Here is a 288,358-nt window from a genome sequence, read left to right on the forward strand (position 1 = left end):
CCTCATTAAGGGGGAGTGGGAACCTCAATCCGATTGCGGGGGGTCTCTCTTTGACATCTTCACTCTGCTCAGATGGCCTGGGCCCTGGGTGGAGCAGGTGGGATGTGAAGGACCCTCCCTCTAAGGGGCAGCTGGGGGGAGGGCGGGCGGGGGCAGCCCTCCCCTGCTTCCGGCCTGTTCCATTGACCTCTTTAGCTCTGCTCTGCTCTGCTCCTTGGGGCGAACTCAGCCTGGAGGCCTCTCTGTCCCCCAGCTCTAACACCTGCCTGCTCCCTTGGTCCCCCCCGGCTGGCTCTGCTCCCCTCCCCCTGCTCCCCCAGGCCCTGGCTCTGGCCTGCAAGAGGGCCAGTGCCCTGTGCCCACCAGACCAAGGCCACTGAGTACCCTGCTCCCACCACGCTCCCCACACAATGGCAAGAGCAGAAGATTTCCGTCCACAAGCCCTGTGGCTCCAGTGACCATATTTTCTAAAACCGAACTTAGGTATTTGGAATCGGGGCTGTGCTGGAACTGCTCTCGGGGCAGCCCCAGCGGCAGCGTCTACCCACGGCCGGCAGGGCCTCGCTCGGGGCCACAGGGTGGGTGGGTTTGCCTCCTCGCAGCTGTCTCTGCAGCCAGCCTCTTTCTGCCCCGTCCCAGCCCGTCTGATTGACACACCGTGGGCCTCCGCGGCAAGACGCCGCCTTTCACCTTGATTTCCCCAGGGTTCTAGTCGGCAGCGCCAGTAACCCGCTTCGCCCACCAGCTGGTCCCCACCCCCACCCAGGCTACAGGAGCTGCTGCTCACTGAGTCTTGACACCTTTCTCGGTTTCTCTGCACCTTGGGGGGCTCCCATGGCAGGAGAGGGTCCCCAGGGGAGCCCTGCAAAGCGAGGACTCCTTGTTTGGGGCCGAGCAGGGGAACTCACCTCTGTCTGGCGTGTCACCTCCTGAGCGTTCAGGAACGCTGTCCTCAAGGAGACGGCAGAGCTGGGCTGGGAAGGAACAGTAGGTGCTAGCAAGGAAAATAAGGAGGGAAAGCTATTACACTCGGGGGAGGAAACACACACTCAGTCCAGCAAAGAAAAATAGTAAACACAGGAGATTCTAAGCAAAAAACTTTTTAAAAATGTTTCAAAGGATATTCTCAGTGCTGCACTGGGCTAGAAACTGGGGATAAAACAGGAACGGCAGGGTCTTTGCTGCTGGGGAGGAAAAGACAGATCCCAGTGAGGAAAAGCTCAGGCCATGGCGGAGAGCAGCAGGGAGGGGGCGGGAGGCTTCTCCGAGACTTGAAAGGCGTGAAGGCCGGAAGTGGGGTAGGGGCTGCGGTGGGAGAGGACACCAGGCAGGGGTGGGGGGACCACAGCCCTGAGGGCTGCCACATGCAGCATTCTTGGGGCCGCACAGGGGTGGCCGCCTTTGGCCAGGCTCTTCCCCTGCAGGCTTGGCGTTGGGTAGGTGTTGGGGAACCCAGGTGTGGCCCATCCTCTGGGCGTGGGGGTGGCAGAGTGGGCTCCAGGGGACCCCCACAGCCTTGACCCTAGAAGAAAGAACGAGGAGGGCTCAGACGGAGCCCTCAGATCCTGGCTCTGGGTAGGGGCATCAAGTCCAGCCTGGAAGAGAGTGGACTCTGGCACCCGACATCTGGGCTGGAGTCCAGCTCCCAGCACCTACTAGCTGTGTGACTGTGGGCAAGTTAATTTACCTCCTGAAGTCCCCTTGTCCTTGTGTGTCAGCGGAGATAAGCTACCCACCTCACCAGATTGTTGGACCATGCTGGGCAAACAGTAAGTGCTTAATAACAGTAGCCCACCGTTCATTTCAGTCTCCTGTCCTAACACACACAAACTCAAGGGGCCCCATTGTGCTTGGGGGGATGCCACTTACACAGAATATTCTGGGGAGGGGGTCCCTGGAGTCGTGCCTCCAGGTGGCAATCCCTGAGCCACCCAGCAGGTGCCGCTGTCCAGAGTTTCCCTGAGGTGTTGCATGGAAAAACGCCTCCCCTCCCCAGTCTGCCGCAGTGGTGATGCCTTCATGAGATGGGGCTCCTAAAAAGCCGCTGAAGTTGTTTCTATCTCAGAAATGTTTATACTATTGCAGAATTAATATTTACCGTTTACTGAAGAAACTGAGGCTCAAAGAGATCAGGAAATATGCTGTTGGCTGGGTGCTGTGGCTCACGCCCGTAATCCTAGCACTCTGGGAGGCCCAGGTGGGGGGATTGCTTGAGTTCAGGAGTTCGAGACCAGCCTGAGCAAGAGCAAGACAAAAAATAGAAAAATAAAAATTAGCCGGGCATGGTAGGGGCTTGCACCTGTAAACCCAGCTACTTGGGAGGCTGAGGCAGGAGGATTGCTGGAGCCCAGGAGTTTGAGGTTGCAGTGAGCTAGGGTGATGCCACTGCACTCTAGCCAGGGCTACAGAGCAAGACCCTATCTCAAACAACAAAAAACCCCAAAAAACCAAAAATGAAATATCCTGTCCCCTCTTCCCCCACCAAAGTAAATTCATTTGCCTTAGTTCTCACACGTGGTAAGAGATCCAGGACTTGGCCCCAGATCCCACTGCCCTCCACCCTGGACCGCAATGCCTGCACCTTCTTACACACATCATTGCATTTCACGTTCGAGACTTTGTTCTGGGACCATGTGGCGGTGCTCGGACTACACGTGGGTCCAGCGCTTCTTCCCTCGAACAGCGGTATTAGCTACCCTTCTGGTTTCCCAAACTGTAAGTCTGCTGATGGCTGCCATGTCTAGGAGACCATCTGGGACCATTTCTGGGGCGTGTCTGTTGTACACTGGTGGCAGGGAGTGGGGCCACCCTCGAGGAACCCGCCTTTTCTAGAGCTCTCGCCCTGTTCCCTGCGTGGAGGCAGAAGTGCCGGGTGTCGGGTCTCGTTTGAGGCCTGGAGTGGAAGGAGGGGAGGCTTCCTTCATCATTCTGCTGGCTCTGCCACTGACCTCGGCTGTGACCTCGGGTGAACCATTCGCTTCCCGGGCCTCAGCCTGTCAAACGAGGGCACGGACCTAGCGCGCAGGTCCTCCCTAAGGTTCCTTTGGCTCCTACTGTGATTCCCGTCGATTCCGCTCATCGGGGAGCAGAGGAGAGGGGTTGTCCCTGCAGGGGACCTTCCAGAGAAAGGACTCCTGGCTGGAGGAAATCACAGATGACACGGTTGTGTCCTGACCAATGCCTGGCAGCCTGGGGCAGCGCGCCCACAGGCCTCGGCCCCGACAGCGCCTCTCTCCCCCCCAGGTTCCAGGGAAGCTCCAGGGAGAGCCCAAGCAACCTTCCCTAGCGCCCCTCCTCTGCTCCAACCCCCACCTCACTGCCAACCTCCCCCGGGGGGAAAAGCAGCTGCCCGGCAGGTTGAGAGGACTCCCACCCCCAGCTCTGGGAATGAAACCAAACTCCAAGAACAGCAATGTCATTTTGACTCCTGACCCCTTGGGCCTGACTTGCCTCCTCTTCATGCCTGCTCTCATGCCCCCTGGCTTCTCCCAGGTGTCCGGCCTGGCCTCCCCTGTCCCTGGCACTTGCTTCCCCGGCAGTTCTCTGCTACCCCGCGGGGTCACTCACACTCCAGAGGGAAACCAACTGCCCTTCTCATCCTCCCTTCCTGCCCAGGGCCTCAGCTGTGCTGACTGGCCCCAGCAGTGTGGTCTCCTCAGTAGAGACAGCCCCAAGCCCTTGGGGTCCCAGTCCCTGGGGCCTTGGTGACACTGTTCACTGCAGAGGAAGAGGCCCCCTCTCAAGGCTTTGGCCTCTGCTCTGGAGGAAAGGCCCCCAAGGAGAGGGGCCGTGAGGAGGGCATGGGGAGTACACGGCTGCTGGCCAGTCGCTCTGGTCGCCCTCACTGGCCCCTTCCCTCCAGGGTTCACTGCTGCCGGGGGGTGCGTGCCAGGCCCGGGGCATGGCAGAAGATAGTCTGGAAGTCACAAGGCAAAGGTGGGGGACCTTTGCTGACATGAGGGGACGAAGCTAATGGGGCAGTCTGTGGGGCACTGACCTCAGGGGAGTTGAGGAAGACTCGGGGAACATCTCTCTAGATTCTAGGGTGAAATCTACCTGATGGGGCTGGTGAGTTCCAGCTGCTTCTTTGGCAAGACTTGCTCATCCCTATACTGAGAGAGCAAAAGGCCTTTCCCTGGGGCTGCTGTGTCCTTCCAGAGGAAAGGAGCCTCAGGTGCTGCCCGGTAAACCTCCGTCCTCCACCACTGTGACAGCGTGACTTACCTCTGGTCGGCGTCCGCCTGGAAGCCTCTGCCCGCCACAGAGGAGCAGCTCATATTTGGAAGGGACTAAAAATCTCATCTGGCTTGAATCTGCTCTGTACTGTCTCCATCAAGTTCTTGACTGTCTTCCCACGGTCAGAGTTCTGCCTTGAGGAGGGAGGAGCTGCTTAGCAAATGATGTTGAGAATATTGATTATTTGGGGGAAAATTTAGCTAAGATCGCACCTTCACACCATCTACCAAAATACATCTCATGAGGTTAACAAACCAACATAAAACTGTAAGACAGAAGAAAATATAGCTGAATACTTCACTGTTTTTGACAAAAGCATGAAAACAATGGAAAATGTAACTAATGTGAGAGTTCAATCTACTTGACATTACTTTTTAAAAATAAATTAAAAGGCCGGATGTGGTGGCCCATGCCTGTCATCCTAGCACTTTGGGAGGCCAAAGTGGGAGGACCATTTAAGGCCAGGAATCCAAGACCAGCCTAGGAAACATATTGACAGCCCCATCTCTACAAAAAAAAAAAAGTAAAAAATTAGTGGGGTGCGGTGGCGCACACCTGTAGTCCCAGCTACTCAGGAGGCTGAGGCAGGAGGATCACTGGAGCCCAGGAGTTTGAGGCTGCAGTGAGCTGTGAAAGCACCCGTGAACAGTCACTATACTCCAGCCTGGGAGACAGCGTGAAATCCTATCTCTGAAAAACATATACATAATAGGTAGGTAGATAGATAGATTGAAAGAAAAAAGGACAAAGAAAATAAATAGGATTAAAGGATCTTAAAGATGGTTAAATAAAATTTGTAGGAGGCTACTGATTTGGACTGGGCTCCAGTGCTGGATCCAACAGATCAAACCAATATGGAGTCATTCATGCTAAATGAAACTGGTGAACTTAAGAGTATTATGCATATAACAAACAACTGTATTTCAATGAGTTACAACAGCTGAGTTTTAGTCAATTGTAGGCAGCCAACTGATTCAAAAAGGCAAACCAATTGCACTCTATACCTCGCTTCTGTTTTCCATCCATAAATACTGTCTGACCATGTTGCATCCCCAAAATGACCTTGTTCTTGTTCTGAGGGCTGCCTACTTGTTCTTGTTCTGAGGGCTGCCTGATTCTAGAATCATGAATGAAAGCCAGTGAAAATCTTTACACTAAATTTGTTATAATCTTGTCTTTTGACAAGTTCTATTTCAAATAAGAAAAATACTAAAGCCCTATTGAAAATAATGGGCCAAAGTGTTCAGATCAAACGAGAGATGCCACTTTTTGCCTATCCTACTGGCAAAGATACAGTAGTAATAATACCTGGTGTTGCCCCAGTGAGGGGCAATGAGATGTATTAGCCATCTATTGCTGTGAAGCAGCCACTCCCAAACCTAGCGGTGTGAAGCAGCAGTCGCTCATTTTGCTCCTGAATCTGCAACGTGGCACAGCTCAGCAGGGAGCAGCTCCTTGCCACTCCATGCAGGGTACCTGGGTGTGGTTCGTCTGGCAAGTTGGTGCTGGTAGGAAGCTCAGCTGGGGCTGGCGACAGCTTGCCCACGAAGCACATAGGCCCAGTCAGGTTAAGGGGAGGAGTCCTGCCGGGGCGCCCCCTCGTGACAAGGCTGTGACAAAGTTCTGGAAAGCTATGTGAGATGGGGGATATTGTTGAGGCCATTTTAAGAAAATATAATCTGTCCCAGAATCCTCTCATATACTGCTGGTATCAACTGATACTACCTTTGGGAAATATGTAATTTGTGATGTAATGTAACTCGTAATGTATTTTAAAAGCCTTAAGGAAATATCTAACCTTTGATCCAACAATCCTATTTCTGGAATTTATCCTAAGGAAATCATTGAGGCTATTTACTAAGCCTTTGATGAATATTTATACATCAAAATAAGATTAACATAAATTCCAAAATGGGGGGTTGATTAAATTGTGGTACATCATTATAATGGAACAAAATGTAAACACTAAAAATAACTTAAATGTATACTTTTTTAGCCTGAAATTATTTTCACACCACATCATTAAGTGAAAATATCAAGTTACAAAAACAGTTCAATATAGCATGATCTTATTTTTGAAAAAGAAAATATATACATACTTGTGGATATTGCAAGCATATATATCCCAGGGTGATTAACATTAAAATGTTAACAGTGGTTAATGGTCAGTGGTTCGATTATGGGTGTTTTCCTTTTTACTTATCTGTATTTCCTTTTTATTACATAAATATTTATTACTGTACAATTAAACACTTTTAATGGGCCAAGAATATGAACTGTCAATTTGTAAAAGAAGAAATGCAAAGATCAATAAATAAAGAAATCATATTCTACTTCAATAATCAAGGCTGTGAAAGATTAACGCCACATTATTTTTTATACATCATGTAACAACACAATTTGGTGCTGGAAGAGTGATAATGTAAGTGGTACTGTATCGTATTTCCTTAAAATAATATAGCCATATGTGTTAACCTTTGAAATGCTTATTGCCTTTGGTTCAGTAATTTTACTGCTCAAAATCTATCGTAAGGAAATAATTAGAGAAATTGACTAAAATCTGGAAAAACCTATAAGCCCCCCAATGAGAAGACCTGTCCACAGGGACCCGGTTTGCACCTGGCAGCAGTCAACAGGGCTCTCTTCCTTGCCAGAGCCACCAGCCTCACCTTTTCCCAGTAGGGAAGCCACAGCGCAGTCACCATTTACAATCATGTTTGCACTGTTGGTTTGGAAGAGGGAAATATTACCCTGCACTCATGTCTCTAACTGCATGGGTCATGTAGCAAGGAACGAGGAAGAGAGGGTTATCTGTGTGGAAGTAAAGCATATTCCTATGAATTTGCTATTCAGGCAGAGCACATCTACGTCTGAGAATGGACCTCACCTACGTCACTCGTTTACCTCAGGGGCCTGCCCCATAGACATTTGAGTTGTGACCCTATTTTAGATTCAGCTGAGACATCACTCCCTCTGGCCAGCCTGAGCCGATAGCCCTCCCTCAGCTCCCAGAGCACCCTCCGCCTCTTCCGTTGGTGTACTTACAACACTATGGGGTGGCTACCTGGCTGTGTCCCCTCCACCCACTCCACTAGCTCTAGGAGGATGGGACAGTCTTCTCGCTCACTGTAACCTCTGGGTTTCACACGGGCCTTGGCGCATAACAGTGTTCAGTAAAGATCTCTCGAATGAACATTCTAGGATCTGCATCTCCCAAAGCCTGTCATTCATTTTTATACCCTTTCAGTGCTGTGAACATCAAAGGTGCTTAACAAAGGTTAAATAAGTAAATAAATTATTAGGAAGTAGCTAGTACTGTGGGAACAGGGTGGTTTCAGGTCAACTCCTGATGCTGCCACTTGCTAGCCACGTAAGCCTGGGCAGCTGCTTCTCTGAGCCTGGGTTTCCACATTTGTAAAGAACATAATAGAGGTAAAGGCATGGCCAACAGGGCCCAGCCCATAGAAGGAGTTTCATCCACGCTCTCATCATTAATGTCATCAGCCTTCTTACTAATCACAGTGGGCCAGGAATGGGATGCGTGTAAGGCTGGTGGCAGGCACCCCTCCCCTCCCTAATGAAAAAAGAAGCCCATGAGACCTGCCGAGAACAATGCCTGCAAGGCCCAGCTAAGCTAAAGAATAGCCACACCTGCATGGTTACCCTGACAAGGGTCTTGGTTGCTGGAGTCACACAGACCACCAGCCCCTCCTATTTCTTAATACCTGCACTAAAACTGCAAGGGAAAATTCCTTGCTCTCCCCACCACAAAACTTCCTGCCAAAGAAACCCCTACCCCCATCCCTAAAAGCATATATAAGCCCACTCAGACTTCTGTGCAGAGTGACTTCTCTGGTTCTACTCTTGGGACCTGTGAAGTTCACCTGGGTCCCTCTCTTGGGACTCATTACCCTCACCCGGGAGCGCTCCAATAAAGCCTCTTTACTTATCCCTTTCAACTCTGCTCGTCTTTCTTTCTCTGGCGCCGGCCAATCCAAAAAACCCTTACATTTGGTGCCAAGACCCGGGAGGGGCGTTTGGCTGCGCCGGCCCATTCTGGGGCCTTGGCTGCACCACCCCCTTCCGAGAACTCTCACATTCAGGACCCGGACCTCCGCTGACTGCCTTCGAGTCCCTGATTGACTACCTCGTCACTCCATGTTGTCCCAGCTCGGATCCCCCAGGAGCCTTCGTTCCCTCTGGGAAACTGTTCCTGTCTGAAAACCATGGACCTACGTAAGAGGCTCCCCCGTTCCAGGGGCTGAGGCTATTCGAGGACACCTGAATTCCTCTCACCCCTTTCCGTATTGGCACACTAGTCTCAGGCAGAGACGTCCCCCCAGACTTTTGCTGCCTCCAAAGCCAGGAAACTGTTCCTGGCTGTTTCCCCAACCAGGTCGAGGCAACATGGGTAGCCAATCATCTAAAATTCTCCGCGAGACACCCCTGGGGTGTGTGCTGGCCAATCTGAAGGCCCTGGATTTAGACATCCAGCCTAAGTGCCTCATTCTTTACTGCAATACTGCCTGGCCAACGTATAAATTGGACAATGGCTCCCAGTGGTCTGAGAATGGGACTTTCGATTTCAATATTCTACAAGACCTTGATAATTTTTGTCACAGGAATGGCAAATGGTCAGAGGTCTCACATGTCCAAGCCTTTTTTCTGTTTGTGCGAATGATAAGGAAAAGCCCCATCTATAACTTAGCACAGCAGCCACCTGAGACCCCCACCCCTCACGGAAGACCCACATTAGCATATTACTAACCTAACACCTGGCACATCAGCATAACACTAAACCTATTACCTGGTGCAGAAACTAACCTAATCTATTACCTGGCGGGCATTAGTCACCTGAGACCCCAACCCCTTGGATCACCCCAACTTAATAAAAGTGGGAAAAATTGGGTAGACGGGGCTCAGAATTTGGTGGTGAGACCCCCTCTGAGCCCGCTGGCGAATAAACCTTGATTCTCCGACTCTCCGTGTACCACTAGGTGTTTCCTCAGGAGCACTCACTGTAACACTTGCTGTAGTAACATTTTGGTTCTCTGGGAAAATCGACCGCACTGGCCCCTTGAAGCCACCAGTTCGGGGATGGGTGCAGCGACCGGCGGGACCTCAGCAACAGAAGCGAACCGGCATCAACCGCCTTTTTGCAGAATATCTTCGTTCCTTGGGAGCTCCCTCCGGCCACGGGGTCCCGAACTCGCCCAGACACACTGGAGAGAAGGACAAGTCAAATCAGGTCTGGAGCCATCGGACCAGCTAAGGTCCCGGGACCCATCCGAGTCAGGCCTGTCAGACAGCGGAAGAGGAGCTTGATCACCTCCTGAGTGCAGGGAATTCCCAGAGTGGGAATGTGTGACCTCTGCCTGTCTGAGTGAGTGAGTGAAGAGTGACTGTTTGTGGTTCCACGGCTACAGCTATGGCTACAGAATCTGAGTAGGTCCTCACCTGCGGTTCTGTGACAGCATCGTATGGCATAACGGTGACTCACTCCCCTAAATGGAGCAACCAGGCCCGGGGTTTATATGGGCACACCTTAGCCAAGATGCGCCTAAGTTCCCAAGAGGGATGCAGCCAGGCGGACACCTAAGAGAACCCCCCGCTTTGTCTGTTAAGCTGTGACACCATTCAAGGGTCTAGGATGGGTAGAGTAGAATCTAAGCCTACAGTCCTTAAATGCATATTAAAGAACTTTAAGAAGGGTTTCACAGGAGAATACGGCATCACATTGAGTCCCAGCAGACTTAGGGCCCTCTGTGAACACGCATGGCCAGCATTTGGGGTTGACTGGCCCGCAACAGGGACCCTAGACCTCCCCACCTTGCAAGCAGTTTGGAAAGTTGTGACCGGGACTCCCGGCCACCCCGACCAATTCCCTTACACAGATTCATGGCTAGAGATTGTTCAGACCCTGCCCCCTTGAGTCTGGTTCTGTGCTAATAAGGGACAGAGCAGGATTTTTGTGGCCCAAAGGACCAGGGACTCCAAACTTTACAAACTCATCCATCAGGAAGCTCCTGAAGAGGAGCCACCATGACCGCCCTATAACCCTACTGTGACACCTCCTGAAGTACCCCCGAATCCACCAGACACCCCGCTACTGTCAGTCTCCCCACCGCCAGTTCCGGACCAACCATGTGCTGACACTCCCATCATCCGCCAACTACAGTCAGCTCAGGCCCCAACTTCAGCCCTCCAGATGCCCCTGCATAAGGTGCGAGGTCCGATGCAGGTTACAGATGATGGGTCCATTCAGCCAGGGCAGCCATTCCTGTACTACCAGCCCTTCTCCACCACTGACCTTCTTAACTGGAAGGACCACACCCCGCCTTACTCTGAAAAACCTCAGGCCCTCATTGACCTCCTGGAATCCATTTTTCAGACCCACCGTCCCACTTGGGAAGACTGCTGCCAGCTCTTTCTGACTCTTTTTAACATGGAAGAATGATGCTGGATTGTAGCTGGGACCCGGAAGTGGCTCCAGGACCAGGCTCTAGCAGGGACCTTGGACGTGGAGCAGTGGGCACAGAGAGCAGCACCCGAGACCAACCCGGATTGGGATTTCAACTCCCCAAGTGGACAAGAGGCACGCAGAAGGTATCAGGAAGCTCTCCTCCATGGGGTCCAGGAGGGAGCCAGAAAACCAACCAATACGAACAAAGTTGCTCTGATCACCCAGAAGCCAGAGGAATCACTGAACGGATTCTATGAGCGCCTTTGTGAGTCCTACCGAGTCTATACACCCTTCCACCCAGAGGCGGCCAAAAATCAGTGGATGGTGAATGCTGCATTTGTTGGGCAGTCCTACTCTGACATCCGATGGAAACTCCAGAAACTTGGTGGGTTTGGAGGAATGAACATCACGCAGCTGATGGAAGTGGCCCAGAAGGTCTACATTAATCGAGACTGGACCACCCAGAGGGGGAAGGACCAGAAAATGAAAGAGAAAGCTGCTCTCCTGGCCGCTGCCCTCAGAAGACCTGACCCAGCCAAGAAACCTGGCCCACCATGGGAAGGAGGACCCAGGAGATGAGGGACCCTGAAGCCTGACCAGTGTGCCTATTGTAAGGAGTTTGGTCACTGGAAGCATGAATGTCCCAACAAAAGAAACCACCCACTGCCAAACAGGAACCTGCCCAGGGGCTTCCAGCAGGAGCCGGAGACCCAGGACCTCATCCATCTCACTGGGGTTGACTCAGAATAGGACCGATTGGGTTCCCTGACTCTTGGGCCCGGGGAATCTACAGTCATAATGGAAGTGGGGGGCCAACCAATAACGTTCACGGTGGACACTGGGGCAGAACATTTGGTGGTAACAACCCCCATGGCTCCACTTACAAAGCGGGAAACCACCATTGTGGGAGCCACTGGAACTCGAGTAGCTCGACCCTTCTGCCAATCCCAAATATGCCAGATGGGGAGCCACCAGATAAGACATGAATTCCTATACATACCAGACTGCCCCATGCCCCTCCTAGGTCAAGATCTCCTGAGCAAACTGGAAGCCCAAATCACCTTCCACCCAGAAGGGACCACAAGCCTCACTCTCGGTGCTCCAGAGACTCTCATAATGGTGGTCACCCTACCTTGGGAATCAGAGTAGAAGCTATATGATGAGGCTAAAGAGGAACAGAACCTGCCTGACTTCTGGCAGGACTTTCCGTTGGTATGGGCGGAGGACAACCCTCCCGGTCTTGCACACCAACATGCACCCCTGGTGATCAAGATGAAACCAGGGCGCCCAATCAACCAGGAAACAACAGTACCCCATCCCCAAGGAGGCTCGAGAGGGAATTCAGGAACACATCGATAGGCTGAAGCGGGAGGGGATTTTGGTGGAGTGCCAGTCCCCATGGAACACTCCCCTCCTGCCAGTCAAAAAGCCCAATGGAGGTGGATACCTGCCTGTCCAAGACCTGCGACTGATTAATGAGGCCACAGTGAATCTCCACCCAGTGGTACCGAACCCATATATCCTCCTAGGCCTCATTCCTCCTGATGCTGCCTGGTTCTCCTGCCTGGACTTAAAGGATGCTTTCTTCTGCATGCGGCTTGCTCCAAAGAGTCAGCCCCTGTTTGCCTTTGAGTGGGAGGATCCTCAGACTGGAAGGAAAACCCAGCTCACCGGGATGCGACTACCACAGGGATTTAAAAATTTATCAACTCTGTTTGGGGAGGCTCTAGCCACTGACCTCATCTCCTTTCCGCGAGAAGAAACCCGCTGCACACTTCCACAGTACGCCGATGACCTCCTTCTAGCGAGCCCAACCAGGGAAGACTGTTGATGGGGAACCCGGTGCCTGCTCCAACTGCTCACTGACAAAGGATACAAAGTCTCCTGGAAAAAGGCACAGATCTGCAGGCAACAGGTGAAGTACCTCGGTCTCCACATCACTCAGGGGCGCCGGACACTGGGACATGAGCGTAAGCACACCATCTGTACAATTCCCAGGCCGACCAGATGGAGACAGCTCAGGGAATTCCTCAGCACGGCCAGATTCTGCCGCATCTGGATCCTAGGTTTCTCCCTAAAGGCCAAGCCTCTGTACGAGGCCCTATGTGGGCCTGAAAACAGAGAATTGGAAGGGGCCAAGAGTCAGGAAAGGGCTTTCCAGGAAATAAAAGACTTGCTAAAAAGAGCCCCTGCACTAGGGCTACCAGACCTCACCAAAGACTTTAACCTGTTTGTACACGAGAAGAAACAAGTGGCTCTGGAGGTTTTGACTCAAACTGTGGGTCCCTGGCAGAGACCAGTGGCTTACCTGTCAAAACAACTGGATCCGGTAGTGGCAGGACAGCCACCTTGCCTCTGTGCACTAGCGGCCACTGTCCTGCTAGTCAAGGAAGCAGACAAACTCACACTGGGACAGAACCTCCTTGTGCGAGTCGCTTATACAGTGATATCTCTAATGAACACTTCAGGGCACTGGTGGCTCTCAAGCAACCGGTTAGCGCAGTATCAAGGACTGCTATGTGAAAATCCGCGGGTCACCCTGGAGACTGTGCGGACTCTGAATCCCGCCACCCTCCTACCCAGTGAGCCAGGGCCCCCAGACCATGACTGCACTGAGGCGGTAGAGGAGGTCTATGCCAGCTGGCCAGATCTGAAATATAGTCCTCTACTGGCAGCAGACTTAGAACTCTACACGGATGGCAGTAGTTTTATCCAGAATGGGAAATGACTGGTGGGCTTCACAGTCACCACAGTGGATGAGGTCATCATGTCAGCTCCTTTGCCCCAAGGGTGGTCAGCACAAAGGACGGAGCTATGGGCCCTCATCCAAGCCCTCAGGCATGCCCGGGAAAAGAAGGCAAACATATACACAGACTGTAAGTATGCCTTTGCCACAATACATATCCACGGGGCAATATACAGGGAGAAAGGACTGCTGACTGCAGATGGAAAGGAGATCAAAAATAGGGATGAAATTCTCAAACTGCTGGAGGCAGTTTGGGAGCCAAAAGAAATTGCAGTCATCCACTGTTGAGGGCACCAAAAGGGCACAGATCCAATTGCCACCGGCAATCGCCTGGTAGACCGAGCAGCCAAAAATGCAGCCACCCGAGAACGTTCAGAGGACAACTCTACAACCCAATGCCAAATCTTGTTGGCACCTGAGTGGTCTGAAAAACCAAAATATACTCCAGAAGAGAACCAGTGGGCAGAGCAGGAGCAGGCCAAGAAGGACACAGACGGGTGGTGGCACCTATGAAACCATAACATCTTTATCCCCAGTAAATCAGCATATTCTATTGTGTCCTGATATCACAACCTGACTCACTTGGGGAAAACAGCCCTCACGCAGCTACTCGTCTGGTACTACTACATCGCCAAACTTCTATCCATCCCGGCAGCAGTCAGCACCTGCTGCCAGACCTGCACTAAAAATAATGCAGTGGTCAGGCTGAGACCCGCCCCAGGAATTCAGTACACCGGAAGCTCTCCGTTCGAGGATGTGGAAGTTGATTTCACAGAAGTAAAACCATGTCGGGGCTATAAATACCTGCTGGTAGTGATATGCACCTTCTCAGGCTGGGTCGAGGCAGTCCCTATCTGGACCAAAAAGGCTAGGGAAGTGGCAAAGTTTCTGTTGAGAGAAATCATCCCCCGGTATGGTCTACCACTCTCATTTGACACTGACAACGGACCAAGCTTCACTGCGGAGGTCATGCAAACCCTCACCAAGGCACTAGGAATCCAATGGAAACTACATACAGCCTACAGGCCACAGAGCTCAGGGAAAGTAGAGCGCATGAACCAGACCCTCAAGACCACTCTAGCAAAGCTATGTCAGGAAACACAATTACCCTGGGTAGACATGCTAAGCCTAGCCCTGTTCAGAGTCAGGTGCACACTGGGGCCCACAGGATATTCACCCTTTGAAATCCTGTTCGGTAGACCTTCCCCACTCATCAAGCAATTAAGGGGAGACATCAGACAACTAGGGAAATTAACTATAAACACACACCTCCAAGCCTTAGCCAAAACTATGTGCCATATCCACCACACCGTCCTAGAAAAAAACCCTATCACCCTGGGTCTCCCTGTCCACCCCTACCAACATGGGGATCTAGTCTGGGTAAAGGACTGGAAAAAAATACCCCTAGAGCCCACCTGGAAGGGTCCCCATACTGTGATACTAGTCACTCCCACTGCTATTAAAGTTGCAGGTATCACTCTGTGGATCCACCACTCCCGGGTGAAAAAGGCCGAACCAGACAATGAAACTGATCTCTGGACTGCACATCAGGACCAGCGGAACCCACTGAAGATCCAGTTAACCATCTGCCAAAGAAGACAGCCACACCCAGGACTGAACAGGAGTAAATGGGACCACTGGCCCTGGCCGTTATTGGGGTTGTAGTGACTTTACTGGTGATTGGACTCTTCTCGGTAGCTCCAAAAGATTGGACTGTACTGCAGAGGGCATCTCTAGCTGTGATATTTTGACTCATTGTAGGATGTCTGCTCCTGCTTCAGTCCCTATCCTCCTCCTGGTTGGGGCACTCACCCTAACAACTATGGCAGAAAAACCTTGCCCTGAGACTTGTTATGCTAGGACTTAGATTCCCTCCACTAATGGGATTACTCGAGGCTTCTGGACTGTGGGAGGTTTCACAGTCAGCACCTACATGTCAAAGACATGTTATATTGAGGCTCAGATGTGCCACAGTGGAGGAAAGAAATATTGGACTGGCACCATTACAGGTGATACTCGAACCTGTATAGCCCCAAGAGGCAAACCAGCTTGTTAGACTTACTACACCCACCGGGGAATGTCTGATGGGGGAGAAGTCCAAGAGCAGGCTAAAATTCAACAGGTCAAGGACACAAGGGCTCAGCTAATTAAGATAACCTCAGTTACAGAGTCAACTTATAAGAGGCCAGATCTTACAGGCATATGAAAGATCACTGAACCCCTGGAAGCCTCTCCCATAATAACTCGGTTCCTCAATGTGACCCTCCAGGCCCTACCCAACCATATTTCATGTTGGGTCCGTTTACCCCTTCAGAAATGAGTCCATATTTGGGTCCCTGTGCCTCCAGGCTGGAACTCCAGTATCTTAAACCCAGGCCCAAACAAAACATCCCTGGTGGGCCCAGTAGCATACAATGTCCGTTTGGCCATAACTTCCCACATGCATATCACTTGCATTACTAACACAGGAGAAGATGAAATATTGGGATTCATACTGGGTGAACTCTGCACAAATAACCAAACCTTACCCAGTAACGCCACCACCACCTGCTCCCGGGATGGCATATTCTTTCTTTGTGGAGACATTGCCTGCCTCTGCCTCCCAGGAAACTGGACGGGGACCTGCACCCAGGTTTTCCTCACCCCAGATGTTTCTATCTTTGAAACCCAGCAACTGGAAGCTCTACTAAGCCCCCACCCAAACACCCGGAAAAGGCAGGCCTCACTAGCATCAGTCCTCATAGCGGGAGGAATTGCTGCTGGGATAGAAGCAGAAGTAGGAGGCAGAGGAACATCCCTGAACATCTACCACAAGTTATCTCAAGAACTAAATGAAGACATGGAACAAGTAGCAGATTCCCTACTGTCCCTCCAGAGTCAACTGAATTCACTAGAGGCAGTGACCTAACAGAACAGATGGGCCTTAGACCTACTCACTGCTGAAAAGGGGGGGACCTGTATATTCCTAGGGGAAGAGGGTTGCTACTATATAAACCAGACAGAAGTAGTAACCACAAAAGTCAGGGAGCTAAGAGAAAGAATCCAGAAAAGAAACAAGGAATTAGAACAAACCTGGGGGTTCGACTTGGGACAATGGACTTCACGTCTACCACCTCTGGCTGGGCCGCTAATAACTATTCTTCTCCTTGTCACTGTAGGCCCCTGCATACTCAGCATGGTTATAAAATTTGTAGAAACAACTGTAACCCAGAGAGCAACAGCTCACATAATGGCCTTACGAGACTATCACCCACTGGGAAATGATGCCCTATAATAGACATGTAAGGGCATCAAAGAGGGGAATGATAACGGAAACCCCCATCTATTACTTAGCACAGCAGCCACCTGAGACCCCCATCCCTCATGGAAGACCCACATTAGCATATTACTAACCTAACACCTGGCACATTAGCATAACACTAAACCTATTACCTGGTGCAGAAACTAACCTAACCTATTACCTGGTGCAGAAACTAACCTAACCTATTACCTGGCGGGCATTAGTCACCTGAGCCCCACCCCTTGGATCACCCCAACTTAATAAAAATGGGAAAAATTGGGTAGATGGGGCTCAGAAGTTGGTAGCAAGATCCCCTCTGAGCCCACCAGTGAATAAACCTTGATTCTCTGACTCTCCGTGTGCCGCCCAGTTTGTCCTCGGGACCACTCGCTGTAACACTTGCTGTAACACTCCCGTCCTTCTCTCTGTCTGACCTGTCACCCCACACAGGTCCTCCTTGCACGGGGTCCCCCACCACCCTCCGCCTCTTCTCCCTCTAACTCTCCACCGGGCGTCTCCTCAGATGCCCCTTCTGCTTGCTCCGATCCACCTGACTCTCAGCTCTCCCCCAACTCGACCTCCACCATACCCAGATACACCCCTCACCCTTCCGCACCACCCAGCCACTCGCTGCCGATGTCTCCCCTCAGCCATCACACTCCCTCCCACGCAAATCCCTCAGACCAGTCCCTCCTCTGTCCATTACGGGAGGTGGCGGACGCCAAAGGGGTCCTATGGGTACATGTTCCCTCCTCCCTTTCTGACCTCCTCCAGATTGAAAAGCACCTAGGTTCATTTTCTAATGACCCTGTAGCCTACACCAAAGAGTTCCACTACTTGACACAGGCATATGACCTTCCCTGGCATGATATTTGTGTTATACTGTCCTCTGCCCTTGCTACTGATGAAAGGGAGCGCGTCTGGGCAGCGGCTCAGGGACATGCAGACCAAGTCCATCCTACGGACTGCTCTGTGCCAGCGGGGGCCGAGGCTGCCCCTCACAAAGAGCCAGAGTAAAAATACCAATTCGACACCCTGGCTGGCCAGGACGGCAGGAAACGGCGGGACCGCGTGTTGCAGTGTGTCCTTGCCGGCCTCCAGGCTGTGGCACATCACACTGTAAATTATGATAAACTCAGGGAAATCACTCAAAGGGCAGACGAAAACCCCGCGGCCTTCCTCAGCCGCCTTACAGATGCCCTTATCCAATATACCCACCTATCCTACCTCCCCCGCGGGGACTACTGTCCTTACAACCCACTTTATTACTCAGTCCTCCCCTGACATCAGAAAGAAACTCAAAAAGGCAGAGGAGGGCCCTCAGACCCCTATCCGAGACCTGGTGAACATGGCATTTAAAATCTTTAATTCAGGAGATAAACAGGCAGAGGCCCCAAAGGAGGCCTGTGTCCGCCAAAAGGCACCTGCAGGCCCAAGCTTTGCTTGCAGCCCTGAGGCCGGCGGGACCCGCGAAACCATTGACCAGCTGCACTCCACCAGGCACCTGCTTCAAGTGCGGTAAGGAAGGGCCAAGCGGTGCCTGCAGCCATGTCCACCCACCACACCTTGCCTGGCATGTGGTCAAGAGGGACACTGGAAAAGTGACTGCCCCTCGGAACACAAGTCCAGAGAGTCAGTCCTTCCATCCCTAGACCTGCCGATGGCAGTTTTGGGTCTGGCTGCTGAAGACTGAAGAGACCCCGACTCAGCGACCCCAATCACCCTTGCTGAGCCCAGGGTAACAATCAAGGTAGCGGGTAAGGCAGTGTCCTTTCTGGTTGACACAGGGCCTGCCTACTCCGTCCTGCCTTCCTTTTCAGGCCCTACTTATCCTTCCCAGGTGTCGATCATGGGTATTGATGACAATCCCTCTCAACCCCCCACCACGGGTCCCTTAACCTAATAGATGAACGTCCCATCACCCATTCCTTCCTTATCATGCCCTCCTGTCCTGCTCCTCTATTGGGAAAGGACCTATTAACCAACCTGGACACCACCCTCCACTTTTCCTCCGGGGCCTCCGCCCTTCTTCCTTTATCTCTCTCTCTCTCCAGATTCCTCAGCTCCGCCCACAGCCTCTCCTGCCTTACCAACCCCTACATACCCTCTCCCGTCTGAACTGGTAGACCCCCAAATTTACGTTAAAAAATTATGTGTGTAATTTTATCTGATTCAGAGGTTGTTTAGAAGTTGATTCAAAGCCTGGATTTGGAGGGAAAAATAAAACCAAGATAGAAGGTCACTAGTAAGGTGGAGAAAAAGATGTAGAAAGGCCATGAACACAGAAATGTATTTTTGTTAAGAAAGATCAGCGAGAGAATGATTTGGGTGGAGAAGGATCTTGTGTAGTGATTCTTTGTCCTAGAACAGAATGGTTAGTTATTTGGGAAAGAGGAAATTTAGGACAAAAAGAAAGCCCAAGCATGCCATAGATGGTCTGTGTAGGCTGTGACGGAGTTCGTGGAAGGAATTTATGAAAGAATGTTGTGAATGGTTGAGTCGGCTATAATTAAAGGAGAAAAGGTTTGGTTAAAATCACAAGGTATTCTTGAAATCCTGGTTTGCTCTTAATGAAACCGCAAAAGTGTTTTAATTCTAGATCTATTGACAGCCGAAAAAAGAGGGACCTACATCTTCCTTCAGGAGGAATGCTACTACTATGTCAATGAAAGGTCCCCTCCAAAGTTCAACTGTCTAAGCCTACTGTCACATACCTTGGACTTAGTCTCACCCCTACTTCCTGTCATCTCACTGTTAATCGCCAGCAGGCCGTTTGCGACCTCCAGCCTCCCACCACTGCAAAACAAATTCTATCCTTCCTCAGGTTCATTGGTTTCTTCCAGCACTGGATCCCCAACTTTTCTCTCCTTGCCAAACCCCTCTATGAGGCAACGCATGATGCCTCCACTGGCCCTCTGTTAAACCCTCAGGCTGTCTGCCATGCGTTCCTAAAACTTCATGACATCTCTTACAAGCACCCCCTCTAAGACTCCCTCATCCTGAAAAACCTTTTATCTCTACACGGATGAGCACCAGGGCCTGGCCCTCGGCATCCTCACCCAACCTCTGGGACCTACTCCCATTTCCACCCCAGTGGCCTACTTATCCAAACAGCTGGACACCACGGTTCGTGGCTGGCCACCCTGTCTCCGTGCCTTAGCTGCAGCCACTACTCTCACCAGGGAGGCCCTGAAACTCTCCCTGGGACAGGACTTCTGTGTCTTCTCCACCCACCATTTACAGGACCTTCTAACTCACCGCTCTTTAGCCCTCCTCACTCCGTCTAGACTATAGGAATTCCATCTCTTGTTTATAGAGAATCCCACCATTACTTTATCTCAATCCCCAACTCTAAACCCTGCCACTCTGCTCCCCATTCCCTGTCCTCACACTCCTGCTTGGAAATAGTTGAAGCCTGTTACCCCTAGACCCGATCTGTCGGACAAGCCACTTCCTACAGCAGATGGCAGCTCGGTCACAGGTAGGGGCGGTAAATGATGGGCAGCCTATGCCATTGTCTCAGTCTCTCAGGTCATAGAGACATCCCTCCTCCCCGATGATACCACCTCCCAAAAGGCAGAACTCATTACTCTCACCTGAGCCTTACACCTAGCCAAAGCCAGGATTATAAATATTTACAATGGACTCCAAGTATGTGTTTATAATAACTCACTGCCATGCTGCCATATGGAAAAAATGGGGCTTTCTCTCCACCAAGGGCTCCTCTGTTATTAACGCCACCCTTATCTCCTGTCTCCTCAAGGCCCTTCAGTTACCCACCCAATTGGCTATCATACACTGCAAGGGACACCAGGTGGACCAGTCCCCTGTCACTAAGGGAAACAGCTATACTGATACTATTGCCCGCAATCTAACATCCCCAAAACACCCTAGTCTGGCTCCTCTTCTTTTCCTTTCCATCCTTCCTTCCAACCTTGCTACACTCCAGAGGAGCACGACAGCCTTCTGGCCCAAGGGGGAATCAACCACCACCAAAGGGTGAGTCCTTCTTAAGGATGGCAAGCTGGCTCTCCCTAAGGCACAGGCCCTAGAACTCGTTGGCCAGGTCCACTCCTCACTTCATGTTGACACTAAGGGCCTCTCCCACTTCTTACAGCCTCTATTTTCACACCCTTCTCTATAGTCCCCCATCAAAACTGTCTGCTCAGCCTGTGACATTTGTGCTTCTGTTAATCCTCAAGGGGGCCTCAAACCCCCTGTATCCACCTATCCGATATGTGGTCACCTCCCTGGACAAGACTGGCAGGTCAATTTCACTCATATGGCACCTTACAGACATTTTGAACTTGCATGCGACCTTTTCTCATTGACCATCATCTTCCAGCCCAGCCTCCACCTTTGGCCTCCTATTTCCCATATCTTTCTCTCCTCAGGCAACTTCTGTGCCCATATCTGCCTCAGCTGCCAGAAACTGACTCTGATATCTCTAACACTGGTATACAGCACGACCACTCAGAGAAATGCTGTTACTATATCAACAAATCTGGCCTGTTTCTCCAACGCCACCTACAGAAATTATCCAGAGTGACAGTAAAACAGATACTTCACCCCTACTCTCCCCTTCCAGTCACCCCTCCACCAGCCGACTCTGGCCCATAGCCCTCACTACGCCCCTCAAAAGCAGGAAGTAGCCAGAAAGACCATGGTGCCCTATTATCACTAAAAGGCCAGAACGTCCACAAGACCTGCCAAGAACAGTGCCTGCAAGGCCCAGCTAAGCTAAAGAATAGCCACACCTGCATGGTTACCCTGATAAGGGTCTCGGTGGCTGGAGTCACACAGACCACCAGCCCCTCCTATTTCTCAATACCTGCACTAAAACTGAAATGGAAAATTCCTTGCTCTCCCCACCACAAATCTTCCTGCCAAAGAACCCCTACCCCCATCCCTAAAAACATATATAAGCCCACTCAGACTTCTGGGCAGGGTGACTTCTCTGGTTCTACTCTTGGGACCTGTGAAGTTCACCTGGGTCCCTCTCTTGGGACTCGTTACCCTCACCCGGGAACGCTCCAATAAAGCCTCTTTACTTATCCGTTTCAACTCTGCTCGTCTTTCTTTCTCTGGCACTGGCCAATCCAAAAACCCTTACAATGCCGGCGTGGACTTTACAGACCCAAGTAACAGAGGACAACCAGGCACCCAGCACTGGCAGTGGGGTGAGCTGCCTGCAGGGGTGCTGGGCACTGGGCATCAGAAGTGACGTGGTGTCCTGGCCACTCGGTTTTGGCCAAGGAGCAACCTTGCTCCTGGGGAATTTTTTTCTTTTTTTTTTGAGACAGAGTTTCACTCTGTTGCCCAGGCTACAGTGCCATGGTGTCAGCCTAGCTCACAGCAACCTCAAACTCCTGGGCTCAAGCAATCCTCCTGCCTCAGTAGCTGCCCGAATAGCTGGGACTACAGGCATGTGCCACCATGCCCAGATAATTTTTCCTGTATATATTTTTAGTTGTCCATATAATTTCTTTCTATTTTTAGTAGAGACGGGGTCTCACTCTTTCTCAGGTTGGTTTCAAACTCCTGAGCTCAAACGATCCACCGGCCTCGGCCTTCCAGAGTGCTAGGATCACAGGCACGAGCCACGGCGCCCAGCCTGCTCCTGGGGAATTTCATAGAGGGCTTTTCCCTGGAGGCTAAGTACCAGTTCTCAAAGGCAAAAACACTTTGTTTTCAAAGTGCTTTATGTAATACATCCCAAAGTCCTTTCTCATGCTTTGTTCTTTTTTAACAAATTAATTTCATTAACTATTTTGAATAGGTAATACATGCTTAAGCATTCAAAAACTTCAAAAGGACACAGAGTGAAACATCTCCCTCCCTTTCTATATCCCAGCCACTCAGGTCCCCTCCCTGAAGCATTTGGCAATTGGGTTTTTGTTTGTTTGTTTCGTTTCAGTTTTGTTTTGTTTTTGAGACAGAGTCTTGCTCTGTCGCTGTGGTATCATCATAGCTCACTGCAACCTCAAACTCCTGGGCTCAAGCAACTGATCCTCCTGCCTCAGCCTCCCGAGTAGCTGGGACTACAGGCGCGCACCACTGCACCTGGCTAATTTTTCTATTTTTTAGTAGAGACAAGTTCTCCCTCTTGCTCAGGTTGTACTTGAACTCCTGAACTCAAGTGATCCTCACACCTCAGCCTTCCAGAGTGCTAGGAGTATAGGCATGAGCCACCTCGCCCAGCCCGGTTGGGATTTTTTTTTTTTTTCTTAACTTAATACTGTATCTTGAAGACCCTTCCACATCAGCATAGACAGCACTGCGGCACTGCCAACACATGGGGAGGCGTGCTGTCTCCCTGTCTCTCTCAAATCTTCATGGGAAGCCTCGGCTTCCTCTCAAAGCTTGTTCCCTCTCTGGACGCCTGGCAGTTTCTCTTCCCTCTCCCCAGGACTAGAAAGCTCCTCTTTCCCATCTTCTTGATGAGCTCTGTTTTCACTGGTGACTCTTCTGCTTCTCTTCCTCTTTTGCTGCAGTCTCCACCCTGGCTCCTGGACTCTACCCTCTCGTGCCTCAGCCCCACTGCCTGTCAGAGCCCCCAGATCTCCTCTTTCCTGCCATCTGGTCCCTCTCCCTTTTACCTAGGGGGTAAAGGCCAAATCTCCTTTTTTTCTTTTCTTTTTTGTGACAGAGTCTTTTGCTGTCGCCCCAGGTAGAGTGCAGTGTCATCATCACAGCTCGCTGAAACCTCAAACTCCTGGGCTCAAGCGATCTTCCTGCCTCAGCCTCCCGAGTAGCTGGGACTAAAAGTGTGTGCTACCACGCCTGGCTAATTTTTCTATTTTCAGTAGAGACTGAGGTCTTGCTCTGGCTCAGGCTGGTCTGGAACTCCTGAGCTCAAGCAATCCTCCCACCTCAGGCTCTCAGAGTGCATGAGCCATTGTGCCCTGGCCCCAAATCTCTTAGTGTAGCCCCATACCTGCCACTGGCTAAGGACAAAACAATCTTCCTACCTGCTCTTCCATCACAAACCATGGCCCTGAGGCTAACTACCTCTGCAAGCCTGGGAAGTTCAACCTTTCTGAACCTCAGTTTTTTCATCAGCAAAGTAGGGTAACATCTAGGCACTGGAGGCTTTGGGGTGAGTAAAAGAGAGGTCTCTGATTACACTTGTGTAGCAAGATGATAGGAAGAGACAGACTGGAATGAGGTAAAGAAATGAATGAACAAGGACCTCACATAGTGGTAAATACTATGGAGAAAACAAAACAGAGGCATTTTTATAAAAGGCATAAAGATCTCACTAAACAGGAAGATTCTACAGTTATGGATGGAAAGCTTAAAATTGTGAAGATAAAAGTTTTCAAATTAATCTAAAATCCAATGTAACACCAAGCAAAAGTCCACATGGATTTTTTTTCTTTTTCTTTTTTTGTAGAACTCAACAACCTTATTCTGAAATTTTTATGGGTGATTAAAAGTCCACGGGTTGCTGAATCAGTTTTTGGGAAAAAAAGAGCAAAGTGGGAGGACTAGCCCTATGAAAAATTAAAATATACTACAATACAGTCATAGTTAATAACTTCAAAAGTGTGATTTTACCACAGGAACAAATAAATGGACCAATGAATTGTAATAAAAGGTTCACAGGAAGACCCATGAGTATATGAAAACATGATATTGGATAAAGGTAGCATCTTAAATCGATGGGTCAGTCAAAGGCAACAGGAAAACTGGCTCAGTATGTGGAGAAAAAGAAAACCGGGCCTCTGCTTGCACCAAAGATGGACTCTAGGTGGATTAGGAACCTGAACATCAACAATAAAAATTACAAAGCTAATAAAAGAAAATATGGAGGCCGGGCTCAGTGGCTCAAGCCTGTAATCCTAGCACTCTGGGAGGCTGAGGCAGGAGGATCGCTCAAGCTCTGGAGTCAAGACCAGCCTGAGCAAGAGCAAGACCTCAGTCTCTACTAAAAATAGAAAAATTAGCCAGGCATGGTGGCATATGCCTGTAGTCCCAGCTACTTGGGAGGCTGAGGCAGGAGGATCACTTGAGCCCTGGAGTTTGAGGTTGCATTGAGCTATGATGATGCCACTACACTCTACCCAGGGTGACAGAGAGAGACTGTCTCCAAAAAAAAAAAAAGAAAGAAAGAAAGAAAAAGAATATGGGAGAACACCATTGCAACATAAAGGTGGGAAAGCACTTCTTAAACAGGACCCCAAAAGCACAAACAACAAGGTGAAGTGTCTGTGGCCTTGTTATATCATAATGAAGAATTTCTGTCCATAGGCAAGTGCACAGAGAGATTACAGAGTGAGAGAAGATATCTGCAATGTCCAAAACTGCTGCCACCATCATCCCTGCAAACCCAAGGACGAGGCTTTCCAATAGGCCCGGCAGGAGATTCTCCCCACTCCTGATGAGGGAGGGTCAGAAAGCTAAGATGAATAATTCAGATGACACAGAGGTGCATGACACACCAGGGCCAGCGGCCAGGTTTGCAGGTCAGCTGTCCGAGCCCCCTCCTGACCGAGGGTAAAGAGCTTTAGCACTCGGGCCAGGCGCGGTGGCTCACACCTGTAATCCTAGCACTCCGGGAGGCCGAGGCGGGTGGATCATTTGAGCTCAGGAGTTCGAGACCAGCCTGAGCAAAAGCGAGACCCTGTCTCTACTAAAAATAGAAAGAAATCATATGGACAGCTAAAAATATATATAGAAAAAATTTTCCGGGCATGGTGGCACATGCCTGTAGTCCCAGCTACTCGGGAGGCTGACGCAGGAGGATCGCTTGAGCCCAGGAGTTTGAGGTTGCTGTGAGCTAGGCTGACACCACAGCACTCTAGCCCGGGCAACAGAGTGAGACTCTGTCTCAAAAAAAAAAAAAAGAAAAGAAAAGAAAAGAAAAGAGCTTTAGCACTGGACTTCTCCGAGACCAGTTTCAATCACAGCCGCCACAGCTCCGCCCTGAGCACCAGCCCTGCAAGTGTGTGGCAAAATGGACAAATTACCCTGACGAGTTCCAATTTTCGCCCTGCAGGAGCGATTCCCCGCGGGCCTATTCCGAGCGCTGTGAAATGCCGCCTTCATGGTGGATTACCAGCCTAAAGGCAGCTGTCACCTCCCGGGCCTGAGGGAGAGACTGGGGCTAATTGTGTTTCTCTCTGGAAGAATTCCTCTCTGTGTCCAGCCTGTGGCTCGAGCAACACGTCCTGCCACCATCACACCGTGTCTGTGACTGAAAAGACCGGCTGGATGTCGTGCGTGTGTGTCGGGGCCGGGAGAATGTGGAGGTGTGTTTCTAAAACTCGCTACAGGTGGCCTCAGTCCCAGACGCTTCAGACACGGGATAGTCTCTCCTGAAACTTTGTCCCCTTCCGGAGGAAAGGTTTGAGTGGGCTTCTCCCGAGGGAGAAGAAAGGGTGGGGGGCCATAATGTTCCCAGCAAATATTTGTGACTCCCGGCCCTCAAGGGAGTCCCGGGGCTGTTACCTGACAGAGGAATGGAGAGTAGGCAGGACGAGGCACTAGGGAGCCTTGAGTTGTCCCTTCCTCCTGGGTCCGGATGCGGTGACAATGCAGGGAGAGCCCGGGGTCCCCGGGAGTGGCCTGAGTGGCGAGGGTGGGGGAAAGTCGGGGAGGCACCAGGAGTCGTGGGACGTGGGCTGAGGAACAGCCTCCGACTGCCACCTCCCACCGCTCAGTAAAATACTTCCCGACTTTGATGTGACTCAGCTGCTCCCCGCTCCGGGCTGACTAAGCTTCCCCCACCTGGTTTCATTCAACCTCCTGGAAAGAGGAGAGAGACCAAAAAGGTTTTTTTTTTTTAGAAAATCTTTAGGTTTTCAGAAGCAGCATAAGCTCTGTACTGTGCTACACCCTTTTTTTGGAGAGCTTTTTTGGCAGTATCTATCAAAATGGCAAACGTACCTGCTTTTTTACCCAGGAAATCCAGTTCCAGGAATTAACCTTTCGGAATATTTGCATATGTATGGGAAGGTCCATGTACAAGAATGTTCATGGCAACACCTGTAGTAGCAAAAAATAACCTAAATATCCATCGATGGGGACCAAATTATCATATAGGAACACAGGCAGTTCCCGGGCTATGGGCGGCCGGACTCACCCTGACGTAGGTGTTCAGCACTTACAAACAGGCTCCCAAGGCTCCCCGTAAGGAGAACTGATAATTAAATAATTAAATTAATAATTCGGGAACTGGTTTCTTCTGTGCACACAAACTGTGTGGGGCGAGAATCTCGTTGGTGCAGTATCTTCACGCCGGAGGCCGGTCTCATAGAGAAGCAGCTGACAAAAACACTAGAATACAAACAATCAGAAGATCCAGAGCCGAGAAAGCTTATGACACAACTGCAAAGAATTAGCTGAAGACTTTTGCCTCACTGAAGCAGGATTTGTAAAGCTTGAGGAGCGTGATCCTAACATTGAGCGATTTACAAAGGTTTACCGTGAGGTTAGTGAGAAATCAGCTGCTACAGGGCCATTTATGATGAAAAAAAGAAAAAGTCTGTGCAAACAACCCTAGATACCTTTTTCAACAAACTGACTTCAGCTCTCCTCCTCCAGCAACAGAATCAAATCCTGATTCTCCAGCGCCCGCTCCGTCGTCTCTAGCACCGTCTCCATTGTCATCTTCCGATGAATGTCAGCTACCTTCTTGCCTCAAAAATTCCCCTCCCAGTAAGCAAGACATTGATGCAACATTAGGTGAATGTTGCCTTTTGATATTCTTTTTTCAAATTTCTCCTATCTCCTATGTAAACTTTTTGTATGAGTTTGTTTTTATGTTCTGTTTGTTTTAATTAAAAGAATGAGCACAAGAGTTTCTGTAACTTATTATTACAGTGCAGGTGTATATTATTACAGTATTATACTGTATTATTATTACCACATGTGGGCCATTATAGTATTGTTACCAGTAGTAGTATTATTACCCTGTCTGCACTGTTCATCAGGGGTCCGAGTTACACACAAATCCGACCTAGCTCATCTGTAACCTGGGGACTGCCTGTCTTAGAAAACATTCTACAACCATCCGAATAAACCTATATACATGCACATAATGCAACATCCATAATAACTTATTAAATAATAAAAGTAAACTGAAGAACAGTCTGTATAGAATAAATTTGTTTGAATAAAAAAGACGTATGTTTGTGTGTGTTGATGTCTGTTAGGAACTTAGGAAAAAAGTCTGAAACAATATTCATCAAATTCCTACCTGTGGTTACCTCTGCAGAGTAGAATTTTAAGGTAGGTATGGGGAGGAATATTCATTTGCTACTATGGGTATTTCTGTGTTTGAATTATTTGCAAAGCATGTGTATTACTTCTGCGATAAAAATAAAATGGGGGAAATTTCTGCTTCAGCAAAACTACTAGCTACTATTTATCAAAGCACTTCCAAGTCACTCACGCATTTGAAAATTTGAATGTTAAGTCCAGGAACACTGCTCGCCAGGCAGTCTAGTCAGGGCCACGTGACTAGTTCTAGCCAATGAGATGTGAAGGGAAATGATGTCTCATTGAGCACCTAGGTGTACACGTATGTCACTTGTACAAGGATGTCATTTGTACACCTAGGTGCTCAACTCTCCAGTTTTCCTTCCTCTGTCTTGGCTACCAAGGAGCCCACACGTTCTGGATGGTATTGCTATAAAATGTTAGCACTTCCTGCCAACTACTGTTGTTTTGTTATGTCACTGGGCTTTTGAGGTTACTCTGATACTGCATTGTATTCTGGTCTGTTTCAGTTCTCTATTGCTGTCTGACAAACCACCCCAGAATATCTTAACTTGAAACAACACTCATTTTCTTTATTCATAACTCTGCAATCTGGGCTAGTTTCAGCTGGACAGCTCCTTCGTGGGTCTTGCCAGGGTCATTAACGTGGCTGCAGTCAGCTGGCGGGCAGGCTGGGGACGGGGCTTTGCCGAAACCACGGGACAGCTTGCACTCTCTCTCTCTCCCCCTCCATATAGTCCCTCCGCAAGGCACAAGTTCTCTCCAGCAGAGTAGTTGGACTTCTTGCATGGAATTGGCCTCAAAACTCCCTGAAGAGCCAAGCCCCCTTAAAGCTTAGTCCTAGAGGGGGCACAGGGTCACATCTGCTGCATTCTATTGGTTTAAGCAAGTCACAGGCCCAGCCCAGACTTAAGAGGAGGGGATTCCACAGGGCATGAATACAGAGACATGGTTCATTGGGGCCACCTGTGTAACACAATGCCCCATGGCCTCTTCCGACTAGTATAAACGCCAAGGGCCTACTCCATGTGGGAGAATGTATTGTGTTGTGTTGCACACATAATGTTGTGTAACCTTTAAGGGTATAATCATGCAAATGCCAACCAAATGTTTTAGAGCAATTCATTTTGTCTTTTAAGAAAATAGTTAAAAATTTAAATTTTAGTTAAAAATCAGTTGCCCACTTTGCAAAAAGGAAGATCTAATCTTGAATTTTAAAGATCACCTCTTACTCTTATTATTGTAGGCTAAAGAAATATTAGAGAAAAGCAAGTAATCCCAGATACCAAAGTCATTTTGAAAGTGTTTACAACAATTTAAGCACTAACTATAAAGCATATGTAACACACACACACACACACACACACACACACACACAACCTGGGAAAATCAAACTTTCAATGGAATTTATTCAAAAGCAAAACTTTCTGGGAAGTAGCAGTCCTGTTGTAGAACTGCCTAGAAACGGTCCTGGCTGCCTCTGAAAACAGAGAGCCACCGAAACTTACTGTGTTCATACTGAGGCCCGAGGACCGTCATGCAGGGACTGCAGGGTGTGGGCGGCCAGGCTAGAAGACCCCTAAGGTACCTTCCAATCTGAGGCTACAGTCCTGTGATGCTAACAGGTCCGTGACACTCGATTCCTGAGCTTGCTGGAGGAATGGCCAGGAGTGGAAATGTGGCAGGAGAGGGACACGCACCCCAGGCCTGGGGAAGCACACTCAGGGCTCGTAGGCAGGAACTCCAGCCTGATTCCAGCCACCAGTGGCTGAAGCCAAAGGCTGGTGCCTCGGTTTCCAGATCATTTTCCCTGGCCTTTCCTTTCTGCTTTAGCTCTCATCACGGGAGACCGTGTGGCGAATGTAATAGAGTCCACAGAGTGCAGCGGGAGAGCAGGAAGCTCATAACAAGCCAGGAGCCATTAGGGATGGGAGGTAAGTGGGGCCCTGACAGCAGCACGACTGTGAGTGTCCAGCCAGCTGACCACACCAATAACACGTCCAGTCACGTAACCAGGACTGACAGAGCCACCACCGGCTGCTCAGCGGCTCCTGGGAGCAGATGCCACTCCCCCAGCCTCGCTGATCCAGGGAGGATGTGCTTGGAGCGCTCCCACTCTTGGGCTGTAGCGCTGGATTATCTATAAACACATTCACTCACCCCATTGTGTAACAAATATTTACTAAGAAATTGTAATATGCTGGGCCCTGTTCTTGGAGCTGGAAATAGAATGGTGAACAAGACCATTTCTTTGCTGTCAGGAGAGAGGTACAAAGAAAGGGGCCTGAGGATTTCCTACCGACATCGCCACACAGTGATGTCCCGTTTGCTCCCGAGAGCAGGGATGCCAGTCTCTGTGTCCTACGGGGAAGCCGTCCGTGTGGCTAAGGAACTTGCTCAAGGTCTCCCCGCCAGTCGGTGGAGTCTGCCCAGCAGTCCTTGGAGAGTGAAGCTGATGAGAATTGTCCGTCCTCAAATCCTTCTCAGAGTCGCCCCAGAAGGTCCTCAGGAGCGGGTGGCTGGGACGGGGTGGGGGTGCCCAAATCCCATCAAGGGCAGGAGTGTGTCCTTGTCCTGAAGACGCCTGGAACCCCAAGGAGGCAACGGACCCCTGTGCTCTTGGGGTTGCCGGGGCAGAGTGTTCTCAGGGAGCAAGGGCCTTGTCGATGCTGTCTGGCGTGTCTGAGGCCAGAAAGCCCGGGCCCTGGGAAACTCGAGTAGCCTCTGCCGGGAGGGTGCCAGGCCATCCGCCATACCGGCTCACCAGTTACCTTCAGATGCTAAACCCACACCTTGAAAATTGGGCAAGGGTCAGGGGTTGGGTAGGGGCTCATTGGAACCCATCTCTGGGCAGGAGCAGCCCCAGTGAGACAGGCCCTGGGCTGGGGGCATGGGCAGAACAGGCCTGGGCTTCTCTCTCCAGCCACAGCATGGCTCACCCGCAGCCTGGGGAGCGTCCCAGCCGGGCATGCCACTTGCTTTCCCTCCCCTGGGGTCTTCCCTTTCTGAACACCCCCTCCCGCCTCCTCCCCACAGAACACAAATGCCTTGCACGTTGGGTGAGGGCCGTCACCCCAGCAATGTAAACAGGTTGGTTAAAAGCTTAAGTTCACTTGGAGCTGAAATGGTGTCCCCCGGGCGCACAGGTGGGCCTTGGGACAGCTTGTGAGACGAGGGTCACAGAAGCTAGAATACTTCATGCCACTGCTCAGAGACGGTGCTGTATACACCATCACGTGTTCTCAGAACTCATTGTAAATTGCATGTGCTTAAGTTTCTCCTTGTTCTAGAAACTGAGCCCTGGCTCTCCTCAGAACACATGGCAGGTGCATAATAAAGTTCTGTTAAGCAAACGAAATAACTTCATAGCCAGAAACTGAGGGACGTCAAGCACAGTCTTTCATTTGTCACTATGAAGGAGAGGAGGGACCATCTCTTCCTGGGACAGATGGCCAGCAGGGTCCAGAGTAGGGCCCAGTGGGGGTGATTGGCCTATAACTTGGGGACCTGAGGTGCGCCTGGTGCTAGGAAATGGGGGGTTGGCAAGTCGGCCTCAAAGTGCCTGAGGTGCAGACCCTTCTGCCAAAGCGTGGACACAGTGTGAAGCACCAGAACGTACGATCCGCTGCCAATCACGTCCCCCAGCATTTGTTGAGCTGTTGAGCACGTGCATTAAAGCAGCACAACAGCCGCATAAGGTACATGTTGCCATTATTACACCCATTTTACAGATGAATTTATTTCACCATTTACCATCGTGTTCCATCAGTTTGCCACGACATTTGACATCCTCCAAGTGCCACCACTGTATTTCTCTATGTCTACTTCTTGGCTCCCAATCCTGCTGTTCGGACCCTGTCTCTTGTCCCTCTCCTTTCATTCCTGATCTTTTGCCCCAGGTGGCCTTCTCCACCAATCCAGACCCTTCCTGTCTCCCAGCCCCCTCAAGTCCAGCCCTCCTGACTGCCCCACTGCCCAGGGGTCTCTCCCTCACCTGCCCTCTGACCTCCCATGTCCCTGCTCCAGCCTTAACCAGGGTAAATCCATCTCTGTCCCTCTGGCGTCGCCCGTCCTTTTCCCATGTGTGTTCACGACACCCCCACCCCCACAGCGTTCTGGAGAACCTCAGGGTGCTGCTTCCCTCCTGGCCACATTCGAAGAGCTTGGGGGCTGTGAGTGGCGAGAGCAGGGTCCCCCGGGGGCAGGCTGGAGGGATGAGAGGGAAGCAGGGGCAGCTGGGCCGTCAGAGGCCACTGGCCCGGGTCCCCCAGCTGAGGGACAGGGCTCGCCAGGCTCTGGGTGGAGGTGCTGGGCCGAGCTAATCGCCTAAATGGACACAGGCTGTTGAGAGACAGGCTCTATTCCCTAATAGAATTTGCCCTCAAGTGCAATTTAATTTTCTCTGAGGCGGTCTCCAGCCCCTGTGCTACCCTCCCCCTAGACAGACCCTCAGTTCCCCAGCTTCCAAGGGGGAGCAGAGCACCTTCTCTTAGAGAAAAGAGGAGAGGGGCATCCTCGTGGCTCTGTCCGCTCGTCCCGTCTGGCCTCCTCCTTTGGAACGCCCCCCACCCCACCCACTTCGCCCCTTCTCCAGGGCCTGCCTAGATGGGGGTGCCACTGCCCTCCCAGAGACCCTCCGACTCTCTCTAGAGCTGCCTGGGCCCAGTGAGAGCGGCCGCTCCAGGCTGTTGCTCCCCCAGAGCCTCACCATGAAGGCAGATCCCTCCCCTGACCTCTGGTAAGTTGCAGTTCTCTTTGTCCTGCTTGGTGTCAGGCTTGCTGGGGGGGGGCGCGAGGGGGAGGCGGTGGGAGGGTGGCCCCACGTGTACACACAGGCAGGGGGCCTCGGTGGAGGGGTGGACATCAGCTCAGAGCCCTGTGGTTTGTTTGGGGCACAGCCCAGCTCCTGACCGTCCCCCCCTCCCTGGGGACCCTTGGGGCTCAGCAGAGCTTCTCCTAGGGCTGGTTTTCCCTCCAGATGACGCCCACCCCAGATCGCCGGGAGTGTTGGAAGATGTGGGAATCCGGGTTCTGAGTTGTGCTTTCTTCCTCCCCGCTGGTGTCAGGGTGGAATGCGGGCGCCTTCAGAAGCTGCTTTCCACTTCTCTCTGTGAGACCCTCTTGGCTGCCTGCGGCCCCTTCTCCTGGCTGACGGGGGCTCGGGGAGGTCTGTGCAGTTCACGCATGGGCCAGGCGGTCACAGGCTTCCCCCGGGCAGGGATGGCCGAGGACCACAAAGAGAAGCTAAGGAGGTGATGTGAGCTCTGGGGGAGGAGAGCAGGGGAGAGGGTGGGGTGGGCTTTCAGGGCTGGCAGGAAGTCTGTGGGATGCAGAGTGTCCCCTGGACTCCAGGCAATCCCCTGACCCATCCCTCTCCAGCCCTGTCCTCTGATCTGAAGAGCCCTGGGGAGGCAGCTCTGGAATTCCTTTCTCTTTGCAGTCAAAGCCTTGAAAACAGCAGAGGGTGGGGCGGAGGATGACAGAGAATGGATGGGTGGCAGGCCAGGGTCAACTGCAGGGGGGGACGGTCATCCTTCAGGCGCTGCCGCCAGCCCAGCTCCTGCCGGCTGCCTCGTCGTGCAGCTGAGGTCTCTGCCTCAGTGTGGGGGGCCCACTGCTCTGTGGGCCCCCTCCTGGTCCACTCACCCAGCAAATGTTCATCAGTCCCCTGCTGGGTGCCAGAAACCGTGCACGGGGCGAAGAGGAAAGGGGACTGGCGGCTCCGTTCCCGTGTGTTTGGGTGTGTGAACGGTACCAGACACATCAGAACGCCCTAGAACAGCGCTGCCCAGTAGAAACATAATGCCAGCCACTTAAGCAATGTTAAATTTTCTAGTAGCCATGCTAAAAGAAGCAAGGGAAATTAATGTTAATAATAGATTTTATTTAACCCAATATGTTCAAAATATTATCACTTCAACATATAGTAAAATTTTGCAAAATCTGAATGAGATAGTTCACATTTTTTTTCCTCTGTACTAAGTCTTTGAAATCCAATACACAATTTACAATGGCAGCCCGTCTCAGTTCTGGCCAGCCACATTTCAGTGTGAGGTAGCCACACGTGGCTAGCGGCTGCTGCACTGGGCAGGGGAGTTCTAGCATGTTCCCACACACAGTGTGGTCCACGGGCCAGCAGCATTGGCATCTCCCGGGCAACTCGTCAGAAATGCAGGATCTTAGGCTCCAGACCGACTGAGTCAGAATCTGCACCTGAACAGAAGGCCCAGGTGATTCTCTGCATAGCAAAGTCTGAGAGCTCCATGAAAGGCCATGTGGAGCAGAAGGAACATTTCCAGAGCATTTGCCTTAGGAGCTTTGCATGCTGGATCTCCTGATCCCCCAACAACCCCTTCTCAGGAGAATTATCTGAGCGCTGTCATCCCCATGTAAATACAGGAAAACCTGCTTAGAGAGTTTAACTTCCCATAGCCAGAAAACTCAGGTGTAGATTAGAGCCAAGGTTTGTGTCGTCTGCAGAAAGCTTCCTCAGGTGAGTCTTGGGGAAATCCTGTGCCACCCAAGGCTCTCAATATTTCCCCTTGACTACCCAAAGTGGCCACAGTCCCAGTGACCTGGTCCCTTTTCTGCAGGTCAATGTTTTCAAGCAGAAAATTTTGGTGCCCAAGGGCACGCTCTTCGTAGTGAGCGAGGGCTGTGAGGAGAGAAGGCCAAGCAGCCAGACCTAAAAGGGGCTGGGTCCCCTGTCCTTGTACACCAACGAGAGTGCACAGCCGTGTGCCGGGCCCTGTGCCAGCAGCTTCGCCCCTCCTTTGCCAGAGGCGTCAGGTAGGAACTGTCACTATCCCATCATACAAATAAGGAAATGGAGGCTCGGAGTGGGTCCCACGGGTGGGCAGCAGAGCTGGCATGGACACTGAAGCCCGTCTGGTTCCAGAGTCAGGAGTCCAGCCCCTGCCTCACCGCTTCTCCTCGCACTTCCCAGCCTTTCTCCTGGCCCCTCTGCCCACATCTGACACAGCTACATTTTTTTGGTTGTAAGTCAGTTCCTGAGGGGAAACTGCTGAGTTAAGCTCCTCCAGTAAAAATCTTTCACCCAGATGATGACGGGTTGTTTTATAGAGGAGCTTTGACACCTGCAGCTATTTCAGATGCAGCCGGGCTGGACTTTCCACCCCTCCTCCTCCCCCGAGTTCATGCCGTCCTCTTCAGGAGCTGAGCAACCCAGCGTGTGGCCAGGAGCTCTGGGAGGAGCCCCCCCCCCGGGCAGGGCAGTGAGACGGCGCGGCCTCTCTGGGCATCAGTGCCTCGTCAGCCAGTGGCCGGCGTAGGACGTGCCCCGCCACCTTGCCAGGCCTAGGTAAGAAGGGGTATGTGCCAGTGCTTCAACCTACAAAGATTGGCAGCTCCTGAGATCATCCTCAGATTCGGCAAACCTCTGAGTCCTGGAGGTGGAAGAGGGAAAATGGGTAAGGGAGGAAGGCGTCCGGAGTCCAAGCCCTTTCTTTACACAAACTTGGAGATTAAGTCAAATCAGCAAACAGACAAAACAAAGAGAGCACAGTTGCCAGGGGGTGTGGGCAGGACAGCTTTTGAAGAGAAGGTACAGAATCGGCCCAGCTGTACCTTCCTGTCCCCTTTGCTTGTCCCAAGCAAAGGAAAAGGTGTCTGTTTCCATGATGCTGTGGAGCTTTTCACAAGCTAAAATTTCACCCAAGGAACACTTTTGGTACATTGACCTCAGCCTGTGACCAAATTGAAAGAGTAGGTCTCATCCATCTCTAAAGGCGGGAAAATGGAGAACGGCCCTCGACAGTGAGTCTCTCTCTGTCACTGCATTCTTTGGAGAGAAGAGCTCCCCGCTTCTAGTCTTCACTTAAAACATCCAAGAGTTTCGTGTCCCCTGATTTCTCCTATAAGTGTAACAAGCTAAAGAAAAAAAGGCAAAATACTGCCGAAGTACAATCACAATGCTAGCTAACATTGCTAGGGAAAGAGCTTCCTGGGTGCTGTAGCTAACAAGCCATGAGGAGTGTGCCATTGTTATCCTCACTCAGCAAGGGAGAAAGTGGAAGAGGAAGGAACTTGCCAAAAGTTACGTCAATCAGGATGCATCCAAGTTCGGAGTTGAATGCAGGTAATCTGCACCCAGAACCCAGACATTTGCTAACCCAGTTCTCTGACCCTCTCCCAACATAAGGAAGGCAGATGCACCTGGAGAACTTTGCCGATGTGCTTTCAAAGGAATGCTGCCAGTGGTGGGACAGAGAAAGCTGTGGACTGTCTGCACTTGGCATTCAGGCCATGGCCTTCCAGGGCCGATCCTGGAGCTGGCATATAGGTGCTTAATGCATGCACAAATTAAGGAATGAATGATGCAGGTACTCTAGATTTTTGATGAGAGATAGGGAGAATTGACTCTGAAATTAGAACAAAATGAAATTCCCTGATTCATTCCCCAGCTCCCCCATGTACACAGGCCACGGGGCGTGATGTTTGCACGGATGAGTCTCAGGGGACTCGGACCCATCACCTGGCTATACATAGGGACCTCTAAGAATTATTTGATGATGCTGGTGGTGCTGGCAGGGATAGAGCCAGACTACCTGTGACCATATCCTGGGTCCACTGCTTGCCACATGTGCAACCTTGGGCACATTAGTTGACCTCTCTGTGCCCCATTACCTCATCTGTAAAATGGGAATAATAATAGTACCTGGCTGGAAGGATTTGTGAGGATTAAATAAGTAATACATCCGGAGCATCAGGATGGTGCTGGCAATATAAGTGTTAGCTGTTATTACTTTCCTTCTTCCTCTAAAGATCCCTGTGCCCCTTTTCTTGTCCTGTTTTCCAGCCACTTAGAGTCAAAATCTTGAGAGCTAGATGCCTAAGTACAGGACCATCTCTTCTCCATGTCCCTTAAATTCCTGTGTCAAGGACACGGGGCAGGTTTCAGATGAGCAGCGACCTCCTTCTGATCAGCATCCTGGTGGGGAGAGATCCCTGCAAGGTTCTGGGAAGAGAAGGAGACAAATGACTAAGTGGTGGGCCCATGAAAGGGGCCTGTGACAAATGACTGGAAGGACTGGGTGGACAGATGGAGGAGAGCAAAGGCCCCTGTCCTTTTATTGGAGAACTCCTTGTGGCTCCCTGAACAAGACAGTGGCTCCCCAGGGGCTGGGCTGAGGGTTGGTCTCCCTGGTTCTCTCTGCTGGGATGAGTAATATGGACTGGGGCAGAGGGTCTATATCAATCTAGCCCAGCAGAAAAATGAATGAAAATTGAATTCCCCAAGGAGAATCGGGGAGCTGTTATCCAGACAGAGATAAATCAAAGGATGCCACAGAGCCAGGGGAGAGCAGGTTTGCAACAGCAGGAGAATAATTAAGGAAACAGTTTCAAAATGTAAATGATGAAAGGGGGTTTGAAAGGGATGAGGACAAGGAGGAGATGATTGGAGATGGGGTTACGGGGAGCAGGGGCAGTGAGATTTGTTCCTCAGTGGAGAAAGAGGCTGGGGTTTAGGATTCCTAGCATCTGAGAGTGCACTTGCCTACCCTGCGGAGCTCTTAAAACTCAAGGGTTAGAAGACACACAAGTCTGCTATGCAGAGTGGAAAGAGCACTGGATTGGGAGTCAAAAGGCTGGATTTAATTTACAGTTGGCTCTGCAACTTATTAGCTGTGTGACCTTAGGCAAACCACTTAAACTCTCTGTTTCCTGATAATCATACTCAAGCCCAGGCATAATTATGAAGATCAAATGAGATAAAATATGTGGAGGAACTCTGTAAAATGTAAAGTGCTAGACAAATGTAAGCTATAATCATCTTCCTAAATTGAGTTTCTTCCCTCAGAATTGGATCCACTGACATGTTGGGTTCGGTTCCCAGAAATGTAATGTATAAATGTCTAGAAAGTACTAGATACTTTATGCTGGCTATTGACCAACTTCCCTGCAGAACTTAAACCTGAGGAAAGCCACAACACCACTGGCCCATCCTCTGGTGCCCACCCTCCAGCCAGGTCCTAGCCCAAAGGCACAGGTCTGAGGTTTGCTGCCTCAGAAGACCATTGTTCCTGGCAGGTCACCTGCCAGCCCTGGGAGGACTTCAGGGGGAAAAGCCCTGCAGAGTTAGCTCACAGATTTAAATCCAAACTGAGTCCCATCCCAAGGGTCTTTCTGGGCCATTCCACAGTAGAGATTATCTGACCTCTGTGGGATGCAGCCATTCTCCCAATCTTGGGGGGGAGGGTAGAGACTAACTTAGCCTCTGTTGGCCTCAGTTTTTTCATCCACCAAGTAGGTATAATAACACCACATATTGGGTCATTGTGAGGAACAGATGGAATTATGCAGGTAGAGAAGCACCTACCTTGGTGCCTGGTACAGTTGTAAACTTTCAATAAATATTGGTTGTTATTACTACCACCACATGCTATTATGTTATTTATCATTACTACTGCCAACATCAGAATGCACTAGAAAAATCTATTTAAGGAAAGCTTTTTGCTGGTTTCCTCATTTGCAGATGGGAAAGCTGAGGCCCTAGGAAGGAAATGAAATGCCTTGGCAGATGTAGAGGTCATCAGAAGACCTTGGGAATGGGACTCAGCTCATACCACAGGCAAATGCTTTTAGAATTTGGAATGGGGCATTCATTGGCTGAGCTGCATTGCGTGTACTCCTGGGGGTCAAGGGGTGTTGGGGAGCTGCTAACCACAGGTTCAACAACTGAGAGCCAGGCAGACTCTCCAGGGCTCTTCTGCCTAGGGACAGAGGAGAAAGTGGCATTCCCTGAATCAGCCCCAAGGACACAGTAATGCTGTTCCTCACCCAGTGATAGGCTAGCAACATGCAACCGGAAGAGGGCAGGACCCCAGCAAGTTCATACCAGGGGAGCAGGAGCTGCAAAGAGCATTTTAAAAATATAATTTTAAATTATAGAAGTAATTACCACATATGCTCTACATTTCACTGCATATAGATATAACTTTTACTAATATTGCTTTTTAAATAAACACTGCAGAAAATCTGGAAACGAGAAAAAAGAACAAAATGGTGCATAGCACATCTTCCTAATACATTTTTCCTAATATACTTTTGAATAGTATTTTATTATATTTCCTTCCCTTTTTCTTAATGTTTTGAAAAACATTTTATTAGTTTTTTTCTGCTTCATAAAATAATGTGCTCATTGAGAAAACTGGAAAAAGCAAAAAGAATAAAATAAAAATATCCATTGTGCAGATAACCACTTTTATATTTTAGCGTATTTTTTTCTACTGATGCTTTTTAAAAAAAGATCCTGAAATTCATAATGCTCATATTCTTTTTCACATTTCATACATTATTAAATATTATTCTGTTGTATTATTTCTGCCTTCATTCCACTTACCTAATTTAATTAATAATTTACTGTAATTTATTTAATAATCCCCTATTGGATATTTAGGTTCTCTTTTGAAAACATAATAAACATCCTTGATTATTTTCTTTGGATACATTTCTATTTGTATTGGGTCAAATCCATCACACTTTCAGCCAAAATGCTCTCAAAAGACATTTCCCCTCTTTGCATCCCCACCAGGAAATTGTTTGCTAATTTCCCCACACCCTGACAAAAAATGAGTATTGTCACTGCTTTTATATTTGATGAACGTTTTTTATGTACTAACCATACAGTATTGCATTCTGCTTTTTTAAAAAAAAATTAGTATTTCACAAGCATTCCCATGTTGCTAGACTTCATAATTAGTTTCAATAATTGTATAACATATTACCAAACAAATTTAATATACTTCACTAAACGATTCTTCTTTTGTTTAATATTTAGGTTATTTTTCTCTAAAACACAATGCTATAATAAACATCTTCATACATGAAACATTTTTTAAAATTCTAGATTATTTTCGTTCCGTGGAATAGACATTCAAAAGTGGAATTACATGAGCTAAGGGATATGAAAAATTTATGGGTTTGATACATATTGCCAAATTGCTTTCCAAACATATATTGAGTTTATAAGCACACCGGCAGTACCTGTGAGCATATCAGTTTCCAAGCACCTTCGCCTGCACTGAACTCTACAGCCCCCACCCCCACCCTGACCCGCACCCTGTCCCCCACCCTGACCCCCACCCCGTCCCCCACCCCGTTGCTCATTTAACAAGCAAAAAGAGGGATGTACTATGTTGTTTTGTTTTTCGCGTCTTTGGTTGCTAATGAGGCTGGCATTTTCCTGTGTTTGCTTACTAGTTTTATTTCTGTAGAAAACACTTCGGTAAACACTGAAAATGCCACCAGGTTCTTTGCTTTTTTTCTTGCTCATATTCTTCATCTCGCTCACTGGGGTAACAGGAGGAGATGATGCCAACCCAGTGCCAGGACATATAGAAGTCATCGTGACCTCATGGGGACATGGGGACAAACTCTAAGCAGCGCAGACCGCCACGCCATTCTCCTCCGTCCCCAGGCTCCTCCCTCACCAACCCTGAAAGGTGGGCAGGTGTCCCCTGTTTGAGGACAACGCCAAGGGAAAGAGCAGGGAATGTTCTGGAAGGCTGGGGAGGGCACATAGTCCCCCTTCCCGCCCAGGCTGGACCCCAGTAGGCTGGGAGGACACGTGTGTCTTCCTCTCTGGAACGAAATTCCGGACGGGGGTGCCGCGGGGGCTGGGACCCCGAGAGCGGCTGGGTCCCGGGTCTGGCGGGGCGGGCTTCCCGCGCCTGCAGTCCGGAGGCGTCGAGTATCTGACGAGGCGTCAGAAGAAGTCTGCGTAGACTCGTCCCAGCGTTGGGCCTTCTGGTTTATTTCCGCCAGAAACTCGCATTAAGGAGAATTTGTTTTAAACGTTTACATATATACATCTTCTAAATACAGTAAACAACACAGACCCCTTCGCCTGGTTAGCTCTGGGTGTCCGTGTGCGTGCGGCAGCCCTGCACACGCGAGGTCGGGGACTGTTCAAAGCTCCCGCGGCAAGGCAACGCGATCTCCGGGGACCGAGAACGGGACCGCTCGGCGGACGCCGGCAGGGCAGCCAGGGAGGCCCAGCCGCCTGGAGCCCTGGGGCCCCTACCCGTCCGAAGGGGAGCGAAGTGCGGTCTCCGGGCTGCAGGCCGCGGCGTGCGGGGGTGTGCACCGGAGGCCTGCGCCCCGCCACCTCCGCGCACTCCCCTGGCCGCCTGCCCCGGCCCGGCCGGCCGCCGCCCGCTGCGTGACTCGCGCGTTCCGGGCGGGGTACCCGCTGTCCCTGGCCCAGCCTCAGCCAGACGCGGGGGAGAGAGAGCAGGGGCTGGAAAGTGCCGGCGGGAAAGGAATTGGCCAGAGGAGAAGAGTAGGAGGAGGATGGATGGAATCATCCGGCTGCGGAGCGCGCTCAGTCCGGCGGAGAGGGCCGGGGACCGAGAGCGCGCAAGGAAACGACAGGCCCACGCGGCCCTGGTCTCCGGACGGTCTGCCCCGCCATGCCCCTCGGTGCGATCGGAGGGATGGAGAGGACACGAGCCGCCGGCCCGGAACCCCCGGAAGACCCGCGGAAACTCGCCAGCCCTGAGAGCCACGGTCCCGTGCCACCTGCTGCCGCGGCGCAGCCAGCCGCAGTATTTATACCCGGGGCGCGAGCCCGCACGGCGGGGCGGGGGTGGGGGTGCCGGCCTGCGAGGCCCCGCCCCGCTCCGTGCAGCCCCGCCCTCCTGCACCGCCGGCCGCTCTTGGGGCGCCGGGACCCCCACTGTGGCCAGGGTCGGCGGCCGGTTGCCGGCCCGGGGGGGTGGGGGTTGCCGAAGGGCGGGCCTCCCTGCGGAAAGCGACGTCACGGCCGCCCCTGCAGTGTGAATGAATCAAAATGCCTGGGTGACCGCGGCCTCTCGGGCGGCCGGCACGCGAAGGGTGGAGGGGGAGGGGGAGGAGAGCGGGAGGGGGGAGGAGGAGGGGAAAAAAGCCAGAGCTGCAGCAACAGCGTCTCCTCAACCTGGGATGTGCACCAACCCCGGAGAGCGAGATCAAAGGGATTTGGAACAGGCTGAGGAGTGGCGGGGGAGGGGGCCGGCCGGCCTGTGGAGTCCTCCGGGAGAGACCGAGAGCCGGGCTTCCACTGTGACTTCAGCGGCCTGGTTGGGCTTTTTTTATTATTATTTTCAATTTTCTGAATCGAGCTAGAGCGAGAGAGTGAGAGATCTCCATAGACTGCGACTCCCTGTCGCTCGCTCCGAGATGATGCAGAGCGCGACTGTCCCCGCGGAGGGGGCTGTCAAGGGGCTCCCGGAGATGCTCGGTGTGCCGATGCAACGTAAGACACCCCCCTTTCTCGCTGATTTAATTTGATGACAAGACAGCTTGCAGCCTCCGCCGCTGCGGGGCGAGCCGGACGCTGTTCGTGGCCCTGACCGGGAGGGGCCGGCGGCCGGGGCGCAGAGGCGGTCATAGGGCAGAGGCACTGGCCAGAGTGCGTTTGCGGGGCCTGGCTTGTGGCTGTGCGGGGCGGAACGCGAAAGCCTCCCGGATCTTGCGTGAGGCAAGCCGAGAGTACAGAACCCCGCATCTCCAACGCAGGGCTTTTCTGGGAACGCCGGGGAGAGTGCTGTTTGGGAACACCTGGGTTGCGGGCTGCAGGCCAGGCCTGAGGGCGGGTGGCTCCCCCAAATAATCTCCTCGCGGGGCGACGGTCAAAGCTAGCAGGACCGTTAGAGCAACTTCATCCCAGGTGGCGGGAAGTTGGAAAGCGCGTCTCCCGCCCCCGGGGTTGGCGGCGGGGAAGCCGGGGCCACACTCTTCGTCCCCGCTGCCTGTGCGCCCGGCGTGCGCGCCCAGTGCGTCCCCAGCCGCTACTGCCCGCTGCACTCGCCACGTTTGTCGCGGGAGACTGGCTGCTCCTGTGAGGGAATCTGCTCGCCACAGTCCAACTAGTCAAGGAATGCAGGGGAGGGAGAAGCGCCGGGACGAAGTTGTAAACTGGCGGTTCAGCTCTTGCGCTCGCGAGGGCAGGCGCTCAGGGTGGTTTGGATTTGCAGGGGGAAAGACGGGGGTGTGGGGGAAAGACGGGGGTGTGCGGACGCTTTGCTAACCCGCCTGTTTTCTTCCCGCGTCCGAAATTAGCCGGGCGGCGTGAGCTCGGGGCGTGTTTATCCCCAGCTCTCAGTGTGTGTGTTAAGGGTGCGCCCGCGCAGATTTTCCCGGAGGGAATCTGTCTCTGTCCCTCACTCCGAATAGAGAGTCCGCGAGAGAGGATCTGTGCGGAGGCCAGAACAGGTGCCCGAGCGTCGCGCGCGCGCGCGTCCGCCGTGAGCGTCGTAAGTGTCCTGCCCCGCCGGCTCGCGCGCTCAGCAAGGTGGCCCTGGGCAAGGTGGAGAAACCAAAGCTTCCCTCAGTCCGCTTGTGCCAAGGGACTGTACTTCCGTCTGCGACTTATTAGCTACATCCTCGGGGTTTCTTTCAAGTAAAGGACGGCTCACCCAAGGATGGTGACTGCCTACGAACGAGGGCGCACGAGCGCGCCCTCCAGTGCCTGGTCTCTCCGCGGCTCTAGTTCTGTCCTGGCGACACCTCAAAGGGCAGGCTGGCGAGTGCGTGCCCCGGGCTTCCCTGGGAAGTTTTTGAGAAGGGACTAGAATAGGATAGTTTCATCCAAGCCTGTTTACATTGTTTCTTGACTATATCCTACAGATTCTTTGTGTCTTTATGTCAACTGTAGGCAAACAGTCCCACACCTGTGCTGTGCTTTGGGGAAATTTACTGCTAAGATGTTTCCGTGGAAGGCATTGGAGGTTCACTGTCCCCCCGGCAGGGACAGAGTGGGTGTTAGCCCCTGTACAAACAGAAACACACACCCTGGCAAAGATGCTGCAAGTCCTTAAGCTGCTTGTAGCTCTGCGCGACTGAAAGGAGTGCGAGAGTGGGGGCAGGGTGTATGTGTGTGACTCCTGTCCTTGGTACCCAATATGTCTGTGCTTTAATGGCTGTGGCCCGCAGGTGACCTGTGTGTTGGGACCACAATGAAGGACGCTGGGCTCTGCTCTCACAGCCTTTCTTGTGATGCTCCACTCTGAGATTGTCTCACTTTTTGCTTTTCTTGCTCAGAGGCAACTTTGATGTTCTACCTCAGAAACTCGCTTTCCTAAAATACCCAGAACTTGCCTTCAGAGCTACAGTTCGCCAGGGCCCTGAGTCTGGGTTCAAAGTGTGGAAAACTTAAGGAGGTATAGAAAAGAACTCTCACCCCAGCAAGACAATGCCAAACCAAGAGAGGATGGTCAGTCCTCTCTTTTGTCTTGCCTGGGTCCTGTGGCCTCGGTTGGAGAAGGCACCGGCCAAAATTGAGGGACTCAATCCCTGAAGACTTCAGGATCCAACTTTTTTTTCTTTTGTAACTGTGGGATTGTATCCTGCCTTGCAGCAGATCTGGCCACTGGCTATTAAGCTCTCGGTGCTGCAACCAGGGGGTAGGCGGGGCGTGGTTCCCTCACCCACATATGCACATTCTTTTTCCTGAAACACGGGGCTTAGTGGCTTAAGAACTAGAGGGGGGTGGGGGGAGCCTCTGGGAGGAAGGAGGGTAATCCCAGGGCCCTAGCCTTTTAAATCTTGGGGAGGAGAGAGGAGAGAAAGGCTGGCTTTCTCTCAGAGGTCCCTCCGATCTGCCAACTGGAAAATTCGGTTTGCCCCCCACTCCCAAGGCAGACATGTTCTTGCCTCTTCATCACCCGGAGCCTCCACAAATGGAGCACTGGGGGCAGCAGGTCCAGGGATCCCCCCCAATCTCGTGGTGCCTCTGGTACCCTCAGCTCTAGGGGCATTTTATAAAGAGTTTAAATCCAGTTTGTTTTGGCAGCCGTCAGATTATTCTTTTGCGTATTTGGGGATGTGTGAGGTGCATTCCCGTCAGGAAAACGTTACCAAGTAATGTAATAAATTCTCTATCTTCGCGGTCTCTGCTCACAACTCTGGGTCTCCCTCTCCGCTCTACCCACTGCCTCCCGCCACTGCAGACTCCAGGGCGGACTGGTAGTTAGCGCTGTCACCCTCCCCGTTTTTCACCTCGCGCGGCCCCAGCGCGGGCCTTGTCGCACCCACAGCCCGCGGGAGGCTGCAATCGGACTTCTCCGGACAAGCTCCTCGTGGCCATCGGCTCAAGGGTCGTCGGCCTGAAGCGAGGCGGTCGGAAGGAATCGGCGGAGGAGGCTGGTAGCGATCCCAAGAGCCATCTGCAGTAGGGAAGTAGAGTCCCCTTCCTTCGGCAGGTGCAGCCCCGCTCTCGCCTCGGGTCAATGGCTACTTGCTGTGGGTGGCAGGAGTCTGTGTCGGCAGGAGGCAGCACCCGCGGGTGGTCACTTACAGCGCGGGCCGAGGGCGCTTTGGAAAGGGCTCGGTCTATTTGGGGGACGGGATAAAGGGTTCGGAAAGGGACCCCATCCTGAGCTGGTGGGTCCCGGGCTATTGGCCCACCGCGATTTGGGGTTTCGGGTCTCTCTCCCTCTCTCTCTCCCTCTCTCTCCGTCTCTCCTCCCTCTCTCCCCCACGCCCCCAGCCAGATTCTGTCAGGGTCGCCCCCGCCGCCTCATTTTGGGCTGTGGGGAGGCCAAGGTCCAAGTCCCTCCAGCGCCGGCCCCGGGGCGGTGTTGGGTGCGGTGAGCGTTTCCGGAGCCGCGTCCGAAGCTCTTCTTGCAGGACCTCAGCGGGTTCTCTCCTCGCGTCTGGATCCTGCTGGCCCATCTCGCCGGCTAAGGCGCCTCGGAAAAGGGCAGGAATATAGGAAGGTGGGACATTTTATCCGCCCTTTGCCCTCGGTTTTGAGCCATCTCCCACGTAGTCTTTCCAGACACCAAAGGAAAGGACAGCCGACGCCCGTGGCCCCGGGATTTCTGGCGGGGAGGCGGGCAACCCCCTGGGAAGGAAGAAGAGACCTGCCTGTTCGGGCTCGCGAGTGGTAAATGGAAAGCAGGTCGGGCCGCTCCGGCCCCCTTCCTTGTCTCCTAAAATTGCGTCTGCAACCTATGCAAACCGCGAAGTTGTGGGCAAAGGATATTTTATTTTGTATTCTGTAGGGTCTGAGTGAAGGACTTCTTTCGGACACCCCACTACCACTTTCTTCCCCTCCTGGGGCGCCTCTGGGGTGCATGGGTAAATCTTCCTGCGCGGGTCGCGACGTGCATCCTAGCCCCTGACGTTATCTCCTAGCGGGCCATTTCCGAAGGAGGTGAAATGGACTCGCTTCCCAAGGCAGGAGTCCTCTCCAACTCTGGAGCTGTTCGCTCTTCTTTCCATTCCTGCCTTGTCTCCATGCACGAGGGAAAAAAACCATCTCTCTGTCTCTCTCTCTCTCTATTTATATATATATGAGACTATCAGATTCCGGTACAGATATTAAGACAACAGACAGCCCTGGGCACCATAGACCTCCCTCCCTGTGTCACAAAATATTATCAAGTGCGAGACAATTTTTAAAGGTCAGCCCGTCTATCCCCGCCAGCCGATTCCGGCCTGGTAGGTTGAGGGTTCGGATTCCCTAACCGCTAGGATCCCACCCCAGCTTCCAGCCAGGGCTCCACACCACCCAGAAGGGTGTTTGGAGAAACTGGGGTGACTACGCAGCACCTCGCTTGGGACAGCAGGTGGTCAAGGACGCCCGAGGGGCGAGAGGGCTCCGGTCTTTTCCTTTCCATAGCCGGGATCACAGAGGGCGGAGGGAAGCTTGGCAAGCCGCGGTCCTACTGCACTCAGCGTGCAGAATTAACGACTAAACCGGGTCACCGAGCAAGCAAGTGGCGTGGGTGAGGGGCAAAGGTCTGCACGGAGCGGTCCCCAGTGTCCCGGGAAGTCGAGAAGTAGGGACTGAGAAGCAGAAGAACAACCCAACTCGAGTTGTTTTCCCCGCTTGGCTGAGGTCCTGGCTTGCGGAAAACCTCACCTAGGCGGGACTGTGCAGGGCTGGGCGGGAGTGGCGTCCTGGGGTCTGGGAGCGCGACCTGAATGACCTCGTTGCGACCGGAGCAGGGTTCCTCCGCCCCGCGGGCAGGCGCCGGCCTGGGTGGCCCGAGGAACAGACGACGAATTCCTTCGAAGAGCGTTTGCTGCGCACCTGCGGGCGGTGCACGACCCTGGGCACTGGCCCCGGGATCCTGGACGTGCCTCGAGTTTTCGGGTGCCCGCGGGTGGAGGCAGATGCCGCCTTTCGGGGACAGCCGGCTTTGCGCTCACCGCATCCCACAGCCGCGGGTAGAGGTCGCGGCGGGGAAGGGGGCAAGGGAGGGACAGCAGCTGTGTCCACCGCGCGCTGCATTCGGCTGCGCCTCGGCCCGTTGCCTCCATCCACCCAGCGGTTTGCTCCCATTCCATTTCGAAGCTTACTCTCCCGTGCAGCCCTGAAGGCCGACTGAGCTGGGACTGGCCAAGCCTGGGACGCGTTTCCTGCCCTTTAGAGCAGGGCAGAGACTTTCCCCGCAAGGGCAGGCGCAGCAGGCGCGCCCAGTAAAAGTGGTTTGCGCTGAAACCTCTCTCCCGCCCCATGCCCATTTAGCGCCAAGCATTTGGAAAGACAGAATTAACCCCCAATGCCGGCGGCTCGAGCCTTCCGTGACTTTTTAACCCTTAGAAAGTAACGCTCCTATTTTGGGACCGGGGAGGCAGCCGGGCTCTGCGTGGCCCGCGCATTCTGCCCGCGTTCGAGCCTCCGCTCCCCTCTGCCCTTGGCTTAGGGACCTTGACGAGCGCTGCGAACCTGGCAGGCTCAAGAGAGACCAGGGCTCTACCTGGGCAGCCGACGACGTAAATTAAATTCGGCCAGAGGGGAGTGGGGAGGTGGGGACACTGTGCGCCACCCGGGAAGGCGAGACGGCGCGGGCCGGGGGTTGCACACGCCGCACCGGAGGCCGCAACTGGCCCGGGACCGAGTGCGGGCTTCACCCCGCCTCTCTCGGGAGGTTGACTTTGTCCAACATGGGACCTTTTAAATTTTTTAATTTTTTACAAGGCGGGGCGAATGTGTCTTTTTTAAGGGATCTGAAGGGTGAAACTAGTGAAGAGGGAAAGGAATGACTAGAAAAGCCGTGGCAGGCTAAAGCCGGGAGCGGCAGGAAGTTCAAGGAGGGACGACCAAGCGAGGGGTACCTGCACCTGCCTCCCCACACACCAGAAACAAAGAGGGGCTCAGGCAAGAATGTAGATGAATGCTGCGGGGATTAGGGCAACGCGAGCCCTCGGAACGCCTGCGAGACCGCCTACATGACTGCAAATACCAAGGTCGATTTTAAAAACTCGAGTCCTCCCAGAGGGTAGGCGGAGGTGGGGGAGGCGGGAAGCCGGCAAAGCAATTTCTTTCCATCGAATAGACAAAAACACGGGCCACGGGACCATGCTGTATTTTGAACGGTGACCTGATGACCCCGCTGGCCAGGTGTAGACAGCCTCAAGTCCTAAATATTTGCATTGTCCTAATTTCCCATTTGCCTCGGATGTTAGTGCCCTTTCACTCTGTGTTAGTTAGCGAGTACTTAGCACCCACATTAGCAGACAGACCCAGAGAGACCCCAGGGCTGGGAGGAGACAGACCAGTCAGGGGAATAGGATAGCGCTTGCAGTCGCAGGGACAGAAAATTAGTTAAACAGGGATTAACTGTTCTTTCTATTACTGTGTTAAGAGATCTCCTTTGAGCCTCTTGTTTTGGGCACGAATGGTGGATCTTTGGTGGATTTCTCTGGCCGGGCAACTTGTGTTCTTCTCCAGTTGAAGAGATGTGCGTGGGGGAGGGTCAGTGGAGTTGGATGAAGGGACCTTGTGCCATTTCTTTCAATTAGGGAAATTTATCAGGAATAGAGCTGCGAAGCTTTGGAACACATAGACACTTGGAACCAGTTTAGCTGATGAGAGGACAAAAGGAGTAATAATACCCACTTTGGGAAACTCAAGGTTGGAGACAGACTGAAGCAGCAGTTTGCTGTGGCACCACCAGATACATTACCGTATAGACTGCTGGATTTGGTCATGTTGGGGAGTGGGGGGGCATTTACTTTTACAACGATTTTCTGACTTTTCTCCCTTGCAGGAACGAGTGTTAACAATGCCTATAGCACAGATGTGAGCAAATAGGGTCTAGTGCTTTTAGTAAAATTCCATTGTGGTTTAGTGGCTTGAATGTCTTCTCTCTTTTTCTCCCTCCCTCCTTCTTCCACCCCCCCCCCCCTTCTTCTGTCTTTTCCTTCCTTCCTTTGTGAAATCTTTGCAGGGAGGAACATGGGTTTGTGCAGGAATTCACAGCACTGGGGTTTTACTGGGGGCTGGGTGTCCAGCAGGCTGCAGCCTGGTGAGACACATCTCTTTCTCAGGGACCTGGGAGGGAAGAACAGGTGCTGGGTTTAGGACAGAAGTCACCCTGGAGCTGGACTGTTATTGTTGTTTGTGATAGGAGGAAGTCAAAAATAGATGCCGCTGTGAGGTTTTGCCTTTTTTAGTCCTCAATTTTTATAGCAGCCCAGATCAAAATGGAGCACAAATCAACCATTTTGAAGCACTGCTGTTGGGGGTAGGTGGACAGGTTGGGTTTAATTGGTGAAATTGAAATTGATCCTCCCTTGGAAAATGTACTTTGGGTTAACCGTATTAGTGGCTGACTGGAAAATCATCATCTTGGGAGGTGAGTCCTAACTGCTGCTGTGATTATATTTTGGTGGATTTCCTTTCTCAGCTCTCCCTGCCCCCTTCCCTCTGTCAGTCTGGGTCTAGCCACAGATGTTTTACTGCGGTACCTCACCCCCAGATGCCTTTAAAGTATAATTTGCTTTAATTATAATGTTAAGGGGTTAAGGGATTGGTTCTGGGAATAGCTTCATAGAGACAAAACTTGCAGCCAAATTAATTGAAAGTTTCTTCTTATGAGGGAGAGGCTGCCAAACATATGGAATACTGTTATAGAATGAGACATCAGAAAAATACGTTGTAGAGATTTAGCAATGATTAAATGTGAAAATGGAGTGGAAATGAAGACATGTCTACAACATTTCCATACACTGTCATGGATATGTTTAATGTAATTTTCTGTTTTATTTGCAATTACCGAGAATATTTGATATTCTACTGAAGACTACTAATTATGTGATAGTATATCATCTGGAAGATAATCCTGTCCCTGCAAATAGGTACTTACATTGTATATTTCATTTGCTACTGGACTCCTTCTGTTAAAATATTATCCAAATTACAGCCTTAAAATGATAACATTGAAATTATCTCCAGAATACTTTTGAATTTGCTCTTTTATTGAAGAGGTTACTATTTTTGAGCTGTCTAAGTAGAAAAAGAACAAAGATTTACAAAGGGACCCCAAATCACCAGATGAAACAAACAGTACTTGTTGTAGGAAGGAATCCGGAAAGGAAGTGGAGAGAAAGGATAATTTTAGGTGTGATCTTTTCTGATATGAGAAGACTGTTCTGACTTTTTTCTAGTTGCTAGTCATTTGTCAAGAAAAGCTAGAAAAAAAAACTAGAAATTAGATAACAAGACATGCGTACACTGATGTATTTTTAAAGCACGCAACTGGCTATGATGATAGAGGATATGATTTACCTTAATGTGAAGCCAATTTTCAAATTAGAATTTTTCAAGTATTTTTGTGGCTGGCCTTGCTCTCTATGTTTAATGCTGCTGTCATCATCACGAAACACCATGATGTTCAATGTGCCTTTTCTCATTAAGTTTTAAAGAATTAATATGGGAATGTTGTGCTTCAGCTGTGTTGTTATGAGATTATTATTACTAGGTTATGAAAATACCTTAAAAGGAATTTTATAAAATATTTTGGAAAATTATGTTATGGTCTCTTCAAGGTACCCTGGTTTAGAATAAGCGAAAATATAAAAAAGGAAACTATAAAATGTTCAATAAAAATGAACTGTCTTTAATGACAAATAACGAATGGGGGGAGAGAGGGACACCAGACACATCTAGCCATGATTTGTCATGCAAAACTGAATCCTGGGTCTCAGGCTTTCCCTATGTGTGGACTACGTAGATGAATCAGTCCTCCGTTCCTTTGGTCACAATTATCAGGAGATTTAAAAAGGGAATTGTCACCAGAAAAGAGGATTTTATTGTCAGCGGCAATAGTGGCAACTTTGAATTGGAAAGTTTGATTTTTGAAATACCCAGTAATGGAAGTTTTAATTAATGTAATCTTAATTTAACTATACCTCTGTTACCACTCTTAGACTTGGATATTTCAGAGCCAGGTATGAGTTTAGGCAGGAGTGCCATAACTTGGTATGTCCTGTGGTTTTGCCTGGTTGATGCACTTGAGAATTAGTCATTCCCAGACTAAATCAATGCACCCCCCTCGGAGAATATTTCCCAAGCCTGCCTTTGCAAAGCCATCTTCTTTCTTGCTCAGGAAACCTGAGGCAATGCCTGCCATTTGACTGTTGTTTTCTCCTCCTTTTATGTGAGAAAGGAATGGAAAATTCCAAGAAAAACATTTGCATAACCTTTCAGTTGTGTATGTGTTTCCTTAAAGCCCTATTGTCTTCTCCGATCAGCTAGTAGTAGTCAGTAAAGAAACTTAACAAACAAATAAAATGAGATGTTTTTGGAAACATACATCAGCCAAATTGTTATTTGAGACAGCCCAGAAAATGACTTACTCCTGGAGCGAAGTCACCAACAAAAGGATTTGGGGCGAAAGTCTCAGACAGAGGTGGCTCTGGTGAGCATTGGTGGAAGCCATGGTCTTTGGTCAGCCCCAGAGGAGGAGAGGGCTCTAGCTCCAATTTGGCCCCCAACTGTGTACCCTTAGGGAAGCCCCTTATTGTCTCATAACCTTTGAAATGTAGACAACGTGCACTTCACAGGGCGTCTGGAAGAGTAAATGGGCGTGCAGATTTGAATGTACTTTACAAAGTTCAGAGAGCTGTGGATCCTCAAGTGCTCAGGTGGAGCTGCCCTAAGTGGGCTGGAGTGCTGCTGGCTGTCCCAAGAGGATGGCCACGCCCGGCAGGGGTCTTGGGGGGTCTGTGAACGGGCAGTTCTGGAAGCGACTCCCACGGACCCCAGCTCCTTTTCTTTAGGAGTGAGGAAAACCTTGTCCTGAGCATTAGGCTGTCAAGTCAAATTATACAGCAAAAGGGACTCTGTTCGTCCAAAAGGAAGTTAAAAAACAATGCCCCACGGGTCTCCAAGGTGGCGCATCAGAGTTCAAATTTCACTAAATATTAATCTGATCTCAGAGCTTAGTAAAATGAACATTATTCCTGTCAGTACAAAGTAACTTAGTTTTTAAAATATTGAAGTAATGCACCAGCATTATGATTCCAATGGAAATACCTGAAATTCTGATGCATTTCCCCAGAAAGGTGCATTTTCTTAAAGACATTTAAGAAGCCCTTGCCAGGTGTGTTGGTTCTAGTTTTAGTCTCTTTAGTGGGATTTGTTTTTTTCTTCACCCTGTTGATCTTCTGTGACCGAAGAGATAGAAAACACCATTTTTCAAAGAATTAAAATCGATCAAACAAACACGAACCTTCTGTGAAAGGTTTCACGGTAGCCCCTAGTTCCTTGAGAGCAGTTTCTTGGAAATGAAGAAACGTGAGTGGGGAATAAAAATGCACAGGACTTATTATCTATCACCGGAGAGGTGTGGGCAATTTGGTCGGCCACAGACCACCTCAGACCTTTTGATCTCTTCCACCTCCCAGCTTTCTGAAACTTCACTAATGAAGGAATTTGGGGATTTAAAAATGGAATCCATTTTCTGATGGGCTACTCTGAAAAGTAAGCCCAAGGTGCCCCTTCCACAGTACTCCAGGGGCTCTGAGGGCTGGCCATCATGTCGTGGGTCTTATAAGCCTCGTTGATGGAGAAGTAGATTATGGCTACTGGTGAAGGGTTTGTAACCATTTCTTATCAAATAAGAAATAGTCACTTTTCCTTTGGGCATTTAGATATCTAAGAAAAATGCTAGAAGCCTCACATGTTCATTTGAACCCGATCTACTCTTACCTGGCTACATGATAGCAACAGTGGGGTGAGGTTAGGCAATTGGTGGCCTCAGCCTCCTTGTTTTCACCATTCACATGTGGGGAGGGAACCAAGTCTTGGCAAATCAGCCCCTCATTCTGCAGAGAAAAGAATCTGTCAGATTTCTTTATTCCAAAAAGACTGAAGCCTTGGACTATTGCATTATCTGCTGTTCATACTCTGAGAGTGTGGTGATCAGGAAGAGTGTACATCTTCTGGATGCTTTAGAATTAAGGAGGTGGAAGAGAGTTTGGAGTGGTTTTTGAGAGGGTGAAGGAGGGAAAAAGGTCTATGGGAAAATAATGAAGCATGGGATAATTTTGATATGCCTTAAATATATAAATCCATCTTGTTGGTGACTGGTCGTGAGCCAGTGGAGAAGGGAGCTGACCACTGGGCTTGGACAATGGTGTTACGGAGCCAGATGGTGTGATCACAGCACAGCAACGCTGAGAGACTGGTGTTATCATCCCCATTTAATAGATGAGAAAATCAAGGCTCAAAGATGTTAAGTAATTTGCCCAAGATCACTTACAGGGTAAAATTAGGAAATGAACCCAGGTCTGACTCTGCTCTGAGATTTATTGTAGACAATTTTGCAGACCTAAAGATTTGAAGGTCTAAATTCTAACCAGAACTGAAAACTTGCAAATTTCCCCAATATTTTTGAACATTCCAAAAAGTATTTCAAAAAATGTTTCTGCTTCCCCCTGCCTTTGTATTTCTCTCACTCCCCACTCTCCCGCCTCCAGGGTAGACAGCTCCCTGGTTCTGTGATGGCTTCCTTGCCACAGACAGAGCTTGACTTTGGAAGAACTGGCCTTTTCCCAGAATGGCAATGCCTCAGCCTATGTGTGAGGCTGTGTGTGAGTGTTTGTGTATGTGTGTGTGTGTGTAAGCATCTGTGGTGTAAGTGTGTCTTTCTGTACATGTGAGTATGTGTATGTCTGTGCTATGTGCATGTGTCTTTGAGTATATGTGAATATGTACGTATGTGTGTGTGCCTTCGTGTGTGTGTTGCAGGGTGTATCTTTGTTTATTTGTGACTGTATGTGTTTCTCTGTGTACATGCATGTGTCTGTGTTATGTGTGCATCTGTGTGTGAATGTGTGTGTATATGTGTGTGTATAGTGAGTGTGTATGCCTGTGTGAGTGAGGGTGTCTGCGTGGATAGTGAGGATGTCTGAACATGTACCTGCAGATGCTCTCCCTGTGGGCTTGGGTCTTTGCCTTGAGCCACATCACTCTGTCACTCTGCAGGGCACGGGAGGCTCTGGGGGACAGGCCCTGCTCATGGGGCGCATATTGCACCATGCGATCTGGCATGTCATTCCTTGGCTGTTCCAGGGGATGTTGCTGTCTTTTCATGCCTGGTTTTACCCTCCACAGGGCCCCAGCAGAGAGGGTCACCACAGAACATTTATACGATAAAAACTTTCATTTTCAAAGAAATGATTCCTCTTATTGGGAACTGAATTTATAGATCAAATTCTTTTTGTTGTTGTTGTTGTTTTGTTTTGTTTTGTTTCTTTGAGACAGAGTCTCACTCTCTTGCCTGGGCTAGAGTGCCATGGTGTCAGCCTAGCTCACAGCAACCTCAAACTCCTGGGCTCAAGCAATCCTCCTGCCTCAGCCTCCCAGGTATCTGGGACTACAGGCATGCGCCACCATGCCCAGCTAATTTTTTCTATTTTTAGTTGTTTGGCTTATTTATTTCTATTTTTAATAGAGACGGGGGTCTCACTCTTGCTCAGGCTGGTCTCGAACTCCTGAGCTCGAGCAATCCTCCCGCCTTGGCCTCCCAGAGTGCTAGGATTACAGCCATGAGCCACCGCGCCCAGCCTATAGATCAAATTCTGTCTTCAGTGACTTTAAGAGTCTGCTTAAATTCCAGTTTTAAAGTGGAATTTTGAGATACGAGATACTGTGTGAGGTAAATTGAACTTACTAGGGGTTTGGAAACCCTCTTGCTCCTGGAAATTTTGGTTACAACTTTATTTGTGGCAGGAAACCTATATAACCTCTGTCCTGTTCAGGCTTTCCAAATTGTAAAAAAGGATAATAATAGTTTATTGTAGATTTTAAAAAAAGGCTTATGTTGTCACTGTTTGAACAATTTCTAGATAGTTTACATGTCTTACTAATCTAACTAGTTACGTGGGAGCCGTGTAGCCTGGGGTGTGGGGTCTGAGTTCACAGGTCTCCGTCCCCTCCCAGGTAGGGATGGGTCTGAACTTGACAGATGCGGTCTACAAGGTGGCACCTTGCAGCTAGTTGAGGGGACCCAGGGAGCCTTCCTGCTTCCAGCCCTCCCCTGGGCATTCGGTGTCTGTCTCCTAAGACACATGCATACCCTGCCCAGAGGATCTAAATTTGTGCCTCAGACATTTCCATTTGCTCAGTTGTTGGGGAGCTCAAGGGGCCAGTAGTCATCTGCTCTCTTGTCACTGTGTGCAGAGCAGCTGGGAGACTTTCTCTCCATTTCCCCTCTGTAAAATGACAGAGTCAAGCCATGGTAAGGAAAGCAGCAGCACAGGCTGTTGGTTTAAATCCTGGTCCCCGCCCCGACCCACCATGGGACCTTGGGCACATTGCTGGACCTCTCCAAGGCTGTTTCCTCATCTGTAAAGTGGGGCTGACAATACCTTCCTCCTTGAGTGTGGACTATTGGGGTGTGATACACATGCAAGCCCTGACATAGTCCAAAGCAGGCGCGTGATGCCTAGTTTCACTGTTATTGTTGGCATATTGTGGCTCTTTGAAGCCATTTCAATTGTCTTTGTTTAAAGCTGCCCCACACCTCCAAATCTACAGTGGAATGCAGTAGAAAAGCCTTTTAACTTTTAACTTAAAAGATACCCGTAGCATATCCCTTACATTTTTGCCAAACCCGGGGACCCCAGTTTGGTGCTCAGGTCTCCCTGTGAGGACCCCTAGTTTGGGCAGCCCAGATGGACCCAGTGGGAAGCATCCCCCCCAAGCCAGCAGCTGAAATGGCTTGTCTGTCTGCTTTTTGTGTTGTTCCTTAACATGATGTTGTCTCTTCTTACGAGCCTCTGAAACTCCCCTGCCCGCCGTTGCCTGCATACATTAGCCCTAATGTATTCTCTCTTGAATACTCATCGTATTAAGGCTGCTGGTAGATACCTTGCTCGAAATAAATTTTATGGGCATACATCCTCGCCCTCATCCCGTGCATTTGTGGCTGGGAGGAGAAATAGAGCTGCATCTTTCCTCCGAGGGCAGGCCAGACAACGATTAGGTGGGAATCGATGCCCTTGGTGCCCAGGAGCCCAAGGAGGTGCCGGGGAGTGGGATAGCCCGGGCCAGCAGTGACCTTCTCCATCCAGGTTCCCAAAGGGTTAATTGGCCTCCCCTGTGGCCGAGGTCTGGCTCTTGGAAATCCAGCCCTTTACTCCCACAAAGAAGCCCCTGCCTGGATGCTGGAGCTGCAGCTGTCACCTGGAACCAAGTCCTGAATGGCTGTGCCCCACAGAAGCCAGCGGTGGCCGTGCCCAGCAGCCATTGGGGCTCAGTGGCCACCCTGCGCCGCACACAAGGGACACATTCATATGTTCCTACCGGCTCTGCACCCTCTTTGCCCTTAAACCACCTTCCTGAGCTGGGAGGCCTTCCTGGTCAGGTCCCCTGCAAGATGGTGCCGGAGCAATCTTCCTCGATGCCTCCTTTCTGCTGCCCAGCGGCCTACAGTGGCTCTAAATGCAGCGTGTGCAGAGAGACCTGCACCCCCTCGTCCTTTATGACCCTCTTGACCTGAGTTGTCCCCCATTCTCCTCTCTCTGAGGCTGGGGCACGTCACCACAGGAGCTCCTGGCTGTCTACCCCTCATAGACTGGCCAGCTCACACGTCACCTCTCCACCAAAACCTTCTCCAGGGATGCCAGCCAGTCCCTGAGGGCCCCTGGACGGAGGCCGGGGTGGCTGAATGTGCACCTGCATGAGGTGGGCAGTCCCTGAGCCTCCGCTGGAGAGCCAGGCCATCTCTGCAGGGACTCCTGGGAGAGTTCAGTTAGATAAAGACCATGAACATGGCGCCTAACTTTACTTTCCATGGTTACTACAGTTATCTTATCTCCTAATGACAGTGAGTCCTTACTGATTACCTACTGCCTACCGGGCCTTGTTCTCAGAATTTTACATGTACTGATTCATTTGCTCTTCACAATAATCCTGCCAGGCACTACTGTCATCATCACCCCGCTTTTACAGGTGAGGAAACTGAGGCAGAGAGCAGCTAAGTAACTGTGTGAAAAGCAGAGCCAGGACAGACTCATGCAGTCTGGCCCCAGAATCCACACTCTCTCCCTGTGTCTCACCTAACCCCGCCATGAGTTGGCAATTCCTGTAGCTGCCATGTGCTGAGTGCTTTGCTGGCATATCGGAAGTCCTGGGTAAGTACTTAGTGGCTGAACAATTTATTTCTCAAGGAGGAAAACTTTTGAGGTAGAAAAAAAGAATCACATATCTACTGGGACAATTAGCAAGTGTCTGGGCCTCTGTGTGTCTAGCTCAGTGTGATCCTGGTCGTTTTCGTTGTGTATTTTGGTCTAGAAAGGGGTCAAAAGCCCGGGCATCCAACAGGTCCGACTGTGCTGCAGATGCTGGCGCTGGAGCCATGAAGGGAACAGGCTGGGGCTGGGATTGGCACATACGTGTACAGGGCTAGTGATGGCATTTCACGAATGTCCCAGTAGCCTATCTGTGAGGTTTTTTTTTTTTTTTTTTTTTTTTTGAGACAGAGTCTCACTCTCTTGCCTGGGCTAGAGTGCCGTGGTGTCAGCCTAGCTCACAGCAACCTCAATCTCCTGGGCTTAAGCAATCCTCCTGCCTCAGCCTCCCGAGTAGCTGGGACTACAGGCATGTGCCACTATGCCTGGCTACATTTTTCTATATATATTTTTAGCTGTCCACATAATTTCTTTCTATTTTTTAGTAGAGACGGCGTCTTGCTCTTGCTCAGGCTGGTCTTGAACTCCTGAGCTCAAACAATCCGCCCGCCTCAGCCTCCCAGAGTGCTAGGATTACAGGCGTGAGCCACCATGCCCAGCCCGCACTCTATAAGTTTTAAGCGCAAATGTCTTAATACTTGAGGGATCTTTCTCTCAAGTATTTACAAGTTTTTAGAGCTTTAGATGTGTTTAAACTTTTTCTTAGTGCTTTGAGGCTAATTCCCTTAACGCTTTTTTTTTAAGAGATGGGGTCTCACTCTGTCACCCAGGCTGGAGTGCAGGGGGCACAATCATAGCTCACTGCAGCCTTGAAGGCCAGAGCTCAGGCAATCCTTCTCCAGCTAATTAAAAAAAAAAAAATTTTTGTAGGAATGGGACCTCACTTTGTTGTCCAGGCTGGTGTCAATCTCCTGGCCTCAAACAATCCTCCTGCCTCAGCCTCCCCAAGTGCTAAGATTAAAGGTATGAGCCACTGCGCCTAGCCGATTTGATCAATCATTATTCAGTGGTAAACATCTGTGCTGTTACCCTTGTGTGCCAGGCATCGTGCCAGGCAGTGAGCGTGCAAAGCCAAGAAAGAAACACTGTTCCTGCCTCTTGAGGATCCTGCCTTCTGGTGGGAAAGACGATGTGTAGACAAAGAAGTAGCAAAAGTGCTATTCATAGTAGAGGTGAGAAACCCTAGAGTTGCCAGCCTCATGCATGCTACACCGGGAGGATATGATAAGAGGCCAAATGCTTGCACCTGTATACTTTTGTTCTTAATATTTGTTAATTTGTTACCTTCCTTTATTTTTATTTTATTTTAGTTTAGTTTTTGGAAACGTACAGGGGAAAACGGCTAGAGATGCTAGCACTATTTGTTCATCAGACCATGGAAGTCTGATCATCTTATTTTGTAGATTTTGAAACATTCAGTGACTCAAAATACTATCAAATGGCCCAAGCAATCCTCCAGTAAAGATGAGATGGCAGCGAGACAGACCTTGGATAGGAAATCACTCAGGACAGGGACAGGATGGGGCAGTGGTTAGTGTTCAGTTGCAGACAACAAAATCCACTTTCACTACTTAAGTGAAAAGTGATTAATCGCCAGGTATTAACTGGCTTTCAGCTCAGCTGGGTGGAGCTTCCAGAAATAACTCTCAGCCCCCAGAATTTCATTGCCTCTGCTGTGATTGATCGGGACATTATAAGCACAGCACCCCTCATAGCCCCCCACCATGATCCGCCTCAGCACAGTGGGAGCCTGCCCCTCGGCTGTCCCTACATTGAACTCAGTTCTGAATTCAGGTCTCTCCTAAGCACATCTGAGTGACAGACTCTAAATCATAATTGGAGCCTGAGCTGCAGGGAGTCCGAAAAGCAGTTTCTAGCTTTCCTGTCTGCAGTACGGGAAGGCACATCAGAACTGGGTATTGATCAAATCAATCCATGGTATCTATTGCAGTTCATTAAAATATTGAGATTTTTCTCTCCAAGAGCACCCTCAGGCCTGGACCTCCGTCACTGCCCACCCCTCTTGCATGTCATTTGCTTTTCAGCCAGATGACTAGGCAGGGCTCACTTTGGAGGCTGCTGCTTTTAGTACAGCTTCCAATCACTAGTGAACGTGCCATGGAAACAGAGGTGAACGTTGTTGGGCCTTCCTGGCTTCTTGGCTGTGGAATTGTAGTTGACATAAATGGGGTTAGCTGATGCTAAAAGCGTGTGGTGCTCTTAGTAACAGGTGACCCCTCTGGGCCAAAGTCACCTCAAGCCAGAACACACAGCCTGGCCGTCGGGGCAAGAGTTGACTTGGGTGGGATCAGCGGCCAGTCCCTAGCTGCCCCCTTGACCACGCATGTTTGTGCAGTGTACAACTGCACAACTGTATGTGGCAGCGCTGGGGGTTTGGGTCATGTCTGTTCCCACCGCGGCAGAATGGGAAGGCATCCACGTAGGGCCTGCCTGGTTCGGCGCCGGGCTGCAAGGAAGGCTCACGAACTGGCTCTCTCTCCTCTCCCTGCAGAGATCCCCCAGTGCGCTGGCTGCAATCAGCATATCCTGGACAAGTTCATCCTGAAGGTCCTGGACAGACACTGGCACAGCTCCTGCCTCAAGTGTGCAGACTGCCAGATGCAGCTGGCCGACAGGTGCTTCTCCAGGGCCGGGAGCGTGTACTGCAAGGAGGACTTCTTCAAGTAAGTCAGAGCCAGGGCCGCAGCTCCCCTGTCCTTCCCTGGCCCGTCCCTGCCTCTCCCCATGCAGTGAGGCGGGGTGGGGAGGCTGGAGGGTCCACCCTGGGTGGAGCAGGTGGATCCTGGTGATGAGAGGATGCCCCTCATTGAGGTCCCCTTCTGGTCGCTGGGCCCATCACTGCCTGAGGCCCAGTGTCTCGGCCTCACTTGAGCTCGGCAAGGGGGCAAGGGTGAGGAGCGGTGGAGGGCTTGGGCCAGATTTCTCCAGGGTGGCTGACAAAGGATCTCTGCAGGTCCTAAAAGGAGTTGCTCTTTCTGTCTTGATGCATTGGTGCCGCAGAGCACTTGGTTGTAGCGTCCCCACGTCTGTCAGAGCAGGTTCATGCCCCGCATCTGAGTCTTTGTGGCTATGTTTCCCCAACCTGCTTCAATGGCCTCAGAGGCTTGGAAGAGTTGCCCTGGTTGGAGTCAAGCCAGGCTTGGTCAGTGTCGTTACTCTAACTGGAAACATGACGAAAAGGCAGTTTCTTGTGAGGCTTAAGAGTCCAGACCCACCCATTGGCTGTTTGCTCTTGGGCAAGTTACTTAACATCTCTGCGCCTCAGTTTATCTGTAAAATGGGCTGATAATGATAATCCCTACCTCGAGGGATTATTGTCAGCTTCAAACAAGTCAATCTGCGTAAAATTCCTAGGACAGCGCCTGACGCCTGGGTGTTAGCTCTGAGACTGTCCTGGATTGTTCATTCTGGGGTTGGAGCCATCAGAAAAATCCTGCTGGAGCTTTGGGTCAGGGTGAGGGAACCTCCTAGACTTTCTTTTCTGTGGCATTTAGTCTGGGACTTCTCTCCCAGAATCTGTTAGCCGAGGCCCTTGGGCTGGTGTCTCAGCTGACATGGACCAGCCGGCAGCCAGCAGAGCCCAGAACAGGAGGTGGGATCAGCGGCCAGTGACAGTGAGCCGGTGCTCAGCCACGCCAGCCTGGGTGGCGGGGTGCTGGGAGGCGGCCGGGGCCTGCAGACATTCCGCGGGAACAACCCGGCCCTGCGGAGAACGTGCACAGCCTCCTGCAGGTGCTCATTCCGGAGACCAAAGAAGCGGGGACCGTGCGTCCTGGACATAGAACACTACTTCTCCCAAGCCCTCCCGCAGGTTCAGCTGTGGGGAATAAGTGACAGGAGGTTCAGAGGACTCTCAAATTGCTTTAGCGCAATATGAGTCGAAGAGCACATTAAAGAAGATCTTGGTAACTACTGGGGCCGCCTCCCGGCTGTGTTCAGAGGCTGCACCTCGTCACCATCACAGTTTGGTCAAGTATGAGCCGCTCCCTACTGTGCGTGCGTGGTGCGTGCGTGAGCGTGAGCACGTCTGCGTGTGCTGCGGGAGGGCGGGGGCCGCAGCCGGCACAGGCACGGCCAGCAAGTTCAAACACAAGGACAGGCCTTTGGTTCTCGCTCTAAGCGCCGTGTGCTGCTCCCTTTTCCTCCAGTCTTCTTTGTGCTTTCCCCACCTCGGACCCTCATCTAGTTTCCTCTCTCCTGGCACGTGCGCGGTCCCGGTTCCTCCACCACATCCTTTCTCAGTGGGCAACGAGAGTCGCCGCCACCTTCCTCCCTCAGTGATGCCCTGGCCAGGCACCACGGCGGCTCCCAAGGGCCCCTGGATGGGGTGAACTGCGCTGTTTGCGTGTGCACACACATGTATGCACTGTGCACCGTGCACGTGTGAACACAGACGTGTGTAAGGAGGTCAGGAGGAAGTGGGTGGGGGGGCCTGGCCCCGGTGGCTGGGTGAGCCGCCCTGCTTCTGTGATCAGGGCACCATCCTCCAGTTTGTCCCTGCACCTCTGCAAAGCCACAGTGAGCTCCAGAGACGAGGGGAGTGGCCATGCTACCTGCTTGCCCATCTAGGGACAGAGTAAGTGCTGAGATGTCCCTGGGTCAGACCTCAGGGCCCACAGGGTTCCTGGCTGGCCCAGGGCGGCAGCGTGGGAGGGCCACAGACCTGGGGCTTTGTTGCCTGAGAGCCCCCGACACCCCAGCATCACCTCAGGGCCCTGTCTGATTTGTGGACCCCGACTGGCTGGCTCTGGGTTTGGAGAGGGAGGAGTGGAGAGGGAGGTGGCAGCAGTGCAGGTGCAGGGGTGACTTCGGGAGAAGCAATGATAAGGAAAGGGCGTCTTCCTGGACCCAGGAGGGGCCCAGAGCACAGGCTGAGTGGGGATCAGCACAGGCCCAGGAGCCGTAAGCCCAAGACCAGAAATAACAGTAACAGCTGCTCACCCGGGCTCGGGCCCCTGAGCCCTGCCTCGTGGCCTCCCCACACGACCCTCCCCACGTCGTGGCCCTTGTTTGGATCCTTTCAAGGCCTTGCTCTACAGAAACCTGTCTGGTTCCCCACTGGTTCCTGTCTCCCGCACGCCTTCCTGCCAACGAGCCAGCCTGCCCACAGGCCTGGCACTGCCCACCCCGGCTCCTCCAGCAGGGCCCCCTCCACCCAGAGAACATGCTGGATGCATCGGCACCATCCAAGCCTCCTACCTGTGCTTCCTCCTGACGCCCACCAAAGAGGGCGCGCTTTCCCGGACCTGCCTTGCATCTTCCCGCCTCCGCGCCCTGGCCCTGCCACTCCATCCTGCAGGAGGATGCCACCCTGCCAAGGCCACCCGTCCTCCATGGCCGCTCAGAGTCCTGCGTCTCACGGGTGGGGGCCGCCGCCGAGGCATCGCCGCCTCTGCCTTCTCTCCCGGTGACTCCGCACGAGCTGCTGTCCTGCTCATTCCTCGTGCACCTGTTTCATCTTCCTTACGGGCCTGAGGAAAGGGCCTGTGTAGGTTATTCCCTTTCCTGTCCCCCGGGGGAGCACCTGGCTCTGAGCCTTGCCCATTGGTTTGTCCTAGGTTGGATACAACGAATAATTACACAATGAATTTACAAGAGCTTTGGTGACAGTTTCTCCCGTACCTTGCATGGCGTCTTGCAAGTCGGGGAGGCCAGGCTGCCTCGGAAACGCACAGCTCATTGTTTAGCCCCAGTTGTCCCCCTCGCTCCTCGCCGCTGCTCTGCTTCCTAACACGACCACGCTGGTTCGGGTCCCTCTGTGCAGCAGGGAGCTGGCCACAGAGCCAGTGATGGGACACTGCGTGGAGAGGAGTTTAAAGCTGGGGTGATTCTGCGCCCACAGATGGAGGCCCAATCACAGATGAAGACAGGGCGGGTCTGAAGTCCCCAGCGAGGACACTTGGACGCACAGGCCCCAGCCAGCTCTTCGGGACTGTGGCTGTTTGGTGGAGGAAGGCACAGCCGCCCGCTGTCCTAGACCAGGACAGGAAGGGAGGGAGTTGTTCAGGTTCAGGGTCACCTCCCATTGCCAGGGGTCTTAGTCCCACTTGGGGCTCAGGGGCGGCCTGCTCCTCCTCATTACAGCTCATTCAATGTCATCGGGCACCTGCTTTCAGCGGGCACTGCTGAAGGAGTGGGGTGCACAGGCAGTGGGTGCAAGCAGAAGGAACATGAGGAGGACAGGAGGGGCGAGCTAGCCCTGCGACCCCAGTCCCTCTGTGGTCTCCCACGTGCTGCAGAGATCACATCTGTGCAACCTTGTGAGGGGGACGGCAGGCGCCATATACTTGAATCCACCTGTCAGACTCCCAGGGCTCTAGCTGTGGGGTGTGGGAGATGCCTGCTCAGAGTCAGGCAGAGTCCCCTCTCCACACTCCTTGAAGAAAAAGAAAAAAGAAGCACCATCCTTCTGTGGTCCCCGCCCCTAGCCCTGTTCAGCGGCAGAGGGCAGGACTCACTGGCTTCCCTGATCAGCACTGGGGTGCTAAGTTCCCGGAGCAATATTTTAACCGCTTTGCGCATAACAAGGGGCAGGGTCAATGCTTTGCGCAACTCCAGGGGGCGTCCTCCAAGTTGTGTTCTACGTGAGGTTTGCAAATCAAGATGGTGACGTGGACAGTGCCCCCTGGAGGTGGCGGGCGGCCGGCCTGGGAGAGCCGGAGGTCTGGACCTTCCCCAGGGGTCCCCCAGCCTTTAGCCGGGGACGCGGTGGTGCTGGTGACGGGCAGCAGAGGGCGATGTTGGTGTGTATACGGAAGAAGAAAGAAGTATTTGGGGGAGGTTGTACTCTGTGGTTGTTGTGTTTTCCCTTTGGGGCTGTTGAACTCTGTCTTGCTTAGTGACATGGACTGATTTTTGCTTTTGTTTATTTTTGCTTCTTGGGTCCTGGACTCTCCTTTCTCCAAAGGAAATAAAATCCAGGGGCCCAAGAGGGGAGGCACTGTGTTGACTGATGCTGCGCAGTGGGGCTGTCATTTGTTCTGGGTCCAGTGGGGGCATCAGGAGAGCCCACCCGTCCTGCAGAGGATGTCCCAAGGCCTATTATGATCTGAATTGCATGCCAAGGGGCCAACAACTCCTTGTGTCACATTTACTAAGCAGGTCCTTTAAAGACAATGTGTCCAGCATGTCACGGGTCCCACATCTCCTGAGAAAAGGGACCAGGACCTGGGGGGAGTAGGGCTCTGGGAGCAGGGATCTGGGTCCCCTTGTCGTCACCAACTGGGTCCTGGGAGGAGCCGGGCAGCTCCCTTCTTCTGAAGCACAGTGCAGACAGGGCAGGTTCTCTGCCCTTGGGGCTGGGTGCAAGTGCTGGCTCTGTCTGCAGCCAGCTGGTTGTCCTTGGGCAGGTTCCTTAACATCTCTGAGCTTCATTGTCCTCGTCAGGAAGAATGGGAATTCTAATAGTGCCTGCCTAAGAGACCTGGCACAGAGGAGCACTTTTCGAAAGGGGGTTATTTTGTGAGTGGAGTGCTTTGGTGCACCCAGCAGGGGCTCAGGTGAATTCCTAGCCTCTTTATTAGCTGTTTGTCTGCAAACAAGCAATTAGGTCTTTTTGAACCTCATCCCTTGCCTGTTACGAGGAGCTCGTGCTCGCCCACGGAGCCGGGAGGAAGACGGTGTGTAGACCGTGGCCAGCCTAGTGCTAAGTGCTTTATTAATAGCTCTGAGCTTCTGGCCCTGATGCGTGGCCACTTGTCCGGACGCCCTGGAGGGCCAGGCTGTCCGAGTTCCCCCTCCGGGTTGCGACTGAGCTGGCCTCCTCCTGGTGTCCCCGGGACCAGCTTTGGGAGCTTCCCAGGTAGATGACTTTTAACTGCCTGGAGCTCCACAGACAGAGGCGGAGGCGGCCGCTGGAGTGGGGAGGGCACCCAGCAGTGCGCCAGGGGACACACCGCAGTTCAGACGTGTCATGTCGATTTACACGAAGCTTTGGGAAACAGACCATTGTGACGTGAAGACAAACATCGCTGTGGAGTTGAAGAGAGGCTAACATACAGGTTTCTAAGCTAAAGGGGCAAGACCTCAAGGACATTCCAGGCTTGGGGGGGCCTCCAGCTGCACCTCCGGCCACCAGGAGCCTGTACTCGTGTCGGCCTGTTGGAGCGGGGGATGGGGGAAGAGTCTCAGGTGTTCTGAGGGTGCTGCCACCCCAGGAGGTTCCCAGGGGGTGTCCCCCTGCCCCTGAGGCCTCACTGGGTGGGGTCCCCGGCGGGGTGGAGGGAGCTGTGCCCACTGTGGGGCCAGGCAGGACTTGCCCCCCTCTCTCCCTCCGCTCCCCTGCAGCCGGTCAATCGCAGGTGGGCTGTCGGCCAAGGGCAGGTAGGCGGCGTCCTTGGGAGCCCAGAGCGGCTCTGATTTATCCCCGCGTCCAGAACAGTGTGTTTCAGCGCCGGCCGCGCTGCGTTTGGCCCAGCTGGCCGAGGACAGGTCCCAGCCCCTCCGGTGACCAGGGCCCCCGTGCGGCATCTGGGCGGCGAGCAGATGCCCCCAGGTCGTCTGTCTGCTCACGTGTGGAAAGGCAGGCGTCACCTCTCTGGGGCGTTGGCTTCCAGTCCAGGCTCGGTGTGAACCAGGGCGTCAGACCTCACCCAGCCTCGCTTTCCCGTCGCGAAAATGGGAGTAAAACTACCCGCTTTTCTGAGTGACTGTGAGGACGGGGTAAGATGAGGAGGTGCTTAGCCGCGATCGTTGTGAGCAGCTGTTCTCATTGAGGCCGGGCTGGTGTGGCCGGTAGGGGGACACGAGAGAGGAGGGAGGCCTGGAGTCGGTGGCTGGGCGCGAAGTGGCTGCAAAAGGCCCCGGGGCCAGACCTGGTACGGCCGTGTGCGGTGGCAGTGGCAGGTCAGGTGGTTAGAACGAAGGTCCAGGCTTTAGTGCGAGGGTGGCGTGGGGAGCTGTCACGCGTTTTCCTCACGGGAGGTGTCTGTCCGTGTGGTCCAGAGCTGGGGGGCAGTAGCCACAGCCCCGGGTCCTCACTTCGCAGAGCGGGGCCCCAGCGCTGGCCGGAGGGGCGGCCTGTTCCGCAGGAGGGGGCTGCTTCCCTCCCGGGCTTGGCCGTGGGTCTGACCTGGAGCCAGACTCCTGCCGAGCTGCACACCCGCCGGGCCACACACAGGCACACGACGCTCCGGCCAAATGTGCCCGAGGAACCCGAGGGGGAAGTCCCTGACGTGTGACTTTCCATAATTTCTGAGTAGTTTATAGTCTAATTCCCTCACTAAGCAAATTAAACCTTTTAAGGTAACGATCCGATGGTCCAGATAGTGGCTGTGCTTGTGGACGTCTGTAAGATGCACACACACTGGTGGGACCAGGCCCACAGTCGTCTGTGACGGCCTGTAATCAAGGCAGAAGCAATTACTTAGCCCGGCCGCTCCCCCCGGGGACCGAGGCCGTATATCAGGAGGTGATGAGTCCTCGGATGATCTGTCTGCCCGCCCCGCGCTCTCCGGTTCAGCTGCGCCCGCCCTGGCCGCCCTCCCAGAGTCGGGCCTGGGGCGAGGCCTCCTGGCATCCGCGGAAACGGCATCTCGGGGACTTTTATAGCTTGGGGGAATCCGTTTGGAACCAAATAGCTGCAAATCAGTCCGGGAATCAGATGGCATCTGTGCTGTGGAAACAGGGTCCCCAAGCAAAGTGGGATGTGGGTGACACGGGGGTGGGAGGTGTGGGGCCCCAGCACCCAGAGCAGCGAGCCACAGCCCCCCCCCCACCGCTGTGGCCGCTGAGGCTCAGCCTCCGCTCTCCTCGCCCCCAGATGCCAGTGGTGGGGATCCCACCTCCAAAGGCTCTCTCTGCCATCCCTGCCACCTCTGTCCCATCAGGCCTGTGTCTTTGTGCCTCGGCCCCGCTGCCAGCTTTTCTCGTTGCTGTCCCTCCCCTTCCCCCATCCCCAGCCGGTGAATCCCTTCCCGCCAGGCCGCCTCTGCCCCGGTGCTCCCACTGCCTCCAGAAACGTCAAGGGCCTCACTTCCTCCTGACTCTCTGGCCAAGGTCACACCAGGGGCCCGCCAGAGCCAGTGTCTAGTTTGTCACTCTGGTCCCCAGGGATCTTTGTCCCTAGATCTGGGGACGGCCACAGACCAGGGTCCAGCTCTATGGCTGGCGTAGGAGTGAGCACTGCAGGTTGGCCTGGGGGTTGGGTGGGACCTCTGCCCCCAAATGTCCCTTCCACTGTCTACCTCGCCCCTTTTGGAGAATGAGGCCCTAGATCTCGAGGGACTCTGGGACTCTGGCCGTCAATAAGCAACCTGCAGATGCCCCAGGGCTGCTAAGGGCATAAGTCACATGGTATTTCGCAGAGAGGTCCATGACACAGCTGCACTGGGGTCACCCCTGGGGACTTGTTAATAACGAGTGTGGGTTCAGGGCCCAGAAGCAGGAGTCAGGGTGGCTTTCTGCTTTGGAGCGAGCACCCCCGGTGAGTCTCCTGCACAGGGGGGTGGTGACCGCGGAGCTGACACCTGGGCAGAGGCTGATTAAGCTGCAGCGAGGAGGGCAGATTAGGTGCTGGGGAAGTGCATGGGGCGGGGGCACAGTGACCTTGGGCCAGTCAGCTGACTGTTCCACACCTGTCATCATCTGGGACTGATAATACCTGTGTACAAGGGCTGCTGTGTGGTTTCAATGAAATAACTCACATGAAGCTGCCTGGTACACGTTACATGCTTGATTCATGTCTACACAAATACAAGGGGGTGGTCTGGACTCTTGTAGAAGGGGGTCGGGTCCTACATGTCCCATTGGCTCTCGGGAAGCAAATCCGCCCCCAGCCGGGAAGGAGAGGACCTGTGGCCAAAGGAAAGGGAGAGCTGGGCTCTGGCCCCCTTTCTGCCACTAACCACGCTGTGTGATCTTGGGCAAGTCACTACCCCTCTCTGGGCCCCAGTTCCCTCCTCTGTGAAGTGAGGGGGTTGGACTAGGTCACTGGTTCTAAAGCTTTCCCAGTAGCGTTCATCTCAAAGTAGTAATACTGGATGCTCTTTAAAAATAAAAACATTATATAAAAACCCCAATAAAAAGCAGATGGGGGTGCTGTTCTGGTGGGTGGAGAAGTACCCACACGATTGTGTGCCTGTGGCACCGGGTGTCAGGCCTTCTCCAAGGGTGACCCAGCCTCTGTCTGGAGCAGGCTCGCCGCACCGGGGCAGGTCTCTATGTGCCCATGACATGGCGGTGGCCTTGGAGTGGGCGGTGATATATGTTGGAAATATTGGTACATACAGTAACAGTAAATATCAGCAACTTTCCTGTCAAGTGTGGTGATAGATAAAAGAAATACATGTAGGGAAGTGTCAGCCGGGAAAAAAATATACGGCCTGCAGTAAATCACCGCCAAGCAATTAAAGCATAAAATCAAGTTATGCAGTATTTTGTTTCCTGGGGGCGGTGCGCCGTGCTGTGGCAGCTCCCGCCACGAGAGGCTGACGTGGGGCCTGGGCTGGTCCCCTCGACTGCCTTCCAGTGGCCAAGAGTCGGGGAGGCCTCCCTGAGGAAGGGCACTGGGTTCAAATCCCAGCTCCACCGCTCGTTGCTCAATGGGCCTCAGGCACGTTGCTTTCCCTCTCTGGACTTAGCTGTCCTCATCTCAGATGGGCAATATGTGTTAATGCACCCACAGGAGTGGGTCACTCTCGTAGTCAGCAAATACTCACCGAGCACATATCCCGGGCTAGGCACCGCTCTGGGCGTGGGACTCGGCAGTGAACACAACGGAGAAGGCCCCTGCTGTCATGGAGCTCGCCTCCTGGAGAGGGGAAGACAGCAAATGCACAGCAGCTGCACAGCACGCCTACTGGGATGTGTGCTCCGCAGAGGGACAAGGGATGCCCCTGGGGAGGGGACATTTGAGGGGAGCCCTGCAGGGAGTGCAGGAGGGGGCCTTGCAGGTGTCAGGTGCAGGGCTGTGGCCAGCAGAGGAGGCAGTGCTAGGGCCCTAGGGCCAGGTGGGTGGCTGGGGGGGAGGGAGCAGGGGCAGAGGGAGGGATGGGAGCAAGAAGGTGACAGTCCAAATGGTGGAGGGTCTCCCAGGCTGTTAAAGGGAGTGTGGCTTTGACCCCGAGTGAGATGGGACCCACTGGTGTGGGAGGGTGGGACTTGGCCCGCTATGGCTAAAAAGAGGCCGCAGGGCCAGTGTGGGGTGTGGGGGGGTGGCCTGAGCTAGCGAGGCAGCTGTACATCTGTGGGAAGTGGCCCCACACCTGGTACCATTTTGGGTGGAGTCTACAGGATTTGCTGACAGATGAGATGGGGCGTCCAAAGGTTTTGGCCTGAGCAATGGCTCAGGGAAGAATGATGTGGCCACCATCCGAGACGCAAGCCAGCCAGGTGTGCTGTGCTTTCCTCAGCTCCCTCTGGGCGCCCTGTGCAGGGTGGAGCAGGTGGGACAGAGGGTGTGTGAGGGGAGGGGTTAGTAGGTGAAGGGGGTGGCGCGGGGGATGGTGACAAGCACAGTGAAGGGGTAGTCCCTGTGTCCTTGGAGTCAGGGTAGTGGGGGAGCTCCCTGGAAGGACAGGGCAGTGGCCCAGTGGGGGGGTGATTGGAAGTTGTCCCTGGAGCTGTTGCAGTTACTGGTAACAGCAAGGTCTGGGGGAGGCCAGGGCAACGAGCAGCTGATGAGGGTGGGGGCTGTGACCTCAGCAGGGGAGGCCAAAGGATCAAGGGGGGGCAGGAGGACGGTCTGTGCAGGTACCAAAGCCAGCAAGACTTATGGCAGGGCTGAGGGAAGCTGAGTGGGTGGCGCTGGGGTGGCAGTAGGGCCACAGGGAGGGTGGTGGGGCTGTGGGCTGAGGGCCTGGTGGGGGGACTGAGTGAGGTTGTATGTGCAGCACGGGGCCCCGCTCTGTGCGGGACACACAGTAGGTGCTTGTTGAGTGGGAGCTGCCTTTGTTAGTAGGGTCACAGTGACCAAAATATGGTACGTTACGTGGCTCTGATCCTGGGACAGAACTTGCCATCAGGAGCGTGTCAGGCAGCCGTGGTGGAGGGTTTCTGTGTCCCTGGCTCTGGAAGGCTTGGTGCCTGCGGGGACCACCTGTGGCCTCTTGCTACAAGGCCCAGACTCCCTCATGTCTGTCCCTGCACCCGTTAGTGGCCCAGCCAGGCCTGTCAAAGGCAGCAGGGGTGGACAGATGGCCAGAGACGCGAGCTCAGCCGAGCACTGGAGCGCAGGGTGAGACCAGGTGGCCCCTGCCAGTGGGCTGTGATGTCCTGGCATTTCCCAGCCCCACACCTGAGCCCGAGGTAGGGGCGCGGAGGGCAGGGAGCCAGCCCGGCGTGCTGGGGTGGGCGCACCTGCGGGGAGGGCTCCCACGGCAGGGCCGAGCCCCACGCTCAGGGGCTCAGAGCGGCCGGGCACGCGTGGGAGGCCAGGGCGGGGCACCGAGGCAGGGTCTGCTGCCCGGGGGAGCGGTGGCCGGCCCCTGCCTCTCGGGGCCTCGGCTCTCATTGTTAAACAAGGCACCGCAACACTCACCTTTCCGGCTGGGCTCTCCAGGGTCATTTGTGGAATGGATGTGACGATGACAGCAGGTGGGATGGAGAGTTGCGTATTTCGGTGAACCGTAGGCCCCTTTCCACCGGGGATTCAATGCCCTTCTTAAAAGCTTTTGCCGTTGAGAGCCAGTCCTTCCCTGGCCGCTCAGACGCACGTTTGCAGGAGCGGTTCGTTCATTCATTCACCGGGTCTTTGCGGCTTGCCTGCTCCGCCGGGCGGGGTGAGGGAAGTTCCGGAGGTGCTGGCCTGGCCGGGGAGGATAATGTGAGCCATTCGCAAGTCCTCCCTCGCGTTTTCTTTGTGGTTTGGGGCAGTTCCAGCTGCTTTCCCCGGGGAGGCTGGGCGTCCCTGGAGGCCTGGTGGCAAGATGGCCTTTCTGGAGAGCGAGGCCAGTGCACGTGGTGCGCCCAGGTGGGCGGGGTCAGATCCCTCCTCCTTCCCCCTGTCCCCCCCCCAGCCTTCAGATTTGGTGAGGTTGGTTAGACTATTGGTTCCCGGTGTAGCAGCCAAGTTCACAGTTTGCTCTTGTTTGGGGCTGGGGAATTTTAGCCATGGCCTTGGCGCTGTCATCTGTGACTGTGGCTGGCCTAAAATCTGGACAAGGGGACAGCGTCTCCATCACAGACACAACCCCCCAGGACGGCACCTCATTCCAGGTCCACCGGCTCTGACTGGAAAAGGGGTCACGGTGCCCCACGGGGACTGGGCCAGGTGTGGGGAGCCCCGTGGGCCAAGGGGGTGCAGGAGGCTCCCTGGGCGGGGGTCCTGCTGGCTGTGCTCCAGGGGAAAAAGGTAACGAGGGGCAACTTCCACTTCCCATCGGCATCCGTCCCACAATCAGGAAAATTGCTTCAATTGCTAAAAAACGCTGGTGGGAAAGTCCATTTATTTTTCATTTTTCTTGTGCACTTGCCACTCTCGTGCATGAATCACTGTCGGTATGGAGATTAAATTTATACCCCCCGTTATCTTTCATGTCTCTGGTGCGCGGGTGTCAGCCGGGCTTCTGGTTGGTGAAAGCCCCGTCTGCTCTCCAGCGGCGAGCGGGGGTGGGAGAGGCCGCGGAAGGGGCTCCGCTCGGCCCTGGGCTCCCCGCCGCCCTCCTGTCCGCCCATCGCTGCCCCGAGTTGGGCCACCAAGGCAGGACTTGCTTTTTGGGCAACTCTAGTTCTTCTCTGGAGCCACTTCTGCCCCAGCATATTCAGCAAAGGCTTAGGACACACTGTCCAGACCCGGTGGCTCACCGGGAGGGTGCGCGGAGCGTGAGGAGGGCCTTGGAGCATGCTAGCACCCCTCTGTGGCTTGGCCGGGATTGATGTTAGAAGTACAGGCCGCCTTTTGAAAAGGCTCTCTAGTGACACGCACACAGGCTTCCTTTCTCTGTCCCCCACCTGCGCCCCCCGACACACAGCGGGGAGCCTTCCTCTGTACACGGGCGCCGTGCGGGAAGCCGGGGCAGCAGCCCGTGTTCTGGGAGGCGCAGGGCCCCCCGAGCTGGCCGTGGGCTTTGTTCTCCGCCCTCAGATGTAGCCGTCTCTGTGCACGTCCTCTGAGAGCGTGGCTCTTTCCGCACTGACTTCCTTATTCAACAAATATTAACGCTGCGTTTCTGGCTCCTGGGTCCCTTTGACAATCTGAGGAAAGCTCAGGCCCCCTCCCGAGGCACAATTTTGAACAACTCAGGGGTGGCTTACAAGGCCTGCCCCGTCGCTCGGCCTGAGAACTCCTGCTCCCCCTCCCTGAAAACTAAGGGGCAGTCCAGGAACTCAGAAGTCTGAGGTCCTCTCAAGCTGCCACGTCCCAGCCCCCCACACCCCAACGCCCTTCTCATACCGATCTCAGGAGAGGAGACCCCTGGACCACGCTCCTGGCTCTTTCGGGGTTACCTGTCTAGACTGAGAGTCCCCCCTTCTCTCTGGGACACCATGTCCCTGGCGGGGGCTTCTGAAGCCGCAGCTGGCCGTGCCCGTTCCGGGCCCCCGCAGCCCCCTCGGCAGGTGTCATTACTGCATAAGAGACCCATCATTCTGCATTAATCTGGGATTCATCATGATAGCCGTGACCATAATTAATTTATTTGGTATTAATGTGGATGAAATATGTACTGTCCTTTCAGGGGAAATCAGGCTGCCCATAAGCATTAGTTAAAAGGACCATTAAAATCAAACCTTCCCCAGATCCATTAGGCGAAGTCTTTCATCCTGAAGAAGATAAAGTTCTGCTGTGTGAAATGTCATGAATAATTAGGTTGATTGCTGTTTTAAACTCTGCCCCTGCTTCCCCAACGCCTCCCGCTCCCTCCCGAAGTGGGGAAGGCGCACCTGCAGCAGCGCACCCTCCCGCACCGCCCGCGACCGCGCCGGGCCTCAGTTTCCCTCCCGCCTTCCACAGCCGCTGGCGTGCCTCTGTCTATCTCTATGGCCAGAATGGGGCAAGGGGCTTCGATGACCCTGCTAGACTGTACTTTCAGTGTGTCTGTTTCTCCTTCCCTCCCAGCCTTGGCACAGGTGGCCGCCGATGGCTTCCTCTTGCTTGGGGCTGCGCCAGGAAGGTGTAGACCGGGGAAGCATCTGGGGAGCATTTTTCAAACTGAGATCTGCAGGCTCCTTGCCCTGGACGGTTGCAGGGGCTGGAAAGCTCAGCTTCCCGGGCCCTCCCTGGGCACCGCTGCCCAGGGCTGTGCCTGGGAAGGGGACGGGGGCTGCCACTGAGGGCTCGTGTGTGCCGAATGGAGGGGAGGGGAGATTTGGGGGGAGGACAGGAGAGAGCAGTTGTCAGGAGCCCCACTCTGCTGACAACGTGCATCTTCTCTGGAGCGCCAGCGTGGACACTGGCACGTGCTGTCCCCGGCCACGCAGGGCCTCCTCCTGTGGGAGCGCGTGAAGGGGTGTTGCTGGGGGCTTGATACAAGCCGCCTGTGGGCACACACAGTTCCTGGGAGGACGGTCCTCTAGGAGTCACCGTAAAGGTGCGGAGGCCAGGGGCAGAGGGCGGGACAGCCTGCTCTCAAGGGACCCAGAAACGCCTCCAGTGCCCCGGGAGTTGGTGGGTGTGGACCAGGCGATTCAAGCCTGGGGGTGTCAGCTTTGGACAAGGCACCGGAGACTCTAGCTCTGATCAGCCCCTTCCTGTGAGCTTGGAGTCCCGGGCACAAAGCGATGGAGCTAGATGGAGGCAGAGAGGACCAGAGGGTGAGCTCTGGGTGGCCGGGGGTGATGCTTGGGGATGCCGGAGTTGGGGGGTGAGACAGGGGCTGCTCCAGGAAGCAGAGGGGGCCCAGCCCTCCCCCTCCACCCGAGCCCTAATCCCTTTCTGCTGCCCCGACAGGCGCTTCGGCACAAAATGCACCGCCTGCCAGCAGGGCATCCCCCCCACCCAGGTGGTGCGCAAGGCCCAGGACTTCGTCTACCACCTGCACTGCTTCGCCTGCATCATCTGCAGCCGCCAGCTGGCCACGGGGGACGAGTTCTACCTCATGGAGGACGGGCGGCTGGTGTGCAAGGAAGACTACGAGACGGCCAAGCAGAACGGTAACGGTGCTGCCCGCCGGCCCCTCCTCCAGGCCCTGCTCAGGCAGTGCCCTCTGCCTGGGGCGCCCTGTCCCCGCGTGCCCCCTGCCCGGCCCCCAGACCCCTGCTCCCGCTGCCTGCTGCGAGAAGCGTTCCCAGGCCACCACCCTGAGAGTGAATTCTGAACAGCCCCATCCGCGAGCACCTGCTGCCTCCCGCACCACGGGGCAGGCTCACAACCAGCCGGGGACCGTGCTGCCATCATCTTGGTGGCCCCTTGCCTGGGCTGGGGCTGGGGGTGCCGAGCGGCAGCGGGAGCTTGGTCCACTGTGGACACTTGGGGTGCGCGTTGGCCTCAGCACCCCACGCCTCAACGGCCGCAGCCAGTGGGAGCCCAGCATGGCCTCTGTCACCCTTCCCTGGGCCCCTCGCGTCCCGGTTCACTGTGTTCTGTTCCCCTCTCGGACTGTGGGCTTCTCCAGGGCGGGGCCCTGGCGTTCCTGAAGCGAGTGCTCAGTCACTCGGCCGAAGGAAGAGGAGGAACACTTGGCCACCTTCCGGGGGACTCCAGTTCAACAATATAACTGCCCCCACCCCACCCCACCCCATGCCACCGTCTGTCACCGCAGCCGCCTCGGGGCACTGTCCCTGGCTGTGGCAGGGCTCACTGCACAGCAGAGGCTGGAACCAGGCCTCAGCCTTCAGCAGCCGGGCCTGGAAATCCCGCCTGGGCCTGAGCATCTCCGGCCGCAGCTCCCGCCCTCCACGCCGTGGTCTTGGGCAGCCCGGGGCTCCCTTGGCCCAGACGGGGCTCATTTCCCCAGGCTCCCCGCTGGGCCCACAGGGTGGGGGTGTCACGTGCTGGCTCTGAATCTGGTATTCTCAGACGCAGGAGCTCCCGAAACATCAAGGTCCTGTGCCTTTGCCTAGACTTTTTCTCAGCTCAGGGTGTTACTGTGGAAAGCGGCTCTTGTTGACAGCTCTGGGCTTGATGAGAAAAAAAAATAAGCAACAACAATTTTATGTATCTCCTTCCAGATCCTTTCTGGGCTCACGCACGTGTGTTACACAGAGCTGATCGGTCCGTGGAGAAGCCAGCTTTTGCTGGATGGGCACAGTCCACTAGAAGGGGTGTGGTGGTGGGGCCTCTGGGTGGGCCAGGGGGAGCCCAGCTGGGCTTTGGCCTGAGGCATGCAGGGGTGGGGGAGCCCGCAGAGGGGCTACCTCTCTTTTTCTCTTCCTCCCTCCCCCAGCCCCACAGCTCTGGCCTCTCAGGGTGACAGAGGCCTTTGACCTCCTTCCTCCAGAGACCTGGGGCCTCTGCAAACCTGTTCCCAGGCTCTTTGCCTCAATGTTCTTGTCTGTTCTGATTCCTTAAAACTCACCCCATGCGATTGCTTTGGAGTTCATTGTGATGTCCCAGAATATTAGGGTGTCTTGTCAGGGATAAACCCTCAAGGCAGGTGCACTCAGATACCAAGACACCTTTGGGACTCTGGTGCCCTTCACTGGGGACATGAGCCACACACCCTCCCGGCCACCAAGCCCTCTCTTCACTTACACTCTGGGCAGTGTCAGCGAGGCCCCCCAGCCCCCGGCGTGTGGAGAGTTCAAGAGAAGAGGGAGACAAACACAGACTGGCCATACACTGGCTGGGGAGGCAGGAATGACATTGTGCAGCTCCTAATTTTATCGAGGACTATTTGCACCATAGCAGACCTCTGTGGGACAATGGAGGGACACTGGACTGGGTATCAGCTGGGCAGGCACCCCCATGAACTTGGGGGTTCCTGGCAAGCTGTGTAAGTGGCTGAGCCTTGGCTTCTTAGCTGTATGGGGGGTACTAATACCTGCCCCAGAGGGCGGTTACCTGAGGTTTAAATAGGATTAAGGCTTGAGAAGTAGGATGTCGAGTAAGAGCAGAGACCAGTGTGGAAGAGAAATGCAGGCAGGGAGGTGAGGTTGCTGACGTCACACAGTGTTTCTGGCGTGTTCCCCAGGTGTCCCCCCCACCCCCAGCTGCTGAGCACCGCAGGGGCTGCACCCCACCCCCAAGCAACCCAGTGATCCCTAGAGCAGCAGGGGAGTTTGCTGTGTTTGGCCGTCTTTTCACATTGTTTTATCCTCCTTGCTACTCTAAACCCTCCTTTGGGCTAATAGCAGCTATTTGCACCTTAGTGTGAATGATTTTGTTCATTTGTTCCATCTCCCCAGATATTTGCATTTTCAATATGATGAGGTTGCATTTTATTCCAGGGACAAGTTCTAGGAGACCCTGAATAATTCAAAACTAACATATTTTAAGACTAATTTTACCACAGGAATTAATGTTAAGAGTGTATGTGGGGGGGTGTATTCTGGGAGCACATAAATCCATAACCAGTGAGGCATATCTTTGCCTTAATGCTGCTTTTTATTTTCTCAGCATTATCCTAGCACCTTGCAGGATGCTCTCTCCTAAATTAAAAGCCCAGGTATCCTGGTCTTGCTTAGCCTTCCTCCTAGTGTTTTATCACATTTAACTTCCGCACCAAAGTTATTGATTTTTGGGTACATTTTTCAGCATGAGCACTGCCACCGCTACTTAATGAATACTTGGATGACATTGTTATAGGATATAAAAAAGATTTTAAATTATAATAACAGTGAATGTTAAAATAACAGCATATTAGTCCTCCTAATCGTAAGAAGAAAGTCTGGTGCGTGTGAGCAGCAGTGTGGGACCCGGGGGGCACAAACCGGGGCGACAGGGGCACGTCCCGGTGGCGCTGCCCTCTGGCTGTGGTGAGAAGAATTTCTAAGTCACCAGGCCAAGCTATTTTGCAAAAGGCAAAAGATTAATATGCTCTGAAGAGAGACCAGAGTATTAGGGCAAGCTATTTTGAAATTAAGTGATTCTCGAAGAATGAAAATATTTTTGTTGGTTTCATTATTTCTAATTTGATATGTAAAGACTGTAAACAGATTTTACAAGTATACTATTTCATATCTGCATAATTCCAATTTGCATCAAACATTCTCATGCTGTAAACTCTACAAATACAGGCAGAAAGGACTGGCTCCTCATAATAGACTTCAGAGAATTTTGGAGGTTTTCCGCAGTCTTTTGGAATTGCTCTCTAAGCAGTATAGTCTCTGCCGCAGGAGCTCTGGAATCCCTCCTCCTGGGTCTGGGACTCCAAGGGAGGGAGCTGGGTGACAGGGGTTCTGGGACAACAGTGGCTCTGCTGGAGGAGAAGACAGCTCATGGAGAGGAGAGGACACTGGCCTGTCTACCCCACATGTGTGAGTGAGACAACTGTCTCATATTCTTTTTTTTTTTTTGAGACAGAGTCTCACTCTGTTGCCCAGGCTAGAGTGCCGTGGCGTCAGCCCAGCTCACAGCAACCTCAAACTCCTGGGCTCCAGCAATCCTCGTGCCTCAGCCTCCCAAGTAGCTGGGACTACAGGCATTCGACACCATGCCCGGCTAATTTTTTCTGTATATATTTTTAGTTGTCCAGATAATTTGTTTCTATTTTTAGTAGAGACGGGGGTGGGGGGGAGCGGGGGGTGTCTCACTCTTGCTCAGGCTGGTCTCGAACTCCTGAGCTCAAATGATCCACCCGCCTCGGCCTCCCAGAGTGCTAGGATTACAGGCGTGAGCCACCGCACCCAGCAGAGACAACTATCTCATTCCTCTAATGCTCCCCACCGGCAGGGCAGCTGGTGTTGCCCCCCAGGCTTCTGAGGGGAGAGGTTACTTGCCTGAGTCACTCGCTCAACAATAACAACAACAAGAATGTTGACCCCAGGCCTTCTGGCTCCAAGGAGAACCTGGTAGATTTGTGAGGATTGAATGCAGGTGAAGGTCTCAGGCCACGCCAGCATACAGCAGGTGCTCATAAGTGTTGCCTATTATTGTTGTCCCTACGAGAGGGTTTTCTTAAATGGAAAGGAAGGAGAAAAGGCAGGAATACAGCAGAGACACTTTAAAGGACACACGTGAGGCCACACAGAGGCTGAGGGCGCCAGGGGCTCCGGGGGACCGTGCAGGAGGCGGCAGTGAATCTGTGCTGGAGAGGAAATGACCTTTTGCACTTGACTGTGGGCTGCTGAACACACCCATGTGCCTGTCTCTGTGCCTGACTCCGAGTGGGATGGACCAGCCTTTCACTAACAGGAACTAGAGGCTGCTTCACTCCAAACCCATCGAAGACTTGGGCTTGGTCAGCGTGTTGCCCTGAAACTCAGACAGGTGTTTTTCAGAAAATGTTGACTGGGATCCATAGTAAGAAAGTCATTGTACATCACAACTCAGTACACACATTCGTGCTGTGAAAACTAATCTTTCGGCCGGGCGTGGTGGTTCACGCCTGTAATCCTAGCACTCTGGGAGGCCGAGGCAGGTGGATCGCTTGAGCTCAGGAGTTCAAGACCAGCCTGAGCAAGAGCAAGACCCCGTCTCTACTAAAAATAGAAAAAATTAGCCGGGCATGGTGGCGCATGCCTGTAGTCCCAGCTACTCGGGAGGCTGAGGCAGGAGGATCGCTTGAGCCCAGGAGTTTGAGGTTGCTGTGAGCTAGGCTGACGCCACGGCACTCTAGCCTGGGCGACAGAGCAAGACTCTGTCTAAAAAAAAAACCCAAAAACTAATCTTTCATGAAATGACACTTGCCCGCATCTGTTCTGTTCTATTCTATTCCTATTTCCTCTTTTTATTTAATCCACTGAATTGACTTCATAACCCACTAGTAGGTTCTGAGCAGACGGCGAGTGCGAGGGCGGGCTCGGCTCTGGCGGCGCCCAGGGAGGCCGTGGCCGTGGCTGTGGCAAAGGCGGCGTGGCCGTGGCCGTGGCCGTGGCGAGGGGGTGGGAGAGGGACCGGGTGTCTGGGCAGCTGGGAACCCCGGCCTCGGCCCGGCTGTGCAGCCTCTCACAGCCCTGGCGGTAGCTGGCGAGGGGTCTGTGCAGAGCGTGTGACGCCCGAGCGGGGAATCGTGCACTCGGGTCTGAGGAAGGGTCTCCCCGCCCCGGGCTGGCGGGGGCTGGGGGAGGCCAGGAGCTGAGGGAAGAACGGGGACCGCGGTCCTCGCCTCTCGGTGACTTGGGAGGGCCTGTCAGCTCTGATGCGCCCCCGTGCCTGCCACCGCCCTGCCTAGAGTGGCCACGCTGGCGTGGGGACGCGGGAAGGAGGCCCAGGGAGGAGGCCCGGTAAGAAATGGTTTTCACTGCAGATGACTCGGAGGCCGGAGCCAAGCGGCCCCGGACCACCATCACGGCGAAGCAGCTGGAGACGCTGAAGAACGCCTACAAGAACTCCCCGAAGCCCGCCCGGCACGTGCGGGAGCAGCTGTCCTCGGAGACAGGCCTGGACATGCGGGTGGTGCAGGTGAGACGCCCCGGCCCCCTGGGCCTCGGGGGACCCCGGCCGGGGCCAGGAGGGAAGGTGTCCTGAGCCGGACCCTGTGTCTGTGCCCGCTACTCGCAGGGGCTCAGAGGGCATGAGAGACGTCACCTCATGAGCGGTGTCACTGCTCCCCTCGGGGATTTGGGCTTGGGGACGTGACCTCGGGGTTTTGCCAGAGCTGGGGACAGAGTTCTCAGTCCCCTCCCACTCCCGGCCCTGCACCCTACGGAGGCTCAGTCTGTTTCCAGCCCCTGCCTCTGGCGTCCTGGGGCTTGGGGCTCGTGGTGGACACCCTCTGAGCGTGTCCCCATGCTTGCGTGGCAGGTCTGGTTTCAGAACAGAAGGGCCAAGGAGAAGCGCCTGAAGAAGGACGCGGGGCGGCATCGCTGGGGGCAGTTCTACAAGAGCGTGAAGCGGAGCCGTGCAGGCAGCAAGCAGGAGAAGGAGAGCTCTGCGGAGGACTGTGGGGTTAGTGACAGTGAGCTGAGCTTCCGAGGTGAGCAGGGCTGGAGGGGCGAGGCCGAGGCCCTAGGAACGTCCCCCGGGAAACAGTGATCCTTGACACTCGGAGGGACCTTTCCTGAGGCCTTGGCAGCTCCCTCCTGAACACAGGCTTTTCCCCGACTTGCAGTGAAGGGTGGGGGAAATGTGAGTGGCCCTTCACGATGGGACAAGGAGCAGAAAACAAAAGAGCACTGCTGCTGAGATACGGAAGCTGGGGGCCCGGGACCCCCAGGCCCCGTCCTGTGGCCCGAGGCCTCCCCTTCTTCCCTGCTGACCGGGGCTCCCTCACCAGCCCCTCCCCTGCCAACCTCCCCTTTATAGGGACACTGGCCTGGCTCCCACGGTCCCCTAGTGTAGCCCCCTCCTCCCACCCCGGTGGTGGGGAGGCCGTGCTCGACGGGCCCTTTTCCTGGGAAGTCAGGGCCGTGAGTGCATGTGAGACGGGGACTGGCTTCATGTCCGAAATCCCTTCCCCACCACTCACCTCATCCTGTCCCCGCACACGAGCTTCGCAGCATGCGCTATACTCAACTCTGTGCATCAGCAAACTTGCAAATGACCGCACGTTGTCCATCCTCAGGTTGTTTGCAAATAACCATAATTGTTCACGGTAACTGAGTCCTCAAATGTGGAAGGTCTTCGGTTGGGAGGAAGCGAAGTGTGCTGAACTGGGGGCCAGAAACCTGGTCTCCAGTGTGGCTCTGTCGAATGGATTCGCTTCCCTCTAGCCTCGGCACCCCCTTCTGTTGAGCGCAGCCTCCCCATGAGGACCACAGCTTCACTGCCACCCCCCCCCACTGTTGTTGGGTGTCAGTGGATACAAGCGACCGTGGATGTGCTCGGGGAACACTGAGCACATTTGTATATGTGGAGGGCACAGTTGTTCCCACGGGCAGCCTGTGGCCCCCACAGAGGGCCCTGCTCACGTGGGATGACAGATAGAGGCAAAAGGCTAAATCATGGCCCCTTTACAGTGGAGCTGAGCCTTCACCTTCCTGGTCCCTTTAAAGGGCATGAGCTCCCCGCCCCCCCTTTCACTTTTATGGATGTTACGGGGCAGGCCGCAGAGGGATGGGGTGCTCAGGCCTACCGTGGGGAGGCCCTCTATGGAGTTGATGCAGAGGCCCAGGCGGAAATAGTGAAAGCAGTTGGCGGGACAGGGCAGGGGACAAGTTGCCTGCCAGGAGCACGATGCCTGAAAGGCTGTAGCTCGGCCCGGAGGTCTGCCGAGCCCAGGAGGTCACCTCCCCGCAGAACACAGGGCCTGTGCAGCCCCTGGGAGGGCTCATAGGCCTGACACGCACATCCAGGCCTCTCTCGAGAAGGCCCCCGAATCTCACTGAGCTGTTGAAAGTCATGCCTGGAACATACAGGATTGTGAAGTCTTGGTTCACAGGTCATTTCTGTTGGGTGCTGGTGGGCCCCTGGGCTGACATGTCCTTGGTCTCTCTGGGTGATTATATCATCCTCTATTTCTTAAGATCTAAACTGCTCACCTTTGTTGGAGAGATGAATTCCTTCAAGTGGCAAAGATTCCATTAGACCCCCTTAATGAAATTTTTCAAGAAAGAGGAAGGCCCATTTGCCTTAATCAAATTAATTCTGTGTCCCTAGTGAAGAGCACATTGAATAGAGAGAGAGAAACCGAGTCCTTCCATATTGAGCCTCTTTTCCAGGTAGACCAAAATGACTTTGTACACGTCTGAGCATGGTCCTCAGCTGCCGCTATCCTGACGGCCTGCCAGCTTCCCACCCAACTAAGCCAAGCCTTTTCTCAGCTTGAAGGCTTTCAGAGTAAATCTTGTCAGCACAGAGCTCCCGTTTGTGACGTCGATAACACATGACCCACCAAACCTTGGGCATTCGTACTCCTCAGTGTAGCCAGGGTGTCTTAGTACACAAGCCACATGGGACCAACAAGCTCACCAAGCCTTCTGGGACCTGGGAATTTAGTCTCCGCAGGTGTTTCTTGTTTTTCCCCTTGACCTGGGTTGGCCTCTGGGTGTCAGGCTGCCATGTTTGGTGTCTGACCCATGCTGGGCAGCCAGGCAGCTGCCTCCCTGGCTTCTTTCCTGGTCACATGTATTCCTAGGTTGTGAAGGGCAGGGGACCACCGGAGTCCTGGCAGCTGACAATAAATCTCCCTTCTTTTGTCCACAGAGGATCAAATTCTCTCAGAACTTGGCCACACCAATAGGATTTATGGCAACGTGGGGGACGTTACAGGCGGACAGTTAATGAATGGGAGCTTCTCCATGGACGGGACAGGACAATCCTATCAGGACTTGAGGGATGGGAGCCCCTATGGAATCCCCCAGTCTCCATCCTCCATATCGTCCTTGCCACCCCACGCTCCTTTGCTCAGTGGGCTGGATTATGCGGTGGACAGTAATCTGGGCATCATCGCGCACGCGGGGCAGGGAGTGAGCCAGACGCTGAGAGCCATGGCTGGGGGACCCACCTCTGACATCTCCACAGGAAGCAGTGTAGGCTACCCCGACTTTCCAACTAGCCCAGCCTCCTGGCTCGATGAAATGGATCATCCTCCTTTTTAAACTTCTCTCCTCCCCACCCTGCCTGTCCTCCTGGCTTGAGAGAATATCTTCAAGGATCAAAAGAGACTTGCCTTTTAAGGATCAAATGTGCGCCAGTGTGAATTTCCGTTATTTTCAATGGAAGTCCTCCGCCGAGTCCTAGAAGGCTGTGAGACCACACTAGGGCATTGTTTTCTTGGGGTGGGAGAGCAGCCGTACCTCAGAACACAGCACAGGGGTGCGCAGCCTGGAGCTCTAGGGATGCTGGCTTATTGGCTGTCTCCCCTCCTGCCCTGCTTAGAGGCTTTGGCTGCGCAGTGCTTTGGTGGCACAAGGTGACTGTGACAGGCCCTCTTGGCCTTTGGGAACTCTGCTCCAACCGGTGCATCTCGCGCAATACCTCCCAAACCCCTGCTCTCACCAGAACCAACACTCCTAAGGTACAGGTGTCACAGGCCTTGAGTACAATAAAAGTGATCTTTGGACCACTCTTACTGAACTCTAGTTTGCAAAATAAAAAGGTCAGTTATTAAAGGTCAGTGAAAAACTTTGATGACCACAGTTTGATATTAAAAACACGTCCCCTTTTTTTTTTTTTTTTTTTGCTATGAAAATATGACTTCTTTCCTACAAACCAGAGACTGCTCGTCAGTTTTGGTTTTGAAGAAATCCCATCTACATCACCGAATCCCTGATGGCAAGAGGTGGTTTTCATTGCAGGTGACTCTGAGGCTGGAGCTGAGTGGCCCTGGACCGCCATCGCAGACCGCCTGATGGGTCCCCTTGGTGCACAACGTGCCTTGTTAATTTGCTCATATCATTTCTTCCATAAGACAGGCTGTGGGTTACAAAATGATCAAAGCTAAAATATGGAGAACAGAATGACAATCAGTGAAAACATTTGTAGACACATTTGGACTCCAAGCACGCAGTCTGTTTAGCCATATCAGCAGATGCCAGTCTCCTGGAGTCCTCCATCCTTGTAGGGTGAAATATTTGGAGAGTCTGTTTTGAGGGAGTTGGTTTAGATGAGCTTGCAAGTCTACCCTGGTCCTGCCCCCTTAAAAATGAAAGCTCTCTCTGACTCAAATGCAAGCTGACTCAATTGGAAGACAGTCTTCATTGCTTCTAGGAGCTAGCAAAGTCTTTTCTTTGGCCTATCTTGGTTGGGAGGAATAATTTAGGGAGCAGCCCTAAAATTATCCAAAGGGTTCCAAGTGGTCCTTGGGCTCCATCTCTCTGGATTGCTGGTGGGGCTTGGCCAGTGGTGGTGTAGGTACTCGCTGCTCGCAGGTTTGTGGTACCATGTCACGAAGCCTGAGGCAAGGGGCAAGGCTGATCCCTGCATAGGAGCTGCCAGTCCTGCGACAGGCTGCAGTTCTGTGGGGAGCACCGTCAGGAATGGTGCAGCAATTCCCACCCTACACACCTGTCTGGCCACTAGGAAGCTCTCCATGTGCAAACTGGAGTTTAGCCAGCTGGAATTTATTCCCATCCCCTTGGGAAACCGTGGTTTGCTTCTTCCATTCCGGCCTCCCATTCTCTTAAATGAGATTAGCGGAGTAGAAAAGGGTGAGAAGGCATTGTCTTTCTTTCACGTGAAGTGAGGGGGCCACAGGCATAAGGACCCTTCCTTCTGTGGTCACCTTTTGAGGACTGCAAAGATTTCGGCGTGTTGTAGGCAGACTAAAGGAAGAAACGAACAGTTCCTCCTTGGCTGCTGCATCTTTTGTAAGCCCCTTCCCAGGATTAAACTTCTTTAAAATATACAGTCAATAAATTCCTGGATCAGCCTTTAGGCCACCTTTTCTCTGATCGGTTTGGTAGTGTGCCCTTGTGTTCTGGTGTGCTGCAACTGTTGTGATTTTTGCTTGGGGAGTCTGCAAACCAGGACTGTTTTCTTGAGGTCCCGTGTTCACAGACGGTGGTGTGTTCCCACCCAATTCTGTGCCGTTGGGAATCCCCCAATAACGTGAACATCGGGAGACACAAATGCAAGATAATAAGCCACGTGAAGGAAAGGCAAATGCAGCCGTCGTTTTGGACAGCTTCTTAAATCCATCCTTCTTAGCGGGCTGCTCCCAATACACAGGAGAAAGGCTCTGCTGGGCAATGGGCCAGTTGCAAAGATGTCCCGCCCAGACTACTGCTTCAGCTTGACTGTTTGGCTTAGCGACTCATGGGGTTTCCGAGGCACTTCATATTTTTGGTGACTATAGTATGGGGAGAGCAGCCTCTAAAAAAGGGAGCATCCGCCCTCTGTGTAGCACCGTTTAAGATCAATGTAAGTTGGCCAGTTTTTGGTTTTGTAAGTTAATCATACTCCCAGTTCAATGGTGGAAGAAGGGGAGGCCTTCCTCATTCAACAAGTCTCTTGGGGCACTCAGTGAACAGTTGACGCTGGTCAACAGTTATTTGTTCTTAGTGGGGCTGGCTAACTGGCAAAGCTCTTGAGAGAGCGCTGGGCAGAAAGCAAGGAGAGCTTTATTTAAGTTCCCCAGAGCCACCTCCCCAGAAAGCAGCAAACACTGGTGCCATTTAGAAGCACAGCCGCAACAGATTTTGAGTAGATCTCCCTGCGAGGCAGGTTAGCATTACTGATGGGCTACGAATGAGCCACCGCATGCCAAGAACGTTCAATAGCTCTTCTGTGGTTAGAAGATGGAGAAGAGCAGGACGTTATCTTTAGATTCTCTTAGAGGCTCTCCACTGTTGCTCAGAAGTCTACCACTGGGGGATAACGTGCTACATGGCTGCTGTTTTCCCCCTTGCTAAAATGACATGGATGAATTTTAAAAGTAAGTGAGACCTTCTAGATACATTTGCAATATTTGGACCTGTCTTTGGTTCTAAGAGAGCAGTTAACTAGCAACTGTTATCTGCAGTGCCTGGCTATGGACTCTAGAGTAGGAAGCTTCGGAATCCAGAAGCAAATTAATTAAAAAACCTCCAGTTCCCATGGCAATTGGTATAAACAAACATGGGAACTGAGGGGATACAGAGGAATCTATATTTGCTGAAAAGTAATAAAACCGTGGAGGCAATGCCAAATCTAAGGGCTAAGATGGCCCAGCGGGTAGATCATGTTGGGAAGCATGGTTCTCGGCCCTTCGAGGACTTGCTATGCAACCTCAGGCAAATTCCTTTCAGTCTTTCTTTTTCTTGCCTCACCTGATGGTTATGGATATAATGTCAAATGCAAATCAACCACCATATTGATAACAAATTCATACAGTGAAACACCAGGGAAAGAGAAAAAATTACGACGTAAGAAAAGCATTTGGCAGAGTCCTTAAAAGTTCCCCCCACCCCAACCCCGTGTAAAACATGAAAGCTAATAAGATAATTGGGGGCCATTAGATCTTCATCATCAAGTTCACTTAATGATGTGCACTTAAGGAAGTGTGAGAAACCTGTAGAACAAAAGACATCTCTGAAGCTCAAGCTGGTTATTTTGAATTGGCCCCCTTGCTGGGGGTGGGGGGCATTCAAGGCTTCTGATTAGCAAAAGCCCTGGTACCTGACAGTCCACTCTCCCACAGGGCTCCTCCCCTACGCCATGACTGACAGCTCGGTTATAACCATGAAAATAACGACCATACCTCCCCAGCCAGCAGGGTCTGGAAGTCCTGAGGAGACTCATTTTTTTTCAACATTGCACTTTAAAAATTGGAAACCGTGAGATGAAGACAAATTCAATTAAGCGGAAATGAGTTTTGTTTTATGGCCTGCTGCTGAAGGGCTCTGGGCATGCTGAAGGCTGAGTAAAAAGCACATCACGGGCTCTCTCTTTCTTGGATTGGTCCATTGGCCCTTTTTTGCAGGAGTTGCTCCAACTGCTCTGAAACAGTGACTGGAGCCAAAAAGAGAGAGCTCAGCAAAGTCATCCCATCCACACTCTGCTTGGTAGGACCACATTGAAAGCACAGTTTCATGCTGCTAGCTCTGGTGAGGAGACAGCTGCAGGTCTGGGAGGTGCAGCGGGAATTCCTTTGCTTAGGGAGGCAGAGCACAGGTGCACAGAGGAAGGACACGCCCACTCTCATCTGTTGCCCACCTAGAGACAAGAACCACATTGTACTTTCCCACTTGAGGACTGTGTTCAGCCACACAAGCAGGTTCAGGGCTGCAGGATTCTAGAAGTTGCTCTGAGCTTGCATTCAGACCTCAAAGCCCCAGATCCCCTAAGCTCTGGATTGCTGCCCTCATCCTTCGCAGTGTAAATTTTGTACAGTTAAAAAGAAATGAAGTCTCGTTTCCTGGAAAAAAAGAAAAAGGAAAAAAAAAAAAGGACCCACCCATCCTTATTTATTGCCATGTGACTTTGGAAAACAGAAGCCAGTGCGTTTGTTTGTTTACGCCTCCTGTGTGTTGGCATGAGATGTGTACGGTAATACTATGTAAAATAAATATGTTAATTCTTTAGAAGTTGATGTGTCTTCCTTTTCATCTGGTTCTCTGGAGTTTTTTCTCTTGACATAAACAGAATAAAAAGCTCAGCTGATATGGGATCCTTTCATCACCAGAAGGAAACCAAAAATACAACTCTGAATGCCAGAACTAATTACAGCCATGAAATACCAGGATTACTCAATAAAGGATTGATTATAGTAGGTTCCCTGGTTGTTCTAAAAGCCTTTTCCTGGGGCACAATCCTCTGCTCCCAGACTTAGGGAATGGGCAGAAAAAAAAATCTGTTGACCACATAATTCTTAGTTACAGTTTGTTCAGTGGCATTTTTAAAGTCTTTCACACTTACACATTTTCTCCCTAGAGAAAGTATGTACAAGAACCTATATTTGGGTGAAAGGTGGACAGAGGGATAAAAGCACCTCGTCAGTCTCAGGGCTCCTGGACAAGCGTTTTCTTGGAAAATCTCCATCCAGGTTTTTTTCTCTGTAGGAGGCTTTATCATTAGGGTGCAGATCCTGAGGTTTAACTGGAATGGAAAGAGCAACAGAGACTTTTTAATTAAAATAAAAAAAAATTAAAGTCACAGCTTCTTCGGAGCTGGAGTTTCACTGTGGAAAACTAGAGCGCTTTTTCCATGGGTGACGAGTTTTTTGTGTTTGAAGAGAGGATCCAGAGATGTCCTGTCCCATATAGCAGCTACGAGGCACATGTGGCTCTTTAAATTTAAATTAATGTTAAATAAAACTGGAAGTTTAGTTCCTCACATCAGCCACACTTAAAGGACTCAGTAGCTACATGTGGCTAGTGGCCACTGTATCTGGACAGCACTGATATAAAACATTTCTATCCCTGCGGAAGGTTCTATTGGACAGTGCTGATGGCGTCTGGCTGGGGAGAATGGGCAGGAAACATCATTCATCACACGTTTAGCTTCTAGAAACACTCTGAGACTCCTCAGACAGTGGCAGCGCCAATTTCTCTGCAATCTAATTTTGTGTGTGGCAGTCGCCTTTACCCCTTTTTTCCTCCTTCCTGAACAGAGACAACTTAAAAAAAAGCACTACGTACGATGACGACTTGCTTAGGCACAAGGCAGGAGGCTGAGCTCTGGGCCTCTGTGTTCCCCAATCAATGCTGCCACCGAGTTGTGACTTAACCTAAGTCCTAGACGCACTTTGTGCCCCAAAGTCTGCTGGGTTAAACGGAAAAGATACTGCCCACCAGGCAGGAGAGCAGTGATATTACTGGAGGGATTAAAGTGGTGGAGACCCAAAGCTCTGCTGTCAAGGAGACACATTTATGGTCCTTTGCCAAAGTCATCTCCCGTGGTAAATGCTTTATTAGGCTGAGAAAGGCAAAAGACCTTACTGGGAAGGGTGGAGGAAGATGAGTCTTAAATGGGATTAAGGTTGCCGGTAGGGGAATACAAAAGTGCTGTACATAAAGACTCTTTTTCCTCTTCACTTGCCCTGTTCCTTGGGTGGTTACAAAAGGCTCTGTTGGTTCTAAATTTGCTTACTCATCTGAGTATTCTTGAGGCACTAATAATAGGGCCCCGCAATGCTGGCCAGTGTACACAGTATACACCAGGCCTTTGGGTAGCCTGATTCATCTTCTATCCTCAAACCCCTCATCACCAGTCTGTCTATACTGAGTCTTTGTTTTCAATACGCTGTCAAAGACTGACAATTCATTGGACCATTTCCAGTTTACGCTCTAGCGTACACAGCTCCCACCACAATGCTAACCTGGTAACTTTTTGCAATTACAAAATGTGCTCAGCTCACAAAGGAGAGAGGAGATGGTCCTTTTTTTTTTTTTTTTTTTTGTGGCTTGGTCACTGGAGACCAGCTCCTGAGCAATCTGATTTTCTTTCTGACAGGGACTTTCTCAAAGGACAGCTGCCTAAAGAAGAATAAAGGAAAGAAATCACTAGCCAGAGAGAAGTGAGACCCACTCAGGAGAACAAGTGGGGGCCCAGCAGTCAGTGTTTCCGTTGCTTTCCTATCCTTCCTTCTCCTTGGGCCCAGGATCATACTCAGCTAAAATCACAAAAGGATAAAAAGAAATCAAAGGCAGGTCAGGGTACTGTAGATTTTAACCTATTGCTAAACTAGAAGTAACATTTTGAGAGGTGATCCCTTAATGTATCTGTACGTATTTCCTCAAGATTTGACATTTGAGACATAGTTTAAAAACTGTCCTTTACGGTCTAAAAGGAAATTGTTTCAATCCTTTGCCACACTTCCTAGAACAATGCTGTTTCAGTTTTACCCCTCAGAATTCCTGATGTCTTTCTTCCTAAGTCCCTCTGCCCGGCTGCTTGGGGAGTACCGATCACGCTCACTTTGGAGGATGATTTGGATCCCGGCTGTCGCAGGGAAGTAAATAGTTCAGCCACTGCTGCGGAGAAATACCATGAGTTAGGTTAGGAGGAAGAAAAAAAAAAATCAATGTTTATAAAATGGGGCCAAATCATTAGGAAGAGGGAAATTTTATTATCATCCTTCTAAAAGGAGTAATAAAAATAAACCATCCAAACTATTAAATAAAGGGCTTTTAAATGATCAGCCCTGCCCTAGGAAGGGTCTATCACATCCTTTCAGAAAAAAGCAGGCAAGGGCTTTTGCATGTACCATTTGTCTCTTTAGAATCTTTTCATTCATTTTCTTCTCTCATTTTGGCCAGTATGATTTCAGGATTTTCCTTTAGAATCCTTTCCTTTTGGTGCTTTTTCCTTTGGCCATCTCTGCAAACATAAAAATTGAATTTAGGTATTATGCACAGATGGGTATGCGATTTTGTAGTGAAATTGAACAAGGCACCTTTTCCCTTCTCAAAACATTGATAGGATCGAGAATGGCACCACGGAAGGGGGTCTTAGGAGCAAGAGGCTTCTGTGTGACTCAACCTGCTTTGTTCAGCAGACCACTGATCTGACCAGAGCTCACAAGGCTGTTAGAGACTGAACCCACTCTAGAGCTGTAGGAGCTTTTTTTTTATAAAAACGATTTATCTTTCTCTTACTTGTTTGCCAACCCTGGAGCGGGCTCTCCTGTTGGTTGGGAGGGGTTTGGGGATTTGGGAACGGCTGGGAATTGCTTTCTGAAAGATAAAATATAGACCCCAAAAAGTGGTCTTGGCACAAGCCTAAAGTTGGAAATAAGCAGTTTTTCAAAAAAAAGGCCATTAAAATGGTAAATAGGTTTCAACAGATGGCTTCTGCACAGCAATGGAAAGCCCAGGCAAGGACTTTGGGGTTAAATCTCATATTTTAGTCACCTGGGACTAGTTTATTATTTCAGAAAAACAAACATCCATAAAGTTGACAGCTCCCTCCCCTGCTCTAAAGTGAAGTCCTTGAAGGCTGCCTACTCACTGGCCAGCTGACAGGGGGACGCCTGCATATAGTGACCTGGGGAACTGAAAGTCACTTTTGCGACACCTGCCAACTACAGGGCTTCAAGCTCACCCAGGCAGGAGGAATACGATAACCAAGAAACTATATTACTGGTGGGCCAGGACTTTTATACTCCCTGGGTGTGCTGGCTTTTTTAAAAAAAAATCATTTTAACATTTAATGCTTCTCAATTAAAGTGATTTCCTGGAGTGTATGCCAAGCTTCGTTTAGAATGCGCATTAACCACTTTCTGTATCAGTAGTTAAAGGCACTGAGGGATTTAAACAGCAATCCACAAGTCTGTTCAGTCAAGGTTTGGCGGAATAAAGCAGATTATAAACAATAATATATGTCTTTCTCTTCTTTTTTTGGAAGGGTTCCAGACTCACAAACGGAGCTAAAGTGCTATAAACATATCCAGGACTAAGCTTTGGGCTCCACAAATGTACTCCGTGAAAGCCATGGGCACTAGCGGTGCCACTTTTCATCCTGCGTGTGTGCGTGTGCATGTACTTTAAAAGAGCTTTTTATTACACAAAGTGTCCATCAACTGAACTTACCTTCTAAATATTAAAATGGAAACCAGGATTGCTGTACAAGTGAGGGGAAAAATAAATCCTGACTGCAGTGGATGACGAATTTGTTGCTGCCACGTAGGGCGGCCCATTGTAAGTCACCTCTCTAGTCCTTAATGCCCTCATGGTCCCCTATGTTCAGCCACTGCATCCAGTTGTTTTAGGTTCCACTGGGTCTTTTCCCCCCACTTATACAAGAAACTCACCCTACGTGTCTAGAGTTCCACCAAGAGACAAAAGCATGCTGGGTGGGCAGCTCCAATTGTTTACCATCTGGATTTTAACCTCAGTGTTGCATTGCTAACTCCTGTTCATTCCTTCTAAGACATGTAGGGAGAAAACCAGAAAGGAAGATTTTGTTCTGAGTACAAACTAGCATGTAACTTGTGAATACCTTGACCTGGTTTTTAGGGCCAAGAAGCTTTGTGTTGCTGGAGGAAGGAATGGTGCCCTCAGAAGTGACTCCAGTACATGCATCCCCAAAGAAGAGAACAAAAAATATAAAGTAATGATGTGTATTCTGTAATTGGGCCAAGAAAAAGTGATAAAACACAGGAAAGAAAATTTTGAAGAATTCACGTATAAAAGTAAAAATGCAGGTTGAGTATCCCTAATCCAAAAATCTGAAATCTGACATGCTCCAAAATCCAAAATTTTCTGAGTGCCAACATGACATAAAATGCTCATTGGAGCATTTTGGATTTTGGATTTTGGGATTAGGGATGCTCAACTGGTTAAATACATAATGCAAATATTCCAAAATCTGAAAAAACCAGAAATTGGAAACACTTCTGGTCCCAAGTATTTTGAATAAGGGATACTCAACCTGTACTATGTAAGAAATAAGCTATGAACTCTTAATAACTACTGTGATCCACACAAAGATCATGCCTATTTTTAGGGAGGAACACGACAAGACTATTTCAGGGACAAGTGAATAAATATGAGGTTAAATAGCTTTACCTATTCAATCCTTTAGTTCAATGCCAATTAATGCATATTTGAAAAACTGATCATACTTCATGCATAATAAACATTTACTGATAAATATAACAAGGAAGCTTATTTTTTTTTTTGAGTCTGATAATCATTGTACTTTGACCCAAAATCTCTCTGGTGAAGGAATTATGAATAAATTACTGAAATAATTAAAGATTCTCAGGGTAAAGCTCTAATAATGATAATTTTTCAAATCATATGATTACAAAAAACTGTATCAAGGTCTACATTATAAAAAGAAAGCCCAATGTATATATATAAAAGAGGCATTTATCCGGCCACCAAGAGGCCCAACAACGCACCGCTGAGTGTGGTTGCTTTTGCTTATTCTGATAAATGTAGTTCAAGGAAAACTTTTGGACTTGGCATCAAAAAAAAGTCTTGGATAATCACCCTGATTCTGAATAAATAAGATCATATATGCTGAAGTGCTTTATATTAATATATAATAAAGCCTAAATAAAAAAGCAGGCATTTACTGCTTCTGTTTGTATGACCTTGGATAATTTCCCCAGCAGTTCTGAGCTTCAATTCTCTCATTTGTAAAATAAAGAAAATGTGAATTATTTCTACTTCTACAATTATTCTGAGGTTCAATTAAGATGCTTGTGTATAAAACCCTATACAAATGTAAGGTATAATTGCTGTTACTTCATTGCAACTAAGATATCATTGATTGTAAGACACAGTAGTTTATGTATCACTAAGAACTGCTGCCAATTCAACTATGACACGCCATTGCTTGTAAAAGAGATCCAATTTTGGATATGTTAAAATGTGAAAAAATGTACGTCTTAGAATTGATCAAATATAGTGTTATCACTACTATGAAAACATTTGACCCAAATGACCTTAGGAATAGGATTTGAAATTCACTCATAAATACTTAAACTCAATTATTTTCATTACTAAATTGTAGCTGGTGGGTTCCATACCTGTTCTATGATAAACATTTATTTATAAAGAGGAATTTTTAGGGTCTTAAAGTTTGGTAAAAGCTTTCATGTTTCAATTAAAAAAAAATTTTAAGGTCTTTAAGTTCAACTGAAGCATATATTTGCCTGGACACTAAACACTTCTGCAACCCAAGCTCAGAAGTTGCCACTGTCAAACAAGTTGTTCATTAATCTCAGAGATGCTGCATTGTACATGGAATGATAACCCACAGCCAAGTAGTTAAACCTGGCAGGAAGCTAAGAAATATCTATTTAATAGCAATAGAAAGGTTCACTGGATTATAGCAACCTTTTAGCTGGAAAATGCTGAAACATTAAAGATATACTAGGCCGGGTGCAGTGGCTCACAGCTGTAATCCCAGCACTCTGGGAGGCCGAGGCAGGTAGATCATTTGAGCTCAGGAGTTTGAGACCAGCCTGAGCAAGAGACCCCATCCCTACTAAAAATAGAAAGAAATTGTATGGACAACTAAAAATATACACAGAAAAAATTAGCCGGGCATGGTGGCACATGCCTGTAGTCCCAGCTACTCGGGTGGCTGAGCCAGGATTGCTTGAGCCCAGGAGTTTGAGGTTGCTGTGAGCTAGGCTGACACCATGGCACTCTAGCCTGGGTAACAGAGTGAGACTCTGTCTCAAAAAAAAAAAAAAAAAGAAAAAAAAAGATATACTAGATATAATTCCAGATACTATACCTTGGTTGTTACCTTTCTACTTGACAAGCATGCAATATGTGACCAGTTGGTTGACTTCTTATATCTTTATTACAGACTTAATTATAATAGGTTTAAAAGATTTAGTTAGTTTCTGATCGGTAATTCATGACTTTCTAAGAGACTTTTTGAAAGACACTGGCCTAGAGCAGTGCCTTAAAGCACAGGGAGATGATCCATAGATTATTATATGATAGTAAGGTTTTTGAAAATTCAGATAGTGATTTCAACATATGGATTTTGGGGAAAATAAAAAAAATGAAAATTCAGATACTGATGACAAAAGAATAGAGATTTTGGAAACTGATTTTAGAATGCACTTCAAAATGTTAAGCTGATGGCTGTAGTGATAGCTTTGAATATAAATTTGAAACCTTTAAAATAAAATTAATAAAAAATACATTATAGTATTTGCTTAAAAACCATATAGGTTTAGATGTGGCAAAACAGGTAATAAAAAACTTGTCCATGAAATATCAAGTTCAAATTGCAAGAGAGAGATGAAACAAAAGAGTTCCTTGACAGCTTCTTGCTCAGATAACTATTTTGCAAATTTGAAATGAATAATTTTTGATATGCTAATGTCTTAAAATGCACAAAGTAATATCAATTAAAACTGCATGCAATACCTTGGTCACTTTATTATAACTAATGTATGCTTCTTAAAACACATTCAATTAATGTGGAACATGAGAGTGTTTGGCTAAACAATAGGTTGCAATGTAGCTAAGATTATGGTGAAAAAACAGATAATGAGGAGAATGCTCTACTAGAATTACAGTAACATTTCAGTATGTACACTAACATGCATATCACTTCCACAGATAATTATTTCAAAGATGAATAGTCTTGGTTTATATCTTAGAAAATAAGAAGTTAGGATAGAAAAATAAAAAACACAAAATAAACAGTATTACTACGCCTCATTTTTGTTATGGAAGGGCTTATTCCAGAAGGACAGGCTAGCTTAAGCTAATGAAAATCTTGTTCCATGTTGAGGGCTCCACTAAACAAGTTTATTACTTGTTACCTTTTTTTTTTTGAGACTGGGTCTCCCTCTGCCACCTAGGCTAGAGTGCAGTGTCGTCATAGCTCACTGCAACCTCAAACTCCTGGGCTCAAGATATCCTCCTGCCTCAGCACCCCCTCCCACCCCTAGCCCTGAGTAGCTGGGACTATAGGCGACGCCTGCCTAATTTTTCTGTTTCTGCAGAGACAGGGTCTTGCTCTTGCTCAGGCTAATGTCAAACTCCTGCCCTCAAGCAGTCCTTCCGCCTTTAGCCTCCCAAAGTGCTAGGATTACTTGTTACCTTAATAGTAACATTTGTTAGGAAGATTATTATCTTTTAAATGGTTACCTTTGCATCTCAACTCATTTCTTATTTCATTTCTTTTCCTGTGACAACTATTTACTTTCCTTACATAACAAGAACCGTCAAGGAATTCCGGATGGAGTTCTTGTGGCATATAGGAGGAAATCGCCAGGAGCCAGTTTCCAGAGTGGCATACATGTCTACATCTTTAGTAAAAACAAGCTCTTCTGGTATCCAGAAATAACTTCAACAATAACACATTAGATAGACCCAAACAGGCCTAACAGTTCAGGCCTGAGCTTTCTTACAGAGACTGCCGCTATACATGATAGGGTCATTATACCCAATTGAAAGGGCCCTAAAGAAATTCCTCTCCTGTTTTGTGAAGGCGAGTTTAAGAAATCCTGACCTAACCCTGATGAATCCTCCCAAATCTGTTTCAATCCTAGAGTGAGGTTGCTGAATATTATTCTAAAATGCCCAAGGTTTTGAGGTTTTCAGTAAATCTGGTTGTTCTGACTTCTATACCCCTTATGTGACAAAATTCTGCCCTGTCTCTCTTTTGCTTTCTTATTCTTAACACCTCTCTTCTTTCCTGTCTTTCCCATTCTACCTGCCAAAAGAATAGACATTTTAGCTACCTATTCAGATCAGCTGTACAATGCTACAAGTTCATTTGATCTCCACCATACCAGGATTTCATGAAACTTTCCCTAATTGTCAATATAGTGCTGTTGGTCTCATTTTACTTTTGCAGGTTTTTCAAAAGAGCAGCCATGTTTAATATTGTGAAATATGGTCTGTCTCCTCCTCTCCCCCCTCTAAGGCAGTGATAAATTTCAGAGCATGCTCAGCAGAATTGGATATTATGCACAGTACACATGTTCATCACCAAAACTGTACTCCCCAAAATGTATGCAAGTAGAATGAATTGCTGAGACTTCAAAATCCCAGTTCCTCAGAACTGATTTTATTAGCCAATGCATACCAAACATGGGTGGTAAAAGAGTATTATTTTGCGGTTTTCTTTCATAATTGAAGCCCTGTGCTATTACAGACTGTGGTTTCCCAGGCGTTTGATTAAGCTTTGCCAGCCGTGTGCTGCTGCAGCACCAAAGAAATGGCTTTGCAGCCTGTCACCTCTTCCGGCAGGCAGCCATCCTGGTCTCGCAGAGTAGGGTCAGCGCCAGACTGCAGCAGCAGCTCCACGATATCCAAAAACTCACAGGCAGCAGCTGAAAGCAAAATCAACAAACACAACAAGTTTACCATGAGACAGAGAAACTACTCCACTTCAGCAGGAAAGGAAAGTGCTGAGCACTAAGGAATACTGAACAATGAGCAATAGTACAGCGGCTAAAAAGGATGATCGGGCCTTATAATTAGAACTGTGGCATTACACGGGATTTCTTTTTCTTTCTTTCTGTTTGAGATAGGTCTTGCACTGTTGCCCTGGCTACAGTGCAGTGACGTCATCATAGCTCACTGCAACTCAGTCAAACTCCTGGGTTCAAGTGATCCTCCTGCCTTAGCTTTCCAAGTAGCTGGGACTAGAGACATATGCCACCACGCCTGGCTAATTTTTCTATTTTTTGTAGAGACAGGGTCTCGCTCTTTCTTGCTCAGGCTGGTCTCAAACTCCTGGCCTCAAGCGATCCTCCTGTCTTGGCCTCCCAAAGTGCTAGGATTATATGTGTGAGCCACTGTACCTGGCCTGGATTTTCAAGTCTTAGAAAAATAAAATTTACCTTCTTGGTTGCCTAGAAATATAAAAAAAATATATATTTTAAATTGCAAGACTTTTGACTCTAGTCTTTAAGGATAGGATGGAAAGAAAGAATAAAAAATATACTGTTTAAGTATCTATTTTACTTCAATTATTATTTCAGAATAATGATAGGTGTACAGGCTATGTCAAATTAAAAATATTATAAATGTCAAAGCAACTATTTTGTTTTCTCTTTGAAGGTGGGGTGAGAAGGTAACTAACTGAACTTTACAATTTGTAAATGAAAAATAATAAAGCTGGCATAGTAGTCAGATCACCTCTCTACAAGACTTTTTTAAAAAATAATAATAAATAGCACCAATGGGTGTCACTGATATGCCCAAGGCATAGGAAGGGGTAAGAAGGACCTAGACATCAAGATTTATTATAAAGATGGTATAGTATTGCCTCAAGATGGACAAACAGACCAAAGAGTGAGAACAGAGAGGCACCTGTTCTTTTGCACATACACGAAAACTTGATTTAAGACAAAGCTGGCATCACAGATCGGTGAGGAAACAAAGATCCATTACTTAGACGGTACTAAGGTCAGAATTCAAAAGAAAGTGATTAGGATTATAGTATCTCCTTGAAAATTTAAAATTGCCTGCCAAAAGAATTTTAATTAACATTTTAATTTTAAATTTCTTCAGAGTTTTATCATGAACCACTGAACACCAAATTAGATTAAAATGGAAGAGTCTCTTAAAGAACAAAGTTAAAGACACATTACCCAGTATCAAGTAGCTGTGAGAAGAGGCTATTCATCCTGCATAGAACTATGTGATATTTATATTTTGAACAATAATCATTTAACCTTTATACTATGGCTATCAGTTTCAACTTACTCTGAGAAACACTTGGTTACATTTTAAAATGGGACCTTCTAGCAGTATCAGAGGAATAAACTTCCCAGTGTATAAATCTGTAACACATGACAATAACCATCATGATCTGTCAGATCATACTTAGCTCAAATCTAACCCAACACTTAAGCAAGAAGATCAGGGCTAAGCAGATGTGTGCTATGGCTAAAGATATGAAAGGTGGCCATCTTGGACAAAGAGGCATTAATTTCATGTATACTGTACGATGAATGACTGTTCCAGCAGTGAGGTGTAATCTAATCTATGGGTACCAGCCCAGGAATGGAGCTTAAAATTTTAAATTCCATATCTAGAAGACTACAGCCAACCAGCTAAGAAAAGGCTACTTGGGGCTCATAACAATTCCCTAACTTGACAGGTGTGAATGAAAGTTTAGCTCAAGTCTAACTATAATGTGAGATTTAAATTTGGAACTTAAGGGTTGCAAAACAGTACTTCAGAACAAGAAATATGCTATCCATATGGAAGGAGTTTTATTAACAAATGCCTGGGGTTTATGCAAAGACAGGCTCACAAGAGAGCATAAACAATGAGGCAGTTGTAGTAGAGACAAAAAAGGAAGAGACTAAATTTAAAGGGCAGGAGTCCCTTTAAACCACACAGGTGAGTCTTACCCTGATACGGGCACTTGCAGTACTGTTGATAGGCATCAGTTGTGTTGATGTTAGCACATAAGGCTACTTTTACATATAGGTGCCCAACAAATAGCTCTGTACCCACAATTAGATGGTGAGCTACTTGAGTATATGCTTTTTTGTATTCTCCTCTTCATCTAGCACACTGCTGAGTACTTAGTATTTGCTCAAAATTCATTAGTTAATTGATTTCTCTGCCTTTGGCTTCTTCAGTGAAGCATAAGTCACAAAGTAGAGCTGTCCTTTAGGAATGTGCAAGCTGCTCATCCTCTCAAAACAGACAAAGGCAAAGAAGATGAGAAAGGAATGAGAAGGAAAGGGTGCTAACATTTTACCAAATTAATGAGGGGATATATTGGTGCCCACAGTGTGTTGGGAAATACAAAAACAGTCATAAGCCCATCTTGGAAAAGCTTGAGCAAGTCTACAGGGATTAGAACAGTTGCTGAATTTATGGTACCCTGGGAACCTCTATTTGTCAAGTGCCATAGAGGCAGCCCTGACACTGGCACAGGTGAAGATGAATTTTCATTCAGAGCAGTGAGCCTTCTGACTCCATTAATCCTCTGGGTTTTGATGATGAATTTCTTTCTTTTTTATTTTATTTATTTTCACACTAATGTCTCCTCCCACTGCCCTGTAACAGTGTGGAGGGAACAGAACAGATGGTGCTTTACGTGGAAGACCGAGGGCTCATGAGGATACAAAGCCTGCCCACTCTGAAATCACATGACTGCACTGCAAGGAAAAGCCTTGATTTCCCCTGGGAGACACAGATGCAATGATATTAGTATTCCCAGTGGAGGAAGAGGAGGGGAAGGCTAACAGGCCATTTATAAGGAAGACCACACTTATATCAATATACTCTTCAGCAAGGACCATGCTTAATCACAAAATAACAGGAAGACCAATATCTGAAGAGCTAAAAAAAGAAAAAAAAACCACAGGTAAAATATAGGCAAATAAGGGTTTTTAGTATGCTGCCACACAAAGCCCATTTAGAATGAACTAGTAAGGACATACAGTAGTAGAATACTGGCCTCTAGTTAACCTGAGATTGGCTCTGACCCAGTTTTAATCGGAAGAAGCCAGGATTTACAACCTGCTTAAGGATGGAGTTTGACAACTGCTATAATCAGAAGAGCTGTCAACACTAGGACAGCTGTCAAGCCCGACCATAATTCATAAAAAATAATAGCTAAACCCCAAAGACATCCCCAACACTGTCTGCACTCACTGGATTTACCCATACTTATAGTCTTATAAAAGTTCCAAGAATAGGTTAAGGGTCTTAAAATCCAATCAAATCAACAAATAGCTACTGAATGCCTACTAAATAAAAAGGGTTAAATAATATCAGTGACTAAATGAATATGTCCAGCAGATTCCTGGGCATATAATAGGTGCTTAATAAATAGTAATTATTACATACAAGACTCTGTTTTGACCACCTTAAAAACTGGCACAAGTCCAGTGACATAGTAAAAAAAATCTAATTTAAAAATAAATCACTCCTATAAATGGTTATTAAACTTAAAATATTAATTTTTATAAAATATTCCTGAGCTGTCAGAATATTTTAGCTTTATATATTTGTAATGCCAGAACTTCTAACAATATTATTTTAGTGTTCAATTATATTGGTTATAACATATATGATATTTGTTTTGTACTTTCCACAATGATTAATACAACCTGAGAAACAGAAAAAGTTGTTTTACTAGATCAATTTTTGGCAAGATTCTTGAAGCAGGAATAATTTTTATTAATGTCTAAACTCTCAGTGAACAGAAATAAGAATATAAATGCACACTGATGAACAGATATATTGATATATGTGTTTACTCACAAGTACAGTCTTGAAAATTAGATTTGACTTACCAATAATAAAGGATTTTCCTTAATTTTATTTCTATAAAAGATTATTTTCCATAGACTAATATCTGCTTTAAAAGGCTGCCAGGAATATAACTATTTGTAAAATTATGAAAAGAAGACTAGATATGCAATCAGAGGACCTGCACAAGTGTCTTGGCTCTGCTACCTACAGCTGAATTACCTTGTCAAGGTTATGACACCTCTCTGGACTTCAGTTTTTCTTTTTCTTTCCTTTTTTTAATTTATTCTTTGGACATCAGTTTTTCATCTGGGAGAAAGCAACACATAGCTCAGACAGTTGTTGGAAAGATTAAATGAGATTTCACTAATATAAATAGAGTCAGTAACACTACCACCATACATCTGTCTAGGTTTGGGCTATTTTTGTGTGTAAACTATATTAGAGTAAAAAAATACATACAGAAGAATATCAAAAGTATACACAGCTGGCCCTTGAACAATGCAGGAATTAGGGGCACCAACCCCACATGAAGTAGAAAATCCGCATAGAACTTTTGACTCCCCCAAAACTTAACTATTAACAGCCTGTGGTTGATTTGAAGCCTTACTGGTAACATAAGCAGTTAATTAACATATATTTTGTATGTTATATGTATTTTATAGTGTATTCTTACAATAAAGTAAGCTAGAGAAAAGAAAATGTTGTTAAGAAAATCATAAGGAAGAGAAAATACATTTACGGTACTGTGCTGTATTTATCGATACTGTAAGTTTATTTCATCTGTTTACAAGATGAATCGTCTGTCTGAAATGGTGGGCAACTGCAGGTGCAGACCTCAATCTACGGTACATATCAAGCAATTCAACTTTTTCTTGTAATGTCATGACTTTTCTCTGCTTCCAGGGAGCACTTCCAGCATCACTAGTGGCACTTCATATGGGCCCCCTGGTGTTATTCAAGGTTTATGGTATTGCACTAAACACGATGAAAAATATAAGAGAACCGCAAGAGATCACTTTTTACTGCAGTACTCAATTTACCAGAAAGAGGAGCTGTTCACACAGAGATGATTAGCATCATATGGTATTTTAGGCAGATACTCTCAACACTTGAGCTCACTGCAATAACAACAGGAGGTGACTATGAAATGATTATAGTATGTATTATATTATAGTTAATTTTATGCAGTTCTAATTTAATACTGCATCTTTATGTTTACATTGTTCTTGTAAATGGCATCATGTACAGTCTGTGAGTTTTGATAAATTTTAACTTTTTGTAACTGATTTGTGTATAATTTTATGTTAGTAAATCATAAAATAGACTAGTATTTACACATATTTTTATGCTTTCATGATATACCTTTTTCTTAATTTTTTTTTTTTGATATTTCTAGGCTAAACAGTTGTCTGTGAGTTTTTTCAAATTGTCACAAATCTCCAAAAAACGTTTCTAATATTTATGGAAAAAATCTGTGTATAGGTGGATCTATGCAGTTCAACACCTGTGTTGTTCTAAGGGTCAACTGTATATAAATTTTCTTAAGATGACGCTGGGCATGGTGTCTCACGCCTATAATCCTAGCACTTTGGGAGGTCGAGGTGGGAGGATAGCTTGAGACCAACCTGGGCAACATAGCAAGACCCTGTCTCTACAAAAATAAAAAAACTAGTTGGGGTGGTGGTGTACGCTTACAGTCCTAGCTACTCAGGAGGCTAAGCCAGGAGGATCACTGGAACCCAGGAGTTAGAGGTTGCAGTGAGCTATGATCAAGCCACTGCACTCTATCCCAGGCAACAGAGCAAGACTCTGTGTCCAAAAAAAAAAAAAAATAAAAATTCTTAAGATGAACCTATCCATGTAACTAACACATAGCTCAAGAATCAGATTATTATTAGAATCTCAGAAGCACCTCTGCCCTGTTAACCCCTTCCAGTTGTTATCTGCCTATTTCTGAGGTAATCATTATCTTATCTGCTAATGCTAGAGATAAGTTTCTCTTGTGTTTGACCTTTATATAAATGGGAAGCATACTATATGTATTCTTTTGTGCCTGGCATCTTGAGCTCAACAGTATGTGTGAGATTCATCCAAGTGGTTGTATATAGTTGTAGTTCATTCTCATTATTGTATAGGATTCAATTATATGAATACCTCAGATTATTCCTAATCAGATCTCATAATTCTTGAATCTGAAGATTCCAATGTTTAATCAATTCTGGAAATTATCAGTAAATATATCTTCAAATACTGATTCTCCCCTAATCTTTCCTTCTGGAACTCCTATTTAAAAATGTTGAACTTTCTCATTCTATTTTTAATGTCTCTTTTACATTTCCCATTTCTTTATCTTTCTGCTCTGCCTTTTTGGTAATTTCTTTAGAACTATCTTTCAGTTTGCCAATTTTTCCTTTACTTGTGCTAATTCTGCACTTTAACCTATCCATTGTAAAATATCTGTATTTTCTCACTTATTGAAGTTCTATTTGGTTCAATTTCAAATATGCTTGTTCTTTTGGGGGGTATTTTGTTCTTGTGTTTTTGATTCCTTGATTTAATACACATTTTTTTCTGATCAATTTTATCCATTAGTTTTACTCAAGTTCCTCAAAGTCCAATACCGTGGTTTACTATGTCTGCTGACATTCACTCAGGTGTATTTTGTACTTTTGGATTGTGAGATTATTCTTGGTAGAGTTTCATTCTGAAGGAATTCTGTGGTATCTACGTTCAAGATGTATCCCTGAAAAAAGGTTTAGCATTGACTTCTGCCAGGTCCCACAGGGGGCAAACCAGCCCAAGTATATTTATTATATTGATTTTGTGACTTCAAGATTCCTGAAAACAATCAAAGTATAAATTTGAACCCTACACTTGAGTGAGATGGGGCTTTTGTTCCTATTCAGATAAAGGGCTAAGGCAGATAAGCTTCTTTGTCTTCCTTATAATGGAGGGCCAAGTTTTTCTAATCTAATCTTTTTTGTTGTTGTTTTTTAAAATTGAGGGTATATAGCTTTTTGAAGGTCCTGGCTCATGCGCAGGATCTCAGTATCGACTGCTTATCACTTCTGGTTTAAGAGGCCCATTTCCAGGCAATGTTGGCACCGAAACCGAAGCCCAGAGTTTTCCCAGATAGAATGTTTGCTCACACACTTCTATGGTTATTGGGTCCTTCTTTGTTGAGTGGGAAGTGAAGGAATCTGAGGACATCTCTTATCTTAAAAAGAATGGTATATTTTATCCAGCAAATAGTAGGCACTCAATAAATATTTGTTGAATGAATGAAATATAATTAAGAAGATAAATCATATTCAGAGTACTAATGGGGCCTATGATATCCAGATTTAAAATAATTTAATTTTGAACAGGCAATATAATGCATATGTTTCCAAATACAGAAGTTATAAACAGGGTTTACCAAAACGTTTTTATCTTATTCTTGTATTCTAGCCCCCGAGCTCCTCTTCCCCTAGGAAACCAACATTATTAGCTTTTTATGTATCTTTCTGGAGATATCTTACGCGTTTACTACCAGCAAACATGTATAGAGAGCACACTACAAACAGTGTTCTACACTTTAATCTTTTCTTTCAACAGTATATCTCAGAGATTTTCTGTATTGGTACATAAAGAAAATACGGTTTTTGAAGCCAGTCAGAAAGGCCTTTTGAAAATCCCTACCCTGTTACTGTCTATAAATGCATTTTAAGTATATCAAACTTAAATGGTCACATTCCCACATCCATAAAGGCATTCACCCCTAATGGCTAACTAGGGATGACAGAGTGACTCATCTAAATTCTCAAGGGCACATTCAGTCTGGTTTAGTTGTTGCTACAGTTTCTGGAAGGGAGAAATAATAGGAAGACACAGCCCATGCTCCTGAGAAGGCAATGAAAAACATCTCAATGAGAGATGAAAGAAAGAATGGGGGGATGGAAACAGCTGATTCAGCAGAGCATGTGGATACGCTGGCAGGGGTTGTCTTTGTAAGCAAAGCAGTGAACTTCATGGGTCAGAAAAAATATCAAACACTGACCTTAGGAAACTATTCCTTCAAAGAAACTACAATTATTGTGTCTCTGCTAGCTGCCAGGTACTTTTCTAAGCACTATATAGGGACGGACAAAGTTGAGATAAGCTAACAGACAAAATGTTCAAACATTATATTTAATAATTTAGAAACATCTTACCATAATGCAGAGCTGTTTGACCTTCATTGTCCTATAAAAGAAAAAAACAATACATTTTAGAAGTCTAAGTAATTGCAAAAGTATGAAAGTACATAAACGATAGCAAATATATCTGATATACCAAAGTTCTATAGGTTTATCAGACACAGGAAAAGAAGAAATCAGTTCTTTTGAGCCTCACAGTAACTTCTGACCAACCATCCTGAAGGATGGAAGAATGATAACTTGTACATTGTAGCAGCTGCAGTAGAGGATAACCAGATATCTGCAGATAATAAACCAAAGGGAATCTCTTAAAATGTGGCAGTTTGGTTACCCAGTTAGCAGCAGAAAAGCTGACACTGGGTATCATTTGTTTTGGTCAGTATTAGAACGGTTTTTTCCTAAGCTTGTCCCCAAATCTATCTAGTAAGTCTATGATTTATAGAAAGAGTGGGTAGCTTTTTAATCCCCTTTCAAAGACTCACAAATTCCAGGCTAACAACATTAGGTTTCCTAACCAGATCAAATATCATAAAGAAATGTGATTCCCAGAAGTTGCTAAGAAAGCCAAGGCTTCCCATAGATTACTCAGGAAACTCCAACATTTCAGTTAATTTTTTTCTTTTGAAACCCTAGATATTGTAACTATATATACTAATTACAGCAGAGTTGAGTACTTTTTTAGCAATGCTACATTGAGAGCAACTGATCATATTACGTGAGTAACAAACAATCAGAAAAAGGACACAGGTGAAAAGTAGAACTTAGTAATTCATTTGATAAGCACTTTGTAATATGCATGACATTATGCCCCTGGTAATTAAGAATAAATGCCAAACTATTATTACGAATAACTTGGAGAGGGTGATATTATGATTAAACCAAACTATACTTGGGTACCCCAAATCTGCCTTTCCTACTTCCTAAAAGTTGCATTTAGGGGTGGGGGTTGGCTCCAGAACTTTTTGGTCATGGGTCTCCCTATTTAATCGCCTAGGAAGAAAAGCAAGAAGCTGCCACAGGAAACTTATTTTCTGGTTCAGATAGGTAGTAAGGAAAATTCATGGCAGGGAGATGACCTTGAGGCAGTGTAGTTTGTTTTCCTACTAGGGTATAAAAGTTCTGATTGGACGTGGAAGTGAGGTGTGTTGGGATGGGTGAGAGGAGATAAGAAAGAAGTCATTTTGGGGGTGGGGCTACATTTGGCTGAGGTGCAACAGTATGGCCAAAAAACATCAAAAGGCTAATAAACTCTAAGGAAAGTAAAAGAAAGCACCAAAAAGTCAAGAAGCACAAGAGATTATTTTTGCTCACATTTTTCTTGTCTTTTTAGATGCAGCCCCTACCTTGCTATTCTTTGACTTGTCCTTCCCTTGAAATTAAGGACAGGTAGGGGAAGAGAGCTGAGGCAGCTATAGTGAACAAGAACTGAGTGATTCTCATGCAGAGCAGCATGACAATGTGAAGTTGTGCTCCAGAGTATTTTGTCTTGCTTGGCTATAGTTAAGGACAAGTTAGAAAGAACAGCACTAACCATTGTGGCTTAAGACTCACATCTACTTTGCCAGCTTCTAATGTTAATAGGTACATATGTATATATACATGTAACAAGACCACACCTGATACATTTATATACTCATATTTATAGTTTAAATGTGAATGTCCAGCAATAAAAAGCAACTTCAGAAAGGCCTTAATCTACTGCAATTTCAGGACTCTACTTATGTATCCATCATGCAAGGTTACATTTTCCACAATTCTCCATCTTTAGGAAGTATAATTCTCTTGGTATTTGTACATAACTTTCATGTTTAATCACTGTGTCCATATATACTCAAAGTTCAGTTCCTTTTGATTTCTAATTCTTTATCTTCACTAGGGAGGCAGAAGAAAGAATAATTAATTTCTTTTAATTACTTTTACCAATGAATACTAAATCTGTATCTCCAGCCCAATTTCTGATTAATTAATTAAAAGTAGTTACTGAGTTCCTATTATGTCCCAGTCACTCTTCTACACACTAGAAACACAGAGATGAACAAAACAGAAAAAGTCCCTGGTGTTATAAATCTTATATTCTAGTGGTTGAGGAAGCAATAAGCAAATAAATATATTTAATAATAGACAGTGATGAGTATTTTAGAAAAAAATAAGGCAGAGCAAGAGACTAGAGTGATGTGGGGTGCTATTTCAGAAAGAGAGGACAGGGAAGGACTCTATGAGAAGGCGTGTTTACACAGAAAATTGCGGAAGACACTAAGATGGCCATGTAACCCAACTGAGCAAATCATACACCCATCATCTTCCTTGTCTGAAAGTATGTTACTCAAGCCATGCCAATTAAAGTTTTCCCTCAGAATTTTTCAAAATGGAGCTAAGGGATGGAAGCATGTGCAAAGAGAAGGTTCCTTCCTCTCTGATCAAAAGTAAGGGTGTAGTGAAATAAGCTAGACACACAAAAGGACAAAGACTGCATGATTCCACTTATATGAGATAACAAGAGAAGTCAAATCCATAGAGACACAAAGTAGAACAGTGGGTACCAGGGGCTGGGGGAGGGAAGCATGGGGAGTTAGTATTTAATGGGTACAAAGTTTCAGTCTGGGATGGTAAAAAACTTCTGGAGATGGATGATAGGGATAATTGCTCAGAAATGTAAATATATTTAATGCCACTGAACTGTACCTTTAAAAATGGTTAAAATGGCAAATTTCATGTATATTTTACCAAATTATAAAAGAAAGAAAAAGAAAAAGAAAAGAGTATGAGCCAAAAGCGGTAAATGGCAATGTTCTCCACTTCCTGAAGAAAATCAGTCTGCAATAGGAGAGAATAAAGTGTTCAAAAAGAAAAAAGTAGTGGTCAGAGATGGAGAGAGAATTAGAGCCTCAGATTTTTGTCATTTCAACTATATACCTGCCTTTCTTTGTTAGGCAAGCCAACAACAACAAAATACTCCCTAGACAAACATTATCTTTTTTGTCACCTACAAACAAGACTCCTAATACAGAGTGCAAGACATTTTGTGAACCAAGCCTTGCTCATCTCTTTCCCAATTCCTTCCCCTCCCAATTTTCTGACTGCCAATTCCCAACAAGAACACCTATCTGGATTCCCACAGCTGTAAGTGCTCTTTACTCCACAGGAAAACCATTCCCAACATTTTAAAGATAATGTCTTGCTTTTTCTCATGTTTTAATATCCCTCTTTGATATATGTGAGCATTTGAAATAGACTTATTTTATAGTCCCTATATTTCTTCTATTTGAGTTTAGGAAGGGGATGTTTGTTGTGCTGGCTGACATTTACTTACTATAGATTGCTTCCTGTGTACTTTTTAATTTTGGACTATCAGTTCATTTTAAGTTGGGTTTTATCTGTGAAAAATTCTGTACTGTGCTCTCTGGATTGAGGGTCTGTCCCTCCACAATGGTTTTGCTTTTGTTTCTGCCAAGCACCCCAGAGATATTATCAGCTTGAGATCCCCTAACTCAGTTCTTAAGCTTGGGGATTTTTGAACACTTAGGCAGTACAGAAAGAGTGCCTCTGGAAGGGATGGAAGATGGCTGACCAGAGACACCAGCTGCCAGATCATCTCAGAAAGAAGGAAAAGTTTTAAATGAAAACCAAAAAAAACAAACGAACAATCATAGATTGGGTCTAATTCTGAGGGAAAAGTGCCAGAACCTACAAGAGATTTCATGGGAAGAAATTGAGGAGCAGAACAAGGAGGAGCAAGACATTAGCAGAGGTCAAGCCCTGAGAGGCTTGGAGTCTAGCGAGAAGAGTAGGTAGAGTGGTTTGTTTCTTCCTCCCTCACATCTCTGGCAATCACTAGGCTCCCGAGTTGCAGGAGAGCCTTTCTACCCTCATGAGCCACAAAGCTGCCACCACTAGTGAACTGGAAGCTTCTTGAGGACAAAGCACCAGGCTGTCAGCCCCCTTGAGGTGCTTCCCATCATCACAGAGCTGAGCCAAGATGGCAGGCGCCATATTGCTTTTCCACCCACTGTGTGTCTTTGTCCTCCCCACAGGGCTTCAGTTGTGAAGTTGGACTGAATTTGGTAAATTTAGAGAGTGTATGTATAGACAGTGCACCTTCCATGACAGGAAAACATGAAGGGTTCATTGCTATCTTCTCTTTGGGAGATATAGCTCAGGTGTGAGATCTGTATCAGTGGATGTATGGTCTACCTTTGCTTAGAAGCCCTGCTGCTTTACTGGTGCTATTATTTCTTGTAACCGTAGCTTCTAGGGTCACACAAGGGATATATCAATTGCATGAAACACAGGACATTCCCAAGTGAAGTGTCCCCATCAGGTATTTATCATTCTTCTGCAGTTCCTTCCAGTCTAGATTAGTTTACCAATCAAATGGTCATTTTTTATCATAAGTAATGTTACTTAGTAATATAAGTGATATCCTTAACTTCATGATGTTACCAGGGAACTTAGACATTTTTACCTAAGGTCAGATTTTCTTTCAGCAGGGGAAAGTGTAGTCAATTTTATAGTATGTTATTAAACTTACATAGAATTTCCATTTACAAGTAAATATTTTTGGGATATCATAGGATTTTGCCAACTCTTACTGTCTGTCTCACTTTGACTTAAGAATTTTGGCTGCTTGTGCCTATAATCCCAGTTTTTTGGGAGGCCAAGGCTGGAGAACCACTTGAGGCCAGGAGTTCAAGACCAGCCTGAGCAACAAAGTGAGATCCTCTCTCTACAAAAAATAAAAAAAATTAGCTAGCCATGGTGGCATGTGCCTATAGTTCCAGCAACTCCAGAGGCTGCAGTAGGAGGATCACTTGAGCCCAGGAGTTTAAAGTTACAGTCAGCTACGATTGCGCCACTGCACTGCAGCCTGGGTAATGGAGTGTGAACTGTCCCCTCACCAAAAAAAAAAATAAATAAATAAACAAACAAATAAATAAATAAATTTCTCCCACAGCACATGTTCCTTGTTCCTTTTTTGGTTTCTATACCTAAATGAATTGTGCTATTTTATTTTACTACACTATTATTATTATTATTTTGTGCTTGAAATATTTTTTTTCTTTATTTATTTCAGCATATTATATGGGTACAAAAGTTTAGGTTACATATATTGCCCTTGCCCCCCCTCCTCCCCAGAATCAGAGCTTCAAGCATGTATACTGATTATTTAAATCAGGGGGATCTGGTAGAATGATGCTGAAACAATACTAATAATGCTATAGCATATCTGAAAGAATAGAAGCATGAGGATACTTAAGGAAATAGGGGCCTCACAATTCCAGTTCTGGAAATTTGTTCCCCAAGAAAAATGGTCCCATTCTCAAGTCTTCATGTTAATAGATTTGGCTCTACTGTTTGCCTAGCTGCTCAAGGCAGAATGTGAGCTCCAGCCTTGAATTCTCTTTTTCCTCATCCTCTATATCTAATCCATAAGCAACTCCTACTGGGTGTATCTTCCAAAATATATGTTTACATACCCATTTCTCTTTATCCTTATTGTTATCACCTATTATGAGTTGAATTGTAGCCCTCAAAAAGATTCGTTAAAGTTCTAACTCCCAGTACCTCAGAATGGGACCTTATTTGGAAATAGATTTGGAGCGATACATTCACAAACCAAGGAATCTCAAGAATTGCTAGCAAACACCATAAGCTAGAAGAGGCAAAGAAGGATTCCCCCTTACAGGTTTCAGAGGGAGAATGGCCCTGCCAACAATAAGTTTCTGTGGTTTTAAGCCACTTAGTTAGTGGCACTTTGTTACAGGAGTCCTAGGAAATAATATCCCACATCAGTACGAACCTCCATCGTTTCCTACCTGGATCAATGCAGTAACTTCATATTTGTTCCTCTCCCCTTCCTGCTGCTGACCCACTCCAATCTATTCTTCAGATAGCAGTTAGAGTGAACTTTTCAAAAGTTAAGCCAGGTCATATCACTACCTTGCTTTAAAACCCTTCAATGGCTTCCCATTGCTCTTAGAATAAAGTTCAAAATGCTTATCATGGCCTAGGACAGCTGTTCTTAAACTTTTTGGTCTTAGGGCACCTTTATAGTAACTCTTCAAAATTAATGAGGATCTCAAACAGCTTTGGTTTATGTGGTTTAAATCTATCAATATTTACCATATTAGAAATTAAAGCCCCCAAATTTAAAAACCATTACACGTTTCTATAAGCAACATCATTTTCAAAATGAAAATAAATATATTTTCCAAGAGGAAAAAAAAAGTGAGAGGAATGGCACTGTTTCACATTTCTGTAAATTTCATGTGTGGCTAAACAGAAAAGTAACTGGATATTCATACCTACTTGTGCATTAAATCTGCTGTGGTATCACATGTGACATGGGCTTTGGGATATGCTGCAGCATGCTCATGAGCCAGTAAGTATGAAAAAAGGCAAATAATGTCTTAGAATTATTATGAAACAGTTCTGACCTCATGGACCCCCTGAACACAAAAAATTTTACTGAGTGAATAAATAAATGAATCATGGATTTATACAAATTTATACCTGTAAGGATGCTCGCTGCTTAAATTCATTCATTCAAAAAATATTCACTGAGTATCTACTATGTGCTAGGCACTGTTTTAAATGCAGTAAACAAAACACGACAAAAGTCTCTGCACTAACGGTGGAGGGGGGAGGGAACACAGCAAATAAAGTAAAATATATAGTATGTTAGATGACGATAAGTGCTACAGAGAAAAACAAAGCAGGAAAGACGGATAGGGAACACTGGAAGGTAGGGTAGAATGGGTATCAACTTAAAATAAGGTAGTGAGGGTAGGTGTTACTGAGATTACTGGGCGAGAAAAACTGAAGATGGTAAGGGAATAAGTTGTACAAATATCTGGGGGAAAAGTAATAAAAGGAGTAAGATGAGCAAGTGCAAAGAAATTGATGTTATGTGCCCAGCATGTCTGAGGAACTGAAAGGAGGCCAGTGTGTGACTGAAGCAATGAAACCAACTCAGATCAGTAACAGGAGATTAGGTGAGGGAGGTAATAGAGGGCCAGATGGCATAGGGCCTTGTAAGCCACTATAAGGATTTTGGCTTTTATTTTTAATTCAATGGGAGGTCACTGGAGGGTTCTGAACAGAGGAGTAGAGCTTGACTTCACTTAGGGGTTGAGAAGATCACTCTGGCTGCTAGGTTGAAAATAGACGGAAGGGAAGCAAGAGGACCAGATAGGAAGCTGTTTCAACAATCCAGGTAAAAAATGACGGGGGCTTGGGCCAAAGTGCCAGCAGAAGGCAAGGTAAAAAGTGGTCAGATCCTGGACACTGGATCGTAGAAGGAACACAATTTGTTGATAGAGAAGGAATTCACCAAGAATTTGGCCAGAGCAACATGTACACAATTGCCATTAACTAAGACAGAGAAGACTTAGGGAGAAGAAAGTTTTGTGAGTAAGACCAGGAGTTTGGTTTTGGACATGTTAAGTTTGGGATGTCAAATACGCAGTTAGATAGGAGAGAGGTATGGGCTGGAAATATAAAATTGAGATTTGTGAGCATGTATTTGAAGCCCAGAGAGTGGTTGAGATCACCAAAGGGTTGTGCATGGAGAAAAGAAGAGATCCAAGGACTGAGTGCTGGGGCATTCCAAGACAAGAAGTCAGCAAAAGGAGCAAGTGAAAGGGTCACAGAAAGAATGCCTGAAGAGGAAAGAGCAAAAGGGACTGAGAAAGCTGGTAAGATAGTAGGAAAACCAGATGAGTGTAATGTCCTAGAACATAAGAGAATAAAGCAGTTCAAGAAGAGGTGATCACCTGTGTCAAATGTTGCTGATAGGTCAGGTATGCTAAGGACTACGAAGTGGTCACTGGTTTTCCTGACAAGAACAGGAAGAATGGTAGAAGTGAACATCGGATTCAAGTGGGGTCAAGAGATAAAGGGAAAGGAGGAATTAGAGTATAAACAACTTTTTTATGGAATTTTGTTGTAAAGAGGAGAGAAATGTGGCATTAGTTGGATGGTTAAATGAGGTAGAAAGATAACAGCATATTTGCTTTCTGGTGAAATCTATACAGAAGAGAGAGAAAACTCATAATGCAAAAAAAGGACAATATATGGAGTAAGATCCTTGAGTAGGATGGAATGTAGTACACAAGCAGAGGGGCTGGCCTTAGCTAGGAGCACAGATAGTTCATACATACTAATAGGAGGGAAGGTGAACCGTAAAAACACAGATACAGGTAGTAGGTAGGTAGATATGGTAGTGAGAACTTGTATAAATTTTTTAATGTTTCCTGTTTCCTCAGTTAAATGGGAAGGAAAATCATCAGCAAAGAATGTGCATGAGGAAGGAGATGTTTGAATTTTGAGAAGAGACCATATGAAAGAGTCATCTAACAGAGTAGGGAAATATAGCGTGACTGCTGGGCAGCACTGAGGGCCCACGTGAGATTAAGAGTTATAAACTTGAAGTGAGCATGGTCGTGTACATCTCCAGCCACGTTTAGCTGCATGGATAGAGGTATAAAAGAGTACTAGAATTCACTTAAACACCTGCTTTCTGAAAGCCTGCTATATTCCAGGGGCACAATGATAAGCCAAGTTAGAGTCTTTGCCTTCATGGAGTTTACAATTTAGCTTATATATTGCAAAATAGAAACAACCTATATACCTAAACAGTGGGATGGCTACAAGCATATTATACTGTAGGTATATTATTATCATACTAGGTAGCCATCAGAAATATGTTACATAAGAATATTTATGGATATGAGAAGATATTCCTGATAAAGTTTATAAAACTATGTAAAGTATGGTCCCACTTTTGTTTTTTAAAAATTAATAAATAAATTAATTATTTTTAACAGATAGGGTATTGTTATGTTGCCCAGGCTGGCCTTGAACTCCTGAGCTCAAGCAGTCCTCCCACCTCAGCCTCCTGAGTAATTGGGACTACAAGCATAAGCCATCATGCCCAGCTCCATTTTTGTTTTTAAAATGCATACCTATCCACAGAAAAAGGATAAGAAAAGCATCAGAATGATAACAGGGATTGTTTTGAGGATGACATTATGGATGACTTATAGTTTTTTCTTTATGTTAATTTATATCTTGTAAAAATTTCTAAAATATATTGATATTACTTTTGTAATAAGAAAAAGAATAAAAAGTTATTTGTACTCTCTCAATTTGAAAATCATCTATGTGCTTACAATCTCATTATTCAGTGATTTAATTATTACTTAGCTGTCCCCAAGAAAAACTCATTAAACCCATTAAAATCATGGTTACTTGTAAACAGCTCTTTACAAGCATGATAGGCTTACCTACCAATTCCCAATTCATTTCTTGTTTACTATGTTCCTCAGATCGCCATGTCTAATTTGGGGCTTTTGTGTTCGGATGCAGTGGGCTGAAGTGTTCTACTGGTGAATGTGAAATATTGAGGTTTTTGATCTTTCAATTTAGGGTATGTCCACCTAGAAATCAATTATAGCAGGAACATGAACATAAGAACCATGACTCCAGTCACAGAATTGATTGGTAAGTGGGGAATAGAAAGACAGGAAGCCAACCAGGCTGTCCTCTAATTCTATTATCTTTTCTCTCTTCTTAGAGTAGTAGAGAAAGGAACAGTCTTTAAAAAAGACGTTAAGAATTTTCTTTAACTCTGAAATGCTTGTATGTCTAAGCACCTTGGTATGTTTAAAGAATAGGTATTTGAGTGAAACAAAGAAAAGATGGTTATTTTAAATTACTTTAATCCAATTGTAGTATTTAGGGACCCAAATGTAAGTTATTCTTCTCTTATTCATCTTTTGCATGCCTAGCACATAATGGGCACTCAGGAAATGTCCAATCAATGAATATATATTTATTTGGAATAATTATGACTCACTAATACAAAACCTGTTCAGCTTTTAATCATTAATAATTATTTTAAATCAGCTAATATAATATGCTTACTATTATAATCATGTTTTAATAAAACACATCATCTTGTATACAACTATAAAATATTTACCTGTTATTTCTCTTTGTGTGTTAAAATAGAATTTGCATTAAAGCATGAGTATGGCTTCAAACATTTTCTCTCGGTAACCTCAGAATAGGACACAGGAACCAAAACCTTAGTCTTTACAGACATTCTCTTTTAAAATATATTACAAAGAATAAATGGAATTGAATGTCAAGAATGAGTAAGTGAAAGCTTTTACTCATCTGGTTTACAACTTATATCAGCTAATTTTTCTAGATTTAAATTGATTAAATTTTTTGGTTGTTTCATTTCAAATGACCACACCAGAAGAGGGTTGTTTGTCATGATTATTTATGCTTTTCCTTTCTCTTTGAAGGAAATGTTCAAATTTAATAAATATGAAGTTGTTACAAACTGCAGCAAAAACTATTCTATTAAAACTCGTCATATGCTTGAAATCTTTATAAGAGAGTATACATTAGGGTAAAATAAAAATACCCAATTGAATTAAAAATAAACAAAATAATATAATAGAGTTAAAATATAGAAAAATTCAACTATGCTTAAAGTCCAAACTACAAAAGCATAAAAATGTGCAACCCCTACACTACACTTCCATATCCTTTTTGTTTCTAAATAAATAATAAACCTATACAGAACATAAATGAATTACAAAATAATATAGAAAGTTTAAAGACCCAGACTCTCAAATAAGAAAAGGAAAAATGTACCCATAATCATTTCAAATGATTCTTTACCATAACCTTTAGAATGGTAGCGTATCACGGAAACCCCCCTTCCATTTGGCCTGTTCCTCTTTGTTCTGACTCTTACAGGACTGTAAACTATCACCCATTCCTCTGAGATTGGATTCAAAAACAGCTACTCTTTTTCATAAATAAGCAGAACTTTGAGGCTTAACATTCCTTACTTAAAACTTTCTCTCTCCTACCACTCCCTTCATCTTTTACCGTATTATTAATGAATATGTCTGTGTCGTTCTTCTGCTCTTTTGAAGTTAAGGACCATGGCATAATTTAACTTTATTTTTTTCATCCCTTTTATCTAGCACAAAACTTTGCATATAGTAAAAGTTAAATAAGAGTAAAGAAAAATAAACTACTTGCAAGAAAACTAAACAGTTGATTTTCTTGATTTTTGGCATTTTCTAGTACTAGGAATAGGGCCCAGAGTACACGGGGAAAATGTTGATAAGGACTACATTAGACACGTTGTAACTAATTGGCTTCACTGTATAGAAGAATTCTTCTAGCTGGTCTGAGAAAGCAAGGAAAGGCCAATCTTTGCCTATGAAATCTGAGACACAACAGGAGGCAGCAGAGACATGGAAAGTGAAAGGTTAAAAGCAAGCAAGGAATAAAGAGCAGAAATGGGTAAGAGGGCCAGCAGAGCCTAACGGTAATTAGAAAAAGGAATAGGGCAGCCAAATGGGAGGGAGTTTCCACAATGTGCTGCCATTCTAAAGGTTATAGTAAAGAATCATTTGGGAGGATTATGGGTACATTTTTCCTTTTCTTATTTGAGAATTTGGGTCATTAAACTTTCTATATTATTTTGTCATTCATTTGTGTTCCTTATAGGCTTATTATTTATTTGGAAACAATAAATAACAAATAGTAGCAAGCAGCAGAAATTAGAAGCTGTGACAGAAGTGGCAAGTTGCAGACATTTGAGACCACAGAGAATAGCTAGCCATAAAGAGAACTGGGCTGCATGCCAACCAGTAGATTTTAGCAATCTCAAGAGAGAAAGAGAAGCTTTAGCCTTATGTCTCAACCATCTATTATATAAATACCCATGGTATAGTACATTGATTTAAGAAGTAAGCAATGAAGTATAGAATATATTTTGGAAAAAGTATTTTATAGAAAAACAGTTAAAAATAAAAGGCAGAATGTAACTGTTCAGCTATTTCAAACAAACACTTATCTAGAATGTTTAACTTTCCAAAGGGTGCTAGACAGTTGAGAATTTACTAGAGTTAGGAAAGAAAAAGGAGCAAACACTGGCTGAATATCTGTCATGAGTTGGAAGTTTTATGAACATTTCATTCTCACAACTCTATTACATAAATACTATTATTCCTATTTTCAAGCTGAGTAAAATGAGGCTCTGACACATATAACTTGTCCAAGGTTCCAGGCCTTTCTGTCATCAAAATACATGTTTCCTCAACTATGCTACCAAAAAGGAGCAAAAGGAATCAATACAAATAAATACAAATAAAGAGATGCTTGTGTAATTCCTATTACCATAATCTCAAAACTAATATACCACATTCACAGAGGGAATAATCTTACTCTTTAAGGCTACATACTCTTTACTTCTGCCTCAGTTGATTGCTGTACTTTTTCAAGTATGCATATTTTCAGAAGCTGGAGCTTAGTCTCTCTATATTTTATATTAATGTACTAAGCTGGCCTCGCTTTCAAAGATAGATGCATAAGATAACAATCCAAACTATCTTCTCTGTTGAAGGGTCTCTTGTTTACTGCATACTGTTTATATAACATTATTTAGTTAAAAATTCAATATACCTCAATCCACTCTAGTCTAAATCCCATGATGGTGAATAACCAGAATTATATGGAGAAATCCAGGACATTATTCTTTCGATTCACACTCTTACTCACTCTTCACTTCTACAATAAAAATTTTCATAGGCTGCTAGGTGCAAAAAACAGTTCCTCGTTCACAGAGGGTGCTATGAAATAGGCACTTTCATTTGTTGTTGGTAGGAGCATAAATTAGTATAACTATTTCAGAAAATGCTCATTTCCTTTGGTTTAGCATTTCTAGAAATGTATTCCAAAAAATATTTTAAAAATCCTGTAAAAAAAGAGTTCATTCCAGTATTATCTAGATTAGCAAGCAATTAGAAACAATTTAAGTATCCAACAACATAGAAAAACTTGAGAAGATTATTATGGAGCAATTTTAAATGATTGTCATAAAGTATTTATAATTTGGAAAATCATTACATTATTATTAGTATAAAATGGAAGAATCAAAAATATTTTTATAGTAAGATCTCAACTATATAAAGCAAGGAAAGAAACCAGAGAACATTATATATTGAAAACATGCTTTAAGAAATCTACTACAATGTATCTAGGCTTGGTGGTTTGCCCCTGTAATCCCAGCTACTAAGGAGACTGAGGCAGGAGGATGGCTTTGAGCCTAGGAGTTTGTGGCTGCAGTGAGCTATGACTGTGTCATTGCACTCCAGCCTGGTTGACAGATCAAGATCCTGTCTCCTAAAAAAACAATCTACTGCAATGTAAACAGTACGTATAAGTCTACTGGGTTTTTGTTTTCTTTTTACTCTTCTGTATATTCTAATATTTTCTATCATGAGCAGGTACTACCTTTATAATTAAAAAACTAAGAACCTTGAAAATTTCAAGTTACATTGATTTACAATGTAGTAAAGTCTGGCTTGTAGCAGCTCCCTGAAAACTAGCGTCATATGCTGGAAATCTGGAATTCTGGGGCTAAAATTTTAGAAATCCAAACAAGGTTGAAAGATATGGTATGTCTACTGGATGAGAGATACAGGTATCAAACGTCAACAGGCTAGATCAGTTGAATCTAACAAGACGAAATTTACAGAGGTAAACTGAAGATCCTGTACCAAGGATCATATAGTCACGAACTACACTGTGGAGTATATATCTTAGGAGAAACATAAACAGAAGATTAAGGGGCTTTAGTAGAGAGTGAGCTTAGTGAGTTTTGATGTAGCTACTCAAAAACAAATTAAATTTTAGAAATGTATTAATAGTTAGATATTGTTAGAATGAAGAAAGTGATAGTCTTGTGGTATGCAGAATTCTAAGATGACCCCCAATGACCCATGCCCTTGTATAATCCCCTTGACTTGAGTGTGGGTGGGACCTGTGAATATGATGGCATACCACTTTGGTGACAGAGGAAGAGATGGAATGGAAAGAGCTGGCATCTCAAGCATTGCTGGTGGGGATATAAAATGGTGCAGCTGCTGTAAAAATGGTACGGTAATTCCTCAAAAAATTAAACATAGAGTATCATATGATTCAGCAATTTCACTTCTGGGTATATATGGCCTCCCAAAGTGCTAGGATTATAGGCATGAGCCACCACACCTAGCGTCGAACACATACTTGTATACCCACATTCACAGCAACACTGTATACAATAGCCAAAAGGTGGAAACAACCTAAATGTCCATCAGCAGATGAACTGATAACAAAGATGAATAACACACCCAGTTGACTATTATACAGCTTCAAAAACAAATGAAATTCTGACACATGCTACAACATGGATAAACCCTGAAGACATCATGCTAAGAGAAATAAACCAGGCATGAAAGGACAAATATGATATGATTCTACTTATATGAGGTACAACAGAGTAGTCAAACACACAGAGACAGAAAGTAGAATGGTAGTTCCCAGAAGCAAGGGCGGGGTGGGAATGATTGGGAGTTATTATTTAATGGGTACAGAGTTTCAGTTTGGGAGGATAAAAACATTCTGGAGATGGATGATGGTAACGATTACACAACAGTATGAATATTCTTAATGCCAGGGAATTGTTTACTTAAAAATGGCTAAAATGATAAATTTTAACACAATAAAAAAATACAAAGCCCAAAAGATCCTACTGGTACGTTAAATTTGTAAGAACCCAACTCTACTTTCTATTCCTTTCCTTCTATTTACTTTCTGCTTTTTTATTTATTTTCAGAAGCCATTGTTTATTAGTTTATAACTTACTTTCACATTTGACTTAGTTCTGAACTGTCTATACTAATTCAAATACAATTGGAATGAGACGTTAGTGTCCTTGCTGTCTTTGGTTACATAGAAAGAGGCTTCAAGGTACAATAATTGAAAATAAGCTATACTCTCACTTTGGTAACGACTTCAGATTTATTTTTTCATCTACTGTGAAGTTATTCTACAAATTCACTAGATTTACTGGAGGCACTTTTGTGATGTTTTGGCTTTAAAGTGATCTGTGCCTTTAGTCCAAATATGTGATTACTAGCAGTAAAGCCTTGGTAAAATGGCTTTAAATTTTTTTCACTCTATTCAACAAACCATCAATAATTGTTATGTGTATATATGTGTTACTGGTTACTTATATCCACAATCAACAGAGGGACTGATAAAAAATTTAGAAGAAAAAACTTACATTTTATACTTTTTATGTGTACCAGGAACTATTACCAGGAACTATGCTAGGCATTTTCACATATATAATTTAATCTTCACAGAAACCATCTAAAGTAGGTACTATTATCCTAATTTTACAAAAGTGGAAATGAGACTCAGAGAGGTTATATAATTTGCCTAAATCACACAATTAGAAAGCAGTACAATCCTAATTAGAACTTGCATCTTTCTGACTCAAAAACCCATATGAAAATGCCCAATAGGCCATTAGAAGTAAAGATCCAGAGAGAGTTTAGGACAAAGGTCTGAACTACAGATAAAGATTTGAAAAACATCAGGCCAGAGGGAACTGAAACCATAGGTGTTAATGGGGTAATCTAAAGAGAGTATATAGTGAGGGGGTGAACCTAGAACCTGTAATTTAAAGAGCAGACAGAAGAAAATGAGCCTGATTAAGAATCATCCAAAAAAGCGGGAGAAGAACCAAATGACTTGGCACCACTGAAGCCAAGGAAGACAGTATCAAGGAAAGATGGTCAGTAGTATAAAAAAGTCAAGTAGGATAAGCCAAAGTATCATCTCCTATGAAGCTTGAGGCAGAAAACAAATTGCTTTCTAAACTACGGTGGCCAAATCACTTCATGCGTTATTTCTATTAGAGCAGTCATCCTATTGTATTACCATTATGTTTGTCCATTATTCCAGGTTGAGATAAAGTTACACAGTGGCAAGGGCTCAGTCTTGTTTATTATTACTACCTAGTGGGTCTAGATCACAGATTAGCTACAGCAAATGCTGAAATGCTTAATGAATGGGCTCGGGGTTGCTTAAATCCAATAGGTAGCACTAAACAGGACAGAAGGCAAAGAGTCCTAGCCCAGAATCTTAAGCCAATACTCTGGCTGACTGGCTAAATTCCTGGATGCAAAGCCCTGTTCTCAGCCCTCCTGAATGTAACTTACATGACAGAATCTTGTTTGCTTAGCTGGATTCTTGGCTTTGGCTCTCATGGCCAGGCTTGCCCTGTTTTCACCTGCAGTTTTGAATGCTACATATAAGCGCTATTAATACATATTCCAAGGTTAACACTGGATGCCAGAGGTGAGGAGGGGAGAAGTTTCTTTAAGAGGAAACAAGTCATTATAATAACAATAAGTATTACTAGTAACAATGATAATTATATTCATGAGCCTTACTAATTCAACTAGAATGACATTGCCCTTTTTTCTCCACATATACATGTAAACACATGGACACATATATTTGGTAATAAAACTCAGATTATTGAGCCCTAAGTGCCCTTGAAGACATCATGCTAAGCGAAAATAAGCCAGGCACGAAAGGACAAATATGATATGATTCCATTTATATGAGGTACAATAGAGTAGTCAAACACACAAAGAGAAAGTAGAATGGTAGTTCCCAGATCCAAGGGTGAGGTGGGGATGATTGGGAGTTATTATTTAGTGGGTACAGAGTTTCAGTTTGGGAGGATAAAATAAACATAATACTATGTATATTTCCATTTAAAATTATTTATATTTACTATACAGGTATTGTGTTTCTAGACCTTCTAGCAGGCCAAAGTTTTTTCCTTGTAGAACTTGATACCCACCCTACATACATACACACAAAAACACGCATATACCTTTTCTCTGTTCTACTGAACATTATGGTAAAAGGTGCTTTAAACTTCATTGGATTAAGAGGCCAGATAATCAGTACTTTCCTAAAAATGTAAATATTCTAGGGAAATCTTCATGACTAAGCAGACTTCCTTTGGTGAGATGCAGCATTTAAAACTGTGAAATGGTGTCCTGGAAAATTAGAGGTTTGTCTCATTTTACAAAAGATTTATTCCTGAAAATTCAGATGCATATCAAGTCATACTTTAAATACATTTGGGAATTACAATACTTATTGATAAATCCTTTTTGAAAAAAGTAGTACCTTTTTATTGTGTGAATAATTATCCTTATCAGTTTGGTAAGGCAAAATGGTATAGCACTGTTTCTCAACCTTTAAATATGTATGTTTTCTTCATATAAGTAAAAATCCCATGCCCTTTAAACACTTCATATGAAACATTTTACATATACACAAAAATAGAGTATATGAACTTCCAAATAACCATCTCCCAGATTCAACAACTACAAAGATTTTGCTATCCACTTCATTTATTCCTTTTTTTCCTTACTAAAGTACTTTAAAGCAAATTCTCGACATTGTATTATTTCCCCCACATATCTCAGTATGCAACTCTAAACCATGGGAATTTACTTATATAACCATAATACCAAGATTTCCTGATTATGTGTAAAAAAATTCTTTTTAATAGTTGATTTGTAGGAATGAGGATCCAAACAAGGACCACATACTACATTTGGTTGTGAGATCTCTTAGGTAATTTTCCAACTATCAGTTGACCTCCTCACTTTTTTTTAATACCATTGACTTGTTAAACAAATATAGTCAGTTGTTCAGCAGAACATTACAGAGTCTGCATTTATTGACTTACTTTCTTTTGACGTCATTTACATCATTATCTCATATTTTTATAGGTTTTATTAGACGTAGGTTCAATTTTTCATAAGAATATGAAAAAAGTTACAAGTATAGCCCGTATTTTCTACTGAGAGGGGACCTTAAAGAGTAGATGGCACTTGAGAGGGTGTGGATGGACGTACGTGTGAAAGGATACGGGTGAACATTATAGACAAAGAAAAAACATGAGCGAAGGCACGGATGGGAGTAAAATATGTCACAGGTTCAAGGGAAGAAACTATACTCGCTAGAGATAGGGTTTTCAATACTGTTCATGGCACTTTATACACAGGTTCCACCCGGTGCAGTCCTGCTGAATCAGCATTTCCAGGGACGGAAGCTCAGGTAACTTTATTTTTACAAAGTTCCTAAGAAAATTCAATACTTTGCCAGGTCTGAAAATTATTGGCTTGGACAACAGTGTACATATTTTAAGTAGCTTGTTCTTGGTATGTTAAGCTCATTCCTTTTTAGGGATTCTTAGTATGACTTACAGCAACTTCTCTTCCCTGAAGTCTTGGCTTAATTGTTACCTTCTCAGTGAAGTTTTACCTGATCACTGTTCAAAGTAACCCATCACTTTATTTCTTAGCATTTACCTGATACTATTTTATTTATTTACTTATTTCTGGTATTTTTCCTCACTAGAATGTGTATAAGAACACAGACCTTGTCTGTCTTGTTTGCTGCGGTAATTCCAAAGCCTAGAACAGGTCTGGGTACATAAAACATAGGCACTAAATATTCACAGAATGAATGGATAAAACGTGGCACCTTTAAGAAATTCTTTTTGGAATACTCTTATGTAATACTGATAGAAAATAATGAAGTTATTCTTTAAGCTTGTCTTCACTAAGACTGGGATAGTTAAGTACCTTCCTTGAGAATTTTTCTTTGCTATTTTGGATATTTTACTCTGAGCCCCATGTCACCTTACTGGTTAACAGGAAAAATTTGGGGCAGCATTTCACAGAAGTAACTGCAACTCTGAACATCTATCTAATCAGTTCAATAATAATTTCCAAATGTACTTAATGGACTATTAAATCAGTAATTAGAAATCAAATTTTGCTAGGCTGCAAAAGATGTCAAAATTATGTATGCTCAGACTAAGATATTTTAAAATTAAAATTTTATTTAATTAGCATTTGTCAGAGAAAGATATTTTAAAATTAAAATTTTATTTAATTAGTGTTCCCATAATCTATATTAAAAATTTATTTGTGCCCTGCTGACTTACAAAAATATATGCAGGGCAGGGTAAATATAAAAAAAAAAAACTTGCGGTGGTTAAAAAAATTCTATGACATAAAACACTTAAAAAAAAAAAAAAGCCCAGCAAAGAAAATGATTTAAGGGTTTAAGGAGTAGGAAAAATATATGAATAAAGTGAAAAAACTTTTATATAAGTTGCTTTGTGGTGTTTGAAAACATTCCTTCCTTTCACCCACACTTTTGTGAGTTAAAGTTAATGGATTTCTATTGCTTTCCTGTTGTCACTACTGCCAAATGCTTTCGTATGGATGAGGCAGATACCTGGTTATTTAAGGAGCAGGATAAATGGGCCAAGACAGCTTTCCCTATCCCCAATTCACCAGGGAACATTTGAGAATTCCACCTGACATGAGGACAGCACTGTGCTCTTAAACAATCTGCAGTTTGATCCGATTGTTCCCCAGTGGGGGAGGTAGGCCACAGCTCACTCAAGAGTCATTGATTGGATTAACAGCCTAATTCCCAACAGATGAATAGAATACTGATGTCTTGTCAGCCCACATCACAAAAGGAAAACACAATCTGCTTCTACAGCTCAGAGATTTAACCCTCTATTTACCCTAAAGCTACAATTTCAGTTTTGAATACTGTAATATCTTCAGAACTATTTGCCTATAAATATTACCAAATGTGATTTTATCACCACCCCCAAGACTTCTTCCTCCTTTTTTTTAAAATGTTTAAAAACATGGAAAGTTTTTTACTTCAATTTTTACTGTCCACATTCGTCTTGTTAACTAAATTCTTTCCTGGGTTTCCTAAAAAAATGTTAAATAAGCTGCTTTCTCTGGGGCCCCAATAAAGTAGGACAGCCTATGGAAAGAAAAGCAACAAAACCCATGCAATCAAAGATAAAACTATTTTAAGCTATTTTTCTGGCATAAGTGACTGACTTTATTAAGAAGAAGGAATGATTGTGTTAAGGGGAAGAGATTTTCAATAAATGTTAGCTTTAGTTTATTCCCTACTCCACCTCTCCTCTCAGTTCCTCTGTAATTTAATAACTTTTTTTAAGGCTGTACAACTAAGAACCAAATAAAAATCTTATTTCTGATATAATTTTTAAAAATAAGAACAAAACACCTCCAAGTCACCGATGAATTAGAATTCTATAATAAAGATATATGCAACATCTTCTCTCAATAGTAAAGCAAAGATGAAGTTTTTCAGGCAGCTTTAATAATACCTTATTTTTGCATACCTTTCTGCATACTGTATACTACTTGCCAATGCAACAAAAAAATGGACAGATTTTTGTTAATAGTGAGTAAAAACAATGATGGTATTGGCTAATGCTATTTATTGCACTACACAATTTACATGTGCTCCTTTATTTAATCCACCCAACAACCTTATGAAGTAGGTATTAAGTTAACTCATTTCACAAATGAAGAAACTGAAGCTTAGTCAGGTTAAGTAACCTGTTCAAAGTTATATGATCTGTAAGAGACAGAGTCACAACTTAAATTAGGTCTCTAGCTCCCAAGCTTAATGCTCTTCAATATGACTGGGATTTCATGGGTTTCTTTGTATATCTTCATATTTATATGGAGATTTTTCAGTATCCTAATCTTAAAATTAAGATTTAGTCTTTTCTTTGTGCTATTGTTCTTTTGGGAAAACATTTCTATGTACATGCGTGCCTTGTACTGACTTTCCTTTTTCTTTAGGACATTTCATCAAGGATGTCATGATACAGTCCCCTAAAATTAGCCATGTCAAAAACAGAACTCATTTTTTTGCACATGGCTTTGAAGTCATACTCAACTTCTACTCCTTTATTTCTTATATTATCTTTCATCAAGTGAGATTGATTGAATTCTCCTGTACTCTATTTCTGACTCTTTATTCACAGTAATGAACTCTATCCAGGCCCAAACCTCCTTATCCGCTAACTCCCACAAAAGCCTCCCTGATAATTTATCTGGTCTTTCATCCCTTTTGCAAGCATTGTCTTATGCATGCCACTCTTCTGTTAAAACTCTGTATTTCAATTGTCTTCAAGTCAGATAAGAATTGCTAATTATGGATTTCCCTAACTTTACATAGAATTTGACATATTTTTATTATTTTAAAGATTATTAACATTGTACATAAAGTTTAGATCAGTTCAAATATGAGGATATATCATATAATGAAAATAGATTATTTATATTAAGTATTGTATTGGATTATAATTTGATTCCTTATGGTTATACTTCTGTTAACTACATTAAAAGACACTTTTGAAAACTAACAATTACAGAGAAGAGATGATTACATTGTCTGGAAAGAGACAAGGAACAGGCTAAACTAACACCAATTAAAAAACCATTCACAATATATAGATGGCATAAAAGAACTACACTACCTAGCCTCCCACAGATCTTTCTTAATTCAGACATGCTATTCTTTGAGAAAATAAAAACTTACATTTGTACATCATTTTATAGAACACTTTCACATACCTATTTATTTGAAACTAACATCCTAAAGTAAGGAGGGTCGATATTAGTAGCTCCATTTTATGAATAAGAAAACTCAAGTTCAGCAAGATTAAATGACTTGCCCCAAATGTTATAGCAAGCCAAAAAGCAGAGTTAGGACTTAAACTTATAACAAGTTTTGAGATATTAATGTCTAATTCCCACTTCTAGAACACAAGCAAAAGTTATCATTGAATTTGGAAAACAAAACATTAGCTACTATTATTTTAGCTAACCAAGATCCCTCCAAATCCCTGCCCCAAATATGTTGTCATTGTTCATTTGGTTAAGCATGAAGAAATCCAACTAAGAGAGGTCAGTCTTAGATAAATGCTAAGATAAAATGATCTAAAACAAGCATTTAGAAGATATAAATATCACAAACACATTCTGAATCAAGACAGGTTCTACTAGAGGCTGGAAGACCTAAGGATAATGTCCAAAGTCTTCCTTTTCTCAGTTATCTGAAAGAAGAGGTAATAGCGTGCATGAAGAAGTATACCTGCTTCCCTACACGTTAAAAACGTGGCAGCACTTTGACAGTGCCTAGACTTGGTGGTCTAACACCTGCAGAAGGTATTTCACAAGCTCTTGGAATTCTCTGTTCCTTCATACTGTGTGAACACTTAAATATGGGGCAAAATTTTATAGCTCTCAGTAACATAAGTTGGGCATACAGAAATCATTGTTCTGGATGCCCTGGTCAGGCACGAAGTAACCCGACAATGCTGGAAAGTATGGCAGCCATGTTGACTAACCCATCTTTAAAAAATCATACTCCAAAAGGCATATTGGTTTTAACCCAGAGGTTTTCACATTACATGTCCACAACTTTAGAATCCTATCATATAATAAAAAAACAGTATTTTACAAGATATTCTAAAATAAGTCATATTTAAGTTTGGTTATCCTTTTAAAAAACAGTAATGGTCACAATATCATACAGAAACCAAAAACCAAAACCAAAACACACAAAAAAACTCAAAATAAAAACAATTTTAATAACAAGGAAAATCAAATCAATGGTATATCCTTTGTGGTAACAGAAATATACTTGTCTGATTGTGGAAACCAGGTTAAAAGATAAGGGCTTGGACAGTTGTGTCCTGAAACTAGCAGACTGCAGGTTTTATAAATACATACAGAAATAATTAAAATATAAGGGGTTTAGAGGGATTAATCTCCTTTAAATAATCTCTGCCACAAAGCCTGTAAAGACACTGCTGGCACCAGGCCCATGTCAGACCAGCTGTCGGATATCAGAGCAGCAGAGAGATTAACTGCTCCCACTTCTGCACTGACCTCCACTACCCAGTCTTCTCCGGACTCCACCTTCAGCACTCACTGCACCAGAGGTAAAGTTTAGCTTAACAATACCTGGTACGCTGTGGAAGATTATCATTTGACTTGATTTACCTACCCTTAGCTGAAGAAAAGAGAAACAAACAAGAAAGTTGGTGCTGGAAGGGAATCACAAAATGTAGGGCTCTAAGGACTCTAGGGAAATGCAGAAGGGCTCCAGGAAAGTGCTGATTACCTGATTTCATTCATTTAACCCATGGCAATTTCGAAGTCACCTTTAATTATTTTCAAACTGAGTTGTAAGTAATGCAGATAGTACCCTTGCTCCCAAAGGAAGCACAAAGCAACTGATAACTCTTTTAAAAACAACATTTATTTTGCTTCAAAGCTAGCTACAAATTCAATAAATATTTTTAAAAGGTGACAGTGCAACGAACACAACAAAAATATTTATAATAAATAATATTCTTTCAGTGAGATATATTTTTTGGCCCCTCTGTATCTCTATTACACAGTATTTCCACGACTTTAAAAGGAAACCATTAAAAAAATAGCTTTGATGACATGAAATCAATGTATATAAAAAACTTTTTAAAAATATAAAGTATTATGCAAATATACGATGCCCATATTATTTTATGAAAGGGATTTGTTAGAATGGAATTTACTTAGACTGATGGAACAAAACAGAAGTATGAAACAGATGAACATTATGAATCACTACAAAGCACTTAGACACTGTAAGAATAGATATACATGCACTTATCATAAGTATTTTTCCACCAGAAGAAAATGAGACTGGTTTCTGGACCACCTTATTTCAGCAGAGTCTATCTGAGGTTCCTAAACCTCTTTAATTCTAGTTTTGCTGCTGCGGCTTTTGGATAAGTTAGTATCTCTTTCTGCTAAAATTTCTTCTTATCAAAAAATGGTGATTTTTTTGGTTTCCTATTTATTTCATAAGTGTGTTTTAAGAACAGATGAATAAATAGCATCTGTATAACTCTAGAGTAAAAAATAGACCATTACATCAATTCTAAGTATTTCAAAGTAAATACTGCTGGTATACCTAGAGAGTGAAATGTTCTGGCCAACAAAAGTACCATATTTCCTACACAAAAATGATCAATTTTCAAAGAATCAGAACATCAAACATACTTTAAAATTTTTATTGGGTAACAAGATGCTTTGGGTTTTTACACATATAAGGACAGAAGTTCTTGTTAAAAATAATTTTTTTGTTATCAGGATATCAAACAGCTTCATTCTATTATGCAATCGGTCATAAAAACATGTTCAGTTTCTCTTCTTTTAAATAGTACACAGGGACCTATGTTTTCTCTTTTGCACCTTTTCTAAAATGAAAGTTCTATCTTCATGTTATTTTCCCCCTTCAGATTGGGAAGCCAAATGTCAAATAAATGCCTGTCCACTCAAGAGATGTCCATCAGCATGCATTTCACCCACTAGGATGCTCTCAGATGTTAATGACTTTCAGACTAAAGGATTTAATTCAAATTTTGAACCAGTGGTCCAGAGGTAAGTATCTCTTTTCACACATTCCTAGGCTAGTGGTTCTCCAACTGTGAGCCCCAGACTAGCAGTATCAGTTTCACCTGAGAACGTGTTAAAAATGGAAGTTCTCAGGCTCCACCAGAGACCTACTGAATCAGAAATTCTGGAGGTGGAGCCTAGCAATTGTTTGAACAAGCTCTAGGTAATTCTAAAGTAAGCTAACATTAGAGAACCACTGCCCCATGCTAGTAAATTCTCTGCAAATGAGCACCATCTTTTGGACAAAGAGAAGTAAATATCAACCCCAGGGAAGTAATTAAATGTGACAAAAAGTTACTAAAATATTATTTAAAATGATGTTATCTTATTCCTTAATTTTTAAATTTAAACACATCTGACAGAATTTCTTTTCATCTTCAAGTAAAAGGCTACCTATCAGGGAAAGCATTATAGTCTGGTACACTGTTTTTATAGTTCTATAACATAAACTGACATTTATTGGAGCTTCACATAAGATTTTTCCATCAACGGATGTGTTGGAAGAGCAATAACCAAGTAGGCTGTGTTGGGCAAATACCTACACATCAGGACACTTTTCAAAGCCATCAGGCAAAGGGGGTCAGTTGAATTTTTTTTTACTGCACAGGCTAATGCTTTAAGAGTGTCTTGATGGAATCAAGGAAATTGGATTGTCCCCCCATTTGCTGGTCTAAAACAAGCCTTTTTTATTTATCCCATTAGAGGAACACAAGAGAAACCTTTTAAATGTCACTAAAAATTTCCCTGCATTGCAAAACCCAGTCAAAAGGGTTTTAATTTTCTCTGAGAACTCTTAAGTAATGCAGTATGTCAAGGTTTAATAAATTGTAGGTGGGGATAGTTTTCGTTACAAGCAACTTCTCTCTCTCTCTCTTTTTTTAAAAAAACAGGTGCTTAGCCATGCTTAGACTACTCCATATTGAGAGGAGGTCAGGACACTATCTACAACATCAGAGAACTCGACTTTAGTCCAAATAACAAACAAATGAACCATGGAATTCCACGGTAAAATATCTAAAACAAATTTTACGAACACTTTTCTGAAAAAGAAAATGTTTTAAAATGTATTGAAAGTGATGGTTAGTTTTTTGTTTTTTTTTTATAAGTGATGCTTCTATGCTAAGCTTCTTGAACAATTTCTTAAGGAATCTGGCCTTGAACAAAGCCAATCCCAAAGGAGTGCACAGAGATTAGGCATTCAACAGCCTTACAAGAAGACATACCACCCAACAAAAACAGATACTGTGTATTCCCAACCCATGCAGAATATGATTAATAACTATAATGGGGGTAAACTTCCACATTTTACAACTTTCAAAAAACTATAGAAACATCGATGAATAAAAACAAGCTGATTCATATGTTGTATGGATCACATACATCCTCAGAAGCATAAAATGAGGTAGTCTATATTTACCTTCTCTGCACATATTTTTATTTTGGTGTATTTATTGAGCAGATATAACCATTAAACATTCTAGGTTTTTTGTTCTTGCTGATCTCTCCCTTCAATAAAATATTAAAAGTACTTCCAACCACAAAATAAAATGCAATAGAGCAGTGATCCCCAACCTTTTTGGCAACAGGGACTGGTTTCATGGAAGACAATTTTTCCATGGGGGAGGCAGAGCTCAGGAGGTGATGCGAGCGGTAGGGAGCAGCTGTAAATACAGATGAAGCTTCCCTTGCTAGCCCACCACTCACCTCCTGCTGTACGTCCCCACAATTTTTTCACGGAAGGGGGAGGGGAGTGAGGTGGGGACAGAACTCAGGTGGTGATGCACAGCCCAGTTCCTAACGGGCCACAGACCAGTACTGGGCTGAGAGACAGAGAGAGAAGAAACTGTGCCGAAAACAAAAGACAGTATACCAAAGGCAAAAGATAATATACCTAGTATTTTCAAATACTATGGGAAAACTAATAATGAAATGGAAAAACTAATAATCAAATTGTATCAACTATTCTTTTCTTACTACATTTAAAAATACTTTTGCTCACATCAGGGTCACATGGTGTGGGGTTCAACAAAGAGATAGTTCTATAGGGGAATCTTTTTCAGGCTACTAGTTCTACTTTACTAACTGCTTTTTTGAGTCTACCCTATGACCACAGCTATTCAAGAGGGAGGCCAAGTGCCAGCTGACAAAAGGAGGAAGTGAAGCAGACTGGGAAAAAGAAAGATTATTGTTTTATCATGTACAATCAGCTATCCTTATCCCTTCAACAAATATGCTTTAATTAATCATTAGAAATCATATTCAAATGCTAGTATCTTCTTTTATGGAAGCTCCAGCTTAATTATAATACTTAAGTTCCTAACAATGCACTTCATGATTAATCATTCTATCCTTTACATATAGGGAGATGATGTAGTTTTTCTTTCTTAGTTGTTAGCAATGACAATTCAAAACTCTAGATAAATTTCTGAGTTGTTAGGCCTCATAAGTTGAGATGTTCAAAGTCTTCCACCAACTTTATTAACAATGATAAAGTACTATCAATTAAAAAAAGGCAAACTAATAAGCATCCAAGGGAAAAAAGAAGTTAAATATGGCAGCAAGGGAGGATCATTTGAGGCCAGGACCTTGAGACCAGCCTGAGCAACATGGTGAGACCCCGTCTCTACAAAAAATAGAAAAATTAGCTGGGCATTGTGGTGCATACCTGTAGTCCCAACTACTTGGGAGGCTAGGGCAGAAGGATTGCTTGAGCCCAGGAGTTTGAGGTTGCAGTGAGCTATGATGATGTCATTGCACTCTAGCCAGGGCAACAGAGCGAGACCTTGTCTCAAAAGGAAAAAAAAAAGAGAGAGATAGATTATATAATATAATGAATATTTAATCATTAAAAGATCCTGCCATTGGGCCGGGCATGGTGGCTCATGCCTGTAATTCTAATGCTTTGGAAGGCCGAGGCAGGAGGATTACTTGAGGTCAGGAGTTTGAGAGACCTTGTCTCTACAACAAATTTTTTTTTTTTTTTTTTTGAGACAGAGTCTCACTTTGTTGCCCGGGCTAGAGTGAGTGCCGTGGCGTCAGCCTAGCTCACAGCAACCTCAAACTCTGGGCTTAAGCGATCCTACTGCCTCAGCCTCCCTAGTAGCTGGGATTATAGGCATGCGCCACCATGCCCGGCTAATTTTTCTATATATATTTTTAGTTGGCCAGATAATTTATTTCTATTTTTAGTAGAGACAAGGTCTCGCTCAGGCTGGTCTCGAACTCCTGACCTCGAGCGATCCACCCGCCTCGGCCTCCCAGAGGGCTAGGATTACAGGCGCGAGCCACCACACCCGGTCTCTACAACAAATTTTTAAAAATTAGCTGGGCATGGTAGTGTGCACCTATAGTCTCAGCTACTTGGGAGGCTGAGGTGGGAAGATCACTTGGGCCCAGGAGTTCGAGGTTGCAGTGAGCTTTAATGGCACTACTGTACTCCAGCTTAGGCAACAGAGCAAGATCCTGTCTCTAAAAAAAGTTTAAAAAATAAAAATAAAGATAAATAAATGAATATAAAGATCCTGCCATTGGCTTAACTTTATCACTGCTTCCACAGGAGAACCTATGCTAATCCCAAATGCTAACATTCAGGTAAACAGAAAAGTTGAGAAACTTTAACAGTCTCTTTGCAGGAAAGCAGAGATTCTTACTCTGGATTCCTGGATTCCTAGGACATCCATGGAGGGGCTTCAGCAAGTATATGAACCTATTAAAACTGTATGCAGAAATTCAACACACATGTCCTTTTTCTCTGGTGTTCATATAGCTTTTCTTCCTAAAAAGGTTAAAGACCACTGATGTAGGAGAGAAGTATAGATTAAACAAGCTTGGCCACACATTGGCAACTGCTGAAACTGGATGATGGTTACATGGAAGTTCATTATACTATTCTCTTTAGCACCTTGTTGAAGTTTTTGTAATTAAAGGTTATTTTTAAAAAACTGCTGTGAAAGAAATTCATTATGTACAAAACAAATCTTGATGGAGACCTGTGGAATTATACTTGTCAACCTTAGTGAACTCTTAATGTAAATGATAATTCTATCTTTCCTTATGTCATGAGGTAAAACAAAATGAAGGTAAGAGATTTGGAGTTTATAAAATGTAAGTATAGAAAACATAAGTATGGAAATATTTCACATCAAAGCTTTCAATGAGGCAAGTTATTTTACTTTTGAATTCCATATTGTTTCACAAAATGTTAAAAGTTGACATAAAAACAGGAAAAAAGAAGAAAGAGAAAAGGTAACTGGCAAAGCAATGACTGCAAAGACAAAGAAGGTGGTGGTTTGGTGCTTGAAGGGGGGGAGTAAAAGGAATAAAGTGGTGGGTCTAATCAAATCACTTTAAAAAGCTGCAGCCTCTTAGAGTTAACCTTGCCAATCAGAGCAAGCAGGAGTGGGAGCATGCTTGTGCACATTAAACTTTGCGTGTGTCCTTGAACCTGTGGTTCACTTCCTCCTCCCACAGCAGCCTGGGAAGCTTCGCAATGCTCACCCTTAGATAGAACCTTGAATTCCATTAGAAAGCTCCACAGAAAGGAGAAGCCCTCAAGTGGCACTTTCAACCACATAGCTCATACCCTTTACTGATATTAGAAGTGAGCTCATGGGATTAAGTCTGCAAGTACTGGAAAATTAAAAAGTATGAACACAATGACAAATGCCATTATACCAACAAGAATACAAGATGTGTCTAAACCTTTCCTTTTTTCTTTATTTTTTTTTTTAAAGAGATGACAAATATTTAAAACAATGCTACAATAAAGACTGAGTTACAAAGTCTACAAAGTCTAATGAAACTATAACTGGTCTGGCTAAAATCAGACTAATATTATACTGTCTACACTCTATAGTGAATTGCTAGAAAACCATTCACCCATTTGATGGCCTAGCACATTTTACAAACAAACTACGCATTCAAATAAGGGGAAGGGTGAAGGTAGGTACCTTGCCTTTGATGTCTCATCTACTAACACAGTTTACTCTGTTCTGTACAAATGAGAAGACATATAATGTACAGTTTTATAACAGAATGGTGTCACATGAAAGGAAGATTTGACTTTTTTTTTTTTTTTTTACTTTTCTTCATAGTTTTAAGAGTCAGAATTAAAACCCGAGTGAGTGATAGGTAGGCAGACTTAAACTTAACATGTAGGAGAAATTTCTAATAATTATAGAGATTTCTAAAATGGAATACGTTACTTTGTGAACTAAATAGAAATGTTCAAACAGAGGCTAGCTGGCTTAACCACCTTTTGGAAATTCAGCAGAGAGAATTCCTGCATTAGATGAAAGTTAAACCAGATGGTCTTTAAATTCCTTTCTACTTTTAAGATTTTACAAATATGATTTATTCAAGGTCACACAGTTAGTGGCAGAATAGAAAGAGAAATCCAGGTAATTTGACTCCAAACCTAGTCTTTCTAAACATAAGTTTATAAACTCCTCAAAAGTCTTCAGGCAGAAAATAAAAAGACTGAGGTCAACAGGGTCAGGGAAGCAATAATGGGGTTGTGGGGAACTGGAGAGCTCAAGGTCTGCCAACAGAGGGCAGTAGCTACTCGGCTCTAGCTGATTGTTACCATAGAAGAATGTGCCCAGGACTGTCGTGTTTTCAGATTTCTCAAGAGAAGCCTACAATCTGTGCTTTTATTGGAAATTAATTGGTAGTTAATTATAAATAAATTGTGGGCTAATACTATTGACACCAAACAAAAATAGATCTTTGGGCTATACACGATGACCCATGCCATTTTGTGACCATGAGACTTCTCTCAAAAATTCCATTTCCAAACTACTGATTTTAAAAAATCTTTTTCTAGATTATTCAAATTTATCAACACCCTTTTTGAAGTGCAAAATCTAAGCTGCATGCATTATATTAAATTACAGTCTAATAATTGTTATGTATTTTGCCCTGGCTTTTATAACATCAACACTACATTGCAGTCTCATTGTTCGCTTACAGTCCACAATAACCATCAAAGTTTCTACTGATGATATTTGTGCATAATCAATCTTTATACATATTTACGTGAATATGGCCCATAAATATTCTGTAGCAATTATTTTATGAAAAAAATCACCTTTTCTTTGAAGAATTTTCTTAATTACTTTATTTCCATCTTTCAGGCATTATCAACTAGTCTATCAGTCTAAATACTGATATCTATGAGATAGTCTGATCAAAAGCAATCTTGACCACTTCTAGAACTTATTCTGTTTACTCAGTGACTACACAAAGCCTTAGTCTCATTTGGGAGCATTTTGTTACTCTGTGTAATTCCTTCATCTTTAATTCATCCTCATAATGTGACATTTAGAAGAGCATTTTGAACTCAGCAGCATTAAGCACAGGCAAATATGTTTTATAACATGCATATACATATTTGAATAATGAATCTCAGAAATCATCAATGAGCTACCATTTCAACATTCAAGCTAGTTAATCTTTTAGGGTAGATAATTGATCCATTTCTTGAGTTCGGTGAGGAAGAATTGCCTGACTTTTAAAAAGTTACAGAATTATAGAATTAATCCAATTCTGAGGGTACAATCAACTTTAAAGACTACAAAATGTTATGATTCAGATGTAGGTAGCTAAGACATTCATAAACCTTTATGGTGAAGAAGGTAGATTTTCCTGGGAATAAAAACCAATTCTTTTGTTTTCAAGCTTACAATAGTATAAGATGTCAACAATTTCTGGTTTATAGCAATAGCAAGAGAGAATGTAGCCAGGGGACCATTAAGAAGGAGCAATTTACTATACCAGGTCATAACACTTTGACAGTGTCCTATAATTCAGTTAGATGTAAAAATAAGATGACACTGGGTGTTCTCTGAACTCAAAGTAATTTGAACTTGATTCACACTGTACTGTGAGCCAGCTGTTCATTCTCAGATATAAACTTAGCAAACGAAGTGACTATTCAATATAAAAATGATGACAAAAAATAGCTTATTAAAGAAAATTGTGAATAGAAACATGGAATAAAGGTTACATTGAAAGGAAAAACCTGATGAATAAAATGATGTCTACATACATGAATTTCATTATAAATAAGAAAATATAAAAGACATGAAGAACTTATTACTATGTCCTCATAAAATGCACAAGATGGCTGTGAATTCTAAAAGCACTGAGTCAGTATGATAAAATACGATGGCAACATAATGTACAAAAAAAAGCATGGAATACACAGTTAAAACATTGGGGTGTGAACTCTGGGTACTCCACTTACTAGCTTTGTGTGCTCGAGCAATTCACATAACCTCTCTGAGTCTTAGTTTCCTCAATTATAAAATAAGGACAATGCTATACAGAACTCTAGTAAGGATAAAATTAGCTAATATATATAAACATATTTTGTAGAACAGAAAAAATGATAAAAATATTTGACCTTTAAATACTAGTTTAATCATCTTTGTTCACAAGTTTCAGATTTCTTTTGCATTGACATTTGTCTTTCTTTGTTAACCCAGGAAACTCTGTTATGTTTGTGCAGATGTAGAGATTTCTTTGCATAAAGGAATGAATAAATTTGTTCTATTAGTCAATAGATATTTACAAAATGACTCCAAAGCTCCAGGATTTAACTAATACTAAAGTCGTGGTACACTAGTCCCCGCTTGTCTGAGGGGATACATTCCAAGACCCCCAGCGGATGCCTGAAACCACTGATAATACTGAACCTTATACATACTGTTTTTTTCCTATACATATATACCTATAATAAAGTTTAATTTATAATTTCAGCACAGTATGAAATAAACAGCAATAACTAATAATAAAGTAGATTATAACAATACACTGTAGCAAAAATTATGTGTATGTTGTCTGTCTCAAAATATCTTATTGTACTGTACTGTGGGTAACTGAAGCTGCAGAGGGAAATCGTGGCTAAGGGGGTGGCTACTGTACACAGTGAGGACTAGACTTACTCTCTACCTTCATATCTCAATCCTTTAAAAGGTGTTTATGATCCATTATAGAGAATGCTTTTTAAAAACAAAAAAACAAAATCTTATTCAGAAGCCTAATCTAAAAATAAGTAAAAATTAAAGTGGGGAAGGAAATATTTAGACACCTCTGTGGAAATTCACAGAACACTCTGTAACTACGAAACTGGTAGGTAGGTCTCTCCCAACATTTGTGTGCATCTGGGGCAAGAGTACAAACGGAGGAGCCTACCCTTGGCTCCATCTCACATCACAAAGGGCCTCTCCTAAGTGAGTATAGACACTTTAACTCACCTGTCTAAACTCAATAAATACACTCCCTCCCCTTTCATTCATTTTCCCCACGGCCACCCTTCAGGGCCAAGGGCACACATACCAACAGCAAGATCCGCCCTTGGTGGATCCTAGAAATGAGCTGAGCCATTTGGACTGGTCTCTTTATAAGTCCATTGCATACCTGGTAGAAGATGTGATTTAAAAAGCATAAAGTGGATGTAAATTTTACAGTTAGGGAAGAAGGAAATAAAAGAGAGAGACATGATTATCTTATACCTCAGCTCTCTTTTTTCTACTCTAGTCATAAACTAATAACTTCTACCACAGTTTTAAGAGAGTCTCCATATTTCCTTCAACTCATTTATAATTTTTAAAATGTTAAAATAAGAAATTACACTTCTAAAAAATAAACTGTTAGAAAAAGACAAGTAACAGCCCCATGAAGTAAAATCAGTCCATCGCCAAGATATTAGTCAAGAGCAATAAGTCACTCCAACGTGGGCACTGCGGTCTCATAATGCATAACCTTCATTTAAGAGTACATCTAATTTATCTTTAGAACAGTCTTTAGCATCCACTGCTCAAGAATGTCTATCTGATATATGTGTTATAGAATTATTTGTTTAGTGTGTTACACAAACAATTCCCTACAGGACAAATAAGCATACTGACCAGATATGTCAAGGAAGTCATGAAGTATTCAAATAACCTTGTTAAGATCAAATGTTCATAAGCTAAATCCTTTCTTTTCTTTCTTCCTTTCCATAAATTTCTAAAACACATTGTTTCTTTGAGGCATTATTATTTCTACCCTAAATCTTTACGCTTTGTTTATAGCAAACATATTAAGTAATATGTCAAGTAGTTAGAATTTGAAAATAGGAAAAATATCAAAGTCCCTACTCTCAAGGAGCCTAGAGTCTAATGAATAGAGATAATTATAATAAAGAATGATAAATTCCATGACAGATTAAACAAAGGATATCACAGGAGCACAAAAGAGAGAGTCTAATAGGAGGTTGTGGCCAGAGGAAAAGGAGTAGGGCTAGGTCAGAGTCTTCCCAAAAGGTAATACTTTAGTGAAGAAGGTGTAAGGAAAAGAATTTAGTGTTTGTGTCTATGCATGTGTACATGTGTATGTGTTTCAGGCTAGGGGAGTATTTATCCACAAAGGAACAATCATTTTTCACTATTTTATAATATTTACTGAATGTACACTATGTGTCGAACGTTATGCAGGGGACCACACAGAATATTAAAGAAACAGAAAACATGATCCCTGCACTCAACTCATAATCCAACTGGAAAGACTACACAAGTGGACAATAAAGTAAATACAATTAATACAGTATCATTGTGAAATAAAACAGTTGGAGAATAATAATATATGTGTTTTACATATATATTTTATACATATAGACATGCATACATATATTATATACCTATGAAATACATACATATTTAACATTCTCCACTAGTTCTATATTATGTAACTATTATATACTATATATATGACTCTTCCTGAGAGCTAGGGTTGCTCTTCTTTAATTTTAACTTACTTGGTTAGGAATTTTTCTACCACGCTTTCTTAAACTCAGGGTAGATAGTCTCTAATTACATTTGCCTTCCAAACGGCCTATTTAAAAACTCCATCTTTGTTCCCCAGAGAAGAGTTGTTGCTTTATTATTATTTTGGTATATATGTGAACTTACAGAAAATATATGGGTTCCAAAATGAATAAAGGGCAGAAATTGTTTACAAAGAAAACACACTGGAAAACAACTGATGTTGGACTGCCTTGTTTATTTGTTCTGCTTAAAAATATGTTCTCTAAAAAGCCTTGATTTTTTTCACTTTATTTTGATAAACTAAAAATTTACCAGAGATCATTTGGTATTGGAATAAGTGGATTTGAATCTTGACTGTGAAGTAGCTCTGTGACTTTGGATTATTATAATGAAAAAAATCCATTTTATAATATTATTATAAGGAGAATAAGAGACCAAGTATATAGATATATCTTGCACAATTATTTGAAAAATAGCAAGTGCTCAGCCAATAGGACTATATCTAAATTTGCATCCCTCCTTTAAAAACGCAACTGTATATGAGAATTCTAGGCAGTTGTTGGAGATTCACTATACAAGTGAATGAGTTTAACCTGATTGTTTTTATGGTAACTCCTACTTAAGACAGGTAGCGCTAAAGGACTGGCAGGTGGATGTAGGGTTTAGAGTTACAAACCTGGAACTACAGAATGAGATGTGGAAGTTTTATTTTGAGATTCTCATCTTTCCCGCAGCTCTCACCTCGCAACCCACCCACCATGTCCTAATTTGTGGAGCTGGGGCCTATTTTTAAAAAGATCTATAGTTGATTCTGGAGATCCAGGTTTGAGAACTTCAGGATGTACAAAGTGAGCTCACCAATTTCACCAAAGTGAGAAACACTGGGTAAAAAAGTTTGGTCATAGGAGGTGGGACCTTGAGAGTCAATCATAAAAGTTGAAAATTGATTCATAGGTAAGAAAACCACTAGAGGATTTTGATCATAGAATCATTTAGATACTGAAATGGAATTAAGACAATGAAGTTTAAGGAAGACTAATCTGTCATTATTATCTAGGATCAAAAAAGTCACATAAGAAGTTACCACAATAATATATACATGAAGAAATGACAGTTTGGACCAGAGAAGTGTCAATAGGAATGAATATACACTATGAGGTTCTTCAGACCTTACAAGGCCAACAATTGCAGATCTCAAGAGTTCCTTTTCCCACAGACAGTAGTTGAGCCTGAGAGACAATGATGTTATCAGTGAGTAGAATACCAAAGTGTTGTACTAATTCAGTAATTATGATGGCGATAATGATGGATAAATAAGATAACACAAAAAAGAACCAAGATTCTGATAACTCAATAGGAATTGGAAAGAATGAACAGAATGGGACAGAGGAAAACCTTTTCTAGTAACATACTAGGCTAATGCTTTTATTACACATAGTTATTTTGTTGTTACTTTTTATTATGTAAATATTTATAGATACAGAAAAATAGAGACTTATTATACAGATTCAACAATTAACATTCTGCCCCATGTATGTATCTATCTTTGCTGAAATATATTACAGACATCTTGTCTCTAAATATATCAGTATGCATATATAAACAAGAACACATTCTTACATAACAACAGCAACACACCTAAAAGAGTTAACACTAACTCCTTGATGTTAATGAATGCAATATGGTCCTCTTAACTTTCAGTTATATGTAAATCAAGATGCTATGTGCCCATTATGTTCCTCTCCTAAAGGAATTCTGTACATGCTTTTTGAATTTAGTGGGAAAGTTAGTTGTCAAGATTAACCAATTTTGCAAATGCTTTGGATTTACTGGCAATTTGATAGAAACTCCTCTGTTATTTAAAAAATGCATCATTAGAGAATGTTCGTTTGATACTAACAAATAGAAGCCATCTGAAATTTCACACATAGTGCTTCCATAAGATTTTCCAGCATTCACGAGAGTATCACTTACTTCTTTCCAAGTGTCATGCGAATGGACTGAACATCAGCACGAACCACGGCATGCTCAAGACTTTGCCCTTAACAGAACCAAGACCTCTGGCCAGTGTCAGATAATCTGTCACTATAAGCTACTTGTATCCAAGCCAGATATTTATTGCTATTGATCTGACTGGTCCTAGCAAAAGACTTTTGTTCTCCCAGACCGGGACTTTGACCTCAATTAAGTTATGAATTTCAATCCGATAGACTGCTCCACTTACCCTACTGCTCTCGCTGACTGGATTAATTAGAATTAGCTAGGCCGAAAGTCACCCCAAGCTCCTCATGGATCATGTTATTTTAATAATAAATAAAGGAATAGCAGCAATGTACAAGAAGTATTTTGAAAGATTGCTCATCTAGGAACATCATTCAGAACCTGCCAATATCAATTTCTCTGACTTTGATTACCTCATTTATTTTGATTTCTTTTCATTCATTGCAATTTTCCCTTTTATTTCAGCTTTCTAAACATGTTCTTTGCATAGAGAAATCCAAGTACTTGCCATTTTAGCACTTTGCTGCTATTTCAGGGTTTCATAAGACAGTAACTCATCAAAGCAATCATTTGCAAAAATGTAACTTAAAACACTTAATAATCTAAAAGCCTCAAGAAAAAAACATACCATCATCCAGGGAAAAGAATAGTAGCCTTTACCTAAATGCATTTTTCCTATAGCTGGTTAATGCATAAAAAGCAGACAAATATAATGTCACTGTGAAGGCAACATCCAAGCTTACAAAGATAAGAATATGCAAATATATTTATATTTAACCCATAATACATTGGAACAGATTACATATTGGCCAATGGGGATTCAAAATCACGATACAATAATCAGTGGGATCAGGATTTGCTAATTATACTATACTGCTTTAACTTTATGACTTAACCCCAGACATAAAAAATTATTTGAAAATGTAAAGAATAAGAATATTCACATTCTGAGATGTAGTCTTTGGTATTTGATAATGAAACTGTAAAATTTTTAAAAAGTATAAAGAGAATCTAAAACCATATACATTACCAATTGATATTTTTCATGTAGTAAAAACCCTTTTACTTCTTTGTTTATTGAAATTCTGATTTTTTATTGGCTCTAGGGAACACAAAGAAATGATTTAATTAGAATGTCTAACTAGTGACTTCAATATTAAAGGCAATGCAAAATTAAAGCACAAACTCTGCCCTCAAATTGCCAATTACAAGTGTATTTGGAAGGAACATACTTATCATAGAAAGATATGCCATAACATAATAAATCAGCATTTTATCAATTGGCATACATAAAAATTATTCCTGTACTGAAAAATGAAATAATTATATTTTTAAAAAGTACAGCTGTTGGACTTAATCTCCGTCTTCCCCTCTCCCTCCCTCACTGCCACATACACATTCACTTGAGTTCTGTAGAGTATGGTAAAACTTGATTCATTTTAGAGAAGAGTTTTACATTTTCCTATGGAAAGGTGCTATACTCAAATACTAGCAAATATTTCTTCCTCAGCACCCAATATATATTAGTAATCTAGGAAGAAAGGAAAACTGGTTTGAGGACTAGATTCTTTACAATGTGTGAGAGAATCAACGATTAAGAAAATAATTTAAAGCCTAACGCTGTTTTCACAATGATCCACTCAGCAGGAAAAGATCTAATGATAAAATGTATTGTGTTTTTGGCAAAGAGCTTCTGTTTTCACACCTGACTTTCATTGACGTGTATATTCTTAACTGGAATTAAAGCAATTCTGTAGCAAATCATACAGGTGATTTAACAAATTAGCCCAGGCTTTTCAAATGACTCTCTAATTAGGATCACAAGGACACTATGTGAGAGAAAACAGGAAAATTCAACATACTTACCCCTTCATTTACAGATGAAATATTTGAAATATAGACAATGACTTAACATCATATAAATGGTATACGAATTATATTAAAGTATAGTAATCAGAGATCTAAAAATCTCAAACATTACTTGCAAAAGTCATATAAATAGTAAACACTTCATAGCAACAAATGTTAAATATTTAAGAAATTTAACAAGAAATGTGCAAAACCTATATCAATAAAAATTTTAAATACTCCTGAAAGAGTATTTAAAAGTAGACTTGATCAAATGTAAAGACATACCTTATTCTTGGAGAGAATGACTAAATATTATAAAGATGTCAGTTTTCCCTAATTTATAAATTCAATGCAATCCCAATAAAAATACCAATAAGCTATTTTTACAAAGTTACAAAAATTGATATTAAAATTTATATTTAAAAAATGCAATAGCCAGGAAAACATTTAAAAAGAAAAACTATGAAGGAGAAATAGCTATTCCAGGCATTAATACCTACTATAAAGCCTTCTAATTAAAATAATGTACATGAACATGAGCAAAGGGACCAGTGGAAGAGACTATAAAGTCCAGAATTAGACCCAGACACATATGGAAAAACAGTATATGACAAAGGTGGCATCTCAAATCACTGGGGGATGGATTTTTAAATAAACAGTACTGGGACAACTGGGAAGCCATTTGGAAAAAGACAAAATTAGACCCATATCTCAAACCATACATTTGGGGAGTTAATGTAAACTATACAACCACATAAGTACTACAGAAAACATAGAATTCCTCTTTAACCTTGGTGTAAGAAAATGCTTTTAACTATGACTTAAAACCCAAAGGCAATAAAAACAGTGATAAATTTGACTACATAAAAATAAAAAATTCTTGCATGGCAAAAGATATTATAAACAAAATCAAAAGACATGAAAAAGTGGGAGAAAATAGCTGCAACATATGCCACTCTTAAAAATTGAGTCACAAAAAGCCAAAAACCTGATAGAAAAATAAGAAAAAATGTGAATAGATAGTTCACAAAAAAAAGGATATAAAAATGGCCCTCAAACATATGAAAAAATGTAACAACTCACTCATAATTATAGACATGCAAACTAAAACAACACTGAGATACCATTTCTCTACAAGATTGGCAAAATTTTAAAAATATACGAGCACAGCCAGGTGCAGTCACTCACGCCTATAATCTCAGCACTTTGGGAGGCTGAGGGGCTCACTTAAGCCTGGGAGCTCAAGACCAGTCTGGGCAACATAGCGATACCCTGTCTCTACAAAAAATACAAAAGTTAGCTGGGCATTGTGGTACATGCCTATAGTCCCAGATACTTGGGAGGCTGGGGCAGAAGGATCACTGGAGCCCAGGAGTTTGAGGCTGCAGTAAGCAATGATCATGCCACTGCATTCCAACCTGGGTGACAGAGCAAGACCCTGTCTCAAAAAAAGTAGAGCACATAATGTATTGACAAGGCTGTAAGGAAACAGACTCTCTCATGTATTGCTGGTGGGAATGCAAATTAGTAAACCCTTCTAAAGGAAAATTTGACAATATCTAACAAAACTAAATACGTACCTACCTTTTAACCCAGTAATTCCACTTTTAGCCATCTACCCTGAGGGTACACCTCCAATAATATGAGAATACACATGCACAAGGTTATTAAATGCAGCATTGTTTGTAACTGCAAAATATTGGAAACAACCTAAATGCTTGTACATAGGAAAGTGGTTGAAAAAATCATCCACACAAAGGCGTACTATGTGCTGTGGATAAAAAGGGAAGATCTCTACAAAATACTATGACATAACTCTAGGACATACTGTTAAGTGAAAAAAGTGAAGAACAAAAGAGTATGTATAGTATGCTACCTTTCACGTAAGTAAGAAGGGGTATATGAAAATGTACACGTACCTGCTCATTAAGACAAAAGAAATCCAGAGAGGATAAATCAGAAACAAAAGAGACTGGTTACCTATAGGGAATGGGTGAGAGAGGAGTAGAAAAAACGGGTGGGAGTGGTGGAATGGTTTTGGGGTAGCAGAGATGAGAAGGAAAAGACAATTCTCTGGGTATACCTTTTTATATAGCTCTGATGCTTAGATCCATAGTAATGTTTCACATACCCCCAAATTATTAATAAAAAATTAAAACCAACCATGTATATGGAGCAAACCTAAAATGACACACAAATATCAACAAATGAACCTGACATGAAAAGCATAACTATAGTGAAGGAGGTGGAGAAGAAATGAACTTAAGTAACTTTGGAAAATAGTACCTTGACTGGCTACTGTAAGGCTAATGGCAAAACAAGCCATACATAAGTGTTTTAATCTAGTTAGTACACGTGTTTCGCACAGAGGTGTGGGTTAGCAATTCTGTAACTCCTTTATCTGTATACTAAAGTTGAACAGAATAATTATAATAAATAATGAGGGCTGAGTTTCTTATTGTTAGAGAAAAAAGTTACAAATGAGGAAAGACTAAACTAAACCCTGTGATGTTGGATAGTAATCAAAGGTGTCGGTATAAACGCATGGTCTTAAATATATATACAGATAGACAGATACAGAAATACAGTGTGTGTATATGCATGGATTAGTATACATACATATACTTCCTACATATATTCCCAGCTCTGACTGCTGAGACAACCAAGAAACAATGTCATTCCTATAGGAATGAGCATACCTAGTGCCTAGATCTTGATTTCTAAACATATTTTCCAATAAAAGGAATGAGTGATCCAGGACTGGGATAGGGAAAATACAAGATAATCGTGGAATGAGAGGGAAATGACCAATTCTTCCTTACAGTAGAATTCCAATTAGCAAATGTAGAAGAAAAGAGGAAAACAGAAAATCACCATTAGACAAATACCACAATAATATTAATAATCATAACAAGCTCCACTGATGGATGCTAAAATTAGTGGGCAAAGGTTTGAGGAGAAACAGGATTTGCATCATCTCAAAGTATCTCCCCCAATACTAATAAACTGCAAAGGAAAAGACTATAACTTTACAGTAAAGAAATCAGCCAGACACTACCATAACAAAGGATCAAGGTTAATATCACCAGTAATAAGACATATTAACATTATGAACCCCTTAATGTGATGCACTGAGAAGGGCACATCACTTTTGTTGACATTCTTGCCAAAAATGCATAACCTAACCAATCAAGAGAAAACATTAGACAAACCCAAAGTGAGGAACAGTCTATAAAACAACTGCTCGGTTCTTTTTAAAAGTGTCAAGATCATGAAAGACAAGGAAGGACTGAGGCTCTGTTATAGACTGGAGGAAACTAAGCAGAAACAATAAGCAAATCCAAATTAGGTGGGATACTGGACAGGATCCTGGAACAGAAAACATTTTTGACATTTGTAGAAAAACGGTTGAAATTTAAATAAGGCCTGCAGTTTAAATAATAGCATTATACTAATGTTAATTTCCTAATTTTGGCAATTATATTATGGTTATATAAGAAGTTAATACTAAGTAAAGCTGGGTGAGAGGTATACAGGAACTCTGCACTGTTTTGGCAACTCTTCTATAGAATCTAAAATTATTTCCAAATAGAAAGGTTTTGTTTTCTGAGACAGGGTCTCACTCTTATTGCCCAGGCTGGAGTGCAGTGGCATGATCATTGTAACCTCAAACTCTTGGCCTCAAGCAATCTTCCTAACCTCAGCCTCCCAAAGTGCTAGGATTATTATTATTTTTTTAAGTTTTTAAGTAATCTTTATTTTTTTAAAAGTTAATATATGCATATAGGAAACTGAAAAATACAAGAAGCATAAGAACAATGTCATCCACAATCACAAGCAGTTTACTGTTTGACGTGTCCTTCTAGATCCTGACACATACACAACATCCAATTTGACGGGATTGAGATTGTGCAGTATGTATCATGCTTTTTCACACATCATGAATATTTACCAGTTCAAAATCCCAAAGCTCTGTGAGTATTTTGATAACCAAGAATACACTACACCAACTCAATCTGTTAGGAAAAAATGTAATCCTGCCTTTCTTAGGACAAAAATTTCGTAGAAGACAAAAATGGCAACAGGCCTCTAGATAAAACTACTGGCAGAGTTCTGATTAAAATACTGCATTCCCTTAATGTTCAATTTAAAATCAAACATAAAGCAACAGAGTACACTAAGTGTAATGTTCCTAAGAGGATTCATTATCAGATCTATACCATTAAAATATCAGCAAGAAGGTGTGTTCCTATTAATATATTCTTATAGTATTGCCAAGAGATGCACATACATCAATGGCTATTGTCAAAATGTAAATATGAACACATCTGCGTACTTCTTTTAGACTTCCTTCTGCCCCTCTGCTGCCAATCTAATGAACAAGTCCTAATTTACACTGCTCAGAGGTAGTTTAACAATTCCATGTCGAAGATGTATCTTTTCTATCAATTATAACAAAAAGATACTCACAAAATGGCTAATTCACTACTTCTACGTTTTATCATATGCTGTCACCTCAGAACATCTCCAAAGCTTAGATGTTGCAAAGTAATGAACTTTGTCCACGATAAACACTGATACTTTACTAAAAATGCACATATAGACAGATGGTTACAATCTAAAACCATCTTTTAGATATGGTGATACTAGCAAAGAGCCCTTCCCTTCTTCACCCTTTCTCTTCTCCCCCTTCCCCCATTCCAGTGATTAAGTACAGGACTAAGTCTAGCTCCAAGAGGTGGATTAACAAAGGTCACTCCCCAAACACAGTCCTTCCTAAAAACTAACAAAACACATACATAAACGGATTATTCAACTACCTCTACTTTTAACATACTTTGAGCATTACCATTTCCTTTCATACACAGCACATAATAGAACAATGGTTAACTAATCTAACTCACTGGCACAGAACCGTTCTCTGCATACTTACTCCTCCCCTCCCCCCACCACCGAGTGACAACATACTCTCTCTCCAAGACATTAAGTTTAACAATTACCATTCCCCAAATGCAACCACTCCTATGAAATAACAAACACTTAAAGAGTGTTACTTTAGCTCTTTACTTTTAACATACATTGTGCACTTTTAAACATCTAGAAAGACTAGATATTTCAAATAGGACTTAAGTTTTTTCCCCACTATACACAGTAGCAGTGAATGTACACACTCATAACACAAGCTATACTTTCAAAAAATGTCCTCTAAATGGGAACATTCTGGCCTAGAACACTTCCCCTTCCTACCCTCTACCAACCCAGTGGACAGGTCTAAGTATCTGTAATGCATAGAGGGGATTTTAACAATTTTACTTCCATAAGTGTTTAAGAACAGTCTTTTCTATGAATTTTAACTCAAAGTCTACTCAATTTATTAGTCTACTAAACTCTACTTTTATCATACACTAACAACCTCTTGGGGTTCTGGAAATGTTCTTATTTGACACAGGTGATAGTTACACAGGGGCATGTATATATGTGTATATACTTAAAAATGCACTGAGTTGTATCCATAAGATTTGTGTATTATATCTACCTCACTGAATTTATTTTATACCTCAGTAATTTTAAATAATAAAAAATACTTTATTTATAATATTGTACAAAGTAGCTTTAAAATATATACACATAAGAAGAAAAAATAAAGATGAGAATGAAATATATTCAAATTTCATAGTGAAGAGGTTAAGAGGTTGGGCTATGGAGTTCAAATCTAGTTTTTGTCACTTGTGAGCTCTTTGACTTCTTCTTTTTTTTTTTTTTTTTAAAAAGAGCCGGGGTCTCTTGCTGTCACCCAGGATGGAACTCCTGTGCTCAAGAGATCCTCCTGTCTCAGCTTCCTGAGTAGCTAGGACTACAGGTGTGTGCCACCATGCCCAGCTAATTTTTAAATTTTTTTGTGGAGATGGGGTCTCACTACATTGCCCAGGCTGGTCTGAAACTCCTGCCCTCAAGTGATCCTCTAGTCTTGGCCTTCCAAAGTGCTGGGATTACAAGCATAAGCCGCTGTGCCTCACCACTCTATGACTTCTTTAAGCTCCTGTTTCTTCATCAGTAAAATGCAGACAATAATATACCTATATTATGGGATTGATGCAATGAATAAAAGAGACAATGCACATAAAATGCTTGGCACGTAGTAAATACTAAGAAACTGTTTTATATCCTACTCCTCACCCCCCCCCAAAATAATACCATGTAATGGGATTACAGATGGTTTTATTTACTGTTTTATACTTTTCTCTTGTTTTTGAAATCTTCACAACACACAGATAGCCACCAAAACATTCACTGAGAGGGCACGATGCTCCACGGTATTCTATAAACCATAAGCTTATATAATTTATAAATCATAGAGTCCTTGAATATTTCCACACCACTCAACAAAAGTTCTTCTTTTGAACTGTGCAACACTTAGTACGCAGTGCAGACGGCTACGCCACAGATGCTCCTCCTCCTCCTTCCCACCCTGCTTTTTTCCCTAATGCTACCTTACAACAAATCTATGAAAACCTACTAATAAGTCTTCAGCACTCAAATATCTTTTAATGTGCTTTGGGAAGTAGTTTTAATCTTTCTTCAGGGCTTAAAAAAATCAGTTACTCAAGAAGTCAGAGAAGAGTATGTGCATGTGTGTTTAAGCCCTAATCCCAAATGTGGTAAAAACCTGACTTTCAGAGTTGAACTAAAAATACCAAGCAGTCGAAGAGACAAAACTGTTTCTGTAATACTGCCAGATAACAAATGAGATCTATAAAAGATCTTTCTTAGAAATAAAATTACAAGTTCCAATTCCATCACAGTCACAGAACCTAGAAACCGCAGTGCAATAAAAGAATGTACAAGATACAGTGAAGGGTAAAAATGACAGAAAAACACAGAGCAGACTTTGACATATCTCTAATTACTACTTCATTTCAGACTAATGGTAAAAATTAGTCTTCAGATAGTTGATAACATCAGCCTGTCTGTGCTGGGTTAGTACCAAGATCTGTGGCCAAGCAAATACTTCTAATAAAATTGATTTCTCTTTTTGGCAACCAATAGGCCAGTCAATAATAATGCTGTTTAAGAAAGATTGAGTCATGAGGGAGATGAAGCTTTCCTTCCATTTATTATGTTTGTATTTGTCTATACTTGAAAAGAGTTTTCAATAACGAAACCAAAGAAGAAATTACAAGAGAAAGAGCTATTCTGAGAACTAATCTCCAGAAGCCTTCTGACTTGGAAGTATGTTAGCAACTCAAACTTAAAAAGCCAAAACATCCCATTAACTAAAGTTAAATAATATAGATTATTATTGTCAATAACAAACGAAAACTAAGGCTGGTAGCTACATAAAATGGTCATATAAATACAAAGGGGGGCAAGGAAACATTGTGCCAGGCATATAGTCCTAACCAATCCATCCTAAAAACCTACCTGGAACTTTTACTTTGCATTATATTATAGCTGTTGTTCAGTAAAGAATGTTCTATAAAGCCACGTAAGGTAGTTTTTGGATTGTTTTTCTTATATCATTCAAACAAATAGAATATAAGAAAGCCACAAGGCAAAAACCTCAGGCAATGCCTAACGTGGGGACATTTCTCTCTAAAATACCACAAACAGGCCAGGTACAGTGGCTTATGCCTGAAGTATCTGCAGGACATCAAAGAAGAGATACATGTGTCTGAAGTTACTGACTGAGATCTGGGTTGGTGATAAAGAGTTCTTCTACTTTCTCTGTGAAATAGGAGATATTCTAGAAAAAAGAAAGACTAGAAGACTTGGTAGTCAAACTTAATGATGGTATTACCATGATTTATAGTAACATCAGGATTGTGTGAAATTTTTTTTTTTAAATCTTTTCCCAAAACCCAGGTGTAGATGTGCAGAAAAGCAGGCAATTGGATCAGTCAGAATTAGAGATTTGCCAGGTGGCTATGACAGGTGAAGAACAGGAAATGGGAATCAGGTAATAGCATGAGAGTAGACAAAAAAAGTTGAATGAAAATGGAAGAAGGTGGATAGTCAAGAGACAGGAGGATATCCATAAGGTCAGATAAGAGATGTAGAGTGGAATGAACTGGAGGGTATAATTAGAAATGAAAATTTCAGACTTGATAGAAAGATCCAGGGTGGGCCTATGAGGCCTGGGGGACTAGAGGGGAATGGATGTATATGGCAACAAATATCGTGTAAAGAAAAAGCATTTTGTATCTAACATAATTAAAATGCAAACTCCTGGAATAAGACAAGTATGTCCACTTTTGCTACTTCTATTCAACATAGTACTAGAAGGCTGAGCCAGAGCAATTAGGCAAGAAAATGAAATAAAAGGCACTCAAATCAGTCCTTAGGATGGCTATTATCAAAAACACAGAAAATAACAAGTGTGGACAAGGATGTGGAGAAATTGGGACATTTGTGTATTGCTGGTGGGAATGTAAAAATGGTGCAGCTGCTGTGAGAAATGGTATGGCAATTCTTCAAAAAACTAAACACAGAAGTACATGATCCCAGCAATTCTACTTATGGGTATATACTCAAAAGAAGTGAAAGCAAGCACTTAAACAGACATTTGTATACCCATGTTCATAGCATCATTATTCATAATAGCCAAAAGGTGAAAAACTAAGTCTCCAACAATGGATATTTGAATAAAAAAACTGTGGTAAATATACACAATGGAATATTATTCAGCATTAAAAGGGAAAGAAATTCTGACACATGCTAAAACATGGATGAATCTCAAAGACTTTATGCTACGTGCAATAAGCCAGTCAAAAAGAGACCAACATTATATGGTTTCACTTATATTATATGGTTTCACTTATGAGGTACCCAGAGTAGCCAAATTCATAGAAATAGAAAGTAGAATGGTGGTTTCCAGGGGCTGGGGAAAGGGAGGAATAGGGAATTCATGTTTCATGGGTGCAGCATTTCTGTTGGGGAAGATGAAAAAGTTTTGGAGATGGATGGTAGTGATGGTTGCACACAGTGTGAATGAGGTTAATGCCACAGAACTGTACATTTAAAAATGGTTGAGGCCAGGCACGGTGGCTCATGCCTGTAATCCTAGCACTCTGGGAGGCGGAGGCAGGAGGACTGCTTGAGGTCAGGAGTTCGAGACCAGCCTGAGCAAGAACGAGACTCCATCTCTACTGAAAAATAGAAATAAATTATCTGGACAACTAAAAAATATAGAAAAAATTAGCCGGGCATGGTGGTGCATGCCTGTAGTCCCAGCTACTCAGGAGGCTGAGGCAGAAGGATTGCTTATGTCCAGGAGTTTGAGGTTGCTGTGAGCTAGGCTGACACCATGGCACTCTAGCCCAGGCAACAGAGCAAGACTCTGTCTGCAAAAAAAAAAAAAAAAAATGGTTGAAATGTTAAATTTTATGGTATAGATATTTTGCAATAATAAAAAAAGAAAGAAAGAAAACATAAGGATAAATCTTAATGACCTTGGGTTTGGCAATGGATTCTAAGGTATGACACCATAAACATAAGAGAAAAAAGAAAAAAACTGATAAATTAGATTTCATCAAAATTAAAAACTTGTGCATCAAAGGTCAGTATCAAGAAATTAAAGAGAAAACTCATAAAAAAGAGAAAAAATATTTACAAATCATATATCTGATAATGGTCTAGTATCTAGAATATGTAAAGAACTCTAACAACTCCCAAACAAAAAGATAAACTCACTTTAAAATGGGCAAAACATTTGATTAGACATTTCTCCAAAGAAGATACACAGTCGACGAGTGTGTGAAAAAATACACAGTATCATTAGTCATTAGGAAAATGCAAATCAAAATCATACCACAATGATGTATCACTTCATACCCACTAAGATGACTACTAAAAAAAGGGAAAATAACAAGTATTGGTAACGATATGGTGAAATTAGAAGTATGGCATAGGTGGTGAGCTACTGTGGAAAACATTGTGGAAGTTCCTCAAAAAGTTAAACATCAAATTACCACATATGACCAAGCAATTCTACTCCTAGGTATATAACCAAAAGAACTGAAAACAGGTGTCAAACAAAACACATGTACACAAATGTTCATAGCAGCATTAATCACAATTGCAAAAAGGTAGAAACAACCCAATTGTCCATCAACTGATGACTGCATAAACAAAATGTGGGATAGATTTATAATTCAGTCATAAAAAGGAATGAGGTACTATTACATGTTATAACATGGATACACTTTCAAAACATTATACTATGTGAAAGAAGCCAGACACAAATGACTACATATTTTATGATTCCATTTATATAAAATATCCAGAGTAGACAAATTCATAGAAACAGAAAGCAAATTAGTGGTTGCCATGGTCTGGGGTGAGGGGGGAAATAAAGTGACTGCTTAATGGGTACAGGGTTTCCTTTTGGAGTGAAAACAATGTTACAGAACTCCATAGTAGTGATGGTTGCACAACGTTGTCAAATGTACTAAACGCCATTGAATTGGACACTTCAAAATGGTTAATCAGGCCGGGCGCAGTGGCTCACGCCTGTAATCCTAGCACTCTGGGAGGCCGAGGCAGGTGGATCGCTCGAGGTCAGGAGTTCAAGACCAGCCTCAGCAAGAGCAAGACCCCGTCTCTACTAAAAATAGAAAGAAATTATCTGGTCAACTAAAAATATATATAGGAAAAATTAGCCGGGCATGGTGGTGCATGCCTGTAGTCCCAGCTACTTGGGAGGCTGAGGCAGAAGGATTGCTTAAGGTTGCTGTGAGCTAGGCTGATGCCATGGCACTCACTCTAACCCGGGCAACAGAGCGAGACTCTGTCTCAAAAAAACAAAAACTAAAAAAAAGGTTAATCAGGTAAATCTTATGTTATGTGAATTTTACTTCAATTAAAAAATAAAAGCTCCACTCTTACCTGACAGTTAATGTCAGCTCTATATTGTAGTAGAACTGTGACTAGTTCTTTATGTCCTCGGTCACATGCCCAGTGGAGTAGAGCTCTACCCTAAAAAACAGAAAAATATAAATGAATGATCCAGTTGTGGGAAGGTATGAAAAATTACCTATGGAGTACAATGTGCACTACTCAGGTGATGGGTACACTAAAAGCTCACGCTTCACCACTACCTAATATATATAACGAAATTCAACTTGTATCCCCTAAATCTATTAAAATTTAAAATGTTTTTAAAAATACAATGTTTTAAGAAAGACAAAAAGAAATATGTAGGCCGGGCGCGGTGGCTCACACCTGTAATCCTAGCACTCTGGGAGGCCGAGGCAGGTGGATCGCTTGAGCTCAGGAGTTCGAGAGCACCCTGAGCAAGAGCGAGACCCCGTCTCTACTAAAAATAGAAAGAAATTATCTGGCCAACTAAAATATATATAGAAAAAATTAGCCAGGCATGGTGGCACATGCCTGTAGTCCCAGCTACTCGGGAGGCTGAGGCAGGAGGATTGCTTAAGCCCAGGAATTTGAGGTTGCTGTGAGCTAGGCTGACGCCACGGCACTCACTCTAGCCCCAGCAACAAAGTGAGACTCTGTCTCAAAACAAAACAAACAAAAACAAAAGACATAAAGTACTAAATATGAAATATTAATTTTAATCCTTGTCTACCAAAGACTCACAGTTACTATTACATGTGTTATTTCTATTCTCTACTGTCAGAAAATCTTGGTCTAGTTAATGAAAGAAGCCTACCTGGTGAAAAAGAATAAACAAAACCCCCAAAGCTAAAGGCTTTTCTTAAGAAATGAGTGATGTGTGGCTTAACACTACTTTTTGAAGGTGGTAATGATGTTGTCTTTTATAAAGAATGGAATGTTTTCCCACATTAAGTTGAAATCCCTGCTTTTTGCCATTTTAGATAAGATTTAAATAGACATAGGCTGCAACAAGGATGGGTTTAAAGTAAAAAGTACTTTTCAAGAAAGCTTTCTAAACCTTCCTGTATTCTATTTTATCATTCAGACTCTTCACACACCTATTAGTTCAACTAATTAAACCGGGATCTATTCTTTAAACAAAAAAACAGAGTAGGAAAACGTCTTCCCTACAAATTGTCTTCTTCTTCTGCTTGATTTACTTTTATACCTGGGAATATCTGTTTTCCAATAGGCTTATACAAAATCCTAAAAAGGAAGAAAGCAGAAAATTTGAAAATCTGGGCAAATCACTCACAATTTGTTATAGCAGCAAAACTATTTTATTTTACCTTGTTTGGAGCCCACTAAGAGTTTTTGAAAATGGAGACAATTCCAAAAGCCAGTAAAAAATGTATTGTTGAGTACTACAACAGAGTTTCTCATGTTAAAATTTCTGTAGCTCTAATGTGACCTGCTGTTACTAGGGTAATAATTCAAAAATCTTCCATATGAACAATCAGACATTTTAATGAAACTCTTTGAACAAATACCAATGAATAAAATGTCCTATAGTTCAATGTAACTGTTTCACAGCTTTTACATTAAAAGAATCAGACAAAATTTCAAAGTCCCTATTATTTTTAGTTCTAATTGTAAGTATATATTTTATAAACTATTAACAAGAATTATTGCATAGTTAAAATGATGTGTGATATGCTCACATAGGGCACTTACCAGAACTATCTAATAGTAAAGTAGGAAAATATAATATTAATATATCTAGTACTTTTACCACAATATGTACAGATAATTTCTATCTTTCAACTGGGTGGGTTCCTGATTTCTCTTTAGGTTTGACCCATCAGGGTTATATCAACTAATGCTAAAATATAAATCCTTAGCTGTTTCAATGGCAAAGCAGATAAGCAACACATTTTACTGTTAATGGGAGTTATATTTTAAATTTCCCATATGTGGTGCCAAAAATTTACTTTAGGGGAAACACCTATGACTGGACCTCAGTACTGATTTTCACGCTGGATGTATTTTCCAGAAGGGTGGCACACATATAGCAATGTTTTAAGAAGGATGATGTGCTCTCAGACATTTACACTATGCTTTTTAACACGTTTTTTTGACCTGCAATGCAATTAATTTTTGTAACACATTATTTTAATGGTACACTAATTAACCTTGAATTAGAATGAATTCTCTGACAATGACTTTCTGTAGAAGTGCTGAAGATACCTACATTAAGACCACCTAATGACTAATACATTCTGCAGTATTAAAATGCTTCAAAACAAGAGTAGAATTAAACATACTTATAAATAAACATAGATTAAACAAACCAGACTTTGAAACTTTTACCTTCAACATGCTATTTAAATGAACAAAGACCAGCACAATGAAGTATCTAAATGTGATACCTTTTACTTCTTCAAATTATAAAGTTCCCGTAAACATGTTCTAAATTAAGATTATTATTCAAGTAATAACATAACCAGTAATTTGAATAGATGATATCCTTATAACTAATTATGACAAAATCAGGAAATAAACACATGTGGTTTCTTTCCTTTCTCTTTGTTAACCACAAACATACATAGACCAATACAATATAATCAATAAATTATTTTAGATACAGGATACCATAATCTCTCCTCCAGAAAGAAAACCATGAATTAGGTACACATTAAAGCTATATTTGCTTAAAGACTTTATCCAAATTTATGAAATCTTTTACCTATTTGTATATACAGTTCTTTTATCTTTTGACATAAGTGATATAATCTTTCATAAATGGTAAAGTTAAATTTATTTTTATTGCTACTTCAAAAATTGACAATTCTTTCTTTGTTTCTAGTTTTTAAAACTCTTCTGGAAAAATATCCCAGAAGTATTTAGGATATTGGTGGGGCAGGGGAGTCATTATTAGAAGGAATCTTTGTTTGGTCACCAGAAGGCCACAAGCACTGTTTGGAGAGCTCTGGATAAATTCTGGAACTCAAATACAGTAAAATACAAGGAGAAAAAAAGAGTTCTCATCTATCAACAAAAGGTGCTAGTACTGTCCTACTTCAGACAGACGAATGACTCTAAAGTGCTTTGAAAGTGCAGGGTAGCAGCTAACCTATTAAGTGGTATTACTTTTATGCCTTCTGGAAAATACAGAGAGCAGGTCTTAATATTTTACATGCTTCTTTGATATCCATAGTTACTTGTCCTTAAACCATATAGAATTTTTTTAAATTAGATTTTTCTCCTGGATATCACAAAATTAAATGAAAAGCGATTCTATTATAAAATGGGTCATGTTCTTATGGTATTTTCAGATCAGATACAAAGTACCATACATACAGTAAATAAAAACATGGCAAATTTGGTATATTTAAGTTTGTAAGAATTATTACCTTGACATTCTATCAAATATGTATGGTTATGGTACTGCCTAATTTGCAAATGAAATACTACAAACCAAGTGGACCTGAATTTCCCTCTGCAAAAAATTTGGGTGTCAATTTACAATTGTAGTTGAGATTAACTACTAACAACCTATAATGTCTCCATCTCCTTTATCCTATCCCTATCTTCTACCCTTTGCGGCAGCTGCTGCTGCTGCTGTAGCAGCTGGCCCACCGTGAGAACTCCCCTACATGCAACCACCAGAAATTACACAATGCCTCCTACTTCCACTTCCCTCTCCATAATGAAATGACAATGTTGTTTCAAAAACTCTGTCAGGAGTAAGATTGGGAGACAGTTTAAGATCTCAAGATATACCTAGCATGGAAGCCAATGGTTCCTTGTGGGATTTACCAGCATTAAAGAAAACCACACACCAGTATGTGTGATACACACTTCAAATTGGCAACTATTTGATCCCTTTCACTGGCTAAGATCTAGGATAGGGAGAGGTGGTATTGCTAAGTTGTCAGGGAGAAAGATTTAAAATGCACTACTTTTAAAAAATCCCTTCACAAGCATTTACTAAACCATAATGTTAGTGACTTACGGGTCAAAGAATAAATGAGGGAGATATTATTTCATCCTGTATAAAACAGGTAATAACAGCAATAATAATAGGAAGTTGCCATGAAAACAGCCCAAATATCCATCCTATATTCACGTGATAAAACATTAATCAGCAATACAAAAGAAGGAAATACTAATCTATAACAACATGGATGAATCTCAAAAACATGCTGAATAAAAGAAGTCTTACACAGAAGAGTATATGCATATAATTCCATTTATATAAAGTTCTAGAACAAGCAAAACTAATCTATGGTAAAAAGAATATCAGAATGGTAGTTATCTTTTGGGGATTAGGAGAAAGGACTGGCTGGGAAGGGGCATGAGAGAACTTTCTGGGGTGATAGCAATGTCCTATATCTTGACAGGAGCTTCAGTTACACAGGTATATGCACTTGTCAAAATTCATCAAATGTGTACTTAAGATTTGTACATTTCATTGAATATAAATGTTATCTTAAAATAAAAACTAAATACTGAATTCTAGTTAATTATATGCATGCTAAAGCATTTAGAAGCAAGTGTACTGTTGTCTACGTACTTTAAAATGCTTCAAAACATAAGGTTGGTGGACAGATAGATGTTGATAAAGTTAAGTATAGCAAAATAGTAGTGAATCTAGGTGGGAATACAGATGTTCATTGTAAAATTCTTTCAACTTCTCTGTATGTTTAACATTTTTCATAATAAATTGTTGAAAAAACCCCAAAATTTTATACCCATGTTCATATCAATAACAAAAATATGAACATCATTCACAATAGTCAAAAGGTGAAAGCAAACCAAGTGTCCACTGACGAATATTTGAATAAAGAGAATGTGTTGTGTATATACATACAATTGAATATTATTCAGCTTATAAAGGAAGAAAATTCTGACACACGCTACAACATAGATGAAACTTGAAGACATTATTCTAAGCGAAATAAGCCAGTCAAAAAGGAACAAATAGGCTGGGTCTGGTGGCTCATGCCTGTAATCCTAGCACTCTGGAAGGCTGAGGCAGGAGGATCACTTAAAGTCAGGAGTTCAAGACCAGCCTGAGCAAGAGTGAGACCTTGTCTCTACTAAAAACTAGAAAAACTTAGCCAGGCAACTAAAAATAGAAACAAAAAATTAGCTGGGCATGGTGGCAAGCATCTGTAGTCCCAGCTACTTGGGAGGCTGAGGCAGGAGGATCACTTGAACCCAGGAGTTTGAGGTTGCTGTGAGCTCGGCTGATGCCCCCGCACTCTAGCCCAGGCAACAGGGTGAGACTCTGTCTCAAAAAAAAAAAAAAAGAAAAGAAAAAGAAAAAAAAAGGAACAAACATTGTATAATTTCACTTATATGAGGTCCCTAGAGTAGTTGAATTCACAGAGATATAGAAAGTATTACAGAATGGTGGTTTCTAAGGGCTGGGGGAAGGGAGGAATGGGGAGTGTTTAATGGGTACAGAGTTTCATTTGGGAAAGATGATAAAGTTGGATGGTGGTGATGGTTGCACACAATGTAAATATAGTCAATGCCACAAAACTGTACCCTTAAAAATAGTTGAAAAGGTAAATTTCATGTTATGTTTATTTTACCATAGTAAACAAATAAAAAATAAGTTGCCAAAGTTCATAAGATTTAAACTACTTTCACTCTTTTCTGATTTTGTATTAAATATGAGTTTCTAATATAAAGTATAACCATAGGCTTGATTTTTAAATGGCACTACCTACATTAATGCAAATGAGCATAACAGTTTGTAGTGCGTTTCTTAATCATGAGTGTGAATAAACAAAGTTCCTTCAAATTAATATCTTAGTCAACTACACCAGCCATCTCCAACCTTTTTGGCACCAGAGACTGGTTTCCCGGAAGACAATTTTTCCATATACTAAGGGTGGGTGGGGGGATGGTATCTGGATGATTCAAGCGCATTACATTTATTGTGCAGCCAAACCTCTCTGCTAATGATCATCTGTATATGCAGCTGCTCCCAGCCACTAGCATCACCACCTTAGATCACCAGGCATTAGATCCTCATAAAGAGTGCAACCTAGATCCCGCACATGCGCAGTTTACAGGAGGGTTCATGCTGCTATGAGAATCTAAAGCCGCTGCTGATCTGACAGAAGGAGCTTATGCAGTGATGCCAGTGACGGGGAGCGGTTGTAGATACAGATGAAGCTTTGCTTGCTCGCCTCCTACCGTGAGGCCCAGTTCCTAACAGGCCACAGACCAGTATGGGTCCTCAGTCAGAGGGTTGGGGACTGCAGAACTACACAACTAAAACAACAGATACTCTAAAGTAGAAAGTTATTTAAGAGGATATAATTTTTTCTTCCTTCCTTTCTCGAATCTTAAATAAAAGCATAAATTTAGCCTCAGTATACTGACCCTGCCTCTTAAATCTTTTTCTTTCCTGTTAGGTTAATATTGTCAGTTTTGCCAGAGTTTAGAGCAGCTTCTCAAGCCAAAAGCATGTAAATTATATTCTGACACGAGCCACAGATGTAAAACAAAGCAAGAAAGGAAAGGAATGGGAGTCAGGAGAAAAATGACCTCCTTCGAAGTACTTGAAAGAATCAATAGACATATGGAAAATGGCTAATGATAACAATTATACCATCAAAAAGATAGAAAGGAAAGAACTAAAGAAGCAGCTCAATGAAAGGAATTTCGGAGTGCATTAGATAAGAATCTATGAAAAACCAGTGTACCACAATGAATGCTTTTGCGGGAACTGATGATAGACAGCTGCATGGCAATAATGTCATCTATTTTGCTAAAATATTATGTTGCTACATTTGTTCTAAAACAAATTTATATTATTGCAAAGATTTAAAATACTATTTAGGACAGGCGTTGTGGCTCATGCCTGTAATATTAGCACTGTGGGAGGCTGAGGTGGGAGGATTCCTTGAGCTCAGGAGTTCAAGACGAGCCTGACCAAGAGCAAGATCCCCATCTCTACTAAAATAGAAAAATTAGCCAGGTTTAATGGCATGTGCCTGTAGTCCCAACTACTTGGGAGGCTGAAACAAGAGGATCACTTGAGCCCAGGAGTTTGAGGTTGCAGTGAGCTACGATGATGCCACTGCACTCTAGCCAGGGTGACAGAGTAAGACTCTGGCTAAAAAAAAATAAATAAATAAAATACTATTTAAATATTATCAATAAGCATGTATTTAGTGTTTATTGTACATGGCACTGATCTGAGAAGTGTGTGACAATAATTATATAGACATAATTTGTGCCTGATGTTTGGTAAGAAATATTCTACTCATATTTTAAATATATTTTACAAATTATTTAAATCATCCTTTCTCCTTAAAATATATTTTCTTGAAAGAACCATAAATGTTTGGCATGTGTGAAGAGCTGTATTAATATGAATCAAAGATAAAAACTGAAGCATCATTTAAAAAAATAAATAGGCTTAAAGACTTTGTCTTTAACTTTTCTCTTTACATTCGCTACCTCAATTTCTAAACATTTCACAAATGAGATTAAAAATATAATAAAAGTTGTAATTTAAATAAAAAATAAGTACACATAACACCAAGGTACCAATTTGTACCTTTAAAAATCTAATATATAGATAGCTTCCTGAATAGTAAGTACAATTATGAAACTTTTTTCTATTATGTGAAATATAAATAATGTCCTAATTACTATAGCACAGTAGGAAATACCAGGCAATTTTCTCAAATTAGAAATACATGCATTACTATTTTAGTACAGGTTGAGTCTCCCTTATTCCAAATGCTTAGGACTAGAAGTCTTTTGGATTTTCGATTGTTTTTGATTTTGGAATATTTACATTATATACTTACTGCTTAAGGATCCCTAATCCAAAAATCTGAACCCAAAATGTTCCAATGAGCATTTCCTTTGAGTGTCACATCAGCACTAAAAAGTTTTGGATTTTGGAGCTTTTCAAATTTTGGATTCTTAGATCAGGGATATTCAACCCATAGTAATCACAACATAAATGAATAAAAGTTATATATAAGGAACTTTAATTATGCATAATAGGTAACTTCATTATAAAATACAATTAAATTTTATTTAAAAAGCATTTCATATGTATTTGTGCATATACTATTAATATAATCTTTAGATCCAAATATATGCATTTCAGATAATATAATAATTTATAAATTAAAAATTTATGATAATTTTTTTTTTTGAGACAAGGCCTCACTCTGTTGCCCAGGCTGGAGTGCAGTGGTACAATCATAGCTCACTGCAACATCAAACTCTTGGGGCTCACACGATCCTCTTGGCTCAGCCTCCTGAGTAGCTGAGACTACAGGTGCATGCCACCAAGCCTGGCTAATTTTTTATTTTTTGTAGACAAGGTCTTACTATGTTGTTCAGTCTGGTCTCAAACCCCTGACCTCTAGCAATCCCCCAAATTGCTAGGATTACGACGTGAGCCACTGTGCCTGACCCTAAATTTATAATGATTTAATAATTTATCGTGTTTATTTCAATGTGTGGGAGTGCAAATGTAGTTTATCATTTTATGACTGTCATTAAAATTTTTTATGTGCTCATGGCAAATTTTAAGTGCAATAAATTTTAGTCATCTAAGGGCAAACTAAAATTGGGCTGAACCTGCTGGATGAACACTTTAAGTAAAAAATGTATACCATGCCAAGCATCCTAGGCAATCAGTAGGGAAATATCTCAAGTTCAAATTTCAGATAAACACAAAAAGGAACTGGATGTTCTTTTAAAACTATAATTGTTACAGTTGTGTGCACCTATAGTCCCAGCTACTCAGGAGGCTAAGGCAGGAAGATAGCTTGAAACCAGGACTTTCAGGAATTTGAGGATATAGTGAATTGTGATAATGCCTCTGCACTCTGCACTCTAGCCTGGGCAAGAGAGTGAGAACTTGTTTCTTTAAAAAAAAAAAAAAAAAAAGCAACTGCCTTTTTTACTGACAGGGGGTTAAAAATATTTTGCTAGAAACTTATTTTTGAGGTTATATACTTTTAGTCCATCATCAAGGCTTAGTAAATTGTTTTATTTGCTAGAGCTTTAAAAGTCATGTAGCCTACTGTTCATTTTACTTAGGATGTTAAGTTTGATTTTAAGCTCCCATCTCCCTTATGTTCTTAAATTAATTCATACAAATCCCTGATTAATAATAAAAGGGCTTGCCATCAGTATTCAAAGCCCAGCCTGAGATGTCATGGCTGAGAGGGCAGAAATCTGCTTGGAGCAATGAGAGAACCCAACTGAATTCTTGGCGTCTCAGTCTATGAATGTGTAAGCACTTCATCTGTTCATGGAAATACAATGTTCTGGCAGGCTGGGGGTAAAGGTAGCTGCATGGGTAACAAACTGGAAGAGCTGAGAAGCAGTACTACATTAAAGTAGCCAAACAGTAGAAGCAATACATTTTGTAATTTTTCCTTTTATTTTTGCAAAAAATATGGTATTTAGTGTAAGCTATTTGTGTTCTAGGCACTTATTCCACTGCTGTCTGTCCAATGATCTTTGCAGAGGTCACATGTGGATTCGATGTTTAGAACTATTTTTTAAAAGAAATCATTGCAAATCAGAGCATAACACAGGGGGGCCAACTGAAAATTGCTCTCTTCCTCCTCCTCTTTTTTTTTTTTTTAATTATCCTTCTAAAATCTAGTGCTTGGAAGAATGCTCTCCCAGACCTGATTTCTACTCACCAGTTGTATGCATTTGAGCAAGTAATTGTACACTTTTGAACTTTAGTTCCTGTCTGTAAAATGAGGATAGCATCTACCTCAGTTAGATGACTATTGTAAAGATAATATGGTAATAAGTGAAAGTATTCGGTAAACTACAATGCACACTGTATAAAGTATTATTTGAAAGACAGAAATATTAATAGAGATCATATAGCACATACAAGATACTTTCCAGTGAAAAAACTGAGACCTTGAAAAGGTAACTGGCTTCCTCATCCATTTCTTCATTATATTATCATTCTTCATTCATATTGTTAAAAATAATCAAAATAACTAAAATTTGAGTAGCTCAACTGATTCAAAATCTTTTAAAAATATCAGATAGATAAACACAAAACAAGAAACAAAGAGCATATCAGAATATCTAAAAGAGATGATGTCACTCTGATGAGACGGTGATATAAGTAAGAAATAAATGTTTGTTGCCACAAGCCACTGAAATTTAGGGGTTGTTTGTGCTACAGCAAAAGCTGACTGATACACATAATCCATAACTAAGCAATGAACAATATTTATATAGTCATAATAATGTAAACATTGATTCAATAGAAATTCAATCAGAAAGCTGAAATTAAAAGTTGCAATATAACTATATTAGGAGGAACAGGACGGTGATGACAAGTGAAACAGTTAAATCCCAATATAACATAGAAGGAAATCAAACAATGTCTGAATTTGAAAAACAAGAGATAGAAGTATATTATTTAGAATTATGTGTAGGTAAGTTGCAAAACAACCAACTAAAAAAAATTGCAAGAGTTTGCCTCAAGGGAGCTAGCACAAAATGTGAGAAGGATGCAGGTAAGAAAGTTAGTTTTTTTTTTTTTGTAATATGACTAATAGTACGATTGTTTAAAAACTATCCACATGTATGAATTTTATAAAAATCTTAATTTACAAGCACAAAAATTAAAAAACAACAGTAAAATAAAGGGAAGCAATCATGCCTGATTTACTAAAAAAAGCATGTACAGGCATACCTCGTTTTATTGCATTCCACAGACACTGCAGTTTTCACAAATTGCAGGCCTGTGGCAACATGGCATCAAGCAAGTCTATCAGTGGCATTTTTCCTACAGTACGTGCTGACTTCATGCCTCTGCCGCACTGTGGGGTAATTCTCTCAATATTTCAAACATTTTCATTATTATTCTATCTGTGATCAGTAATCTTTGATGTTGTTATTGTAACTGTTTTGGGGTACTGTGAAAGACACCCATGAAGACAGCAAACTTGATCAATAAATGTTTTATGTGTTCTGACTGCTCCAATAACTGGCAATTCCCCCATCTCTCTCCCTTTCAGGCCTCCATATTCCTTGAGAGACAATAATATAAAAAAATTAGGCTAGTTAATAACTCCACAATGGCTTCTAAGTTTCAAGCGAAACTTAGTTTCAAGAGAAAGGAAGAGTCCCACATCTTTCACTTTCAATCAAAACCTAGAAACGATTAAGCTTAGTGAGGAAGACATGTTGAAAACTAAGATAGGCTGAAAGCTAGGCCTCTTGTGGCAAATAGCCAACTGGTGAATGCAAAGGAAAAGTTCTTGAAGGAAATTAAAGTGCTATGCCAGTGAACACATGAATGATAAGAAAGCAAAACGGCCTTATTACTGATATAGAGAAAGTTTAAGAGATCCAGATAGAAGATCAAACCAGCCACAACATTCCCTTAAGCCAAAGCCTAACCCAGAGCAAGGTCCTAACTGCCTTCAGTTCTATGAAGACCAAGAGAGGTAAGGAAGCTGCAGAAGAAAAGTTGGAAGCTAGCAGAGGTTGGTTCATGAAGTGTAAGAAAAGAAGCCATCTCCATATAATGAAAAGTGCAAGATGAAGCAGCAAGTGCTGATGTAGAAGCTGAAGCAAGTTATCCAGAAGACCTAGCTAAGATCACTGATGGAGACGGCTACCCTAAAGAACAGATTCCAATGTAGACGAAACAGCCTTCTATTTGAAGAAGATGCCATCTAGAACTTTCAGAGCTATAGAGGAGAAGTCAGTGCTTGGCTTCGAAGCTTCAAGAGACAGGCTGACTCTCTTATTAGGGGCTAATGCAGCTAATGACTTTAAGTTGAAACCAACGTTCATTTACCATTCTGAAAATCCTAGGGCCCTTAAGAATTACGCTAAATCTACTCTGCCTGTGCTCTATAAATGGAAGCAAGCAAGGCTGGATGACAGCACATCTGTTTAAAGCATGGTTTATTGAAATTTTAAGCCTACTGTTGAGACCTACTGCTCAAAAAAAAGGATTCTTTTCAAAATATTACTGCTCACTGACAATACTACCCAAGAACTCTAACAGAAATATACAAGGAGATGAATGTTGTGTTCACGCATGCTAACACAACATACATTCTGCAGCCCAGGGATAAAGGAGTATGTTAGACTTTCATGTCCTATAATTTAAGAAGTACACTTTGTAAGGCAATAGCTACCCTAGTGATCCCTCTGATGAATGTGGGCAAAGTAAATGGAAAACTTTCTGGAAAGGATCCACCATTCTAGATGCCATTAAGAACATTCATGATTCATGAGAAGAGGTAAAAATATCAACCTTAAAAGGAGTTTGGAAGAAGTTGATTCCAGCCTTCATAAATGACTTTGGGGGATTCAAGACTTTATGGGGGAAAATAACTGCAGATGTGGTGGAAATAGCAAGAGAACTAGAAGGAGAGCCTGAAGATGTGACTAAATTGCTGCAACCTCATGACAAAACTTTAACAGATAAGGAGTTACTTCTTACGAATGAAAAAGAAAGCAGTCTCTTGAAGAGGGAATCTACTCCTGGTGAAGATGCTGTGAATATTGTTGAAATGACAAGAGATTTAGAATATTACATAAACTGAGTTGAAAAGCAGCAGCAGGGTTTGAGATGATTGACTCCAATTTTGAAAGTTCTACTGTATGTAAAATGCCATTGAACGGCATCACATATACAGAGAAATTGTGCATGAAAGGAAGAGTCAATCGTGGCAAACTTCATTGCTGTCTTATTTTAAGACATTGTCACAGCCATCCTAGCCTTCAGCAACCAACACCCTGGTCAGTCAGCAGCTATCAACAAAGAGGCAAGACCTTCCACCACCAAAAAGATTACTACTTGCTGAAGGCTCAGATGATCTTTAGAATTTGTTTTGTAATAAAATATTTTTAATTAAGGTATTTACATTGTTTTTTAGACATAATGCTACTATACACCTAATACACTACAGTATAGTGTAAACATAACATTTATATGCACTGGAAAACCAAAAATTTCATGTGACTTGCTTTATTGCAGTGGTCTGGAACTGAACCCACAATATCTCTGAGGTATGCCTAGGTTCTGATTCTGAAAGGCAAAAAAAAAAAACCTAACTGGAATCAGAAGACCTGGTATTTTTTCACAATTTGGCTTCTGCTTTTCTCTAGCCACATCTTTCTTGGCTGTTTGTTTCATTGCTTGGTGGAGAACAAACAGTATTACTAGTCCCCTTTTACTGTAATAGTATAGTCTTACATTTTCAACTTCAGATGCCATTGAGAAAATATCACAGGAAAGATGTTGCCTAAAAGTGAGATAATATTATTAAGGGCTAATCAGCATAGGGAGCTCTAAATTGATTATTTATCTACTCTAAAGATTATCTATGATCATAGTATGTCTTCTTCCTAACAATTACCCCCTTTTGGCCATCAGTAATCTTTCACAGCACCACCAAAGAATGAGAAAAATAATTAGAGGTGAATTAATAAATTTTGCTCCTTTGTTAATACTATAATTCAGGGACAGTTAAAACTCAATATGTGAAAAGATTTATTCACAAAACAAATAAATTAAGAAGTAATATATTTCATATAATAATTTACTATAGGATCCCTTTAAATAGTGGGTCAGTATTTAAATTATTGGATTTACCAAAATTCTGACAGAGTTTTCTATAAATATATTTATTGAGCAAAGAACAATATATCTGTTTAAGGTATAAAGTAATTTATAAATGAGACTTTGATACTACCTATAGATTTCACTTGTTATGCTAACAGTCTCTCCCTTTATCATAAACAAATGGGAATTATTTGACTCCTGCAAGTTTCAGGGAGTAACTTCTAAAACATAGATAAAAATATGTTGGCTATAGACACAGAAATGTCTTAATTGGATGACATCATCTCATTTAGATATTCTGATATGCTCTTGACCATACTGTACTTTGAGTTGTAGTTTGTCGGCTTACTATTTACAAAAAGGCATTGGGGCAGAACAACAGAGCATAAGGATATATTTAGCAGGGCATATTTTTCATACCTCTTCATCTTTTAGATTCACATCCACATTTTTCAACTTGATGGCTTTGGTTATATGGTCAATGTTGTTTTCCCTGCAGTAATCAAATATGTTTTTGTCTTCTTCCCTAGAGTTAAAAAAAACAAAAACAGGTGTTTGTCTTACTGGGTAATACATAAAAGTTACCCATTTTTAATACAACCTGTTTGCTAATGACATAGACATTAATAGAATCAGTTTTTATAAAAATATTTTACATGAACAGTAATGGATTTTCAATAGATATATTACATCCAAACTCCGAAAAGACTAAAGTTGTTAGCTTACTACTTGTCTTACAGGATAACAGAATAAACTGCTACTCAAGTTAAAAATATTTACATATATATATAAGAAAGTAATTTTCTTAAAGGAAAGATAATTCGTTAGAAAAAAGAGTATTACAAAATTCAGAAATCCTTTGTAAGACAGTAGAATCAAAGACTGGGAACAAAAGCTGGGAAGTATACTATGTACCCAGCACTATTCTAAGCATATTGCAGTGCTAATTCATTTAATCTTTAATCCAGCAACTTCACTTTACAGATGAAGAAACAGGCAAGGATGAGAGGTTAAATGACCTGTGTCAAACGGCACCACATTTATCAAATAAGGTAGAATAAGAGCTAGAATAGATCAACTGACTTTGTATATAGTACATTTTTCTATTATATCATGCTGCCTCTTGACTAGTTAGTTGCAGTCTATTCCAAAATCTAAAGTAGAAGTTCTTAACTTGAGGCCTATGAGTGCTCTAAAACAGTATACAGAACTATCTTTGTAATGCATGTGTATTTTTCTGGGTGTTGTATGTATATGGCAGGGAGAAGTGGGGGAATACCTTTAATTGAAGGATCAGTGACTTCCAAAAGGATCAGTAATTTAGACAATTAGCAATGAATCTGTCCTATAGGTCCTGAATTTTATGGACAGGTACATAAGAATGTATTTTGAGTTCCAAAAATTAAACTAGTGTGCTTTATAACCCAAAAGGCCAGAGTATCCATTCATCAGAAATTAAAATATCTGGTCTTAGGAGTTCTTTCACTTTAAAAGCCAATTTAAATGCCTTATGCTGTATAAAAAGTTATTTCTAGTCACAGCTAATTATCTTAAAGCACACTACTTTGGCATCAACCATCTAAAGCTTTCCTTAAGCATTTGATGTATTTAATTGAGCACCTATTACCTGGCAAGGCACTGGGCAAGATTCTGTTGATAACAGACACAAGGCTAAGCAAGAAAGTTTGCCTTCAACACATAAACACTATAGCTGGGATGAAAAAAATCTCTACACCATCAACATAAGGTAGAACTTGGATCTTTAAGAAAGACTATAAAAGAACAGATGAGAAATAGCCTACTTCAAGCTGAAGAAAATGAGGTAGGTCTTTATCAAGAAATCAAGTTTAATAGGAATATGTGACCACTTGAAAATATTCTGTTTTGCAGAAGAGAAAATGCTTTTCCAGATCACTTACTCTGTAAAGAAACAGGGAAGTCTAAGGCCAAAACCCCAGAAAAGAGAGGTCTAATTTTTAAAATTAGCTATACTTAACTGCTATCAAAAACACAGTTTCTGTGTGAAAGAGTGCATTCAGAGTTCCAATTTAGGAATAATAGGGGCCTATTTCCCCCTAATCCAGGAACAGAGAACCCTCTAATCAAGAGACAGAAACTTCAACTGTGAAAAGACTCTGCCATTTTAAGCCATAACAAAAATACACTACTCGTCAATTGTTTTGAATTTTAAAATAGTGGAGAATTGGTGGTGGGGCACAGGAAGGAAAGTAGGAGGATCCCTGGGATGTGGGTTACCCATACCCAGTAATATGTAAGAGTTATTCATAGATGAGAGGACCTTCTGAGTGGTCCCTCTTCCTGAGCCCAACTTCCAAATGCACATGTATACTTATGCCATAAGCAGTAAAAGAATAAACATAGTACAAACATATTTAAATTTTTATTTTGCTTAATATTTAATATGTTTTTAATATTCCTTAGATGCATCATCTATTATTTTGTTTTGGTATATGAATTTTTTGAGGGCAGGGGGCATTTATTCATCTACATACCTGTTTATCATATATAGTTCATCATCACTAAATATGTCAGGCACAGAGGTATTTATAAAATACTTCAGGATAGGGTACACAATTTAAATTAGATGTTAAAAAGAGAAGTTAAATAAAATCATCACAATTGTGCTACAAAGATGAGTGACTAATATAAAAAAATTTAAGTAATATACTTGGGCTTAGTTGTTAAATATAGCTAGCTATCCAACCCCACACCAAATTTTGACTATTTTATCTGCCACAACCAAGCTGTCTTTATACAATGTCACCACCTAGTGGCCAAAATGGAGAAATGTCTGCACCAACACTTCCGCATCTCCTTTCTTTCTTGCCCCCTAATGAAATCAAACTCTTTCTTGCTCTACATTTCTCTGTTAAGAGCTCAATACAGTCTTCCATAGTCAATATTTTCCTCTATATCCATATTTATCTGAAATGAAATAACATGTGCAAATGAACCCAGCTATTATGAAATACAGTAGAGCCTTAATAAACGTGTCCTTTCACATCTTCTTACTTATCTTCCTTTCTCTTATGATTTTTAACTGTTATCTCTCTTCCTCTTTGTTGAATGTAAGTATAAAAATTATCATATTCATTCTCTATGGATGAGTATGAGTTATGTTCACTATGCTGCCCTAAAAGATGTCCCACTTTATCCCTAGCACAAAATAGAAAGTCTCTCTTTAGATTACTCCACGTTTATTCTGAAATTGACAGAAAATACATTTATATACCCAAAGGAAAAAAATCACTGGTTTTCCTTGAAATTCCTTCAAAACATAAGAACACACCCCTATGGACAAGAGGGATGGTGTTTAAGTATCACTATTTTTCATCCAATCACAGGAAGACTAGATCCTTGACCATTGCTAAAAATGTTATCTGTACCATTTTCTATACAGATTATATTTTCCTATAAAAAGAATAATCCAAATAGGTTTCATGGCAAGACACATAAAGTCCTTTTACTTACTATTTCGTCTACTTTGTAGAATTAAAAAACACATTTATGAGACTAGCTTGGAAATCTACTTGACAGGTACATTCAACAAATATTTTAATTCAATACGTGTATTTATCAAGCAACTGGAAATTATGTATAAAACACAGTAGTCCAACAAATACACAATGAATAAGTATTTATTGGATGAATGAAAACCTACAGAAAGTAAGCCAATTATCTACAAAGATACAAACAAATCAAACAAAGGAATCTGTGGGCTCTATGGTACACAAAGACCTTTAGAAGGATAGCAGGTATGGATAATTTTAAATGAATCCATTCCCAGCTCCTCAACTTCTAAATGAATGCACTCTTTACTAATCTACCTGAAAGGCTCCTGTGGTACATATTTCACGTCACCATTCTCCTTTTCCATATTCCCTCTGTGCAAACACTCTCCTTCTGGTTTGTAAAAGACAGGCAGACACCTCTCTCCTTCTAGGAAGTATAACCAAAGATTTTACTAAGATTTGGCAAATGAATATTAATTAAACTTATTACTCTTTTGCTAAAAAGCATCCTCTTTAATATACTAGGAAAGGTTTGGGAAAAATTAACCCTAGGTTGGATTGCCTCAAAATATAAAATCCTCCATGATACCAAATAAAGGGACAATTTTGGTGAAAACTTGGTGTTGAGAAGCCTCCTGTAATTGAGATTAGAGTACAGAAGAGATGAAAAAATAAAAGACAGGCTCGATGCTGTTTCATTGTAATAAAAATTAATATTCATCTGTTAAATAAACTATTTTTAAAAGCTCCATGCATCTTATTAAGAGACACATTTTCAATAAAATTTTACTTATGTTTAATAATTTAACAAAACTTATAATGTATGCTGTTTTGATCAACTGTATAGAAATAATTATAAAGATAACTGAGAAAAAAATTAAAGCTTAAACTTTTGGGTCACAGAAAATTAATTATTTTAAAATTTCAATTTATATACATATTTTTGCACAGAGAATTATGATACTGTGATAAGATTTCACAGAAATATATTACTTTAAAATCAAATTATGTAAAAGTGAGAAAAACGGAGAAAAAAGAATGATACAAAATTTCTGTTAAAGAACTTGTTCATGTACTTTTTAATCAGGAGCAGAATCTTATTTTAACTAAACTTTTTATTTTGAGATAATTGAAGATTCACATGCAGTTGTATAAAATAACACAGAGATCCTGTGCACCCTTCACCCAGTTTGCCCCAGTGATATAATACCATGTTCATGTATTTTAGAAGATGGATTATTCTTTATAGTATTTAGATTCCACTGGACACATATAAAAGACTAATCTGTTTATTTAAAAATGGCATTATTTATAAAATATAAGAAATTTTATCCTTTTCAATTATTTAAGCATTTAATGAAAAATTTTAAATGTTATCTTAAAAACATAACAGGGAACATAGTCTTCCCAAAACTTCTTAGGGACTACAAAAAGATTTTTTGAATAATATTGCTCTCATTCAATATTCTATAAAACAGAGGCCAAAAAAGCAAGGAATGGGCTACTCAACAAGGATGGTCAAAGAAGAATTGACATTATAGCCTAGTCTTGAAGGATGAACTGACAAATAACCTCACTGGGTTATCAAAGGATTAGGAAGAATAGGAAGAAAAAGCATTAAGCAAGAAGAGGTATTCAGGGGAACTGCAAGCAATTGGTCAGGGCAGGGTGTTGGGAAATAACGTTACAGGGATAATCAGGACAACAGATCACAAACAGCCTTGGCACAGGGCTTATAATGTAAGTAACAAGTTAGTTGGGGAACGAAATATTTATCCACCCTCCAAAACCTGGAGTAAAGGAAAATAAGATTGCCCTCTTAAACAAACTAAGTAAGTACCTAATGAAAGAAGAAAAGAATGTCTTCTTGATTCAGACACTAACCGTAACACATCTAAAAAAAAATGCAAACAAAACTAAATGACAACTTACCATCAGTAAGAATGGTTAGCAATGAACCACAGGGGGAAAAAAGCCAGCCAGGACAATTTGAACACTGACCAAAATAAACAATTCATCTGAGGCAAAAAAACATTCATGAGGCCTGATTAGGACCTCAGCTAAAGCAATTCTCAAAATGATTCACCTTCCCCGGCTCTATTTTTATTTTCACAAATGATCAACCAACTATTAATCTGTCTTTTTGGGCTCCTCAACACTCAGAAAGGGGAGACCCAGTATTTCAATCACTACAAAGGCATAGTACCTTTGGTAAGTAAATAATCATTTCAGGGGGTTATCCCCCCCTCTTTTCTTTTCCTTTCTTTTCTTTTTCTTCCTTTCTTCTCTTTCTTTTCTTTCCCTTCCTTCCTTCCTTCCTTCCCTCCCCACCCGCCCCCCTCTCTTTCTTTCCTTTCTTGTTTTGAGACACAGTCTTTCCCTGTCTCCCAGGCTAGAGTACAGTGGCATTATCATAGTTCTCTGCAACCTCCAACTCCTAGGCTCCAGTGATCCTCCTGCCTCACCCTCTCAAGTAGCTGGGACTACTGGCACGTGCCACCACCCCCGACCAGCATTTTAGTTTACAACTCAGTTTTAGGTCAATTTTTATTATTGTTACTCTGTCTTTAAGGGTCTGCTCATCTATGGGACTTTTTTCTAGATCTTTCAGGTTGAAGAATGGACCCTGATCAATGGTAAATTCACCAAAAAAAAAACCAAACAAACAAAAAAACCCACTCTGTGAAGTTCCTTTAAAGCTAGTCTTTCTAGGATAAAGGCCTGAATCACATGCTGTCTTACAAAATTCAGTTGTACTGCTGGTGAATATTACTTCTTTGTAGGAATTTAATTTCCCAATTTATTTGTTGCATGTATAGCCAGAAGTTTTCTATCTAAAAGGTAAAGGATTGTTATTCTGTCCAAATATGATGTCAGGAAATAATGCTGTCATCTCACTGATCTCAACTGATTAGGATCTTGAACATTCTGTGTATGCCAAATAAAAAGCCCAAAGCCTAATGTTGATTCTTTTTAATATGATCTTCCATATAATCTTCATTTTATATATATATATCTTTATATAATCTTTGATATAATGAAAACATCAATATTTTAGAAGTTGAGATGAAATGTCTACATAGAAATTAAGATCCTCTATTTTAAAAAAGTATGTGTTAATTTATAAACATAAAACATTATACAGGCATATTTTAATTTTAATTACAGCTGCTTCTCTCCTCAAAGGAAAGAATCAAAGGTTTTTAGTAAAGGTGGTTTAAGACTTATTTGGGAGAAGCAAAATAGGTAAAGTCAACTCCTAACTCTCAAGGATTTGATAGTCACGGCTGCCATATTTAGCACATTGAAAATCCCCACTTCTAATTAATATCTAATTAAAATTTTAGACGTTAATTTCACCTTGAAGAACACTGTTTTTGAGTGTCAATCTTATCACACTGGGGAAATGCTCCAGGACATTGGTCTGGGCAATGATTTCTTGACTAATATCTCAAAAGTGGAGATGGCCCAGAGGAATATGAAAAATTGCTCAACATCACAAGTCATCAGAGAAATACAAATCAAAACTACAATTAAATATTATCTCACCCCGTTTAAAATGGCTTTTATTCAAAAGACAGGCAATAATAAATGCTGGTGAGGATGTGGGGAAAGGGAAACACATACACTATTGGAAGGAATGTAAATTAGTGCAACCACTATGGAGAACAATATGGAGGTTCCTCAAAAAACTAAAAATAGAACTACCGTATGACCCAGCAATCCTACTGCTAGGTATATATTTAAAAGAAAGGAAATTAGAATATTGAAAAGATATCTGCATTCCCATGTTTATTTCAGCACTATCACAATAGCCAAGATTTGGAATCAACCTAAGAGTCCACCAGTGGATAAATGAGTAACAAAATGTGGTGTGTGTGTGTATATGTACATATATGTATATATATACACAATGAAATATTATTGTGGCTGAACAATGAAATATTATTCAGCCACAAAAAAAAAAGAATGAACTGACATTTGCAACATGGATGGAACTGGAGAACATTATATTAAGTGAAACAAGCCAGGCAAAGAAAGACAAATTTCATGTTCTCACTCAAATTAAAACAATTGATCTCATGGAGATAGGTTGAATAGAATGTTACTATAGGCTGGGAAAGGTAGCAGGGAGGGGAGATAAAGTGGGGAAGGTTAATGGGTGCAAAATACCATTAGTTAGATAGAATGAACAGTATTTGATAGCACAACAGAGTGACTATAGTCAATAATAAGTTATTGTATACTTTAAAAGAACTAAAAGAGTGGAATTGGAATGTTCATAACACAAAGAAATGATAAACGCTTGAAGTGATGGATACCCCAATTACTCTAATTTGATTATTATACATCGCATGCCTGCATCAAAACATATGTACCCCATAAATATATATAACTATTATGTACCCATGATTAAAAATAAAAAATTTTTTTTAAATCTTACTAACAATCACAAATGAGAGTCTATATTATGATCCTCAAGTAAAATCTCGCAAACAGTGCCTCCTTTCTAAAATACCTTATTCATAAGCCCTGGAAGAGGCAAAACACTAATTGCACATTAACTATGTTTAAGAAGTCTGGCACTCACATCAAAGCACTTAAAGTGTTTTGTTTGTTGCACTGTTCATAAAATAATTCTTGAAATCCTGAATGGATATTTGGAAACTATTTACTAACTTGTCATAGTTCATTGATTATAAAACACAATTTTTTTCATATTTTAACACCTCGTATGGATCTTATAATCCACAGCATCTTATAATTAATAAATAGCATTTTTTGTAATGGTATTTAAATAATGATGTTCTTAAAATAAACGGTGCCTTGGAGTCAAAGAAGTAATAAGGTAGGTTCAAAATACACAGTGTCAGCTGGGCACAGTAGCTCACACCTGTAATCCTAGCATTCTGGGTGGCTGAGGCAGGAGGATCTCTTGAGGTCAGGAGTTCGAGACCAGCCTGTGCAAAAGTGAGATCCCATCTTTACAAAAAATAGAAAAGTTAGCTGGGCACGGTGGTGCACACCTCTAGTCCCAGCTGCTTGGGAGGCTAAGGCAGAAGGATCACTTGAGCCCAGGAATTTGAGGTTGTAGTGAGCTATGATGACATCACTGCACTCTAGCTGGGGTGACAGGGCGAGACTCTGTCTCAAAAAAGGAAAAAAAGAAAAAATACAGTGTGAAATGGACTAGTGAATGACTGAAGGAATGCCTATACAGTTGACTCTTGAACAACACGGGGCGGGGGGGAGGGATTAAGGGGTACTGACCACTGCCCCCCAGTCAAAAATTCACGTATAACTTTACTCATAGCTACTGTTGACTTGAAGCCTTCCCAATAACATAAACAGTCAGCTAACACCTATTTGGTATGTTATATGTATTATATACCATATTCTTACAATAAGGTTAGAGAAAAAATGTTAAGACAAATCACAAGGAAAAAATATATTTATTATTCATTAAGTGGAAGTGGATCATCATAAAGGGTTTCATCCTCCTCCTCATCATGTTGAGTAGGCTGACGAGGAGGAAGAAGAGGAGGAGTTGGTCTTGCTGTCAGGGCTGGCAGAGGCAGAAGAGGTGGAGGAGGGGGAGGCAGGAGAGGCAGGCGAACTCTGTAACTTTATGGAAAATACATTGTCACTTGTCTTTTTTGCTTTTTCATTTCTCTAAAAATGTTTCTATACAGTACCAATCTATCTTCCACCGTTTGCTTTCATTTTAGTGCCCACATCATAGAAGGGTCCATATGGTATTAATAAAAAAAGTCAAAAGCAGTCTTAAACAGAACCCTTCTCCCAGACTGTCTAACGTCAATTTGTTTTCGGCACTGCTCCTTCTACATCTTCTTCCTCCTTGTCTGATATTGGTTCGGAAGCACTCAAATCAACTTCTGTTTATTCCTTTGGCTTAAAGTCTGGTAGCTCTTGAATTTCCCCAAGATCCATATCTTAAAACCCTTCAACATTCCCACCTTTTTTGCCATATCCACAATCTCTTTCAGGATTTCCTTGATTGGCTCCGTCATAAAATCCTGTGAAGTCATGCACAACACCTGGAGGCAGTTTTTTCAGCAGGAATTTATTGTTTCAGGCTTGATGGCTTTCATGGCTTTTTCTATAACTACCATGGCATCTTCAATTGATCCTTCCAGATTTTCTTGATGTTCTCTCTATTAGGGTTCTCTTCCATAGCATTAACAATCCTTTCCATAGAACACCATGGATGAGCCTTAAAGGTCTTGATGACCCTCTGTGGTCTAGAGGCTGAATTAGAGACGTTGGGTTTGGGGGTAAGTAGACTGCTTTGATACCTTTGGTGGTGGTGAGCAGCAGCGTCCAAATATCTAAAGAACCTTAAAAGGCAGTCCCTTACTGGCAAGGTACTTCCTGACTTCAGGTACAAAGTATCAATGGAAAGAATCCAGAGAAATGGTTCTTATTGTCCAGGCCTTCTTGTTATACAACCAAAGGACTGGCAGATGGTGTTTATCTTTTCCTTCAAGGCTCAGGGATTAGCAGCTTTCACACAAAACAGTAGAGTTAGCCTATCCCTTTCCTGCCTTAAAACCTGGTGCTTACTTCTCTTCCTATTAATAATAAATGTCCTTTGTGGCATTTTTTTTCAGAATATGGCACTTTTGTCTGCATTAAAAGCTGTGCAGGCAGATAACCTTTCTGCTCAATGATTTTCTTAAGGTGTCTGAGAATTTGTCTCCTGCCTCTTGGTCAGCAAAAGCTGCTTCTCCTGTTATCTTGACATTTTTTAAGCCAAACCTCCTAAAATTATCAAACCATCCTTTGCTGGCATTAAATTTTCCAGCTTTAGACACTTCACCTTCCGTTTGCTTTAAGTTGTCATATAATGACTCTGCTTTTTCCTCAAATCATATTAGAGTTATATAGATGTACCTTTCCTGTAACAACCCTGCAGCCATATGAAAGCTGCATTTTCAATACTAGATACAAAGGTACTTCGCAAAACATGCAAGGTTTTCACAATTGTTGGCATAGCTGCAGGGTTGGCTTCACGAATTTCCTTTTCTTTTTTTACAGCGGTCTTTAAGCTGGATTCATTTGTCTTGAAATGGCAGGCAATCACAGCTGCAAACCTCAATCTATAATTCATATCAAGAATTCAACTTTTTCTTATAATGTCATGACTTTTCTGGGCTTCTTGTGAGCTCTTCCAGCATTACCAGTGGCACTTTGTATGGGTCCCACGGTGTTATTCAAGGTTTACAGTATTGCACTAAATACAATGAAAAAATACTCAAAAACCACAAGCAATCACTTTTTACTGTGATAGGAAACTTACTAGAGAGATGAACTGCTTATAAGGAGGCGATTAGCATCACACAGCATTTTAAGTGGATAATTTCAACACTTGAGCTCACCACAACAGCAACAGAAGGTGGCTACAAAATTATTACAATAGTACAGTAGGTATTATACTACTGTTAGTTTTATGCAGTTATAGCACAATTCACTATTGCAAGGATGTGGAAACAACCCAAGTGCCCTTCAATCCATGTGTAGATTAATAAAATATGGTATATGCATACAATGGAATACTACTCAACTACAAATGATGGTGATCTAGCACCTCTTATATTATCCTGGATAGAGCTTGATCCCATCTTCTGAAGTGAGGTCTTACAAGAATGGAAGAGTAAGCACCACGTGTCCTCGCCATAAAATTGGCACTAACTCATCAACACTAAGGTGCTCACATGGTAGTAATATTCACTGTGGGTTGAGGGGGTGGGGTGGGTAAACTCACAACTAATGGATGAGGTGAGCATTGTATGGGGGAAGGGCACACCTCTAATCCTGACTTGGGTGAGGCAAAGTCATAACTTGTAACCAAAATGTTTGTACTCCCATAATATCCTGAAATAAAAAAAATTTATGCAGTTATGATTTAACACTGCATCTTTACATTTATTTATATTTCTCTCAACTGCAAATGGTACCATGTACGGTCTGCAAGTGTTTGTGCAAGTTCTGATAAATTTTAACTTTTCATAATGGATTTATGTATATTTTATGGTAGTAAATGATAAACTAGACTAGTATCTACATATATTTTATGCTTTCATGATGCCTTCTTAATTTTTTGATATTTATAGGGTATCATCTGTGAGTTTTTTCCAAATTGTTGCAAATCTCACCTAAATTTTCCAACATATTTACTGAAAAAATCCACATTAGTGGACCCATGCAGTTCAAACCCATGTTGTTCAAGGATCAACTGTACTGAATCACAATCCTTGCACTCACAGTTCTATTATATCTGCAATTGGTTTCAGACAGTTATAGAAAACAACTAGTTAGTTTTTCTCCTTCCTGTTACGTGGTACTGGCAACATCTTCCTATTTTCAGATTGAATTATATATGCAGTGTCTTAGTTCTAGGACCAGAAATTATTAAAGCATTCAAATTAAAGGTTCTGTTTATTATATCATTTATGTTGATATGGGTCCCATCAAATAAAACCACTTACATTTTTACATATTTTTCTCACATTATTTAAAGAAAGTATTGACAAAGGAAAAATCAATGTCCCAGATACTTCTTGCAGATAATTAGTTGTAATGGAAAACTTACTTAACCATGATTTATAAAGACACTGGTTACTAAAAATGCATTTTCACCTCTTAAAACCTGCTTAACTCTAAACAAAGTTGATTGAAATGCCTTTAAGAAAAAATGTAATTCAGTTCTGATCAATTCCCAGAAAATTAGTGGTCATATCAGAAAAATCTACAGACCCCCTTTGCTAAAAGGCTCTACAGAGCTGAGTTACATTCTCAACCATTAAGGTAAGTCTAAAATCAATAAGACAATTAATCCAAAGGAAATACCATCATCAGTATATTGATAAATGGAAGACTAGAGTCTCTAATTTTACCAATAAAGTACATTTTTTAAAACATTAAATGGAAAAGGGATTTAATTTAGAATTTTAACTGAAGATATTCACTATATTAAATAGTAAAAACTATCAAATTCAATTTCATCAATTAGAAATTATAATGAGTCCTCAAACATTTCAGAAGCCAGTGTAGCATAATAATTAAGAGCACTGTTACTAACCTTATAACCTTGGGCAAGTAACCTAACCTCTCTGAATCTCAGTTTCCTCATCTGTGTAATACAGATATTAACAACATCTATATTTAATAGGATCATTCTAAAGATTAAGTGAAGTAACATATAATTCAGTATGGCTACTAGCACATAAGTAGTCAATAAATGTTAGTGCTCATTATCTTAAGAATTTAGCATATGTTGTAAGCTGGGAGGTCTTTTCTCATACCCTTACATAACACTGTCAATTAATCTAACAAATACTAACTAGACCTTCAAGGAAATAAAAATGAGCCAATGTAGTTGGAGCAGAGTGAATACGGAGTTGAGGGGAAAACTGGCATTAATGAGATGCCAGTTTGTAATATTATTATTTGTAATATATATACCACCTCTTATCACTGTAATGGATATGGTATACCCATACTATATGTATCTTTATACGTATACACACACATACACACACCAAACTCTGTAAACAAGTCTAAGTGCCTAGCACTTCACAGCTACTACATACAGACAAGGATATAGGAAAAAGAAGGAAAAGATTAGAAGGGATGAATAGCAAAGAGAGAAGAAAATGGGGAAAAGGAAGAGGGGGATGAAAAAAGCAAGATGAAAAGGAGAGAGGAAGAAAAGATAATGGTTTTAGTTGATGAATGACCCTTGTTCAGAAAGGGCTGGATTTACCTATATGCCTGGTTGGCATCATGACACTGAGCACACAGGAGCTAAATGAAGCACGCTAGAAAAGGGTGAATATGAGAGCCAGGAGACTCTTACAACAGTTACTGTTTGTGTCAAGACCCACTGGTCCCAAGGGACCCATTTTCACATAATCTATAATTATCTCTTCGCTTTAATCGCCTTGTCATTCCTAAAGCTCTCATGGGCGCTGGAAAAGGAAAAGCTCATTAACTAAACCTTTTCTCCTCTCTCCAGCCACCCATGGCTTTTAATTGCTTGGTGTGTTATTATCTAGAAGTGCAACTGGGATCATTTTCATAAGAAAGGGAGGTAGAGAGGAGGAAAGGAGCCATGAGTCCCAGAGGTATGCATCACAGACAAACCTTTGCTTTCTCAATTATTTATGCCAGCTGAGGTTTTACAGGCTGAATAAATCCATAACTCAAGTTCATTCTGAGCAGTCAGATTCTCAAGGGGGAGTTGCCCACTTGCCTATACACACTTGTGTAGTCCTCAAAGAATAACCAGAATGTAACAAGACATATGTCATCCAATTTATCACCTATCACCAAAATGTTAACACAATGTTGATCACAGACAACATAGTGAAATAGGGAAGTATTACACTACCACCATCCAAACAGATGGAGGGAAGCTATGGACAGTGGTGTCACAGGGACAGGGACGTCTCAGAATGACTTAACCTGTTACAAGCATAAAAATGCAAACATTCCATTTTTAAAACACAAATAGGTACAACACATACTCTTGAAGCTTCAGAGTCTTTAAATAGATTTGTTAAAAACAAGTTGCTATCTAACAATGTGAAGCTTTGAATAAAAAACTAAATGGAATTTTTTAACATCTGATTTTATAAATAATTTACAATAAAACTATGTATTGTATGTTGCAGTTTTTTCTCCAATCACACTTCTTTCATGAAAATTTTAGAGTATAATTTATATGTAAGTAACAGGCTTTTATGCTTTCATTCTAGTTCATATTTTCACCAATACAAAATTAAAGGATAAAACAATCACTTTCATTCTAGTTTTTTATACTTACATTCTTCCATTTTATAATCAGGACTAGAGGGCAGCCAATGAAAAGGTATTTCTAAAATATTTTCAAAATCCATTATTGTTTAAAAATTGAAACTTTATAAGTCAATGATGAAAGCATCTCTTTGAAATTTTACAGGCTTTGTGTCTGACCACAAGCAGTGACCTCTGGTATATTCTGCCAAAACACTTCATTTGTCTCACAGAACAACTAATCAATTCCAGAGCCCATCAATCACTTCAGTTGTATACTAGTCTGGTCTTGCTTAGAGAAGGTCCAGATGGCTGCTTGTGTAAGTGGAATTAATAAAATTCTGACAGATTACATGGCATCAAACTACAAAATATAACAGGGAAGAACAAATCTTATTGCAGGGTGGGGTGGGTACTGTATCTTCATTTACTATATTTTTAATTCTTGCCCTAATTTCTCAATGTATGTGCCAACTTCTAGATCAAACCTTCTATGTATATAAGTCACCAAAAATGATTCTTGTATATACAGTGTAGAACCATTTGACTCTTTGCAAAGCCCTATGTCTATTAATCACTCTTTTTTCTGCCCATCTGCAATATAAATGAAACACAGTTGACCTCAAAACTAGAGGTAACTCAAGATTTTCTCACTCTTTTGTTTCTATATTTCCAAACAGATCTAATAGCATTAGCTCTCTCCCTTCCATGTTTCCCATTTTGTTTTGCAAATGCAAAGAACTTGTGCCTAATTATACAGCCAGAACGACATGATTTTAGCTCCTAACATCAGCCCTCTGCTCTTGGTCTCCTCTGTAGGAACTCCTTACGCTGAGTAACAATGCTAATAAAAGTTAACAGTTATACAGTAACTTATCTTATGCCAGATACTGTCCTAAAATACCTCTGTGAAGGTATTCATATAATCCACATAAGTATCATGTGAGACAGGTACTATCATTATCCCCATTTACAGATAAGTAACTTGCCCAGGCTAATACAGCTAGCAAGTGGTGGAACCAGCATTTGAATGCCAGCAGTCTGGCTCCATGCTTTTTGTTCTTAATTAGACTCACACTATATCCCCTCTATTATATTATAGAATAATTAACTAGCTTCAGAATGAGAAATTGGTGTCAGGGCTCTGGGATATTAACACATAGATCTGTACCTGTGACATTATATTGTCACTTTCTATGACAGAGTAGAAATAAAGGTCAGAACCAAAAAGGCAGGAAGCAAGCTCAGAATTGGCCCCAGTGGCCCCTGGCTCAAGAATATTTATGTTAAAACTAAAATGGGCCCTTAACTTATCATCTATAATACACATTAGTCAGAAAACCCGCCACAACATGGAACCCATGCCTAATCAAGTGGAATTACTGTTATTGATTTTCTTGATCTTGACAAATGTGAAAAAAAATTGGAGTTTATATATTAAAGTCTTCAAAACAAACCTTTAAAATACATTATTTTATGATCTTCTTAAAAACAATGGTTCTACAGAAAAACTTTTTCCTTTCATCAAGTTTACCATTTGATGTTTCTAAAACTCTAAAATCTAACATCACTTTCACCTCAGCTAAACATAATTCTGCCATGAAACTGCAATCAATTTAAGTACAACTTTTTCTTAGAAAAACACCAGGTATTATATTTCACCAAAGTACAAGGAAAATTTGATTACATAACTTCAAGAAATAACCTTTTTTCATTGTTCTAATTGCATTCTAATTCTTAAAAAACCATAGGGACCGCATCTGGTCCTTTATTGGAATAATCCATCATTACAGTACATAAGAATTTTTATTATGATCTAATTTGTTATGATGGAATTCTGTTACACTATAGAATGAATTCCCTCAATATAAGAATATGACTAGTTGCTGTGATTTCTGATCTGCTATGGTAGTGACAAAAGTACTGTTTATAACAGTTAAAAGGCTTTCAATGGCTTGTTCACATTCCTATTTCTTAGTGTTTCATATCTTAATATGTTCAGAATATGAAGATTTAGATGATATCATAAGAACACTAATACTTAAATGACTTAATGAATAAGGCCAAGTCTAACCAGTTTTGCCCATAGCAAAGATTCATATTTCACTCAATTAATATTTATTAAACATACTTCCATGCAAATGCCCGAAGTATTAAAAATAATACTATTAAAAAATGAAGAAGTTGGCCAGCCATGGTGGCTCACAGTTGTAATCCTAGCACTCTGGGAGGCTGAGGCAGGAGGTTTGCTGGAGGCCAGGAGTTCGAGACCAGTCTGAGGAAGGGCAAGACCCCATGCCTTTGTACAAAAAGTAGAAAAATTAGCTGGGTGTAGTGGTCCACACCTGCAGTCCCAGCTACACAGGAGGCTGAGGCAGGAGGATCGCTTGAGACCAGGACTTTGAGGTTGCAGCAAGCTATGATGACAACACTGCACCCTAGCCTGGGCAACAGAGGAGACTCTGTCTCCAAAAAAAAAAGCAGCAGCTAAAAAGCACAAATATATACAATGCTGCTTAGTCTCATTGTAGATTCGTAATAAATATGTTGAGCTGAATTAAAATCTACACTGTATGAAAATAAGCTATATTATTCTTTGTCATTGTTTCTCATGGTCAAAATTCTAAATACTGATTTAAATTTAAGTCACTTCTTTAGGAATTGGATGAGGGGGGGAAGATTAACCTTTTAATACAGTTTAACTCTATGTCAGGATTTCTACTCTCTCTCTTTTTTTTTTTTTTTTGAGACAGCATCTTGCTCTGTTGTCTAGGCCAGTGCCATGGTATCAGCCTAGCTCACAGCAACCCCAAACTCCTGGGCTCAAGTGATCCTACTGCCTCGACCTCCCAAGTAGCTGGGACTACAGGCGCACACCACTACACCCAGCTAATTTTTTCTATTTTTTTTTTTTTTTTTTTTTTTTTTTTTTTTTAGTAGAGATAGGGTCTTGCTCTTGCTCAGGCTGGTCTCGAACCCCTGAGCTCAAGCTATCCTCCCACCTTGGCCTCCCAGAGTACTAGGATTACAGGAGTGAGCCACTGCGCCTGGCCTAGGATTTCTACTCTCACTTCAACTGGTATACATTTGATTTGCTTCATGTTCTATAGAGCTACTGTGGTCATGTCACTAGACATTTCAAAAGCAACTGTATTCACTATGCTATTTTGAAAAATTAACTAGAGTCTAGGAGCCCTAAAGGAAAATGGCACACAAAATAAAGATCATTATTATTTATAGATAAGTGATTGATATTGTTAGAAAGTTAAGCTTAGTGATTTAAAAAATAAAAGCAAAGTCAAGAAACTATCTCAATTTATTTATCTAACTAGGAAAGAATAACAGTCTATAAATTTTTTTAATTGTTTAGAGAAAGAGGATAGGATAGGCATGTAACAGGAAAAGGAAACCAGAAGCTCTGTTTTATGATAGGGCCATTAGGCTAACTCTACATGAGCAAATTTCACTAACCTATTAGTTCTTTGAGGGAAGCAGCTGTAGCTACCTCCCAAGTTCTGAGCACTGTTATTGGACACATACTAAGATCTGAGACCTCCTCAGATAGTAAGAATATAGAGATGGATAAAATATGATCCTTGCCCTCAAAAACTAAAAGTTTAGTGGAGGGGATAAAGTTTTTTAAAAATTATAATTCAATTTGGTATAATATGATAAATTCTATACCAAAAATGTAAACAAGGGATTATGGGAAAACAGAAGAAATGACTGCCTCCCCCCCTCCTGTTACCTAGTAAAATGACTATGAAGGTTTCCTGACTTGAACATTTAATAAATTTTGATTAGTAGGGTTAAGGTTCTAAAATGCCATTTTTTAGAAAACTCTAAAGACAGAATATACAAATTAAAAACCCCAAAACACTTTCTGAATACATTAGAGTTGAAGGAAGGGTTATATTCTGAAAATGGCTTTTTTAAACTATGCTTCCTCAAAACTTTTATGGGTTCCTCAGAGTTCTCAGAGTCCATCACAGGGATCAGAGTGGCAAATGTACTCCAGGCTGGTAGCAGCCTTAAAGAGTATCTTTATTCCCCCCAAATCTCCATTAGTCTTCCCATCCTACATAAACATCGAATCTAAGTGAAAATGGTGTGCTTGCCATGCAAATAGATTCAAGACAGGTCCCATAGCATTAACTGACTACCTGACCTGGTCAAAAAGTGGAAACTGAGCATTTCAAGTTTTTAATTCACACAGGTACCAATAACTTTCTTTTATAATGCTACCTGGAGTTCGTATTGCTATTCCTTTATGTGGTGAATAACGTCAGTGAACTCTTTTCTGCAAGAGTGAAGTATAACTGTTGGCACAATATCCTCTTCATTCTATGAAGATAGGTATTTCCCTTCAACAAATTTAGGTGATCCCAGTTTTTCACTTGAAAATTAGACCTCATTTAATTCATGCTAACGAATAAGTAAAGCAAGGCTCAGATAACTCAAAATGAGTATCAGAGATTTCTATTTTTTGTTTAGTTTGTAAAGTAACAATCTTAGAAGAATGTATCATATGACTCTTTAAAGCAGCATAGAATCCTTTTTCTGATTTATACACACATAGTGCTGAAAGAAAAAGATTAAGAATATTTTACATAAAATTTAAGAGCTTTAAGTAATACAAAATGATCTTCAAAATTTTTTTTAATGTGGTAAAAATCACATAATACAAAATTTAGCCACTTAACCATTTCTACAGCTCAGTAGTGTTAAGCATCTTCATACTGTTGTGTAATCTCCAGAACTATTTCATCTTGCAAAACTTAAACTCTACTCCATTCCACCCTGCCCTGCCCCCGGAAATCCCTATTCTAATTTCTATTTCCATGAATTTGACTACTCTAGAAACCTCATATAAGTATATAGTATTTGTCTTTTTGTGACTGGCTTATTTCCTCAAGGTTCACACATGATAAGGCATGTGTCAAAATTTCCTTCCTTTTTAAGGCTGGATAATATTCCATTGTACATACCACATTTTGTTTATCCATTCATCCCTCAATGGACACTTTGATCACATCCACCTCTTGGCTACTGTAAATAGTGCTGCTATGAACATGAGTGTGCAAATATGTTTTTGCAATCCTGCTTTCCAATTTTCTGGATATATACCCGGAAGTGGAATTGCTAGATAATATGGTAATTCTATTTTTAACTTTTTGAGGAAACTTTATACTGTTTTCTATAGTGGCTATACCATTTTACACTCCAAAATGACTTTTAGAGTAAATTAAATTAAAATCACTTTTAATTATAGTAAATAAATTATGAAAATTAAAATCTTTAAAAGAAATACTGGTATCTTGAGGAAAATCAGATTTAGTTGGCAAGGCAAGCTTTTGTTTCTCATACAAGATGGGGGGAAGGCACTGATTCAGACAGTTATTATCAGACACTGATAAAAATTATTATCACTTATTAAGACACATCATCTAGTGCTGGTTCAGACATGTATTGATTTTAAAGATTATACCGCTAAAACATTCTTTCCTGCCATTTATTATCCTACTAGAGATACCACCAAATCAGTTTTGTGTTAAGAATTAGTGCTTCACAAATTGAAGATTTCAGGATTAAAAATATATATACACATACACAAGTACAAACTCACATATGTGCGTGCGTGCACACACACACACACACACACACACATTATTATCAAAGAGCAGAAGATAAATTACCTGATGGTTTCCTCATGATATAGAGAGCTAACAACTGGCCCACCAAAACCAGAATTTGCTTCTTTTCCTTTCTTCTCTGGTATCTGTCAGGGGTGGGGGAAGGTAGGAAAAAAAACACATGGATTAAAGCATTGTATATTTAAACCAGTTACACAATATTACTTCGCTTAGAAATACTAAGGATTTTACCATTTCTTCAAGCCCTATTAACACTCTTAAAGTGGCAACAGAAAGGCAACAGGACTCTCAGGTCATCACAGCAGTGGAATGGGCATCCGCTGGCAATCTAAGGTCATTCCAGCACCACCTTCTGGAGCCACCAAAAAGTGATTCCCCTAGCTGACTGTGAGGTGATGTTTGATGTGGAAAATATGGATGTTCATGTGAAAAAATGAAAATGAAATATGAAATCTAAATGCCAGACATGAATGCAATCAACAAAATCATATATAGATTTGTAAAATTAAAGTTCCCAAATACAAAATAAGCTAAATTATGGTAAAACTTCAAATTCAATCACAAAGAAATTAAAAAAATATTTTTAGGTGGAAAAAAGGAAGAGAAGGATAGGAAAGGAGGCTTATATCTAAAATAAAAGAAAAAGGAAGCAAACTGCTATGGAAATGTCTTCCAAACTCAAAGATTCAATAGGCCTTGCCCCTGTATGTTCTCAAAAAACACAAAAGATTAATTTAGAAATAAGATTCTTCTAAAATATGTTATGTGGAAGCAATGAACTTGGATAATATTGTCTGAGGGATCAAACTGCAACCTCTGCAAAAGCCCACATCCTCTACAATATCAAGTTTTTAGACCAGGACACCCTGTAAAAGTGAAAACTCTGACGCTGAACATAAATATTTTAGAGTCAAAAATTATTTTATTGGCCAGGCGCGGTGGCTCACGCCTGTAATCCTAGCACTCTGGGAGGCCGAGGCGGGTGGATTGCTCCAGGTCAGGAGTTCGAGACCAGCCTCAGCAAGAGCGAGACCCAGTCTCTACTAAAAATAGAAATTATCTGGCCAAGAAAAAAATATATATAGAAAAAATAAGCCGGGCATGGTGGCACATGCCTGTAGTCTCAGCTACTGGGGAGGCTGAGGCAGTAGGATTGCTTAAGCCCAGGAGTTTGAGGTTGCTGTGAGCTAGGCTGACGCCACGGCACTCACTCTAGCCCGGGTAACACAGCGAGACTCTGTCTCAAAATATATATATATATTTTATTGTTTAATTTCACTGCAAAATGACTAGTTTACTTCAAAAAATAAAAGCAATACCCATATTTTTTTTTTGTACTTTAAAGACGGGGTTTTATTGCTGTTACCTTTATTTTTTAGTTCTCGGGATCATTGGCTTGAGGAGAAAGCATATTCTATCAGTTTCTAACACTACTGGGGGAACTAAGATTTCAAAAAACAGTAGAAATTTTTGATGAGATGAATCAAGTCAGTTATCAACTTATGACAGAAACAAAGTTACAAAATCATAAACTATTAACATGATTAAATGACAAAGTATATAAAGTACATTAGCATGATGCTAGAAAATAAGATGCTCTAAGTAAATGCCAGATCTCTCCATTCCTTGAGGACCATTCTTAGAGAACAAATGCTGCGAAGAATCTCTGGGATAGAGAATAATTTTCTTTATACTAAAAAAAAAGTACAGATGGTCCCCAAGTTACAATGGTTAACTATGGATTTTTTGACTTGATGCTGAGTTTATCAGGGTATTAAATGCATTTTCAATGTATGATATTTTTGACTTATGATGGATTTATCAGGACATAGCGTCATCATAGGTCAAGGAACATCTGTACAATCAAAGGTAGAACTTGTTTTATTCAATCCAATCATATTCTAAGCATATGCTCCATTGGTAAAGTTGAAACATACTTAGTGCTCAAGAGATGATTACTAAATAATAAAAATGAAAAATGAGAAAACTAGATACTAAAGGAAAAGAAAAAGAGAGCCAAGCATACAGTGTCAAGCATAGCTTCTTGAAAAGGAACTAACTCCTAGAAGGTAACATAGGAGAAACTTAGGTGATCTTGGGTTTGGCAAAGACATTTTATATGCAACACCAAAAGCATGACCCATGAAAAAAAGTTGATTATTTGGTCTTTATTAAGATTAAAAACTTCCAAAGCTATTGTTCAGACAATGAAATGACAAGCCACAGACTGGGAAAAAAATCTTTGCAAAACACCTATCTGGGATTGGTATCTAAAATATGTGAAGAATACTTAAAACTCAACAATAAGAAAACAAATTAGTCAATTAAAAATGAGTAAAAGATCTGAACAGACACTTTACCAAAGAACATACATAGATGGCAAATAAACAGGAGAAAAGATGCTCAACATCATGTCATTAGGGAAATGCAAATTAAAACAATAAGAAACCACTATACACTATTAGAATGGCTAAAATCCAGTATGTCCCTTAATAGATGAATGGATAAACAAATGGTACCTCCATAAAATAGATTATTCAGTGACCAAAAAAATGAGCTATTTTAGATTAAAAAAATAGAGAAACATCAAATAACTATATTCAGAAATGAAAGAGGAAACATTACAACCGGTGCTACTGAAATACAAACGATCATAAGAGGCACCTATGAACGATTATATGCCTAAAAATTGGGTAATCTAGAAGAAATGGATACATTCCTAGAAACATATAATCTACCAAGACTGAATCATGAAGAAATGAAACAATCTGAACAGATCTATAACCATTAAGAAATTGAATGAATAATCAAAAACTTCTCAACAAAGAAAAGCCCAGGACTAGCTGGCTTCACTGGAGAATTCTTTCAAACATTTAAAAAAGAATTAACAACAATCTTCCTCAAACTTCAAAAAACTGAAGAGGGAACATTCTAAACTCATTTTATGAGGCCAGCATTACCCTAATACCAAAGCTAGACAAAGACGCCATAAGAAAACAAAACCACAGACCAATATCCCTGATGAACACTGATGTAAAAATCAATTAAATACTGGCGTGTCTGGGGCAATTTTTGGTTGTCACATTCACTATTAGCATCTAGTGAATAGAGACCAGAGTTGCTGCTAAATGTCCTATAATGCACAGGACAGCCCTCCACAATAGTTTTCCAGACCAAAATATCAATGGTACAAAGACTGAAAAATTCTGCATTATAGTTTTTATGAAGTGTTTAAAATTTCAGCGATTATTTTAGAATGTTTTTCTGTCTTCTCTCACTTTGTTCTTCTTTTTGGGACTCCAATTATATACAAGCTACATTGCTTGATATTTTCCCATAGCTTACTGGAGTTCTGTTCCTTTTTTTCAGTCTTTTTATGCTCTGTGCTTCATTTTGATTAGTTACACTTGCTGCATTTTCAAGTTCACTGATCTTTTCTTGTGCAATGTCTTATCTGTTGTTAATCCTAGCCAGTATATTTTTCACTTCAGATATTATATTTTTCCATTTCCAGAATTTCCATTTGGGTCTGTTTGTATTTTCCATTTCTCTCTACATTATGTTCATATTTTCCTCTACTTTCTTGAATTTATAGAACATATATGTGTTTTCATGTCCTTGTCTGGTATTTCAGCATCTCTATCATTTCAATATCTGCTTTTATGGACAGGTTTTTCTCCTGGGTCAGATGTTCCTGTGGGTTTTTTTTGGTTTTTTTTTTTTTTGCATGCTTGAAAGACTTTTCCTATAAGCCAGGCATTGTAAATTTTACAATCTTGCTTGGATTTTGTTGTGTTCCTTTAAATTATGTTGGGCTTTGTTCTGGCATAAGTTAAGTTACTTGGAATCAGTCTGATCTTTTGGAGTCTCACTTTTAAGCAAGACAGGCTTTAATATAGGGCTTAATTTAGCCCCACTACTGAAGTGAAACCCTTCTGAGGCCCCATACATTACAGTTTCTTTCCACTCTTGACTGGGAGGAAGCAAAATATTATCAGCTCTATGTCAGCTCCAGAAATCGTTTGCCTTACTGCATTCTTGTGTTTCTTTCCCCAGCCTATCAGTTTCTTCTCACACATGCATAGATTAGTATTCAGTCAAAGGGACCCCTCTACAGATCACCCTAACTCTCTATGTAGGATCATCCTTTCTGGTATTCAGTCCTGCAAATTCTAGCTCAAATTGGCGAAAATGCCAAGCAATTTTGGGTTTTCTCCTTGCAGCCTGGAAAATGCTTCCAGGCAATAAACTAAGTCACCATAATTTTACACTGCTTATAATGCAATGTCTGAAAATTAGTTTCATCCAGGAATTTCAGCCACACGTCTGGTTTTCTTCTTGTTTTTGGCAAAAGGGTAAATCTCATCCCTATTATTCCACCATGCCCAAAAGCAGAAGTCTCACAAACATTATTAATTTTAAGCCAACATAATAATCCATGCAGCAATGTAATTTACCTAACCATTATCTGACAGTTGTATATTTAGGTTATTTTCACTTTTTTACTCATAAAGATACAACGAATACCTTTATGTATAAGAAATAACGTAGTTTTATAATTAAAATCTTTAGGTAAAAAAACTGACCCCACAATTTGACTATGGTGTATTCTAAATATATTTTTCCTGGGATTTGTCCCTCTTTCTAAAGCAACTGCACAAATACACAAATTAGAATGGTGGTATCAACTTTTTGTGGGGGACAAAAAAGATTATATCTTAGGCAGAAATAATATTTTAAAAATAATCTGCCATTATCCAATTGAATCCAGAATGAAGATGCCAAAGATGCATTAGTTTTCCTTTCCATCCACTTCATCTACCAAAGGGTGTAAACTTTGGCTACTTTATCCCCTTGATTTCCACTCCAATGAAATGTCTCTCACAGAGGCTTAGAAGTTTATTCCATTTCTCTCTACTCAAAATCCATTAAGTGACTTTTATGTTGTATCAGCAGTTAAAGAAAGAGATTCCAATTTGGCAGCCAATAGGATATAATTTGCCAATTCTTATATTGCCTCAGACTCTATTAGTTGAGACACTGAAATGCTCCTTCACTCAAAGGGGAAAGGATAAGTTGTTGGTTGAATTTTTATCACTTGATTCAGACTCCACCTTGGTCAGTTTCAGAATCAAGATTTTAAAACCGGTGAATGCCTTTTTCAGCCTCTACCCATCTTTCCCCAGATGTTCAAAATAAACAGCACTTTGCTACCAAAAAAAAAAAAAAAAGATTTTAAAACCTTGTGAAACTTTCTTTTTTATCTGAAAAAGTAACCATTCCAAAGATTAATAGCCTAAGACATACAAAGAGGAGATTTCTTTCTTCCATGCGCTACTTTTGGGATTGTTTTACTGGTTTGTTTTTCTTTTAATTTTCTTAGATTTTAAGCAGCAAAGGAAATCATAAAAGATTGATATATTCAAATACATAAACTAGCATTTCTATAATAATACAGCAAAAACAAATAGGAAAAGAAAACTGTCTTTTAAGCAAAACAAATGGCTAATATTTCTATAACATTATAAGCAACATATCCAAATGATCTCGTATGTAAGAAAAACATTAAGATCCAATGGATAAACACACCATAATTATAAGCAGGCAAGAATTAGATATGTGAAGTTACATAGAGGTTTAGGGTTCCAGTCACATACATATACATAAAAACCAATAATGTTAGACCAATAACTGGGGAAATGTTCAACATCCCTTAATAGTTTAAAAAACACAAATTAAAACAATGAGCAATGGATTTTTAACTAGCTCCATTAGGATAACATCACCTAAGCCAGTAAAATTGTAGTGAAACAGGTACTAATAATAAGTCAATGGCCCTAATGACATTTTTTTCCCCCCCTCACTCACCCACTCTCTCCATGACCTTCTTAAATAGTATTATTCTTTTGGAAAGCATATGGTAATCTTACCAAGACCCACAACATTATTAGCGTGTGTTCATAATTTTCACCAACTTCTGAATGTTACAAGAACAAAATATAATCCTTAATTATAGTAACTTGGTATGGGATTCAACCATAATGCTCTCTGTTGCTTACCTTTGCCTGAATTTAATGTTCTTGCATTTTTAAGATGGAAACATAGGCCAGGAGAGATTTTTTTTATTTATATTCCTCTTTTCTGTTGTTTTCATTAAGTGTTTAAAAAAATTTGGCCCCTGGGACACTTTCAAGATCACTTAGCTCTGGTCCCCTCTTCCACTTTTATCTGGTTCTTTTTCCTTTTGTCTTTATTGTCTTTGTCCTACTTGATTTGATTAAATTCCCAGCAGATTGCTCTCAGCCTGAAGCTTTACACTGGAAGAGAGCTTTGGCTGGTTAGTCATTGATAATTTTGGAAGCTTCAAAAGAACCTTACCATGAACCTATTGTATTCAGTCATGAATTGAAGTGTGCAAAAATCCCTCTAAGCTTTACCTGTTGCTATTTTAGGATCTGCCATTCACAGGACACTAAGGCTCCCTACTGCTTCTTCCTACAGAGATGCCAGTGCCACAAACTAGAACCAAGAATTTATGATCTTGTCCTATCACTACAACCACAAAATTGAGTTAATTCCAGATTATGCAGGGGGATTTAACTATACACATACTTAAAAAATAAAGTAATAGCAGCTTAGAATTATACTTCCTGAACTATGACCAATATGGTACTAATGTATAAAGGAAATGTATTCATAATTAATTCTTCAGAAATATAATTACAATCAATGAACCTTCAAATCTTTTTTGTTATTCTTCTCTTATTACTGTCATATTTATTCAGGTCAGTCTTATAAAAAATAAAAAGGCAATGTAATTTTATAAGCTTTAAATTTTCAAAGTAAACAAGTTTATAAGCAAAACTCTCAAAAAGTTTCAGAAACTCTCTTCTCATTTTCTAACTCTGTATCAAGGCATGGCACAACTGCCCCCAGGGAAAGAAACCTGGGCAGACAGTAATTGTACTTGACGGCAGCAATTACATGCAAGATTGGAGATTAGAAAGACCATTAATGTGGGTGCAGTAATTGCTCTGGTATTTTGTTACTACTGAGGACCACCTCAAAGAGAATACAAAGCAAAACTTCACCTAGGTTGCAGCTGATCCAGGAATTCCACCCTAAGAAAGCACATGAAAAGTGTGAACACACTGGTTATAGGTACAGCAGACATACATTTTTGATGAAAGACTGACATAGCATGAAATAGTAACAACTAATATGCAATTCTAAAAGGTATTTCCACCTATATTTTCCAATTAACTAAGAAAATATCAGAAAACCTCACACAATGAGTGTGACTAATTGTTGATCAAGAGTCCAAATAAATTATTTTTTATAATATCACACTATAATAAAAGCTTATTCAGTATTCAAAAATTATATTGCATACAGGGCCTTGGAAACCTAGAAACATAAGAAAGACAATAGAAACAGCAAACTTTATCTAAGAACAACAATAGGAAGACGGCAGACTAAAGTATGGCTACTGTACTGGAACATATCAACAACTAAAACAAGCCTGGAAGAAATCATAGGTGTACCTGAAGGGAGAGTGTGTAGGGGCAAGAGATCCACAGGCCCAAAGGTGAGGATAGAAATTTACTCACACAGTAAAAACCTGAACCTTCACAAGGGTACAACCACCTGGTTAAGGCAGAGTCCCTTAGCAAGTAGAAAGGGGTCACACCTGCCACATGCTATATATGGTTCCTACATATGGTAAATCCTACTTACTCTCGCAGTCCTAAACTATCCTGGTAGGCTGAACTGTCCCCAATCTCTTTGTTGGAGAGACTGGGGACATTTTTTCAGCCATTATCTTTTCTCAGCCATTACCTGGAATGCGAAGGGGAGAAAGGTCTCTCTCACTCCATCACATCTTGTCTCAGTAGAGATCAGAGGGTGCTGGCACACTGGCCTATGACACTAGGAAAAAAATTACATCCTACTTTGCCTGTCAGTCTATTACTGCTCAAAAGATCTCAACAGACAGAACCAGTGCTAAGGAAACCTACAATCAACAGGCAGAGAAAAATTACAATCACTGAAGGAGAGCAAGAGGCTAAGATGAATCAGAATGAGTGGCTTTTGAGGGAAGCAAAATTAACTGGAGAAACAGAAGAGAATTTTCATATAATAAAATGTGAAGACATATAGGATTATACAAAAACTAAATGCTCTGGGCACTGTGGCTCATGCCTGTAATCCCACCCAGCACTTCTGGTGGCCAAGGTGAGAGGATCGTTTGAGGCAAGGAGTTTGAGACCAGCCTGGCAACATAGCAAGATCCCATCTCTACAAAATACAAAAATTTAGCCAGGCATGGTGGTGTGCACCTGTAGTCCTAGCTACTCAGGAGGCTGAGGCAGGAGGATTGTCTGAGCCCTGGCCTTCAAGGTTGCAGTGAGCTATTATCAGGCCACTGCAATCCAGCCTGGGTGACAGAGCAAGACCCCATCTCTTAAAAAAAAAAACAAAAAACAAAAAAACCCTCAATGCATTATTCTATAAAAGTCAACTGTACCACAAAAGTTAACCTTTTATCAATATTAATAATATAATCCTAGTTTAATACATCTTTCCTATATATAGCATGACTCAAAATAGCCCTTCAATGAATACGCATGATTCAGCAATTGGAATGTTTTCAAAAAGACAGTGAAAAATATACATAATTGTTAGAACACTCAAAAAGCATACATGCCATAGTACAAGGCATAATTTATGTTAATAAATCTCTAACTTCTCTGTTTCAGTTCAATTCAATTCAACAGAGTAAGTACTTTTAAGCAGTTACTCTCTTAAACATTGAGCTCATTACCAAAAGGTGTATTAATCAAGGTACCTGCTATCAAGACGTTTAGTAATACCAGGAATTTAGGATATGTTGGCACATAAAACAGATAAGAAATCATATAAGACAAATAAGATCAAATATTAAAATGTGTGCCATAAACAATATATGTGACTGATTTACAGAATGGGAGAACTTACTGTGGACTAGAGAAACAGGAATTAACCAGGACTTAAAAAAAAAATCCATGGGTAGAAACAGTAAAGAAGGCATTTCAGGAAGCAGCATGAGTAAAAAAAACACACAATAAATCTATCATATTTGAGGGGCAATGAGCATGTCAGATGAGAGTCAAATTTACAGTATACAGTATGTAAAGTTAGAGATTAAGTCTGGATTCATAATTTTGAGGAAAGAAATATATGTTACAAAGGACTTTGAAAGTAAGAACTAAAACTTAGATTTAAATTAATAGTTAAGAAGTTTGACAAACTATTTTTTGTCATTTTCCTGTTAACTTTCATTATAAAGAGGAACATATACTCCATTATAAAACTGTTCATCTCCATATATAACACAATCACACTTACAATATACCAAATTTTTAAAAAACATATAGCTTCAAAGTTTTATTAGAAAGCTTTATTAGAACTTTAAAGTTCTAATAAAAGTAACAATATTTTTTAGGATCTCAGTGGGGAAAGCATTAAAATAATTCATATTATAAAACATTAAATTATTCATAACATTAAGATACTGAAAGTGACAAATTCATTAGGCAATCTGGTAGTCTAACAGAGAGTTTAAAATATTCCAGTTATACAAGACAAATCTCTAATAGTAATATTTTAGTAATTTGGCTCCAGCCCACCTTAACATTTCTAATTTTAAAATCATGATCCATAATTTAACTCTTTTTGTACCTTCTTCATAACTATACTTTTCTATTTACTAACATTCTCCCCAATTGTATCTGACCAGTTTTTAAAAAGTATCCTTGCATGGGATAGTTTATAAAGCCAGACACTGAAATATTCAATCCTAGTTTAGCTAAGGTGACTCAGCTCAAATTAGCTAGGACTCACAGCTTACAAACAGCTAATGAATATCCTGATGATGACAGGTGTATAAGACTGGGCGCCTTTGTGACTATTCTATTCCCAATATAAAGTTCTGTTTACTAGGATGAGGGCTCTCAACTGTAGCTCTTAATACATTTTAAAAAGTGTTCTCCCACATTCATTTTAGTTTAACTATCACATACACAGTAAGAGGGATTTGGTATTCTCTCTGGCAATATACATGCAATGTCAAGTTTCCCAAGTTCCGTGGAGAAGAGGAAAAATTAAAGTCAATTTGTTATTTAATTCATAAATTCCTTTTATTCTGAATTCTATTAAATGAGGGATGCTTGTACAGAGAAAGGATTGTTATACACCTAGTTGCATACACTCTTCAATTTTACAAAGGGAAAAGTCAAACACACATGACATCACAAAAACATTTGAAGCTAGTAAGCTGCATGTACTCATTTAAGATACTATTTTGGGAGTAAAGGTTTAGTTTAACAAGCTTTGACTGAAAGCACAAAATCAAACTAGTAGCTTGTTATTAATATTTATTCTAATTATATTCAGTTTTAAAGCAATAACCGACAGCATAAAATTGAAATGTAAACATAGCATATTCAAGAGGAATTTCCTGGGACTATTTATAACCATATTTCTATAAAAATATTTACTAGGTATTTATTATTTGTAGGTAGGTTGCCAGCTTAATTATAACGCTTATTCAACAAGAGTTTAACACTTTCCCAACACTTACTTGTTTTCTTAACTTGCTGGAAAAAGAAATTAATGATGTTTATTGGGTGTATTTAAGTTTTTAAAATATTGTGTTTTATCATTAAAACAATTATTATAAGTCTTCACTAAAATTTACCTTTAATTAATAGTTTGCCTATGCACAAAATGCCCATTGAATAGCTCATGAGTGCCGAAAGCTTAAAAAATACTAATTCATCTGGAAAACTTGCTACTTTTAAGTGATTCATTTTTGTTTTCTAGTAGTTATAATCAATATTATTTAGTTTTACTATTAAAAGGTGAAAGTTGAAACACCCATACACAGAATACCAATGATAACTTAGAACAATCAGCATAAAATAGGTAATATCCTCAAAGAAAATGAAGAATGCTGCCACCCATTTTATAGGTATTTTTTACTCTTGACCTTATCTGATTACTTGTGGTTTTAAGCTATTCATCTATAAGTTGGCTAAAGTAACTAGTAAATACTCCTTTGGGGCATATCATTTGTAATACTGATTTATTGGGCTGCTGACTCCCAGTTTAGGGCTGACCCTAAGTTTATAATTAGACCACATAATGTGGAAACAGAATGATAGTTCACCATCTCATATATGAAATGGTATGGACATATAAAATGATATGGTTTAAGTAAACAAATGGAGAATATTGGTTTTCCCTTTGTAGTTTCATTTTTTTAATTTCAGAATATTACAGGAGTATAAACATTTTGCTTACATGAATTGCTTTTGTATAGTTTGAGTCAACATCATAAGTGTGTCCATCACCCAGATAGTGTGCACTGTACTCATTAGGACTTACAGCACTTAGAATAGTGTCCAGCTTATAGTAAATCCATATATATGTATGTACGTGTGTATATATGTAAATGTATAAACATATTATAAAGTTAAAAACTTAGTTCTTATGGGATCCCCAAAGATTAATATTAGATGAACTAAGCACTCTGGTATGTTTTCGATCTCCAAAACATATTTTTTCTCCATTTTTCATATTAATAATTATCTCAGTTCTTGTATCATTTAAGTAGCAAATCCTTTTATTTTATTTAGAGAGATAGTCTTGCTATGTTGCCCCAGCTGGTCTCAAACTCCCGGGCTCAAGCGATCTTCCCACCTGAGCCTACCAAGTACCTGGGACTACAGACATGTGCCACCACACCTGGCAAGTAGCAAATTCTTTTTTCATTGTTTTATCAGATATCAAATGTGAAAAAAATTTAATCTTATAGAAGTACATAAAGTAAAAAGTAAAAATCCCTCTGTTTGCTTATTTTCTTCCCCCATCCCACATCATTTCCTTCAACATTGTGCCTGTGCCCACATGTGGGCACAAATATACCTGATTTTAGGGAAGGCTTAATATTCCAAAATGGTATCAAACTAAACATAATGTCCTATACTTTGTTTATCTCACTTAATATACCGAGGACAATTTTCTAAATCATTATTTTTATGGCTGGATAGTATTCGATCGTATGATATATCATTATTTAAATATTTCCCTGTGGATGACCGTTTAGATCATTTCTAATTTTTCAGTAATGCAAACAATACCACAATGTACAAACACGTACATATATCTTCTAGAACTTGCAGATGTTTTCGTAGACTAGAGTCTCAGAAGTGGGACTTCTTAGCCTAGATTCCCTAAAGAACCTGAGGCAAGGCTTCCAAGCTAATGAATTCTCAGGAAGTGAAATCCTGGAATATAAAGGATGAGGGGAAAAGGGAGGTGAGGCATGAAAGGAGGAAAAGCAAATAAAAGATGGTACTGTTAAGAAGCTGGCTTCACTGACCTAGGTCACACAAGATGTTTTCCACTCAGGTTATGAACCACTGCATCTTGCAGCCAGCAAGAAAAGGAGAAATACAAGAAAGGAAAAGCAATTATCTGTCAAATTTTTCCTATCTCCTGCCTATCCTTGGTCAAAGTTTGCCTCCTGAATTTCTGGGCGTGCCACCTAATCCCTCCAAGCAGTTGCTGAGGATAGGGCTTCCACCACACCTCTCCCCAGTCACCGAAGCCAGGAAACAGTAATGGTCAAAGCCTCCATGAGTCTGGTCAGATAGAAGGTCCTGCTGAAGGTCCCACACTAAAGGAGGCTAAATGAGCAGGTGGTTTAAGGAGATGAAGAAACTGTATCCTAGAAGATTGCTGCAAATTTACGCTTCACTAAAGGTACCTGACTGTGCTTATTTTCTCATGCTGTGCCAACAACAGCCTTCTAATTCAATGTGTCAGATGAGAAGTAGTATATAATGTTTTATCTTACATTTCTTGATTATTAGTGAGGTTGAATATCTTTCTGTTTACTGGTATTTATTATTTCTTTGGGGGATGGCTGATTTTCATAAATTTTAGGTATAATTTTTCATCCTTCCATTACAAGTATATAATTAAACTACAAGATTTTGTTACTCTCAGTTCTGCCCTATTTTCTATTAATAAAATCACTCCAGGTTGCCTTTAAATCAGATATTTAAGGCTATGGGTTAGCTTAAATGTAGTATCATAAAATCTTAGATGGCTATTCTTTCCATAGCTATAACAGAGGAGCACAAGGCAAAAACATGACAACTGCCTTATCCCTAGATTCCATAATTACATTTTGTAGGGTCAGGGAAACTTTGGTACATAAGAATATCTTCATTTCCATCCAGTTTTCCATGTGCTCACCTTCTGGCCAGAATGCTTCAGTATCAAACAGAACAATGACACCTGCTTGCCATCACCTCTGTCTACAAGCCAATCAAGCTGCACTGCCAGCGTCCAATTCAAATTTCTTTAATCATTATAGGGTTGTGATCATAAGATAATTATCTTTAACAATACAGAGCCTTTTTCCATACAAGGACAGACACTGAGAGATTCAGACCCAAATTTGTGATAAACATCTTCTTTATCCTATGTTTTTTTCCTTTCAAAAAATACTGATTGTTTTTAGATCTGATTTCTGCATTGTACTCAAGGGTCATTCCATCACCCAACTCTTCCCCCTTTTCGCCTTTGTCATATTCTAAAAATTGAAAGTACAAAAATATATGGTAGCTTTGACTGCAAAGCTGTAAAGTTATTAATATCTTTGGGATTAGATATTGTATCAAATACCAGGAAGTCCTACTTCATTGTAAAGTAAATAAAACAGCACTGCCTCCAGAAGAGGGATACTCTACAGTGAGCCTGAAAATACAGCATTCTCACAGCATGTTTTAAATTGAAGTTTTTAATAACATTCTCCAAAAATGAATGTATTTATTTTCAACTTGGTTAATAAAATCCAATTCATGCAGCTGACAGATTCGATAATATATGGAGAAAAACTATTTTCCTACTCTAAATTAAAGGAATATGAATTAGACTTAACTAAATCAGTCCTATAAGAATCAAGGTTTACTATAGTACAGCCACACAAGGAAAATGTATTAATTTTTCCCCCTGAATAATTCCTCTATAATTTTGACTTGGTCATTTATTCAACATAGCCTTCCCTGTGCCATTAGTGAGTTATCACTAATACCCCCAGTAACACTAACACTGCATCCCATTTATTTTTTGGTAGCATATTAATAAAATTCTTGCCTCAGTTAAGTATTATGTTTGATATAATAATAAAAATAACTTATATTTGCATTGCACTCTACAGTTTACCAACTGTTTTATACATATATAATTTCAATGAATTATAATCTTCCTTCACAACTTTAAAACATGACAATACACTACAAATCTCCAAAAGCAAATCATGTCAAATATTGCAAATAAGATTTTAACAAAAAAAGACCAATAGAAATATAAAAAAATTAACGTATCATTCTCTTCCTACCTTGCTCCAAAACAATTCCACATTAGCACTAGCACTGTTGGTTCATTTTTCCAATTTAAGCTTTCAAAAAGTGCATACTCAATTTCCCTATATTGTATTTCAATCAATTGCCTAAGCTGAGACTACAGTGTCATAAATAAAGAACCTAATCATAAATTTCTCTAAAGACATAAAATCAAAGACACCCAACACCTACAAATTAAATTTTTTTAAAAAACCTATGAACTAAACAATGAAGTTATTATATGAAATTCCAGTTGATCAGTTAACCAGTCTACCTGAACAGACTTAGGTTTTACTCTCCACACTGATATTAAGATTACAACCATGTACCCAAATCATCCTGGTCTAGTCTCTTCATTTTATGTTTTCTTATAAATTATGGAGCTATGGGAAAAAAGTCAATCACCTTTCAGATGTTTGACTGCAAAAGCACTACTTAGAATAGCAATGACCTAAGTTATTTACATACAGGACTCTGCATGAAATGAGAGCTATCTGTAAAACAGCACAGACAAACTAGGGTATATATGACAACATTTCAAACAGTACCTAGATTATCTCAAGCCTCCCATGATTCTATATTCACACAGCTAACAAGGAACTCTCAAATACAGAAAATTTTTTTAAAGGCCTGGAAAAGACAACAACACAGTTTTTACAGTTTTTCATACAAACAAGTGCTACATCCACATCTCATCACAACCAGGCTTTAAGAAAGGTCACTTTGCTAGTGCTTATGATAAAGCATTTTTTAAAGAATATACGAAGTTAAACTGATTTCTTTTTTTCAAAGACAGGGTCTCACTCTGTTGCCCAGGCTGGCATGAAGTGGTGCAATCATAATTCACTTCAGCCTCGAACTCCTGAGCTCAAGCGATCCTCCTGCCTCAGCCTTCTGGGTAGCTGAGACTACAGGTATGTGCCACCATACCCAGCTTAAATTGATTTTTAAAGCCCATGATTAAAAAATGGTATTTAAAACCAAATTCCACTGTGTGAAGATGGGTAAAAATATTTAACTGCTCAATTTTTTTTTGTTAAAATAAATCTATTTCTTAAAAGTGTTACTATTCTGTTTTCTAAAATTTCAGTACTTTTTGCATCAACCTGTGAATATAACTTAAATAGAAATTTGCAACTTAAGAATTTGTTCTCCTATTCATTTTGCAATTGATATTTCCTTGTTCCTAAATAATGCAAATTGAAAGTTTATCTGTCAACTTAGGAGATAATTGGCACTTCATTCTTTTCCAATAGGCATAAGGTAATAAATTTAAAAACTGCAGGTTTCATTTAAGCATAAAAATGATCAAACAAAAAACAAGTATAATTGGTATAGCAAATCATTCAACATACACGGTCTTCTGCCTTAGCAGAGGTTTATACCAATGTGTTTTCCCAAAAATCTCTCACATATGTATGCACAAACGTTTGCAAACAGAAAAATGTTTACATCTCTAATTACTAAAGTTATGCATTTAGAGATACTCTTTCTTTTTTTTTTTTTGAAATAGAGTCTTGCTCTGTCATCCAGGTTGGAGTGCAGTGGTGCTATCATAGCTCACTGCAGCCTTGAACTCCTGGGCTCAAGCCACCCTCCTGCCTCAGTCTCCCAAGTAAGTAGCTAGGTGCACACCACTGTGCCTCCCTAATTTTTAAAAAAATTTTTTGTACACACAGGGTCTATGTTGCCCAGGCTGGTCTCAAACTCCTGGCCTCAAGAGATCCGCCCGCCTCGACCTCCCAAAGTGCTGGGATTACAGGCACATGCCACTGTACCTGGCTATTTAATGACATTATTTCTGATGTTCTGAAATTTTAGGAACATATATACGTGTAGGAGAAGGCCTGACCTGGCAGAGTTCCAAAATACCTTTGCTCCATTTATCTTGGCCAGCCCCACTACAATGTCAGATCCTTCCTTTAAATTAAGATATCCTATGCTGGGCTAATTTGAGTACCAAATATGTTAACTCTCCATTACTTTATTATTCAGAGTTGATTTGTATGTTTAGGTGACACCTGGCAAAAAACTAGACTATGAAAGAATGGTGCACACTTTACTGATAACACAAATGACTCAAGAGTATCAGAAAACAACAGCATCATGACTTACAGCAGATGCCAGCTGAAGCATCCCATCAGGCATCCCCGGAAACCATGAACCATAAAGCCAAATGACGTTAGTTATTAGTCTAAAGAGAAATTTCCCCAATTTAAATTTTCATGGAAGACACTACAACCACAAAGGTGACGTGTGTGTGTGTGTGTGTGTGTGTGTGTGTGTGTGTCTTTTTCACCAAAAACTGTCAAAAAAACCCATAAGATCTTCCCATTCAGTTTTTCAAAGTCATAGGCCAATGATAGAGTAATTGAATTGGATGATTTCATGATTTTATACTGATCAGCAGAAATGCCAGAGGAAGGAGCTAAAAGCTGAGTAATTTGGTATCTTGAGAATACTGGGAAAACCACATTCCAAAGTACATTAATTCTTTAAAAATTTCAGAAGATGACATATAATTAATCATTATTATTATAAGATTTCAGCGAGAATACTGCATTAGTTTATGCTAAGTAATGCAGCCTGAAGAGGCTCAATAAATCTTAGCCGAATGGAATCTCAAAGGACAAATTAACATAGTTACCCTCAGTTTTACAACACAAATAGATATGAAAACAAGGACTATAGTACTTGGAAGTATGGAAATCTGGTAGAGAACTATAGTAATAAACTAGAATATAGAATAATTCCAAAGAATAAAACATATATAAGAGAAATACTCCATGGACTATAAAAATTAATATATAGAAAGTACAAAGACTAAAATACTAGTAAAAATAATTTAATCAGCAACCATACAAATATTAGACATTTTAAACATTCAGTCTCTCAATATATAAAACTTCTGCACATGAACCAAATTTGGTGGGGCAGGGGGAAGGTACAGGAAGAGAAATCAAAAGTTATCAATCTAGGTTTATAATAACAAAATTTTAATATATCCCAAAATGTTAAAAATTAAAAAAACTTTTAAAAGGGAGAAATAGTAAATTGCTCAAGCATTTTGTTAATTTAAACAATACAGATAGAATTATTTGGAATGCAATGTTAATAATATAAAGACACAGGTTTGCTATTTTTCAGGTTTTAATGTACCTAATTTCTTGGTAACACCATCAAACTCCCTTTGCTGTAGTTACTAATATTAAATGCTACATAATAGCAGGTAGTATGAGGGAGATTAAACACACACATATGCACAGGTACACACACACATATACACACAAACTACTACCACCACTGAAATAGAAATTCTGGATTCACCTGATTAAAATATTTCTTATGTTTTACTTGTATTAAAAAGTTAGGTAATGTCCATATTAATATCTGTTTATATATATGTATACACACACAAACACCCATAGTCATTCTTATACAAAATAGGGTTAAAATTATGAAATAATATTCATTCCATGTTGAGATTTTGTCTCCCTGTAAATCTAAATATGAAAGTAATACTTCTAAATACTTCCAAAGACTATAAACTCTTACTGAAAACATTACAGAGACTTTGGTTTCAGAATAAAGCATAAATGGAAAGACCACTTTTCTATTCTTTCACAATTTCTAACTTTAAAACATAACATATACCTAAAAAGCTAAAAAAATCTTCCAAAATGTGGTGTGGGGAAAATAATGTAGGTACCTAAGTCAGGTAAGCCTAGGTCTTACAAGTCTTGCTTTTGTACATTCTAGCTATAGGCTGCGTTACTTAATCTCTCGGTTAAATTAACCTTTCTGAGCCTTAGTTTCCTCATATGTAAGAAAACAATAATAACATCCACTCTACAGGGTTGTTAAAAGGACTAATTGAGTCTTTTACTCTGAATTGTATATATATGCACATATGAATGAATTTGCATGAAAGATACATACTTTTTAGGTACAAAATAGGTAAGAATAGAAATGATACATTCATTAAGTTTGGGGTATATAATTTCACTGATTTTTGTGCTACTGTATTTTAAAGATAAATGGGGAGGCAGGCACAGTGGCTCACACCTGTAGTCCCAACTACTTGGGAGGCTGAGGCAAGGGGATCATTTGAGCCCAGGAGTTCAAGTCCAGCCTGGGTAACATAGCAAGACACCATCTCTTAAAAAAAAGAAACGAAAAGAAAAGAAAGAAATAATAAAAGAATTCTTTTCCAAAACAAAATTTTAGCTGCACAGGGAACAGGTTTCTAAATTTTCTATTAAATTTAGATCACCAAATGAAATTTATGTTGCTCATTTTTCTTAACTTACATGAACTGAATAGGAAAACAAAATCTTTTCCCACTTTTAGTTCTTATCATCCCAAATATACATTTTGAAATGTAAAGATTACACGTTCTTCATTAAAAGAGCTTTCATTAAAATGTCTTATTAAGAGCAGCTTAAAATATTTAATTTCTAACCTTACAGTTATTTTATTGTGTGTCTATAAGGGAAACAAACACAAAAAATAAGCACAATACAAGTGTATTTATTGTCACAGAAAAATCACAGTAATTTTAATCTGTGAAACACTGCCCTCTGTAGTCCACTGAATTAAAAAACAACTCAATTTACTTAAATCACAATATAATACAGCTGAGGAATTTTGGATTTTCCTGCCTTGTTCCTAAATCAAGATTTTTCTGCTCTACAAAACTTTTATTAAAACAAGATTATACTAGAGAAATGCCTATTTCAAATATTCCTCAATCTCAGTTAAAGTCTCCCCTCTCCTTTTGACTCACCCAAAACTGAATGTGCAGTTAAATATGGCATTAACTTTCTTGTTCCTGCATAAAAATTACAATGTTTAACCCAATTCATTCAGACAGAACATATATGAGAAAACATGGACACAATCCATATCAAAAAAGGAATAAAGACATCGAATTCAGAATTCAATTTACATAGGTTCTTAAACCAATCTTCTATTAACTTGGCACTATTATAGTTGGTAAAGCTATATAAAGCAAAACTAAACAGACTATAGCACACTCAGCTATTAAGGTTATCTAGCCAAACTGCATTTTTGGGTAAAAAGACTCAAACTTTTCTTTAATCCTCCCTCTGCACCAAACATAACATGACCACTCAGTAAGTTCAGTTCAACTTCTACTGACAATCTTTTATATTTCAGGTACAGTCTGGTACAGGGAGTATAAATATGAATAGGATATAATCTTAATTCTGGAAAAGTTTACAGTACTACGGGAGGGAAAGATAATTTCAATTCAAAGTGCAACGAAAGCATGGACCATAGAGGACAAGTATTCTGCCTATTTCAATATGGTACATGGAGTAAAAGATTCCTGGAGGTAAAAATACCCTGAACTGAGTCCTGAAGGATAAGCATAAATTAATATAGTAAAGAGAAGGTTTTCTAGACAGAGAAAACAACTGAACTAAGATTAGAAGGTGTGAAGAAACAGCAAGACATAGGGCAGTAGATATTAACAACTCTAGGCTATGATTCAAAATAATTTGTGGGCCTTTTATAAAAACAAAACAAAAACAGATGCCAGGACCCTGTCTCAGTAAATTTTAAGGAACCCTGGCATGAAGCTTGAACATCTGTATCTTTAAAGCTCCTTACACAAGGGATTCTGATGTATGGCTAGGATGGTGAAACAACAGCGTAAGAAAACACAAGCAGTCTGACAGTACCGGAACCTAAAATAAAAGATGAGGATGGATAAAAAGTGGGACTGAAGTGGGGTTATAAAGCAGATTATGGTGGACTTTGTATGTCATGTTAATTTAGCCTATAAGTGAAAGGAAACCACTTTTAAATAGGAAAAACATGATTAGACATATACTGAGGTAAGTCATTTGAGAAACAATGTGGAGGAAAATTGAGAGGGACCAGACTCAAAACAAGAACACTTAGGAAGCACTGCAACAGCCTAGGCAAGAGACGATGATATACTAAGACAGAGGCAGTAGGGATGGAAAGAAAGCGATGAATGTAGACTACTTTGAAGGTAAAATTAGTGAGATTTAGTAATTAATTAAATGTGCCACTAAGAAAAAGTGGTAAGAATAGATTCAGGGATTACTCTTAGGTTTCTCAATTAAATAAACTAGGTATATGACAGTATCATTAAATAAGATAAGGAATAAAGGAGAAAAAAGTTAAAGGCAAGAGAAGGGGATAGAGAATTGATGAGTTCTACTTTGGACTTGTTAAGCTCAGCAATTTTTATAAAAAAAAAATCGGGAGATTTCACATAAAAATCAAAATTTCCTATCAGATCTATCAGTAGGCATTCATAGCAATAACTGGTTGGAGCTAAGGTCCAATTCCCCTCTTTAAATTGTGCATGCACTTCACTGTAAAGCAGAGTTCCATGACTCTCTACGTATAAATCATGACTCACCTCATTCATTTATGTTAATGGCCTGGCCCATGAAGGCATTTGACTTTTTTAAAATCTTTTTTTGTGACCCTAGTCTAAAAATTCTAAGCCCTGATCAGGACTGCAGAAAAGATCAGGGCTAAAAAATAAATTTACAATCAATATAGGCTGTGGCTAAAACTGCAAGAATGGTAGGGAGATACACAGTTTTGAAAATAATCAACATAGGCTGAATCCTGGGACAAAACAATACTGAATCATGCAAATTTCATGCTTTAGGATATTCCTATCACCTTAACAGTGGCCTTTACTATCCTCAAATCATAATTCAAAATTCCTTTTCCCCATGTGTATATATTTTAATCTCTTCAGCAACACCATTAGTCCTTAATCATAAATGCTGAGTTTTCTATTTATTTCCAGGTAGTTGTTTTCAAGAATTACTACTAGCATCCGGTATATGTACATGCTCTATAAAGGCTAGTTGAATTAAATAAAGTAATCCCCTTATACTGAGCTTAAGTTATGTCCTGGAACTTGAAGAAACAAAAGAAGAGCCAGAAGAGGATTAGAAATATATCCTGAGAGAAATGTAGAGGGATTAGTATTTACCCTGGAAAAGAGAATGAGAAGGAAATTAGAATAATCAAAAAATTACTTATTAGGTATCTTCTATGGCATAGTCCTGTGCTAAACCTTGTAGGTGGTATCGTGGGAATACAAAGATGAATTCAACATGGTCCTTGACTTTGAAGGGCCTATAGGCTAAAGGTAGTACTATCAAGTATAACAGTCAGATGAGGTTCTTTCTGAGATGAGAGAATACATGATAAACATATAACTTAAAAGAATTATTTTCTAGCATAAGCTAGAGAAAAGAAACCAAATTTAATACTAGTACCTGATTGTCAACAAAAATATAAATAAGAAAAAAAAAATCAAAGAAGATAAATTTCTGGAAAAAAACATATCTGATTGCTTTTTTTTTTTTTTTTTTGAGACAGCGTCTCACTTTTTTTGCCCGGGCTAGAGTGAGTGCCGTGGCATCAGCCTAGCTCACAGCAACCTCAAACTCCTGGGCTTAAGCGATCCTACTGCCTCAGCCTCCCGAGTAGCTGGGACTACAGGCATGCACCACCATGCCCGGCTAATTTTTGCTATATATATTTTAGTTGGCCAGATAATTTCTTTCTATTTTTTTAGTAGAGACGGGGTCTCGCTCTTGCTCAGGCTGGTCTCGAACTCCTGACCTTGAGCGATCCACCCGCCTCGGCCTCCCAGAGTGCTAGGATAACAGGCATGAGCCACCGCGCCCGGCCTGATTGCTTTTTAAAATATAAATTCCAAATGTATGACTGCCTTTATAGGTAAGTATATACTACATTTATGAATTTATCTATTCTGACTTTCCATGAATTTTTATAGGTCAAAGATAAGTAGATGATGCCATAAAAACAACAGGTAAATGGTTTTGCAAAAGGCTAGATAGCTACTGGACAGCTAGATAACCACTTATTTGGCTATTGGAACAAAAGAGAGTGTCAGTTCTCCCATCTATGCTATTTATCTTCATGGACAACACACAAATATAACACAATGGATGCTAGTCTTTTATGTCATGAGACCAGTGAGGTGAAGAGAAATGAAGTTACTATTATAAAGATACCAAGTAAATATAAAATTTTAAAGATCTAGGAAAAAAAAAAAGCAAGAGAGAGAATCAAGTATTAACAGTATCACTGAAACACAAAGCACTAGAAATTCCTGAAAATAAAAACACATCTTATTTATAATGAAATTTGCTCCCTCTGGTGGTCACTGAAGGTTTTACTCGGTATGAGTAGAGATGGAGGCAGAAGACAAAGAAATGAAATTTCAGGCACTAAGTTAACCTGTATGTCAGATGAAAAAATGTTCAATTTTCAAAGAAAACTTTAAAAAAAAAGGAATTCAGAGTTGAGTGTTATGGAGGTAGCTCTGAGGATTACAGAAACAGTAACAAGTGAAAAGATACTTCTTGGGACTAGGACTGAATGTGTATGAGTGTGTGGGGAAAGGTACTTTTTTTTAAAGTTTCATTTTATACTCTTCCACAGTTTGAACTTTTTTCCCATATGCCTGCATTACTTTCATTAAAATATTATCTATTGGACAATATAGAGAAATACTTATATCTTTTACAAGTTTACAATCAGTGTATTTCCCTTCTCATTCAGGGTAAAAGCCATAATCCTTACAATAGACTTATACTATGTTCCCAATCCTACTTCATATTCTATTTCTCTGCCCCTCCTTCCTATATACATTCAGTCCTCCTTGCAATGTCTAGAGCACACTAGGCATGATCCTCCTTTAGAGCCTCTATAGAGAATGTTCTTCCCCCTGTATAGCTCACTCCTTCACTTACTTCAAATCTATGCTCAGTGTAACCTTTCGGTGGTCCCTCCTTTGTAACCCCACCTCCTGTATGCCCTATCCTTCTCCCCTGCCTTCTCTCCATAACATTATCACCTTCTAATACACTGTAATATTTAGTAATACACAATATTTACTTATTTATTACTCATCCCTGTCAGACTGTAAACTCCCTAACAGCTGGGTTTGTTCTGCTGTATTCACTGGTGCTGTATTCTCAGCCCCTAAAACTGTAACTTGCAAACTTGCAGAAAATCAGTATACTATTAACATATGGAATGAATAACTGACCAGTATCAATAATACCTTAACAGATGTTAGAAAAAAATACAAAATGCCTCATTTTATATTTGGTTCAACATGAAACATCCATTACAGATTAGGATAAATTTGAATTACATATGCAAAATACATGACATGGATCTTTTAATGAGGTCTGGAGAGAGATCATTAATGTCATTAGGCAAAAAAAAAAAAAAAAAGCAGCCATTAATGTATATGCCCAAGTTACAAAATAAACTAAAATTGAATCATTTTGCTATTAGTATAAAAAAAAGACTTTGTATAGGACTCAAAAGAAACAGTATCGGGCTGGGTGTGGTGGCTCACACCTGTAATCCTAGCACTCTGGGAGGATTGTTTGAGCTCAGGAGTTCGAGACCAGCCTGAGCAAGAGCGAGACCCCATCTCTACTAAAAATAGAAAAGAAATTATACGGACAGCTAAAAACATATATATATATATAGAAAAAATTAGCCGGGCATGGTGGTACATGCCTGTAGTCCCAGCTACTCGGGAGGCTGAGGCAGTAGGATCATTTAAGCCCAGGAGTTTGAGGTTGCTGTGAGCTAGGCTGACGCCACAGCATTCTAGCTCAGGGAACAAAGTGAGACTCTGTCTCAAAAAAAAAAAAAAAAAAAATCTTTACCACCTGTTTGGATTTACATAAAGAAGAACTACCTAACTATATGGAATCTGCAAGCATTTTTAAGAGTCACAGTTAATGAATTTTTACTGATTAATAAGGTATTGAAGGTAAGAAATCATAAATTGTCATTTATCAGAATTTATAAACTCAAATGCCTTCACAGGCCAACCATCAGCAAAATCCAAATATAAATCAATAGGGAAGAATGAGACCACAGTGACTGGCCCTGAAAAGTACTCTGCCTAAAAGCATTCACATTCAAGTTTTGTTTCATTTTCAAACACTGTGCCACATTTGTTCAGGCTGAGTCCGCCTCAGGGGACACATGTTTTGACCATTGAACTTCGGATTTTAAGCCCTTACAACCTTTATGATATGTACTTGTGTGCATATGTGGTGCTTTATAAAAATAATAAAATGAAAGATTTCTGAAAATGAAATTCATGCACATCAAAAACATTAGGAAATTTCTGGCAGGGTGCGGTGGCTCACGCCTGTAATCCTAGCACTCTGGGAGGCCGAGGCGGGTGGATCGTTTGAGCTCAGGAGTTCAAGACCAGCCTGAGCAAGAGCGAGACCCCGTCTCTACTAAACATAGAAAGAAATTAGCTGGAAAACTAAAAATATATATAGAAAAAATTAGCCGGGCATGGTGGCCTGTAGTCCCAGCTACTCGGGAGGCTGAGGTGGGAGGATCACTTGAGCCCAAGAGTTGGAGGTTGCTGTGAGCTAGGCTGACACCACAGCACTCTAGCCCAGGCAACAAAGTGAGACTCTGTCTCAAAAAAAAAAAAAAAAAAAAAAAAAAAAAAATCAGGAAATTTTTCAATGACTTCCAAAAGGCAATTATATCATTAAAGATATCCTAAGTTGGTTTATCTCTTCCTTTGTACTCTTAATTAAGATACACTTTATATGTCACAATATATTATCTCTTAAGGTGTCTAACACTCTGAGATTTTAAGACTTCATGAAATTCCTTTGTATTAGTAACTACTATGTACTCATGAAATAATTTAATTATTACAAAAACCTTGAAAATTGTTGAATTCATTCACTGCTAAAATGTTTGGCCTAAATATTTTGATTGAAAAAATTCAGTTTGCATTTTTAACATGATACAATGCAGCCTTTATCCCACTGAAATATCTGTCAACCATGTTTTTAAAAATATTTTTAAATAAAATAGCAACCCTACCTTTACTGACTTCTCTCTAGATGGTCTCCAATAAGTATAAGAGAAAAACAGGGTATATTTAAGTGAACAATATCCAATGCTCCCAAAGTCCAAAGTAATCTCTTATCCTGCTGGATTCCCTTGCATTTGCATTATTATTGTTTTATACTATCAAACATGTATTTTGATATGTTTTATCTTCTCTATTATACTTTAAACTACATAACTGCAGAAATATATCTTATTCATTTTCTATCCTTATTAATAAGCATTCTGTATTTGTATAGAAAGTACTCATAAAAAAAAATCCAAGAAGAAATTTCTTTTTCCCAGGATTACAATGATGATCTCAAGTTAAACTCTTTCAAATTCTGACATGATTGACATTATTATGCTTTTAAAAATTCTCTATAATTCAGAGACGTTTCTCAGCATCAGTAGCTGGTTATGTTCATTTTTAAGCAATAGTATTCTTAAATAAATATTGCAATAAGTTTCAAGAAAGAAAAACCTTAAGCATGTTACTTAAGCCTAAGCTTAGTTTTAAACATTTATTTGAGAGAAAGATAAGTTTTTAGAAAGCATTATTTACAATCATTAGGTCTTACCTGAGGATTCCAACCTGGATCTAAATTTTTAACTACTGCAATATATTCCTGCATTGCTTGCCTGGGGCTTGAATCACCGAGTGCTTTCCATGCTTCCCTACAGTGTAGAATATCCAAAATGACCTGTCATTAACTATGTAAATAACACGAACAGCATCTTTCTTTTTATTATTAAAAAATTTTTATATACATTTCAAGGGTATAAATATATTTCAAGGTTATTTATGTAGAAACAATAAGTTATGCACAGAGGAGAAGCCCTCTCTTTTTGCATTTACACTGGTCTACAGCAATATAGACCTTATCACTCCTAAGAACCCTTTTAGGTATTTTTTTTTCCTAATCTGCCCCCCCACAAAATTTTAATAACACAGATATACTGTACATCTGTTGGATTTTAGAAGACTATAAGCCATTGTAATCTAAGATTTTATCATTCCTCAAAACTCAATTTTCACCCCTGTTGAGAATATAAAGTCCACAGACCAACAGAGGTAGTTCCCATGTTATGAATTAACTGTACTTTTGGCATTTTAGTAGTATGGAAATTAATCATCACACAAAAAACAATATTCCCTGGGAAAATGTATCAAACTTTTTACTTCAAATGCAAGAAATCCACCCTTCTTTTCTGCTGTTACCTCATCTATAAGCTACCAATAGCCAATCCTGAGGCCTCAGTCAGGGACTTCAAAAGTGAGGAACAGTGAGGGCAGAAATAAGAATACTAATGACAGTGGTTCTCTCCCTCTCCCTAAAAAAAAAAAAAAAAAATACTAATGAACAGAAGGTAGGGACTTCCTATAGTATAAATACTGAAAGTAACATTTCAGTCCTGAGTCCCCTTTTGGGTCATCCCTTTCTTTTTTTCTGCAGGCCGCCACAATAGGCCTCCTTGGTTTTTCCCTACCAATTCCTTCTACTTCCAACCAGGGTTTCTCTGTGTCCCTTATCCACTGTAAAACAGAACTCAGTTCCACAGTTTTTTCACTCTCTTCCTGCTCTGATGATGAACATAACATCTTTCTAAGGTTTCTAAATTTATTTTCAATCAATCTCTTGAGAGTTACTCGTATACATCTTAACACACTACCCCTAAATATATCAGCTTATACAAACTCAGGAAATTTGTCATCAATACTATTAGATAATATGGAGACCACAGATTCAGATTTCCCTGATTGTCCCAATAATGTTTTTTGTGGCTTTCTTCTCCCAGACCAGGAGCCAATCAAGATTCAAATATAGCATTGAGTTTCATATATCTTTAGCCTTTTTGTCTTCCATGGTATTGATAGTTTTAATTTAAGAGTCCAAACCAATTGTCAATTTGGATTTGTCTTTTTATTTCCTCACCTACATAGTGTTCTTGTCAAAAATGATTAATCATGATTAAAACCAGGTTAAATATTTCAGCAGCAGCAATATGTAGGTGACATGTCCTTTACAACGCACCATATTTGGGGTTTGTTCCCATGGGTTTGACCCCTCATCAATATGGCTGATGATTTGGTAAAGGTAGTGTCTGCCAGTTTTTCTCCTTTGTAATTAGTTAAGTAAACCATGGGTCAGCCTATAACCCACAGTTTTGTCCCCCAATAGTTTTCATCTAATGTTTTAATAATAGATTCCCCCCGTAATTTTTCTCCAATAGTTTTTCATCTAATGTTTTAGCATGCATTGATGATTCTTGCCTGAATTATTATTATGGTGGCTATAAAATCTAAACTTGTTTTAATTGCTAAAAACAATGGAGAAACAGGCAAAGCACAGGGAAAAAATTAATGAAGTTACAAAATTTCATAAATTAAAACAAAATCTCACAGAATATCAGGCATTCTCTAGAACAGTCACAGATGCCAGTTAGAGAACTGTTTGTTACCATCAACCAAGAAAACTTGTGGGCCAGGTGCGGTGGCTCAAGCCTATAATCCTAGCACTCTGGGAGGCCGAGGCAGGCGGATTGTTTGAGCTCAGGATTTCGAGACCAGCCTGACCAAGAGCGAGACCCCGTCTCTACTAAAAATAGAAAAGAAATTATACGGACAGCTAAAAACATATATATATATATATATAGAAAAAATTAGCCGGGCATGGTGGTACATGCCTGTAGTCCCAGCTACTCGGGAGGCTGAGGCAGTAGGATCATTTAAGCCCAGGAGTTTGAGGTTGCTGTGAGCTAGGCTGACGCGATGGCACTCTAGCCTGGGCAACAGAGTGAGACTGTCTCAAAAAAAAAAAAAAAAAAAAAAAAAAGAAAAGAAAAGAAAAGAAAACTTGTGCCAGAACATAAATCAATGCACTGCTTCCTTCACTAAGAATGTTCTACACAAAAAAAAAGTCAGCTGAACTAAACAGTGTGGTTAGTGACATAGCGATTTACATTCAGGTTCAAATTCTTTATCTCCTTACAGTTGGGTAACAAACAGTTGGCAGATAGGCAATTTATCCAGGGATCAAATTTTGTGTAGGACTTCTCTAGAATGTAAAGTCAGAATCCATCTTTTAAGCACTTCCCCTCTACATAGCCATATTTCATATATTTTTTTAAAACTCTATCCCTCTATATTTCTTTTAATTCCAGGGCTGATGCTCCAAAGTATTCCCTTTTATAACTAAGATTCCCTATTGTATGCAATTTCTCTTTTTTCACTTAGACAAGATAAGAAAATATAAGGCCTCATAAATAACACGGAGCCTCTGAATTATAAGTAAAAAAAAAAAAACTGGGGGAGAGCATAATCTTTTTACATATTCAGAGGTTTTGGGTTTTTTTCCCCCCTTCTTTCAAGAGGTTATTATAAGCACTATTTACTGTGGTGTGGGTGGAGCAAGGAACAGAAGAATATCAACAGACAAGAAGATATTGGAGCAGGGAAGTAGAAGAGTGAAAAATGGGGATTTATTCTGCTCTTCTGCCTTCTCATCCTCCTGGCCTTCTTCCAAAGATCCCTCCAGAGGGGAGAAGTGGTGACTCATTAGGGGCTGTATGGTAGGAAAGAAAAATCTTAAGCAATAGCTTGTTATCGTTACTATCTTACTATAAACATGTAAGGAAAGTATGTCTCTTGTGAACTACTTATATACCAATATCCTGGCATAAGAATCCTTTAGGAGACTTAGCTAAAGCAGATTCTTTTAATCCCTCTCCCAGTTGCCTGTCATTAGGACAGTCTACAGCAGAGAGAGATTAATATAAAAAAAATTCTTTAATCAGCTCACTACTCTAACTCCTAAACACCCAAACCATCCCCAACAACCTCACTAAAGATTCTAAGAATTTCTTACCATTTTTGCTTTCCTTCAAAATCAAAGAAGCGTGGTTTAGGAGTATTGCAATTTCCAACTTTGACCTAAATGAGAGGGCAAAAAATCAAGAACTTATTTTTCAAAGAAATGTTTGAGAAACTCTTTTCAAATTTATTATGTATATTTTGTAACTATAGGTTACAAACATTTACTCTATGGAATAACAAAATTTAATGTTCTTTGCAAAAGCAAACAAAAAAACCCAAACAAATCAAACTTTATATAAAGCTGCTTTGGCTCACTGCATAAAATAACTGTAATCTAATACCATAATACAGAAATAATATGGGTGACAAACAATTGCATTCCTAAATTAGACTAATTATACATAAGACAAATTATCAATATAGACCATGTAATCTTTATTACCACTTATAATATAACTTTTAAACATGCAATTAACAAGCTTTAAAGTTCAGTTTATCAGAATTCATAAGATTGTTCCTCCACGCTGAGTCTCATAACTCTATTAGCATTTTATCTCTCCAAAATTCCAGGATAAAGTATACTATTTTAAAAGTGTCCAATTATGAAATTCATTAACATACATTTAGATGCCAAAAGCCATTCAAAAAAATTTCAAAGGTTCTCAAGAACAATATAAATTCTATTTTTCCACAATAATCTTCTCTTATTTGTTGTCAATACTTATTTTTAATCCTCAAATGACATTTGTAGTTAAACTATAGAGTGATAATTTTCATTGTGAATAAGCATAAATGAAAGTCATACAAGTGCAGATTCATTATACAGCCAGATTCTTCCCACTGCCAGAAGTAACCTCCCTTCCTTATGAACTCTTATAGCACTTACTCTATATATTTCTTAACGTACTTTTCACTTTTTCTACCTTATGTTAGAAAGTTTTATGTAAAGCCTCTCTTAGAACAGAGCCTCTAACTGTTCTTAACTCACCCTTAGTACCTATGTACTTCTCAGGGACCCTCCCACTACCTATTACTCTTAAACACTTGCTTGAATTTTGCTAAAATCTAACTGATGCCTTTATCTAACCAGAATGATATACTTACTGACTTAGGGATTTTTAGTTTGGTGTTTTGCTCGTTATTCCACTCACCTGAAATGCCTGCTCTTCTTCACTCAGCTTTTCAAAATGCTACACCCCCTCCAATCCCATTCAAAATTCAGATTCTAAGAATACTTTTGATCTACAATGATCTCATCCACCTGTGAATTCGTAGGAATTGTCACCTCTATAATTTGCTTAGTAATTAATCACATGGCTCTTTGGCTGTTATTAAAATGTACACTTACATAGGGGCAGCCCTGTTATGATGGGATGGAAGGAAGAAAGGGTAAGAGAGAAGGAGCTGCATTTCTTGGACCACCACCGTGAACACTTCACGTATGTTATCTCACATGAACCACACAATAATCCCACAAGGTATGCCATTACAAACTCATTTTATAAATTAGGATGGAGAAGCTCAAGAGGGTTGTCTCAGTTACAAATTAGTAAATCCAGAATTAGTTGTTAGAATTTAAATCCAGGGCCGTTTGATTCCCAAGTTCAATCTATCTTTACTACTTATCATTCTGAGTTAAATGCTAGAGTCCGGGCTTCAGTCTGGCATCTGAAATCACATGAACTACTGGATTATTAGAAATATGAAATGAGGTAAACTATACAAACTATAAGACATCATAAAAATAGCAATTATGAATATTTTTGTTTTTTATCCTGACAATAGCCAGTGGCAGAAATAAATGCCAATATCTGTTCTCCATTTCTCCTACAGTAATAGAATTCTCCAGCTGGACACACAGTAATCCAGCTAAACATTATGTGTGGCCTTGCAACTTCTCCCTAGGTTCTGGGGATTAAATGTGTGCAAAAGTAATAAAAAAAAAATCTTCCTTAAAAAGAAAAGGGGCTTGTCCTCCTCTTTTGCTTTGTCCTGGCTAGAACATGTATGTGATGATGGTAAGTCACCTCAGACCATGAAAAAGAAACTTAGGGCAGCAGTTTTCAAACTTTTTGGTCTCATAATCCCTTTACACTCTTAGAAATTAAAGGCCCTAAAGAGCTATCATTTATATGGGTTATGTCTATTGATATTTACCACATTAGAAATTAAAACTGAGACATTTAAAAAATATGTATTAATTCATTTAAAATAACAATAATCCCATTACATGTTAACATAAATTTTTATGCCAAATACCTAAATTTGAATAAGCATGGTTATCTGTGAATTGTTCTGTTAGGTGAAAATGATGTTCCATGGAAAAAAGTAGATAGTTCAGTTTGCAACTCAGAAATTACACAAGTACTTTTCCTCAAAGTAGCCAACATAATTCAGTATGCAGCAGAATTGCCTTGCTTATGTGTACCTCCCATCTCATCAAATATTTAAAAGACTTGTCTCAAGGGTTAACATGTAATGAAAATAGATTTTTACTATTTCATCAAAGACATGTTTTAAGTGAAACTAGTTCATTTTTATTCTGAGTACATGGTGGTAAAAAAACACACTACTAACAGTTTGCTCCTACAGCCTTGACGCATGCTAAGGCATCAGCAGTTTTATCCATCATAATAGCATAGGAAAAAGGTAGTGTCTTAGCATTATTATAAAAATAATTTCGACCTTAGGGATCCATGGACCACAGTTTGAGAACTGCTGCCTTAGGGGATGGCTGAGCCAGACAGAAAAAGCTTAGGCTTCTGGATGATCTCATGAAGCAGAGCCAGCCTACCAGCCCAGATCACCAGACCATTCCGTGAGATGAAAACAAAGGTTCAGCAGCTGACCTTGTAACCTAACTGACACAGAAGCTTTTATAATGCCCAAATTCAAAGAACAATCTGGATTCAGAAGAGACTGGGAAATTAAAACAATAAGATTTTAGGACATCACGAACAGCAGTTTTCAAACCATGAGATAATGAATTATAAGCTATGAAGCAGAGGTATAAAATGTACCACTTTAAGAGAGCATCTAAACTCTGTTCTGATATATCCAGTGCCCTCGAAAGACTATTTCAGCAAAGGTTGCCAATGACAGATGCCAATGAGTCAAGTGTGCCCAGGTTAAAGTAGGAGGGCACGCTCAATATTCTCACTTGTACTGTGCTGAAGGCTCCTATAAAATGATGTCAAAAGGAATTCAAAATGGTCATTGCTCTACAGTTTTCACAGGTGTCAATTAGTTATCTTTTGCTGGAAGAGTGTAAGCTAATGCACAGAGGGACCAAAAAACTGTTAATTTGTTTGATCTTTTTGAAACTTCATTAAAAGATGATTTTAAAGCCATAGGCTTATCTGAGACCAAAAAAGCTATGACGCTAGGTAAGTTTAGAGCTCTGTTTAAGAAAATAAGGTTCATATCTCACCTTATTTTTATTTTCCTGCCAACAACCTTATCTCATTCAGCCTAAAAAATAGGGTGCTATTCCAAGTACATGATGTTATTATTTTATGATAAATTTTAATCCAAGATGCAGAAATTACATTGGATTTTCAACTTTATTATTCTATCAAAGATGCTACTTCCAACAGAATTCTGTTAAAAATACAATATTTAGGAGACTGATGAAAACTGTGGCCCTCTGTCATATCTAAGCAAGCATAATCTTATTCTCTAATAATGAAGAATTTTCAGATACAGAATATCTCAAGAATGTCACGTTCTTGAAAGGATATGGGACACTCCTCCTTCAGACTATCTGGATAAAGTGAATATACCTGATACAGAGTAGTTGCCAGTTGACAGGTGACTGCAGTTCACTGATGACTTGGAAATCAGATATTTAATAATGATGACACTAATAGCAAGAAAGGAAGGAAGGAAGGGAGGGAAAAAGGGAGGGGAAAAAAAAAAACGATGTTCTCTAGGGAGTTTGGAGAAAATTAGAATTAGAGAATCAGCATGGACATGTTATAGGTCCTAGCACAATGCTCAGTATTATACTTGTTAAATAATCAAAAGTTTCATACTAATGCTATTAGGACAGGCTAAGTGACCAGAGAGAAAATAGATATCCAGAACTTTTTCAAGAAAGCCAACTCTAAGGTTAATTTGGAGGCAACTTTCATTCAACTACAATTTATACCATTCGTTCCTACTAACCTCTCAGGTTATTTGTTCCTGAGCTAACCTCTCAGGTCACGTTAACCGATGTTCATAACAATGATCATGAGTTTTCAAAAGAAGGTTCATCTATATTCAGTATATTCAGTTAAAGAATACAGGAGGACCCCCCCCCCACACACACACAATTATTATTTTTTTTAAAGAATACAAGGGGAAATAGGTAATTATACCAAGAGAAAAAAATGATTAAAAATTTAATAAAATAAAATAGGCTATTATCCAGAACTCCATTTCCTCCAGTATTCCAAAGATCTGGAATTTTCCTGAACTGTTATTCTTGTCAGTGATTTTTCACGTTCAAATCCAGACTCCTCAAGTACTCTGTAAGCCTCTTAAGGGTTAAATGTCAAGATGATTTTGCTTCTTTGCATTCTCTGTAGGCACAACACTCAAGTGTGTTGCACATAAAAGATGCTGAACAAATATTTGAATAAAATGATAAAACAATTATTTTTCCTTCTAGTACCTAACCAATGACTCTTTGAATGATAAATTAGATGCCCTATATGAATAACTCACACGTTTCTCTATTTCCAAGTAAAGTTCAGAACCTTAGCATTAGGAGCTACAATCCAGTTCTGACTGATGTATCTTTATGATCTTAATTAAGCAAGTTGCCTACTCTTTGGGCTTCAGTTTCCTTTTCTGTAAAAGAAGAGGATTATTTCATCTGGTGTTTAGTAGCTCTAAAATTTTTATGATTGTATTGAACCGACAGGAATATATTCAACCACAATAGAACCAAAGATATTTAGGGTTTAAAAAAAAAATCACAATAAAAGTAGTAATACTGTATTTTGTATGGCATCATCTTATTTATTACAATCATATTATTCTCTTGGATCTAAAAATATTTGTATTAACATTACCACATTTACTTCCATGTGGCCCTTTGGTAAATGAATAATAAATCTTTCCTCATTTTGTAAAGGTTTGGAGGCTAGTGAAGTGCATTGAGTATGTCGGAGAAGACACAGAAAAACTGTCATTCAGCGTCCAGCTAAATAACTATCACTTCTAGGATAGCAGACGGATCTTTTCCATGTCCAGAATGATGCTCATCCCAAGCAGATGATTAAATAACAAAACAAACAAAACACACATACACAAACGTCATTACACCTAGCCATTAACCATACGTGTCTGCTATCAGGTTTTGGAGGGCGGATGTCTTTCTCCTGCATCCACCCCTTCCCTGCCCCTTTACCTGTTTGTACCTGGCATACAGGTACAAGAGCTGCTCCCGGCTGGCCACCTGCATCAGGCCCTGGAGGTGCGCGGCCGCTTTCTCAAACTGCTCCGTCAGCCTCCTGGACTCCTCGGTCTCGGGGCTACGGGGGGATTCCACCTCACAGGAGTCACCCTCTGAGCTCAGCTCCCCACCGCTGTCGCCCGTGGTGGCCCCCGCAGGCAGGAATGGGGAGGCCATGACTCCTTGCTCGGCCCGTCCCTCTACGTCGGGTCTGTCCTCCCTGTGCCGGGCGGGACGCCGGCTCGGGGCCCTGGCCGAGCTCGCTCACTCCACGCTCCCTCACGTAACTCTGCCTCCCGCCCACGTCCACTCCTCGCGCGTGCAGGGCAGGCTCTACTCCCCTCCGCTGCGCTGCCCAGTTCACCGGGTCTCCTCGGGCCTCCCTCGGCCTCACACTGCCCTCGGGGGCGCCCGGGGACCTCCAACGGCGCCGGGGTCCGGAGGAAGCGCGCCAGGAGCGGGAGAGGCGCGGCGCGCGGCGGGCGAGGGGCCGGCGGGGGCGGGGCGGCGTGCGCGCGGGCGGGTGCGCGTTTGCGGCGCGCCACTCGCTTGGGCCTGCTCGGCGCCGGTAGGGGAGGTCCGGGTCGTCCTGCCTCAGACGTCCTCCCCTGCGGGAGCCTGTGGGGCGTCGCTGGGGGGACGCTGCTTGGAGAAACTGCCCTCAGTTGTTAGGGCGTCTGTTAATCGCTTCATTGCCATTAGTAGTTAAATACTGCGGAACCCGTTGTCCGGACAGGCCAGTGGGGGTGGGGGAAGCAGGCCATCTACTTGGTAGCGTAGCTCTATGAGCGGAGCCGCGGGAAACGTGCAGCTGAGGACGAAGGTTCCGCCTGCCCCCACCCACCCCAGCTGGTGTGCCCCAGGCGCCCCTAAACAGGCGTGCGCGTCTATCTCTTGCTTCCGGGGTTGGCTCTGTCTTGAATGAATGAAAAACTGGGAGATGGGGCTTTCGCCGCCCTACTGTGTGATCGCTTAGTGTTTCGCTCTCTACACCTGCAGAACCTCTATCTCTCAGGACTCAGAATAGGCTTTGAAAGGAATAGGCTTTAGGGGGTGGGAGTGAGGTCCTCGGCACAATTCGCATTCGGAGTTCTCCCTTGCCACTGTGCTTTGCAAACACTGTAAAATGAAACCAAAAATTACGGCATAGTCCTGCCCTAAAGGGACTTCCAAAATTATTATTTTTTAAATTATAATAGTCATATAATAGTTAACATTTACTCAGTGGTTATTATGTCCTAAATGTTGTAAAAAAAAAACAAAAACAAAAACTACATATTGATTTAGTATTCCAAACAATGTAATAAGCACCGTAAGAATGATACAAAGTGGTGTAAAGAATGGTTATTTACCATTTGGGGTTAGGCTTACAGGTGGAGAGGATAAGGAAATAATGAGAAAATGTAGGGAGGTGAGAAAGCTTGGATCAGGAGTCAACAAACATTCCTTAAGTATCCAGAATGTTCCACTGTTAGTCACTGCTAGCAAAGTACTCACAATCCAGTCAAGGGATGTCTAATGGCCAAATTCTTGCAATTAAAAAATAATAATAACTTCTTGAGTCCTTTACTGTTTGGGAGTCTTAATCCGTACTACATAAGGTAGGTACTCTTATTTTACACATAGGAAGTGTTTCCATTCAGGAATTTCTTGGGAAAGACAGTACAGTTGTCCCTTGAACAACATGGGTTGGAATTATTTTGGTCCACTTATATGTGGATTTTTTTCAATAAATATATTGGAAAATTTTTTGGAGACTTGTGACAATTTGAAAAAATTCAGACAAACCACGTGGCCTAGAAATATTGAAAAAAATTAAGAAAATGTTAGGTATGTCATGAATACATAAAACATATGTAGAAAAAATTGTCTATTTTATCATTTACTACCATAAAGTATATACAAATTATAAAAAGGTAAAATTTATCAAAACTTAGAGTATATATTTGGCCATTTGCAGTTGATAAAATGTAAACAAACATAAAGATGCAATATTAACTCATAACTGCATAAAATTCACTGTAGTACATATTGTACTGCTGTAGTAATTTCATAGTCACCTCCTGTTGCTATTGCGGCGAACTCAAGTCTTGCAAATATCGCCTTAAAACGACTGTTGACACTGATTGTCTCCACATCAGCAGTTCATCTCTTTGGTAAATTTGCACTAAAAAGTGATCTCTCAAGGTTCTCACATATTTTTCATCGTGTTTAGTGCAATACCATAAACTGTGAATAACACCATGGGACCCATATGAAGTGCCACCAGCGATGCTGGAAGTGCTCCCAAGAAACAGGAAAGTCATGACGTCATGTGAATTTTCTCGATATGTACCTTGAGTACATATCAGGAAAACATTGAATTGCTTGATATGTACCATAGATGGAGGTATGCAGCTGCTGTTGCCTGCCATTTCAGACAGTTTGTCTTGTAAACAGACATCGTAAACATATGGTATCCATAAATACAGTACAATACTGTAACTGTATTTGCTCTTCCTTCTGATTTTCTTAATAATTTTTTCTCTAGATTGTTGTAAAAAGACAGTATAATACATATCATGTATAAAATATGTGTTTATTGACTGTTTGTTATTGGTAAAGCTTACAGTCAACAGTAGGCTATTAGTAGTTAAGTCAAAAGTTATATGCAAATTTTCAACTGCTTGGGGATTGGTTCCTTTAACCTCCAAGTTGTTCAACGTTTAACTCTGTATGTTTTTCTGAGTCCCAAGAAAAATCAGCCAAGAAATCAGGAAGTCAGAAGAAAGTATTGTAATTCTTCTGCTAGAATTAAAGCTTAACAATCAGCATGGAGAGAATACTGATTCAAACACATCCACTAACAAATGGCAAGCAATGGCAGGAAATGCTAACACGAGGAGTGTAAAGTGGACCAGAGAAAGGAGCAGGCAGGAGAGAAGTGGTCAAGATCTAATCATTCTGACTTGTGACGGTTGCCGTGTTGCACATGGTGTGCACCGCCCCATCTTCTGCTAACAGTGAGTGAGTCATTCTTTCAAATGAAATAAATATTGATGAGGCAATATAAATAATAAAATTCTATGAGTGATGTTCTAAGAAATAAGTTTTAGAAGTAAAGAAGTCCTTAAACTAGCAACTTCTTTTAGTGATTCTGAGTAGTGCTGTTACCCTTGCTAGATCTGAATGTTATTAGAATACTACTCAACAATGTTTGTTGGAATTTTCCAGTGTTTATATTCACAATAATGTACAATTCTAAGTATTTTAACAGAAGTGCAAAGAAAAAAAGATGTGAATGTTGTTGTGAAATGCTTCCAACATGATATCTCGAACTGACCTAAAAATCTGAATTAACAAAAGTCCTATCTATTTCAATGGCACAACCAAAGTCAGGGCAACCAAAATATTTTCACTGTTACAAAAGTAACTGGACTGGATTTAGTATAATTCCAGTTTTGTGAAATGTTGACATTTTTTACATTACCACCAAAATATTGATTAATTCATCAAAAATGTTAATTCTTAGTATGTCCCAGACACAGTGCTAGACCCTAAGGAAACCAAGATGATGAACAAAATTATTCCTGCCCTCTGTCACTCCACTCCAGCCATACGGGCCTCCTTGTGGCTCTTCGCAACTCAAGCATAGTACAACATTCTCCCGTTTTAGTGCCTTTGCACTTGCCATTCCCCCTTTCTGGAACACTCTACCACCAGATACCCACATAGTTTGCCCTCGCTTCTTTCAGGGCTTTGCTCAAATGTCACATTAGTCAAAACTTCTTTGATTACCCTATTAAAAATTAAAATTACAACCTCATTCCCACCAACACTCTATTCTATTAATACTTCTTTAGCACGTGTTGCCGTCTGACATACAATATATTTTACTCATTTATTACATCTAGTCTATATAAGTTTCATGAGGGTAGGGATTTTTTGTCTGTTTTTATTACTGCCGTATTCTCCAGAGCTGGCACACAGCTAAATGTTGATTGGATAAATAAAGTTTTGAGTGAGTGTATAAAAGGCACAGTTATTGTTCTTTAAGGGTTTGCAGATACTAAATGACTATGAGCAATAAAGTGTTGCAAGTGATACAGAGATGGGCATACCAGGCACAAGTAGCGTGGGCAACAGCAGAGCAGTACAAAAATAGCAAGCAGTTGAGGCCAGGTGTTCGAGACCAGCCTGGGCAACATAGTGAGACCCCCATCTCTACAAAAACTTTTACAATTAGCCTGGCATGGTGGTGCATGCCTGTAGTCCTAGCTACCCAGGAGGCTGAGCCAGGAGGATCATCACTTAAGCACAAGAGTATGAGGTTGCAGTGAGCTATGATAGCACCACTGCACTCCAGTCTGGGTGACAAAGCGAGACCCTGTCTCAAAAAAAAAAAAAATATACACATACACACACACATATATATATAGCAAGTAGTGTTGCTTGTTTTCACTTCAACAAGCAAACAGCATAAATGGAGTTAGCTGTTTTCCTCTCTTACCCAGCATAAATTAAAAATTAGAATGTATATTAACCTACTCCTCAGAGGAGAAAATTTGCTTATGTGAGACTAAAGTAGCAAATGTAACAAGCCACGTTTGCTCGTTTCTGCTTGCCAGCAGAATTTCCCAAAGCTCCTGATTCTGTGATGACATGAAGCTCTCCGGAAAGATGCTTTGAAGACATAACAGGATAGAGTACACCTCCCCACCCACCCCACATCTCTTGCCTAAATGACCCTACTCCTTGCCTTTTCCTAATCACTAACCCCAGCAGACATAAGAAAATGTCTGACGGGCTTAGCGATTCTGCTTCTGTAAACCATAACCAGACGCACTCTTGCACCCAAGCTTAGATGTGGTTTTGCAGGTGCTGAACCTTCACCACCTGTATATAAACAGTGAACCGAAATGCTGTGTTGGAGTAGACTGATGGGACTTCCCTAAAGGCTGCTTCCACGCTGTAGGCCTCAGTCTATAGTCCTAAGGAAGACTTCCGAATAAAACTAATGTTAATTCTTTAGCACACATTTACAAAGGGTGCTTTATTTTGCAAATATTTAAAAGAAGAGAGTTGTTTTAGATCTATAGCCTAGTTATATGGCACTAAATCAAACTGATAGTATTTACCTAGGACATAATCTAGGAAATCCGTGACCTTTAATCCAACTCCTTAAGCATATTAGCAGGACTCTAGCATATAGGCAGATAAACAGATATTAGATGGTATTATCTAATTTGCATAATCTTGAAGTTCATTGGATCACTCAGATAAAATAATCAGCAGAATTTTATTAAGTGCAAAAAAAAGGGAATCACAATAAGAAAACTAGAGACGTGAACTTGGAGTCTTTGTGAAATCTGTATAAAGAGCAGAATTTAAGGGGAAAAAAAAATCACATCCTCAAGTTCTCAGGAATAGTTAGAGATATTTCCTCAAAAATTAACAAGGAAAAAATGTGATTAATTTTGAGACCACCTCAGTGGGGACAGTTTGATGATAATGGATGACTTAACCCCACACAAGTAACAGAGACTTTGGGGGGATGGGTTTGTGGGTTTAGAAACTGACTTTAGAGTAGAATCTTGTGTAATGTTATTTATCGTTATGTGGACACAAATATAGCAGCAAATCATATGCCACAAAGCAAAACTAGGATTACACAATAAAAGCCTAGCATGCTTTTAGATACCAGTCCTGAAGAGATTCCATTGTGCTTGATAAATCTGGAACCAAGACAGAAAAGCAGTGGACTCATTTAAGTGCATAGTGCTGGCTGACTTCTGCCCATATTTGGAACATTTTTGTTGTTGCTAATACAGTAACTAGTGTATTAATGGTGCTTCATGAGTATTATTTGTTAGTAAATAGAAAATATTTTTAAATTTTCATATTGTTATTTTGACTTGCTAAAATTACTCAATAAGTTATTAAATGTTGACTTATTAAGCATTCATGTCCTGCAATACAATAAAAAGTACATAGACTGGGGAGTCTGATGTCATCCCTGCCATCGAGTAACTTAAATTTTAGTTGAAGAAACAAGATTACTACTCATGAAATGATTAGAATATCAAACAAAACAACGAAATTAAGTGCTAAATCTTGTGGTACACGTTGAAAGATTTGTTTAAGCTAGACATCCTCTCCATAAAGTCCTAAGTTGAGCCCCATTACTTTTCAGAAGGAGCCCCTTAAATATTAGATGACTTACCCTAGCCCTTACAGCTCCGTGAGTAACCAAGTGGATCTAACTCCCAGGTTTTCATCTAAGCAGTCTGGGCCTTTTATATCTGCTAAAACACACTTTGCTCAGAATTCATTAAAGGGAAATGGAGCTATTAATCAATTGATAGGAAGTAATACTGAACTATTTTCAGGCGCATCAGAAGTAAAAATCATTAAGGAAAGTATCCCTGAATTTGAAACTGAGAGACTGACTGAACATTTTCTTATCCACCTCTGAAATCTCTTTCTGGTTTCAGTTCCTGGTTTGAGAAATGAAGGGTCCAAAAAGTAAAAACATAACTAACAGATTGTGCCTTCATCAAATATCCCTTCTTTTATATGAAAAATGAGTCTTGTGAGTTTGAATCCCCACTCTGGGTGGTTCAGGATTCCAGATACCCATCATCTTGCGGGCACAGGTGGAGTGGAAGTGTAATATACACATTGACCAGATGATGGCAACATAGAGCCAGGTTTGTGTTTCTCCAGCGTAAGGAGCTAGTCGGATTATCTTTGTCCTTCGGGTCCTTATGCTTAGGAAAGACACAGACCCTGCACGTCGTAAGGCACGGTGAATGGAACAATTGTTTTTGTTACTATATCTTTACTTTAAACAGCACCCAAATCCCAATTTTGTTTCTTTTTTAGACTTAGAACCCAAGGACTGAGAGTAAAGAGGAAAACAGGCTTTGTGTTTGGATTTAAAAAAATGTTCTGACAAGTCTACTTATTACTCTGAATGTAGCAGTAAGAAATAGAGGTCAGACAGTGTAGACTGAGATAAACTTAGCTCTGAATCTACGTCATTGCCCCCTTTTGATTGTTGTTTTTGCTTTTGTTTGGATTTTCTTATTTGGAAGTAACATTTCTACCATTCCCTAACTCATGTGCTTCACCCTCTTTCTCCCAAATATTGAAGAACTTTAAATTAAAAATCGATATTCTAAAATACACAAAAGATAAAATGTTTAACATGTATTTTGGCATGGTTATCAAAGAAAATTGACAAATATCACCTGGAATATAGTCCTCTGTATTCAAATTTCCCCAGTTTTTTTTTTTAAAAAGCTTTTAAATACACACAAATTACATAAGACTAAAATACATGGGTATATATACAGCATAAGCAAAAGTATATGAAAGCCAGAGCTCAAGTTCAAAAAGGCTTAGTCAAAAATATCACTTTGTAGGGAAGGTAAAAAAATTCAGCAAGAATTTATTGACAATTGACCACATGCTAATTACCACTTCTGATTCTATGGGCATATAGAAACATCAAAGGCATTGAAGCCTACATTTGTGCTTATGGGTAAAAGTTATAACTAAAAATAAATCAGAAATCTCCCAAAATTTTTTTAGTCAGCATGTTTTTAAAATGATTCACAAAACCATAATTTCATATAAAATATCCAAAAGATAGAAATGAAGTATATTTGTGATATTTTATCCTAAATATGTAGTTCATCCTTCTCACTTTTTAACAGTAAAATAGCTTTCATGTGATAGTCACCTACATTACATGTTTATGAAAGGGCATGTTATTAATCATAAGGTAATATTTGAATTATTTGGGGTACTTTAAGTTGTCATGCTCTTTTGCTTTTAATAGAAAGGTCTATTTCATGTTCTATTTCAGTGCATGGTGCAGGGTGACTTGTTTATGAAGAGAAACACAGAAACAAGATAGAGGAAAGGAAGAGAAGTCCCAAGTTGCACACAAACCCATGCAGTGACTGTGGGACAGGACTGCCACACACAAGAGTGGTGAACCGTTAAGTCATTCGGCATTAAATGATGTGCTTAGGATTGTTACTGCCACAGGAATTCAGGAAAGAGGAAAATCAGTGAGGACTGGAGTTGAGAGGGAGGCTCCAGTGCTTCCTGGACATGGCAGCTGGGCCTGGAGGGAAGGTCAGGTTTGAATAGAAAAAGGGGAAAGAAAAGGGCATTGTGCAGGTGCATGAACCCATGCGAGAAAAACCGTCATGGCACACTTGCAGGACAGTGCTTTGGGGTGAAGGGAATTGACTCAGAAGCAGGGAAGGAAAAAAAAAAAAAAAAAAAACATAGGCAGTGAAGTGATAAAGCCATGGTAGAGTAAATCTCAAATTTTCCTAGGATAAAGGGACAGTCTGTTCTTTCATTTGTACCCCTCCTTGCCCTGGAAGTAATTTTAGGTAGCTATGTCAGTTATTATAGAAATGTAGGAGAATTTTGTAGACGTCATTGCAGAAGTGTTAGAGTAGAATTGTTAGGTGAAAACAGGTGATTCGATTGGCTTAGTTAAGGGAGTTGAAAACAGAAAGGAGAAGGTGGATGAATTTGACATTAATATAACTCAATGGCTATAATCCCTCTATTAAAATGGTATTTACTCGACTTGATTTTCCTTCTTCCTTTATCCTTTTGACCTTCATAATATTCCTGGGACTTTATTGTTCAGTGTTGTCTGGAATAAAATTGTGTTAATATTAAACTTTACGATATTGAAGTATTTCATAGTTATCTGAAACATCTATTACAACTGTTAAGTGTATTCTAGTAACTTCGTAGTAGAACCTATACAACCTATCTGGAGCCCAATCTTGGCTCCCTAACAGATCTGCCCTGGCAGGTGCACACCCAGGAGCAGCCCCTTTAGGAAACACCTTTCCTCCCTCTGAGAATTCTGTCCGCTAACACTGACAGTATTGGCTAGTTGGTTAGTAGCAGTTAACATGCAGAATTCACTGCTGCTCTCCATCAAGATAGGTTATGTGGCAATAAAAACAAACAAAACCCCAGAACTTCAATAGCTTAACCCCACAAATCTTTGATTTTTTGCCCACGCTCTGTTGCTCTGCTCCTCAGGGTCACTAAGGGACTCATGCTGACAGGACCCATCTTGACACCTGCTCCCACGATCGCTAGGGCAGCAGTAAAGAAGACCGTGGCAAACTGTGCACTGGCTCTTAAAGCTTTCACTCAGCAGTGACATAGGTCACTTCTGTATACATTTCATCAGCCAGAGTGAGTCACATGGTAACATCTGACTTCAAAGGGGGCAGTGAAGTGCAATCCTGTGTTCCTGGAAAGAGAGGAAAGCCAGGCTATTTGTGAACATCCCTAGTGATATTCACACTACCTTGTCCTTTTTTCCTTCCTCTCTACTTTTTGGGAAAATATATTGTATTACTTAATGGAAAACTCCCTGCCAGGATAGGGTCACTTGCTGAATGATAAGAGACGAGCTGCCTCATGTACATTATTACTTTGAAAGGCAATTCCATGCCATATTTAATAGGACTAGAACATAATTTCTGCAAATTTAGCCCAATTCAGAGACCATCTGTAGTTTGGGGAAAATATTAACTTTAGTGATTGTAATTACACCGAGTCACATGTGAGTTAACACCTTCTTTTCCATGGAAACATGAGACATTTTGCAATTTATCAACCAGTGTGCTGCCCAGATTAGAGTAGAAGGCTTGCTTCCAACTCACTCTGCTTGTCCAGGCACGGTTCAATTATCCCTAATGCAGGAGGAAAGTAGCTACATACTTCCCACTGAGCCTCTTGAACTTCAACTACTGCCCGTGTACTGGGCAATGTGTTATATTGTCACCTTCCAGCAGGGTCACTTAAGGGTTTTCTATGTTGCATTACGGGAATGACGAGCACGCCTTAGCAGTTTAGAAGAGTCAGTTATCTGATACCATAAAGGGCACCGGCCTTGACATAGAAAGAGCTTTGCACAGCCTTCCCAGTCCCGTTTTCAGCTTTACTGAGAAATAATTGACAAGAATTGTATATGTTTAAGATATACAATGTGATATGTTGATATAAATATATGCTGTGAAATTATCACCATAATCTAGATGATTAACGTATTCATCACCTCACATGGTTATCACGCCCTCCAGTTTCATCTATGTTTTTGCAAATGGCCGGATTTCTTTCGTTTTTACAGCTGAACCCGTGCCACCTCCCACCCCTGAGCTGGCACCCACTGCAGGACAAGGGCATGAGCCTTCTGTGCAAGGTCATGCTGGAGCCGTGGTGTTGGCTGCAGGACCTGGAGTTGGTGGGGTGCCACTCTACCGCCACTTGCTGCATGAATCTGTCCTCTGATCAGAAACACCTGAAGAGCTTGATCTTGCCGCAAACACCCTGGGTGACAGTGGGGTTGCGGTGCTCTGTGAGGGACTGAAGCATGGGAAGGGCTGAGGAGACTCGGGTTGCACGCATGTGGATTGACCTCCACGTGCTGCGAGGTGCTCTCCACCTCCCTCTCCTGCAACCAGAGCCCGACCAGTCTGAACTTGGTGCAGAACTCCAGTCCCGAAGGAATGGCGAAGACTTTGCACAGCCCATCTGTAATCTACAGGTAATTGGGCGGTGGAAGTGCCAGTATCCTGTGCAAGATACAAAAGCTGCTGGAGGAGTTGCAGCTACTCAAGCCCCAGCTCGTGATTGATGGTACTTGGTATGATTTTGACGAAGATAACAAGTATTGGTAGAAATACTGAAGATATGAAAACCCTCCCCACCACCCACACCCATTGTGATGGAGGAACTTTAAAAGCTGCCTTTTCAGGACAAGCTCTGGGAGTTCCTGCTCAGAGACAGAATGAGTCCCGATTTTCTCAAAGCCCCCAATGGTAGTGATGACACTGTGTCCAGTGTAACTTGGTGGGGTGGGGAGTGGAGGGGATGGGATCTGGAACGGGAGGTGTATTGTCAAAAAGACAGCGGTGGAGGGCAGCTGGAGCCTGGACAAAGTGAAAGAATTAGGAGTGTCATCCATATCATAATAGATGATAGTGGTTGGGAACCGGCACCCAGATGGGAGTAGGGCTTAATGAACATAATGTTGACAAATGCTGGGACTATCTAATATTCCTTGCAGAAGGACTTTCCAGTGATACCTGTCAACGGGGTGAGTATTATAAGTGGGAATAGAAACTGCAAATCTTTCCTGGTCTTGTTTCACTGAAGGAGTTATGAAAAAAATAATCTTTGAAATCAATTACAATCAAAGGCCAATCTCTTGGAATTAACAATAGCTGGGGAAGACTGGGTTGTAGAGGTCCCAAGGGGACTATAATAGCATTAAGAACTCTTAGATACTATAACAAATGCCACTTGTGTTTTATAGGTATGCAAAATACAGGAGTATTCCATGGGCTCAGGGAAGGTTGTATATGGCCCGCTTTAAGTTGGTTCTGGACGAGAGATTTTAATGTTTTAATTTATCCTGCTTAATGAGCCACCGCTCTATCCAGATGGGCAAATTAGTAGCTCATTGGAATGGTGTGGGTTGTATTGGGTGCACCTGTGCAGTGGCCCCTAATGAAAAGGCTGGGTAGTTTAAGGAAGATTCCATTGTTCTAGCAAATCTCGTACTCATGATGAGTACATCAGGGGAAGGATGAGGGGTTGGAGTGTGGCCTCTTGTAGGTCAGGGCCTATACGTTGAAGGCGGCGGGTATTGTGTCTCGGGGAGACCGGGACACCACCCACTCCGCTAACACTAAGAGGGTTCCTGAGAAGACCCTCTTGAAGGCGATGTTGAAGAGTGGATTGTTTACCAGGGGAGGAAGAGAGATCCTCTCTGAGAGGGGGAGAAGGAGCTGGAGGTAGCTGCTCCTCCTGTTGAACCACAGAAAGCGATGGTGAAGAGAATGGCTCAGGATTCAGGAATTTTACAGCAAGAAATGCCAGCTCCTCCACCCGAGCAGATGGTGGAGAAGGAGGAGGGGGTTCCAATGGATTAGAACCTGTAGGAACATGTAAGGGAGTCAGCGCTGTTCACACCAGGCTCCATGTAGTCAGTACAGCAAGGGGCGCCGGAATTGTCTGCCTAGAATTTGTCTTAAAAAACTTCCCTACTGGCTCCCGGAATTCTAAACCAAACATGCTCTCATCTGGGAACCTGAGGCACTGTTGCCTTACTGCACGTAAGAGCTGCTGTAAGGCTTTTGGGTCAACACTGACCAGCTTTTAAGAGCCGCTGCAAAGTGCACAGACAGATTCGCTGATCTTTCGACAGCCCTTGCCCCATGTTGGAAATCCCCTTCTGAAACCACATGCGTCCGTCCCTTTCTCGAAGAAGTGGGTGGGACTGTCCCTTACCTGCATGATGCCCCTTGTAGTCCGGACGAGGAAACGCTCACTGGACGCCTGGATTCACTGAATCACGTCGGGGTTACCCCTCGTGTAGCTGCTTTTCACTCTTGAGCTTAGTAGCGAAAAAAGGAGTAATTACTCAAAACACAACGTTTCCAGAGAAGGAGAGAGACCAGAGTCCGAAGGAGAAAATGGCCTCCTCAGCTAACTTCCTCCCCGTATTTATTTCCAAGGACACGTGCAAAGGGTCAGGGCCCTTTGCTAATTTATTTAACAGCTTCCATACAGGTCAGCTGTTTTCAGCTGACCTTTGCACACAGCAAACAAGCAGCTTCAGGCAGGTATTTTCACCTGACGTTTCATTCACCTGCTCACCTTCTTTCCATCCATCCATCCATCCTCTCTTCTAGGCCCAGCCCCCACGTGAACCCAAGGCTGGGTTACATTAAGTAATAATTATTCATATCAGAAGTTAATATGAGAGATGGCACCAGTATGGGACTGCCCAAGTACTCTATTTCTTTTAATCTTGCTCCTGTAGTCCTCTCTCAAAGGGATTATAACTTCTCCTGACTCATTTTTCTTCTACGCATTTGAATTTATTAATTGGGCAAACCTAATCCACACCTAGGGCTACCTCAGATATTGAACCAATTTGACTCTGGAGAAGCCCTCTCCCATCTAACTGGACTTGAATTAAATCATTCTGTAAACCATACCCAGAATTCTGTACCCCAGCAATGAATCCTGGGCTCACAGGTAATCAGAGTTACAGCACTTTCCACACCTGGCAGCTACCCCCACTGCTGATTCAGTCTGTAAGACTATGCTTCCACCCTTCCCCACTTCCTCCCAGCAGCAACTATTAGAATTACAGCCTCAGAGTCTTGCCTCAGATAGAAATAGTCAATGCACTACTTGTGGGATATTTTGTAAATTCAACCATTTCAAGGATGGCAACCATCACAATTTAAAAAGTTACGCGTCTGATTCCTAATTTTTTGCCATCTCAAAAATTAGTCTTTATGTTAAAATTTTAAAAATAGATATGAATCATAGTTTAAAATACAGATGGAGAGATCTTCCCCCTGTCCAATCAGCTCATACGTATTCAGATAATGATTTAAGGCTGGGAGAGAAGACTTTCGAATTTGACCCATATCTCTCTATCCAACCATTTCTCAAAGATGCCAAATCTTCTTATTAGATACATCTTACTTGTAACACTTATTAGCTGTTACTGGTAACACATACGTGGGCAAGGTATTTAGTCTCTTTTATCCTGTTTTCTCATCTGAAAAATGGATGCAATAAATGTACTGCCCAAGTTTAATGTGAAAATTAAATGAAATAGTATCAAGGCAGTGTCTAGGAGAGTCTGTGGCACATAGAAAACACTTAGTAATGTTAGGCGGGTAGTTAGGATCTCCAGCTCTTCTCAGGACAAGGGTTCCCTGTTTTGGTGCCATTTCAAAGAATTGCTCCACCTGCAAAAAGGATAAGGGCGGCACTCCATTTTGGTGTTGTCCCACCCTAATCCAATCCAGAGCAACTGCTACACCTGGGGAAGGAGGGCATGCTTTAGCAATCTAGCAATTCCCCAGCCCAGGCATAATAAGATTTAGAATTTGATCTAGAGTAACCTAAGGGTAATTGATATCCTATTAGCTTGAAGCTGCATTGCAGTTCACCCCCTGCAGGTGGGCTCTCTTAAGGGGAGCTCGTATATGCAGATGGAATTTTGAGGACACCTGTTGATTATTTGATAATATCGTACACCTGTCAAGAGCCCTCGTCCAGACTGGGCTAATAAAAGGAAACAATTTGAGAAGGCAGAAAGTTGCGAATTCCCACCTGGAACAAACTGAACAGTAACCTGAGAGCAAGGTGAGGGGCCACAGTGGCTGATGCATCATCTGAGGGTTTTTGTTTTTTGAAACAGAGTCTCCCTCTGTCTCCCAGGCTGGAGTGCAGTGGTGTCATCGTAGCTCACAGCAACTTCAAACTCCTGAGCTCCAGCCATCCTCCTGCCTCAGCCTCCTGAGTAGATGGGACTACAGGCATATGCCACCACACCCGGCTAATTTTTAAAAAAATTTTTGTGGTAGGGGTTGTCTCACTATGTTGCTGGTTTTGAACTCTTGGCCTCAAGTGATCCTTCTGCCACAGCCTCCCCAAGTGCTAGGATTACAGGTGTGAACCACTGTACCTGGCCATCTGAGAGGTCTTCTGAATTGTTTCACTGGTCGGTGCTGGAGCAGCCAGTCGAGGCTAGACACTGCAGCCCTGCTGGACACAACACAGCAGCCCTTGTGAGCCAGCCTGTAAATCCTTTCTCATTTTGAGCCAAATCAGTTTCGTGCCATTATTAATTTACATCCTGCCTAGCCCTCAGGCTGGTGACCTGGGGAATCCTTCCTGTCACGCAGAGAAGGAAGACTGCACAGAGCCACAGCTGATATTCAGCGATGCTGGTCTTCTAAGCTTAGCAGGTACAGACTAATTAGAATGTGCTAGAGCTACTCCAGGTGGGTCCCCTAACTTAATCAGCAAATGATGAACTGCTGCTAGGCAGAGGGCCTAGAAAAGACTTCCTGTCAATTCTCAGCTCTGAGTTGATTACGCCAATAACTAAAAGTATTTCCCAATTTCTTCTCCCTGTGACAGTTGTGAATGTGCTGCTGGAGCCTGGATGTTACCAAGTCTCCTTCCCTTCTGAGGCCTCCTGCCTTTGCTGTTCATTGTGGAAATATCGTTGCCCTCTCGAATGCGTCCATCACCGCTGGCTCTGAAATCCTGCTTCCTGCCCGATCCCTGTGGCTTGCTCTCTTTCTTCCCATTTAAGGTAGCCAGAGCACAGACATAGGCTGTCTCCTTTCTGTTGCAAAGTACCACTAACACAAAGCAGTTGCACATAACAGACTTTTCTGGTGCTGTTGTGGCTAATGAGAACAGACAGAGCTATTACAGCCCGGGGCAGGAAATAATTTCAAATGCAACATCAGATACCATTGTTCCTAGAAATGCTTTGGCTATTCTCTCCATGAGTTTCTCTCTGTGTCCCTCCTTGGCACCCCCAGGGCACTCCAAGGCCAGAGATCCTAAAGAAAGATCAAGAAATGTCCCATCCTTCTACATGGATGGAGCTAACCATTCATTAAGTGCCAGGGGCTGCACTAACTCCCTATATTATCTCACTTAATCCTCTCAGCAATACTCTGTGGTAGACACTCTTATTTTACAGATGAGGAAACTGAGTCTCAGAGATTAGTAACTTGGCCGGGGGCACATCTGTGATTTGAACTCAGCTCCTTCTACTCCAAGCTCACGCTTCTTACTGCTCCACTTGCTGCCGCCTTATGTAGCCCGAGTCTTCACAAACCCTGAGGTCATCAAAATTCAAACCTATTACGTTACCCCTTAGCTCAGCAAAGCGTTCTGTAGAGTCAGGTAAAAAAAATTCCCTACCGTTTTACTCTATGCAATTGAATCCTGTCTCCAAGAGCTCTCTTGCAAAGATAGCCCTCCCTCTCCTGAGATAATTTTCATATCCGCTCTCGTCTCCTCTCCAACTGTGTCTCCTGGCTTACTCTTCTAGATAGCTTTCTGCCGTCTCTGCTTTGTCAGCTCTTGTAAGGAAAGAGCCTCATTTAATGCTAGAAACTAGGATCCACCTGCCCCCTCCTCTCCTGAAGCAGATGAGTCGAGCCCCATAGATAAGGCAAAACCAGGACTTTTGACTCCGCAGACTGTCTCAGGTGTTTTCTGCAGTGGCTATGGAAGAGAAGTAGGGCCCCCCTCAACCTGAAGCCATATTCTCTTCATGCTATCTCTTTAGCCTTCTTGGAGCTGAGCTTGGCACTCCATTAAGTGAGTACACTGAGTCCTCCTGAATCCTCAAAATTCTTAGTTATGTCCAAGCCACTGGATGGGATAACAGCCACAGCTGAGAGGGAGTGGACATGCAGATGGAGTTATAAAGCCAACACTGTGTTCTCCTGCCTGACCTTGTGCTAAGAGACTGCAACAACATGAATCCACAGTTCAACGGAGACCTTAAACCAGAGGATGGTGAGAAACAACAGCACTGCTACCCGAACTAATACATACCTCTTTCTCCAAGCACCAAGGCTTACAAGTTATGAACTAATCAACAGGTGTTTTTGGAGTACGTGTTTAGTATGAGGCATGCTGTCAGGGAAATTACAAAAAAAAAATGAAGAAAGATCTGCCTGCACGGAGGGAACTTACAGCCTGTTTCTGAGGATAGGCTGTCAGAATTGTCCCTTCCAGAGAGGCTATGCCAACTGGTAAATGTGTTGGGCAGACAGTGAGGGCTCCAGGATTTCCGAGAAGGGAGGCAGCCCTGCCCGGGAAGGGAAACATGACCTTGGGCCCGAGATGAGGCCTGCATGGAGCCTTCCTCAGTAGGGTGCGGAAGGGTGTGCAGGGCCTGGCGTGGAGAATGGCATGGCCAAAGGTGTGGGGCCAGGAATGTGAATGATGTATTCAAGGGACAGTGAGTCATCCACTTGGCTTTCTTTATGCTACAGCTGCCACATCATGGTGGGCACAAAACAGGTTATTACTTTTTCTTTTTTAAAGACCTCAAGAATAAAGCAAGAGACCCAAATTCTCAACCTAGAAAATATGCCTGTAATGTCAGTCCTCAGTGACCCCCAGGAGGTGAGAATTCCTGGACCTGACAAAATTCTCATCCTCTTTTGCTGGAAACGCCATTGATTTAATGCCGTGATTCAGGATTCTGTTCTTTGGAAAACCAAATAATAACCTGCTCAAATCCTACCTCAATGACTAAGCACAGCATCAGTCATTATTCTGACTTTGTCATAATTGATCACAAATGTTTTTCCTGTTTTAAAATACTTTAAAGCTGTTTGGAGCCAAGAAATGAGGAACCTGATCCCAGTCACATTACTACACAAATGTATTAGCAGTTGTTTTGGTGTGCATGTGTGTCAGATGCATTTCCTGAGGATTTGAATGCTCTTTCTGATGAGTGCCGCCCTGTGTGTCTGAATCCCCGGGTGTGTGTTAACAGGGACGGCTGGTCGGGGTCACTGGATGAGACACTCCCATCTCCAAGACAGAAGCAGGAAGATTTTTGCTTTTGTAGTATTTTATATTGAAGATGTTTTTGTATTTCCAGTATTTTCTATTCAGGAATACTAGCTGCCTCTTACTCAAAATATACAGGAAGCTCTCCTATATTTATCATCTTTTAAACACACTTTTTAACCAACCTACCTTTCTTAAATGGTTCCTACATGCCAGTGTATTTAAATAGGAAATTCATTCTCACTTCATGAGTTTAGCAAAATTAAAAGCAAAACAAACATGATCAGAGTACTGACGGAACTCCTTGAAACATTGTGTTCTCTTAGTCATAGGCACACACTAGGAAAAATTCGACTAAGCCCCACTTGGGTGTATTAAAATAGCCTTTTTCCTAGCTCAGAATCACATTTCAAAGGGTGCCTAGGTGTAAAGCTAAGCCAAGTATAACCTAGCCACCAAACTGGGCCAAGGGGAATAGCTGTTTTCCATTTTGTTTTAGACAACAGAACGCATCATGGAGCTGTGAACACACCCAGAACTAGCAGTGACCGAATCTGAAAAGCAAGGAGCTGGGTGACCTTGAGTGACACACCTGACTTCTCTGGGCATCTTCATTTAGAAAATGGGGGGGAAAGGCCTATCGTGCCATAATACACAATGACAAATGAGAAGACATGTGCGGAAGCTCTTTGTAAACAACAAGTTTCTCTATAACACAGAGGAATCATAGAGATGGTTATTGGAAGAAGATGAGTTATGTACAAAGCTTCTTTTTAAAAAGTCACTTTAACATCTACCTTTTTGTGATTTAAATTCAGCAAGCAGAGGATCATTAATTAATATCCTAAGAAAATACTGTTATCTGTGTCTTCCAAATGAACCATTTCTCTTTTTACTGTCATTGGGAATTGTCTCCATGGAAGAAAAGTATTTAAAGGACAAATTACCTGGAAGATAATGGAGTGAGATTTTTTTTTTTAAGTGTCTTCTGTCCAGAGACAAAGGGCTTTCTCTGCTGTGCCTCTAGTCTTCCAGTTGAACACAGTTTGATTTATTTGACAATATAATACATTTTTCCAGATAAGGTAAGGAAATAGAGGGTGTTCCAGCAAGTCGTATGGGGGAGGTGTTGAGGGAGGGGCACAGGAAGGGAGGAGAAAAGAATACGACAAGGAGCTGACTGTAAGTGTCAGGAAACCACACTGCGTATCTTCAGATTGTAGCTGGATAAACAAGGACCCTTCCAGGTGAATGGAGCACTTTTTGGCGAGTCTCCATCAGCCCGTGAGGGTGTCTGGGCTTCAGCCTAGTCCCAAGGACTGAGGGAGACTTGGCCCCACCTCTCCCCCCGCTGCTGTGCTCTTTTTTGAAGGCTGATCAATAAGAAAGTCACGGAGCACTTTTCTAAGAAGGCCACGATCTGTTATTCAGGCAACGAGGGAGCCCTTCAAGGCAAAGTCGATACAACGATCTCCCAACGCCTGGCTCTGCTACGTGACCTGCACTAAATACCCAACAGCTCACTGTCCCCACTTAGAGCTCAGAACACGAACAGCTTGATTTCTAACTCATTTTCTTTTGAGAACAAATCATTACAATAGTTGATCCTAATACGCTGGTAACTGTGATCCCAATTTTCCTAAATGAAATATTATTTCTCAGCTACTTTTCAATATTACTTAACAGTTGCCTTTGCCCATTTGCAGGAAACTCAGTCAACGGCGGTCCTGACTGCTCCCTGGGGAAGCTCCCTGTGCCTCCTCACACCCGTGAGACCCCATTGGCTGCACTCCTGACAAGCCAGGATACAAAGTCCTCCCAGAAACTCCCTTTCCATCCTGCATTGTAAGGAAATGCCACACAGCGATGTGGAACCAGGAGGGTAAAGTTTAACCGAACTACCTCGTTCTCTGCTTGTCCCCCATCTCTAGCTGCTGGGATCTCATATCGACCAGAAGTCTAAGGCCTGATTCTTTATCACCGTTAGTGACAACAGCAACAGCTCCGAGGCTGATCTTTCTATGAAAAAGGAGAGAAGGGGGTTTTTATTTGGGTGGCATTTTGCTTAACAAGGGGTTATGAGTGAGGTTATGACATATTCCTGTTTCTTGCTAGTGTCAGCAGATTCCTATACCTCCTAAGCAAGCCTGGTTTTAAAGCTTGGGGGGAAGAGAGAGTTAATTGATGATGTTTATTGAAAGCTTCAAAGCTGATGATGTTTATTGCTTCCGATGAATGTATCCTGAGCATCGCCGACTTCCTCTTCTAAAACCGGTTTCTTAAACTATTAATGATTCTTCTGCATCCTAGGTCAGCTAACCAAGACCACAGCGGAAACTATATAGGAAAGTATCACTGAGAACAAAGCTTTTATGGTCAAATAAAATAAAAATAATAGTTCACCGGTTTATTTATTTGACAGATACTTGTTGACCACTGTGGGGGACAAATGAAGTACAGGAATCTCTGTCCTCTAGGAGCTCACAATCTAATTGGGAGTCAGGGCTGTCTCCTTTCTCTGAAATCCTGGAGGCCTCGATGTCTGCCCAACACATTTACCAGTTGGCGTAGCCTCTCTGGAATGGACAATTCTCTCTGACAGCCTATCCTCAGGAACAGGCTGTAAGTTCCTTCCGTGTAGGCAGATCGTTCAAACACTCCGTGAAAGAACTTTGGGTTTAAACCTTTATACAGGCGATGTCTTTGATGTCCCGATCTTCCTCAGCTTCACCAGGTGTCATAAGATCATATCTCAAATGTCGAGGATGAAAATTATTATTATTTTTTTTTTTTTTTTTTTTTTGAGACAGAGTCTCACTTTGTTACCCGGGCTAGAGTGAGTGCCGTGGCATCAGCCTAGCTCACAGCAACCTCAAACTCCTGGGCTTAAGCGATCCTACTGCCTCAGCCTCCCGAGTAGCTGGGACTACAGGCATGAGCCACCATGCCCGGCTAATTTTTTTGTATATATATTTTTAGTTGGCCAGATAATTTCTTTCTATTTTTAGTAGAGACGAGGTCTCACTCTTGCTCAGGCTGGTCTCGAACTCCTGACCTCGAGCGATCCACTCGCCTCGGCCTCCCAGAGCTAGGATTACAGGCGTGAGCCACCGCGCCCGGCGAAAATTATTATTAATATTATTATTATTACTGTAGCTATAATTTATTGCATGCCTACTCTGTGCCAGGCAGTGTGTTAAAAAATTTATATATTAATATATGCTGCGGGCCGGGCGCAGTAGCTCACGCCTGTAATCCTAGCTCTCTGGGAGGCCAAGGCGGGCAGATCACTCAAGGTCAGGAGTTTGAGACCAGCCTGAGCAAGAGTGAGATCCCATCTCTACTAAAAGTACAAAGAAATTAGCAGCCCAACTAAAAATATATGTAGAAAAAATTAGCTGGGCATGGTGGCACATGCCTGTAGTCCCAGGTACTCAAGAGGCTGAGGCAGAAGGATTGCTTGAGCCTGGAAGTTTGAGGTTGCTGTGAGCTAGGCTGATGCCACGGCACTCTAGCCCAGGCAACAGAGTGAGACTCTGTCTCAAAAAAAAAAAAAAAATATATATATATATGTGTGTGTGTGTGTATATATATATATATATATATATATATATATATATGCTGGGAGTTCATGACTCTCCCAACAAATCAGGTCCCAGACAGGAACGTTGCAAGAGATTGGAAATAAAGAAGACAGAGACAAAGTACAGATTAAAGTGATGGAGAAATTAGGGGTCTTCCACCATTCCGGTGAACCAGGAGGCCACGAGTGGAGTCTCGCATCAATATTTATTCTTTCAGCAAACAATTTTTATCAGTCACTGATTTACATGTACATATTATGAATTTAAGTTTTGAGGTCTCCCAAAGTAACAATAAACTAGCTAAGTATACACAAGTTAAAGATGAAATCATGAGTCAGCAGTAAAGCATATAATCCAAATGGGAACAAAGAGACCATGGACTTCTTTATACTTTATCTAGTTCCTCATTTACTGAGACGTGAATTCAGGAGACAGATAGGAACATTGCCTCAGGCTTAGAATAGCAAACTACTCTTATATGCTGGGCTGACATCCTTTGATCATTCTCTCTGCCTTCGGATTACAAGCCCCAGTCTGTTTGCAGACTTCCAGGCTGTGGCCCTCAGACTTCAAGATGGGGTCCATTTGCAGACATCCCTAATTGGTGGAATGTCCCCCTCAAGGTCGAGCAGCTTTTGCTCAGTGAAGTGACACATCCACAGGTTGCTCTTTGGCAAAGTCCTGTCTCATTCCTGGGGTTCTCATGTCTTGACCCTAACCCTCAACAAATATATATGTAAAATTGCATTTAATCCTCACAATGACCTCCTATGTTAGAAATTATTATAATATTCCCAGTTTACAGATGAGGAAACTGAGGCTTAAAGAGATACTAAGTGGTTACTTAGCTAGTAGGTGGTGGGACTGGCATTTGAGCCCTGGGAGTCTGGACCCAAAGCCCACACTCTTCACATCTACACGTAAGACCTTCTGCTTTACAAGGAGAACTGGGAAGGCATGTCCAATTCATGAACGTAGTTAAGCCAGGTTTCTTGTGCAGAAAAGGTTTGTTAAATAGAGGATTGTGGAATTTGGTGTAAATTACCTGGAATTTTGCTCTCAGGGTTACTCTCTGGGTCACCACTCTGACTTCTCAAGCTCATACAGCTAGTGACAGAGCTGGGGGTCGAACATAAGAGCTTGTCCCAGAGCTTGCATGCTTCTGTCAGGCACTGCATGATGCATCTCCAGGTGTCTGCCCAAGTCCCATTTCCTGGGAGTGTTAGGAGGGAAGCAGAGATGGGCTTTTTCCACTGTGAATCAGTCTGGTCCCCGATATCTCCATCACACAACTGGCAAGCACCCTTCGCAGCCACAAGGCTCTCCCAAAGCCTCCATGCATCCTCCTGCATGCCTAAGCACTCAGGATATGTGTGCGTCCCATTTTCCCAACTCCTGACACCAGTTTTCCTCCACCAGATGTGTCTTTGCTGTTATAAATCCAGTCCCCATCTCAGCATCTCAGAAATCAATTGCATTGTCTGGTGAGGCATGGGAAATTTGTTCTTGAGAATGAGGGTCACTAAGAAAATATTAATGTTTCAAGTCAGAAGCTAAAGAAACACGAGTATTTCCAAAGGAGCAAGTCCTAATCGTTTTCTGAATGCACAAATGATAGTTTGTGAGAAGCATTTAAAGAGCTTTCCTGCTAACTCTAAAGGCCCAAGATTTGTTTTCTTTGAGGTTTCTTAATGGAGTCTAAACACTTCATTGTGTTCACTAGAGCAGCGAATTGAATATAAAGTGACAGGCATTAAAAGGCAAGCCAGCGAGTCAGAGCACAATTTGCATGAAGTATGTCATTTTTGTCTGTTTTTTTTTCGTACGGTATTTAAATGCTCTTATGAGGGATGAATATGACCTCTTCTTAGATTGCTTCCTTTTGTCCCCACAGGTCACACTATTGAGGCCATCCCCTCTCACTGCTTTCCAGGCGTCACACCCAAGTTGCCACTTGGGGGCAGTCTAATGCCTCCCTCCTTTCCCATCGCCATTTTCCTTCCTGCCTTCTCTGCACAGGGTTCTTAGGTTGTTGATCTGGTTTCTGGTCCCTCTTATAATAGAATGGTCATTACCAATCTCTGCAGTTCCTAAAAAAGAAATGAAGGGCCACATCCTTAACAAATTGAAAAATATACATTGCATGCATACAGCAAGGTACATACAGGAATACTGTCCCTCAGAAGAATGTAGCCAAGGCAGGCATGATGATCATCTTTTTTAGAATAGATACCTTGGCCTGGGAAGGTTAAATCATAATTTAAACCCTGAATGGTTCTGAAGCAGCGGGTTCTCTGATTCTTTGGCCAGTGCTCTTTCCTTTGATCATTCTGAAATAAGACCCAGCCTTTAGTTTAAACGAAGATCATTGTTTAATGAAGACAGCAAAACAATAAATAGCAGTAAAAATAATTCAATAGAAGAAGGAAATCACATAATCACATTTCTTTGCCTGTATCTACTCATAAAATGGTTTCAATCTCAAGGAAGAAAAATAAAAATCACAATCCCCTTTCAAAGTTTAATAAAAATTCATTTAAACATGGGAATAAACAGCTTGCCCAAATCCTTTCCCCACCCTTCCATCCTCACTAGGCAATTTAATTAATGGGCAAACAGCCCAATGGTGGATTTTTCTGATACAGTGGCACGAACAAGTAAGATTAGTCTTTGCACATAGCTCCTTGGCACATCACTCTGGCTGCATTACAGAAACAGAGCAGAGTCGTATGGTTCCTGGAAAGTAATTATTTGGCAGAGCGCTACCTTTGGGTGAATTCACATAAAACCAGTACTCAGGTGGCCCTCACTGGTGCCAGGGCACGGGGTGGATGGCGGAGGATGTGCGTTGAATGTGTGTGTGATGGTACGAGCTCCTGGGGTGGGGAGGGGGCACACAGCAAGGGAACACAGACCTGTACGAACAAGGCTGTGAATCATCCCTGCTTCCTCTGCTCTTGTAATCTATTCATTTAGCCATCAAGTGTACGCTTACTACCTATTATATGCTTGGCACCGAGCAGAGAGTTTTGCATAAGTGAGCACAAGAGATGAACTTTTAAAGGATTAAAAAAAAAAGGTTCATCCCTTTGACAAGCTTCCATTTTAGATAAGGAAGTCGTTTTTAAATAAGTTATTTAACAAAGGTTTATCGAGCTTCTACTCTGTGCACTGGTGATGTCTGGCAAGCCTCAAGACTCTGAAATGAAATATGGATGTATTAATATTACAGTGGAAAGAAGCATCTTTTAGACCCCGTGTTATTGACATAGTCAAGGCTACACAGAAATGCAGAAGAGATGATGGGGGATGCTGCTTTTACAACTGCTCCCAGAATGTGTTCAATGTTAAAGTTAGAAGCAACTAGAGAGCAGTTCAAGGAATTTGCCAGACACCTTTCCAGGATTTTTTAAAAGGAATAGGCAGAAGGGCAAACTCGCATCTCAGGTTTTTGGCCAATTAGGCATTTTTTTCCTGTTCCCAACACCGTGACTTGCTGTGAGAGAGGCCCCACAATCCTCATTTTAATGTGTCTGCGAAGGTCCGGGTGAAATATAAGCCTTAAGCATAGTCATCATTGTGTAATCTGCTTAACAGAAATGTCCTCAGCACTGTGGTTGTGTGGGTTCCATGTCCCTGTCTCCTCCTAGCAAATGGCAGGAATAACCCTTCTGCAGACAGAAGCTGGTCAGGTTTTCAGCCAGTGTTCAGTCTGTCCCTTGCTACCTCCTGTTCCTCTGAGCTTGGTCCTTCTAGCCATCATTTCTCCAGGCATAAATTTGGTCCTGTGCTGCAGATCCAGATCAACTCACCATTATGCAGTGATTGTGACAGGAAACCGGAGCAGCAGCAGCAGCCACTAAAGGAGGAAATGCCCAAGCTACCATAGGGTACTCCAGCTGCTACCGACACCAGCAGCAAGCCTGGCAGCCTTTCGTGCAAACCCAGACCCAGACATCCATCCAGCTTGATGCAAAGCCTTCAGAAAGGCACTCTGCAGAGTAAAGGTCTGCACAGACAACAAAACACACTTTGGTTCCCCATGTACCTAGCTTTGATTTTAAGCAAGTCATTGCTCTTCTTTGGGCCTTATTTTTCTTATTTGGGAAACAAAAGTGTAGGACAAAAGACTTCTGATGTCTTTTTCAGCTCTAACTTTTTAAGATTCTGTGTATGTAAAAGCCAAAGGGAAAAAAATATCGGGCAGGAACTATTAAGAGTCGCTGCCCTGTAGCTGAACCAAGAGAGTCAGTATTAATGTTTTTCGGGCAATTAGCACAGGGGCAGCATAACAATTAGTGGCTGGTAAAAACAGACAAGTCCTGGACTCTGAGTCCAAGGACATGAGTTTCAAGCCACCAAAGAGGCATTGTGCTCTATAGAAGTGGAAAAAAATCATGATTTTGGACCCAAGTTCAAATCATGACTCCATCAGATGGAGGAGGATCCATCTATCTGTGCACGTTGCTTAACTTTTCCGAGTCTGCTACTTTGTCAGTAAATGAGAATAAACAATACTTCAAAGAATTGTAGCTTGTGATTTAGAGACATAGAGCTTTAGATCTGTCAAGCTCTTGGCACATAGTAGGAACACAATAAATGTTGGTTTATCTATGTGGCTTTTTTATAATAAGATCTCTTAGGGAAGGGAAACTAATCTATCTTGAGTTCCAGCTTTGCACCAGAAACTTCTGTGACTTTATCATTTAATCTTGATGAAGTGGCTGTTTTATCTACATTTAACCTAAATTCACTTTCCCCAGAAGTAAAATGAACATAATAATGCCTTTCCTACCTAGCCCAAAGAGTTCTTTTGAAGAGTAAAAGAATTTGACGTAAAAGGACTTTGCAAAGTGTCAGTTTTTATATAAATGTGAATATAATAGCTATTGTTTTATGAAAGACTCTTCATAGTACGTGAAAGGAATGTTCAGTCCTCCAACATGCATTTAGTAAAAGCCTACTATTTGGCCATTTATTCAAAATGCTGTCTCTGGACTCAGAGGCTTTATAAATAGGGATACCAAAATAACACCCGGGAAACCAATGAGAGTGGTTAGAAATAGCTGAGCTGGTATTGTAGTAGAAAGAAGTCAAAAGAGACTGATCTGACTTAAAAGACAAGTAGATTTAAGGTGACATGATTAAGAGGAGACATTTTTATTAATATACAAAGGAAACTGTATGAAAATAGGAACAGAGGCAGAAAAAAAATCTCTTTGGAAGCCTATGAAGAAATTAGGATTCTTGCCCTTGTAATTTACAGGAACATTCAGTATTGAATCATGCATGCAGCAAATATTCACTGGGCACCTACTGTGTACCAGACATTGTTCTAAGTGCTGGGGATTTTGGAAATACACATTTTCAGGCTCCAGCTAAAACTCTGGTGGGCCCAGCAATCCCCCTTCCATGTTTCCTAAAATTTGAGAGCCACTGAGCTACAGTGAAGGTCTAGTTGGTTTGTACCATGCTTGTGCCAGGCTCGCATAAGGCCAGCATAGCTAGAGTAAGACGAGCCAGAGGGAGAGAAGTAGTAGAGGAGACGGAAGAGCTCCGTTGAACGCTCTCCTACTAGACGTTGCATTTTTATCTCAAGTTCTATCTCTATCTGTAGTAATTTAAGGAGGCTCTCCTCCAAAGGGAAAAAAAAGTGTATAATAGCATTAGCTGGCCCTGCTCGGAGTACGTGACAAGAAGCTCCAATCCTGGGCCAGGAGAAAGTGTATGTTACCAAGGAGCCAAACACCTCACCATAATTAACTGTGGTTTTTTTTTATCAGCTGCTTTGAAAACCTATCATTGAAAATTTTCAAGAGAAAAAGATTTGGGTTTCCCAGCTGAGACTGTTTGGAACCTGGTCGCTGGGGTTTCCATACACTAAGCTATCATTAAACGTTTCTGACACTGAAGGGGGTCATTAGGTGTGCGAGCCCGTTCGATTTAAACTCCTATTTATTTTGGTTGTGGATCTCTACATGGATTTGTGTCCCTAAGGTAGAAAAGAAGATAATGGCATTTATGGATCTTAAAAAATATTTTTTTCTCCTCAAAGATGTAAACGGATGATGTAGCGAGGGCTGCGGTAAGTGGTGGAAGCTTCCACTCCAGTATTTTGCCTGAACAATGACTCCTTGATTTATTTCTCAGTTAATAAAGATGACCAGGGACTGTCCAAGATGAGCAACTCTTCCCTCGTATTCACCCACCTGGCCGCACAGCAACGGCCAGCTCTGTGGTGACACTAACGACAAGAAGAGGGAGGCCGGGCAAGGCCCCTCAGGCCATTCTGTGGGAAGACGCTGGGTCAGGAGAGCAAGTCCTTAAAAGCAGATATAGGCCCACTGTGGCGCCAGGTCCTCTGGTCCCCAACAGGGGCCAGAAGGAAGAGAATTTTAACTGGTCTATGCCGGCTGGGGCCATTCTAGTTTTGTGACTATGTTCTTGATGTATTTTGTCAGCTTGTTTGCACCTATACCCTGGGAGTCTATACCTCGGATTCTAATTTAAGCAGATAGCGAAGCTTGGACTGCCTCAACTCTGCTTTGGTTTCATGACTAGATTCTAGCGTCTAGCCCAGCTTTTCCCAGCACCAGGCTTGGCCTGCCCCTGACCTTGTCTTTACAGTGTCCCGGTAGTTAGGGTCCCCTGTGATCCCCTCACCCTGACTCATCTCAAGCTCGGAGGTTTCCCTGTGCTCACGCCCATCTCCCATGGCACCTCTTCCCAGAGTCCTTAAGCAGCAACTTTGGCTTCACTGTCTACACCTCATTTTTTCAAGGTCAGATCTTGGAGTACCTTATGTGTAGAAAGCAATAGTTAACAACACAAGCCCCTCCCGGCTTCGTAATATGCCTGTGTTTCCATTTCAGGAATAAAAGAAACCAAAATTATTATAGTCGATGAATAATAAGCCCACTTACTCACAGGAGCTTTGAGAAAGGCTCGCCAGCCTAAGCAATTCCAGGCAGCCTTCTGCCGCCACGACCAGTGATGAATCACAGAGGCTGCCGCCAGGGACGTGACATTTTGGGACTATGCACGTATGACTTAAGACACAGGGGAGAGAAAGACCTAGACCTGACCAGAACAAAGAATTAAAGGGTCACCAGTAAGTACTACACTCCCCTCCTGGGACCTAGGGACAGCAAAAACATTCCTTTCCTGTTTTTCCTATTTGGGAGTGGGGGAGACAGTTCGGCCAGTCTTCAGAATATTCTGCATCCACTAATGCTCCCTGGACGGACACACTCATAAGCTCTGTGACCCATTTAGAGAACCTCCTCCCAATCAAAAAAGGCAGCGCTTTTTCTTTTGTTTCACCAGCACCTGAATGTCTCCCAGTGAAGTTATCTTTTAAGAATGAGATAATTACATGTGAAGCACTTAGAACAATGCCTGGCATGTATTCAGCATTGACTACGTGCTAGCTCTAATTATTATTTTTGTCTCTGGTCTGCAGATGAATCCATGGCCATTTGTCTCTTCAGATGCCAGTATCTTAATGTCCCCCCTCCACTCACCCCACCAAGTCTCATCTCAATGAAAAACAAACAACAACAACAACAACAAAACCCCCTAAGCATTGTAATCAATCAAAGACTGTCACAGTGTGCTATTTAGGTGGCTTTTGAAAAATTAGCTCAAAACTCAGGGGTAGGGAAATTAATTTTAAAAGCTTCAATGATAACCAAAGGTAATGTGGAGTCCTTGTTTGGGTCCTGATTCCAACAATCCAACTGGAAAATGACACTTTGGAGACAATCAGGGAAACTTAATTATAGGCTGGGCATTTAGTGATGCCAAAGTACTGCTGGTAATTTTGTTAGTTGTGATAATGGCAACGTGGTGATGTTTAAAAAAAAAGTCAGTGTTTTGAGAGATTCAGAGATGAAATAATATGATGTCTGGTATTTACTTGAAAGTAGCTCAGCAAATAACAAAATAGGGAAGGAGAGAACACATAAACACATTATTGAATATGGGTGATGGGCATATGGCAGTTTCTTATGTTTTCTCTACTGAACTGGCCCTTATGTACCACTGCCCCCTCCCCACACACAAAGTTGCTGACCGAAAGCTTCCAGCAGTGGACAATCAAGATTGTGTGGCTCTGAGCAAGTGACTGAGCAGCTAACAGCAAGGGCTGCAGTGAGGGACGTAGAAACCGGACCAGAGGCGAACATGCTGGGCGGGGCCACAGCGGTGAGAAGCTTTGGTGAAACTGAATTCTGGATCCCTGGAGTCTGGAGGGGAGAGAAGCATAGGAGAGGGAGACTGATCGGCCCTGTGACAAGGACTGGGGAAAGAGGAGTGCCATCAGAGATGCCAACTGCAGGAAACCACCACTGCTGGCCTGGTGGCAGCTGGGCCACTTTGTCCCCAGGCCCTCCTTGGAATGTGCCAGCCCCTTGCCAGCAGAGTGGGCTAGCCTCTGGAAACAGAGAACAACTCGCAGGGAGAAAAAATAGAATTACCATTTTCCCTAGAGTTCACATGCCCTAAAATGACAAGATTCTCTCCACAGTGCTTTTCAGGAATAGGCAGGGTGTGATTGTGGGAGGCTTGGGAAGGGCTGTTTCTGCTCCTAAAATATTTCCCCTCCTTCTCTTTTTACCTCAAATTCTACCTAAAGGGGGAAAAATCTTTCTTTTCCCACCTAGAGGTAAGTTTACAGTATTAAAATTCTTAGGCTGTGACAGCAGCTCACTCACCCTGTTGTGGAAAGCACCAAGATCATGTCCTTCCTGCCCTTGCTGGTGAAAGGCAAAGACGGCCGAGGGCCCTGGCCACTGAGAGGATGAAGAGAAACTGCAGTTACTACTCGACTGCACTGCTGAGTGCCACTTCCCTGAACCTACCGGACAAACAGCAGTGGATGGAGCGCCGCAGCCACCCTGCTCTCAGATAACACTGTGGGAGAGGACCTGTGTTTCATTAATGACTCAGGCATCAGAGACGTCTCTTCTCCCCCAGGCCGCACTCGGAAGAAATGTCAGATGCTTAACATAGCCCTAGCAACCAGCAGCATTCCTCCCTCGCGTGCCACCTTGGCCTCGCTTCCTGAGTTTCTGAAATGGATTGAGAGAGGAAGAAGGAGGGGGAGCAGCAGGGGGAGCAGGGAGGGAGAACCACACTTCTATATTTGCCTCTTCCCTTCTCACTCTGGGGCTTTATAAGAATTAATGAAATAGTGACAGCACCTGGCCCCCCGGGAAAAGACACCTTTATGTGTAGTGGGAACGATGCCACTTTCTCTATATATATTCCTCAGATGTTTTTTCCCATTAATCACCTGATTTTGAGTAGTGTAAAGGAATGCAGTTTCCTTTCTATTTTAGTCCATCATATTATTCTCTGACTCAACCATGTTTTAAAAGAAAAGCTAGGTTGTATTCCCACTAGCAGTTCCATAGAACAGTGTTCCAAGTGGGTTGTAGTAAAGTAATGCTAATCTTAGACATAGAACAAGGGAAATGTGTCCTTTCTTTGTCCATCTTCCACTTGCTACAAGAAACAGGAATCTCGCAAAAACACTGGAGTCAAGTAGGCAGCGAGAGAGAGCACTGGAAGAACGCCTCACCCAGAAATGGCAGATTCCTTTTTACTCTGGTCACATCCTCCCTCTTTTCTTTGGGGATGTGTCCCTCTTCACCCCCTCGGGTCCTGTGAGGCTGTTAATCACAGTACCCCAGCCCTCTTTGGGCTCCACGGGGCAGTATGCTGACCCAAGTTGGCCAATCCAAGTACATCGCCATTCTGACCATTGTTACTAGTTCAGAGGTGGGGAAATGACCCAAGCAGGCTGATCAGTGTCAAAAGCTGGCACTGAACAATCCACAATCTGTTGTTAACTCTACAGAATGTCTTGGCTGATTCAGACCCTGTGATGGACCTCTGGCTCTGAGGTATGTTCACATTCTTGATGCCCAGCGGGGACAGCTAAATCCTGGGGGCTTCCTGCCTGGGCCACAGGCTGATCAGAGCACAGACAAGGTTCCAGGGAAATAGAACCTCCCGTGATTAATCAAAGCCAGTTTTCGGACAGTACTTTTGGTCTCAGCCACCTGCCCTCTGCCTCTGATGATTAGACACCTGGAACTTTCAGCCACGTCCCGCACCCTGCAGGGAGGAGAGAAGAGCTGGAGACTGAGTTAATAATCAATCATGTCTACACGATAAAGCCTCCATAAAAATCCTTAAAGTATGGTCTCCGGAGAGCTTCCAGGCTGGTGAACAAGAATTCATCCATGTGCTGGAAGGGTGGCACAACCCATCCACAGGGATGGAAACTCCATGCTCGAGACCCTTCTAGACCTTGCTCTATGTATCTCTTCATATGGTGATTCGTTTGTATACTTTAATAGTCAGTCATCCAGTGAGTAAGCTGTTCTCCTGAGTTCTGTGAGCTGTTAGAGCAAATGATCAAACCTGAGGTCATGGGAACCTCTGATTTTCAGCCAAGTCAGGCTGGTAAACTGGAGACCCAGCACAAGCAGGGGGCATCTGAAGTGGGGGCAGTCTGTGGAACCAAGCCCTTAACTTGTGAGATCGGAAGCTAACTCCAGGTAGATGGTGTTAGGATTGAGTTAAGCTATAGGATACCCCGTCAGTGTCTCTTGAGAAGTGGGGAGTTGCTTGGTATGGGGGGAAAATCCCACACATCTGGTGTCAAAAGTGCTCTGTATGGAGGGTAAATATTGAGAGAAACAGTTTGTTTTTCCTATGCAGCCCCCAGAGGGAAACTCACAAGGACAGAAGGAAGATTTGGGGCTGCTGACTTGGGCTCTGTGCCAAGATCTAAAGATCTTTGAGCTAAAGTATCATTGAGTGGCTCACAAAAAGACCCATATTACCCTTTTCCCTGGGGTAACAGATGTTTACACACAACCACACCTGGCTAACCAGGCAGGAACGTGCAAGAGAGAAAAAAGATGCGGCAAGATGACCTGTAGTCACCTCTAGGCATAGGATAGGCTGTCATAACTTTTAAATATCTTTCTCAAGGGCCAAAGTATTAATCCCTATCATTTCCATCTGAATCCTTCAGAGAATAATAGTTTCCCCAGAGGCAGCCTGGTTTCCAGAGGTGGAGGCAGGGCACTCTTTGGACCAGAATGTACTTGGCAATAGAAACACTCTAGGCCTTTCTATAGAGCCGAACAAGAAATATGGAGATCCCAGGTGGGTTAAGAATTTAGTGCCTTTTAAATTGACTAAGTTCTGGTGGGGGTGACTTTGGGGAAGGGTGTTGTTTTCATTTTCACTGGAGAACATGGTCTACTTCACTGCAGTGAGACCAATGTCCGTTTTTACCAGTTATATGTGGAGTCTTGTGTTGGACTTCCCAGGTGCCATATTTCTACTTTATTCTTGCAAGTACCCCTTAGAAACTGGCGGGAGGCAGCTGGCTGGCCTGCCCCTCGATCCAGGTCGGCGTCTGTGTCATTCCTTCTTTGCGCCCTCTGTGCTTCCTCAACCTTCTGTAAATAGGTCACCCTGTCTCCCACCAGAGGGCAATGGAATGCATTAATAACAGAATTCTGCAGATAAAGCCTAATCTGCAGCTGTCACCGTCACCACTCTGTGTCTGGAGCCTGCGTGCCCACTGACCTGCCTTTCCGGAGGCCTCGCAGCACAAGGCCCTGCCAGGGGTTGTTCTGCCTCGCTTAGACCCTTCTGGATGTTTAATCCTGTAACGCTAATGAAAGCTTTATCCAATTTATGACATCCCACTAATAAAAATGTTGGCATGCATGGCCATTTCATATCCTCTTGGCTGTGATAAAATAGTCTGTGATTCTATTTGGAAACGATTTTTGACTCAAGGGGTTTCTTAGCCAGAGATAAAGTGTTTCTTTATATCTATGCTCATGGTCATCTGAATTTTATAAGTTTAAGTGGTCTCCTGTCAAAGAAAATATCCCAGATATAAAGTGTGACTTCTGGCCAAGGTATTCTAGGGTGATAGAGAGTAGTATCTGAGTTGGATTATTTAATTTAAAAAAATCATATTCTCTTACTTGCATTTTTCTTTAAGCTACCTTTTGGACATATAAAACCACCTTTTGGGCACAAAAACATTTCAGAGGTCGGTGGCAGGCATTTGAATTACCTGTAATGGAGGAACAGTGAACAATCAGCTAGTAAATGCTATTTGTAAGGAATTCTAATATGAGAAGGCAACAAAAAACTGTTTCAGGCTCTGCCTTCTGAAACACAGCAAGAGAAAACAGATTAGGATTAACAGACAGAGTCATATTCACTTATGACATGCAGATAGAAATGGCCAGGTTTTAGCACCAGGCACAGATATAAGGTGATCGACTGCCTTAGTTTGCCCAGGACTGACCAGGTTTTAACACCGAAAGTCCCATATTCCAGGTACCCCTCAGTCCCAGGCAAACTAAAACATTTGGTCACCCTAATGTGGGCCAAGTCGCAGATCTCAGGCCATGACCCAAATAAATAGATTGCCCAGGTATTTTTGTGATTCCTCTATATTATTTGTCTCAATTTCTTTGTGTCTTAGTAAAACAAGGGTTAAAATTCTCAACCTCCCACTCAGAATTGTTAAAAGAAACTGCCTCAATTAATTGCTATGCAATTTGCAAATGTGAGATGCTATAAAATTATAAATAATGGCTTGGAAGTGATTTTAATGTAGCTGGTAGACCTAACCTGGCTGACGCCAAGGTCTTGCTGTGTGACTATTAGAGCTTTCCCTGTGAAGAAAATCAAGCCCATTGTGAGCAATTTTACAGTTCTTTCATTCCTGCTAACGCTAGGCCACCTCTCAGGACAGCACAGGGCAACCTTGGCTCCAATTTTGTTTAACCCAGCTGGATGCAGCCAAATTATGGGCTTCTTTTTAGGTGGAGCATATTTTTGTGGGCTGTGGGAGACCTGTAATTCTTTTTTTTTCTCTTTCTCTCTTCTCATGCAAACCATTTATAGCTTTGGGTGATGTAAAATCCACAGGGTGCCTACAACAGTGTCATGCAACCAAAGGGCTTCCCACAAGATCCATCTGGGACACAGTGGAGCCAGGGCCTCGCCCAAGTCTCTGTCCACCCACTCTCAACTCCTCCTGCCCCCGCCCCTGAGCAGGGCAGCAGCCTAGAGAGCCTTTTAGTTCTTTCGCTGCTTGTGGTTCAGAGGCTTCAATTACCAGCCAGGTTTTCTTTTCATCGAGAGAGCTATTGTTCGATGCCGTGAATTCATCCATCCATAAGCACCTCAAATCTGTCTGACTTGCTAGCTTCAGAACCATGGCAACAGCATAGTGTTGTGCAAGAGTCCTAGATCAGGAGGCAAAGCCTCCTTTTTAGGCCCAGCTGTCATGGCCTTGCTGAGATCTCTCAGGCAAATTGCCCAGCCTCACAGGACTTCTGTTTCCTCATCTGTTAAATGAGATAGTTGGATTAAATTAGCTCTAAAGCACCTTTAACCTCTAAAATTATGTGATTTAATACAAGAGTGCTAACTGGTGGGGAATATAGGAAAGAGAAGGAAGAGATAAAGAGATACAAAGGAAAGTCTAAGTAATAAAGTGGAAGCCAGGGCCCTAAAGAGAAATGATGGTCAGGGCAAGATCTTCAAACGGCTGGCCAGCTACCAGTTAGAACAGAAATACGTGCTATTCAAGTCTAAGGAGCTTGCTGGATTATGGTATGATTTTACTCCTCTCCTCCCATCACCCTAAACTTTTAGTAAATGTGCTACCCAGCAGCCTTCCACTGGGGGGAATGTGGAGGAAAGATTACCATGGAGTCAAAAAAGATAACATTAAAAAGTTGATTCTAAGAAAACAACTCAGAAATTCATTACATTGAAATCCATTTACAAGTAGGTTGTTTTCTCAAAACACAAAGCAAAACAACTGCACTTCCATAGATCTCGGTAGGAGACTGAATTTAGCAAACAGTCACATCAATGCAGGCTCTTAGAAATTACTGCACATGGTGTGGCCGCAGGGAGAGAAAGGAAGCAGAAATCCTCACCGTGGCTTGCCTGGCCTTTGTTGTGGACTCTACAGTCCTGAGTTCTTTGTTCTTTACTTGAGGGATCCAGGAAATCTACTTTTCTGGGATCTGATCATCCCTGTGATTGTAAAGATTTTCTTAATTAAAGCAGGCTCCAGGGAAAGATTTTTTGTGCCCAGAACACTTTAGTTCTTGCTGTTATTGGTGGGCCTCAATTATTACTGTTTCCTTGACCCTAATTAAATTCTTGGGTGTAGTCTACAAAAGAAAGTTATAATATATAGTCTACTCTAGATTCTTCTATCCCGTGGTCCCCACAATCCTAAGGGGATGCACAATAGTAATAAAGATTTGAGAGCTACTTTTGCCATTTTAAAACTCATGTTGACAGTTAAGAATTTCCTTGAGTCTACTCCATCCCTGAACCTTTGAATGTAGCTACCTGCGCATTCGCTATACTTAAGCAGGCACATTCATTACACGATGCCTGTCCCAGAATTCACTCAAGTCTAATCTCTATTTACTGCTTCATACCACTGCTGGCTACATTTATAATCCTGACTCTCTAATCTCCCCAGATATAGGCCGTTGGTATCTTGTATTTGGTCTCTATAATTTTTAAAAAATTATTATAAAAAGTATGTAGAAGAAGAAAAGATAGTACAATAAACCCGCATATACCTACCACTAAGCTTCTCTATTACCAACTCATTTGATCCCCAGAACAGATCATTTTAAACGCTGTCCTTCTCCGTACAATGAAATTATTTTTGGTAATACTTATGAAATGAAAAAATAATAATAATGGTCAGAATAGAAATGCAGAAGGTGAAGAAAAATTTTATTGAACTTGTATATGTAGTCATGCCAGTAATAGAGAAATAAATAAATAAAGATTACAGTAATCAAAAGGAAAAGGGCACAATATTTATACAATAGTGTTTGTGTCTACCTAGCAGTTTGAACTTTGATCCTGTGGTTACAGTCTGATATGATAATATTTTATGTACATAATTATCTAGTAACGAATAAGTGAATATTAATAAAACTGAAATGTTTGCCAAAAGTTCAATTAAGGCAACTACTTAATCATAACACAAATATAATATTTTATTTTCTTGATTCATTCTTTGGTTTTGAAATAATTAACAATCAAGAAAGGAAAATAAATTTCAATTTTAAAGATATTCAAAAATCAGTAAAATGTTTCACATATGAACTAAAATTTTTACTTATCAACAATAAATTATACCTTGTAGTTCATTCTCTGATTCACTGTTTTTCAATTTTAAGTGTGAATAAACACTCGAAAATGTCAGGTAGAATGACAGAATTGATGTAACTCAAGTTCTCTTTCTTTGATGTTTACAATGGCTGTACTATCCTAGTTAATTTCAAAAATTACTTTTTAAAGACAGGCAAATGTCATTCCTCAGGTTTAAAGATGTGAACTGCAGCTTGGAGGATTCCAAACTAGTATAGACTTTTATTAATGTTTTAAAATCCTGTACAATGTACTTTTTTATTGTCTCCACCCAGGGTGAACAGCCCCCACCACCCTTGCCCTTGGTACAGCACTGCTCCATGTATTCACACACAGCCTGGGCACTGTGTTATATATAATAGTTGCCCATGTCTATTCAGCAGTGGCTTGGGGACCATGTCTTTTCCAGTACTCTGGCTCTACCCAGGCCTTTGTTTTATGGTTCCTCTGTGTCCAGCATCCTTGTTCATACTAACTTGAGATTGGACCAGAAAATTCAATTTTGACAATTCTGCAAGGTGCATGATTTTTTAGCCAAACAGAAGGGACTTCTCTTTAATAAAGCTATTTTTTCTTTCTGCTTTTAGATGGGCCAGCTGAAAAAGAAGTTTGTTTCTTTTAAGACATAATCGAAAGCTTCAAGAAGCAGCCCACATATCCAAAATCCCACCTGATATCTTTTCACAAAGTGTTCTAAACCTCCAGCCTCAGCAGGCAGATGTCTCAGTCCCATGAGACAATGGAAAACAATTTCACCAGTTGCTTTGCTCTTTCTGAAAAGGTTGCCATCTTCCCCCTAGGAAAAGAGGAAGGCGCTAGAAAACTCAGAGTTTTCTCTAGAATTCAGAGAATTCAGCCAATTCCACATTTTAGGGCCTGTTACTTTAAATAGCCCATGAGTGTTTATCAGAACACCAAATGGAAAAGAGATTAACTCAGAGGAATTTGATAATAGCTGAGACATGGAGAAAACCAGTTGAGAGCCATGGTGTGGACAAGGAGAGGTAGGCAAGACTAGACCATGCCAGGTCAGGAAGGCTACTAATTTAGCCCCTCTTCAAACCAATACTCTTTAGGTATTTGTTCAATATTTCTTTAGTGGGAGAAGAATATTTTAAAATTTCCATTTCAGATTACCATCTAGTTTGATGAAAGTACAACTAAATTACATTTTAGCCAGTTATGTAAAAAGTCTCTTTTTGGAGACCTGCATGAACTGCTACCATACAGCCAACATGTTCTATTGATGTTTTACTGCCTGCTTATTAATTGGTGCCTTGGGTCTCTACCCAGCTGGTACACTCCTTAATCCAGATTTTGATCAGGATAAAGGAAAAAATAATTAGGAGCTCAGGGTAAGAGAGTATGATAGAGCCTGGTGGACTATGGGCTATTGCCTTGTTTTTTGTTTCTATTCTTTTTCATTTTCTTTTGTTGTTGTTGTTAAATTTTAACTGTTAGGCTCTACTTCTCTACTTTTTTGTGTGTGACTATGCCCATTATGAACCAAAGCAGCCAATTACATGACCACTGTTTAGTATACTGAAAAATTCTGCAACCTTATGTTAGTTTTTTAAATAATTCCTTTTCAAGGTCTTTTAGCACTGCAACAAAAAGCTACTGTAAGTCTTCCTACAAGCCCTCTACAAAGGACCTACATTCATTTACTAGACTGCTTATACATAAGAAAAAGGAAAACAAAAATCCCATACTTTAATAGAATTATGAGACACTAGCCCTGTAGTAGGTTGAATAATGTCCCCCTAAATTCATGTTCACTTGAAACCTCAGAATGTGACCTGCTTGGAATGGAGGTCTTTGCAGATGTAATTATAAGGTAAGGATCAAGATGAGATCATACTGGATTAGAGTGAGGACCCAGATCCAATAAGAAGGTCTATAAGAGACAGAGACTGAGGGAATAAAGCCATATGAAGAAGGAGGCAGAGTTTAGAGTTATGCAGCCATAAGCCAAGGAATGCCAGGAGCTGCCAAGAGCTGTCAGGAGCCAACAGAAGCTGGAAGGATCCTCCCCTACAGCCTTTAGAGGGAGAGTAGCTCTGTTAACACCTTAATTTTGGACTTCTGGCCTCCAGAACTACAAAAAAATACATTAGTGTTGTTTAAAGCCACCAAGTTTGCGATAATTTGTTACGGCAGCCCTAGGAAATTAATATAAGTTCTAACTTGATGCCCATCTCTGAGGACCCAAAAACCCACCAGGGGGACTTACGGAGGTCGGGTAATAAATGACATTTTGGCCCAAGTCCATCCCACAGTGAGCCCAAGTCCACGGACCCACTGTATGGTTATGTCCCAAGTTCCAGAATGTACAATTGGAAAAGATATGCCAGGCAACTGACACAATATCCACACTGGCTTCCTGACCCATGGAGTTGTGGCTATGATGACAGAAACAGCTAAGTAGAGCATCTTGGAGCATCCTCTCCTGATAGGAATAGTAAACCCAAACCAAAACTATATCATTGGGAGAACTTTCAGCTTCAGTAACACCATCAAAGACTGGAAAGATCCCAAGGCGGGGATTACTATCACATCCCCATTTAATTCACCTGTTTGGACTGTGCAGAAGGTAGGTCAATTTTGAAGAGTGACTATAGATTATCATAAATTACTCCAGTGTTTGTTTGCAGCTGTTTTTCCCAATTTGGTGTATATATTGGAGCAAATCCTCTCAGGCTTTTGCTCCTGATACACAGCTATTGATCTGGTGAGTGCTTTTCTCCTCTAAATCAATTTACAAGACCCACCAGCAGCAGTTTGCTTTCAATTGGCAAGGATTTGCTTTAGCGTTATATCAGCTCTTTTGCTTTTTGCAATAACCTAGGCTCAAGATATCTTAGTCATCTCACCATTCCTATTATATTAGGATGTGCCATTAATTGCTGACATGATCATTGGACCTGAGGAGCAGAAGGTAGAAAGTATCACAGATGCCTTAGCTAAACACATGCCTGCTGTAGAGTAGGAATCAACCTCAGGAAAATGCAGGGGCTTTTTTGGATTTTAGAGGCAATATGTGCCTAATTTTGGTATGCAACTGCAAGGCATTTACTGAGTAACCCAAAGGCTGCTAGTTTTGAATGGAGCTGTTTTAGTCTGTTTTGTGCTGCTATAAGGAAATACCTGAGACTGGGTAATTTATAAAGAAAAGAGGTTTATTTGGCTCATGGTTCTGCAGGCTATACAAGAGGTGTGGCACCAGTCTCTGCTTCTGCTGAGGGCTTCAAGGAACTTCCACTCAAAGGGAAGGTGGAGGAGGAGCAGGCATGTCACCTGGCGGGAGAAGGAGCAATAAAGGGGGCGGGGTGCCAGGCTCTTTTAAACAACCAGCTCTATTGTGAACTAATAAAGCAAGAATTCACTCATTATCCCAGGGAGGGCACCCAGCCACTCATGGGGGATCAGCCCCCAAGACCCAAATACCTCCCACCAGACCCCACATTCAACATGGGGATCCAATTTCAACACAAGATTTGAAGGGGCCAAACATCCAAACCATATCAGAGGCATAAAGCAAGAGAAGGTTCTACAGCAGTTTCTGACCATATGACCTGACAGATCCAGTGATACTGAAGTAGCCATGGCAAACAGGGATGCTTGCTTCTGGCAAGTTCTAACAGCAGGATCACAATACCGGATTTGAGGGCAAAGTTGTGCTCTCTTCTTCAGATAACAATTCTCTTTCCACAAAACAGTTCCTTGCCTGCTGTTGGGTCCTGGTAGAGACAGCAAGTGACAATGCAAACTGAACTGCCCATCACGAACTTGGTGGTATCTGGTCTAGTTCTAAGTTGGGAGTAGGCTCAGCAGCAGTCCATCAGCATGTGAAAATAATATATACTAGGACTCAAGAAGATCCTAAAGACACAAGTAAGTTGCATGAGCAGTGCCTCAGGCTCATACAGCCCCTGGTCCTGGGGCATTGTCTCCTTTCCTCAGTGCAGACCTTTTGGCGTCATATGATCAGCCACCTGAGTGAGGAAAACTCAGATTTAGTTTGCAAATGGTTCTACAGAGCATGCCTGCTCTGGCCAGAAGCAGACTGCTGTAGCATTACAACCCAAATCAGGTACATACAAGACAGTTGTAAAGGGAAATCCTTCCAGTGGGCAAAATTGAGAGAAGTACGTTTGGTTATCCACCCTGGCAGGACTGAACATAGGCACTAATTCATAGACAGTGGATGGATGGTCAAAGAATTGGAAAGAACAGTATGGAAAGATTGGTGATAGGAAGATTGGAAGATGGTATGAGGATAGACATCTTGAAGTAGGCACAGAGTATGAGGGTATCTGTTTGCCTTGTGTGTGCTCACTGCGGAGAAGGCTATCAAAAGTCAAAGTGACAGCTTGGTGCATCACGTGGCTCTCAGACACTCCAGTGCTCACTGAATGAGTCAATGCCCAAAGTATTCATGGCAACAGAGAGAGAAGCTAATCATGGCCTGAACTATGTGAACTTTTTCTCATCAGGGTTGCTATGGCTACTGCCGCTGCCGAGTGCCTCACTGGCCAACAGCAGGGACCAATGCAGGGTATGTGGGGGGACCCACCAGCCACCTGGTGGTGGGTTTATTACATTCAACCCTTTCTATCATGGAGGAGGCAGAACCAGAATAGAGAAAATTAATGAAACCAATGTAAACGAAATTGCTGCATTTTGTGTCCCCCACCAAAAAGAGAAACACAGCTCCTGGTTTTAAGGGGTGGCCTTGAAAGAGATTTGAAAGTGAAAATCTTCCCAGTGGTTGGGACCGGTATACCTGGTCATCCAGTTTGTGTGGAAGCAGGAGTGGTTCAAAGTAAGAATGTATACAGATTCCCAGGCAGTGGCCATCTGGTCAGGGGCTTAGAAGACAAAGGACTGAATGATCAGAGACAAAGAGGTCTGAGGTAAAGGCTTATGGATGGATGTGGGTGTGGATACAAAGCATGAAGATTTTTGTATCACACATTAGTACTTGCACTGGCAGGACCTCTGTAGTGAGTGCCCCCTGAAATTTTGCACACTAGGCACCTCTCTGGATTCACCCTAGTCTCAACCATGCTCAAAAATCAGGCCAGACATGGTGGCGCACACCTATAATGACAGCACTTTGGGAGGATCACTTGCAACCAGGAGTTCAAGACCAGCCTGCGCAACATAGTGAGACCTCATCTCTAAAAAAAAATTTAAAAATTAGCTGGGCATGGTAGCATGCCTGTAGTCCGAGCTACTCAGGAGGCTGAAGCAGGCAGGTCACTTGAGCCCAGGAGTTTGAGATTACAGTGAGCCTATGATAGTGCCATTGCATTCCACCCTGGGTGACAGAGTGAGATCCTGTCTCTAAAAAAAATTTTTTGTTTTTATATCACACAGCCATTTCCACCATACTTTGCTGTGCACTCCTTCCCTTATTCAAATAAAAGAGATATGTATCCAACCTCTCAATAGGTGAAACGTTAAAGAATGTAGTGTCATGTTTTAAAACTGCCACATAGACAGTATGCTTAACATAGATGCTTGGTGGCCAATGTCAATATTTTTCCTGGAAATGACATGCAGAGGAGCTTCCATTCTATCTCCAAGTGAACAAATGGGACCTGCATGAAAGCATGCTATTCTCCAAAGAGGAAAATTTGTGGTGGCCCAAATCCAAGTCATAATAAGGTCTCTCCCAACTTCCATTTTAACCAAGACTAAATATTAAATGAATATGTAGGATTATAGAAAGCACACTTCTCTCTAGTTGTATGGGTTACTATTAAAGATTTAAATTTCATAAATGGAATCAACAACCAACTGAAAGCATTACTGCCTATAAAAATATTTTAGTGCCCTCATTTTGATAATTTCTTAGATATTTTTAAGGTCACATTAGATCATCTTAAATTTGACATTTATGATTAAAAATTCTCAAAGTGTGCTTCTTAATTTAACAATATTTTCATTTGTGATGTTGAGGTGAAAGTATAAGACTTACCTCTACTACTTCCTTCCACATGTACATGGGAACTCACAAGAACATATTCTGGTCACTCCTGTTGCTGGAAGGAACCCTGTGTCTAGCCTCTTCTACAAAGATAAGGCTGGGAATGAAAAGGTGTGGAAGGTGGGAGGAAGAAGACTCAGTTGCAAGGTTGCCCTGAAAAGGATTCTACCAAAGCAATCTGTTAATGTGTTCAACTCAACAAAAGAGACTAAAAGAATGGCTGAGACTATGGCCATCTCAGGAAAGCTAAAGAATAGTAATAATAATAGCTAACATTTATTGAGCGCTTACTATGTGCCAGGCACTTTGCTAAGCACTTCCCACGCTTTATCTCCTTTAGCCTTCATAGTAACTATATCAGAAGGGACATTATTGTTGTTATCACAGATCAGAAAAGTGAAGTTTAGAGAGGGTAAGTTGCCAAGAATTAGTAAGTGGCAGAATTGGAACGACAATACTGTTTTATCTCCCCAAGAGGTAAGTTGAAAGAGCAAAACAAAATAACACTATAAGGGCAGCCAGGCTAGAGGTAAAAGAGATCAAGAGAATGGGATGAGGTAGAAGGACAAAGTAGGTGAGATCCTAGACAGATAAAAGCCATGTGTGTATTCCAGGGCTGGGTATGTCCACAGGGCCAGAAGGCACTGTGCCAGGCAGGAGATGGAATCTACAGAGATTTGAGGTCATAGAGCCAGTATCATACAAAACCTAGAGTGCACATGGGCCAGGGTGGCATTACCCTATTGCTTAGATGTTCCTCCCAGGGTGTCTCAATTAAAAAAAAAAGAAACACTGGAAGTTATATTTAAAGATACTCATATTTGGCTTTTTGGCTATACCTCAGAGTCCCAAAGAAATAAAGATATGTTCCTTCTCTGGTCCTACAACTACTGAAATTGTTTTATTTTATAGTTCTACATGGTTGACATACATCAGAAATGACTTTGTATTAATACAACCTGTGCCTTTACTGGCTAAGTTAATAGAAAGAACATCCAGCTAACTAAATGTCCAGTAGTATTTACTTATTTTATAAGATGTTGTTAAGTTTTCCCTCCAACAAGTGAGGTTAGTATCTACCTTATGCAGTAGTCAAAACTCCTTTTAAAAAGTGTATAAAGTAAAGTTTTTGGTAAATTCAATTATGTTTTAAATATCTGCTGATCCGATTCGTTCTAGGAATATCAAAGAACACTATGCTTAATTTCTTTAAGGTTTTACATTGTAAGTCATCTTAGGGTAGGGAAAATCTGTACTGGCCTTTCTATTTTCAGTTCCATAGTGAGGCTTGAGTCACTGTGTTCCAGCCTCAATGAATTAGTGATAAGAGAAAAGGGCACAGAAAGGTTATCAGGAACCAGGGTTATCTGGCATATTTGCTCCGCTCTGCCCTGGCATCTTTCTGTGTGCTCCTGCCTGAGCACTCGCCTCTTTTCCATCTGTCTTTTTTCTTTCTCCAGCATGCTGTTGGAAGGGGAATTCAGAAGGCATTTGGCTGAGGGGTACTTGGAAAGGGCAAAACCCAAACCACAGTGGTGACCAGGTGCTTAGTGGCAGCCCCAGCTGCAGATATGGTGAGAAATAGCCAAGGAGGGGACTCTCCATGACCACAGAAGATGGAATGTGCACTAGGGACCTGGCATTCACTGTCAGGACAATCCAGCCAGGGTGACAGGTGGCGCTGCAAGAGGTAGGTGGAGTACACAGAAGGGATTTGGGGAACAGGAGATCCATGGAGATCCAGACATGCAGAAGGTCTCAGCGTCGGCTTGTCTGGCAGCTTGGAGTAGGCGCTTGCCTGGAGTGGTTGGGTACTCAGCCTGGCTGAGGCTTGTCTGGGACTTTCCCTGTCATTGTCCCTCCTGACCTGAGAGAAGCTGTAGGTGCCCCAATGGCTCAATGGGAAGATGTAACCCCAAGTTGATGTAACAAGTCAAACATCAGCAAGTGGATATAGTCATCATGGTTAAAATTGTTTTAAATTCAGGCTCGTTTTCCCCCTCTGGCCTTCCTAGACTGTCCAGGTGCCAGCAGGATGACAGCCATCAATTTTACATATGGCAGAAGGCTGTCTGGGCAGCCTAAAGATCTGCAGGTCTGGAGACTGGCCTGCAAGGACTCATCAGAGTTCTTATATTCCTTTCAGGAGGAAGGCGTAGAAGGCTGGTGCACAGGCCAGGGAAGCAACTCAGGCATCTTTGGGGAGTAGAAAAAGTGGAGAAAAGACTGAACTGACCGCTATTCTGGATGAGAAGGACTACGACTGTATATGGTATTTGAAGGCTGGTGAGGTCTGGGACACTTGAGTGATATGGCTGTGCTGTGAATGATGTCACCCAGACAGAATGTCCATCCCAGTTAGGTAACAGGTAGGGAACTAGGGTACTGAGGGTCTCAGGTATAATGTCCTGAGGGGTTCTTTGGGACCAAAGATAATAGAGGGTGTATCTCTTACGCATCTTAGAGCTTTAGGAATGCTGTAACTCAGGGCTTCATGAATCCCTGGGTCAAGAAGAGGAACAGGTGGAGGAAGGAGCAAGTTTGATAAACCAGAGAAGAAAGTCTGGTGATCAAAACCCGGAGACAAACCTGAGGATGACATCAGGTGCTGAGTATTACGCTGGGTACTCCGGGGTACGTGCTATTCAGTAATGGATGGGTGTGTACACAGGGAGGCAGGCTGGACAAATATCTGAATCAGAGCCATGGCTCAGGGATGATTTTTTTTTTTTTTTGAGCTGCCATAGGTGTGGTATATGGGCAGGCCACTGTCGTTAGAGGGACAGAGAGAGAATGGAACAAACAACTGAGTCGGTTTAGTGCTGAGTGTGTTCATCTGGTTAAAGACTAATTTCCTAGTTCCAAATATGGAATTGAGAGCATGTTTTTTTTTCCTCTAGCCAAGTGGCCCTTTACAGGCAGATCAAAGACTCTAGGGATAGGTAAATACAAAAGGAGCTTCACTGATACCTCCCTTAGTCTCCGGATCTGGTGGGCAAGTTGAAGGAGTTTCCCAGCCCAAGAGAGAGTAAACGTTTATAGCTCTTGCTAGTCCCAGCAGGGTCCAGTGCTTGTGTAGGCAGAGAGGGGTCTGCTACCCCAGCCTCCTGCAGGCCCTTGGACAGCAGGGATCTGGTCAGAAAAGGGCAACAGTTGAGTCAGTAAGTTATGATGGGTTTAACAGTAACAGCCTGGATGGAGTTCACGTTCTGTTATCTTGGGCTTCCAGAAAGAAAACCAGAGATGGCCTCTTTCATAGGACTAAGCAAGTATAGTCCTTGTCTTACTGAGTACAGCCAGGTATTCACAGTCTAGGTCACCAGGCATGGGATGACCATATAATTCATCATTCAGGTAGACACTTCAGAGAGTGAAAGGGGGCATTAGTTGTTCTGTTGGCAAAACAGGGGTAAACTTGGACATCTCTGGACAACCAAGACCTGTAGCCACCCAACTCAGACACACTGACCCATTCCTTTCCATTTTATTATGAAAAGCTAGCTATGCTCTTAAATTCAAGCATAGCATTTGAGTCTAAAGTAGGATTGTCAGATAAAATATAAGATGTCCTGTTAAATATGAATTTCAGATTAACAAATACTTTTTTAGTATAAGTATCCCCTAGATATTTCATAAGACATACTAAAAAATTGTTGTTGTTTATTTGAAATTAAAATGTAACTGGGCATCCTGTACTTTCCTTTGCTACTGGCAACCCTAGTCTAAAGTTAAACCACTGTCTTATATCCTTATTTCATCATCCTGTTCATGATGTAAGGCTTTTAGGCTTCAACTGATTTAGGGCATAGTTTGGTTGCCAAAAGGAGATGGAGGCATCTGTCCCAATTGGCCCAGTTACCTGAGCTACAGAAATCAGCTTTCTTAAATTTCTGTGTGCCAGGAATAGGCTGGGACTCGGTCCCAGTGCCAGGGGTGTGCTGGGCCGGCAGGTGAGAGAGGGACAAGGAGCTGAGTGGGTAAGCATCCTCTCCCCGCCTTTGCTTGATCTCCTAGCCCGTGGTTCTCATCCTGGCTGCACATTGGAATCACCTGGGGAACTTTTAAACCCACTGATGCTTGGGCCCCACCCCCCAGACCAATTAAAACAGGATCTCGAGGGGTGAGCTCTGGCATCCATGGGTTTCAAAAGCTCCCCAGGTGATTTTAACAGAACCTTAAACAGAACCTCTGATTTCATCAGAACCATGAGAACCATTGACCTACGCCCTCACTCTGATGCCAGTGGCCTCCATTCTGCTTGCTTGATTCCTCTGCTTCAAATACCCTCCCTGTAGTACTGGACATTTTAGAGTCCAGAAAATATGACTGCAGCACATTTTCCATGTCAGAATGGTGGCGTGGTTGGGATTTGCCTGGAAGAGTTCCTTGTCCTTCCAGGACCTTGTCTCATGCGGACTCCTGGCTCTCTGCAAAGCTCCCTCCTCTCTCCTGCTCCAGCCTCTCTCCAGCTTTGGCTTTCCCTGCCTCCTGCATGTCTGCTCACAACATGTCAATTCCCAGTTCACAGCTGGTCTCCTCTCAGGCCCTGCCAGTAGCTGGCCTCTTGGCTTGCACTGAGGACCCCTGGAGAGCTGTCTCTGCATGCCATACTGATGGCACTGCTGCTGTCTAGGCCCCGCCTCTTTCTGGCTTCTGCCCCAGGGGGACCAAGCCCCAGACATTTAGCCAGAGGGAAAATCCAGATTTTACATTTCCAGAGCAGGGATTGATTGGTGGATGCTTCAAGGCTGCTGTATCAAAGTGCCATATTCTTTCCAAGAAGCCGGGGAGGATACCGCGGACGGGCAGCAGAAAGGGGTGAGCTGTGCTTTGCTTTCCAAATGGCAATAAGAAGGGCCTGGCTGTGGCACCCTGTCCACACATCACTGAAAACGGACTCTCTTGCCACATTTGGAATTGAACCCAATGAATTTGAATGAGCTCTGGACAGTGACGAGAGCAGACCCCTGAGCAGGATATAGCAAGAGCTTTTGGGTTATTCATTCACTGAATACCAACCATCTGCCAACGACTATGCTACGTGCAGAGCGTACACTGGTGAATAAAACAGATTTGGTCCCTGGAGCCTATGAATCTTACCATCTAGTCACAAATCATTGAAAAGAATAAGAATATGGAGGAAAACTGGGATGGAAATACTGGAACAGAGTGAGGGTGAGACTGAAGTGCCTGGACACATAGTGCCTTTGAAATGTAGCGTTTCACCCAGCCAGCAATCAACCTCTGGACCCTTTTGAGGCACAAGGCCACAAGCTCAAACTCTTTAAGCAAACAATAGGCTAGTGCACATGGAGCTGTTTCTTAAACCCAACTGTTCACACAGCAGCTACAAATCTGTTCAGACAACCCCCCCCCTCCACCCCCATCCACAACTGTCTACGACAGATGCTCAGCAGTGTTGCCTCCCGCCACCGGCTCGCAGTCAGGACGAGAGAGCAGGTTTGAACGTCTGCGGCTCCTGGAGCTTCGCAAGCTGCATCTTCTGTGCCCAGAGGCAGCTTCTCCTCTCCCCTGCTCTCCTCGCAGAACAATAATGATTTTTTAGAGGCCTAATAAGGAGGGTTTGCATTGAATTATTAAACAATGAGCATTGAACGATGTGCTTTCTTTTTTTCTTTTTCAGTACCTCGAGATTTTACCAGTCAATGTTTTCTTGCACCAAGGCAAAGATGTGTATAACATCGAAGCAGACGATGTCTTCTTATTTAGTATGTTACCAACTTTTGAAACCCTGTGCCCTTTAATAAACTTTGAAATGTCTCATGCCTTCCTTTCATTTTCTGAAATTCAAAATAAATTAAATATAAGGGAGCACAAAAGCACGAGAAGAAAGCATTGCTTTGTTTTCCAACCAGGCCCCCAAGCCGGCTCCCTTGAGATGCTGGTGGGCGAGCACAAGCACCACCCCCCACCCCCAGTTCCTGAGAATCATTGTTCCAAATGGCAATAGTCACATTTGCCGTGTTCACTTGAGGGGAACTTTCCATTAGCAATTTCAGTAGTAAACATTTTCTATGTGCAATAAAATAGGAAGTGTGACCAGTGAAAAATTGAGACAGACTTTATACAAATGAAACGAGAATTTGTGCAACCAAATGAGCATTGTCCCTTTGAAATGGCCATTTGGGTGGCCTCCACATGTCTCTAGGCTAACACCACAGCTCAAAAAAATTTGTGGGGTGCTCATTTAGTGTAGCACAGGGAAAAAAGCAGATGCTTTGGAGTCAGGTGCTCTGGCTGCAAATCAAGTTTTGTTACTTTTAGCTAGAGCCACCTTGTCTTAGGCATTTAACTTCTTTCTGAGCCTCAGTTTCCTCATTGGTAAAATGAGAAAAAAATAAGAAAAAATGATGTAAAGTGTCCGCACATCCCAGAAAGCCCGATAAGTAGCTTTTAAGAACATTAACTACCACTAATGACATGTCTTTTTTAATTTCATTCAAAGATCTTTGAGAAGGATTTTTAAAAAATTCCAAGTCTTTTAAAGTCAAATTAGGAGAATAGAAGTGGATAATAAATGGCTGGCAATTCTTGTTTTGGTGGGGGAAAAATTGTGTTGCTATGGTCACCAGCCTAAAATTTTATGCGGTTCATTAAGTGACTCTGAAGTTAACTCCAAAAGATGTTTCCAAAATGTTCTGAACCACCACACTCTCCTTGGAATTGGACATGGGCTCGCTGGGTGGCCCCTTTGAAGTGGATTCAACTCCTTTGAATGTTTAAGTAAGTTGTTTGGTGTCAAAGAAATTCTCTTTGCTTTATGGTCACACGACATATATAGACCCTGTAAAAAAGACTTAATTATTGTAACTCTGCCTCACCATTTCCTCTATGTCCAGGTATATGTCTTCCTTCTTTGAACAGTGGTGTGTAGTAACCAAAGACTTTTTTCTCTTTTTTCTTTTTTTCCCCTTTGATTTCCAAACCTTTGCAACTGACGCAGGAAAATGAGACCCAGTCCCTGCTACCAAGAGCTACTGAGATTATTCCACAGTTTCGGCGGCTTTCAGCCTTCCATTTTCCTTGTCTCACCCCAGATGCCAGGCATACGCGATAGCAGTAAAAACAAAGTCTGTTGCATTTCTGGAATGTTATTAATGCTTAAGCAGCCCAGGGATTGCAACAACTAAGATAGACATCCCCACCCCCCACTTTTTTTTTTCTCTAGAGAGCAAAGAGCAACTTTTTTATCCATAGAGCAAGGGGAACTTTGTCCAGAAGTCACTCAAATGCATTCTGATCTCCCTCTGCTTGTCACCCCAGCCCCACAACTCCTGTCTCTATTTCCCCATAGGAAAACCACGTTAGGTATAGGAAGTGATATTACACAATAGCAGTACGAATCCAGTGTTTGTGTAGGGTAATTTTAATGGCACTGCTGAGCTCCACCCTTCCTCCCACTAACAACGTCAGAAAGGGAGTTAGCGAGGGACAAAATCATCTGTTATTGTCTCTGCATGGATTTGAAAATTGCTCCCCCCAGGGTCTTCTAGGGGTTTTAAGGATAAAGGTGTTCATCCAACTGAAAAAATTGTATATCTACAAGCAATTTAAGATTCAGCATGTCTGGCAATTCACATTTTTTTAAAGGATGAGAAAATGCAGCATGAAATGTGAATATGTATGCTGTGTGGGGGAACTTCGGAAGCTTTCACTGTCATCTTACAGCCTTTAAGATGGAAGCTCTTGAGGATGTTGGATTATAAAAGTCATTCTCTCATTTCTGGGACTTGAGGACATGTCTCTGAGCATATGTGAGATCATAAATGTGCTCTGAGCTCAATGGAAGAGAGGTTTATCTTCAATACTGGCATTTCTACTTCTCTAATGAAATCGTATTGCGCCTCTTTTTATGAAAAGTCCTATTTGCCCTTCCCCTGGCCTGGGGCTGATGGGATTCACTCTCTAGAGCCAGTGTGGCCAGCAGCAACAGGGCAGACTGGGTTAGCTGCTGTAGGCAGGAGACTGACCACGGGGGAAGTGAGCAAATAAGTAAACATATTGAGGATAAGGAGAGCCAGGTCTCACTGTTAGAGAGATCTATATTTGAGTTACAAATACAGGAATGAGAAAGGCTAGAATAAACCCTATAGTGTTGGATTAGAATTGAAGATATAGGTGTGAACTCCTGGTTTTTAATGTAAACAGATAATTAACATAGATTTATGTATATTATGTGTGTATATATAGAGAGAAATATATACATACCTAGATGTACACATATACACAGCTATCATCTATCTATATCCTCTACCTAGTTTCCTAGCTCTAGCTGCACAGAGTCCCTAGAAGGAAAGGCCCTAGCAATGAGCATACCTAGAAGCCATATCTTGGCTTCTAAATATCATTCTCTAATAAAAGGAAATAGGGCTTCTTCCAGAAATGGCTGGTTCCAGGGTGTGGTAGGCTTAATCCTGGCCCACTCGAAGATCTCCACACCTTATTCAGAAAAAAGATCTTTGCAAATGTGATTAAGGATTTTAAAATGAGGAGATTATCCTGGATTATCTGGGTGGGCCCTAAATGCCATTAGAAGTGTCCTTATTAGAGAGAGACCGAGGGAGATTACAGACAGAAGAGGAGGTGACAACATGGCCACGGAGGCAGTGATCTGGCCACAGTCAAGGAGTGGCGGCATTTATCCCAAGCTGGGAGAAGCCAGGAACAGATCCTCCCCTAGAGCCTCTGGAGGGAGTGTGGTCCTGCCCAGAGATACTTGGTTCTGACTCCTGGCCTCCTAAATTCATGACAGAGTAAGTTTCTGTTGTTCTAAACCAGCAGATCCATGGTAATTTGTGGCTGCAGCCACAGGAAGCTAATATCCAGGCCGGGGGCGAGGAGTGTGCAAGATAAACCTGGAGTGTCTTGTTGTGCCAGACAGTAAGGAAATGCTCAGGAATGAAATGGACACAGGGACCAGTTGGAAGGGGCTTCCACGGGCCAAACTGAAGGCAATTAAGAACCAAAATAAATATCAAGTATAATATATTACAACTCACTATAAATACAGCAGGAATCCGTGAGTCCAGAGTGACATAAACAAATGAAAGAAAAAAGAGAAAACTCTATCTCATAATATAATGCTAATACACATAGAACTAATACACCTAGAAAGAATGATGGAATTAGAGTATCACCATTTGGCAACCATCATAATGAAAATCAATTTAGGCAAGAATTATGATTGGACGCAAAAACTAGGGAATGAAAGTTTGATGAGAAACAGGATATTTACATCATCTCACAGCGTCTCCCAATAAAATACTTATTAACTCCTTATTAATAAGTGCAAAATGCTTACTAATTAACTTTACCGTAGGGAAGCTTGGCAGACACTAGCTTAGCTGAGGGACCAAATTTAACTGCATCAGTAACGGGACAAATCGACATCATGTACCCCGACATGATACACTGAGAAGAGCAAAGCATTACTCTGTGGGTCCTGCCAAAACTACATGACTTAAAGCTAATCATGAGGAACTATCAGACAAACCCAAATTGAGGAATATTCTACAGAATAACTGGCTGTACTCTTTGAAAATGTCAAAAGCATGCAGGACAAGGAAAGGCTGAGGAATTGTTCCAAGTTAAAGGAGACCAAAAGACATAACTAAATGCAGTGTCTGATCCTGGATTGGATTCTGGACCCATGAAGGATATCATTGGGACAGATGGTAAAATTCGAACATTATTTGTGAATTAGGTGGTAATATTTTTATCAATGTTTGTACTGTAGTGATAGGAGAATGTCCTTATTTTTAGGAAATGCATGCTAAAGTATTAAGAGATAATGGGACATTATGTCTGCATCTTCCTCTCAAATTGGGAAAATAATGTATAAAATATGCAGGAAGAATAAAAGACAAATGTGGTGAAATGTTAACAATTGCAGAATCTGGGTGAAGGGCATACAGGAGTTCTTCGAGGTATTCTTGCAATATTTTTATAAGTTTGAAATAATTTCTAAGTAAAAAGTTAAAAAAGAAAAAACTACCATCATTCTACCGTGGTACCCTATCACTTCCATTCACTTACAGAGTGCCTGTGGCATTATTTAGAAAAATGAAAGGACATTGGAGGGAAAGTCGGGGTATCTGATTCTGCCACTCTCTGTGTCACCCTGGGCAGGTAACTTAACTTCTCTGATCCTCAGTTTCCTCAGCTTTATCGTGCTCTGCTTTTCTATACCAAAGGCAATTGGTTCCACTAGTTGGTTTACTTCAGATTTAAAAGGAGCCAGCAATTGCATGGTTAAAAATTATTGCTGTGGAATGGGGTGTACGGCTAGTGGACATTGGACATCATTTCATTTCTTTTTGAACAAAAATATTCTAAAATTAGATTGTGGTGGCTGAATATTGGTGAAAATTGGTGGGAAACACTGAATTGTGCACTTTAAACAGGTGAATTAGGTGGTATGTGAATGATATCTACATAAAGCCGTTAAAATCATTGCTGTTGCTTTTCTCAACCCCCAGTTGATCGTGATTCTTTATGGTTAGAGTAAGGATGGCCGTGACAGAATGGGGATGGTTTACCAGCTGGGTGAGCAGAGAAGACAGAGGCAGAGTGGGAAAGACAAGAGCCCAGGAGCAAGAAGCCTTTCAGAACTGCTGCAGGAAAGTGTGTGCCCTCCAGCCTCCATCGTCATCCTCTGTCCCCTCTCTCCGTACAAGGTTCCTGGGTGACCACATCCTTTAATGTGGCTTCAACTCCCTCCCATGGGTTGGTGACTCCCCATGTGATTTAGGATTAGACTTTGCTGCAAGTAAGAGAAAACTAAAATACTGGTGGTTTAAGAGCTTAAACAAAAGCGAAGTTTTGGATTTTTTTCTGAGTAAATACTCCAGAAGCTCCACGAGGTCAGAGATCCCGTCTCTAGTTCTCTACTTACAGCCTCACAGGCTGAGCGCTCATCGGCTTCAGGAAGTGTTATTCACACACGCAGCATGAATGGTTCCTTCTGGGTAGTGCAAAGTGACAGCCCTGACCAGGATTCTTCTCTCTTGCTCTTCTTAAGGGGATCTCAACCTTATCGTCCAAGAGGGCAGCATTTATTTTCCAGGCAGAAAAATGAAGGAAGGGACAGATATAAAAGAAGGGGCACAGAGTACATATGGGCTGAATCTTGAGTAAGGTCTTCAGAACTTCTCCCGTGACATGCCCACTTACATCTCATTGTCTAGATCTCATGTCTTAGCCATGTGACCACACCCAGTTGCAAGTGAAGCTGGGAAATGTAGTTTTTATTCCAGGCGGCCATGTACCCAGCCAAAATAAAATGGGAGAGGGAGGAGGAATTCTATTAAGATAGAATAAGAAGCAATAAATATTGGAGGACACCTAGCAGTCTTGGTCCCTCTTTCCAATCCATACCTCTAGTCCAAATCCATACGTTTGATTGTCTCCTGGACATCTCTACGTGGATGTCTCACAGACAGTAAAACTGAACCTGCCCTAAATGGAAAGCATTGTGTTTGCCCACCCCAGTCCCATCCCAGAGCTGCTCCTTCTCCTGTGATCTCCACCTCAGTGAATGGCAACGTCATCCACCTGGTTGGATGGGAATCATCTGAGATGTCTTCATTTCCTCCACTGCGTGCTCCCTACCCCTGCCCTACTAGTCCTGCCTCCTAAATGACTCTCAGCTCCCTCTCCTCCTCCCATTCTCATTACTTTAGCTCAGACTCTCATTTTATTTTCTGGTCTGGATTACTACAGGGGCCATAAACTGGACCTCCTACCTCCAGGCTGTGCCCACTACAATCCTTTCCCTACTTTGTGCCCGGTGTGCTCTTTGTAAACATAAACCTAATTTTGACCTACCTCTCCGCAAAACTCTCCAGTGGTTTCCCCATACCTTCGGTGGTAAAGTTCACTTTCTTCAAGCACGGCACCCAGGGTCTTTCAGGATCTGGCCTCTGCCTGCTTCTCCCTGCCACACAACCTTTGATCCAGTCGCACTGAATGACCTGTAGTTCCTTAAACAGTCAGCTGCTCCATGCCCCTGCCTTTGCACAAACCACCCATTCGGTCTGAAGTGACCTTCCCATTTTGGTTTAATTCCTACTTATTCAAATCTCAGCATTGCTTCCCCAAGGAAGTTTTCCTGGGTTCCTCAATATGATTTATGTACTTATTCAGACAAGGTCTTTCTCTGTTGCCCAGACTAGAGTGCAGTGGCATCATCATAGCTCACTGCAACCTCAAACTTCTGGGCTCAAGAGATCCTCCTGCCTTAACCTCCTTTGTAGAGACAGGGTCTCATTGTTTCACTCAGGCTGGTCTTGAATTCCCCTTGGCCTCAAGCAATCCTCCTGCCTCAGCCTCCCAAGTGCTGAGATTACTGGTGTGAGCCACTGTGCCCAGCACCCAATCTGATTTAGATGTTCTTCCTCTTACCCTTAATACACTATCCATAATTATCTCAGTACTCATTCATTTGTATATCTTTCCCACTACTCTATCAGCTTTTCAAAGGCTGGGATCTTGTCGTTTTTGCTTTTGCATCCCAAATGCCTAGCACATAAATATTTGATGAGTAAATAAATATGCCAGGCTCAATCCTATACATGTTTATATGTAGTATTTAATTCTCATAAAGCACCTTTGAAATACATTCATTTTATGAATGGGGAAACAGGCTCAGGAGAATTGCATGACATGTCAAAGACCACAGAAATGGAAATTAAATCCAATGTTCTTGCCTCCCTATGTGTTTCTAGCTAGATAAATAGCACTTATGGCTGTTTTGAATTGAAATATGGATGTAACCTCCCCCCTGAGTCCATTATCAGAGGTGTGTCTTTCTTCTCCTTTCTCCAAATTCCAGAGTCTATGAACACAGTTCTAGGGTACTTATAAAAAGATCGAGTCTAAAGACCTTGTTTCTTTGCCTCCTGGAAAAACATTTTTATTAATCCCTACCAGTGGAGTCTGTTTCTTTACTCAACCACTTCTCAATGAATATTTATTAAACACCAACTCCGTGTTAACGTCAGCTTGATTTACACACAAACAGGCAGAAACTAAGATGTTTCAGCCATTATCGGAATCTTTTAATCTTTTTGTTGGAGTCAAGGAGATTCAGCCTGTGTCTAAGGATAGTTACAAACGAAGAACAAGCAGCAGAGCTGTAAGTGTGTGCTCAAGGTTATTGTTCCTTCTTAAGGCGTGTACAATCCTTGTATTGGAAACAGGTTTCAGGTACAATAAACAGTGTGCTCCCTTATCTCAGATGCACTAAGGTGGTTCAGCCAGTTGTTTACCACTCAGGTATTCCGTATTCAGCAGTGTTCATACAATAATGATACCTTTAAATTCCCTAAAGCTCTACCCTCCCAAAAGGTAATAAGAAATTGAAACTGTGTACTGCTTAAATGAATTCATTTGTGTGGAGAACAAAGCCATTTTTATACACGCCTGCAATGTCCGTTTGACTAGAAGCCAGGACATTTTACACGAGCAGCAGGATCCATCCCCTGAAATTGATTCAGGTTTTCTCTGATAGGAGGGGCGGGAAACGAAAATGAAAAGCACGTGATTATAATTGCAGTTGGAAGCAGTCCCAATTACAAGAGCAGTTCTGTAAAATTATTCTTTTGGTTTCACCTTAAATTATCTTAATGGAACAGTCGTGTTTGGTAGGAGCAAAGAAAAGCAGGGAAAGGAAAGCTGGAAATTTTTATTTATTCATTCAACAAAGATTGAGCACCCACGACATGGAAAGCACCACCCAAGGACCTGCAGAAACATGAAGATTAGTCAGACAAGAGGTCAGCCCTCAAGAAAATACAATACAATACAGCAGGCAAGTTAACACGCACGTGCGTGTGCACGCACGCGCATGCACACACACACACACGCACACAAACACACACACACACATGCACATGCGCCTGTATTATCCTCACTAATCAAAGTCACTAGTGGAACTTTCGCTACCTAAACCCAGGAGCCAAACAGATTCTGATACATTTTAGAATAAATCCATCTCTATCCCAGCTTTCATTACTTGCTTTCCAAAACTCAAGGACCTCCAGCCATCAGTGCCTAGATTCACGGTCCAGTCAGTCTCCAAACTCAGGAACCCGATTGCTGTGGCTAGCAGGATACTTTGGTACTGTGTAAATGTGATAAAGGCTCTAAGAGTGGCCCCAAATACCATGAGACTTAGAGGAGTGTGAGACACCTTCCAATAATGTACAATTTCATGGAGAACTTATTTTAACTGAGCTTTGAGCGATGGGTAGAATGTTTTATCTCCAACCTCAGCACCTTCTGGCAATCCTTTTGCCTCATATACCCCCTTGCCAATCCCCCTTCTAAGCCTTCCACCACTCTTTCAAGTGGTACCTCTGTCTGCCCCCTTCACCCTCAGAAAGACCTTATCTCTTACTTGATACAGAAAATAGGAACTGACAGCCATGACCACATTCCTCCTCCCCAATAAAAACCACCCAACCTTTCTACATTTTCTCCATCATCTGTCCTTATCTCATTCCCAACTGTCTCAAAGGAAGGTGTGTTAGGGTTCTCCAGAGAAACAGAATCAATAGAAGATATATATATTCTTCATATATATAAACAAATATATATGCACATATATATTTGTGTATTTATATTTGTGTATATATTATATATATATTAAGGGAACTAACATCTATATTATGGGAATTAGCTCACACAATTACGGAAGCTGAGAAGTCCCACGATCTGCTGTCTGCAAATTGGAGAACCAAGCGTAGTTCAGTCTGAGTCTAAAGTCCCAAGAACCCAGGGAGCTGATGGTGTAACTCCCAGTCCGAGGCTAAAGGCCTGAGAATCTGCAGTGGGTTGTCACTGGTATAAGTTCTGGAATTCAAAGACCCAAGAACCAGTAGAGCTGATGTGCAAGAGAAGGAGAAGACGGATGTCCCAGCTCAAGAAGAAAGAGAGGAAATTCACCCTTCCTCTGCCTTTTTGTTCTATTTGTGCCCTCAAAGCATTGGATAATGCTCACCCACATTAGGGAGAGTGGATCTTCTTTGCTCAATTTAATGATTCATTTAATCTCTTCCAGAAATGCCCTTACAGACACACATGTAAATGGGGCTTTATCAGCTTCCTGGGCATCCCTTAGCGTAGTTAAGTTGAAAGAAACTAACCATAATAGAAGTAATCCCCTTGGAGGATTATTTCTTAATTTGGCCTTTGAATTCCATCCTCTCCCAAGTCTATAGGTCTGTGATGAACATCTACTATCATCAGTTGAACATTTAGATTGTTTTCAGGCTTTGGAAATTATAAATAAGCTGCTAGAAACATTTGTGTACAGTTCTTTGTTTGGACATATGTTTTTATTTCTCCTGTAAATACCAGGGAATAGGGTTACATGGCAAATGGATGTTTAACTATAAAAAACTGCCAAACTATTTTCCAATGTTGTTGTACCATTTTGTGTTCCTATCAGCAATCAGCAATGTATGACAATTCAAGTTACTCCACATCCTCATCAGCACTTGGTATTATCAGCATTTTGTTTATTTGTTTGTTTGTTGTTTTGCCATTCTAATGGGCATGTACTGACATTTTACCGTGATTTTAATTTGCATTTCCCTAATAACTAAGGATGTTGAGCATCTTTTTATGGGCTTATTTGCCATCCATGTCTCTTCTTTGATGAAGGTGAGGTCTCTTTCCCCCTATTACAATAGTTTCCGGATAAAATTTGCTTTTAACACTTTAACTACTGTCCAGCTCTGGTTTTTCTTTGACACATGCAGGGATTTTATTGGGAAGTGCTACCAGAAACAACATCGCTAAGGGTGTGCGTGAAACAGGATTGAAAGAGGAGGATGAATTATGAAGCTGTTGCAACAGAGGCCTCGGCTGATCCCCTGGGGTTCAGGGGATCTGGAGCTGGGAGGGCCCTTCAGAGTTGCATTGAACAGAGGGGAGGGTCTGGACCTTTGCACCCCACAACCCCTCCCTCTGCCAAGTGAGATAATGCGAGAAACTGATATAAAATGTAGTATAGATATAGGAGAGATTATTTGAGCTGTAGTGGCTTTGGTGAACTTGAGGCAATCCTTCTATAAGGACAAATAAAGCAAAGCTAATTAGTCATTTGTGAAAGTCTGTCCATGGTTCTGTGACCTCTGCCACACCACAACCAGGTATCCTGGCAACAGTCTCTGAGCTTTATGCTTGGTTTGCATCATTCCCCCCGGGGGTAAGAACATCACTTTTACCTGTTCTATTGTTTCTTACCCTCACGATAAAAAGGAACAACCATTTTGTCTGAGTGCGAATGGCTGCCTTTCTCAGCTGGCAGATCTGGGTGATAAAGAATCTGCCCAGGGGAAAGACCCTCATGCCCAGCAGTGAATCCAAAGACAGGCAGACAAGGCTTGGCATGAGAACTTTAATAAAGAATAACTCTTGAGGGTATGTGGGAAACGATGCGTTGCTAGTTTTAATTTACATACTTGGTCATCACTCATGCATCATTGATCCCTCTGCCCCACTTCTCAAATTGTCAGTGTAAGCTGAAAAGGCAGACAAAAGCTCAAAGTTGCCCACTGCCCAGCTCTGCATGAATAAATCCAAGGGTCTAGTAGAGGAAGAGGGGTTTTTCCTTCCCCAGAGTGGTCCTCCTGGCCCCTTCTAGTCCTCACAGCAAAGAAAGTGCTCCTGGGAGTGGGAGCTGTCAGGAGAGATAAGGTCTTTCTGCTATCACATTTTTAATCTGACCTTCTTGAAATGAGGAAACCAGCCTAGGACGACTCAACTAGCTCGTGGCAAAGCCCGAATTAGAGCCAGATCTCCTGTCAGCCAAGCCAGAAACCACGAGCCATCCTTGATTCACCTGCATCTTCCCCACCTCTCACGTCCACTTCGTCACTAAGTTATGTTATTTTGATTTAAAAACAGCTCTCAGGGGCCGGGCACAGTGGCTCATGCCTGTAATCCTAGCACTCTGGGAGGCCGAGGCGGGAGGATCGCTTGAGGTCAGGAGTCCAAGACCAGCTTGAGCAAGAGCGAGACCCCGTCTCTACTAAAAATAGAAAGAAATTAGCTGAACAACTAGAAATATATATAGAAAAAATTAGCCGAGCATGGTGGCGCATGCCTGTAGTCCCAGCTACTCAGGAGGCTGAGGCAGGAGGAGGATTGCTTGAGCCCAGGAGTTTGAGGTTGCTGTGAGCTAGGCTGACGCCACGGGACTCACTCTAGCCCGGGCAACAAAGGGAGACTCTGTCTCAAAAAAAAAAAACAAACAAAAAAAACCCAGCTCTCAGACATATCTGCTCTTGCCCAATTACCATTGCTACCGCCTTTGCTTCAGTTCTACCTAACATCTGGGGCAGCTGCAGGAGCCTCATAGCTGGTCTCTGCCTTGGTTTCTCCATGGCCAGCCCATTCTGCAGATAGCAGCCAGTGTGATGATTTCAAAGCACAAATCTGACAAACTCATTACCCCACCTAAACCTTTTCATAGCTCCCATTCATTCCTCTTCATGATAAAGTCCAAACTCCTTAGCCGTCCATGCAAATGTCATCTTTGGCACGACAGCAGTTATGACAGATTTGCCTGCAAACACAATTAACAGTGGCTTTAACTATGAAGATATTTATTATTTTCCTACTTGAAAGTGCCAACGTGGGCAGGCCGTCTTCCCACTGGCGTGGGGACCCTGTGATGTTGTGGAAGACCCCGTCGCTTTCCGCCCTCCCTCTTTCCTCCTCAGGCCTCACTGTGGTCACGAGAGGCTGCTGCTCCTCTGGACACCACGTGCCCCCAGGACAGCATCCGGATCACAAAGGAAGGGAAGGGGCAAATGGGAAACTTCTCCGCTTACGGAATTCTTTTTTTTTTTTTTTTAATTAAGGATGCAATTCTTTCCTTGATGGCTTCTTCTTTTTATTTATTTCTTTTCACGACAGACGGGTAATGCGCGGACGTCGTAACGAGGACTGAGGGAGGCACACTTCGCGCATGCGCGTGAAGACGCAATCACCCTGCTTGTGAACAGGGTCTCCCCGGTGCCTTCGGCCGCGCCTCTGATGCTTCTTTGGCCAGAACTGGACGCCACATCCAGCCCTGGGCCAAGCATTAGCATCAGTGTGGCAGTGTTGGGAGGTGGCCCCAATGGAAGTTGTTTGGGTCATGGGCATGCCCTTATGAATGGATTACTGTCATTATTTTGGGAGTGGGTTTACTATCGTGGGAACTAAGACAGTGGGCTTAGGCCAATTTTGATTTATGCTCTGGCCCTGGGCACTCTACCACCTGAACAAAATCAAAGTTCTGTTAGCAAGAAGGAGAAACGGCTAATGGGATGGCGAACTGCAGTGTGTGCCCCAACCTGTGAGATCTCATGAACTGGCCCCTGCCTACCCCTTTAGCTTCATTTTCTGCCACTCTCCTTTAAAACAGCCTTCTACTCTTGCCACATGAAACCACTCACGTTCCCCAGAGCAGTCCTCATGACTTCATACTTGCTTCCCCACCTGGAATATCCTTCTCTTCTCGATAATCTTATAAACTCTCGTTCTTCTTGGAGAATTCGACTGAGGTGTTACCAGCATTGTAAAACCTTTGCCGATCCTCCAAATCAGGGTCAGTCACCCTTGACTTTTCTTGGTCTAGACAGTGCCTGATACGTTGTAGTTGCACAATAAATATTTGTTAAATCAATCTTTTCGTCATTCAAGTGTACTCTGCTCTCTTAAGCCCTCAGATAATTGCCACTGCTTACACTTCAACTAAAATCATTATTTTCATCATAGAGCCATTTAACAGATTCCTTAGCATAAAAAAAATCTCTAAACAGTGGGATCGAGTTGCTTATGAATTTAGGTAAGAAGTTGTCTGATATAGAATGTGATTTTGAGGGAGCTAAAATATCCTATTTGATGTGTAGTTTCATCATATTTTATCCTATGGTATCTATGATAAATAATTCTCTTGCATTCCTGTGTGTCTTGCATACATTTTCTTCCTGTCAAACAATTTATTTTATGCATATTACATAGAGATAAGGACAATTAAAAATGCCAATTTGTATTGGGACCAATACTAGTTGGGGGGGTATGTATAGAAAATTTATTCAGATACAAGCAGTGAGATAGAGGGGGAAAGGATGAGAGAATATGAGGTAGGAAATGATAAAATGTTAGAATGCAAATTATCCCAGAGTGTGGGAAGCAAATTCAAACTAATTTCAGGTGGTACAGGTAGTTAGCCTTAAATGACTTTAATGTACAAGAAAATGATTCTCTTTTTGATTCTTTCTTAATTCTTGTAAATGGTTCCATTTCTGAAGTCACCAGGCTCAGGAAGTGGCATTCCATCTGCTCTGGGGCTCTGTGCTCTGACCTAGCTGACAATGGCTTAGAGCCATTTAAGCGAAGCAGGTGGCACAAATCATTGGCATTCTGCTGCCTGACAGGTATTGCTAGTGATGAAAAGAAGCAGAAAATGTCTACACAGCCACAGAATGGGACTGGGAGGTGGAAATTATTCCTATCAACAGAACGAGACTTTGGTGGGTGGCAGGAGTGGTATGTATGCTTGAAAGGAAGAAAACTAGAACTGTAAGTAAAAGAAAAAAGAAGAGGAAGCAGAGGTGGAAGGAAGGAAAGATAAGACGAAGGAAGGAAGACATTGAAACCTCTAGGGTTAAGTCTGAGAAGTCATTTAGGTTGTTGCTTCCAGGTAGCTCCACCTAATTTCTTGAAATATGACTCAGGTCCTTACCCAGGGGCATGTCTGTCATTGTTCTGAGAAAACTTTAAAATATTTACTCTGTACTCAGTTGGGTGGCTTCTCCATTCTTTCTCTCTGGCCATCTCCTTCATAGGCCAAGAATCACAGACATCCCAGGTCCCTGCCTCACACACACCTGACGGGAGAAAGTTGCTTGTCCTGTGATTGCAGCCTTTCCTCAGCCCCACCACGGTGGGCCATTCCCACTGTCTTTCGGCTGCCGTCACCTTCGTGGGCCTCGGTTCCCTTACAACCGATGCAGCGAAGGGCAGGATCCGGGGGCTGCCTGGGCAAAAGAGGGGGCCTGGGTTTTGGAGTCTGACTATGTTAACCAGGCCTCGAACTCCTGGGCTCATGTGATCCTCCCACTTCAGCCTCCCAAGTAGCTGGGACCACGGGTGTGTGATACCATGACCAGCTTTAAATATCTTTTAAATTCAGAAAAATTACCCACTTTTAAAAATCTCAGATCAGAATTTCTTGAGGGCACCTGGTGAGGACAGCTAGAGCAGAGCTGCACAGGAAGACTGCTGAACTTTCAGTCCTGCAGGCTCCCTGGCTGTGGCTGTGTCACTCTTGATCTCTCAGGGCACCCGGGGACTCTACTATCTCTATGCACGACTATCAAAATCTGCCCACAGGAACGGAGCTAATAGACCCATTCACACAGGGGCTATTGCTAAATGAGAAACTTCTCTTTAAAGGTCTTAAAACAAAGGGATTAAAGACTGTTTTTGATGTCTAGGGCTGGCGGTGCCGAGGAGACAGGTGTTCGGGAGGATAGGAAAGCCTCAGAATTTCTGATATTGTATTAATACCTCACGGATTCATCCTGCCAATACAACTGGCTTTTTACCATGCCTGGAAAAGGTTGCTTGATATTTAAAATAATTATAGAGTCCTCTCTTTTCTGAAATAAGCTCTGTAAGAGGCACAATCAAGCTAACCTTTATTGAGCACTTACTATATACCAGGTATCTTGCTAAGCACTTTACATTGTTTTCTTTAACTGTCAAGTTTGGGTAGAATATCAGTTAGGATGGTCTTGACTAATCTGAACAAAACAGGTATAACTGCAAAGGGCACGTACTGGCTCACAAATCCGGGAAGTTCAGGCACAGGGCCAGCTTCATACACGACTGGACTCAAACAATGTTGTCGAGACCTTGACTCCTTCCATCTTCTGGCTTGGCTCCACCTTCCTTTGCGTGTTGGCTTTGTTCTCAGGTTCCCTGTGGGGGCAGATGGCTGGAGCTGCTCCAGCCAGCCAGTCTTCCAGTGTCTCTATCTCAGCAGGAAATGGAGAGCAGCACTCAGCCTCCTCCTGAGTGCTCAGAGGCACTCTAATTAGACAGGTCACATGCTCATTTCCGAACTGGCCTGGTGGTCAGGGGCTTTGAAGAGTCTGTTCTGGGTCAGGTTCTGCATTTCTGAAGTGAGGTGGAGGAGCCCCAACCAGATCAGAAGGATAGAGAGTAGGGGAAGAGGATCCCCAAGTGGAAATTGGGGGAATAGATACTGGGTAGGCAATAAGAAACTGTCATTGTTCCAGTCCGGTAGATGAAGAAACCAAGGCTGGGAAGCGTAAATCACTTGCCCTAGGTCATTGCCAGTAATGGACAGGGCAGGGACTTGAATACTCTCAGTTATATTTACCAAGCCATTTTTATTGCTCCATTTACTGAGAGGAAATATATTTGTTCTTTTAATAAATAAAAACAAGAATATGTAACTAGAGTAAATGAATTAATGTCAAATTTTCCATAATGAAAAATCCTCCCTAACTCGTCCTGCAAATTTATACCAGTGAACAGTCTAGAAGAAGCCCTCTGAGGAGATGTAACTGTCATCCCAGTATGTCATTGGCCAAGTTCTGTTGTCAAGAGAAAGAAAGGTAATGAGACTATTTATTAAAGATATAGGGCATGCTTTGTACTTCATCAACAGCACAATTCAAACCCAAAACTCAGCTGGCTTAAAGAAAAACTACGTTAAGTGAATTCTTGGTGTCAGTTTTACTTTCTTAGACACTTCCCATAGGCCCAGCTGCCTCCTGGGAGGTTTTGAAACAGTCATCCGGGAGATATGGTCATTGTTGATTTTGTTCTGAACTCTCAACCACAAACAACTATAAAGTCTGTTATTAATGACCTTATCATATTGACATGGACTAACCAAGATAGCGAAAGCTGTGGTGTTAGCAGAGTGAGCAGAGCCCTAGATCTGGCATTAATTAACTCTGTGACCTCAGACAAAGAATCTAAATTTCCTGATGCTCACTCTCTTCATCTATAAAATCTTTAAAATGATGATAATAACAATAAGAGTTATAACAATAAGAGATAATAACTTTATAAGTTTTTGTGAAATTCAGATGATATAATATATTTTAAAACTCCAGAATATTTGTAAGCCTTTAAGCATTTTATAAATATGAAGTATTGTAATGTTTCCAGTCTAAGAATCTGAGAACTCCATGGCTGCTTATAAAATTAACAGTGGAGAATACCAAGAGGCAGGTCTAAATCAAGTTAAAACTGAAGTCTGCAACTTCAGCAGCCAATTCTGGACTAGGTAACAACTTCTTGCTACACAACAAAATGAAGAAATGCTAATGTGACTTATTAGATTGCTAATGCAAAAAGAAGGAGTGTGATACAAGTGGAGCATAAACTTCTAAGCAAAATCATCAGTTACCAAAATTCTATATGATCCAACTTTCTCAACACATTTGACTTTTGGGTCTTTTGCTCTCATCAAAGAGATTCCATGGAGTCCTTAGAGCCCTATGTCTGTCACCCGAAATATGGCCAAATCAGCTCAGGAGGGAGCGGACTTCAGAAGAAAGACTGACAAGTCAGAAACCTAAGGAGTAGTTTTACCGAGATCAAATTAGAACAGAGCAACGATCTACACCAAGGTCAGAGCCTTTCGGATTTCAAGGTCTAGTTCAAGTAAAAGTGACCATTGTTTGGGCAGGCCAGTGCTGGGCAGAGGAGGCACTCCACCAGTCCTGGGGGCCAGCTTCCTCCCAAAGCCTTCCCTGGTACCCTCTGCCTTGCTCCAGCAGGGCACAGAGAACGTAGCACCTTTCACCACCTTCAGCCAGGTGATCAAAGACAAAGCGCCGTTGCCTTTCCTGACTCTCCATGTTCACTGAACATTCACTGAGCACCGATCATCATTGGTGTGTTGGTTTATTTATAGGATTGGAAGCAGAGTGCCTACTGTGTTACCTGGTTACAGGCACAGGAGTTACCACCTGGAAAGCCCAGTGTCTCACCTAAAGGAACTTCCTAACTGAGGTCTTCCCGAGTGGCAGGGTGGATGGAAGCCAGCCCTTCAGATAAGGGGTAAGGGTGAGGGATATTCTAAGCCAAAAGAACAACCTGAGCTGAGGAGGGACACAGAAGACCATGGTGGTTTGGAAGCTCTCCGTGTGCATGGCTACACTACAGGGTCTGCGTGGCTCAGGGGAGGCTGCAAGAGGAGCAGAGAGAGGTAGGCAGGGGCTTGATCATGAGGAGCTTTCCTTATAAGCCATGTTTTCAAATGAGCTTTGATCAGGAGGGCAACACAAAGGCATCGGAGAGTTTTAAGCACAGAAGTGATATGATTACATGTGCATTTAAGTAATAACAAGCAATATGTTCCAAATAAAATTTGGAAAATCAGAAAAGCACACATACACACACACAAAATCCAGATTTATTGAATGCACTGGGCACATTATAGCTCTAGATAGAAGCAACGTTTTTATTTTTTATTCTTTCTCTTCCTGCTCTAGAAAACCCATTTAAGAATGAAATTCTTGGCTTCTCTGATCCTATTTAGTTATAAGAATGCTCGTTTGAGTACTGCAAAAGTCACGTGAAGTCTAACATTATACCTTCAATATCTTATTCATTTAAAAACTTCTCTCTTGGCCGGGCGCAGTGGCTCATGCCTGTAATCCTAGCACTCTGGGAGGCCGAGGCGGGCGGATTGTTTGAGCTCAGGAGTTCGAGACCAGCCTGAGCAAGATCGAGACTCCGTCTCTACTAAAAATAGAAAGAAATTATATGGACAGCTAAAATATATATAGAAAAATTAGCCGGGCATGGTGGCGTATGCCTGTAGTTCCAGGTACTCGGGAGGCTGAGGCCCAGGAGTTTGAGGTTGCTGTGAGCTAGGCTGACGCCATGGCACTCTAGCCCAGGCAACAGAGTAAGACTCTGTCTCAAAAAAAAAAAAAAATTAAAATTAAAATAAAAAATAAAAACTTCTCTCATCCCTACAACGAGGCTTGCTTCAGTCTCAGAAGCTTGAGGTGAAGGAGGGGTACATGGTCAGCTTTTTGCTTCTTCCTCTTCTACCTGCCAGCTGCTCTTTCCTTAATCAGGTCCTTGGGGAAGGATTGGGGCAAATGGCCAAGATTTATGTGACCGCTACAGTGTCATGTGGTGTGCCGTCTGTACCTTGGAGATCCTTCTACTGGGGACCCCAAGCTATAGTGCCCTCCTGCCAGGTCACTCCACCCTGCTGGTGGTTCTGTCGGGTGGTGTCACTATTGGCATGGCCTGTGAATGGGTCCCCTCATTCCATGCCCCACCATCAGTGAAAGTGCAGCTCCCTGCCAACGAGTCCTCTCTCTTTACTCTACAGCAAGGGAGGCCCCTTCAGCCTTTCACCTTTAGGCTTCCTCTGGTGGAAGCCAGTCACCAGTCTTGTGTCCCTTCAACTCCAGGAGACACAGGTCAAGGTCTTTGAATGATTCCTGTGAAGCCCCTGGATTAAGGCGAGGAGGTGTTT

At 42.4% G+C, this 288,358-nt stretch overlaps 2 protein-coding genes, 2 long non-coding RNA genes and 1 pseudogene across 4 annotated transcripts; 2 read left to right on the forward strand and 3 right to left on the reverse strand.

The window, feature by feature from the left end:
- Positions 1-41,908: 41,908 nt before the first annotated feature.
- Positions 41,909-83,330, forward strand: LHX4 (LIM homeobox 4). Its single transcript, XM_045536146.1, has 6 exons — positions 41,909-42,208; positions 59,900-60,071; positions 74,234-74,436; positions 79,632-79,786; positions 80,129-80,300; positions 82,469-83,330. Exons 1-6 carry the CDS (start codon positions 42,133-42,135, stop codon positions 82,861-82,863), a joined length of 1,173 nt encoding a protein of 390 aa, XP_045392102.1. The 5' UTR covers positions 41,909-42,132; the 3' UTR covers positions 82,864-83,330.
- Positions 83,331-86,637: 3,307 nt separating this feature from the next.
- Positions 86,638-89,653, reverse strand: LOC123626775. Its single transcript, XR_006731004.1, has 3 exons — positions 89,530-89,653; positions 87,675-87,781; positions 86,638-86,899 (listed from the first exon to the last, which is right to left on the reverse strand). It is a non-coding gene; the product is annotated as an uncharacterized LOC123626775 (long non-coding RNA).
- A 6,506-nt stretch (positions 89,654-96,159) lies between these two features.
- Positions 96,160-222,059, reverse strand: ACBD6 (acyl-CoA binding domain containing 6). The gene is made up of 8 exons (XM_045536005.1): positions 221,518-222,059; positions 216,172-216,236; positions 212,884-212,980; positions 186,945-187,027; positions 167,318-167,423; positions 153,325-153,414; positions 104,535-104,565; positions 96,160-96,446 (listed from the first exon to the last, which is right to left on the reverse strand). Exons 1-8 carry the CDS (start codon positions 221,737-221,739, stop codon positions 96,292-96,294), a joined length of 849 nt encoding a protein of 282 aa, XP_045391961.1. The 5' UTR covers positions 221,740-222,059; the 3' UTR covers positions 96,160-96,291.
- A 43,156-nt stretch (positions 222,060-265,215) lies between these two features.
- LOC123626854 lies at positions 265,216-269,563 on the forward strand. Its single transcript, XR_006731046.1, has 3 exons — positions 265,216-265,483; positions 265,940-266,065; positions 269,438-269,563. It is a non-coding gene; the product is annotated as an uncharacterized LOC123626854 (long non-coding RNA).
- A 12,173-nt stretch (positions 269,564-281,736) lies between these two features.
- On the reverse strand, positions 281,737-281,834 carry LOC123627189 (annotated as a pseudogene).
- Positions 281,835-288,358: the final 6,524 nt, after the last annotated feature.

The sequence above is a fragment of the Lemur catta genome, chromosome 23 (assembly GCF_020740605.2).
Source record: "Lemur catta isolate mLemCat1 chromosome 23, mLemCat1.pri, whole genome shotgun sequence".
Taxonomy (NCBI): domain Eukaryota; kingdom Metazoa; phylum Chordata; class Mammalia; order Primates; family Lemuridae; genus Lemur; species Lemur catta.

Coding starts and splice junctions, on each gene's coding strand:
- LHX4 (XM_045536146.1), top strand. CDS start 42,133: ATGATGCAGAGCGCGACTGTCCCCGCGGAGGGGGCTGTCAAGGGGCTC. Junction 79,787..80,128: donor TGGACATGCGGGTGGTGCAG/GTGAGACGCCCC, acceptor CTTGCGTGGCAG/GTCTGGTTTCAGAACAGAAG. Junction 80,301..82,468: donor CAGTGAGCTGAGCTTCCGAG/GTGAGCAGGGCT, acceptor TTTTGTCCACAG/AGGATCAAATTCTCTCAGAA.
- ACBD6 (XM_045536005.1), bottom strand. CDS start 221,739: ATGGCCTCCCCATTCCTGCCTGCGGGGGCCACCACGGGCGACAGCGGT. Junction 216,237..221,517: donor TGTATGCCAGGTACAAACAG/GTAAAGGGGCAG, acceptor CCTCTCATTTAG/GTCAAAGTTGGAAATTGCAA. Junction 104,566..153,324: donor GAGCTGACATTAACTGTCAG/GTAAGAGTGGAG, acceptor TTTCTTTTATAG/GACAATGAAGGTCAAACAGC.